The sequence below is a fragment of the Aotus nancymaae genome, unplaced genomic scaffold, assembly GCF_030222135.1.
Source record: "Aotus nancymaae isolate 86718 unplaced genomic scaffold, 86718_ANA_hifiasm-v0.15.2.pri h1tg000076l, whole genome shotgun sequence".
Classification (NCBI taxonomy): domain Eukaryota; kingdom Metazoa; phylum Chordata; class Mammalia; order Primates; family Aotidae; genus Aotus; species Aotus nancymaae.
Genome location: NW_026988491.1, coordinates 15,368,310 through 15,579,856, shown reverse-complemented (window position 1 = coordinate 15,579,856; position 211,547 = coordinate 15,368,310). Strand labels below are relative to the sequence as shown.

Here is a 211,547-nt window from a genome sequence, read left to right as displayed (position 1 = left end):
ATAGAGAAATACTTCTCAACTGGTTGAAATATCTGATGCCCCTTTGCTGTGACCCCAAAGATCACTTAAAATCCGGCCACTAGGCCGGGTGCGGTGGCTCAGGCCTGTAATCCCAGCACTTGGAGAGGCTGAGGTGGGCTTAGATTAATTGAGGTCGGGAGTTCCAGGCCAGCCTGACCAACATGAAGAAACCCCCGTCTCTACTAAAAATACAAAAAAATAGTTGGGCGTAGTGGTGGGCGCCTGTAATCCCAACTACTCGGGAGGCTGAGGCAGGAGAATCTCTTGAACCCAGCATTTCGCCATTGCACTCCAGCATGAGCAATAAGAGCAAAACTAAAAAAAAAAAAAAAAAAAAATCCAGCCACTAAACGGTTAAGGCTTGGCTCATTCTGATTGGCTGCCATCCCCTGCCTGCTCAGATATTTAATATTTTGAATAAGAACCTTTGGGTGGACACAGGTATTCAGTGTAAGAGCAGCTAAGTGACTGCCTGGCTCTAGTGGCCAGAGAGCAGTCCTAAAAGAAAAAAAATAAAAGAACCTTTGGGTGAAAGAGTCTTCAGGGTAGCATTTATTTTCCCACCACCACTGATCCTAAATTGGGAAAAGTAATTTCCCCCAGAGGAAATCAGGATACTGCGAGCAACAAGGAAGGGATGCTAAGTGGTCAAACAAGAATACATGTATTCAATACAGTGTTCATTAAATGTTTGATAATGAATGGAAGGATAGGCAGATCCAAGTATCTCATAGGAAGAAAGAAATCAAGCCGACTGCAGGTTATATCACTCCCTCGCACATTCAGGGAACTTAATGTCTTCACTCCAGAGATGGGGTTGTTTAAAATAAGTTCTTTCTTTTTCTTTTTCTTTTTGAGACTGAGTCTCACTCTATTGCCCAGGCTGGAGTGCAATGGCATGATCTTGGCTCACTGCAACCTCTGCCTCCCAGGTTCAACTTATTCTCCTGCCTTAGCCTCCCAAGTAGTTGGGATTACAGGCATGCACCACCACACCCGGCTATCTTCTTCCTGTTAATTACTTTTGAGCAATTCCCCAATACTGTCCTTACTTGCATCAAGAGCATGCTAGCCAGCCCTGGCACCAGGGTCAGAGTTGAGGCTGGGGCATCAGCCTCCTTTGTGAGGTGGCCTCAGTGACAGAAGGGCTATGAGGTGGCGGCTACCCTACTGTAGCTGGCTGCATCAGATGTGCCAGGCCTTCCCTCTAGCTCCCAACACCATCTTCCTGACCTAAGCTTTGCCATGTTGTTGTCACTGCTGGGTGCCTGTGCTGTGGTGGGCCCATTCCATGGCCCTGAGTGGGAGCCAGTGCAGGGCCTGCTCTCCCAGGATCACAGCTGCAGGGACCCTCAGTGCTGTGGCAACCTATTTGTCCTCTGCCTCTTTCTGGTCTGGCAGGTCCAGCACTATTGGCACCAGGTCACCAGGACCCGCTTCAGCACAAGGAATGTTATCAAGGTGAGTGGGTCTCATACACCTTCATCCTCCTTCCCTCAGCACCAAGATTGTCTCTGTTACTTGTTACAAGGACCTTTTTCTATCCCTGGTGTACCAGAAATGAATCATAGGGGAACTCATACTGCTCAGGGAGAGCAGTGGCCAAGCCCCAAACCCAGAAGTCACCCTGATCTCCTCTCTTTCCCTCACTCCACACATTCAATCCATCTGCAAGTCCCAGGGGCTCTACTTGGAAACTATCTCAAATCTGATCACTTCTCCCAACCGTACCACAGCTTCCTGGGCAGAGACACCATCATGTCTCACCTGGACCATAGCAACAGCCTGCTGCCCAGTTCTTGCTGCTTCTCTTATCCAACCACAGCCCATCCTCCATATAGTCACCATAATGGCCTTTTTCTTTCTCTTTCCTTTTTTTTTTTTTGAGATGGAGTCTCACTCTGTTGCCGAGGCTGGAGTGCAGTGGCACGATCTCAGCTTGTTGCAACCTCAGCCCCCCAGGTTCAGGCAATTTTCCTGCCTCCTGAGAAGCTAGGATTACAGGCACCCACCACCAAGCCCAGCTAATTTATTTTTATTTTTAGTAGAGACGGGGTTTCACTATGTTGGCCAGGCTGGTCTTGAACTCCTGACCTCATTATCAGCCTGCCTCGGCCTCCCAAAGTGCTGGGATTACAGGTATGAGCCACTGTGCCCAGTCAACTCTGTGGATTTCCTTCTTTTCTTTTCTTTTTTTTTTTTTTGAGACAAAGTCTCGCTCTGCGGCCCAGGCTAAAGTGCAGTGACACAATCTCAGCTCATAGCAACTTCTGCCTCCCAGGTTCAAGCAATTCTCCTGCCTCAACCTTCCTAGTAGCTGGGATTACAGGCACATGCCATCACACACAGATAATTTTTGTATTTTTAGTAGACACAGGATTTCACCATGTTGGCCAGGCTGGTCTCAAACTCCTGACCTCACGTGATCCACCCACATTGGCCTCCCAAAGTGCTAGGATTACAGGGGTGAGCCACCATGCCTAGTGGACTCTGTGGATTTCTTTCTTCTTCTTCTTCTTTTTTTTAGATGGAGTTTCACTCTGTCGCCCAGGATGGAATGCAGTGCCATAATCTTGGCTCACTGCGATCTCCGCCTCCCGGGTTCAAGTGATTCTCCTGCCTCAGCCTCCTGAGTAGCTGGGATTACAGGCATGTGCCATGATACTCAGCTAATTTTTATATTTTTAGTAGAGATGGGGTTTTGCCATTTTGGCCAGGCTGGTCTCAAACTCCTGACCTCTAGTGATCCACCCGTCTTGGCCTCCCAAAATGCTGGGATCACAGACATGAGTCACCATGCCTGGCCATTAGAACAAACTTTTAGAAACAGATCATAGCACTTAGGTACTCAAAACCCTGCAATGGCTCTTATACTTACATTATCTGTCAAACTCATAATAAAATTCACACTCCTAATCACGACTCTAAGGACCAGCATAATCTGTCCTGTGTTTGTCTCCGATCTCATCTCCCAGTGATCTCCTCATTACTGGTTTCATTCTGGCTACATGGTCTTTTTTGCTGTTCCTGTACATGTGACCTTGTTCCATCCTCAAGCCTTTGTACTTATTGTCTCCTCTGCCTATAACGCTTTCTTCAGATGTCACTTGCTTTGCTCCTTACTTCATTCAGTTCTCCAAATGTCACTTCCTCCAAGAAGACTTCCCTGACTATTCTGTCTGTATGGATTACACAAGTTAATATGTGTGCAAGGATTTTGCTTCTCTGTTCTCACCTACAGGTGCCACTGCGGAAGCGGGCAGTGCCTTCCATGAAGTGCAAAACTGTCTCTGAGCTGACTCCTGAATTCTTCTTCAGTCCTGGAAAGTTCAAGGCCCTAGATTCTCATCAATGGGCACAAAGGCAGAGATGGGGATACCGGAGGAGCCTCCAGGAATCATGGACCCAGAACCTGCTCTCTCCACAGCACCCAAGTCCGGGCCCACCTTCAGGTGTTCACACCCACTCTGAGCACAATTTTTGTACCACATCCATTTCAAGCACCTGTCTAATGCCTCAGGACAGTTGCTGGGAAGAATGGCAGGTACCTTGGTGTCTCAGAGATGGTCAGACTCACCCTGCCTTGGACATGTGCCACGAAATGGAGCAGCTGCTGCTTCACTTGCAGGAAAGGTTGGTGTCACTGGAGCCTGTCATCAGCATGAGGTCTCGCCCCACCTCCATGACCTTAACCACCTCTCTTCCAAACTTACTTTCAGCCCAGAGGCTGCAGTTCTGCTCCAGAGAGCTGTTGCCTGATCATTCTCACCAAACACTGAGAATGTGCACTTGGAAGTCCTGGAACTGCCCATCAGAGGCCTGGGAACCAGGGGGTAAAAAACAAACAGCAAGCAGAGAGGATAGTAGAGAGACCCAGGCTCCAAGGGGGATCAACCGGAGAGGGAGCAGATGGGAAGATGCTTCAGAAATGCAGGCATCTGGGGAGCAGTTCCCAGTAGACTTTGGAATGGAGGGTGATGCAGAGACTAATGTGTTGGAGTGTGCAAACCAGAGACTAGTAATAAGTGAAGCTGATGGAGAGATCTTGACACCAGGGTGGGAGAACCAGGACCGGATGGGAGTTGAGAGTAGAACCAACATTCAGGAACTAGGGAGTAGAAACCAGAGGGGGGCTGGAGGTAAGAATCCCCCGAAACCCAGGCACATATGGGAGAGAACCAAGAAGAGTTAAAATGTAAAATTGATGCAGAGACCCAAACACCTGAGTGGGAGAACCAAGATAAAAATGGAAGTGAAGATGCTATGGAGACCCAGATGTTTGAGAGGAAGGACAAGAAAGAGGCTGGAGGGGAAGATGGGGAACAGATCCAGGCTCAAGAATTGGGGAAGCAGGGTCAGACTGGAGATGAGAACGGTGAGAAGACCCAGACATTAGAGTGGGAGAAACAAGAGCAGATGAAAGGTGATGCTGATGTGGAAATTCAGACAGAAGAGGGAAGAAACAAGGACCAGGTTGGAGGTCAAGATGCTGCACAAACCCCGTCATCTGGGAGACAGAACCTAGGAGAAGTAAAAAAAGAGGATAGTGTAGAGACCCAGGCCTTGGATTGGAGAAAACAGGAATGTATTGGGAATATTACAGAGATCCAGACACCAGCATGGGAGAAGCAGGATCAATGTGGAAGTGAGAAAGCTAGGAAGATCCAACCATCTGGGGGAGAGAGCCAGAAACAATTAAGTCATGAAATTCAAGTGGGGTGGGGAAATAAGGGCCTGAGAAGAGGTGAAAATGCTAAAGAAACCCAGATATCTAGCAGGAAGCAGCTCAGGGAGATAAGAGAGAAGGACTGGGTGGTGATCCAGGCACCATGGTGGGGAAACTGGAGACAAGTAGCAAGTGAAATTGACAGAGAACTTGAGATACTATGTTGGGAGAATCAGAACTGGATTGGAGGTGAACGTAGAGCAGAAATTCAGGCATCAGAGAAGAGAGACCAGAGAAAGGAAGGAGGTGAGGATGGTACAAATATCCTGGCACCTGAGGCTGAGATCCAGGAACAATTAAACGGTGAAACTGATGTGGAGACTCATTCAGCAGGGAGGAAGAAGAATAAGCCACTTAGAGAAGAGAATGGTACAGACATTCAGTCACTAGGGAGGAGACAGGTTAAAGGTGAGGATGAAAAAGAGACCTAAGAACTTGGGGAAAAAAATCAGTGTCAGTCAGGGAGTGAATTTAGTGGAAAGTTTCACAGACCAAAGGGAAAGAATCAGGAACATATTAGAGGCAAGGATTGTGGACATGCCCAGAAATCTGAGTCAGTGAACTGGGGCAAATCAACAAGTCAAGTTGATGGAGAAACTCATTCAGAAGAATGGAAGAAGGATGAGCAGACTGGAGGTAAGAATGGGGCAGAAATTCAGATACAAGGGAAGAGAAACCTGAGAGAAGTTGGAGGGGAAGATGGTGTAAAGACCTGGGCACCTGGGAAAGAAACCCAGAGTCTGTTTGGAAGTGATCTTGGTAGAAAGATCCTTTTATCAGAGTGGAAGAGCCAGAAGCAGATGGGAAGTGAGAATGGAACAGAAATTCAGGCTCCAGTGGAGAGAAACTAGAGAGAACCTGGAGGTGAGGACAGTGTAAAGATTCAGAGACCTAAGAGAGAGAACCAGGGCCAGTTTGATAGTGAGATTGGAGACAGCCAGTCACCAGGGAGGAGGAACTGGGAGCTGACTGGAAAGGATGTTACAGAAAATCAGGCATCACAGAAGAGAAACCAGAGAAAGGCTGGAAATGAGGTTGGTATAATGATCTGGAGACTTAGAGGAAAAAACTGGAGGCTTAGAGCAAAGAACCAGAGACTGTTAAAAAGTAAAGGTAATGGAAAGACCCGTTCATCAGAGTGGAAGAACCAGGAACAGGGTGGAGGTGGGAATGATGAAGAAGTTCAAAGACAAGGGAAGAGAAACCTGAGTGGGACCACAAGTGATGATGGCTCAGAGAGCCAGGCTCCTGCTGGAGATGACCAGGGACATTTAAGAGGTGAAATTGATGAAGAGATCCAGGTACAAGGGCAAGAAAATAAGAATGAGGGTGGAGCTGAGGATGTTGCAGAATTCCAGGATATAGGAAGCCAGAGAAAGTGCACAGATCGGGATGTTGAAGGGCCCCAAGCACCAAGGGAAGGAAACAAGGACCTGGTCAGAAGAGAGGATGCTGTGAGGAACAGTCTCCAAGCTGACTGTTCTGGGGGTGAGAGACCCACAGGCAGGAAACACAACCTACCAAGGCCCCCGGCCTTCACTGGCTCTGGACATGGGACCATGGAACAGGAACAGGCAGTGGTTGTGAATAGTTTCATCTCTGCTCCCTGTCCTGAGATGGATCCTCTCCCCGACCGGGGTGAAGTCTTCTTGCTGGTAGGTGGGGAGGGAGAGCATGTGGCCAGCCAGGGCACAACCCCTGCCAGGGATCACAGAGTGGGGATCAGTCCAGCCTCCCAGCAGGCCCAACCTGAATCCTGCAGAAGACGACAAAGGGACAAAGGGGTAGATCCAGAGAAGGTCCCCAGCCTGACTCGGCAGCCCTGGAACCCTCCATCTCTGACTGCTCCCTTGGGCATGCCCTCTGCCTGTCTCTGTGTGCTGTGTGGCCCAGACCTGGAAGCTGCCATAGCTCTGGTGGGTGTTCCCACTGCCCTCACTGTCCTGCCCAAGGGGACAGTCCTCAAGAAGAACAAACAACTGCTCCTGGAGTCCCTGATGCAGAGGAGGATTGCACACCTGAAGTGGGGTCTTCCCTGGTGGATCCTGGAGTCTTATTTCCTGTTTAACTTCTTAGGATCTTGCTCATTGCCCCTTGCTGGGGCAAGGCTCCCTGGACTGAACATGGGCCAGGAGCTCCAAGCGCAGCAGGAAAGGTATTGTGAGGCCCAGATCTCCCCACCCGGCCTTAAGTCCTCAGAGAGGTTCCAGAGGGTTCAGCGCCCAGACAGAAAAAGCTCGAAACTTCCTACACAAGCCAGAGCTCTGGAGAGGAACAGACCGTACAGGTCAGAGCCGACGGGCATTTCCATCCAGCCTGAAAAGGCCAGGAGAGTCAGGCCACCAGAGGGCGCCAGAGAACCACAGGAGATCCAGAAAGCGCCTGCCAGGGCTGAGCCTCTGGCTCCCAGGACCCCCAGGCCGGCAGCGAGATCCAGGAGCTGGTGCAGCCAACAAAGGGTCAGAGACCCTCCCAGTGAGAACAGCAGGAGCTGGAAAATGATCAGGCCAGGGGTCTCCCAGCTGGCAGAAAGGGCTCCCAGCAGAGTGAGGACCTCATCCTCCAGGCCAGACTACGCCAACTGGAGGAAGGAATGTACATCCTGGGAGGCCTCTAAGCCCCCCAGACTCAAATGCCAGCAACCCCCATACTGGAGAAGAGGAAGCCTGGAACCTACAGGGTGCAGAGGGGCTGGGCAGCAGCCTTCCTGCCATTCTGCAGAACCTGTCAGCTTCAAAGGGAGGCTCAACTCTGCGGGGGCAAAGCTGAGCCTGGCCCTTCTGAACAAGATGTCCTGGTCCCCACAGCTTGCCAAGCGCAAGCACTCAGCCCCTAACCTGATCCTGAGGGAACCTGATTATACTCTGCTTCCCAAAGTGGGTAATCCACGTGCAGGGGAGGACAGGATTGGAGACCACACTGCTTCACAGAGGGACCTTCAGCCACGAAGTCACTGCTGTACTGGAGCCACCCTTCCTAAGACAGAGAGATCCCAGGGCCAGGGGGCACCTGGAAACCCAAATGGGGCTCCACAGAATACACCAGGCTCCAAAAAGTTTGATTTTATGAAGCATCTGAGATTTTTTCTCTTTCAGCATAGCTTTAAAAAGTAGACTCAGGCCCAGAGTCCTGAGGACATGTTAGAAAAGGTTTGAGACTGTCCTGATCCCCACAAAGACTCTAATAAATTGGTCATTTGGGCCCTGTGGGGTTCTGATTTCTATGGCACATGTTTTCTAAGCACTCCCTTTTGGGGTTTGGGATATTTTGTGGGTGGGGTAGAAGCCATTTCCACTCTGTGGTTGTGAAGATTTAGGGAATGTGGGTGACCCCAGTGTTCTCTCCAAAAAACGTCCCCTCCAGCCTCCTCACAGTAGAGTCCACTGAGGTTCTTTCCTGCCCTGTCCCCAAGCTAATCCTGATTAAAACAAAATACTCCAACAGCCTTGGCTGCTTATGGGGAGGGGTGGTGCTCTACATGGGACACTAATTTTTCTTTTGAGACGGAGTGTCACTCTGTGGTCCAGGCTGGAGTGCAGTGGCTTGAACTTGGCTCACTGCAGCTTTTGCCTCATGAATTCAAGCAATTCTCCTGACTCAGCCTCCTGAGTAGCTGGGATTACAGGCATGAGCCACCATGCCTGGCAAATTTTTTTATTTTTATTAGAAGCGGGGTTTTGCCATGTTGCCCAGGCTGGTCTCAAACTTCTTTCTCTCTCTCTCTCTCTCTTTTTTTACTTTTATTTTTATTTTTTCGTCTCAAACTCTCTCTATATATTTTTTGAGATGGATTCTTGCTCTGTTGCCCAGGCTGGAGTGCAGTGGTGTGATCTCAGCTCACTGCAACCTCCACCTCCCGGGTTCAAGAGATTCTTCTGCCTCAGCCTCCTGAGTAGCTGGGATTACAGGCACCTGCCACCACGCCTGGCTAATTTTTGTATTTTTAGTAGAGATTGGGTGTTGCCATGTTGACCAGGCTGGTCTTGAATTACTGACCTCAGGTGACCCACCTGCCTCGGCCTCCCAAAGTGTTTGGATTAAAGGCATGAGTCACCACATCGGGCCTATTTGTGTATTTTTTTGTAGAGACAGCTACAAAAAATACAGGTCGATGAGACATCCCAAGATGGGTCTCGCCATCTTGCCCAGGCTGGTCTTGAACTCCTGGGCTCAAGCAATCTGCCCACCTCAGCCTCCCAAAGTGCTGGGATTACTGGAGTGAGCCACCACACCTGGCTGAAAGGATATTTTAAAGCAGCTGTCCCCAGCCTTTTTGTCACTAGTGACTGGTTTCGTGGAAGGCATTTTTCCCAGGGACTGGGGGTGGGGGTGAAGGTTGGAGCTCAAATTGTTCCACCTCAGATCATCAGACATTAGTTAAGATTCTCAGGCCGGGCATGGTGGGTCACGCCTGTAATCCCAGCACTTTGGGAGGCCGAGGCGGGCAAATCACTAGGTCAGGAGTTAAAGCCATACGGTGAAACCCCGTCTCTACTAAAAACACAAAAATTAGCTGGGCGTGGTGGTGCATGCCTATAGTCCCAGTTACTCAGGAGGCTGAGGCAGAAAAATCGCTTGAACCTGGGAGGCGGAGGTTGCAGTGAGCCGAGATCGTGCCACTGCACTCCAGCCTGGACGACACAGCGAGGCTCTGAAAAAAAAAAAATTACTTTTCAACTTTGGGTGTGGTGAAGACATTCCTGCAGGGTTCTAAGCGCAAACTGCTTTTGGCTTAGTTAGACACGATTCAGAGCCCTTGCGCCCGCCACTCACCCTCAGGTGCAGCTGCTCGCCTGAGACTGCAGCTTTCCGGGTCCGCGCAGGCGCATTCTACAACGACGCAGGCGTGTCCTCTAACTGCGCATGCGTCCAGGCTGCGCGGGAAAAGTTTCTGCCTCAGCGAGAGACAAGCGAGGAGATGGCTGTGAGGCAGGCGGCGACGGCGGGCACTCCTGGGCCCAGAAGGGACGAAGAGGCGGCTCTGCTCTTCGAGAGGGCCCATTACCGGCACGACTCGCGCTGGCTGCTGCCTGTGTCCCCCCGCCTGTGCCTGGCCTGCACGCTGGAGCTGCTGCCCGAGCCCAGCGTGTCGGTGCGAGTGGAACTCTTTCTTTGGAAGACCTGGGTTTGGGCATTACTCTCAGCAAATGCGGCCGGTCCCTCGCCAGACCCACTCTGGTGAACCCGACGCGAAACCGGGCCCCCGCGCGGTGTTCACGCTCCTCCCTGTCAGCCCGCCTCGTACCCGGCCACAGCGGCTTCGCGGTCCCCTCAGCCCCAGGCCGGCCTGTTGACCTCCGGGGAGCCCCGTCCACTGGGCCAAGCCTCCTGGCTGTGCTCCTGGAAGGGTGGAAATCCGGATCCCTCGGGACCTCACCCAGTCTCAGGGACACGCCTTCCCGCTTTCCGCCCTCTGGCCCCTTCCTTTGCTGGCCCTGCCTCCATTTCCCCAGGATTCAGCCTTAGCTCAGGCTCCCGCCATTTCTGTCCCCACTCACCTGCGGGCCAGACGCACAGGCCGCAGCCGCTCCTCATTCCCTTAAGCTGTCCGCATGTGAATCCGAGGAGGAGCTGCCTGGGCTGCGGGGGGACAGGAGTGACAGGTTACAGCCGGGCAGAAGTGGGGTCAAAGGGAAGACCTTTCCCCTGGCAGAGTTGGCTGGGCTGCCTGGGCCTTCAATGCCTACCTGCGTTTGTAATGAGGTGTTTTTTTTTTTTGAGATGACTGTCGCCCAGGCTGGAGTGCAGTGGCGCAGTCTCGGCTCACTGCAACTTCCGTCTCCCGCATTCAAGCGATTCTCCTGCCTCAGCCTCCCAAGTAGCTGGGACTATAGGCGCGTGCCACCATGCCCGGCTAATTTTTTTTTTTTTTTTTTTTTTTTTTTTGAGACAGAGTCTCTCTCGCTCTGTCGCCAGGCTCCAGGCTGGAGTGCAGTGGCGCGATCTCGGCTCACTGCAACCTCCGTCTCCTGCGTTCAAGCGATTCTCCTGCCTCAGCCTCCCAAGTAGCTGGGACTATAGTCGCATGCCACCATGCCCGGCTAATTTTTTTTTTTTTTTTTTTGAGACAGAGTCTCTCTCTGTCGCCAGGCTCCAGGCTGGAGTGCAGTGGCGTGATCTTGGCTCACTGCAACCTCTGCCTCCCAGGTTCAAGCAATGCTCCTGCCTCAGCCTCCCGAGTAGCTGGGACTACAGGCGCACACCACCACGCCCAGCTAATTTTTGTATTTTTAGTAGAGACAGGGTTTCACCTTGTTGGCCAGGATGGTCTGGATCTCTTGACGTCATGATCTGCCCACCTTGGCCTCCCAAAGTGTTGGGATTACAGGCGTGAGCCACCGTGCCTGGCCTAATTTTTGTATTTTTAGTAGAGATCGGCTTTCACCATATTGGCCAGGCTGGTCTCGAACTGCTGACCTCGTGATCAGCCTGCCTTGGCCTCCCAAAGTGCTGGGGCTACAGGTGTGAGCCATGGCAGTGACTTTTGTTGTCCATGGAGGCATCCAAGTCAAGTTTCTCTCAAATTCATGGGAGGGGAATTCGTGAGTGGGGGGATTGGCTAGATCAGCAGTTCCTTTTTTTATTTTTGGAGAGACAGTCTCCGGGGTGTCAACCTACATTGCCTAGGTGGTCTTGAACTCCTTTTCCCAGCGATTCTCCCACCTTGGTCTCCTGAAGTGCCAGTATGACAGGTGTGAGCCACTGTGCCTGGCTGCATTCTCAAATATTTTGATATTTTCATCTCAGGATACATTCATACAAAATTGTTGGCCCTAAGTAGCTTTTGTTTATGTGGGTTATATCCACTGATTTGTTTTTTTTAAGATGGAGTCTTGCTCTGTAGCCCAGGCTGGAATGCAATGGCGTGATCTTGGCTCACTGCAACCTCTGCCTTCTGGGTCCTGTTTCAAGCAATTTTCCTGCCTCAGCCTCCCGAGTAGCGGCGATTACAGGCATGTGCTATCATGCCCAGCTAATTTTTGTATTTTTAGTAGAGATGGGGTTTCACCATGTTGGCCAGGCTGGTCTTGAACTCCAGACCATGTGATCCGACCTCCTCAGCCTCCCAAAGTGCTGGGATTACAGGCATGAGCCACCATTCCCAGGTATATTAACAAATTTTGTGGGGTTTTTTTGAGACAGGTCTCACCCTGTTGCCCAGGCTGGAGTGCAGTGGCGCGATCATAGCTCACTGCAGCCTTGACCTCCTGGGCTCAAGTGATCTTCCTACCTCACCCTCATAAGTAGCTGAGGCTACAGGTGTGCACCACCATGCCCAGTGAATTTTTTATTATTCGTTGTTACAGGATCTCACTATGTTGCCCAGGCTGGTCTCAAACTCTTGCATTCAAGCCGTGGTCTTCTTGACTCGGCCTCCCATAGTGCTGGAATACAGGCATGAGCCATTATGCCTGGCCCATAAGTAATTTTTTATTGTGGCAAAATATAGATAATTATTTGTAGATAATATAGATAATATTTTTAGATTTTTTTTATTTTTGAGACACAGTCTTGCTCTGTTGTGCAGGCTGGAGTGCAGTGGTGTGATCTCGGCTCACTGCAACCTCTGCCTCCTGAGTTCAAATGATTCTCCTGCCTCAGCCTCCTGACTAGCTGGAATTACAGGCACGTGCCAACACACCCAGCAAATTTAGTAGAGATGGGAGTCTCACCATGTTGGTGAGGCTGATCTGGAACTCCTGAGCTTGTGATTCACCTGCTTTGGCTTCCCAAAGTGTGGGGAATACAGGTGTGAGCCACCGCACCCAGCCATTTTTAGATCTTTTTAAGTGTTCAGTCTTGTGGCATAAGTAATTTTAAAAAATAGAAATAACTATATTTTCTCAAGAAAGATAGTGACAGGAGTGGTTTTGTTTTATATTTTTGCATGTTGCTTTAATTGAAGGCAGCTTGGCCAGGCGCAGTAGCTCATGCCTGTAATCTCACTGCTTTGGGAGGCAGAGGCTGAAGGATTACTGGAACCCAGGAGTTTAAGGCTGCAGTGACCTACGATCAAGTCACTGCACTCCATCTTGGGCAACAGAGCGAGACCGTCTCTCTTAAACAAAAACAGCTGGATTTTTATCTATTTCTGCAGTCTGTTGTGATATAATGTCATGTAGTATCAAAAACTCCACTGTACAATTGTGAGAGAATAAGAATAAGAAAGACTATCAGGGCACAGTGGCTCACGCTTGTAATCAGAGCATTTTGGGAGGCTGAAGCTGGTGGATCACCTGAGATTGGGAGTTCAAGACCAGGCTGACCAACACGGAGAAATCCTGTCTCTACTAAAAATACAAAATTAGTGGGTGTGGTGGCAAATTCCTGTACTCCCAGCTACTTGGGAGGCTGAGGCAGGAGAGTCACTTGAAGCCTAGAGGCATAGGTTGGGGTGAGCCAAGATTGCACCATTGGACTCCAGCCTGGTTAACGAGCAAAACTTCATCTCAAAAAAAAAAAAAAAACAAAAGACCAAGACCAAGAACATTGTAATATTATATGAAAATATTTTTGTTCTTGTGGACAAGAAGTTCTGAGGTTGCTATTCTTGGACAGTAAATCAGAGATTAATAAGACAGTGCAGCAGGAGAGAAAATAAGAGAACATGTTATTTAGAACTTAGGAGAATGAACATGTTTGTGGTCGAGTGCTGTTCAGGGTAAAGAGAGGAATTAGGAAAGGTTTCTTAGAGGAGGAAGCATTCAAATTAGGGTTAAGAAGATAGGTGAGATTTGGACCAGAGGAAGTGGGAGGCTGATTATCCCAGGAGGTAGGTGTTAGAAGGATGGGTTTTGGGGATAATCATAGTGTTTGAAGGGAAATTAAGAGATGAGATTGGAGAGGCAGGTAGGTTGAGGACAGTTCTTTGAAGAGTTTGAAACCAAGCTAAGGAGCTTGAACTTAATCTGTCAGATGAAGGGGAGTTACTGGGATTTTTGAGTAGCTCATGTAGATCACTACTTTAATCTATTATATAGGATAAATTGGTGAAGGAAAAACAGGAGACTTACAGTAGCACAGAAGAGAAGCAATAAGAGATGTAATTTCTACCTTTTATTGAAGAAACTTTTTTTTTTTAAATGGAGTTTTGCTCATGTTGCCCAGGCTGGAGTTGTCCTGGCTGGTGCAATCTTGGCTCACTGCAACCTCTGCCTGCCAGGTTCAGGCAATTCTTCTGCCTCAGCCTCCCGAGTAGCTAGGATTACAGGCACCCACCACCACATCTGGCTAATTTTTTGTATTTTTAGTAGAGATGAGGTTTCACCATGTTGGCTAGGCTGGTCTTGAATTCCTGACCTCAGCTGATCCACCCAGCCCGGCCTCCCAAAGTGCTGGAATTACAGGTGTAAGCCACCGCACCTGGCTTGAAACACACTTTTCTTAACCTCATTCCTCACTAATTAAAGAGGTGATATAGTCAGTTATACTTGTTTTCTGGTTCTATCCTCAGTGTTTACCCTTTTTTGACCTAATTTTTGCTATTGTCATGAGCACATCACACAACTTCTACCCAGTTCCCTTTAAAAGGAAGTGACTTGAGTATGAGGATTTATGGCTACATTGAATAGAAGGATGTGTTTTCTCTTCCTACCTCTGTCATGAAGGGGCCCAGTATTACCTCCCCAGACGGTTGAAGTGGAAAGAACACTGATCTTAGGTCAGACCTGGATTGGAGACTTAGATTTGAATCCTTGGGAAAGTCTCAGTTTCAGTTTTCTCATCTTCAAAATGGTGATAGTATCTATTTTTGCTTTCTTCACCAACTTGTAAGGCTTAAATGAGCTGGTAGACAAAAGTGATTTGTGAAGAGTAAATTGCTATGTAAGTGTAGGGCATTATGAACCTTAGCTCATGTATAATCCTTTGTATGAACATAGGATTCCTCTGTAAATGATACTCTTTTCCAACTTCTCTAAGGAGTATGGATCTCACCATAGTTTAAATGATCCCTCCAGTATCATCTTGTAATTGTGTTTGGAAATTACAGTTCTTGGGTTCAGAATAGCTAAGATTTGATTTCTCTTAAATATTTTTCTTTGCTTCAAGTTGGTGCGCAAGAAGCACATGTTGTCCTGCTTCCAAGATGCCCTTGTAAGGCACACCTCCCTGGTCACACAACTGGTGTCTCAGGATCAGAGAGTCTGCATGCACTTCATAAGTGTGGTTTTTGGTAAGATTAAGAGGGAAATTTGACATGAGTTTTGCATGTATAATATGTATATCTGCTTTTGGGGGTCTTGGAGAAATGGTCTTAGAAAGATTATTTAGATTTTTTGTATTGTAACACTATTAGCAAATTGTTTTGTCATAATGATGTAGAAATGGACCCTTTTCCAAGATCCAAGATGCATTTTACAGTAACTGGCTTTACTAGAGCCAAGAGGTTAGTAAAAGTATGAAGGTGAAAATGGGAAATGTTGGCTAAGCATGGTGGCTCATGCCTATAGTCCCAGAACTTTGGGATACTGCAGCAGGTAGATCACTTGAGGTCAGGAGTTTGAGACCAGTGTGGTCTACATGCTAAAACCCCTGTCTCTACTTAAAATACAAAAATTAGCTGGATGTGGTGGTACATAACTGTAGTCCCAGCTACTCGGGAGGCTGACGCATGAGAATGAATCCTGGTGATGGAGGTTGCAGTGAGCCGAGTTCTTGCCACCATCCCAGCCTGGGTGACAGAGCAAGACTTCATCTCAAAAAAATAAAAATTATTCAAAGATTCCAGCATACATGGTCTTTGTATAGGACCAGAATGGAGTCTGCTGACCTAGGAATGACCCTGCTCAAGTTACTTTTCCTCTCCTGTGCTTTAATATCTTCATGTGTGAAGTGTGATGGATTAAATTTTATCTGAGGTTCTTTTAATATGATGATAATGTCCAATGGAATGAGCCCTTTCAGGGAGAAAGGCAGCTAACTTGTATTAGGTGCTTTTCTATGCCAAAGACTTCTCAGGCTTTTAGCTGCCAAGACAGTCTTTTAAGGGAAATAGGATGATCTCGAAACTTCAGGGAGTTGATTCTAACAAGTGACAGAGCTGGAATTTTATCCCAGGTCTGTCATAGACTCCAGAGCATATGTGTATATATATATATATATATATATATATGTGTGTGTGTGTGTATATATATATATATATATATACTTTTTTTTTTTTTTTTTTTGCCGTAACACATTGACAATTCTTAACTTTTTTTTTTTTTTTTTTTTTTTGAGTTGGTGTCTTGCTCTTTCGCCCAGGCTGGAGTACAGTGGCGCAATCTCAGCTCACTGCAACCTCTGCCTCCTGGGTTCAAGCAGTTCTCCTGCCTCAGCTTCCCAAGTAGCTGGGATTACAGGCATGTGCCAACACGCCTGGCTAATTTTTGTATTTTTAGTAGAGATGGGGTTTTGCCATATTGGTCAGGCTGGTCTTGAACTCCTGACCTCAGGTGATCTGCTCGCCTCGGCCTCCCAAAGAGCTGGGATACAGGCATGCACCACTGTGCCCCGCCTAACCACTCCTTTCTTACCTCCCTCTGCTTTAAGGACTATTATGCATCGTGGAAGATGGGAGTGTGACAGACCTGTGTATTGAAGGTAAGTTGAAACCATTGTATCTAGCACTTGGAGATGAAAGTATCAGTCTGTAGGCCAAAACCTCAATATAAAAAAAAAAAAAAAGAAAGTATCAGTCTGAATTGCAGCTCTGGTTACTTGAGACCTTGGTGAAATTGTCCATTTAGAGACAGATAAGAGGAACTCCATTAGTTTTCAATCATTAATTCAACATTTGTTTCTTACTTTTCTTTTTTTTTGAGACAGAGTTTTGCTCTTGTTGCCCAGGCTGAAGTGCAATGGCGCCATCTTGGCTCACCATAGTCTCCACCTCCTAGATTCAAGCGATTCTCCTGCTTCAGCCTCCTGAGTAGCTGGGATTATAGCATGCGCCACCATGCCTGGTTAATTTTGTATTTTTAGTAGAGACGGGGTTTCTCTGTGTTGGTCAGGCTGGTCTTGAACTCCCGACCTCAGGTGATCTGCCTGTCTTGGCCTCCTAAAGTACTGGGATTACAGGCATGAGCCACACTGCACCTGGCTGTTTCTTTTATTTTGAGACAGAATCCTACTCTGTTGCCCAGGCTGGAGTGCATTGGTGTGATCTTGGCTTACTGCAACCTCCACCTCACCAGTTCAATCGATCCTCCTGCCTCAGTGTCCCAAGTAGCTGAGATCTAATTTTTTGTAATTTTACTAGAGATGGGGTTTCATCATGTTGGCCAGGCAGGTCTCGAACTCCTGACCTCAGGTGACCCACCCACCTTGGCCTCCCAAAGTTCTGGGATTATAAGTGTGAGCCACTGTGCCTGGCCTAACATTTCTTTCTTTCTCTCTGTCCCTCTCTCTCTCTGTCTTTTTTTAAAAATTGAGACAGGGCCTCATTTCATCGCCTGGGCTGGAATGCAGTGGTGCAGTCATAGCTCACTGTAGCCTTGAACTCCTGGGTTCAAGCAATCTTCCTGCCTCAGCCTCCCAAGTAGCTGCGATTACAGGTGTGCACCACCATGACTGGCTAAAAAAATTTCTTTTCGTAGAAACAGGGACTTACCATGTTGACCAGGCTGGTCTCAAACTGCTAGCCTCAAGCAATCCTCCTGCCTTGGACTCCCAAAGTGCTGGGATTAAAGGCGTGAGCCACCATGCCTGGCCTGACATTTTTTCATTGGGTATCTATTCTGTGCTAGATACTAGATCAGGCACTAGGAATACATAGATAGATAAGACGTGATCCCTGTCCTCTAGGAGCTTACAATCTGGAGAAGAGATTGACTGACAGGTAAATAATTAGAGTTGATGAGTGCTATTAGGCACATACAAAACTCTTTTTTTATTATATCATATTGGTTCACTGAAAGTTGTCTGGTGGCACATGCCTGTAATGCCAGCTACTCCAGAGGCTGAGGCAGGAGAATCACTTGAACCCGAAAGGCCAGGTGGCAGTGAGCTGAGATTGCGCCATTGTACTCCACCCTGGGCAATGAGAGCGAAACTCTGTCTCAAAAAAAAAAAAAAAACCTGTTGAAGTGGACTGAGCATGGTAGCACATGCCTGTAGTCCCAGCTACTTGGGAGGCTAAGGCGGGAGGATCCCTTGAGCCCAGGAGTTTGAGGTGACAGTGAACTATGATCGGCCCTCCATACTCTAGGCTGGATGACAAAGTGATACCCCCTTCTCTTTAAAAAAAAAAATAAATAAATAAACAAAAAATTGTCAAAGTGCATGGGTTTACTTATAAAAGATTTGTAGAGAAAGAAGGTAAGAGCCTTGGTATTCAAGGATTCCTGCAGAGAGTTAGAATTGTACTAGTTAGGATCCAGTCAAGAAATAGAAGCCATACCAATTATTTGAATAGAAAGAAACTTTAAAGAATGGTTAAGTAGGCCAGGCGTGGTGGCTCATGCCTGTAATCCCAGCACTTTGAAGTCAGGAGTTCGAGACCAGCCTGGCTAACATGGTGAAACCCTATCTCTACCAAAAATACAAAAAAATAAAAATTAGCTAGATGTGGTGGTGGTTGCCTGTAATCTCAGCTACTCGGGAGGCTGAGGCAGGAGAATCACTTGAACCTGGGAGGCGGAGGTTGCAGTGAGCTGAGATTGCACCCCTACACTCCAGCCTGGGTGACACAGCAAGACCTTGTCTTAATTAAAAAAAAAAAAAAAAAAGAATATTGGTTAGGTAGGTAACTGAAGAAAAAGAGAACAACCACATTTTCATGGAGGTAGCAATTACAGAAAACAATTCCCTCACTGGGGCTGAGGGAAAAAAGGAAAGAGGCTGGATGGTTAAAACTTAGAAGTTTGGAGGAGGGGCGCACATGTGAAACTCAGACCACTGAGTGGCACTGACTAGATAATACTGTTGTCTCTGGAGAAGGAGAGATGCAATGAAGGTGGTTCTGGAAAAACTGCAGGCTGGATTCAGCTGCTGTCATAGAATGGCACTGCCACTGCCAAGATAAAGAATTGCTAAGGTGCCAGGCACAGTGATATGGGTCTGTAGTCCTAGCTACTCAGGAGATTGAGGCAAGAGGGATCACTTGAGCTCAGGAGTTCAAGTCCAACCTGGGCATCATAGCAAGACTGTCTCTTAGAAAAAAAAAATATTAAGAGGGAAGTGCATTATATGAATGAGAAAAAGTGTATTATATGAATGGGAAGCAGACAGGAAACTCATAGGAAACAAAGAGGAAGGAGAAAATTCCTTCTTCCTACAGCCTTGTTATCTCTTTCTAGTGCTCTTTATTGGCAGAGCTTAATGGGGTTCAGCTACCAAAGCAAAAATGTGGTTTGCAGAGTCCAGCCCTAGTATTCCAAGGCAAAGTACAGGGTGGGTTTTGGAGCTTAAAGACAATAGTGAAATGACTGGTTTGGTCCATTCCTTTGGATACTTGGTGTCCAAACACCCTTCTCCACATATTTGAACTCCCACAGAACAAAAAGAACTTTGTTTCTACCTAACAAGATCCAACTATCCTTCATTCATATACTTCATATAAACTAAGTCATTCTCAATTTGTCCCCAGTATATGGAGATGGAAAGTTCCAATACTAAGTATACACATTTCTGGAAGACAGTCATACCATCCATCTCTGGGGATTGTTTATTTGTTTGTTTATTTATTTATTTTTTTGAGACAGAGTCTTGCTCTGTCGCCCAGGCTGGAGTGCAGTGGTGTGATCTTAGCTCACTGCAACCTCCGCCTCCTGGGTTTAAGTGGTTCTTCTGCCTCAGCCTCCAGAGTAGCTGGGACTACAGGCGGGTGCTACCATGCCCAGCTAAATTTTTTTGTATTTTTAGTAGAGACGGGGTTTCACTGTGTTAGCCAGGATGGTCTCAATCTCCTGATCTTGTGATCTGCCTACCTTAGCCTCCCGAAGTGGTGGGATTACAGGTGTGATCCACCGTGCCTGGCCTATTTATTTATTTATTTTGAGACGAGGTCTCACTCTGTTGCTCAAGGTGGAGTGCAGTGGTGTGATCTCGGCTCACTGAAACCTCCACCTCCCAGGTTCAAGTGATTCTCCTGTCTCAGTCTTCTGAATGTCTGGGATTACTCACATAAGCCACCACGGCTGGCTAATTTTTGTATTTTTACTAGAGGCGGGGTTTTGCCATGTTACCCAGGCTGGTCTTGAACTTCTTTCTCTCTCTTTTTGTTTTATGTTTTTACTTTTGCCTCACTTCTCTTGTGAAATGAGTTTCTTGATCCAAGTGATGTTGTGCAGAATACTATAACATTGAATAAGCCATTCTGTAAGCTTACAGATGTGTTTTTGGTAGAAGTATTATGGTTTGGGAAGGTAAGTTCATGTTCAGAATACATGTTTATTCCAGTGAGGACAAATTTCTCCCCATCCAGGATGGAAGAAGTATAGTGTAATCCACATGACACCATATAATTGGCTGGTGCCCTCAAGAATGGTGCCATGCCGGGGTCTTAGTGTTGGTCTCTGCTGTTGGCAAATTAGACACTCAGTGATAGCAGTAATCAGTTCGACCTTGACAAGGGAAAGTCCAAATTGTTGAGCCCCATGCATAGCCTCCAGTTCTGCCACTATAGCCACTTTGTACTTGGATCCATTGAATAATCACTTGATGGCTAGGGAAAGAGGTGGATTAACATTCAAAAAATGTGCCATTTTGACCACCTGGTTATTGAGAACCTCTTCTATAGCAGATTTTCTTTAGGGAATATTCACACAAGAAACAAGTATCTTCATACTTTATGCTCATTCTGAAAGGTCCATCTTCTTCTTCAGGCCTCATTGTCACCAATATATATATATATATATATTTTTTAGTCTCACTCTGTTGCCCAGGCTGGAGTGCAGTGGCACAATCATGGCTCACTGCAACCTCTGCCTCCCAGGTTCAAGTGATTCTCCTGCCTCAGCCTCTTGAGTAACTGGGATTACAGGCCAACACGCCTGGCTAATTTTTGTTTTTGTTTTTTTTTTGAGATGGAGTTTCGCTCTTGTTGCCCAGGCTGGAGTGCAATGGCGTGATCTCGGCTCACCACAACCTCTGCCTCCTGGGTTCAAGCGATTCTCTTGTCTCAACCTCCTGAGTAGCTGGGATTACAGGCATCCGCCACCACCCCCGGCTAATTTTGTATTTTTTTCTGGAGACAGTGTTTCTCCATGTTGGCCAGGCTGCTCTCGAACTCCTGACCTCAGGTGATCTGCCCTCCTCGGCCTCCCAAAGTGCTAGGATTACAGGTGTGAGTCACTACACCTGGCCCAGTCACCGGTCTTTCAATTGTGTCTTTCTCAAGTCTGTGACTATCCAGCCAAAGAGTTAGCAGGTGCTTATAAGGCAATATGATCTGTACGTACTTGTGACCAGCTTTCAGTCTAGCTAATGTAGGCAGTGTACCACTTGTTCTGACCACCTGGGGGATTTCCCGTCATCATTCTCCTTCAAGGTCACCCTCTAGTGGAGCTACAATCCTGCAGCCATCCACTTCTGGTTGGTACCAGCATAGCTTGCAGAACCATTATCAGACCCCAGGAACTTCACCCAGGTGGAGAGCACTGGAAGGATTCTAAGGGTCAGGGGAGAAGGACTTGCTCCTTCCTCATGGTTCCCGTTTGGTTTCTGCCTACTTCTTGTTTCTGAGCATGTTAGCCTAGAATGCTTCTTGACACTGCAGTGACAGAACCTTCTCACAGCAGCTGCTGAATTTAGTTTGCAGCTTTTCCAACCTTGCAGAATTTCTCCTCAAAGACACCAGCAGAAGTACCACAAATGATTGTAGAGAAGGGTGGGTTTGGAGCTGAGAGATAATGTTGTAATAATTGGCACAGGAACTTTCTAATAATTCTTTTTTTTTAGTATATATAAAGGAGCAAATTCTGAGGAAGGAAAAAGTAGAGATAATATAAAATAGCAGTTTCAAACCTGGTTTCACAGTAGACTTACCTGGAGAACTTTAGAAATATACTAGAATTTTACGTTTTGAAAATTATTTTTAAGTATAAAACATATATTAAAATATATTTAAATATAAATATATTTGTGTGTATATATATGTGTATATTTCTTCAATTAAACAATATATTGGGCTTTTCCCTTACACGTTGTGATTTAATTGGTCTGGAGTGGGACTTGGGCATTAGTATTTTTTTAAAGCTTCCTAGGTGAGTCTAATGTGCAGCCTGAGTTGAGAACCACTGATATAAAAGAAGCCCAGGCATGGTAACTCACACCTATAATCCCAGCACTTTAGGAATCAGGCAGGAGGATTGCTTAAACCCAGGCATTTGAGATTAGCTTGGGCAACATAGCAAGACCCTGTCTCTACAAAAAAATTAGAAAATTAGCCAGGCATGGTGGCATGTACCTATAGTCCCAGCTACTTGAGAGGCTGAGTGGGAGGAACGCTTGAGCCCAGGAATTCAAGGCTACAATGAGCTATATCACACCACTGCACTTTAGCCTGGATGTTGACCATGTCTCTAAACAAAACAAAAACAAAAGGAAAAACAAAACAAAAAAACAAAGAAGAAGCTAGAACTCCTTGAGTTTGGATGTGTACACATAGTTTAATGGAAGAAATAGAAAAGAATAATACCAATTATCCCAGGCAAATCACTACCCTGCACTGACTGAGTAGAAGGGCCATGGAAGGTGGACTCTGGGTTGGGGGTACCTCCCGGTTAGTAATGCTATTGTGTCTACTCAGTCCTTATTCAGCTCACAACGCAGCTGAAGCTGGAGCAGTCCATCCGTTGCCTGCTGGATGAGTGCTACAAAGAGGTCAGTAAATATCTATGGATTTGTGAGATATCTCAGAGTCCTCAGTTGTCAGAGCTGAATCAAGCATTCTTTGAACAAATGAGAGATTGAAGTCTGAGGTCACTGAGTTGGTGGCAGAATCAGAGCTAAGGGGCCTGGGTCACTGATCCTGTTCCAGCGTTCTTTATAGCTTTCTTCCTTTCCCTTTCTTTTTTTTTTTTTTTTTTTTGAGACGAAGTCTCGATCTTGTCCCCCAGTCTGGAGTGCAGTGGTGCGATCTCTGCTCACTGCAACATCTGCCTTAAGGTTCAGGCGATTCTCTTGCATCAGCCTGTATTTATATTTTTATTATTATAAAAAGCCTTTATTATTATTATTTGGGGGAGCTGGGATTACAGGCAACTGCCACCATGCCCGGATAATTTTTGCATTTTTAGTAGAGATGCAGTTTCACCATGTTGGCCAGGCTGGTCTCAGAACTCCTGACCTCAGGTAATCCACCTGCCTCGGCCTCCCAAAGTGCTGGGATAACAGGTATGAGCCACCACGCTTGGACTTCTTTCTTTCTTTTTTTTTTTTTTTTTGAGACAGAGTCTTGTTCCATAGCCAGGCACCAGGCTGGAGTGCAGTGGTGCTATCTCGGCTCACTGCAACCTCCGCCTTCCGGGTTCAAGCAGTTCTGCCTCAGCCTCTCGAGTAGCTGGTGCACACCACCACGCCCAGCTAATTTTTCTATTTTTAGTAGAGGTAGGGTTTCACCATGTTGGCCAGGATGGTCTCGATTTCTTGACCTCGTGATCCGCCTGTCTCCAAGAGCTGGGATTACAGGCATGAGCCACCGTGCCCAGCCTCTTTCTTTCTTTCTTTTTTTCAGATGGAGTTTCACTCTTGTTGCCCAGGCTGGAGTGGAATGGTGCAATCTAGGGTCACCACAACCTCTGCCTCCCAGGTTCAAGTGATTTTCCTGCCTCAGCCTCCTGAGTAGCTGAGATGACAGGCATGCGCCACCACACCCAGCTAATTTTGTATTTTTAGTAGAGTCAGGGTTTCTCCATGTTGGTCAGACTGGTCTTGAACTCCCGACCTCAGGTGATCTGCCTGCCTCAGCCTCCCAAAGTGTAATCCCAGCTACTCAGGAGGCTGAGGCAAGAGAATTGCATGAACCCCCAGGAGATGGCTGTTACAATGAGCCAAGATCACGCCACTGCACCCTAGCCTGGGTGACAAAGCAAGACTCCAACTCAAAAAAAAAAAGTCAGTTAAAGAGCAGTGTTAAAACTGAGGAATAATATCAAAATAACTTTTCATTTATTTTGCAGAAGGAAGACAAATGTTTATCTTAACATTTGTTAAGATAACACCATCACAAGCAACATTTCAGTATAAATTATATTTCAATTATGTCGTGATTATTTTACATGTGATTAATAGATTGAATTTATAATTATGTATATCAGTGTTTGTCTTTATGATGAGCACTTAACATTTATTAAGCACATTGTATAGGCTAGGCACTGTATTAGGTGTTTTATATGCAGTATCTCATTCAGTCCTATCAACCCTGTAAAGCTGTTACTATTATTATTACCCACAAGAGTTAAGAATCTTGCCAAAAGTGGGATGGCTAGTCAATAGAAAAGGTAAAATGTGGACTACTGACTCTCTGTAAAGCATGAAGCATAGTGCCTGGTATACAGAGGATGTTCAGTAATAGTAGTTATAATAACAATGATAATTTTTTTTTTTTTTTGAGATGGAGTCTCGTTCTGCCACCCAGGTTGGAGTGCAGTGGTGTGACTTCGGCTCACTGCAACCTCTGCCTTCTAGGTTCAAGTGATTCTCCTGCCTCAGCCTCCTGAGTATCTGGGATCATAGGCATGGGCTACCAGGCCCCACTAATTTTTGCAATTTTAGTAGAGACAGGGTTTCACCATGTTGGCCAGGCTGGTCTCGAACTCCTGACCTCAGGTGATCTGCCCTCCTTGGCCTCCCAAAGTGCTGAGATTACAGGCTTGAGCCACTGCATCCAGCCAGTAATTTTTTTTTTTTTTTTTTTTTACATTGAATCGGTGTTCTGTCTTTATGACATTTCAAACTTTTGTCCTCCAGTTTCTGGTTCTATAGGGGTGAAAATATGCTAATTTTAATTCAGTTTAACAAACATGCACTGAGCTAGGTACTGAAGACTCTGAGAGGACTCAGGAAAGGGACTCATGTCCCTTTCCTCTGGGAGTTCCCAGTCTAATGGGGGCATTGAACGCTAAGCTAAAAACTTAGCACTTGACTGTGGTGAGAGACACATGCAACATGCCTGTGTGGGTAAGGCAGGATCAGTTTTGGTGGGAGATCTGTCCTGATCCTAATTGACAGAGTGGAGCATATTCACTTTCTGTAGCTATGTAATATGCCCTCCATGCGAGGCAGCCTGGCTACCCTGACTCTTCTTGGCAAGTTGGTGGATGCCATCCCTGCTCTGACAGACCAGCTTGTAATGGAGCACGGTGAGTGATCTGTGGCAGGAGCTGCCACTACCCTTTTACCTGCTTTTATCATACTGCCATCTGGGTGGCCCATTCATTCTGTATACCTGGGATGACATTACTTTCCTACTCTAGCCTTCAGTTTCCCCATTTGCAAAATGTGCTGTATGTTGGTCAGTTTGAAAAAGGTCAGATTTCTGACTCTATTCTTGGACTATTACCATTCATTCTTTAACACAAATTAATTAAGTACCTACTATAAACCTTCCTTTTGGATGGAAGGAGGAATTCTGGAATATAGAAGCACTTTTTTCTATCAGTGAAATGCAAATAAATATCTCACAGAGGATTTACCAAAGGGTAAATAACTTCTTTAAGCTGGTTTCCCTTTTTAATAATAATAATAATAATAATAATAATAATATTTTTTTGAGAGAGTCTCTCTGTATTGCCCAGGCTGGAATGCAGTGGCGTGATCTTGGCTCACTGCAACCTCCACCTCCCAGGTTCAAGTGATTTTTCTGCTTCAGCCTCCCGAGTAGCTAGGATTATAGGTGTCCACCACCATGCTGTGCTAATTTTTTTTTTTTTTTTTTTTTTAGTCGGAGTTTTGCTCTATTGCTCAGGCTGGAGTGCAGTGCTGTGATCTTGGCTCACTGCAACCTCCACCTCCCAGGTTCAAGCAATTCTCCTGCCTTAGCCTCCCGAGTAGCTGGGACTACAGGTGTGTGCCACCACACCTGGCTAATTTTTGTATTTTTAGTAGAGACGTGGTTTCACCATGCTGGCCAGGCTGATCTTGAACTCCTGATCTTGTGATCCACCCACCTTGGCCTCCCAAAGTGCTAGGATTACAGGCATGAGGCACCGTGCCTGGCCTAATTATTATTATTATTGTTACTATTATTTTGAGATGGGGTCTCGCTCTTGTTGCCTAGGCTGGGGTGCAGTGACTCAATCTCGGCTCACTGCATCCTTCACCTCCCAAGTTCAAGTAGCTGGGATTACAGATGCCTGCCACCACGTCTGGCTAATTTTTGTACTTTTAGTAGAGACAGGGTTTTGCCATGTTGGCCAGGCTGGTCTCCATCTGCTGACCTCAGGTGATCTGCCCACTCAGCTTCCCTAGGTGCTGGGATTACTGGCATGAGCCACTGCAGCTGGCCATTATTATTATTTTTTAGAGACCAGGTCTCACTATGTTGAGGAGGTTGGTCTCAAACTGCTGGCCTCAAGTGATCCTCGTGCCTTGGCCTCCCGAAGTGCTAAGCCATCACACCTGGCCTTTTTTTTTTTTTTTTTTTTTTTTTTTGAGACGGAGTCTTGCTCTGTTGCCCAGACTGGAGTGCAGTACAGAGGCATGATCTTGGCACACTGCAATCTCTGCCTCATGGGTTCCAATGTGTCCTCCTGCCTTAGCTTTCCAAGTAGCTGTGATTACAGGTGGGTGCCAGCATGCCCGGCTAATATATATATATTTTTTGAGACAAAGTTTCACTTTTGTTTCCCAGGCTAGAGTGCAATGGCGTGATCCTGGCTCCCTGTAACCTCCGCCTCCTGGGTTCAAGCGATTCTTCTGCCTCAGTCACCCAAGGAGCTGGGATTACAGGTGACCATCACCGTACCCAGCCAATTTTTTTTGGTATTTTTAGTAGAGATGGGGTTTCACCGTGTTGGCCAGGCTGGTCTTGAACTCCTGACCTCAGGTGATCCACCTGCCTCGGACTCCCAAAGTGCTGGGATTACAGGCGTGAGCCACTGCGCCCGGCCTAATTTTTGTATTTTTAGTAGCAGCAGGATCTTGCCGTATTGGTCAGGCTGGTCTCAAACTCTTGACTTCAGATAATCCTTCTGCCTTGGCCTTCCCAAGTGCTGGAACTACAGGTGTGAGTCACTCTGCCCAGTTTGGTTTTCCCTTTAGATTAAGCATGCAGAAAACATTTATTGTGGGGGATTATAGGGACTTACTACCCCATTGGGAATGATAGATTAGAGTTTCATATAGCAATTGACATTGTGAAATTTTCCCTGGCTCTTTGGTCGTTTTCTGAACAGGCAACCTGATGGACCATCTGTTGAGAGGCTTACTGTACCCCAATGAGGGCATAAAAGCTTCTGTCTGTTACCTTTATGGGAAGCTGTACTCCTCACCAGTGGCAGCTGAGATGCTTTCAGGACACTTCCGGGAGAAGCTTTTTCCCCTCTTCCTTTCCATCTTGGATAGTGCCCAGACAAAGGAGCTGCAGATTAACTGCTTGGGTAAGACATGAGGCTGGAGAAAAAAGGGAGAATAAGTTTTTGATATTTTGTTAGAGGACTTGAGATATTGGGTTCTCTAATAGTGGGGAAGTTTGCTGTTTTGCAAAAGATAGAAGCCACAAGGTTTGGGAGATGAGAGGCACACTGTGTGAAATATGCCTAGAGTTAGTATGCCTTCTTAAGAATGTTGCCTTTGGAGGAAAATAGGAAGGAAAGTGGGACAGCAATTTTTTCTGCCTTTAGTCTTTACTGCCTGCCCTAGTGCATCCTGTACGTGCTGCCAAGTTAATCTTTACATTGTACAGCTCACATCCTGTCACTTTCTTAAGTCAGAAATTCTTCCATGGTTCTCTCTGGCCTCCAGGGTAAAACCCAGGTGTCTTAGTACATTTTATGCTGCTGTAACAAACAGTATACCACAGACTAGGTAATTTGTAATGAAGAACTTATTGGTTCAGAAATTTATTGGTTCACAGTTTTGAAACCTAGGAAGTTCAAGGTCAAGAGGCTGGCATTTGGTGAAGTACTTCTTGCTCTGTCATTCCATGGTGGAAGGGCAAAGAGGGCAAGAGGGAGAAAAGGCTAGAGGGGACTGAACTTGTCCTTTTGTTGTTATTGTTGAGATGGAGCCTTGCTCTGTTGCCCAGCTGGAGTGCAGTGAGGCAGTCTCAGCTCTCCACCTCCCGGGTTCAAGTGATTCATCTGCCTCAGCCTCCTGAGTACCTGGGATTATAGGTGCCCACCACCACATTTGGCCAATTTTTGTGTTTTTAGTGAACAGGGTTTCACCATTTTGGCCAGACTGGTTTCAAACTCCTGACCTCAGGTGATACACTCATCTCACCCTCCCCAAGTCCTGGGATTAGAGGGGTGAGCCACTGTGCCTGGTTTGAACTTATTCTTTTATAAGGAGCCTACTCTCATGATAAAAACCCACTCCAATGGTGATGGCATTAATTCATTCATGAGGGTCCAAACCCCAGACTCATGACCCAAACACCTCCCATAGGCCCCAGCTTCCAATACTGTTGCATTGGGGATTAGGTGTCCAACATGTGACTTTGGGGGACACATTCAAACCATAGTGCTAGGTTTCTCTGCTTGTATTTGAGGCTCTTTAGCAGCCCCAGTATAACCTTTTAGCTTCCTCTCCTGCTATGTTTTTTTACATGAATACATAAAGTCTATCAACTGTTCTGAGCAGGGAGATTTCTTATTTTGGACAGAACAGATGGGCACTGTGATTGGTGCCTGGGTGAGGGCCTGTTCTCAGGTAGAAGCTGTAGAGAAAAGCATAGTCTATAGTCTACGGGTGACAGCAGCTTCTTTTTTTTCTTTTCTTTTTATTTTGTTTATTTATTTATTTATTTATTTATTTTGACAAAGTCTCATTGTGTCACCAGGCTGGAGTGCAGTGGTGCGATCTTGGCTAACCTCAACCTCTGCCTTCTGGGTTCAAACTATTCTCCTGCCTCGGCCTCTTGAGTAGCTGGGACTACAGGTGCATGCCACCATTCCCAGCTAATTTTTTTGTATTTTTAGTACAGACAGGATTTCACCATGTTAGCCAGGATGTTTTCCATCTTCTGACCTCTTGATCCACCTGCCTCGGCCTCCCAAAGTGTTGGGATTACAGGCATGAGCCACCATGCCCGGCCAGCTTCTTTTCAAAATTTGGATCAGGAGCTCTGTTATAAATAATCTAGCCATATATAGTGAACATTCATTCTATACCAGGCCCTGTGCCGGGCTCTGAGGTCACAGAGATTATCAAATCCAAGCTTTATCTTGGGGGAGCTCACAGGCCAGTGTAGAAGACACACGTGGACAACTAGAGTCTAGCGCGATGAGTGCTATCTTGGAAGTGCACAGCACAGGGTAGGAGCAGGGGACAGGAGAAGCTTCCTAAAGGAAAGGATGCCTGGACTGAGTCCTAAATTGATGGGAGGGGAGGAAGGCAGAAGCATGGGCCAAAGCATAAAGTATGAAGCAGCCTGTATCTGCGGTAACTTGGAGCTGGACAGTATTGGAGTTAGTGCATATAGAACAAAAGGGGGCAAGTACGGGCCCTAAGATGAGGCCCTGGGCAGTCCTACAGCTCACCTAGGAGAGCTGTAGGAGTCCTACAGCTCACATAGCAGAGGGCAGTCTCGATGATAATACTGGGAATTCCCACTTTTATTTTTTAAAATTTTTATTTACTTATTTATTTTGACACAGGGTCTTGTTCTGTCACCCAGGCTAGCGTGCAGTGGTATGATCACAGCTCATTACATCCTTGGCCTCCAGGGCTTAAGCAATCCTCCCACCTCAGCCTACTGAGTAGCTGGGACCACAGCCTGCACTACCATGCCTGGCTAATTAACTTTTTGTAGAGTCTAGGTCTCACTGTATTGCCCAGACTAGTCTCAAACTGCTGAACTCAAGGGATCCATGTGCCTTGGACTTCCAAAGTGCTGGGATTATAGGCATGAGCTACCACACCCAGTCAGAATTCCCATTTTTAAATGCCACCTCTTTTTTTTTTTTAATTAAAAAAAAAAAATTAACCCTGTGAATGTTTGTCAAGCCTTAGGGCCTCTTTCATCCTGGTCAAGGGGAATGCTAACCTTCTCTCTTTTCATACAACACTTTATTTATTTATTTATTTGAGATGGAGTCTCAAACTGTCACCCAGGCTGGAGTGCAGTGGTCTAATCTCAGCTCACTGCAACCTCTGCCTCGTGGGTTCCAGCGATTCTCCTGCCTCAGCCTCCCAAGTAGCTGGGACTACAGGCATGTGCCACCACACCTGGCTAATTTTTATATTTTTTAGTAGAGATGGGGTTTCACCATGTTGGTCAGGCTGGTCTCGAACTCCTGACCTTCTGATCTGCCCGCCTCGGCCTCCCAAAGTGCTGTGATTACGGGCGTGAGCCACTGCCCCTGGCCCCATACAACAGTTTAAAGGCCTCCTCTTCTCTGGAGTCTTTCCTTCCTACCCTCTCCCTGCAGCCAGGGGTGTAGTCACATCCTTTGGATCCTTCAAGCACTATGGGTCTTATATTCTGTTATATATCATCTTATTCATTTGCTTTACAACCCAAGATTCTTATAAGCTCTTATGAGGTGCACACCACCATGCCAGGCTACTTTTTAAATTTTTTTTTAGTAGAGTGGGGGTTTCACTATGTTGACCAGGCTGGTCTTGAACTCCTGACCTCAAGTGATACACCTGCCTCGGCCTCCCAAAATGCTGGGATTACAGGTGTGAGCAACTGTGCATGGTCTTGTCTGACTTGTTTTTGTGTTGTTTTTCCTGCAGGAGTGTATGCCACCTTTGTCAGTCAAAAAATATTTGAGTTTCTGCTACGTGTCAGGAACTGTGCTAGGTGATTGATGATGTTATGGTGAAAAAACTCACATTATTCCTGCCCACATGAAGCATATAGTTGAGTGGGACAGTTGGGCTATGTTTATCTTGCTTACTCTTGCATCCCTAGACTGTTAGGCCTAGCACTTAGTGGGCTCTCACTAGATCTGTATGGAAGAGAGATAGGTGTGAAAAGCAAATTGGTGCTTAAGGATTCTAACCATCCTTTATATTTATGGAGACACAAAGAAGTTCCTCTAGGGATGTCTGAGGAGCTATCTTGGGAATATGCTGGTGCCTGTGTTCCTTTCTTTTTACTTCCCAATCTCTTTGTTTCCTAGGTTTGCTGAGGCAGCTGTTGAAGTATGATCTCTTTGTGTCCACGATCATGAACAAGGTTGCACTAGGAGAAAGTGCTAAGAATATTGAGGGGCCTCCAGGAGATCCCTCACTGCCCTTGGTGCTCAAAAAGGTAATTGTCTTGTGATTCCTAGTCTCTAGGTTCAATAACAAGGGGAACTAAGTGCTTCTTGGGCCTTGTCTTCATCTACCACTCTTATCTCAGATTTCCAAGTGTTTTCTTATTGGGCAAAACAATACACTGGCTGGGAGTGGTGGCTCATGTCTGTAATCCCAGCACTTTGTCTTCTTTTTTTTTTTTTAAAGACGGGGTTTCACCACGTTGGTCAGGCTGGTCTTGAACTCCCAACCTCAGGTGATCCGCCCGCCTTGGCCTCCAAAGTGCTTGGATTACAGGCATGAGCCACCACGCCCGGCCCTCTCCCAGCACTTTGGGAGGCTGAGGCAGGCGAATCATGAGGTCAGGAGTTCGAGACCAGCCTGGCCAATATGGTGAAACCCCATCTCTACTAAAAATTACAAAAAAATTAGCCGGGCGTGGTGGTGTGCACCTGTAGTCCAGCTACTTGGGAGGCTGAGGCAGGAGAATCCCTGGAACCTAGGAGGCAGAGGTTGCAGTGAGCAGAGATCGTGCCACTGCAATCCAGCCTGGGAGACAGAGCGAGACTGTTATCTCAAAAAAAAAAAGAAAGAAAGAAAGAAATTAGGTTTCTTCCCGGGTACCGTGGATCATGCCTGTAATCCCAGCACTTTGGGAGGCCTGGGTGGATCACGAAGTCAAGGGTGGATTACGAAGTCAAGGGTGGATCATGAAGTCAAGGGTGGGTCACGAAGCCAAGAGTTCAAGATCAGCCTGGCCAAGATGGTGAAACCCCATCTCTACCAAAACTACAAAAATTAGCTGGGTGTGGTGGTGGGCACCTGTAATCCCAGCTACTCGGTAGGCTGAGGCAGGAGAATCGCTTGAACCCAGTAGGCGGAGGTTGCAGTGAGCCAAGCTCATGCCACTATACTCCAGCCTGGGTAACAGAGTGAGACTCCATCTCAAAAAAAAAAAAAAGAAGAAAGTAGGTTTCTTTTTATTTGTAAATTTTTTTTTTTTTTTAAAGAGTTGAGGTCTTGCTCTATATACCCAGGCTAGAGTGCAGTGGCACAATCATAGCTCATTGCAGCCTCTCAACCTCCTGGGTTCAAGTGATCCTCCTGTTTCAGCTTCCTGAGTAACTGAGACTACAGGTGTTTGCCATGATGCATGGCTAATTTTTAATTTTTTGTAGAGACAGGGATCTTTTTATGTTGCCTAGGCTGGTCTCAACTCCTGGACTCAAGTGATCCTCCCACCTTCAGCTCCAAAATGCTGGGATTACAGGTGTGAGCCACTGCACCTAGCCTCAGTTGTAAATCTTATCTCTGCACTTCCCCTTCACATCTGGGCTGCCTGAAAATGGAGAATACTTATAGCAACAGAGACAAAGTCACCTCAGTGCTTTAGGGATCAGCTTCTCAGGTTGGTACTGAGAATTGTCTTTATCTGGACCCTGCTCATCCCTTCTGCCTCACTTTCCTGTCCCTTCCACCACACAACCCAGTTCTCCAGCCACATGCAATCTCTCCCTGGTCCTGCATATGCTAGGTCATCCTGTCTCAATGCCTGTGCAGTTGCTCTTCCTCTGCCTATAGGGCTTTTTCTCCTCTCCTTGTCTGCTGATCTGAGACAGGCTTTAAGCCTATGGGGCTCCCACGTCACCCTGGCTCCTTTCGGCAGAATGTGACCCACTGTCACAGTGCTTACCTCATACCATATTGTGGTTGACTGGCTGGGAGCTCCCTCAGGGCAGGACCTAAGTCTGGCATCTCTCCCCAGTGCTCAACGCAGGGGCTGGCAGAGCTGCAAACCCTCGTGTAATAGCAGAGGTTGATTGCCCAAACTCTGGGACTCTGTCGGCAGCAAGGAAGAGGAAGAGGAGCTCTGGTTAGAAGTGAGAAGGGGACAGTTGAGGATGGGTAAAAGCCAGAGCAAACTGCTCCTCGTTTCTCTGTGAAGACTTTAGAATGGTCTATGCAAGGCCTATAAACTCTGGGAAGCAAGTCCTATGTCTTTGAACCAGAAAATCTCATGCCAGGTCCCTTGTTATGTTAATTTCTCTGTTGCCATCCTGGAGTCCATGGTAATTTGTGGTTAGAACATTCAATCCTGGGTCCAGCAGGGACATAAGTACTTACAAAAAGGGTCTGTGGCCTCACAGAACACCAAGGCAGCATGGGGATGGCAGCGGCAGACATTAAACAGCGCTACCCTAGGGTGAGAGAACTTTGTAGAGATGGAAATCTTGGCTTAAAGGTCCCAGCTTTCATCCATATGTGGAGAATATTCTTCTGTTGGCAATTGTGGATGATCAGGGTTTTATTTTACTATAGCCACCAGCAGGTTTGGGACTAGGGAAGGCAAGTGAGGCACTTGCCTTGGGCGTAAAATTAAATGAGTGCTAAAGAAACTTAGCAATCAAGAGAACTAATATCTTTAGGTATCAAAATTAATGTGAAAAATTAATGATGAACAAAATATCAAAATTTTAAATAAAGATAAGTTTGGCATGTGTTCTCCATTCTGACATTTTGAAATTGTGAGTCTACTGCTATTCTTTTCTGCTTTTGGCAGATCAACCTTTTTCTCCAAAATTCAAGTCCTTGGGAATATGTTCTCAATGTTTGTGTTCCTACTGTGGCAATGATGATTCATTTATTTGGTCAAATACCTACCAAGCACTAATGTGTGTCAGTCACTGTGTTGGGCACTGGAAATACCATGTTATGAAAACAGACATGTTTCTTGCCCTTACAGATTGTTACAAATGCTGTGGAGGAAATAAAGGGGAGATAGTAGCAGATAAAGCCAGTTACAGGTTGAATGGTAGGGCAGGACCTCTTTGAAGGGCTGACATTTGAGCTGACATTTAAAGAATTAATGTGAAATGGGCCAGGCATGGTGGCACATGCCTGTAATCCTAGCACTTTGGGAGGCCAAGGCAGGTGGATTACTTGAGGAGTTGACCAACCTGGCCAAAACCCCATCTCCACTAAAAAAAAAAAAACAAAACAAAACACACACACACAGAACAAAAACACAAAAAATTAGTTTTTATGGTTTGTGCACAGTGGCGCACACCTGTAATTCCAGCACTTTGGGAGGCCAAGGTGGGCAGATCACTTGAAGTCAGGAGTTCCAGACCAGCCTGTCTAACATGGTGAAATCTTGTCTCTTCTAAAAATAGAAAAAATTGTGTTGTGGTGCATGCCTGTAATCCCAGCTACTCGAGAGGCTGAGGTGGGAGGATTGCTTGAAACTGGGAGACAGTGTTCTTTGAGTACCCGTGGTGGATTTTACACTGTGTTCTTTCCTTATTTTTCTCACCTGCTGCTGTTCACAGAGACCCTTTCCCATAATCCATAACTGCTCTCCTGAGTACCATCCTTGTGCCTGGTGCCATGTGGGACAGAAAAGATCAGAAATAGGCTATTGTCTTGAGGCACCCAGGTCAGTTTTTCTGGTCCTGTTGGTGGTGTGACTGGGGTATTTTTTGCTGCCTGTTTCTCCAGCTTCTCCTTTCTAGAGATGAAACCCTGCAGGTGGCCAGTGCTCACTGTATAACTGCGGTGCTTGTCTACTCCCCAGAGAAGTATGCCCCCGCCTTCATCCATGCTGACATTCCAGGTAGGGGAGCCCTTTAACTTTTTCCTCCCTATACTAGAAGGATGGGGTGGTGACAGGTTCAATTGTGTATGACAGACTCTATGAAGTATGTCTCATAACATCCAAATCCTATTGCTACAGATTTCTTGTATGACCTTGAGCAATTTGTTACAGATTTTTGTCATTTATTTGGTCATCTAGAAATAAAAAGCTAATGTAGCATGGTGGAAAGACCTATGGACCAGGAAGGCAACAGGAAGCAATATTTTTCAAGGGACTGCTATGAGCAGGGATATATGCCCTGAGGTGCATTGCAAATGTTACCACACTTAGGTCTTCACCTTTGCTATTTTATAGATAAGGAAGTTGAGGCTCAGAGAAGAAAAGAATCGGCAAGCCTAGTCAAGTCAAGTCTTTCTTAATAAAAACTTTTTCCTTCATCCATGCCACTGCCCATTCTGAGAATTAGGAGATGTGAGTTCCAATCCCACTTATTTCACTACTAGTGCCTCTTCTCTGGGACTCAGTTTCCCTATCTGTTAAAAAGCAGAGGTTAAACCATAACCAAGGGTTATATCCAGGTTTATTAGTGAATTGATGATCATGACTCATGGAGAGGGTAAGTGAACAGATGAAGTAGCAAGAGTAAGGTGATGAATAAATCCAAGTCCTTAGCATCAGTTAAGGGATCGTGATCACATTGCTGTCACTTATTGTTTTCTCATCCTCTCCCCTGTCAGAGTTCCTCTTTGAGCATCTTTCCTCTTCCAGTGAAGTGCTCGTCTGGTCCAGCTACAACTGCTTGACACTCCTGGCAGAAGAGCCACTCTTTTTTTCCAAGTGCCACACGGTGTATGGTTCGTAGTAAGGGTCCTGTACTAGCTTTGGGTTGGGTGGACAGCAGTTTGCAGTTAGGTAGCAGCAGAAGTGATGGGACCTAACCTCCATCTTGGAGGGGAGTGCTGAGTCTAGACATTTCCATCAGCCCAAACTCATTACCAGATTTCATATGCAAGTATTGATATTCAAATATTCTGCTCTTCACTGATTATCAGAAGTATATACATTTAGACTCTTCAGCAAGGGAAGGACACTTCTCTTAGCCACTAAATGAATTATTGTTGCATATTAATAACAACTCTAAACAATGTTACTCAACCTTAGATTTTGTTCTTTCCCATACCTCAGATAGCTAACCATCCAGGTAGTCTCTAAGTTTTGGTAATTTATTCTTTCAAAGTTTCTTGAAACTGTCCCTTCCTTGTCTGGGACTTTTTATATCACATCTAGATTTTTAGAGCAGGCATATTCAATCATTCATTTTATATTCCTAGTTTATACCAGGCACCAGGCTGGAAACTAGAGATTTAGAGATAACAAATAGCCAGGCGCAGTGGCTCATGCCTGTAATCCCAGCACTTTGGGAGGCCAAGGCGGGTGGATCATGAGGTCAAGAGATCGAGACCATCCTGGTCAACATGGTGAAGCCCCGTCTCTACTAAAAATACAAAAAATTAGCTGGGCACGGTGGCGCGTGCCTGTAATCCCAGCTACTCAGGAGGCTGAGGCAGGAGAATTGCCTGAACCCAGGAGGCGGAGGTTGCGGTGAGCCGAGATCGCGCCATTGCACTCCAGCCTGGGTAACAAGAGCGAAACTCCGTCTCAAAAAAAAAAACAAAAAACAAAAAACAAATAACATGCTCCTTGCCCTCAGAAAAGGGAGAGAGACCCAAGTGGGAAATTTCCTTATGAGCTGATTAGAGCTCTGCTAGAGGGAAGCACAGGAGCTGTGGGGGCTCAGGAGAGGTTCACAGCTCTGTCTGAGTGGATCAGGGAAGGCTTTTTGGAGGAGTGGGGTTTTAACCTGATTCTCCAAGGAGGAATAGGAGTATGCTAAGTAGAGAAAATATGGCTTGGTCAGTAGGTGTTCACTGACAACCTCAAGTGCCAGGGACTGTGCTATATCTGGTACTGGGTGTTGGAGACACAGATGAATCAGATGAAGGCCAGGCCTTAAAGATCTCACAGTCTGGTCCCATTAGCTCAACCTTGTTAGGGTTCCTCTATGAGTGGCCTCCAACTGATACACGCTGTCCAGAGTCTGTCACCTCTCCTGGGTGGGTGGTGAAGGAACAAGAGAGCAGTGATCCCTGGCCTCTGTCATGTTATCCTATGGTAGGGATTGAGGCAGTGGTGAGGAGCCTGCAGGCAAGTCTGAAGATGAACAACACAGAGCTGCACAAGCAGGGTCTGCTGCTTTTCACTGAAATCCTGACCCGGTGAGCAAAGTGGTGGAACATGAAGCTTGTTGGGGCCAGACTGCAGAAGTAAAAGTGGGCTTTTATTCCTGGTGAGGTCAGTGATAGGAGTTCTCCTACTCATTTCTCATTTACCATTTCTTAGGCAGCCAGAGGAGATCAAGCTGTTCACAAGCCCAGCCATGTGCAGAGATGCTGGCTGTGCCCTCCGAGAAGCAGTTAGCAGCCCTGTGCTGGAGGTGGCTGCTGAGGCTGTGAAGGCCACTTCTGCTTTTCTAAGGTGAGAGACCCAGGCAGGCTGAAATTTCCATCCTTGCGTGTACCTAAGGGCCTGTCAAGGCCAGGGGAGCTAAATCTCTAGATTACTTATAATACCTAATATAGTTGGCCCTCCATAATTGTGGATTCCACATCCATGGATTCAACCAACCATAGATTGAAGTATTTTTTTTGGTAGGGGGTGGAGTTTTGCTCTTGTTGCCCAGGCTAGAGTGCAATGGTGCGATCTCAGCTCATTGCAACCTCTGCCTCCTGGGTTCAAGTGATTCTCCTGCCTCAGCCTCTCAAGTAGCTGGGATTATAGGTGTGCGCCACCACACCTGGCTAACTTTTGTTTATTATTATTTTGACATGGAGTCTTACTCTGTCGCCCAGGTTGGAGTGCAGTGGTGTGATCTCGGCTCACCCCAACCTCTGCCTCTCGGGTTCAAGTGATTCTTCTGCCTCAGCCTCCCGAGTAGCTGGGATTACAGGTGTGCACTACCATGCCTGGCTAATTTTTGTTTTTTTAGTAGAGATGGGGGTTTTGCCATAGTTGGTCCGGATGGTCTCGAACTCCTGACTTTGAGATCCGCCTTCCTCAGCCTCCTAAAGTGCTGGGATTGCAGATGTGAGCCACCACGCCCAGCAATTTTTGTATTATTAGATGGGGTTTCACCATGTTGGCCAGGTTGGTCTTGAATGCCTGACCTCAGGTGATTCTCCTGGCTCAACCTCCCAAAGTGGTGCTGGAATTACAGGTGTGAGCTACTGTACCTGGCTGAAAATATGCTTTAAAAAATGGATGGTTGTGTCTGTATTGAACATGTCCAGACTTTTTTTCTTGTTATTATTCCCTAAACAATATAATATATGCTGGGCATGGTGGCTCACACCTGTAATCCCAGCACTTTGGTAGGTCGAGGTGGGTGGATCACCTGAGACCAGGAGTTCAAGACCAGCCTGTATAACATGACAAAACCTGTCTCTACTAAAAATACAAAAACTAGCCAGGTATGATGGTGCACACCTGTAGTTCCAGCTACTTGGAGGCTGAGGTGGGAGGATCACTTGAACCTGGGAAGTAGAGGTTGCAGTGAGCTGAGATCACACCACTGCACTCCAGCCTGGGTGACAGAGAGAGATCTTGTCCCCTCTCCCCTCCTCAAAAAGAAAAAAAACCTGGCCAGGCACAGTGGCACACTGGCACATTCCTGTGATCCCAGCACTTTGGGAGGCTAAGGCAGGCAGATCACTTGAGGTCAGGAGTTTGAGACCAGCCTGGCTGGCCAATGTGGTAAAACCCCATCTCTACAAAAAATACAAAAAATTATCTGGGCATGGTGTCGTGTGCCTGTAGTCCCAGCTACTCAGGAGGCTGAGGCACAAGAATTGCTGCAGAGGTTGTAGTAAGCCAAGATTGCGCAACTACACTCCAGCTTGGGTGACAGAACAAGGCTCTGTCTCAAAAAAAAACAAAAAAAACAAAACAAAAACACTCAAAGAGTATAATAACTATTTATATAGCATTTGCATTGTGTTAGGTATTACGTGTAATCTAGAGATGATTTAAAGTATACTGGAGGACCAGCACAGTGACTCACACCTGTAATCCCAGCACTTTGTGAAGCCAAGGCAGGTGGATCACCTGAGGTTGGGATTTTGAGACCAGCCTGGCCAACATGGTGAAACCCCATCTCTACTAAAAATAATAAAAATTAGCTGGGTGTGGTGTCACACACCTGTAATCCCAGCTACTCAGGAGACTGAGATAGGACAATTGCTTGAACCTGAGAGGTGGAGGTTGTAGTGAGTGGAGATTACGCCACTCAACTCCAGCCTGGACAACAGAGTGAAACTCTGTCTCAAAAAAATAAAATAAATAGGCCGGGCGCGGTGGCTCAAGCCTGTAATCCCAGCACTTTGGGAGGCCGAGGCGGGTGGACCACGAGGTCAAGAGATCGAGACCATCCTGGTCAACATGGTGAAACCCCGTCTCTACTAAAAATACAAAAAATTAGCTGGGCATGGTGGCGCGTGCCTGTAATCCCAGCTACTCAGGAGGCTGAGGCAGGAGAATTGCCTGAACCCAGGAGGCGGAGGTTGCGGTGAGCCAAGATAGCGCCATTGCACTCCAGCCTGGGTAACAAGAGCGAAACTCCGTCTCAAAATAAATAAATAAATAAATAAAATAAAATAAATAAAGTATGCTGGAGGATGTGCATAGGTTATATGCAAATAGTATGCCATTTTATATAAGAAGCTTGAGCATCCTGATTTTGGTATCTTCAGGGGTCCTAGAACCAATTCCCTGCAGATACTGAGGGATGACTATGCGATGTCAATGCAATGTAGGCGGGGCTCTGTGGCTCACGCCTATAATCCCAGCACTTTGGGAGGCTGAGGTGGGCGGACCACCTGAAGTCAGGAGTTCAAGACCAGCCTGGCCAACATAGTGAAACCCCATCTCTATTAAAAATAAAAGACTATCTGGGCATGGTGACACACACTTGTAATACCAGCTCCTCAGGAGGCTGCGGTAAGAGAATCGTCTGAGCCTGGGAGGCGGAGGTTGCAGTGAGCTAACATCTTGCCATTGCACTCCAGCTTTGGTGACAGAGTGAGACTCCATCACAAACAAACAAAAACATTAATGCAATATAAATAGTTGTTACGCTGTATTTTACATTTTGTGTTTGTTTGTTTGTTTGTTTGTTTTTTGAGACGGAGTTTCGCTCTTGTTACCCAGACTGGAGTGCAATGGCGCGATCTCGGCTCACCGCAACCTCCGCCTCCTGGGTTCAGGCAAATTCTCCTGCCTCAGCCTCCTGAATAGCTGGGATTACAGGCACGCGCCACCGTGCCCAGCTAATTTTTGTATTTTTAGTAGAGACGAGGTTTCACCGTGTTGACCAGGATGGTCTTGATCTCTTGACCTCGTGATCCACCCGCCTCAGCCTCCCAAAGTGCTGGGATTACAGGCTTGAGCCACCGCGCCCGGCCTGTTTGTTTGTTTTGAGACGGAGTCTCGCTCTGTCACCCAGGCTAGAATGCAGTGGCATGATCTTGGCTCACTGCAACTGCTACCTCCCAGGCTCAAGCAATTCTCTTGCCTCAGTTTCCCAAGTAGCTGGGACTACAGGCATGCACCACCATGGCCAGATAATTTTTGTATTTTTAGTAGAGAATGGGGTTTCACCACGTTGGCCAGGCTGATCTTAAACTCCTGACCTCAGGTGATCTACCCGCCTTGGCCTCCCAAAGTGCTGGAATTATAGGCGTGAGCCACTGTTCCTGGCCTGCATTTTGTATTATTTTTTATTGTTGTATTATTATTTTTTATAGGTTTTAATAAATATTTTTGGTCTATAGTTGGTTGAATCCATGGATGCAGAACCCACAATACGGAGGGCCAAATTATACTTCCAAAGTGTTATGTTATCATGTCTTTTGTATTTTCTCTGTTTTGAATTTTTATCTTGAAAGAAAATTCTCTTTAATTTTGGTAAGGAGTAGCAGAAGTAACTATCTGTTGACTCCATCATCTTTAACCAGAAGCTGGCAGCTCTTTAACACCTATGAACTCCAGCCTCTAGCCCTGGTTCTCTTACTGTAGTTTCTCCTTGAATGCTCTCAGCCACTCACAGAGCTTCAGCTACTAGCTATATGTTGATAATGCTCAAATCTATAGTTCATGCCTAAAATGCCTGTATTAGTTTCCTATTGCTACAGGAACAAATTACCACAAACTTGGTGGCTTAAAACAATAGAAATTTGCCTTCTCATGGTTCTAGGGGCCAGAAGTCCAAAATAAATATCACTAAGATGAAATCAAGGTATCAGCAGATCCACACTCCCTTTGGAGCTTCTAATAGGGAACGCTTCCTTGCCTCTTCCAGCTTCTGGTGGCTCTGGGGGTTCCATGACTTATGGTCATATCACTGCAATCACTGCCTCTGTGACCACGTTGTGTTCTTTTCTCTTGGTGTGTATAATCTCCCTCTGCCTTTTCTCTCTCTTTTCTTAAAATTTTTTTTTCTTATTTTTTGTAGAGATGGGGTTCTTGCTACATTCCTCACACTGGTCTTGAACTCCAGGCCTCAAGTGATTCTCCCACTTTGGCCTCTCAAAGTACTGGGATTACAGGCATGAGCCATTATGCCTGGCTGCCTCTCTCTTATAAGGATACTTGTGATGGCATGTAGGGGACCACCTAAATAATCCAGGATAATGCCTTTATCTCAAGATTCTTAATTTAGTCCTATCTGTGAAAACTTTACTATAGAAAATAACATTCACAGGTTCCAGGGATTAGGACCTGGTATCTTTGGGTACCACCATTCAGCCCACTATAGTGTTTTCCTGAACCCCAGACCACATTTTCAACTCCCTGCTGCTTTATTCCAGAAACTTCAATCTCAATTTGTCCATGCTACTAGCAGAGATAAAAACAACCAATTTGGGATCTAAAGAATTAGATTTGGGTCCCTGGCTCCACAAGCAGTACTCAGTCACTTCTTGCTTATTCCTCTGGTCTGCTTTCTGTTTCTTGAACACATCAAACTTATTCCTGACATAATTGTTCTCTCTGCCCAAAATATTATTCCCTAAATCTTTGTGTGACTGCGTTTTTCTCATCATTCAAATATCATTCAGAATTTGCTTTCCTAATTGACCTTATCAGACTACTATAGCACTTACCAAACATTTTACAGTTCTTGTTTATTCTTTTTTCTTTCTTGCTTGTTTTTTTGAGTCAAAGTCTTACTCTGTTGCCTAGGCTGGAGTGCAGTGGCACAATCTCAGCTAACTGCATCTTCCACCTCCTTGGTTCAAGCAATTCTCTTGCCTCAGCCTTCCAACAGCTTTCCAAATAGCTGGGATCATAGGCACGAGCCACTGAACCTGGCCTATTCATTTGTTTTGTATCTCTCCTGTCCCCACTAAAATATAAGCTCCAGGAGATCAAGGACTTGTCAGTTTTTTCACTGCTCTATCTTTGGCTCCTCATAGGTAGTCAATATGTGAATGAAGGATGTTTAAATGGACAGTGAGACTAATGGATCCTAGTACCACAATGGGAAATTATTCCTTAGTAAGGTGCTTGAAATCTTAAAAAAAATAACTGAGGAAACCCATATTTATAGAATAACTTTTATTTTGTTATATTTTCTCTTTTAAATTTCTAATAAAGTAATATATTCAAATAATATAAAATAAAATATTGGCTGGGCACAATAGCTCACGACTATAATCCCAGCACTTTGGGAAGTCAAGGCAGGAGGACTGCTTGAGGCCAAGAGTTTGAGACTAGCCTGGACAACAAAGTGCAACCCCATCTCTACAAAATAATACAAAATAAAATAGGCTGGGCGCGGTGGGCTCATGCCTGAGATTCCAGCAGTTTAGGAGGCCGACACAGGCAGATCACAAGGTCAAGAGATGGAGACCATCCTGACCAACATGATGAAACCCCGTCTCTACTAAAAATACAAAAATTAGCTGGGCATGGTGGCATGTGCCTGTAATCCCAGCTACTCGGGAGGCTGAGGCAGAAGAGTTGCTTGAACCAGGGAGTTGGAGGTTACGGTGAGCCAAGATTGCATCACTGTTCTCCAGCCTGGTGACAGAGTGAGACTCTGCCTCAAAAAAATAAATAAAATAAAATTACTGGGTGTGGTGGTATGCACCTATAGTCCCAGCTACTCAAGAGGTGAGGTGGGAGGATCGCTTGAGCCTCAGAATTTGAGGTTACAGTGAGATATGATCACACCACTGCACTCCAGCCTGGGTGACAAAGTGATACTCTCTCTTAAAAATAAATAAATTATAAAGGATTTATCACGAAAGGGAATAGGCTGGGCTTGGTGGCTCACACCTGTAATTCTAGCACTTTGGGAGGCTGAGGCGGGTGGATCACCTGAGGTTAGGAGTTCGAGACCAGCCTGGCCAACATTGTGAAACCCCATTTCTAGTAAAATATAAAAAAATTGGCCAGACACAGTGGCTTATGCCTGTAATCCCAGCACTTTGGGAGGCCGAGGTGGGCGGATCACCTGAGGTCAGGAGTTCAAGACCAGCCTGATCAACATTGAGAAACCCTGTCTCTAGTAAAAATACAAATTTAGCCAGGTGTGGTGGTGCATGCCTGTAATTCCAGCTACTCGGGAGGCTGAGGCAGGAGAATTGCTTGAACTCAGGAGGTGGAGGTTGCAGTGAGCAGAGATTGAGCCATTTCACTCCAGCCTGGGCAAAAAGAGTGAAACTCCGTCTCAAAAAATAATAATAATAATAAATAAATAATAAAAAACAGCCGGGTGTGGTGGCGGGTACCTGTAATCCCCTCCTTAAATTTAAGACATTATTTATTGACTTGCCAATAAGAAAGATCAAGATTTAATTAGCTCACATTTTTTGTCTTCTCTACGTGTCCTTGGCATTTTTGCTAGTCAATAGTTTTTTGTTTTGTTTTGTTTTGTTTTGTTTTGTGATGGAGTCTCTCTCTGTTGCCAGGCTGGAGTGCAGTGGCACGATCTTGGCTCACTGCAACCTCTGCCTCCTGGGTTCAAGCAATTATCCTGCCTCAGCCTCTTGAGTAGCTGGGATTATAGGTGTGTGTCACCATTCCCAGCTAAGTTTTCTATTTTTGGTAAGACAAGGTTTCACCATGTTGGCTAGGATGGTCTCAATCTCTTGACCTAGTGATCTGCCCGCCTTGGCCTCCCAAAATGCTGGGATTACAGGCATGAGCCACTGTGCTGGGCAATATTTTATTTTTTAACCTTTAAATAATATACCTAAAACTGGTATTTCTTGTTCCCTCATCTTGAAGCCATGTCTCCTAAGTTCCTACATAGTTAACAGCACCCCAACTCTTCCTTTCTCCTCTCTTCCCTACTTCTACTTCTCAGGGTCAGTCAGCCATACTTTAATTTTACATTGTGAAAGTTGTTAATACTTATAGTTTCTTCTGTAGCTATATTTAAATCTTTGTGATTTGACTCTAGGTTGTTTCTAAAAATTGAAACAAAAAATAGCATTTACATGACAGTGACTTCAGTCTGTCTCCTTTCCTCCTTTGTCTTTCCCTGAATTTGAATCTCTAAATCTGGGGCATGAATTCCAGAGTCGGTGGGATGAGTAAACCAACAAGGTAACAAAAGCGTAAGTAAGAGGAGTGTCAATCAGAGGCACCCATGCTAAGCTGGAAGTCTCCCAGCAGGTCAGTGCTAGAGGGGACCAGTAGTACCTTTTGTGCAGGAGGTGGTATTTCAGATATGCTGTGAAGGGTGAGAGTTAGATTTTGATAGGACCAGGATTAGCAAAACATGTGGGTTGGAGCGTATAGAGATTGCTCAGGGTACAGTAGCCAGTTGACCAGCAGATTACGTGAAGGGGTGTTGCCTGGAGAAGCAGGAAAGCTGTTAGGTTAGAATTGTGGAGAGATGGATAGGGGACAGGTTATTAAGTTTTGGATTATTTTACTTTTACTCACTCTGTCACCCAGGCTGGAGTGCGGTGGCATGATCTCAGCTCACTGCAACCTCTGCCTCCTAGGTTCAAGCAATTCTCCTGCCTCAGCCTCCCAAGTAGCTTGGACTACAGACACCCGCCACCATGCCCGGCTAATTTTTGTATTTTTAGTAGAGATGGGATTTTACCATATTGGCCAGGCTGGTCTCGAACTCTTGAGCTTGTGATCTGCCCGCTTTGGCCTCCCAAAGTTCTGGGATTACAGGCGTGAGCCACCACGCCTGGCCAAGGATGATTTTACTTTTGACTTTTTTTTTTTTTTTGAGACGGAGTTTCGCTCTTGTTACCCAGGCTGGAGTGCAATGGCGCAATCTCGGCTCACTGCAACCTCCACCTCCTGGGTTCAGGCAATTCTCTTGCCTCAGCCTCCTGAGTAGCTGGGATTACAGGCACGCACCACTGTGCCCAGCTAATGTTTTGTATTTTTAGTAGAGACGGAGTTTCACCATGTTGCCCAGGATGGTCTCGATCTGTTGACCTCGTGATCCACCCGCCTTGGCCTCCCAAAGTGCTGGGATTACAGGCGTGAGCCACCACGCCTGGCCTTACTTTTGACTTTAACTTCCCAGAATGTTTACTGAGGTGGTCATTCTGGGGTGAGGTGGTTTACAGGGTCTTTGGAAAGTACAACTAGAAGGAAGAATGAAGAGTGAGAGCTGCTAAAAAGAATTTAAAGAGGTTGAGTGCAGTGGCTCACACTTGTAATCCCAGCACTTTGGGAGGCTGAGGCAAGAGGATCGCTTGAGCTCAGGAGTTTGAGACTAGCCTGGATAACCTGATGAAATACTGTCTCTACAAAAATTATCTGGTGTAGTAGTGTATACCTGTAGTCCTAGCTACTTGAGAGGCTGAGGTAGGAAGATTGCTTGAGCCCAGGAGGTTGAGATGCAATGAGCTGTGTTTGTGCCACTGCACTCCAGCCTGGGCACCCTGTTTCAATAATAATAATAATAATAATAATAATAATAATAATTTAAAGGTGGTGGAACTAGGGCTTGATGATTGTATGGGATCATCAAACTTGGAGCTTCCAGAGATGAAGAAGGAAAGGGGAAATCAAGCCTTAACCATACGCAATTGACTGAGAACCTATCAGAAGGCCCAAGAGATTATTCTCAGTGCTCAACAAAGGCCCAGGAATGAGGGTTAATAGGTTTTTTTTCCTAGCTACTCTACTGTATTATGTAGTGTGCCCCAGTATTAACATCTACCAAGAACCTGTGAATGTGCCTTATTTGGAAATAGGGCCTTTGTACATCGAATCTAATTAAAGTCATACAGCCCAGGCTGTAAATCCAATGACTTGTCTCTATGTAAGGAGAGTTGGGTTTGGACATACAGCCACAATCAAACATGCACAGAGGGAAGGTGGCCATGTGAAGACAGGCAGAGATTAGAGTGATGCAGCTGCAAGCCAATGAATGCCAAGGACTGCAGCCACCACCAGAAGCTAAGAGGCAAGGAAGGATTCTTTTCAAGACCCTTTGCAGGTGTGTCCAATCTTTTGGTTTCCCCGGGCCACATTGGAAGAAGAATTGTTTTGGGCCACACATAAAATATGCTAACACTAACGATAGCTGATAAGCTGAAGAAAAAAAAAAAAGTCCATGCATAAATCTCATAATGTTTTAAGAAATTTTACAAATTTGTGTTGGTCTGCTTTCAAAGTTGTCCTGGGCTGCATGTAGCCTGTGGGCTGTGGGTGGGACAAGCTTGCTCTAGAGAGGATATCGCCCTGATGACACCTCGATTTCAGATTTCTAGCCTCCAGAACTGAGTGGATAAAATTCTATTGTTTTAAGCCACCCAGTTTGTGGTAATTTACTATAGCAGCCCTATGAAACTAATACCATGTCAAATAGTCATTCATTCATTTGACAGCTGTTCTGTTAATCATCAATTTACAATGCATCTGTCTCTGTTTAGGTAAAGTGAAAAGATGGACCTGGTCCCTTGCCTCTTGGGAGCTCATAATTAAACAAGTCAATGACTCTTGCCTCTTCTAAGTCTACAGAATCTGAGAGTTCAATTGGACCCTAAGTGTTACCTGTACACATTTCCCCACAGTGATAATGATTGAATCTCCAAAAGTATTTTTCTAGTCTCTGCATGTAATCTCATAGAATGGGGAACTCACTTCTCCCTAGTTGGTCTCCTATACTTCTATAGACTTTGACTCCTAGAAAGTTCTCAGGCTGGGCACAGTTGTTCATGCCTATAATCCCAGCACTTTGGGAAGCCATGGTAGGTGGATAACTTGAGGTCAGGAGTTTGAGACCATCTGGCAAACATGGTGAAACCCCATCTCTACTAAAAATACAAAAATTAGTTGGGTTTGGTGGCACGCTTGTAGTCCCAGCTACTCGGGTGGCTGAGGCAGGAGAATTGCTTGAATCTGGGAGGCAGAGGTTGCAGGGAGTCTAGATCATACCAGTGCACTCCAGCCTGGGTGATAGAGACTCTGTCTCTGGGTTCTAGTTATATTTACCTATTGATCTTGGTTGTCCTCACTGAGGCAGCAGAAAGTTAGATCCCTCTTCCCCAGGAGAGGTCATTACTTATTGGAAAACATTGGCTGTTACTCTCTTGATGCACCTTCAATTCTAGGTGCTTCTTTCACCAGCAGGCTCTCTGCAAGAAAACCTTGTATCCTTAATAATAATAATAGATACAGCTGACATTTATAAGGACTTATTATGTATTAAGCATTATGCTAAGTGCTTTCCATACATTACCTAATTTGATCTCCATAATAAATGTATGAGGAGAGTATTATTAAGCCTCATTTAATAGATGAGAAAATTGATGGTTAGAGAGGGCAAGGAACGTGCACAAAGTTATGCAGCTAGATAAGTGTTGGTGTAAGGATTTTTTTTTTTTTGAGACAAGGTCATGTTCTGTCTCCCAGGCTGGAGTGCAGTAGTGTGATCACGGCTCACTGCAGCCTCCACCTTCTCGGGCTCAGATGATCCTCCCACCTCTGCCTCTTGAGTAACTGAGACCACAGGTGTATGCCATCACACTCGCCTAATTTTTTGTAGAGACTGGGTTTCACCATGTTGCCCAGGCTCCTCTCCATCTGCTGAGCTCAAGACATCTAGTAACCTCAGCCTCCCAAAGTGCTGGGATTACAGGTGTGAGCCACCATGCCTAGCCTGGAATAAGGATTTTTATCAAATTAGATTCCATGTTCTGATCCAACCACACTGCCTCTCATTGCCTGAGACCTAGGGGTATCTTGGGAATACCCTTGCATTACCATGAGCCTGCTTTTGTCTCTCTGGATGCAGGAAGGACCATCAGAGTGCTCCACCTGTGCGGTACGGGGAACTGCGGGCGTTGCTAGAAGCTGTGCTAAACCGGTGTGCGGAGTTTTCCCAGACCTGTCTGAACAGGAGACCCCTGGTCAGTGTACTGTAGCCTGCTTCTTTTGGAGATCATGCTGTAATGTGTTTTTAGAAAGATAATTAGTATATTGCCTTATTTTGTATGCCATTTCACAGCTTTCTCTCATGCACACATGGCTACAATCAGTTGCTGTTTTTTCCCTAATAGCAGAACTTTGAGGCTTAAGGATTACTATTCCCATTTTTACAGATGGGGAAACTAAAGTCACAAGGGTTAAGTAATTTGTCTCTAAGGTCCAAAACTAGAGAATACCTAAGCCTAGGGCCGAGTGTGGTGGCTCATACACCTGTAATCCCAGCACTTTGGGAGGCCAAGGTGAGCAGATCACCTGAGGTCAGGAGTTTGAAACCAGTCTGACTAACATGGAGAAACCCTGTCTCTACTAAAAGTACAAAATCAGCCAGGGATGGTGGCACATGCCTGTAATCCCAGCTACTTGGGAGGCTGAGGCAGGAGAATCGCTTGAACCCAGGAGGCGGAGGTTGTGGTGAGCCAAGATTGCACCACTGCACTCCAGCCTGGGCAACAAAAGTGAAACTCTGTCTCAAAAAAAAAAAAAAAAAAGTAAGCACCTAAGCCTAGATAGTAAATTCCAGGGTGTTTTTATCCCATTCTATTATACACATTGTCTCTTTATATCATATAAGCAGATAGGGTAAACATGTTCACAGAATTATTTAAGTCTGGATTTACTAGAATTTTAGAATCTGACAAATATGCAATGTATTGTAGTTGCTGGCTTTTAAATAGCCTGTAGACTTAAGATATCAGGAAAGGCACTGTCAGTGTGAATGTTGATCATGTTTTTCAGGATTAACTTTGGAAAGTAAGCTCTTTACACCTGATGGAGTGGGGATTTGCTTGTGTTTTAGAACAACTAATAGGGCCATTACAGTCAAGCTAATGCCCACTAGCCTGTGACAGCTTTCTGCATATAATAGAACAAGAACCAGTCCTGTGGTTCAGAGAGACTGTTGGTTAAGGTCCCTCCAACACTGCTACCATTTTTTTTTTTTTTTTTTTGAGACAGAGTCTCACTCTGTTGCCTAGGCTGGAGTGCAGAGACAAAGTCTCACTCTGTTGCCTAGGCTGGAGTGCAGAGACAGTCTCACTCTATTGCCTAGGCTGGAGTGCAGAGGCACAATCTTGGCTCACTGCAACCTCTGCCTCCCGGGTTCCAGCGATTCTTCTGCCTCAGCTTCCTGACTAGCTGGGATTACAGGCACGCACCACCACACCTGGCTAATTTTTTAGTAGAGACGGGGTTTCACCATATTGGCCAGATGGGGTTTCACCATATTGGTCTCAAACTCCTAACCTCAGGCGACCCACCCACCTTGGCTTCCTAAAGTTCTGGGATTACAGGCATGAGCCACTGCACCCAGCCCTGCTACCATTTTTTTTTTTTTTCTGAGATGGAGTCTTGCTCTTGTTACCCAGGCGGGAGTGCAGTTGCGTGATCTCGGCTCACTGCAACCTCCGCCTCCGGGGTTCAAGCAGTTCTCCTGCTTCAGCCTTCCAAGTAGCTGTGATTACAGGTGTGAGCCACCACACTTGGCTATATATATATATATATATATATTTTTTGTATTTTTAGTAGAGGCAGGGTTTCACCATGTTGGCCAGGCTGGTCTCAAACTCCTGACCTCATGATCCTGCCACCTCAGCCTCCCAAAGTACTGGGATTACAGGTGTGAGCCACTGCACCCAGCCCCTGCTACCATTTTTGAAAGGAGCTATTAATTTTGCAAGGGTATAGCCAAGATCTCCTGGAAAGTTAGGCATACAGGAATGTCTGACTGCAGTGTGAGAAAAAGAGGTCTACAGTCATCCAAGCATCGACTGAGACACATAGCATATACTTGATCACTAGGTTCCTGTCTCTCCTTCCCACCTCAGGGCCATGCCTCCAGTAGAGATTCAGAGAAGGCCATTCTTCAAAGGGGAAAGTTCCTCCTGAGCACTCTGGAGGGATTTAGAAGTGCCTGCAGGTGAGGGGTCCTCTGTGGATGAAGTAATAGAATGGAAGATATGGGTGGAAGGGATTTAGACAATGAGCGAAGTTCTAGAGGCAGCACTTGATTTCTGATACTCTTCTGCATGGCAAAGAGGACTTTGGCTGGGGTAGGGTTTGAGGGTGTGTGGAGGAGGCTTGAGGACAGGCAGCTAGGGGTAGGACCTTTCTAAAGATTACCACCTTGTGGAGTTTTTGCTACTGTGCCATGAGGTTGTATCTTATTCACCTTTGTTCCCCACCATCCCCCAACTAGCTTAGCACTATAGGTATTCACTGAATGGTTGTTGAATTAATTCAGTTTATATTAACAAATGTTTGTTGTATCTACTGTGTGCCATGCCTGATGCTAGACAATGGGGCTAGAAAGAAAAGTCAGAGTGGCTCCTGCCCGCAAGGCGCTCACAGTCTCTTGGGGAAGAGATGCTTTTTTGTATATATGTGGGATTTGTTAGGTTTTCAAGAATTGGGGAAGGTATTCCAGATAGAGAGAGCAGCATATTTAAAGGCAAAGAGATGAAAAATAGCAAATAGCATGGAATATTCAGGGAAGTACATACAATGGGGTGGAAGTACACATAGTTGAGGGAAGGGGTGGGGAACAGGAATCTGGAGGGATCAAGTCCTCTCCTCATTGTGGTCTATTGAATTTTCTCCCGATCTGATAATAGAGATACTTTCCCTGGACCCTGAGCACAGATACTCCCCGCCACCCCCTAGAAGGGTGTTTGTAATCTTTAGATTGCATAGGTGGTAGTGGATATACTCACACATTGATTTCTTAGGTTGGCTATAGAATTCCAGAGTGAGCCTTCAGCCCAGGAGAATCCATTCACAGCTCCCAGTGCCGAGAAGAAAGACACCTTGGAGGCCTTCTCAGAATTTCTTCTCAGTGCCTGTGACTCGATGTGCATCCCCATGGTGATGGTGGGTTCCCCTGAGCCATGGGCAGCATGAAACTTAGGGAAGAGCGGAATGTGAGGGCGAGCCAGGCTCAGAGGCATGAGGCAGTCACTGTCAAAGGAACCTTCTGCGGGCCTCAGCAGTGCTATTCTTGCAGCCACCTTTCCTTTGTCTAAAAATAAAATGTAATGTTTCATTATGAAACTAACAAGTACCTCTTAAAAAAAAATAAGCTGGGTGTGGTGGCTCACACCTGTAATCCCAGCACTTTGGGAGGCTGAGGCAGGCGGATCACGAGGTCAGGGGTTTGAGACCAGCCTGACCAACATGGTGAGACCCAGTCTCTACTAAAAATACAAAAATTAGCCAGGCGTGGTGGTGCACACCTGTAATTCCAGCTACTTGGGAGGCTGAGGCAAGAGAATTGCTTGAACCAGGGAGGCGGAGGTTGCGGTTAGCTGACAGCGCGCCATTGCACTCCAGCCTGGGCAACAGAGGGAGACTCCGTCTCAAAAAAAAAAAAAAAAGAAAAGAAAAAATAGAAAACAGTAATGATAAAATAATAAATGGGTAAGTTTATGGAGTAATTAGTGCCTTATATTCACTACCTGATTTAGTTCTCTCAATGATCCTGGGAGATGGCTGCTATAATTTTCTCTAATTTACTGATAAGGTTGTCATATTTCTATAGTTATAAAGCAAGTGCATAATGGTGCTGAGATTGAACCTATGACTTCAGGTCCCCTAGCTTTTCTCGTGTCTTTCTTTTCATAAGGAGCAGCAGCGAATGTCTGTTACTCAAGTGTTAATAAGGAACATGTATGTGTGTTCTGTAAAATGAGAGATGACCACTCTGAAGAGAGGCTTGGTCCTGAAGAGCTTCATTTTGAGCCAACTTGAGGTTGAGATGTTGGGAAGAGCAGGGCCAAGAGCTGCTGACTCTGGGTAACCTTGGGTGAGTCCTCTTCTGCATGAGGTTTGGGCATCCTATGAGCCTATGAGGAGTCCCCTGTTAATCAGAAAAGGGTCTACTGGGAACAGTAGGCGATAGCAGGGAGGCATCTCTGGCTCTGCATGAATAAGCCTTTCTTCCTTGAAGAAGTCATTGAGCTGGAGTCTGCAGGAGGTAATGGTCAGGAACCCTGACTGTGGCCCTGACTTAACCTACCAACAGTAAGACTTGGGCAACTCATGGTAGTTTACTCACCTGCTCTGCCTTCCTCCTAGATTTTTGAGGTGTTAAAGCTAAATCTAAAATTAGATCATAGAATTATTGTATTATTCCTTCTTCCTACTTTTCTGTATTTTACACATTTTCTTTAATGAGCATATATATTACTTTTATAATAATAATAGAAAAACACGCACAACCAAACTTGCTCTAAAAATGAAAGGAAAGGTATCAACAAGAACAATGCCTCTGAGGACCCAGCTGTTTACAGAAAGGGAACTGAGACCCAGGGAAGGGAGAAGGTGACTACCCAAGGGCATATTGTGGTGGCTATGTGCAGAGCCTGAAGTAGAACCCTGTTTCTTTTTTCCTAATTTAGAGCTGTGGCTACCACATCAAACTGCCTCATGACTCTGTTGAAGAATTACGTGAAGGCTGGTCTGAATGCAATGATTTACAACTAATTGATCACAACAAGTTACAGTTTTCTTTTTTCATTCTCCACTGCCCCTGCTTTACTTGACCAACCTTAAAAATAATAACAGGCCGGGTGTGGTGGCTGACGCCTATAATTCCAGCACTTTGGGAGGCCAAGGTGGCAGATCACTTGAGGTGGGGAGTTTGAGACCAGCCTGGCCAACATAGTGAAACTCTGTCTCTACTTAAAAAAACAAAAATTAGCTGGGTGTGGTGGTGCATGCCTGTAATCCCAGCTGCTTAGGAGGCTGAGGCAGGAGAATCACTTGAACCCGGGAGGCAGAGGTTTCAGTGAGCCAAGATTGCACCACTGCTCTCCAGCCTGGGTGACAGAGTGAGATTCTGTCTCAAAACAAAACACAACCCTCCAAAAAAATAACAAATATGAAGGCAGTTTATAAACTGTATTATTATTACTGTAGTAATAGAAACATGAGAGTCATTCTGCATTATGGTATAGAAAGCACTTTTTTTTTTTTTGCGATGGAGTCTCACTCTGTAGTCCAGGCTGGAGTGCAGTGGTACAATCTTAGCTCACTGTAGCCTCCGCCTCCCAGGTCCCGGTTCAAGCAATTCTCCTGCCTCAGCTCCCCGAGCAGCTGGGATTACAGGCATGTGCCACCACACCCAGCTAATTTTTGTATTTTTAATAGAGACGGGGTTTTACCATGTTGATCAGGCTGGTCTTGAACTCCTGACCTCGTGATCCACCCGCCTCAGCCTCCCAAAGTGCTGGGATTACAGGCATGAGCCACTGCACCTGGCCAGAAAGCACTTTTTATGCACCAGACCACATTTGTTTCTGGGAGGTATATCTTGTTATTCCAATTTTACTGTTTTGGGAACAGAAGCCCAAAGAGATAAAGTATCTGGTACAATCTATTAGGTGAGCCAAGCCTTAGATGTAGTTTTGTACTTTAAGTTCCCTGGCTTTTCTTGTGTCTTTCAAGTGAAAGGAGTTAAACTACTGTGCTAGATTTGATGCTAGTTTTCGCTGATGCCTTTTCTTCTTCAGAGGTCCAGTCCTGGTGGTCTATGTTCTCTCTCCTGGTTCTTTGCAGAGACACTTGGAGCAGACCACCCAGCCAGCTCTGATGGAAGTTTTCCTCTCAATTCTACACAGCCTCTTTGTCATTGTTCCTCACATGAAGGAGAAGTTTTCCAAGAAGCTTGGTAGGCAGCAGGCAAATGTGGAGGTTGGGAGGGAAGCAAGCAACTTAGGCAGTGCTCACAGTATTCAAAGAGAGCATGAGTTGTGGGTGCACATTTACTAATTCATTCAGAATTTATATCCATTCTCTGTTCAGTGTTAAGGGGAAGGAAATATCAGGCAGCAATCAAAAGTAGTTAAAAGGACTGGGCATGGTGGCTCATGTTTGTAATCCCAGCACTTTGGGAGACCAAGGTGGGAGGATCACCTGAGGCTAGGAGTTTGAGACCAGCCTGGACAACACAGTGAGACCCCATCTCTACAAAAAGATTAAAGAAAAATTAGATGGAAGTTGTTAATGTTAACAACTGGTTATTAATAATAACTAACATTGAATTAAGTTCTTACAGTGCTTGAGACACTGTTTTAAGTGCTTTGCATGTACTGACTCATTTAGTCCTTAGAAAAACCCTAGGAATTGTCTATTATGATTATACTCATTCTATTGATGAACAAACTGAATCTCAGAGAGGTTAAGTAACTTGCCCAAGGTTATACTGTAAGTGATATGCCTAGGATTCAAACCCAGGGAGTCTGGCTGTAGAACATGCTTTCTTAATCTCTGTGCTATACTTGGCTTTTATCATTATAATTTAATGTTTTTTTATTCTTGTCACATGGCATGTAGCAAATGTGCAACTAGTCTACCATGGAGACGCAACAAGGGCTCAGTCATGTAGGCCCTTGTTGGCCATGTGAGGAATTTGGATTTTTTGTTTTGTTTTGTTTTTGAGATGGAGTTTCGCTCTCGCTGCCCAGGCTGGAGTGCAATGGTGCATTCTCAGCTCACTGCAACCTCTGCCTCCCTGGTTGAAGCAATTCTGTCTCAGCCTTCCAAGTAGCTGGGATTACAGGCATGTACTACCACATCCAGCTACTTTTGTATTCTTACTAGAGACAGGGTTGCTCCATGTTGACCAGGCTGGTCGGCTGAACTGCCGACCTCAGGTGATCCACCTGCCTCGGCCTCCCAAAGTGCTGGGATTACAGGTGTGAGCCATTGCGCCCAACATTGAGACTGCACAAATTAATTTTCTTATCTCCAGTGTCCTTAGCTAGAACATGGTGATAATAGTGAGAATTAAACAATATAGTATATGTAGATTTTCTGAAGACTGTATCCCTCAGCCGTTGTTGTAACTGATACACACTTTTTTCCTTCCTTCTAACATTCTTCCTGCCTGCCATACTTCAGGATCCAAGCAGATCTAGTCTTGGGGCACTGGATGACATGCAAGTGTAGATCTCTTGGGGGCAGTGGTGTGGAATAGAGATGTAGAAAAAGGCTGTGAGATCTATAGGGAGATCTGTGCAGCATGAAGCCAGGTAGCACAGGATCAGAGGCTCAACCTGCAAGAGGGAGGACAGAAGCAGGCACTGCCAGCCAGGAGTGGTATGGAGACCTGGAGTAGGAGGGTGGAGAGACTCTGGATCCCTGAGAAATTGAGCCAATAGGAGCCCATCTGGAAGGGAAACTTGGTGCCCTTTCCCTGGGGAAATCATGGGTTAAATTGTTGCCCCAAAGTTGCTGTGAAACCCTGAGAGATTCCCTGTCAGGTGCTTTAGCCCAGGATGAAATACAGCTTATTTCCAACCCTGGGGTTAGTGAAATGGGAGCTCCTGATATATTCTTTATCTAGGATTCTGCTTTTACAGTGACCCAGGGCAGACATAACAGAGGTTAATATTGACTGAGAGCCTTACTGGGGAGACTGAGAGGAGCCAGCAGCACAAGGGTCTGGGCCAGGGTCAACAGCTAAGGCAGAAACTGCTGCCTGGGCGCGGTTATAATCCCAGCACTTTGGGAGGCCAAGGCAGGCAGATCACCTGAGGTCAGGAGCTTGAGACCAGCCTGACCAACATGGAGAAACCCCAATTCTACTAAAAAATACAAAATTAGCCTGGTGTGGTGGCGCATGCCTGTAATCCCAGCTACTTTGGGAGGTTGAGGCAGGAGAATCACTTGAACCTGGAAGGTGGAGGTTGAGATGAGCTGAGATCGCACCATTGCACTCCAGCCTGGGCAATGAGAGCAAAACTCCATCTCAAAAAAAAAAAAAAAAAGAAAAAGAAAGAAACTGTTATCGGACCCCTTTTCTGAGAATCAATTGCTTCCAACAGGCAATTCATAGCTGAGAATGAAATAGTGACTACTCCTATTCTTTCTGTATCTGAAACTGGATTTTTTTTCTTTTTTCTTTTCTTTTTTTTTTTTTTTAATATTTAAACCCGAAACAGATGCATGAAACTGGATTTTTTTTTTCTACAAAAAGAACGGATAGAAGGAACATACGTGCCCTTCCTAGGTCCTTGTCAAATATACCAAATTGTAGTGGAGGATCATTCAGAAGGAAGAAAATGAACACTTATTGCAGCACTTACTTTGAGCCAAGTACTTGTTGGATGTTTTCCATACATTTATCTTACTTAGCTTTACAACATCCTGTGAAGTACAAATATCAAAACTGAGTCTCAGAGAAGTTAAAAACCTTCCCAGACTGAAACTACTAGATAGTGACAGAGCATATTTTGAACCAGGTCTGTGTAATTCTGAAACCAAAGCTTTTTGATACCACCCAGGCTTGGGACCCTCTGTGACAAGTCTGGTTTAAACTGTTCTCTGCTTTATTCCTACTTATCCAAAGCTGCTTCATCCTTCATACGACTGACCCTGGAGCTGAAGGCCAGGTTTTGCAGTGGTCTGAGGTATGTGTGGTCCCAGGCAAGACTGAGTGGCCAAGGAGCCAATGTCCTTCTTAACTGAACAAGTGGGAATTGTTGGCTGGTATGGTTTTAGTCATGGGATCATGGTGGTGTTGACAGTGTCAGCATTGCCCAGCAACTGGTAGGATGAGCTGGACACGTTTCTGTAGGTTGGATTGAATCTGACCTGGTAAGGATCTCATTCCTGGTGATACTTGGATGGGTACCTGTCACATCAAAACTGGGAGAGGCTTGGCACATGGCTCATGGCTGTAATCCCAGCACTTTGGGAGGCCAAGATGGGAGGATTGTTTGAAGCCAGCAGTTCAAGATCAACCTGGGCAGCATAGCAAGACCCTGGTCTCTTCAATTTTTTTTTTTTTTTTTTTTTGAGTTGGAGTCTCTCTCTGTCACCGAGGCTGGAGTGCAGTGGTGTGATCTGGGCTGACTGTAATCTCCACCTCCCAGGTTCAAGCAGTTTTCCTGCCTCAGCTCCGCAGTACCTGGAATTACAGATGCCTGCCACCACGCCTGGTTAATTTTTGTATTTTTAGTAGAGGTGAGGTTTCACCATGTTGGCCAGGCTGGTCTCAAACTCTTGATCCAGGTGATCCACCCACCTTGGCCTCCCAAAATCCTGGGATTACAGGCGTGAGGCACCACCCCAGCCAAAAAAAAATTTTTTTTTAATTAGCCAAACGGATGGTACACACCTCTAGTCCCAGATATTCAGGAGACTGAGGCGAGAGGATCCTTGAGCCTAGGAGGTTAAAACTGCAGTGAGCTATGATCGTGCCCCTCTCTAGCCTGGGCGACAGTAAAACCTTATCTCTAAAAAAAATTGAAAAGCCTTCCAAAACTGGAAGGGCTCTCAGAGATTATTTGTTTAATCTCTCATTTAAACGAGGAACCTGGCCGGGTGCAGTGGCCCGCACCTATAATCCTTTTTTTTTTTTCTTTTAAAGACAGGGTTTCACTATGTTGGCTAGGCTGGTCTTGAACTCCTGACCTCAGGTGATCCGCCCGCCTTGGCCTCCCAAAGTGCTGAGATTACAGGCATGAGCCACCATGCCCAGCCTACCTGTAATCCCAGCACTTTGGGAGGCTGAGACAAGTGGATCATTTGAGGTCAGGAGGTCGAGACCAGCCTGACCAACATGGTGAAACCCCATCTCTACTAAAAATACAAAAATTAGCCAGGCATGGTGGCATATACCTGTAATCCCAGGTACTTGGGAGGCTGAGGCAGGAGATCACATGAACCCAGGAGGCGGAGATTGCCGTGAGCTGAGATAGCACCTCTGCACTCCCAGCCTGGGTGGCAGAGTGAGAGATTCTGTCTCAAAAAGAAGAAAACAAAACAGAATGAGGAAACTGAGGCCCTCAAAGGGGAAAGGATGCAATGTCTGTCACGTTCTAATTGCTACTCCAGCAATTCTAGAGGAGAAACTGTTGTTAAAGTACAGAAAGTCAAAATTTTTGATGTAATCCTTGAGTGCCCATGTGGGGTTCTACTGCCTCTTTTTCTAGTACTTCCTCAGCTCTTTTCTGCACTAGGGGTACTTTTTTGTTTGTATATTTTATTAAATTGGAGCTTATATCCTCCCTTGATTAATTTTTTCAGTAAATTTTTAGTGAATGCCTGTATGGGCCAGGTGCCCTACTTACAGCTGAGGCAGCAGTTTCCACATTTACTTTTCCTCCCTTCCGTCTCCTCCCTTCCCCTCCCCTCCCCTCCCTTCTCCTCTCCTCTCCTCCCTTCCCCTCTCCTCCCCTCCCCTCCCTTCCCTTCTCTTCCCTTCCCTCTTTCTTTCTTTTCTTTCTTTTTTTTTTTTGTGGAGTCTTGCTCTTGTTGCCCAGGCTGGAGTGCATTGGCACAATCTTGGCTCACTGCAACTTCCAGTTCCTGGGTTCAAGCGATTCTCCTGTCTCAGCCACCCAAGTAGCTGGAATTACAGGAACCTGCCGCCATGCCCAGTTAATTTTTGTATTTTTAGTAGAGACCGGTTTTCATCATGTTGGCCAGGCTGATCTTGAACTCCTGACCTCAGGTGATCCACCAGCCTAGGCCTCCCAAAGTGCTAGGATTATAGATGTGAGCCACCGTGGCCAGCCCATATTTACTTTTCATAGCTGCCTTAGGACCTCCTCTGCCACAGCCATGGCTAGAATTTCACAAAGCAGTAGTACCCAGACACATGGCAGGGATAATGCTCTCCCAGCCAAAGTATCAATGTCATCTCTTCTGTTCTCTTTTCTTCTCCCTCTAAGTCACTCAGCCCTAAATCAGGTGTGTTCCAGTTTCCTCTACTGCATGTGCCTTAACCTCCTCTCAGCTCCAGAGAAGACTGGACCACCTTCCGAAGAAGGTAAGATGCTACAATTTGACCACTCATGTGGCCTGTGCTGTTCTTTAGAGTCTGAGTGCCTTGCTGATTGGCTAGGTAATGAGTTAGTACAGGCATGAGATTTCTTTGCCTGAGGCTGCCCAGAAGAATTGGAGTGATGCAATTATAAGTTGATTCATAGAGATGTGAAATAATAGAACTGGAAAATGATGGAACCCAAGGCTCCTGGCACTTTAGACTAAGAGTTGACAAGGATCCAAATGTTCATCAAACCCAGTTCCTTCTTCTGGACAGTCTCTGCAACATTCCCACACCAGGCCTCTGGAATCCAGTGTTCACTCTAGCATGAATAGTATGTTCCGTTCCTTCATTCATTTAAGAAATCAATCTTCCTTCCTTCCCTCCCTCCCTCCTTCCTTCCTTCTTTCCTTCCTTCCTTCCTCCTTTCTTTTCTTTCATTTTCTTTTCTTTTCTTTCTTTCAAGACAGTCCGCTCTGTCACCCAGGCTGAAGTGCAATGATATGATCTCAGCTCACTGCAACCTCCACTTCCCTGGCTCAAGTGATTCTTGTGCCTCAGCCTCCTGAGTAGCTGGAACTACAAGCATGTGCCACCATGCCCGGCTAATTTTTTGTATTTTTGGTACGGATGGGGTTTTGCTATGTTGGCCAGGCTGGTCTTGAACTCCTGGCCTCAAACAATCTACCTGCCTTGGCCTGCCAAAGTGCTAGGATTACAGGCATGAACCACCGCACCTGGCCTTTATTCAAATGTTAAGCTCTTAGGTCACATCTAAGGAATAGGAATCCTATTATTTCACATCTCTAGGAATCTTTTTCTTTCCTTTTTTTTTTCTTGTTTTGAGACAGAGTCTTGCTTTGTCACCCAGGTTGAAGTACAGTGGCACGATCTTGGGTTGTTGCAACCTCTGCCTCCTGGGTTGAAGCGATTCCCCTGTGTCAGCCTCCGGAGTAGCTGGGACTACAGGCGCTCGCCACCACACTTGTCTAATTTTTGTATTTTTAGTAGAGACGGGGTTTTGCCATGTTGGCTTGGCTGGTTTTGAACTCCTGACCTCAAACGATCTGCCCACCTCAGCCTCCCAAAGTGCTGGGATTACAGGCCTGAGCCACCATTCCTGGCCTTCTTTCCTGTTCTTTCGGTATTAAAATATTCCTGCTTTTGTGAAACAATATTCATAAGAAATCTAGGAATCTCTGCCCCCCCATAATAAAATCCCAATTCTTTAAGTGGCATTTGCTTAAAGGTCTTTCACAGTCTAGCTGCAAATTACATCACAATTTCCCACCTTCTGATACCCTACATCTATTTACTGACTGTCCAGTCACACTGAATGGAAACATGGCATGTCTTCTTATGCCTTCAGGCCTCTGAACACCTTGTTTCCTTTCTTTTGTATTCTTTTTTTTCTCCCATTGCTGCCTCTTTTTTTGCTCACCCTCTACAGTTTATTTCTTATTTTTTTTTCCTGAGGCAGAGTTTTGTTCTTGCTGCCCAGGCTGGAATGCAATGGTGCCATCTCAGCTTACTGCAACCTCCGCCTCCCGGGTTCAAGCAATTCTTCTGTCTCAGTCTCCCAAGTAGCTGGGATTACAGGTACCTGCCATCATGCCTGGCTAATTTTTGTATTTTTGTGGAGATAGAGTTTCACCATGTTGGCCAGGATGTCCTTGAACTCCTGACCTCAGGTGATCTGCCCCCCTCGGCCTCCCAAAATACTGGGATTACAGATGTGAGCTACCGTGCCTGGCCCACAGTTTCTACCTCTTTGACCTTGCCTTCCCCATGCCAGGCGGCCTGAGTCACTCCCTCCTCAATATGATACTGACCACATGTCCTGCAATTGCCTGTCTCATTATGTCTCTTCCCATCAGCTGCCAGTCCTGAAGATAGGGCCTAGGTCTCATAGCCTCTCCTAAGAGTAGTAGCTACTCATTGAACATATGTCAAATGAATGAAAGAATGAATGTTAATTTTTGAGACATATCCATGTCCTTCAATATGTTAACTTTAGTCTTTCCCAGTAGGTTGAACCCTGCTCAAAGGAAGAGGAGCCTCTGATTTCCTTATTTCCTTCTGTACTGCATGTACCCCTTGCTGCCCTGTGCAGTATTCTGTGTATAGTAGATATTAATGTGCTGATTACCTGTTCTCTTATGTTCTGTGTTTGGCTTTCCTCTACTTGTTCCCTCCCCAGAACTCTCTACAGTGTCTGAGCTCCTGCAGCATGGGCTGCCCCAGATAAGCAGCAGGAGCCCTGAAAACCTTGCTTTCCTGTCTGATCGCCAGTACATGGAGGGAGCTGCTCGCCAGAGACAGCACTGCATCCTGCTCCTCTTCTACTTGGCCTACATCCATGAGGACAGGTCAGTGCATAGAGGTGGTAGCTAGTGGTGGGTCTTGGGACCTTCATCAATGATTCAGTTCAATGAATATTCACAGAGGCATCTCTCCTGGCCTGATGCTGGGCATTGGGGACACAGGGATAAGTAAGAAATAGGTTGTGTCCCTGAGAGGCTCATATCTTGGAAGGGTTTTAGAACAGGTGAGTAGACACTGTGCTGATAGTCAGAGGCCTAGAAAGCCAATGAGTATTTCTTGCTATCTTTGAAGGTGTTGTTTGTGCACAGAAAAAAAACTTCAGTAGTTTATTTTGATTTTAATAATCACTTTTTTTTTTTGAGACAGTCTTGCTCTGTCTCCCAGGCTGGAGTGCAGTGGCATGATCTCAGCTCACTGCAACCTCCGTCTCCTGGGTTCAAGAGATTCTCCTGCTTCAACCTCTCAAGTACCTGGGATTACAGGCGCCCGCCACCATGCCTGGATAATTTTTGCATTTTTTTAGCAGAGACGGGGTTTCACCTTGTTGGTCAGGCTGATCTCTATCTTCCGACCTTGTGATCCGTCCACCTTGGCCTCCCAAAGTCCTGGGATTACAGGCATGAGCCACTGCACCTGGCTGGTTTTAATAATTACTATACAGTTTATTACATTTTAAAAATCATGGCTGGACACAGTGGCTCACACCTGTAATCCCAGTGCTTTGGGAGGCCAAGGCAGGCTGATCACTTGAAGTCAGGAGCCTGGCCAACATGGTGAAAACTTGTTTCCACAAAACATACAAAAATTAGCCGGGTGTGGTGGTGCACACCTATAATCCCAGCTACTCTGAAAGCTGAGTCAAGAGAATTGCTTGAACCCAGGAAGCGGACGTTGCAGCAAGACAAGGTTGCAGTGAGCCGAGATTGTGCCACTGCACTCCATCCTGCATGACAGAGTGATTGAGACTCTGTCTCAAAAAGGATATAAAAATAAAAACAAAAGGACCGTTCTTTCTTAAGCTTTAAAAATTAATTTATTGGGCTGGGTGTGGTGGCTCACATCTGTAATCCCAGCCCTTTGGGAGGCTAAGGTGGGTGGATTACCTGAGGTCGCGAGTTCGAGACCAGCCTGACCAACAATGTGAAACCCCGTCTCTATTAAAAGTACAAAAATTAGCCAGGGATGGTGGCAGGCATCTGTAGTTCAACTACTTGGGAGGCTGAGACAGAAGAATTGCTTGAACTCAGGAGGCGGAGGTTGCAGTGAGCTGAGATCACACCACTGCACTCCAGTGTGGGCAATGGAGTGAGACTCCATCTCAAAATTGTAATAATAATAATTTATTGGTCAGGCTCGGTGGCTCACATCTATAATCCCAGCACTTTGGGTGGCCAAGGCGGGTGGATCACTTGAGTTCAGGAGTTCAAGACCAACCTGACCAACATGGTGAAACCTAGTCTCTACTAAAAATACAAAAATTAGCTGGGTGTGGTGGCAGGTACCTGTAATCCCAGCTACTCGGGAGGCTGAAGCAGGAGAATTGCTTGAACCCAGGAAGCAGAGGTGGCAGTGAGCTGAGATCAAGCCATTGCACTCCAGCCTGGGCGGCAGAGCGACACTCCATCTCAAAAAACAAAAAACAAACAAAAATAATTTATTGAGGTAAAATTTACACAACATAAAATTAACCTTTTTTTTTTGAGACAGAGTCTTGCTCTGTCGCCCAGGCTAGAATGCAGTGGTGCGATCTCAGCTCACTGCAAACTCCGTCTCCTGGGTTCAAGCAATTCTCCTGCCTCAGCTTCTCTAGTAGCTGGGATTACAGGTGAGTGCTACCACGCCCAGCTAATTTTTGCATTTTTAGTAAAGACGGGGTTTCACCATGTTAGTCAGGTTGGTCTCAAACTCCTGACCTAGTGATCTGCCCGCCTTGGCCTCCCAGAGTGCTGGGATTACAGGTGTGAGCTACCACACCTGGCCAAAATTAACCATTTTGAAGTGAACAATTCAGTGGTATTTAATAGTACATTCAAAATGTGCAACTCCTACCTTTATCTAGTTCCAGAACATTTCTATCACTGCAAAGCTGTCACTTCCATTCCTCCTCCCTCCCCAGCTCCTGGCAATCAGCAATCTGTTCTGTCTTTTTGGATTTATCTATTCTGAATATTTCATATAGATGGGATCATACAATATATGACTTTTTGTGTCTGGCTTCTTCCACTTAGCATAATTGTTTTAGAGGTCCATCCAGTGAGCGTAATGTTTGTACCATGTATCAGTACTCCATTCCTTTTATGACTAAATAATATACCTTTGTATGTACACACCATCATTTATTTTCATTCACCTATTGATGGATATTTGGACTTTTTCCACCTTTTGGCTGTTGTGAATAGTGCTATTATGAGTATCTGTGTACATGTATTTGTTAGAGTACTGTCTTCAATTCTTTTGGGGTATATTCTCTTTTTTTTTTTCTTCTTTTTTTCTTTTTTTCTGTGAGAAAACACTTTTTGGGTATATTCTAAATCCTCTCACCTGGCCTCCCCAAATGCTGACATTACAGGCATGAGCCACTGCACCTGACTTCCTGTTTGCTGTCTTTTTACTTTCTTTTATTTCTTTCTTCCTTTCCTGTCCTGTTCTATTCTGGCCTTTCCCTTTTTTCCTTCCTTTCTCTCCCCTCCCCTCCCCTTTTTTCCCCTCCCCTCCCCTCCCTTGCCTTCCCCTCCCTTGCCTTCCCCTCCCCTCCTCTCCTTTGCCTTCCCCTCCCTTGCCTTCCCCTCCCCTCCCCTCCCTTGCCTTCCCCTCCCTTGCCTTCCCCTCCCCTCCCCTCCTTTGCCTTCCCCTCCCTTGTCTTCCCCTCCCCTTCCCTCCCCTCCCCTCCCCTTCCCTCCCCTTCCCTTCCCTTCCCTTCCCTTCCCTACTCTACTCTCCCTTTTTCCTTACCTTCCCCTTTCCCTTTCTTTGCTTTTCCTTTCAGATCTTGCTCTCTAACCCAGGCTTAAATGCAGTAGCACAATTATGGCTCACTGCAACCTCAACTTCCTGGACTCCAGTGATCCTCCCACCTCAACTTCCCAAGTAGCTGGGACTATAGGTATGCATCACCACAACCAGTTAATAATAATAATTATTATTATTTTGTAGACATGAGGTCTCACTATGTTGCCTAGGCTAGTCTCAAACTCCTGGCCTTAAGCAGTTCTCCCGTCTCAGCCTCCCAGAGTGCTGGGACTCTAGGCATAAGCCATCACACCTGGCCCTTTTCACTTTTTTAGTGGTATCCTTTGAAGCACAAATGTTTTTAATTTTGATGACCTCTAATTTATCTACTTTTTCTTTAGTCATTTATGTTTTTGGTATTATATCTACTAAACACACTACTGTTTAATGATAAATATTGGCCAAACACACCACTGTTTAATGATAAATACAAGAAGAGAGGGGTGGAGCAGCTGCCAAAGCAGGGCTTTCTGAACCCCAGCAGTAGCACCCTTCTCTTTAACAGTGCTGGTCCAGCTGGCAGATAGCTTACCTCCCAAGTGTGGATGGGGAGTATTTGGCCTCTAACTGAGCCTTGCGCAAGGCATAGAACAATGTGATGTATATATGTGGCAATGCTTTGTAAGTATGTATAGCAACTGTTTGTGTAAGATGTCATTAGGCCGTGGGCATGCTGGGGCAGGACAGTGGGCTGAGGAAGGATGTGCCAGGCAGGACAGAAGATTCTAGTGGCCTGCCAGCTCTGTCTTTCTCACTCAGGCTTTTCTTGGTTGACAGGTTTGTCTCAGAGGCAGACTTATTTGAAGCTGTGCAAAGCTTCCTCCTGTCTCTGCAGGACCAGGACGAGTGCCCCCCACTGGCAGTCTTCAAAGCCTCCATCTATGTGCTTGCAGTCTGCCAGGACAAAGACAGTGTACTACATGAGGTATGGACCACAATGCCTGGGCTCCTCCTCCTCCTATACCTCTTTACATTAGTGTTCCCTGGGAGACCATGTTGATAATATGTGTATAGACAAGCGGGTGGTAGAGAGAGACAAAGTGGAGATGTTAGGAGAGTAGAGAGGAGTAGGGCACAGACACATATAGAGCCTGTATAATTTACCTAATTCTCTCAGCAGTCCTGGGATGCAGAGATTATTATTTACATTCTACAGAAAAGAAAATCAAGTCTGAAGTTTAAGAAACTTTCTCTAGGTCACACAGTTAATTGATGGGGGAGTCAGGACTCCAGCTCAGACTTAACTGACTCCTAAGGCTCATTCCTTGGTACCACCTTTGGTTGGTTATAGGAGCAGAGAGCTCTGAGGTATTGTTATTTCCTTCTGGTAACAGTTTATCAAAAAAAGTGGATTTATGGGACCCAGATCATTGTTAATAAGGCTACTGGATCACTTTCATGGTAGTTGTGTGTGGACAAGTTTTCTCTCTCCAGCTTCTTTATGAACTGGGATCAAGGACCATGTCTGATTCATCACTGAACCTCTCACCTATTTCATAGAATATTGCTTCTATTCCTTAGGGTGGACTCTTCAGCCTAAACCAAAAGATACTCTTCCTTTATTGACTATTAATTTTGCCTCTTTTTTATTACTGTTTTTTTGTTTTTGTTTTGAGATGGAGTTTTGCTCTGTCACCCAGGCTGGAGTACCCAGGCTGGAGTGCAGTGACACAATCTTGGTTCACTACAACCTCCACCTCCCAGGTTCAAGAGATTCTCCTGCCTCAGCCTCCTGAGTAGCTGGGACTACAGGTGTGTGCCACCACACCTGGCTAACTTTTTGTATTTTTATTAGGGATGGGTTTCACTGTGTTAGCTAGGATGGTCTCGATCTCCTGATCTCGTGATCAGCCCCGGCCTCCCAAAGTGCTGGGATTACAGGTGTGAGCCACTGTGCCTGGCCTCTTTTTGATTACTGTTGAGGCAAATGTGCTGCAAGTAGACCTTATTTAATTTGAATGGAAACAGAAAGGTATAATGAAAGTGAATGGGCTTTCAAGGAAAACATACTTGGGTACACAATGTCCTGTTGTCTCTTTCTTTGTGATAGTGGTAGCCACTGGTGATCATTGCCTAGACCCACTAATTCATTAGGGATTACAAAACAATAATATTCTAGGTCTGTCATTCTCTCTTTGTTTATTAACTTAAATACTTGCATAAAAGGAAACATCCCCTCATTATTCAGTTACTCTGAAGGGTTAGATTACAAAGGAAATATAAGTTAAATGCTTGATTCTTTTCCTTTGGCTATCAGTTTTCAAAAACATGTGTTTGTTGTGTAGCATCCTCCAAAGGTGACCAAATATTATTACTTTTTTAAAGTTTTAATTATTTGTAGGGACAGGATCTTACTATGTTGCCCAGGCTGGTCTTGAACTTATGGCCTCAAGCCATCCTCCTGCCTTGGCCTCCCAAAGTCCTTGGATTACAGGTGTGAGCCATCATGCCTAGCTAGAGTTTTTAAAACTATCATGATTAGCTCATGAGTTTAAAATATTTGATATGTTTTAATCTGATGTAGTTAGTTTATTATTACTATTATTTTTAAAACAGGGTCTCACTTTGTCACCGAGGCTGGAGTGCCATCATGCGATCACGGCTCACCACAGCCTGACCCTCCTGGGATCAAGTGATCCTCCTATCTCAGCTTCTTGAGTAGCTGGGAACACAGGTGCATGCTACCACACTAGGCTAATTTTTTTTTTTTTTTTTTGAGATGGAGTTTTGCTCTTATTGCCTAAGCTGGAGTGCAATGGCGCAATCTTGGCTCACTGCAACCTCTGCCTCCTGGGTTAAAACTATTCTCCTGCCTCAGCCTCCTGAGTAGCTGGAATTACAGGCATGCACCACCACACCCAGCTAATTTTTGGTATTTTTAGTAGAGACGGGGTTTCTCCATGTTGACCAGGCTAGTCTTGAACTCCTGATCTCGTGGTCCGCATGCCTCAGCCTTTCAAAGTGCTGGGATTACAGGTGTGAGCCACCATGTCTAGCCGCACCGGGCTAATTAAAAAAAAAAAAAATGTGTAGAAATGGGGTCTCCCATTGTTGCCCAGGCTGGTCTTAAACTCCTGGCCATCATTCTTTTATGACTCAAATTGTCCTATCTTTGGCCAATGGGAGGCTATTCAAGGAGGCTTCTAAGTCCTTTTCATACATCCCTAGTAGTATTTGATAAAGTTTGGGCTTTCTAGTGTAACAAGATCCTTCAGGCTTGTTTCTTACATTTCCCACTTTCTTATTCTCTCTTGAACTTACCCCAGTTAGACGTTCACCCCCAGTTATCCTTGAAAGTGTACTTGCCAAAGTCACCCATAAATAGCACATGGCTAGAACCAGTAGGCAAAATTTAGTCATCATTTTACTTATCAACATCTCTTTTTTTTTTAATCACTGCCTTTACTTGGCATATAGAACGTCATATATTCATGGTTTTTCACCTGCTTCTCTGGTGGATTTACTTCAATGTCCTTTGCTAATTCTCCTTTATGTCCCTGACCTCTAAATGTAGTGCCTCAAGGTTCTGTCTTTGACTGCTTTTCTTTTCTATCTAAATTTACTTATTTCATGCAATCTGTTTAAACAAGTCACCCTGGCTGCCAGGACAATAGATCACAGGGGTGTAAGAGTAGAAGTGGATAAACTAATTAGGAGGCTCCAGCAATAAGGTAAGCAAGAGATAGCAGAGGAGGTAGCAGAAAGTGTCAGCTTCAGATATACTTTGAAGGTGGAGTCACAGGATTTCTTGATGGATCAGATTTGAGGTATGAGCATAAGAGTGAATAAAATGATATCTCCATATATTTTGCTTCTGAGGGTGAGGGGCCAAAGAATTGTTGAATTGAAACACTAGAGAGAGTGAGCTGGAAAGACAGGTAGGCAAGGTGATGGGATACTTGACATTGGGATTATTGTGGAGGATGCAGTTACTGGCGAAGTCTGGGGGCATGACCGTTGGCATGAATGGCTGAGGCAGGTGAAGGTAATTAGAAGAGAGGAAGTTGGAGAATTTAGAGGCCAAGGTTTTGGAACTAGGAAGGTAAGGGAGAAAATACCTCCACTTGAGAGGTTGTAGACAAAACAAGTCTTTGGAAAAGAATCAAAGCAACAAGGAGAAAGGAATTTTCAGAGCAGAAGTTGAGAACATAGAGAACTGGCTGATAACTGTGAGTGAGTTCTAGAGGGCACAGTGGAACATTGTGGGGAGCTGGGTAAGAATGGGAGACAGAGGCCCGGTGCGGTGGCTCACGCCTATAATCCCAGCACTTTGGGAGGCCGAGGTGGGTGGATCACCTGAGGTTGGGAGTTAGAGACCAGCCTGACCAACATGGAGAAACCCTGTCTCTACTAAAAATACAAAAAAAAAAAGAAAAAAAATTAGCTGGGCATGGAGGCAGAGGTTACAGTGAGCCAGTATGGTGCCGTTACACTTCAGCCTGGGCAACAAGAGTCAGACTGTCACAGACAGACAGACAGACACAGACACACACACACACACACACACACACACATACACACACATACAGAGAGAGAGAGAGAGAGAGAGAGAGAGAGAGAATGGGAGATAGAAACAGAAAAGGATATGCCCTGAGCCACATGGGGATGATGCTGGGCTTCCTGAGGTAACTGATATAAACAGGAAAAAGGGCATAATAGGAATAATCCCATGGCTTTGAGAATATAGCAAGGCTGGATTTTAGGGGCCCCTTTTTCGCATCTGCTGGTGATGGTATGGAAGCTAGGAAGGTAGCTCATGGGGCCCCAGGCTTCTCCTCTGAGGCAGGAATCCATAAATGGCATATTATACACATATGTTTTAAAATTTTGTATAGATTGGGCATGGTGGCTCACGCCTTTAATCTCAGCACTTTGAGAAGCTGAGGTGGGAGGATCACTTGAGGCCAGGAATTCAAGACTAGCCTGGGCAAAATGGTGAGACCACATTGCTACAGAAAATTTAAAAAAATTGACCAGGCAGGCCATGCGCGGTAGCTCACACCTGTAATCCCAGCATTTTGGGAGGCCGCGGCGGGCAGATCACCCGAGGTCAGGAGTTCGAGACCAGCCTGGCCAACATGGTGAAACCCCATCTCTAAAAAAAAAAAAAAAATTGACCAGGCATGGTCATGCACACCTGTGGTCCTAGCTACTGGGAAGGCTGAGGTGGGAGGATTACTTGAGCCCAAGAGGTTGAGGCTGCAGTGAGCCATGTTCATACCACTGCACTCCAGCCTGGGTGACAGAGTAAGACCTCGTCTCAAAAAATAAAATAAAATTTAATATAAACATATAAAGGGCAATGGGACTGCCTAGGCAGGGTGGTGCCGCAAGAAACACCTTCAGGAGGCTCACAGACCTCTTCCCCGTAAAATTTGCCTGCTAGCTCCCAGGCTATTCCTTTACTTTTGTCTCTGATGTCACCTTCTCCATGTGGTATCTTCTATGAGAAGGCTTCCTTGGTGCCATTTACCTGTGAATGCCCTTTGTGTAGAAGCAGGGTGACCTTGTATACATGCATTGCACAGAAAGGTAGGACTCCTAGGTCCACATTCTGGTTCTGTTGCTCATAGTCTGGGCCTTCCTAGAGAGGTCTTCTTCCCTTTCTGGGCCTTGGACAGAGTTATCTCTGAGATCCTTTCTGACTCTCATGGTCTTTGAGCCTTTGTGGAAGGAGTGGAGGAGACACACATTGATGTGTGTTGAGGTATGTGTCTGAGGATCCCCAATAGCCAGAGTGTGGATGTCTCTGCGGGGATGGACATTTCAGAGTGTCAGCCCCTACTTATGCTTGGAAGCTCCTCCTTTTCAGCAACTTCATTCCAGTTTGATCAGCATTTCCTAAGTTGTTGAACACAACTCAATGCCCATGATTTTTTATTTGCTGCTCAACATTTCAGCAACTCACTCAATGTGGATTGACCACTTGACATGAGCTAGGTACCATGTGGGGCCCTGTCAGGTCTGAAATGAATCAAACAAGTTCCCTGCCCTCAGAGAACACAAGTTTGTCAGGGAAGACGAAAAGGTCTCCTATGGGGCAGGCAGCTATAGTAATGAGTGCTTTCCTGGAGCTGGAGGACTGGCCAAGAACCAGCAAAGCACAAAGGGAGAGATCGTATCAGATTATATAGCATCAGGAGAGGTTTTGTGGAGGAGATGGAAGAGGTGAAGGAAGAACTTTGAAGGTGAGAGTAGAGTATGATTTAATGTACAGAAGTGGGAAGATGCCCAGTCTATCAATTCAAGGAAGGAAGCCTAGTTTAATGTACCTTAGCTAAGTCATATGGGAGGTAGAATGGAGAGGAGCTGAAAAGGTAGACTTAAGTCTTTATTAACATGCTTGAAAATGAAATTAGGCTGGGCATGGTGGCTCATGCCTGTAATTCTAGCAATTTGGCAGGCCGAGGCAGGCAGATTGACTGAGCTTAAGAGCTCAAGACCAGCCTGACCAACATGGTGAAACCCTGTCTCTACTAAAATACAATAAATTAGCCAGGTGTGGCAGTGTGTGACTGTAGTCCTAGCTATTCTGGAGGCGGAGGCAGGAAAATTGCTTGAACGTAGAAGGCAGAGATTGCAGTGAGCCGAGATTGTGCCACTGCACTCCAGCCTGGGTGACAGTGAGACTCTGTCTCCAAAAAAGAAAATGAAATTAAGGGAACAATTTAATTTACAATAGCATCAAGAAATTAAATACTTGGGAATGAACTTAACAAAAAAAGTATAAAAATTTTATATTAGTCAGTTCTTGCATTATTAAAGAGAGCTACCTGAGACAGTAATTTATAAAGAAAAGACATTTACTTGACTCAGTTTCAAAGTCTGTATAGGAAGCATGGCTGAGGAGGTCTCAGGAATCTTGCAATCATGGTGGAAGGCAAAGGGGAAGTAGGCATGTCTTATATGGCTGGAGAAGGAGGAATAGAGTGAAGGAAGAGGTGCTACACACTTTTAAACAACCAGAGCTCATGAGAATTCACTCATTATTACCAGAGCAGAAGGGGAAAGTCCACCCCCATGATTGAATTACCTTCCACCAGGTTCCTCCTCCAACACTGAGGATTATGATTTGGACATGAGATTTGAGGAGGGACACCAATTTAAATCAAATCAACTTACATAGTGAAAATTTCAAAACATTACCGTTTCTCTTTAATTTTTTTTTTAAATTAAAAATCTAAATTAACAGATTGTATTCATAAACTGGAAGACTGAATAGTGTTAAGATGGCAGTGCTCTCCAAATTGATCGATAGACTCAATGCAATCTGTATCAAAATCCTAGCTCTACTTTTTTGCAAATATGAACAAACTGAACCTAAAATTCATATGGAAATGCAAAATAGTCAAGAAATCTTGAAAAAGAAGAACAAAGTTGGAAGACTCATACCTTTTTTATTTTGAAACTTACCAAAAAACTATAGTAATCAGGATAGTGTGGTACTGACATAAGAGTAGACATAGATCAATGGAATAGAATTGAGAGTCCAGAATAATTCCATATATTTATAGTCAATTAATTTTTGATGAGGATGCCAAGATAATTGAATGGGGGAAGATTGGTCTTTTCAGCAGATTTCCAGGAATAACTGGATATACACATGCAAAAGAATGAAGTTGGACTCTTAACTCATACCATACACAAAAATGAACTCACAATGAATGAAAGACCTAAATGAGCCAAACTGTAAAACTCATATAATAGCATACTAAAGAAGTTTTTTTTTTTTGAAATGGAGTCTTGCTCTGTTGCCCAGACTGGAGTGCAATGGCATGATCTTAGCTCACTGCAACCTCTGTCTCCCAGGTTCAAGCAATTTTCCTGCCTGAGCCTTCAGAGTAGCTGGGATTACAAGCGCGCCACGATGCCCTGCTAGGTTTTGTATTTTTAGTAGAGATGGGGTTTCACCATGTTGGCCAGGCTGGTCTTAAACTCCTGACCTCAAGTTATCCACCCGCCATGACCTCCCAAAGTGCTGAGATTATAGGCGTGAGCCACCATGCCTAGGTTTTTTTTTTTTTTTTTGAGATGGAGTTTTGCTCTTGTTGCCCAGGCTAGAGTGCAATGGCATTACCTCGGCTCACCGCAACCTTGCCTCCTGGGTTCAAGCAATTCTCCCTCGGCCTCCCGAGTAGCTGAGATTACAGGCATGCGCCATTATACCCAGCTAGTTTTGTATTTTTGGTAGAGATAGGGTTTCTCCCTGTTGGTCAGGCTGGTATCGAACTCACAACCTGAGGTGATCTGCCAGCCTTGACCTCCCAAAGTGCTGGGATTACAGGCATGAATCACTGCTCCCAGCCTCGTACTAAGGAATTTGAACATTGTTATATGTGCAATGGGAAGAGGTAGGTTTGTGAGAAGTAAGAAATTATTCAGCATATCTCTCCTTCACCTTTTCTGTGCCAGGCTCTATGGTAATTGCACAGATCAATCTGCCACAGTCCTTACCCTCAAGCAGCTTTCAGTCTAAGTAGGAGGTAGACATGCACACTGACAATTACAACTCACTGTGGTACCATCATCAAGCTGGGTTTCTTGACCTCGGCACTATTAACATTTTACACCAGATTATTTTTTGTGTGTGTGATAGGCTTTCCTGGCATTGTAGGATATTTAGCAGCATCCCTGCTCTCTCCCCACTAGATGCCAGTTGCATTCCCCCCAATCAAGATAGTAAAAAATATCTCGACTTTACCAAATGTCCCATGGGAGCAAAATCACCCCTAGTTGAGAACTTCTGTTATAAGGTAAGTTCAATGGTATTTTCTCACTAGAGTGCCTTGGGATGAGCCAGCCAAGGTGTCCTGGAATACTGAGATGCCAGTACATTTTTCCTAGTCATGTCTTGCCCATGTTGGGGTCTCTTGGGTCCTCTGCAAGGTGCATTAATTCCTTTTTTTCTTTTGCCTCCAGACTATGGTCAGTGCAATCAGAAAATTCCTAGAGGGCATCCCAGACCTGCAGCTAGTCTATACCCACCATCCACTCCTGCTCAAGTTCTTTCTGTTGTATCCAGAGCTCATGAGTAGGTTTGGGCACCGTGTCCTGGAACTTTGGTTCTCCTGGGAAGAGAGCAGCTATGAGGAACTCGATGATGTCACCTCTGCTGGGCAGCCCACCCTTCCTACCAGCTTAGCAGTCCTGTTCCATTTGCTCAGAAGCATCCCCAGCATCCTGCTCATCTTGCTGGTAGGCGACCACTCATTCATTTCTACATTCAGAAATGGTGGACCTTCAGGCACTGTGGCTCATGCCTCTAATCCCAGCACTTTGGGAGGCCGAAGTGGGCGGATCACCAGGTCAAGAGATCGAAACCCTCCTGGCCAACATGGTGAAACCTCATCTCTACTAAAATGCAAAAATTAGCCGGGCATGATGGCACGTGCCTGTAGTCCCAGCTACTTGGGAGGCTGAGGCAGGAGAATTGCTTGAACCCAGGAGGCAGAGTTTGCAGTGAGCGGAGATCTCACCACTGCCCTTGAGCCTTGCCCATGGTAACCAAATGAGACTCTTGTCTCAAAAAAAAAAAAAAAAAAAAAAAAAAATAGTGGGCCTTTTCTCTCTTAGTGCCGGTTTACTGAGGTCAAGGCACCCACAGCTGCTTTAGCCCACCTCTGGATTTATTACTGTCTCCATGTGAGTGGGGGGTCTCTTCTACTTGCAGGTGCCTGGCTTCTTTAAACCCACACTCTTCTCTAAGTCTAATGGAAGTCTACGGCACTGAGAGATGTGTGCCTCTCCTCCCCCTTGGGGATGACACTATAAAATGCAGATCTTAGTCACCATCCCCTCTCACCTCCCTGTCATCGCTCAAGCAGACTCTGCTAACAGATTTAATGTCAAAGGAAGCTCCTGGGACATGTAGATGGAAATATCTGATGGCAGAGGGACTCCTCTTTTTTTGCCATGACTCACACGATAATATTACATGTGCAACATACTTGCTCAGGCATACCTAGAATTGTCAGATGTCCTAATACTTTTTTTTTTTTTCCTGGAGACAGAGTTTCATTCTGTCATCCAGGCTGGAGTGCAGTGGCGTGATCTTGGCTCACTGCAACCTCCATCTCTCCCCTTCATGCAATTCTCCTGCCTTGGCCTCCTGAGTAGCTGGAACTACAGGTGCATGCCACCACGCCCAGCTAATTTTTTATTTTTTATTTTTGTATTTTAGTAGAAATGGGGTTTCACCTCATTGCCCAGGCTGTCAATACTTTTTAATGAAGTGAGACATTACTCAAATTCCCATCAGTAATTAAATGGGTTAATTAGATTAGATAAGGTAAACTGCCTCGTGTCTGCAATTTCCAACATACTGGCTTTAACTCCACTTTTTTTCCTTCCACTCAACAAAGCACATTGAACAACAAATTAGAGTAGCAGGGGACAGAGCTAAGATACTAGATTTTCTTCACTAGATGAAATATTCGGTGTCAGTTTCTCACACATAGTATGTGCTTATTGTAAGTTTAGCTGAGAGAAAGGAGAAAAGACCCCAAGTCAGGCAAGCATGTTTTATTAACCTGCCGGGCTGCCCCGTAACAGTCAGAGGAGGCAGCCCTGAGCTTACAAAATGAGGGATTTATATGGGGTGAGAGGGGCATAAGGTAATTTCAGGACTGAGATAATCTATCAGCTTGTAACAGGCAGACAGATAGTTTGTTCACTTGTGACAGACAATACATCATCCTGTGACTTTTGTGGCAGCAGTTTTTAAAAAAGAACCCAGGATTTTACAGGTATGTGTCAAAAAGGAATTTACAAGTATGGATAACAAACACTGGTTTTCCCTGTCCTCCCCCAAGCTGCCTGGATGGCTGTAATCAGGCTTTGCTTAATTGTGGCACATCTGGCAGCCTTGATGTGGCACCCAGATAGGAGTTCAGAAATGCAGCTGCAGAACAATCAGAATAGGAGGAAGGGGTCAACTTGGATGCAGGGAATTTTCTGAAGCAGCTTGTCCCTAACACTTATAAATATTTGACCCGTTGAATTATGGGTATGGATAGATCTAAGTCTCTGTTTCATCAAAAAAAAAATAATGAATTCAGCCGGGTGTGGTGGCTCACATCTGTAATCCCAGCACTTTGGGAGGCTGAGACAAGTGGATCACCTGAGGTCAGGAGCTTGAGACCAGCCTGGCAAACATGGTGAAACCCCGTCTCTACTCAAAATACAAAAATTAGCCAGGTGTAGTGGTGCATGCCTGTAATCCCAGGTACTCGGGAGGCTAGGGCAGGAGAATCGTTTGAACCCAGGAGGTGGAGGTTGCAGTGAGCTGAGATCACGCCACTACACTCCAACCTGGGCAACAGAGTGAGACTCTATCTGAAAAAAACAAACAAACAAAAAACAACAAATTTAGGTCCTCTGATATACTGAGGGATAGTAGTGACAATACAGTCATGCATTGCTTAATGATGGGAATACGTTTTGAGAAACACAGTGTTAGTTGATTTTTGTGGTTGTGTCAACATCATGGAGTACACTTACACACATCTAGATGGTCTAGCCTATGACACACCTAGGCTATATGGGATGGCCTGATATTCCTAGGCTATAAATCTAAGTATTAAAAGAAGCAAACCAAACAAAGTGAATCTCAGGAGACCAAATCCTTAGAGTCTACGTCCCAGGGAAGCTGGAGTAGATGTCCCACCCTTTATCCTGGTGACTCAATCCTTGTCCTTGAATGTGCACCATTCTCATCACCTCTCCTTTCTGGAGACGGTGGGGTCAGGGCAGAGAGGAGTCTTGTGCTAGAGCTTAACAGGAAGGAGTGGCCTTCAAGATGGGTTGCTGCATAGAGGACTAGGAAGATAGAGGCTAATCTGAACTTCAGTTTCCTCCCACAGAAAATTGACATAATGTGAGGGTAGATTAGATAGTATGTAGGAACACTCTTGGTTTGCTTCACATAGTGGGCTGTCATTCACTAATCATTAACTCTGCCTCTGAACCAGAAAAAGTTCATTTCAGAGAAGCTAGTTGAATTGCCCAAGGTCATATAGTTAATAAGGGTCATGGACTAAGAGCTCAGTGTTAGTAAGTTTTTCACTAAATTAGATCCTAGAGACATCAATAGTAAAAAAGAACAGCGAGGAACAACTTTGTTGTCTGTTTAGATATATAATTCTTACCATTTCTCCCCAGCTTCTAGCCACAGGAGGGAAACAGAGTCTAAAAATATGTGTTGGGCCGGGCACGGTGGCTCACGCCTGTAATCCCAGCACTTTGGGAGGTCGAAGCAGGTCGATATTGAGGTCAGGAGATCGAGACCATCCTGGATAACATGGTGAAACCCCATCTCTACTAAAAATACAAAAAATTAGCCAGGCATGGTGGCGAGTGCCTATAGTCCCAGCTACTCGGGAAGCTGAGGCATCGAGACACTTGAACCCGGAGGCGGAGGTTGCGATGAGCTGACATTGCACCACTGCACTCCAGCCTTGGCAACAGAGCAAGACTCCATCTCAAAAAAATAAATAAATAAATAAAAATGTGTTGGTACCAATTTCTGGTTTTGATAGGGGCAATTAACAGCTGAAAACAAAGCTATTAATTGCCACTCTTATTAATGGGTGGTCTTTCATGTAGGTTGTTTAGTTGTGAAGGAACAATGACATCACAGAAGCTCTATTTCCTCCTTGGCCAGGTCACCCTGGTCTGTCTAATTCCAGAGAGTTCTGTACAGCTCTGGAGAGCAGAGACTACAGATTAGGTCATGGTTTTGCCCAGAGCCTTCCTACTGACCCATAATGGTGGGGTCCACACATTCTTCTTCCTCCAGCATTCACCATAGCTACCCAAAGCTGAGTAGCCCCTTTCCTTTTATTCCCTTAACATTCATTAACTCAGATTTCTGAGGGACTAGTGGCAGTGGGGCAGTGATGTGTTGATGAAGGCACAAGACCAGGAAACTGGTTTGAGCTTGGGCTCTGTGACCCTGGGCAAATCATGCCCCTCCCTTCCCACTGGGCTTCAGCTCATACTCTGTAAAGTAAAGGTATTGGAAAAAATTATCTAGATTCTCTGTAGCCCTCCCATTCTGTGACCCTTTCCAGAGATGTTTTCTAAGTCCTTACAAGGTGATGAAGATGAAGTAGACCTCATCCCTTCCCTTCATTAACTCACAGTGCAACAGAATTTACAACTTTATTACTTTCTTGATAGGTAAACTGATTAACCTGCCCCAGTTTTCTCATTTGACACTGGAAGAGTTATTATAGAGACAGAAATAATGTATAAACAAATATACAGTTATTGTATAAACAACATAGTACCTGACATTATTAGGCCCTAGCTGAGTGGTTGTTACTGACAGTATAGTCATTTTTCCAGCAACTGTGGAGGTTTCTAAGAGCCAAACTTAGACATCCCTGTGACCCCATCCCTCTCCTTCTGCCCAGTGATCAGCATACCTGGGTTTGTCTGGCCAGGTGCATTGTAGCCATATCTCTCTGTCAGGAGCTCTCCTCCCTGAAGAGGAAGTCTGTGTGACCTTGGATTCATAGCACTCAGTCCAAACTGGCCCAGCACATTAGCCTGTCCAAAGGAATTGGCTTCTTTGATCTGGTAGGTGCCAGGACCTATCAGTAGGGTAGCCTCTGGTGCAGCTTCTGACTGGCTTTATCTTTAACAGATACTCATTAAAATAACTCTGAAAGCAAAATAAAAAGCAATGTCCTTCCCCAGTGGGGATGTGTGAAAAAAGAAAAACATTTTTAAAAAAGAAGATCAAGGAAAAAAAAAAAACAATGTCCTTTCACATCCTCTGAGCCTATGGCCTTTATAGCTTGGGGCAGAGATAGCCAGATGCCTTGTTAGAGAAGGGGCCTGACCTGGTCCTTACTTCCCTTTCTGTGCACTGAATCTGTCCTAATTTATACTCTTCCTGCCCAGTGACATCATCACTCTCTCCTCTTCTCCTTTAAGGCATACTCAGGTTCCCCATCCTGAAAACAACCTCTTGACCCTAATCCTTCCATTTGCAAGAGGGAGGCCTCCTGGAAAATAGAGCTTTGGACTTGGAGCTGGGAGACCTGCATTTAAATTCTGTCTGTGCCACTGACTTATATGACCTTTAGCAAGTCATGTAATCTCACTGAGCCTCTGTTTTCTCCTGTTTGGGATGGATTTAATAGGGCGGATCTATTCTAAGGGGTGGTTGTGAGGTGTCAGTGCACCTAGAGAGCCTTTGATACATAACAGGTGCTTAGTAAGAGAGAGATTACCCAGTTTTTGTGACACTATCATTCTGGGCCCTTTTCCTGCTCCACTATTCCTCATTGTCACTTTCCCCAACTGCAATACCCTCTGATCTCTGGCTTTCTTCTCTCCTGCTCAGGACCTAATCTATTCCAGCTCAGTGGACATAGCTCGCAAGGTACTGATTAGCCTGAGGACCTTCCTGAGGAAGAATGAGGATATCCAAGTGGGCAGTCTTATCCGAGGCCACTTCCTGCTGATCCTGCAGCGTCTGCTAGTGGAGCATGGGGCCTCCCCATCAGGAGGTCAGTCTGCAGGTGCTTTGGGCACACTTTGACCTGAAAGTCAGTCAAGAATGGGAATCTCTATCTTTGTTAGGTCTGTTCCAGGAGAAAGAACCAAGGTCTTAGCTGAAAAAGAAAAGTCAGGCCATTGTGGCATCAAGCCAAACCTTACCTCCTTTCTCTCACTGCAGAGTGGGTGTACCACAAGCTTGGTTTGATGTGCAAATGTTTAACATGAATAGGTGTGTTTGATGTGTGCGTGCATGTCCCCACCCTGTGCAGCATGTGCTCAGAGTTGTTTGTCACAAGAATGGCAGCCCCACTGTGGGAAGAAGAAAGTGGGAAGTCTGGAGGAAGCTGGAGGTAGCAGCAGTCTGGAGGGTCTGAGGAAGGAGGTGGATCTGTGATGTGTTGGAAGCTCCCAGTGAGATCCAGGAGAATAGTTTCCAAATCCGGAACGGTAGTGCCTGGAGTCAAGGAAGCTTGATGTTTGGTACAGTATGAAGACACTGAAATTGGGATTGGTTTTTTAATTTATTAATTTATTTAATATTTTATGTATTTTATTTTATTTTATTATTATTTTATCTGTCACCCAGGCTGGAGTGCAGTGGCAAGATCTCAGCTCACTGCAACCTCTGCCTCCCAGGTTCAAGCAATTCTTGTGCCTCAGCCTCCTGAGTAGCTGGGACTTGCAGGCATGTGCCACCACACCTAGCTAATATTTCTGTATTTTCAGGAGAGACAGGGTTTTACCATGTTGCCCAGGGTGGACTCGAACTCCGGAGCTCAAGAGATCTGCCTGCCTCAGGCTCCCAAAGTGCCTGGGTTACAGGGGTGAGCCACTGTGCCCAGCCCTGTTTTTTTCTATTTTTAGAGAAGCTGAATTTTAAAATTAAATTTCTAAGCAAAGCGAGAGGCAATCTGGCTACCTGACAGAGGACTGAGGGTTTAGAAGTAGGTTTAAGGGTGTCAAGAGGAGATGAGTTATTTCTTTTCAGGGAAAGACAAGCCATGCTTAACTGATAATACTGGTTAAGAACCGTAAGATTTAGTGGAAATAAAGTAGGAAGTCCATGGGCATTGGATTCAGATTTGGGTCTTAGTCTGTTTGGGCCATAGACTGGGTAACTTATAAACAACAGAAATTTATTTCTCACAGTTCTTGGGCCTGGGAAATCCAAAATCAAGGTGCTGGAAGATTCAGTGTCTGGTGAAGGCCCACTTTGTGGTTCATAAATGGCTCTTATTTTTCCTTCTTTCTTTCTTTCTTTCTTTTTCTTTCTTTCTTTCTTTCTCTTTCTTTCTTTCTTTCTTTCTTCTTTCTCTTTTTCTTTTCTTTTCTTTCTTTACTCCTTCTCCTCCTTTTTCTCCTCCTCTTTCCGCTTCTCCTTATCCCTTCCCTCCTCCTCCTTTCTTCCTTCTCCTCCTCTTTTCTTCCTCCTTCTCCTCCCCTGGCCCCCACAGCCTTGACCTCCTAGGCTCAAGCAATCCCCCAACCTCAGACTCCTGAGTAGCTGGGGTTACAGGCATGTGCCAGCATAATGTCTTGTCTTCTTACTATGTAAGAAGAAGGGGTGAGGGAGGGAGTGCCTCACAGTTTCTTTCAAAAGGCCACTCATCTCATTTATGAGGATTCTGCCCTCCTTAGTCATCTACCAGAGACCTCACTTCCTAATATTATCACAATGGAAGTTAAGATTTCAACATGAATTTTGGAGGAACACAAACATTCAGACCATAGCGCCCTGCCACTTTCTGGCTGTGGGATCTTGGAGAAGTCACTCAGCCTCTCTGAACCTCAATTTTGTAAGTGCAAAATGGGAATAACAATCCATGCTTCACATTTTTTTATGGGATTAAATGAAATAATGAATTCTTGGTACCAACCTATGTCTGGCATCTAGCAGTTACGCCTGTCCTGAATGAAGAAAGATATAGGGGTAAATCCCAAAAAAACATCTGACTTCTTAGGAAACAGAAAACTTTGAACCTGTTATTATGGGCCATTAAAGCAGGGCAGGGTGTCTGACCTTTAGGTGATCTGAGCATCAGACTTGCTGCCCACCCCTCCTTGTTCTTCACAGCCTTGGGGAACCTACCATTGCTGCTGAGCCTCCTCTCCTTGATGCAGCTCAGGAATGTGTCAGAGGAAGAACTGGACAGCATGGCCATGAAGCTCCTTCACCAAGGTGCCGTGCCTGCTTGAGACAGCACCCATGGGCCCAGGGCTGGGTGTGCAGTGGGTGCTTACACAGTAGGCTGGTGTTCTTCTTTCTTCTACCCTTTCATCCCTATGGAAGAAGCTAGTAGGTCATTCTGTCCCTAGGAGTTTCTTGCTAAAGGACCTGTCAGGGCCCTCTCTGCTTTTTCTCTGGGAATATTTAGGAGACACCCCACCCCTGCAAAAAATCAGCATATGAGGCCAGACATGGTGGCTCATTCCTGTAATCCCTGCACTTTTGGAGTTTGAGGCAGGAGGATTGTTTGATGCCAGGAGTTCAAGACCAGCCTGGGTAACATAGCAAGACCCTGTCTCTACAAATGGCCAGGCATGGTGGTTCATGCCTATAATTCTAGCACTTTGGGAGGCTGAGGCAATGCATCGTTTGAGCTCAGGAATTCAAGACCAGCCTGAGCAACATGGTGAAACCTTGTCTTTACAAAAAAATACAAAAACATTAGCTGTGTGTGGTGATGCAAACCTATAGTCCCAGCTACTTGGAGGGGCCTAGGTGGGAGGATTGCTTGAACTCAAGACATCGAGGGTGCAGTGAGCTATGATCTCACCACTGCACCTAGCCTGGGCAATGGAGTGAGACCTCGTCTCTAAAACAAACAAATCAATGTGTAACAGGCACAAGCTCTAGAGTCAGGAAGTCCTGGGTTTGAATCTCAGCTTAGTCACTAGCAATCATCTAGTCTCTGTGAGCCTTAGGTTCCTCATAGGTAAAGTAGCAGTACTTCCCTGACCTAAGGTTGAGATAAGGAATACTTATGTAGTTAGATAAAGAATGTCACACAGTGCTTGATACACAGTAGGCCTTCAACAGTTGCTATCCATGCAGATTTTTTTTTTCCTGGTACAAGGTCAGCTCTCCACCTCATCCTACAATTGACTCAGATCTGATGATCCAGTTCACAGTTCTCCAGGCTTCTTTCCGACCCACACCTCAGACTTCCTTGGTTTCTCAACTCATGATGCTATCATCACTTCATAGGCAGCACCTATAGGAAGATTTGCTGCGGGAAGGTTGAAATTAATAGGAAAAATGATGTGTCTTCAGTGTCTGTAGACCCCCAGGTCCTCTAGCCACAGGTGAAAATGGGGCACCTTCCCTGCCTGGAGCCCAGTCCTCCTCATGAGAAGATCAGTGTCAGATTCAAAAAAAGGCCACTGGGGACAGGTTGCAGATGGCCTCAGCCCGGTACCAGTCATCACCAGCCTGTCTGCGAGATTAAGGATGACACTAAGCTAGGAGGGAGATCTGTGCGTGACAAAGTCAGCCTTCAAAAGAGCCTCTGACAGGGAGTAACAGGCTGAAACCCACACATGAAATGTAATAGGGCATTTACATATAATCCTTGAGCACTTCTATATGATAGCACAGAGAGGATAGGATTGTGGTTTGGGGTGGAGACCTGCTGGTCTGGGTGACCACAGGCCAATTAGAAGTCAGGGTGTGATATGGCTGCCAAAAAGTGAATGGAGATGTAGGTAGGTTTCCTATTAGGATAGGGGTAGGGAGATGGGAAGTGGGAGTTCCCAGTAGTAAAGGGATATGTTCTATAGCTATCTACAGTGTAATGTAGTACTCACGAAGCCTAGGGGAATGCAGAAGCAGCATCTAATCTTGCCTTGAGAGGTTAAGGAAGACTTCAAAGAGGAGACAAACATTTCACTAAATCTTTTTTTTTTTTGAGACAGGATTTCACTGTCACCTAGGCTGAAGTGTAGTAGCATGATAACTGCTCACTGCAGCCTCAACCCCTTTGGCTCGAGTTATCCTTCCACCTCAGCCTCCCAAGTAGCTGGAACTACCAGTGTGTGCCACCATGCCCAGCTAATTTTTTGTATTTTTTGTGGCGAGATAGGGTCTCACCATGTTGCCCAGGTTGGTCTCAAACTCCTGGCCTCAAGCAATCTGCCTGCCTCAGCCTCCCAAAGTGTTGGGATTACAGGTATAAGCCACTGTGCAGTCCTGAGCTGAATCTTGATTGCTGACTAGGACTAGAGGCATTAGCCAAATGAAGTGATGTGAGAGAGACGATGTGGCAAGTGCAGGGAACTGCACTTCATTCGACTGTTAAAGTTCCCTTGGGAAGGTGGTGAAGATGTTCAAAGGATGCCTTTGAACATCGCAACTGCTACAGTCTTTCTGGCTAATGTTCAGCTGTAGGCTACTTGCCTGATGTTTGTCTAGATGGAGGGTGTGAACGTGCCTTAAGGTTTGTTACTGTTTCTTTCCATTGGTTGTAATGTCAGGGACACTTTGTTCTTGCTCCCCAAGACTGACATCTGAAATAGCCAGTTGCAGGTCACCACCTGTGAAAAGTGTGAGTGCAGTGCAATAGGCCGCCTGGGGACTCATCTCTTGCAGTGAGCAAGCTGTGTGGGAAGTGCAGCCTCACTGACGTGGATATCCTGCAGCCCTCCTTCAACTTCCTGTACTGGAGCCTTCATCAGACCACACCCAGCAGTCAAAAAAGAGGTGCAGGGGCCCGGGCTGGGACAGTGAAGAGTTCTGGGCAGTGTCTGTGACCCTCTCTACCTCAACTTTTCCATCTTAAAAAAATAGGGTTGTATGTATGGCTGGTGGTCATAAGGTCCTTTCTGGTTCTAATAACTTGAGCTTCTGTTATGAAGCTGGGACCCTTAGAGCCTCAGGATGATCCTTTGTTTGTGAAGCCCCCATCAGGTGCTAAGCACCATCGTGGCGCTTAGCTGGAGCTCCTCTGTAACTCCTGTGGGCCCTGCCCTGCCCACCCCCTGCAGCTGCTGCAGTGCTCCTGAGTGGCACAGGCCTGATGCAGCTTCTGGAGAAGATGCTGGCACTCACCTTGACAGAAGCAGACTCTCCCAGGACTGCGCTCCTCTGCTCTGCCTGGCTGCTCACCGCCTCTTTATCTGCCCAGCAGCACAAGGGCAGTTTGCAGGTTAGTTTCTAACTCGTGTGGCTTTGAGGCATGGGGTGGCACTCAAAGGAGTGTTGAAGATCCTGAGTTCTGGTTCCAGTTCTGGGGCTTATTAGCTGTGTGACCTTGGCAAGGTATTTACCCTTTCTGAGCTCAGTTTCCTTATGTACAAAATGGGGAAAACATCCCAGGGTTGTTATCAGGTTGGTTTATATTAATCCACTTAACACACAAGGATTACTCACACTCCAGGCTCTTTTCTTGGCACAGAGGAATAAAAAATGAATACAGCATGTGTCCTACCCTTAGGAAACTTGTAGTCTTGAAAGATAAGATTGTACTCAGCAAAGATAGTGGGGAAAGGCATTCCAGGTAGAGAGAACAATATGAGCAAAGGGATGAAGCTGCACAAATTCAGGACATGGTCTATATATTTGGGGAGTGGTGAGGTGCTTTGTGTGGCAAGAATGTGGGGAATGAATGGAGCAGATCAGACCAGACAGGGAAGCAGAAGCCAGCCTGTGACCTTGAAGTGCAGCATGGCAAGCTTTGTAATGCTGCACATGGTTAGCTGTCATTACTGTTCCAGAAGGTGATGCAGGGAAGAGAAGAGCAGTGGACATATCCACAGAGCACCTCCTTTCCCCTCCGCCCCTCCCTCTCGTAGGGCCTTGTCATCACAGTACCCTGTGTGAGCTCCTCTGTGGGCTGCTTCTCATGGAAACCATCTGCTAGCCTCTGTGGTATCCTCACACTGTGCCTAGTACTGTGCCAATCTAGTGATAGGCACAGAGAAGTGACATCAGTTTTAAACTTTGACCTCCAGAGGGGCAACAAGCTGTGGCAAATCTATGCTCTGGCAGATCCTGCAGATTATTGCCTATGGTTGGGTTGGTTTAGGACAGAAACCTTTCCTAATTTTCCATGTGAGGCTGCTCGGCCCATCCAGCTCTCTGCATCACCTGCCCAGGAGAAAACTGGCATTTTGTCCTTGGCTCTGGCCTGGCCCTCAGCTCACACCTAGGCAATTACCTGTTCTTAGCTACCTCCAGTGCCCTAACTCAGGCCTGATCATTCGTCCTCCCCACTAATGTGACCCAGTTACAGTCTCCTGGCCACCCGCCCCTTCCCTCTGCATGTCCTATCATTGCAGCCACATTCTGTCCTAACATCCCTTCTGCCCAAGATCCTTCAACAGCCTTTTTGTCCTCCTCTAGGCCTGGCCCTCTGCAGCCTTACTTTCTTTCATTCCTACCCACCTTCCCTGTCCTCTGGCTAGGCATTTGCATTTCTCCCAGTCAGCTGTGCTCCTTCACATTGCCATACCTTTTTTTGTCTGTTTTGTTTATTATTAACAGACTTCACTTTTAGGACAGTTTTAGATTTATAGAAAAATGGTGCAGGTAGTACAGAGAGTTCCCGACACACATACGTAGTTTCATGTTATTAACATCTTACCTTAGTATGATATCTTCATGCTTTTTTACAAGTTGGTTCTTCTGCCTAGAACTTGCTGCTTTCAATAGGGGTTTCTAAGGAACTACTTTGTGCCAGACTGATAGAACCAAGCAGAATAGTAGTTCCTGCTCTCAGGCAGCCTATGTTCTGGCTGAGGAGAGCAGGTTCAATAGCTTTGAACCTGACACCCCAACTAGCCCCTCAATTTGGGCATTGCTTGACACTAAAATCATGTTTACTGATGCTGATCCTCAGCTGTCCCTCACAATAGCTCTGGAGGGAGTGAAAGTGGGTGGATGTTGTCTTAATTTCATAGATGAAGAAAGTAAGGCATGCTGAGAGAGGTGCAGTGACTTGCCCAAAGGCATACAGCTGACAGGTGGCAAAGCCAGGATTTTTATTTTTTTATCATTTTTTTAAAGAGATGGAGTCTGTTGCCCAGGCTGGAGTGCAGTGGTGCTATCCCAGCTCACTGCAGCCTTGGCCTCCTGGCTAAAGTGATTCTCTCACCTCAGCCTCCTGAGTAGCGGGGACTACAGGTGCATGCTACGATGCCCAGCTAATGTTTTTTGTATTTTCTTGTAGAGATGGGGCTTCACTATGTTGTCCAGCCTGGTCTTGAACTCCTGGGCTCAAGCAATCCTCCCACCTCAGCCACCCAAAGTGCTGGGATTACAGGTGTAAGCTGCTGTACCTGACCTGAGAGCCAGGATTTTGATTTGACCTGTCTGACTCCGGATCTTCTGAGTTAGGGGTATAGTGGGCAGAGCCAGAGACTGAACCACAGATGAGGCCAGGGAAGGCTGTCTGGTGGAGGAGGCCAATGAGGATGGGGGAGATTTGGGAGAAAAACAGTTCTCCAGGTACAGACTTGATTCTCCTCCTCATGCTCCTGAAGCTAGGACTGGTGCAGCTTGGAAGACTCTGTGACCTCCTCTGTCCCCTTTTGATGCAGTGGATATGTCAGAGGAGGTGGTAGAAGAGATATTCAGGCAGGTTATTTTCTGTTCAAACTTCCAGAACGTTGGGGTTACCCTTTTACCCTCTGCCCTGCCAGGTTCACCAGACACTCTCTGTGGACATGGACCAAGTATTGAAGGCTCTCAGCTTTCCAAAGAAAAATGCTGCACTGCTCTCAGGTATGGGTCCACAAGTCTCCAAAAGGAGAAGAAAAACTTTTCACCTAGGTTATCAGATAGGACCAGCACACAGACCAGCCTGTGGTCACTCCATAATTGTCTCATCTTCATTGTCTTCCATCCTGTGACAGAGCTGGGCGGGAGGTGGGAAGGAGACAGGAACTGGGTGTAAGGAGTCTTCTGCTTCCAGCTGCCATCTTATGCTTCCTGCGGACAGCCCTGCAACAAAGCTTTTCCTCTGCCCTGGTGGCCCTGGTGCCCTCAGGGGCCCCGCCACTGCCAGCCACCGAGGACACTGTCATAGCTCCACTGCGAACATCACAAGTGCGGTCCCTGGTCATTGGGCTGCAGAACCTCCTGGTGCAGGTAAGGCCCTTGCTGAGTGGGCCCAGGCAGCGGGGCTTGCTTCTGCCAGGACAATGGCAGGAAGGGGCAGCTGCTTGTCAAGGGCTTGATATTCCTACCAGGGCTTGGAGGGTGGATTGAGTGAGACTTAAAAAAAATTATTATATTTTTAATTATTTAAATACAGATGGGGTCTTGCTATATTACCAGTCTGGTCTCAAACTTCTGGCCTCAAGTGATCCTCGTACCTCAGCCTCCAAAAGTGCTAGGATTACAGTCATAAACCACCATGCCCTGCCTGGGTAAGACTTTTTTTTTTTTTTGAGACGGAGTTTCGCTCTTGTTACCCAGGCTGGAGTGCAATGGCACGATCTCGGCTCACCGCAACCTCCGCCTCCTGGGTTCAGGCAATTCTCCTGCCTCAGCCTCCTGAGTAGCTGGGATTACAGGCACACGCCACCATGCCCAGCTAATTTTTTGTATTTTTAGTAGAGACGGGGTTTCACCATGTTGACCAGGATGGTCTTGATCGCTTGACCTCGTTAGCCACTGGCCTTGGCCTCCCAAAGTGCTGCTGGGTAAGACTTTTAAAGCTACAGTGACAGAAACAAAACTCAAACTGGTTTATAACTGAGAAGTCCCGGGGTCAATACTGGCTTTAGGCACAGCAGGATCCCAGAAGCTCAGACAAGGTTAACAGACTCAATCTCTTGGCTCTGCATTCCTCACTGTCAGCTTTATTCTTACGAGACAGTAGGATGACCAGCAGTAGCTTCTAGTTTATATCCTCTGGGAAAAAGATTCTGTTTCCCCATAGTTCCCAGAATTGAGTCTCATTAGGCTGGCTTGGGTAAAATGTCTCATGGCTGGGGCATAGGATGCCCTGAGTAGCCTGGTTTGGGTCAGTGCCCTCTCCTGGAGGCCAGGGTATATGATCAGCTCTCCATAGCCCAGGTGGGCTAGAGAGAGGGATGGTTCCCCACGAGAAACTGCCACCACAAGAAGGAGGGGATCCAGGGTAAGCAAAAGCATGTCCGCCTCCAAGTGGGTTGTGTTTTGTGGCTTAGGGGACACTTTGAGATCAGTGTTTACCTTACCTATCACATCTTGAGTCCCTGACCCAATGTCATGGCCTGTGAAGGGTACTGGGAGTCCCAAGAAAATGTCTCAGGAGTCGGCCCTATGCTAAGTCAGTGGTTGCTGAGTCTTGTCTTGTGGCACATCCATGCTTAAGGCTCTTGCTCTTTTTTTTTTTTTTTTGAGACAGAGTCTTGCTCTGTCACCCAGGCTGGAGCGCAATGGTGTGATCTCGGCTGACTGCAAACTCCGCCTCTCGGGTTCAAGCAATTCTCCTGCCTCAGCCTCCTGAATAGCTGGGACTACAGGCGTGTGCCACCACGCCCAGCTAATTTTTGTATTTTTAATAGAGACGGTTTCACCACATTGTCCAAGCTGGTCTCAAACTCCTGACCTTGTGATCCATTCGCCTCAGCCTCCCAAAGTGTTGGGATTACAGGTGTGAGCCACCACGCCTGGCCGGCTCTGTGCTCTTGAGGATCAAACATCTATCCTATTATGGCACTTAGCTCTTTCTATTTCAAGTTTCCATTTTCATATCATTCTTCCCCCCACCAGGCTGTGATATACTCAAGGGCAGGGACTGAGTCTGGTTAATCTTTGTGTCTACTTCCCCTTGTGGGTTTAGAGCTAATTTACAATTCAGGAATCAGATGAGAACGAAAACATCAGCTTTATTGCTGGTAAACATCATACTAGAATATTGGCTGGGACTCTGGGTCAGAATGGCCTTTTTTTTTTTCTGCAATTTTTCAAACATACGGCAATGAGAGAATTTTGTTTGTTTGTTTTGAGATGGAGTCTTGCTCTGTCGCCAGGCTGGAGTGCAATGGTGCAATCTTGGCTCACTGCAACCTCCGCCTCCTGGGTTCAAGTGATTCTTCCACCTCAGCCTCCTGAGGAGCTGGGACCACAGGCGCGTGCCACCACGCCCAGCTAATTTTTATATTTTTAGTAGAGACGGGGTTTCACCATGGCCAGGTTGGTCTCGATCTCCTAACCTTGTGATCCACCCACCTCGGCCTCCCAAAGTGCTGGGATTACAGGTGTGAGCCACCACGCCTGGTCTGAGCCACTGCACCTGGCCGAGAGAATTTTACAGTGAACACTCATACACCCACCACCTAGATTATACAAATAACATTTTATTATACTTGCTTAATCCTACCTGTCTAAAATGAGCTTTCTAAACCACCTTCTTTCTCCTTGCCAGACTAGGGGTCCACAGGTGGGAACTGTGTTTGCATTGTGGACACTAAGCCAACTGGCCAGGATCTTAAGAATTTAAGTTGATGGGAGCATAACCTTTAATACCTTAATCCTGCCCTGATGGCATGGTAAATCTTAAGCTAGTGTCTTGCCTGTTAGATGAAACCTTCTTTGGGTGAGGAGGGCGAGTTAGGGAAATGCTTTCCCCCTAATGTTTCTAAAAGGGCTGATGTTCCTGTTTTAACATTCAGAAGAGGAGGTGTAAGGGGAATGATTTCCCAGTACCTAGCACAGAGCTTGGCACAAAATTGGCATTTGGGAATGTTTGTTGAATGGATGGAAACCACGGAAATTAATATGACATGATCCCAGCCATGTAGGCAGATTATAGGAAACACAAATAATTACATGTAATGCCAAAATCACCTTTTAGCAGTTAAGCATGCCTAATACAAAAGTCCAAAATCCAAAATGCCCAATGAGCATCTGCTTTGAGCATCATGTTGGTGCTCAAAAGTTTTAGATTTTGGAGTATTTTGTATTTCGGATATTTGGATTACAGATAGTCAACCTGTATTTGTTTTTTTGTTTGTTTGTTTTTGAGATGGAGTCTCCCTCTGTTGCCCAGGCTGGAGCGCAGTGGTGTGATCCCAGCTCACTGCAACCTCTGCCTCCTGAGTTCAAGTGATTCTCCTGCCTCAGCCTCCCAGGTAGGACTGCAGGTACGCACCACAACACCTGGCTAATTTTGTATTTTTAGTAGATGTGGGGTTTCACCACATTGGCCAGGCTGGTCTTGAATTTGACTTCAAGTGATTCACCCCTTTGGCCTCCCAAAGTGGTGGGATTACAGGAGTGCTCAGTCTCAACCTGTATTTGAATCAAGGAAGGTTGCACAGGAGAGGCAGCATTTGAACTGGACCTTGAGTGATAAAAAAGCCTTCTTCAAACCAATAGCCTAAACACTAGGGGGAGGTGCCAGTGAGTTTTTGTTTGTTTGTTTGTTTGAGACAGAGTCTTGCTCTGTCTCCAGGCTGGAGTGCAATGGTTCGATCCCAGCTCACTGCAACCTCCGCCTCCTGGGTTTAAGTGATTCTCCTGCCTCGGCTTCCTGATTAGCTGGGATTACAAGTGCATGCCACCAGGCCCAACTTTTTGTTGTATTTTTAATAGAGATGGGCTTTCACCATGTTGGCCAGATTGGTCTCAAACTCCTGACCTTAGGTGATCCACCCGCTTTGGCCTCCCAAAGTGCTGGGATTACAGGTGCGAATCACCATGCCCAGCTCCCAGTGAGGTATTGTATAGCACTTTCCCCATCCGCCCCTCATGCCCAAGAGCCTAGGTGTCTCCCTGGCCTGTGATACTCAACTCTGCCTCTGGCAACTGTTTATTTTTGTTTTTGAGACAGGGTCTTGCTCTGTCACCCAAGCTAGAGTACAGTGGCATGATCATGGCTTACTGCCACCTTAACCCACTAGGCTTAAGTGATCCTGCCACCTCAGCCTCCTGAATGGCCAGGAATACAGGTATACACCACCATACCCAGCTAATTTTAAAATACTTTTGTATTTGTAGCGAGGCCATGTACAGTGGCTCATGCCAGTAATCTCAGCACTTTGGGAGCCCAACGTGGGTGGATCACTTGAGGTCAAGAATTCCAGACCAGCCTGGCCAACATGGTGAAACCCTGTCTCTATTAAAAATACCAAAAAATTAGCCAGGTGTGATGGCGTGTGCCTGTAATCCCAGCTACTTGAGAGGCTGAGGCAGGAGAATCACTTGAACCCAGGAGGTGGAGGTTGCAGAAAGCCAAGATCGTGCCACCACACTCCAGCCTGGGTGACAAAGCAAGACTCTGTCTCAGAAAATACATTAAAAATAACATAAAATAAAATACATTTGTAGAGATGATATCTCACTATGTTGCTCAGGCTGGTCTTGACCTCCTGGGCTCAAGCAATCCTCTGGCATTGGCCTCCCAAAGTGCTAGGATTACAGGTGTGAGTCACTGCACCTGGCCTTGTTTTAATTGTAATTAACTACATATAACATAAAATTTAGTATTTTAATCACTTTAAGTATATAGGTCAGTAGCATTAAGTACGTTCACGTTGTTATGCAACCTTCACCATCATCCATCTCTAGATGGATCTTTTTCATCTTCCCACAATGAAACTCTACCCATTAAACAACTCCCAAGTCCCCCTCCCCCAGCCCCATTCTATTTGCTATCTCTATGGATTTGACTACTCTAGGGACCTCATATAAGTGGAATCATGTATTTGTGTCTCTGGCAGTTTTTGACTGCCTGTCCTCAACAGTCCCTGGGAAGGGGAACCCAACCTGAGCAGCTCATGACTCCCTATAGAAGCTGCTGGGACTACCCTGATTACAGGAGGGTATTGCTGAGGAGCCTGTCTTAGCCTCACAGTCACTGCCCCTATAATTGCCTAGTGAACAGGACCTAGTAATCTTTTCCTCTTTTCTCTCACTGCCATACTCCCTAGAAATTTCCTGGCCTTCTGTGTTCAGCCACAATGCCCCCTCTGTCACTGGCCAGGACCTCATGGCTAGAGCTAAGCCTCCTTCATTCCCTTCTGCCAGTTTGTTGTTTAAAACTTGTGTGTGTGTGTGTGTTTTGGTTTTTGTTTTTTTGAGACAGACTCTCATTCTGTTGCCCAGACTGGATTGCAGTGGCATGATCTTAGCTTATTCAGCTCACTGCAATCTCTGCCTCCCAATTTCAAGCTATTCTTGTGCTTCAGCTTCTCCAGTAGCTGAGATTACAGACACCTGCCACGATGTCTGGCCAATTTTTGTATTTTTAGTAGAGACAGGGTTTTACTATGTTGGCCAGGCTGGTCTCAAACTCCTGGCCTCAAGTGATCTGCCTGCCTTGGCCTCTCGAGTAGCTGAGATTACAGGCACCTGCCGCCATGCCCGGCCAATTTTTTGTATTTTTAGTAGAGACAGGGTTTTACCATGTTGGCCAGGCTGGTCTCAAACTCCTGGCCTCAAGTGATCCACCTGCCTTGGCCTCCCAAAGTTCTGAGATTACAGGTGTGTGTCATAGTGCCTGGTCCTAAAACTAGCTTTTTATTCGTTTGTTCATTCATTTGTTCAATCATTCATACATTCAGCAAACATTTCTTTCACAGTAATCCATAAATAGAGGAAATTCCTCTCCCTTGAGCTCCCAGAATGGTTGATTCAGCTCTGTATTGAGTATCATATTAATCATATTTTATTATATGATCAGTGGTTTACATTGTCTTCTTCCACAAAACTGAAAACTTCTTTTAGGCAAAAATGTCCCCCGTGTGGGAAGTCAGAGGCTTCACAGAGAAGGTGACATTTGAACTCAGCCTTGAAAGGTGTCTCGGCAGAGGTATAGAGGGAAGGGCATTCCAGCAGGACAACAGCATGTACAAAATCACAGTCTGAAAGTGTAATGAGGTAGAAAATGAGACTAAAAAGCTGGGCAGAGCCAAACTGAGCCGTACCTCATACACTAGGCTAAGAATTGCTGTGGGAACTGTGGAAGGACATCTGTCAGACTGTGTGAAAGTTCCCTCTCAGGCTTAGAGCTATGGCTCATGCTTATAATCCTAGCACTCTGGGAGGACAAGGTGGGTGAAATGCTTGAGTCTAGGAATTCCAGACCAGCCTGGGCAACACAGCGCAACCCCATCTCTATTAAAAATACAAAAAATGAGTTGGGTATGGTGGCACATGCCTGTAGGCCCATCTGCTCAGGAGGCTGAGATGGGAGGATCACCTGAGCCCAGGAGGTTGAGGCTGACGTGAGCTATTATCATGCCACTGAGCTCTAGCCTGGGTGACAGAGGGAGGCCTGCATCTCAAAAGAAAAAAAAAAGAAAGTTCCCTCTCAGCCACAGTGGGGAAGAATGGGGGCAAGGAGAGCACTTGGAGGTAAGGCAACTGGTGAACAAGAGGCTGTACATGCAAATGACAGCTAGATCACCCTCATACCCATGAGGGTGGCTAAAATAATAATACAGATAATACCAAGCATTGGCAGGAAGGTGGAGAATGTCCACACAAAACCTTGTATCTGAATGTTCATAGCAGCATTATTCATAATAATGAAAAAGTGGAAGCAGCCCCAATGTCCATCAACTGATGAACGGACAAATTGTATATCCATACAATGAAATACTATTTGATCATATAAAGAAATGAAGTACTGACACATGCTACAACATGGATGAACCTTGAGCACAGTAAGTTAAAGAAGTCAGACATAAAAGAGCACATATGATTCTGCTTATGAGAAATGTCTGGAAAAGGCAAATCTATAGAGACAGAAAGTGGATTAGTGGTTGCCTAGGACTGAGTGGAGGGATAGGGGAACAAAGAGTGACTGTTGAGTATGAGGTTTCTTTATAGGGGTGATGAAAATATTCTGGAATTATATTGCTGTGCAACTCTGTGGATATAATAAAAACTACTGAATTATATCTTTTAAAGGATGAATATTATGGTTCCTGAATTATATCTCAATAAAACTATCCTTTAAAAACTGGTGTCGCCGGGCGCAGTGGCTCACGCCTGTAATCCCAACACTTTGGAAGGCCGAGGCGGATGGATCACGAGGTCAAGAGATCGAGACCATCCTGGTCAACATGGTGAAACCCCGTCTCTACTAAAAATACAAAAAATTAGCTGGGCATGGTGGCGTGTGCCTGTAATCCCAGCTACTCAGGAGGCTGAGGCAGGAGAATTGCCTGAACCCAGGAGGCGGAGGTTGCGGTGAGCCGAGATCGTGCCATTGCACTCCAGCCTGGGTAACAAGAGCAAAACTCTGTCTCAAAAAAAAAAAAAAACTGGTGTCAAGGGAGAAAAATGACAATGAAGACTAAGCTAGGGCTCTGGGTGCTGGTCCTCCTTAATACCTCTAGGCCAAAGCAGCCTGGCGGCACCAGCACTACAAACTGAGTGCTGGTCAGCTATGCAGAATCTTCAGCAGTTGGGTAGCCCAGTGTAATGCAGTTGAAGGTACAGTATCTAGAGTCACGGGGATCTGTGTTAAAGCCCCTGCCCAGCCTCTGACTCTGAAGATGTTTAGCAAGTCACTTACTAATCTTCATGTTCTCCCTCTGCAAAATAAAAGGGGTGTTTTTACATTAAACAATATGAGCCCATGAGAACAGCCTCCATTCCCTGAGGAATGGAACATGGTAGAGGAAAATGTTAATTGAAATAAGACGAGAGAGTGTCCAGGGTCCACCATGCTGGGTCACATGGGGTGAAGCGGCAGGTCAGTGGCAGCAGAGGGCTCCAAAGAAGGGCTGTGGGCACTAGAGTGATAAGGGTGGTATGGGGGTGAGGAAGAGCCAGAGGCCAACTTCCCATTTGCTTAGTTCTGAGGCCACAGGACTGGAATATATCTCTGAATGTCTCTGGAGTAATGGCACATCAAGTCCTTCTCACACTTCAAATCCGTTTTTTTATTGTGACACCAGAAAAAGAAAACTCTACTCTTCTAAAAGGGCCTGTGTGATTAGACTGGGCTCATCCAATCTCCTTTTTTCCATTAACATAATCATAGGAATAACATCTGGATGCAAAAGTCATGGGCCAACTTAAATTTCTGCCTAACCACGTATGATAAGTGTATATTTAATTTTATAAGAAACCATCAAATTGTTTCCCAAAGTGGTGGCACCACATTAGCTTCCCACCAGCAATGTATGAGTACCAGCTGTTCCGCATTCTCCTCAACACTTGGTGTTGTCAGACTTTTTAACTTTAGCTATTGGTAGATGTACAGGGGTACCTCATAGTAGTTTTAATTTTCATTTCTCTAATGACTAATGATAAATATTTTCATGTGCTTATTACAGCATACAATTTTGAAGAAAGATCCTGTTGCTTAAAAAAAAAAAAAAGGTTGGGCTGGGCGTGGTGGCTCACGACTGTAATCCAAGCACTTTGGAGGCCAAGGTGGGCGGATCACCTGAGGTCGGGAGTTCAAGACCAGCCTGACCAACATGGTGAAACCCCGTCTTAGAAAAAAAAAAAAAAAAAAATGTTGAAACCCACTGGCTTAAATAAACTGTGAGGCTCTTCCAAGGTCTGTTATCTGGGAATCTTTTGTGTGGCCCAGGGTCCATCTTCTTTTCTGAAACAACGCATTCTTTCTTTTTTTTTTTTTTTTGAGACAGAGTTTTGCTCTGTCACCCAGGCTGGTGTGCAGTGGTGCAATCTCAGCTCACTGCAACCTCTGCCTCCTGGGTTCAAGCGATTCTCCTGCCTCAGCCTTCCAAGTAGCTGGGACTACATGCGTGCACCACCATGCCCAGATAATTTTTGTAGTTTTAGTAGAGATGGGGGTTTCACCATGTTGGCCAGGCTGGTCTCAAACTCCCGACTTCAGCTAATCCAGCTGCCTCGGCCTCCCAAAGTGCTGGGAGTACAGGCATGAGCCACTGTGCCCAGCTCAAAGCACTCTTTTGAATGTAGATAAATCACACAGTATAAGCACTGTGCTCTGTATGAGGGTGAGAGATGAAGCCAGAAACATTTCTTGATTATCTACAGGGGTATAATCCCAAATATAAAATTTTGAAATCCAAACATCTCTGAAAACCAAATGTTTTTTCTTGGTTGGCACCAAAACTGAATGGTAGCAAAACCTTACCTGAACTCATTTTTTTTTCTACAGAAGGACCCTCTATTATCCCAGGCCTGTGTTGGCTGCCTGGAGGCCTTGCTTGACTACCTGGATGCTCGGAGCCCAGATATCGGTAGAAACTCTCCACATTCTATGATGTTCCCATGAAAAAGATTGGAGGGAGCCAGCCCCTTCCACCCTCCTGCTTCAGCCTTCCATCCTATTGTCTGATTCATACTTGTTTTGTTTAATTCTTTCAGCAGCACTGCAAGGGCAGTCATGCCCATTATACAGATAAGGTCACTAAGGTTGAGAAAGGTCAAATCATGAGCCCAACCAAGGTCCCAATGCCCTTCAGTGGCAGAGCCCTTCTTACTGCCTGCCTTCCACAATCGTGGCATATATAGTTTCACTGAGCCAGTCAGCATAGGTGGATCAGAAGCCCAGGGAAGAAAGAACCCTCCTTGGGTCAGCTTGTCCAGTACGCTGCATCTAACTGGGTAGCTCCTTTTTAAGCCAATAGGAGAAGGTCCTCTTTGTCAATGTCCCAAGGTAAGGCCTTGGAAGCATTAACAACCCCGCATTTCTTGAAGCTCTCCATGTGGCCTCCCAGCCTTGGAATAGGTTTTTGCTGTTTACCCTCTTGGATGCTGGAGAGAATTCCTTCCTCAGACCTGAGATCTTGAGGCTCATGACCCTGGTAAGTGCAGAAAGGATATCTTGTGGTCTGAGGAGTGTCATGAGCTGGGTGGTGCTGAAGAGGCCAGGGATACCTTACTTTAGGTAACTCTATTTCTTAAAGAAGGTGGAGGCTGGGCAGGCCTTCACCCTACAAGAGGCCTGCTCAGAGAATTCCTCTGAATGCCCATATCTCCTCACTCTAGGGGACCCTGGGACCCTTTCTCCTATTTCTCTCATGACATGTTGACCAGGACCATGCCAGGTCTGCTAGGTACTAAGGATGTCAATGAAGCAGATGCTCTGCCTTTAGGGTCCCTCAGTCTAAAGAAGGGGATATACAAGTAAACTAATAATATAAATATGTAATAGAAGTGGTAGAGGAGATGCTAACTGTAGGGGACACAGTAAGTAACCCTTGAATAAATAACAAAGCATCGAACCTATTATTGACAGCAAAGTGGACCAACAAATACATCAGTAGTTGGTAGAGGAACAAAGAGAAAAGAGTAATTGCTTCTCAGCAGTGAAGGTAATATTTTAGCTTGAGAGATTCATAGGCAGAGAGGAAAGGTATTCCAGTTAGTGAAGTAAGAGCAACAGGTACAAGAGCACATGGTGGTATGTCAGGGTAGCCACATGTAGTTCATTTTGGCTATGAGTGTTCAGTGCAAGGATGGGGAGGAGGGAGCCAAGGCCAAAGGGGTCAGGAGGACAAGCTCTCTTAGGATCTCACAGTTTGCCTTATTTACCCCTCTTCCCCATGATACAGCCCCACCCCTGCCCACTAACTCTGAGCTCCTTGAAGGCAAGGAGGTTCTGTGGACTTCAGGAGAGTGTCCCCTAAAGTTGAGGCACAGCAGATGTTTATGATGGAGATGCCAAATCACTGCGTGTTTGGGGCTTCTCTTCCTGGGTCAGTTTGTGCGGTACCGGAGTAGCAGTGTCCTCTCTCATGAAGAGGTGGATGACGTTCTGCAAAGTGTGGCTTCAGCTGACCTGTCTACCCTCTCAAACACCACACTCCAGGCCCTGCATGGCTTCTTACAGCAGGTGGGTGGGAAGGGGAGGCCATGCATCCATTGTACAGCTAGACCCTCAAGACCATCTTATCCTGGAGGATGGGAGCTCTGGCCACAGCAGCCTAGGAACGCCTAGGAACGGGAGGCTGGAAGTACAGAGGATGGAGGCAGTTGGGGCCTGTGTGGAGTAGGCACTGAGGAGTCCTGTCTTCCCTGCCCCCTTATCCCTGCAGCTCCAGAGCATGGGCCTCCTGGCTGACCACAGCATGGCCGAGACCCTGCAGGCCTCCTTGGAGGGCCTTTTCCCTAGCACCACCTCGGGCCAGCCACCCCTGCAGGACATGCTGTATCCTTTCTTGCATCTGGAAACCTTGGCCTGGGCAAGCTCTCCCAGGCCATAGGAAGCTGTGGCATCATGCTTCAGGAAAGAGAGGTAAACTACAGTCCTGTCTTCTAAAGTAAGCAGGGCTCAGTGAGGTTAACAGCATTGACAACAACAATGCCATATCCTGTTTATAAGTTCCTACAGAGACCAGGCATATTACATGCATTATATTTAAGCCTCACATCAGCTAGGGTTGTTAAGGTAGTTACAGTACAGGTTGAGCATCCCTAATATAAAAATTAGAAATCCTGGGTGCCAAGTTCTGGGAAAAAAAAAAAAAAATTAGAAATCCAGGGCCGGGTGCAGTGGCTCACACCTGTAATCTCAGCACTTTGTGGGGCTGAGGCAGGCAGATCACAAGGTCTGGAGTTCAAGACCAGCCTGACCAATATGGTGAAACCCTGTCTCTACTAAAAAGACAAAAATTAGCCAGGCGTGGTGGCATGCGCCTGTAGTCCCAGCTACTCGGGAGGCTGAGGCAGAAGAATTGCTTGAACCTGGGAGGCGGAGGTTGCCATGAGCTGAGATCACAACGCTACACTCTAGCCTGGGCAACATGGTGAGACTCTGTCGCAAAAAAAAAAAAAAAAAAAAAAAAAAAAAGAAAAGAAATCCGAAGTGTTCCAAAATGTGAAACTTTTTGAGTGCTGATGTGATGCTATTAAGTGGAAAATTTCATACATGACCTCACATGATGAGTTAGAGTCAAAACTTTGTTTCATGAATAGGCTGGGTGCAGTGGCTCACACCTCTAATCCCAGGACTTTAGGAAGCCTTGGCGGATAGATCACTTGAGGCCAGGAGTTTGAGACCAGGCTGACCGATACAATGAAACCTCATCTCTACGAAAAATACCAAAATTAGCTGGGTGTGGTGGCATGTGCCAATAGTCCCAGCTACTCGGGAGGCCGAGGCACAAGAATGACTTGAATTGGGGATATGGAGGGCACTGAGCTGAGATCATGTCACTGCACTCCAGCATAGGCGATAAAATAAGACTCTGTCCCAAAAACTCCAAAATTTTTGTTCATTTTTTTCATGAATATAATAATTATTTTTTATATTCTTTTTTTTTTTTTGGAGACAGCGTCTCACTTTGTCACCCAGGCTGGAGTGCAGTGGTGTGAACATAGCTCATTGCAGCCTTGACCTCCAGAGCCCAAGGGAATCCTCCTGCCTCAGCCCTGCAAGTAGCTGAGACTATGGGTGCGTACCACCATGCCTGGCTAATTTTTGTATTTTTTGTAAATACAGGGTTTCGCCGTATTGCCCAGGCTTGTCTCAACTCTTGAGTTCAAGCAATCTGCCTGCCTTGGCCTCCCAAGTGCTCAGATCATAGGCATTAGCCATCGTGCCTGGCCCAAGAACAAAATTATTAAAAATAAGGGCCGGGCACAGTGGCTCACGCCTGTAATCCCAGCACTTTGGGAGGCTGAGGCGGGTGGATCACCTGAGGTCAGGAGTTTGAGATCAGCCTGGCCAATATGGTGAAACCCCATCTCTACTAAAAAATACAAAAATTAGCCAGGTGTGGTAGCATGCGCCTGTAAACCCAGCTACCCAGGAGGCTGAGGCAGGAGAATTGCTGGAGCTCAGGAGGCAGAGGCTGCAGTGAGCCGAGATCACACCACTGCATTCCAGCCTGGGCAACAGAGCAAGACTCTATCTAAAAAAAAAAAGCTTGGAGGGTGGGCACAGTGGTTCACGCCTGTAACCCCAGCACTTAAAGAGGCCAAGGCAGGTGGATCACTTGAGATCAGGAGTTCCGAAACCAGCCTGGCCAACATGGTGAAACCCCGTCACTACTAAAAATACAAAAATTAGCTGGGCATGGTGGTGCACACCTGTAATCCAAGGTACTTGGGAGGCTGAGGCAGGAGAAGCGCATGAACCCAAGAGGTGTTGTTGCAGTGAGCCAAGAGCAGAGACTGCACCACTGCACACTTCAGCCTGGGCAACAGAGTGAGACTGTGTCTCCAAAAAAAAGCTTGGGGCTGTGGCAGTGGTCAGAGGCCCTCTGGTGAGTGGTTGCATCCAGAGACAATGCAGTCCAGTGACACTGCAGTCCAGAGGTGTGTGAGGGTAAGTTTCTTCCTCCGCACTCCTCTGGCTGCCTCCCTGGCTCTCCTCCTTGCCCTTTCCGTGGAATAGTTCCCTGTTGTATAGCAACTACCTAGCCAAGGTGTTCAGGACCCAATTTCAGAATCCATCCCACTATTCTCAGGAACACTTCTATTCTTCCCTGACCATTGACTGTTTTGGGCTCTGGAAGTGTGATGCTTCTGTAGTTTGGTCCCACCTCTCTGCTGTTTTCCTCTCATGTTTTGCTGCCAGCTGCTTGGGAGGGGTGGCTGTATCCCTGTCCCACATCAGAAACTGATTCTCAGGACTTAAAGGCCCAGAAATGGAGAGAGAATGAAACCTGGAGACAAAGAGCATAATTGTTGGGGACATGGATGACTGCTAAAGCTATTCATCTGGAGCCATATACTCTATTGTTGAAATAAAATGATAAGGAAATAAAATGATACACTCACATACCTGTGTGGTCTTTCCAAAAACATTGCACTACCTTGTCTACCAGGAGCTGGTTTCTCAGCCAGTTTGATAAGGGATTGTTTGAAAAATGATGGCCTCCTCAGGGAGGGAGGGGACAGGATTTGCTCTGGTAACAGCACTCAAGTAATCAGCTGGTATCTCAGATGTACTCAGAGGACACCAGTAAGGCCGTCATGGGGATGGCAGGGCAGAGAAAGGCCACGAGTTGGGGTTGCTGTGTTCCAAGTACTCCAAGAGGCACTAGACCTGCTCCTCGCCTCACGTGGAGGTGGAGAGAGGTAAACTACCCAGGCAAAGAGGGTCAAATTCTCAGCCTTCCTAGCTGAACCAAACTGTCCCAGCCTCAGCCCTTCCCTGGCTAAAGTAGGTCCCCTCTGTCCCTTCCCGCACAGCCCTCTTCAGAACTGGTGTTTATGCACCCTCGTGGGCAGGTGTTAGGAAGGAATGTCCAGCTCGGCCCCCGGCATGCGGTCTGCTCTCGACGGTGCCTGCGCCTGTTCCGAGCTCAGCCCAGACCAGGCCTCCAGCTTCCTTCCCGCCCGGCAGGGGTCCCAGGCCCGGAGCTGGCCACACCACGCTGCTTCCTCGGGTCTGGATGTCCTGATCCTGCGCAAAAGTGGGGCTGCATTCGGCCTAACGAACGGAGAAGCCCTCGACGCACTTGGTTTATTAGTTGGTGGACCGGAGGGGCGAGCAAGGGATGCTCGAACCTCGCAAAGCGTCTGTGAGGGCCTTTAAGAAGAAAAAAAGTACTAGTCACCGCCGACTAAACTCACCTTGCGACCTAAAATTTAAAAATCCGGCCACAGACGACGACACAGTTTCGGGGAGAGGGCGCAGAAGGTCGCCGGGCCGACAGGAGCTGGGGCCCCAGTTTGCTGATTCGCTTCTTTTTTTTTTTTTTTGAGACGGAGTTTCGCTCTTGGTACCCAGGCTGGAGTGCAATGGCGCGATCTCGGCTCACCGCAACTTCCGCCTCCTGGGTTCAGGCAATTCTCCTGCCTCAGCCTCCTGAGTAGCTGGGATTACAGGCACGCGCCACCATGCCCGGCTGATTTTTTTGTATTTTTAGTAGAGACGGGGTTTCACCATGTTGACCAGGATGGTCTCGATCTCTTGACCTCGAGATCCACCCGCCTCGGCCTCCCAAAGTGCTGGGATTACAGGCGTGAGCCACGGCGCCCGGCCGCTGATTCGCTTCTTAAATTGGGCACAGACCCCACCTGCAGATTTACTTCCTCCAACCCAAGCTAAATCCAGAGCCACGTACCCGGGGCCCGCAGGAGCAGCAGCGCAGGATGTGCGAGACGAGACCGGGGCACACTGCGCACCCGAAGCGCGCCAGGGATTTGAGGGGCGGAGCGGGGGGCAGGGCCGGAAGTGAGGCTAGCGGAGCCCGGAGGTCGCGGCTCGCGTTCATTGGCCGGGGTCGGCGCGGTGGGCGGGACGGCGCTGGGTGGTCTGTGAGCGGCAGCTAGCCGGGTGCTCCTGCTTTCAGTGACGTTGGTGTTAGCCTGGTGGACCCTCGAGTCCAGCTACACTCACAGGACCCAGCCACCTGCCCTTTCCTGTACCGTCTGGCCAGGTAGATGGCGGTGGGGGCGGCGGGCTGCAGGTTCCTGGGGAGGATAATGAGGGAACTGAGGGGCCTGAACCCGCTACTGGTGATGGGGAGGGAGTTTCGCGCACCTGGACGCCTCTGTTCCTTCAAAAGGCTCGTTCCCTCCTCCCGGAACCCGAAGGCTCGGGGCAACCACTCGGGTCTCCCCGACCCCGGGTAGCCGGCTTAAGGCGCGCCACTACCAGATCACCTCTGCAGGTGTTCAGAGCCTCACTGAGCCAGGAGGAGCTCCGGGGGACGCACAGAGCAGGATTGGGATTGAGAAGCTGAAAAAGTGAGTGTAACAGTGGAGAAAGCAAGACCTGTCCTGCAGTCTGCTGTTTTGGTTTTCTTTCCCACTTCAGCTTCAGTCATTGCCAGCTGTCGGGTATTCTCCTTGGCCCCTAAAGTTTTGCCCTAGCCTGGTTCTGGTTCCCTTGAGTTTGGAGCAGGAGGTGGAATGTAGGGGGTTCGAGGTGAACTTGGACTATTCCTTCTCTAGGTTTCACTTATCTCCTCTGCTTAAGGGTAGGGGGTTCTCCGGATGACCTCTGCAGCCCCTTACTGTCTGTAACTGAGCATCTCTTCCCTGGGGCAAGTGTCCTGGTAGTTCAGTAGCCAGCTCTGATCTCAGGTGTGCTCATTTAGAAAGAGGAGCGAGAGCACTGGACTTAGAGCTAGACTCTTGGTTCAGCCTGCGAATAGCTGTGTGACTTTGGGCAGTCACCTCATTTTTCTGTGCTTTGATTTCACATTGGTAACATTGGGGAGTTGTAATCTGAGTGTGAGACCTCTCCTGACCACTTGTATAATGTTGCATCTGACCGACACCCTCTCATCCTTCTGTGCTTGTTTTACAAGTTTATTGATTGTCTCTTATCCTTACTAGAGACATAAGTACTATGAGTGCAGAGATTTTTGCCTGTCTTATTTGCTATATTCCCACATCTAGAACAGTGCCCAGATTGTGGTAGGTACTGTCAACCTAAATAACAGAGTGAGAGACTCTAAAAAAAATGATGTTTACTTGGGAATAGATATTGTAGTGAGAGAATACGTGTGCCATAGTAACCTGTGTACGTATTTGGGGAGGTAAAGGAAGACAAAAATTGCTTCTTTTTTTGGTTTTTTTAACGGAGTCTCACTCTGTCTCCCAGGGTGGAGTGCTGTGGCGTGATCTTGGCTCACTGCAACCTCCACCTCCTAGGTTCAAGCGATTCTCCTGCCTCAGCCTCATGAATAGCTGGAACTACACGTGTGTGCCACCACCCCTAGCTAATTTTTGTATTTTTAGTAGAGATGGGGGTTTCACCATGTTGGATGGTCTTGATCTCTTGACCTCATGATCCACCCGCCTCGGCCTCCCAAAGTGCTGGGATTACAGGTGTGAGCCACTGGGCCCAGCAACAAAGGTTTTTAAGGGAAAAATGAGGAGGATTACGTAATTATTTTGAGATAGTTATCCTTGGCTACAAGGTTGAATAACAAGAGTGGTGCCAGTGTGAGGTTGGGCAGGCAGTTTGCAGGGCAGATGTCCTCACAGAAATATTTTTCTGTGTAAGTTTGCAATGGCCTTTGTGCAGGGATGCGGTTTTTGCATTTTTTCTGATAGTTCTTGTTATCAGTCATTTGTGCATGAGAACCCTCCTTTCACAACCTTCCTTGGCCCTATGTGTCAGTTGTTCTTGTTTTTCCCACCGGAGAATCATGCTTTAAGTTTGTCAGCGTTTTTAACACAAACGACTCTGTTTTGATTCCAGCAACTTTCACATTTCCCCTTTTGGTCAAGATATTTCTCTAAAAGCATTACTGATCAATCATCCTGTAGTTAGGTCCCTCAGTGCTGGGACGGACCTATCTTGGGTTGTTGGTCTCTTCCCACGTTGAAGGGAGTTATTGGTGACTAGGAGTCATTGTCAAAACTCTTAGAGTGACTGGGAGCAGTGGCTCACATCTGTAATTCCAGCACTTTAGGAGGCCAAGGAGGGAGTATCACTTGAATCCAGAAGTTTGAGACCAGCCTGGACAACATGACAAAACCCTGTCTCTACAAAAAATATAAAAATTATATTTGAGAGCGAGACCCTGTCTCAAAAAACCCAAAATACCTTTCAGCCACATTTGAGCAAAAAGGGAGATTTGGAAGGAGTGGCTGTCAAGCTAAGTCTACCTGGATGGAGTTCATTGTTAAGTTCAATTTTGGCTGTTCTATAGGCATTTACTATCATTGCAAAGTTCTGGGCCAGCATTACTCTGTTAGGAGTGGTACTTCTCTAAAAATTTAAAAAGTAACAGGTCTAAAGCTTAAAAAGAAAATAGGGCTGGGCACGATGGCTCACACTTGTAATCCCAGCACTTTTTGGGGTCAAGGCGGGAGGACTGCTTGAACTCAGGAGTTCGAGACCAGCCTGGCCAAGATGACGAAACCCTGCCTCCACAAAAAATACAAAAATTAGCCAGATGCGGTGGCTCATGTCTATAATTCCAGCACTTTGGGAGGCCAAAGCAGATGGATCATGAGGTCAAGAGATCGAGACCATCCTGACCAACATGGTAAAACCCCCATCTCTACTAAAAATACAAAAATTAGCTGGTCATGGTGGTACACGCCTATAATCCCAGCTACTTGGGAGACTGTTGGCCACTCTCTGCTTTAACTCAACTCAGTTATGGCACAGTAGGTGGTAAAAACTAGGTAGGAGAATCACTTGAACCCAGAAGTCGGACGTTGCAGTGAGTTGAGATGGTGCCACTGCACTCCAGCCTGGGCAACAGAGTAAGACTCCATCTCAAAAAACAAAAACAAAAACAAAATACAAAAATTAGCCAGGTGTGGTGGTATGCACCTGTAATCCCAGCTACTCAGCAGGCTGAGGCAGGAGAATCACTTGAACCTGGGGGGCAGAGGTTGCAGTGAGCCAAGATGGAGCCACTGCATTCCAGCCTGGGCAACAGAGTGAGATGAGACTCTGTCTCAAAAAAAAAAAAAAAATTCTGAGACATGAACCTAGGCTTGAAGACAACCAACTGAATAAATCAAATGCCCATTGGGAGTTACATGAGACCTATTGTAACCATGAGGCCTACTTTATTTTTTGTACTTGAGTCTCAACTTCCCAGAGGAATGTATCCAAGTATAGGAAGTAGTATTAGGAATAGCAGTGACATTTAAGAATATATAATATAGCTCAGTTTTTACCACCTACTATGCCATAACTGAGTTGAGTTAAAGCAGAGAGTGGCCCACAGTTTTTGGGAGTTTTTGGTTTTTTATGAGCATCAGTTCTATTAGGGATGTTGCCAAAGTCATCCACTAGGTGGGCTAAGGGATCTCTTGAGTCACGTTCTGTCAAGTTACCAGCAGAAGCTACTGATTGTGAAATTTCAATTACACCATTATCCTGCCAAGTGAAAAAAAGGAAACATTGAAAGGGATAAGAGTCTTAAAATGATACGGAATCTTGTTCCAGTGTCTTTGGAAAAGCTATCTACAGTGTGAAACCATCAACTTCTTATCCTGGTTTGCAGTTTAAATGTCTCTGGTTATGGCACTGGGAGGTTTAGTGAACTTTCTATATGACCCATACATTAGACACAAGGCTTGTCCCTCAAAGTTCATCTAGTTTCAACTTACAGGGTTTCAGGAACAGAACAGTGCCCATTTTTAATAATTTCATGGAAGAAAGTTGCATTGGAGGAATCTAGAATTCAGGAGCTAGTCCAGTATACAAGTAGATAACGAGAACTCAAAAACCATGCACGGGGCTCCAGTCTAATAACAGATGTGCCATAGCTTTTTCTAGAAACAAAGTTTTCTCTCTTTTTTTTTTTTTTTTTGAGACGGAGTTTCGCTCTTGTTACCCAGGCTGGAGTGCAATGGCGTGATCTCGGCTCACCGCAACCTCTGCCTCCTGTGTTCAAGCAATTCTCCTGCCTCAGCCTCCCAAGTAGGTGGGACTACGGGCGCGCGCCACCATGCCCAGCTAATTTTTGTATTTTTTAGTAGAGATGGGGTTTCACCATGTTGACCAGGATGGTCTCGATCTCTTGACCTCGTGATCCACCTGCCTTGGCCTCCCAAAGTGCTGGGATTATAGGTGTGAGCCACCACGCCCAGCCCCAAAGTTTCCTCTTTATAGTGATCACATAGGAATACCAGATTTAAAAATCGTTTAAGGCTAGGAACCAAAACCAAGGCAGACTTTAGACTTTACTTAACAGTCTTAAAGTTCCTGTGCTTGCCGGAAGCGAAGATTTTACTCATTCACTGTAAGGCTGGGAATCTTTGCAGGCAGGCTTTCTATGCACATTCTCAAGTGCATAGAAATAGATGAGCCCTATTGTAACCATGAGACCTGCTTTATTTTTTTGTATTTGGGTCTCAACTTCCCAGAGGAATGCATCCAGGTATAAGAAGTAGTATTAGGAATAGCAGTGACATTTATGAATATTCTAGTTAAAGCCATGGTAATATAAGCAATATTTATTGTATTCTGTTATAAGAGAGAAACAGGCTGGGCGCAATGGCACAGGCTTGTAATCTTAGCACATTGGGAGTCCGAGGTAGGCAGATCACTTGAGGCCAGGAGTTTGAGATTAGACTGGCCAACATGAAACCCGATCTCTACTAAAAATACAAAAATTAGCTGGGCATGGTGGTGCACGCCTGTGATCCCAGCTACTGAGGAGGCTGAGGTGCAAGAATCATTTGAACCTCGGAGGTGGAGGTTGCAAGATCTGAGATCGTGCACTACACTCCAGCCTGGGCAAAAGAGTGAGACTGTCTCAAAATAAAAAAAAGAGAAAGAGCAAAGTCTTACTGGACTTTTGCAAATAACCATATTGCCATAATAATACTCATGAATAGGCTGGCACAGTGGCTCACATCTCTAATCCCACCACTGTGGGAGGCTGTGGCAACATAATCACTTGAACCCAGGAGTTCAAGACCAGCCTGGGAAACATGGCGAAACCCTATCTCTACTAAAAAATACAAAAATTAGCTGGGTGCAGTGTTTCATGCCTGTACTTTTCAGCCACTTGGGAGGCTGAGGTAGGAGAATCGATTGAGCCTGGGAGGTCAAGGCTGCAGTGAGCCATGATTGTGCCATTGCACTCCAGAGGGAGACCCTGTCTCAAAAAAAAAAAAAAAAAAACAGGACTGGGCGCGGTGGCTCACGCCTGTAATCCCAGCACTCTGGGAGGCTGAGGCGGGTGGATCACGAGGTCAAGAGATCGAAACCATCCTGGTCAACATGGTGAAACCCCGTCTCTACTAAAAATACAAAAAATTAGCTGGGCATGGTGGCGTGTGCCTGTAATCCCAGCTACTCAGGAGGCTGAGGCAGGAGAATTGCCTGAACTCAGGAGGCGGAGGTTGCGGTGAGCCGAGATCGCGCCATTGCACTCCAGCCTAGGTAACAAGAGCGAAACTCCATCTCAAAACAAAAAAAAAAAAACAGAGTACTTAACGGATAGTTTTCAAATTTTGGAGGGATTAAATAGGGGGAAAAAGTAAATGTTTCTACCTCTCTTTACCAAAGTATTTCTTTCTTTTTTTTGAGATTGAGTTTCACTCTTGTTGCCCAGGCTGGAGTGCAATGGCATGATCTCAGCTCACCATAACCTCCGCCTCCTGGGTTCAAGCGATTCTCCTGCCTCAGCCTTCCTAGTAGCTGGGATTACAGGCATGCACCACCACATCCAGCCAATTTTGTATTTGTAGTAGAGTTGGGGTTTCTCCACGTTGGTCAGGCTGGTCTCGAACTCCCAACCTCAGGTAATCCACCCGCCTCAGCCTCTGAAAGTGCTGGGATTACAGGTGTGAGCCACCGTGCCTGGCCTACAAAAGTATTTCTTATGAAATTTCTGTAAACTATAGATTGCTTAAGAGAAAAAGTTTCTTTAAATTTAGAAAACAAGTAAAGAATCAATAATGTTTCAAATACATGTCATAAAAACATTACCCTGGCAGGGTGGCTTATGCCTATAATCTCAGCACTTTGGGAGGCCAAGGCAGGAGGACTGCTTGAGCCCAGTAGTTTGAGACCAACCTAGGCAATGCAGCAAGCTCCCAACCTCTTGACTGACAAGCCAAAAAAAAAAAAAAGAAATAGATCCCAAGCCGGGCGCGGTGGCTCATGCCTGTAATCCCAGCACTTTGGGAGGCCGAGGCAGGTGGATCACGAGGTCAAGAGATCGAGACCATCCTGGTCAACGTGGTGAAACCCCGTCTCTACTAAAAATACAAAAAATTAGCTGGGTATGGTGGCGCACGCCTGTAATCCCAGCTACTCAGGAGGCTGAAGCAGGAGAATTGCCTGAACCCAGGAGGCAGAGGTTGCGGTGAGCCGAGATCGCGCCATTGCACTCCAGCCTGTGTAACAAGAACGAAACTCCGTCTCAAAAAAAAAAAAAAAAGAAAAAAGAAAAAGAAATCCCAACCTCTACAAAAAAGTTTTAAAAATTATAATAGCTGGGCATGGTGACATGTGCTTGTAGTCTCAGCTACACAGGATGTTGAGGTAGGAGGCTCGCTTAAGCCCAAGAGGTTGAGGCTGCAGTGAGCCTGGACGACAGAGTGAGACCTTGTCTTTAAGAAAAAAGAAAAGAAAAGAAAAAGAAAGAAAATTATCTTCATCAGTTTTTTTTTTTTTTGAGACGGAGTTTCGCTCTTGTTACCCAGGCTGGAGTGCAATGGCGCGATCTCGGCTCACCGCAACCTCCGCCTCCCGGGTTCAGGCAATTCTCCTGCTTCAGCCTCCTGAGTAGCTGGGATTACAGGTATGCACCACCATGCCCAGCTAATTTTTTGCATTTTTAGTAGAGACGGGGTTTCACCATGTTGACCAGGATGGTCTCGATCTCTTGACCTCGAGATCCACCCGCCTTGGCCTCCCAAAGTGCTGGGATTACAAGCGTGAGCCACCGCGCCCAGCTGCAAATGCTTTTAGAGAAGAATCAGAACCATGGATGACAAAGACTTGGAACAACTATGGTTAAAAGTTTGTTTTGTTTTGTTTTGTTTTTTGACGGATTCTCTCCGTAGCCAGGCTGCAGTGCAGTGGCGCAATCTCATCTCACTGCAACCTCTGCCTCCCGGGTTCAAGTGATTCTCCTGCCACAGCCTCCTGAGTAGCTGGGACTACAGGTGCGCACCACCATGCCCCACTAATTTTTATAGTCTTAGTAGAGATGACGTTTCACTGTGTTAGCCAGGATAGTCTTGATCTTTTGACCTCCTGATCTTCTCACCTCAGCCTCCCAAAGTACTAGGATTATAAGCATGCGCCACTGCACCCGGCCTAATGTTTGTATTTTTAGTGAAGACAGGATTTCCCCATGTTGGCCAGGCTGGTCTTGAACTCCTGACCTCAAGTGATCCACCTGCCTCGGCCTTCCAAAGTGCTGGGATTACAGGTGTGAGCCACCATGTCTGGCCCCATGGTTAAAAATCTGATGGAAGTTCATTATAATCAGCAGTTGACAAGGAAATTTGTCAATTTGTTATTTTTGTGGCATACAACATAATAGCCAGAATTTTGACTGATGACATATTTCTAAAAGTTTTATGTAATTTTGGGACATTTATATCAGTAACTTACCCATAAATGTAATTGAAAGAAGATCCAGCATCAATTATCATTTGATAATGTTTCCCATTCAATTTACCAAATAGGCTTAATTATTTAATTATTTAATATCACTCAAAGGATGAGTGATCCGTCCTTTGAGGCTCCCCAGTGGCCTGACTGGAAAACCTCTAAATTAATTTCAGGTTAAAAATACTTAATTTAGAATTTAGTTACTGGGGAAATCCAGTAACAAATGCCAAAAAATGTAAGACAGCTAATCAAAACAGGATCCCAGGTCTGTGTAATACTAGTCATTCATTTAACCAGAGTGATAATCAGAGACTTCACAAGCAATACAGAAGGTTGCAAGGTTGTAAAAACAAAAAATCTTAATTCTGTCATAGCTCAATTTTTATGAAAAAGTTGTGAATTTCATCAGATGACACAGGAAGAGTGTGTCCAAGGTTATGAGTTTCCAAGGTTATGAGTGCAATGTAAACAAAAAAGCTAGTACCAGCCAGGCAAAGTAGCTCACACCTGTAATCCCAGCACTTTGGGAGGCTGAGGCAGGTGGATCACCTGAGGTCAGGAGTTTGAGATCAGCCTGGCCAACATGGCAAAACCTCATCTTCACTAAAAATACAAAAATTAGCCAGGTGTGGTGGCAGGTGCCTGTAATCCCAGCTACTCAGGAGGCTGAGGCAGGAAGCATCACTTAAACCCGGTTGCAGTGAGCCAAGATTGCACCATTGCACCCCAGCCTGGGCAACAGAGCGAGACTCCATCTCAAACAAAACAAAACAAACAAACAAAACTAATACCTTGAGCCAGGGAATACCTGGCTCTTAGTTAAAAGCATGATTAATTTCCTAGTTACATGGAACAATTTAGGCACATCAAGAAAAGCCAAAAGTACAGAATCCAGTTATAGTAGAGGAAAACATTGTTTTTCTAGGCCTTCAAGACAGCACATTTGGTTGGGCATGGTGGCTCTTGCCTGTAATTCCAGCACTTTGGGAGGCCGAGGTGGGCAGATCACCTGGGGTCAGAAGTTCGAGACCAGCATGGCCAACATGGTGAAACCCCGACTCAAAAAAAAAAAAAAGAACATTTGAACGTCAGGCCACAACAGCAGAGTTAGAACCAGAGAAAAGTTACAGTAGCTGGGCATGGTGGCTCACACCTGTATCCCAGTACTTTGGGAAGCCAAAGTGGATGGATCACTTGAGCCCAGGAGTTCAAAACTAGCCTGGGCAACTTAGTGAAACCCCATCTCTACGAAAAATACAAAAAGTAGCCGCACATGGTAGCATGCACCTGTGGGCCCAGTTATTCAGGACGCGCGAAAATGGCTTGAGCCTGGGAGGTGGAAGCTGCAGTAAGCCATGACTGTGCCACTGCACTCCAGCCTGGGAGACAGAGCAAGACCCTGTCTCAAAAAAAAAAAAAAAAATTACAGGAGCTGACAAAAAACATTAAGAGAATTACCACACCAGCCAAGTGAAAAGATGCATCCTTTCAAAGGGGAGGAAGGGCGGAAGGCAGTGGGAATCATCAGGAAAGTGAACTTCACAGCACTCAATAAATAATTGTGTTGGCCAGGCACAGTGGCTCACACAGGCACAGTGGCTCACACCTGTAATTCCAGCATTTGGGAGGCCAGGGCGAGAGGATTGCTTGAGCTCAGGAGTGGGAGACCAGACTGGGCAATACAGCAAGTCCTCATCTCTGCTAAGAAAAATAAATTAATTAAGCAAATAATTGTGTCACGTTGCCTGAATAGGAATAGGTGTTGTATGTGGTACCTGTGGTTCCAAAGTGAGTAGCAAGCCCCCTTACCCCAAGACTGCCCTGCTTTTCTCCCTGACCTTTGTTCCTTCTTCCTTTCTGATGACAAAAGTCAAGGAAGGAGGAAAACCCCAGAAATTTCACATCCCCTCTGATTGCCTGGGTTCCTTGACCAGATGCCTTCCTGGGAGACCAGGATAGGGGAAGAGAAGGGTATACTGTTAACAAGCCCCTCCTCCCTAGGCACAGTGCCTCACCCAGACTTCCTTCCCTGCAGCAGGGAGGTGACCTCCTTATCCCCATTCTACAGCTGAAGAGTCTGAGGCTCAGAAAGGCTGGGCAAGCTGCTTGAGGTCCCATAGTCAGGGGCAGGGGCAGAGCTCCAGCCCAGAGCTCTAGCCACTGGCCCTGTGCTCTAAGCATCCCTGTGTTACATATATCTTACTTCCTACTCCCTAACATCCCATGGGTCTGCATTGTGTGCCTGCTGGCCCTGGGATAGGAGCAGAGCTTCAGGGCTCCCCAGAGCTGGGTTCTTGATATTCGGAGGCCATGCCATGTCCGGGGAAGTTGCTGTTCACCTGTGCCCTCTATTTTATGTAATACCAATCTTAGGGTCTCATTCTCTTTCTTTAGGTTATTCCTTCAGCTCCAGAGGCTTGGATATGGACCTTCTTCAGTTCCTGGCCTTTCTCTTTGTCCTGCTTTTGTCTGGGACAGGAACCACAGGCACCTTGAGGACCTCCCTGGACCCGAGCCTGGAGATCTGTATCCTTTGGGATTGGTAGTTGATGAGTTGTCTTTGAGAGGTCTGCAAATGAGGTTTCTCTACTAGGGGATTCCAGGGATAAGCAGGCCCAGCTGGCGGGAACCGGGAGAACAGGTGAGGTGCTCTGGCCAGACCTTGGGCAAGTCAAGTCTCTGGAGCTTCCGCATGTGGTAAATGGAGATGACAAGGCACATCTCTAGATTGCAAAGGCTCAGTGAGGACTGTGCATGACCTGGCATTTTGTGGGCAACATCCTCGGTGGAGACTCAGGAATTCTGGATTACTGGCCCATCTGGACCCTGGTGAAGTGGGCCACCTGCTCTAGGCCAGGCCTCAGGGACATAAAGATGAATTACAATGAGCCCCCTGGCTTTGAGGCATCCATAAGCCTGGGAAGAGAACGTGTACAAACAAATGATCATTTTACTCTGTGACCAGGAGGTCACAGAGTAATGGGCACAGGAGGGATCAGGGAGAAACACTGTGTGATGGCTTTTGAGCCAGGCCTTAAAAGGATAGAAACTCCTAGAGTAGGGTGAGGGGCATCCTGGGCAGAGAGGGTGCAGCGTGAGCAGAGAGGTGGAGGCTCTGGAACAGCAAATGCTTGTGGGAGAAGGCAGGAAGACCACAGCAAAGGGAAGGCAGGAGCCAGGTCTGGAGGTTTGGTTTCAGGCTGCTGGGTGTGGAGTGCTGTGGGAACTGGATGAATGGTGCATTGCAAGGCCGTGCACTTGTCAGACAGTTTGTTCATTTCCTGGAGCCTTCTAGCCCTGGGCATCCATGGCCCTTGCAGATACTTGCTGGTCAGGAATGGGCCTTCTGCGGCAAGACTGCTGGATTGTCCAGGCAGGGCTATCGATGGCAGCCCCTTAACTTAATGCTGCCCAGACAAAAAGCTGTTTGAGGTGAAGCGGCGGGAGCAGCTGATGGCCCTGAAGAACCTGGCACAGCTGAATGACATCCACCAGCAGTACAAGATCCTTGATGTCATGCTCAGGGGGCTCTTTAAGGTGTGTGCAGGTAGAGGGCAGCTCATGGCAGGTCCAGTCTTTGATCTGGGCACTGATGGGTAAGTAGGAATTCCCTAAAGGGATGGTGTTCAGGGACAGGGAACAGCCTGCATATAAGACTTGAAGTGGGGTTCAAATAAATGGGGATGGGACCAGTTTGTGATGGGCACTGCGAAGCCACTCAGCCCTGGTGGGGTTCCCTCAGGTGCTGGAGGACTCCCGGACAGTGCTTCTTGCTGCTGATGTGCTCCCAGATGGGCCCTTTCCCCAGGACGAGAAGCTGAAGGATGGTATGGTCTTCCCCACCCCGCCCTGTCCTCTGTGCCACCCGATCTTTTCTAGCTGCTCCTTCTGTCCTGTCCTTGTCACTCTTTTTTTCTCCCTGGAGGTGCTTTCTTGTGGCACCTTCCAAGTGGTCCCCTTGGGCAGATGGGCATTTCGTGAGTGGTCCCCCTCATTAACTGGCCACATTTGAACAATAGCGTTTCTTAGATTACACTGAGAGGATGGGAGCAACCCTCATATATTAAATAGTGGACTCTTTACAACCATCAACTCTAACCTCTACCATAACTCTGGGGGAAGGCACTGTTCCCTATACATTGTAGATGAAAGAGGATAAGTGATTTGCCTTGACTCTTCCCTCTGAATCAAGCTGACTCCTAAGTTCTTTCAGGTTCAAGATTATTCTGAAGCCCCAGGGTCTCTGCCTGACACGTCTCAGACCCACCCCGGCATATCTTTGCAGTCTGCTTATCTCTCTGCGTGGCCAGGCTAGTGCTGGTGAGGGCTACCTGGGCCCTCTCTGAAGGGCTGGCTGCAATAGGGGCTACTCAGAGCTATTTACACAGTTATAGTTTCTGCTAACCTGGGTCTGGGGGACTTGCTACCATGATGGACACATGTTCCACAGTGAGCAGGTCTATGCAAACCTACCCTCAAAGGCTGAGGGACCTGAGAGGGCCAGTTTCTCAGAAAGAAACATTTATTAGGGACTTCTGAACAGAAGCCATGTCTCAGGTGCAAACGAGATGGTGATCTCTGCACCCAACCTCCAGAAAATATTCTTTGTTATTTTGCAGATGACAATGCGTGTACAGAAAGTAGTCTTTTTTTTTTTTCTTTTGAGACAGAATCTCACTCCATCACCTAGGCTGGAGTACAGGGACGCAATCTAAGTTCACTGCAACTTCTGTAAGCCCCCTGGGTTCAAGCTATTCTCATGCCTCAGCCACCCAAGTAGCTGGAATTACAGACATGTGCCCCCATGCCAGGCTAATTTTTGCATTTTTAGTAGAGGTGGGGTTTTACCATGTTGGCCAGGCTGGTCTCCAACTCCTGACCTTAAGTGATCCGCCCGCCTTGGCCTCCCAAAGTGCTGGGATTACAGGCATGAGTCACCACACCCAGCCTAAAGTATTCTTCATACAGCAAACTTTTAGGGTAAAACATGCAGCTGGTGACGTCTCAGGCTTTTGTGTGAAAGTTGTTATCACTGGGGAAGTTAAATAAGCATCTTTATGAGGGATTATCTATGCAATAGGCATTGTTTAAAGACCTTGCTGCAGAATACCTTGGTGTGCAGGGGTCAAACTTCAGCCATTATGGCTTTAAGATGGTGCCACTCTTGTCTTGCAGCAGGCTGTTTTCCTATAGCACACTAACAAAACTCAGTCTAAACTGACCTGTTGAATAGTAGAAGCACATTAGTGGGAAAACAGAAAATTCAAATAAAGTCTGTTAGGTTAGTTTGTAGTATCGTATTGCTGTTAATTTCCTAGTTTAGATCATTGTATGTTGGTTATATAAGATGATAACATTAGGACAGGCACAGTGGCTTACGCCTGTAATCTCAGCACTTTGGGAGGTCGAGGCGGGTGGATCACTTAAGTTCAGAGGTTTGAGACCAGCCTGGCCAAACATGGTGAAACCCCATCACTACTAAAATATAAAAAAGTAGCTGGGCGTGGTGGCATGTACCTGTAATCTCAGCTGCTCAGGAAGCCGAGGCAGGAGAATCACTTGAGCCTGGGAGGCGGAGGCTGCAGTGAACCAAGATCACACCACTGCACTCCAGCCTAGGAAACAGAGCAAGACCCCGTCTCAAAAAACAATAGTAAAAAAAGGATGGTAACAGTAGAGGAAACCAAGTAAATGAATTTTATGTTGAATCATGTAAATCTAAGATAATTTCAGGTCTAAGATGATAGCAGGCATAATTATAGGCTCATGCCTATAAACCCAGAGCTTTAGAAGGCTGAGGTAGGAGGATCACTTGAGGCCAGGAATTCAAGACTAGCCTGAGCTACAAAGTGAGACCTCACCTCTAAAGTAATTAATTAATTAAATATATTCATTTGTTCATTCAAAATAAGAACTTAAGAAGCACTTGAAATAAAATGGAAAGAATAATAAAAAAGAAAAATGTGCCAGGTGCAGTGGCTCACATCTGTAATCCCAGCACTTTGGGAGGCCGAGGCAAGCAGATCATGAGGTCAGGAGATCAAGACCATCCTGGCCAATGTGAGGAAATCCTGTCTTAAAAAATACAAAAATTGGCCGGGCGCGGTGGCTCACGCCTGTAATCCCAGCACTTTGGGAGGCCGAGGCGGGTGGATCACGAGGTCAAGAGATCGAGACCATCCTGGTCAACATGGTGAAACCCCGTCTCTACTAAAAATACAAAAAATTAGCTGGGCATGGTGGCGCGTGCCTGTAATCCCAGCTACTCAGGAGGCTGAGGCAGGAGAATTGCCTGAACTCAGGAGGCGGAGGTTGCGGTGAGCCGAGATTGCGCCATTGCACTCCAGCCTGGGTAACAAGAGCGAAACTCCATCTCAAAAAAAAAAAAAAAAAAAAAAAAATACAAAAATTAGCTGAGTGTGGTGGCACATGCCTGTAGTCCCAGCTACTTGGGAGATTGAGGCAGGAGAATCACTTGAACCTGGGAGGCAGAGGTTGCAGTGAGCCAAGACTGTACCACTGTATTCCAGCCTGGTGACAGAGTGAGACTTCATCTCAAAAAAAAAAGAAAAAGGAAAAATAGGAAAAATACTGGCCTGTTCTCTGGCCATCCTAAGAGACTTGACATCTTACAGACACTCTAGTTTTATTAACACCAGGGCCAGCACTGGACATTTGGATAACATGTTGGTGGGGGCAGGGGTCAAGCCCAGCAAAGCCTCATGTGATGCATCAGCATCCATGTGCAGAACAACGCTCACTTATCTGGTCCCCACAGCAAATGAGTCTTCTAAGCAGCAAGATGTGCCTTTGGAATGACATACCTGGGTTTGCAGCCCAGATTTGCCACTCACTTGCTGCTGAGCCTCAGTTTCCCATCTGTTAAATGGGAACAGCAGTCACATCTCCCTCTAAAAGCCGTTATGAGGACTCAGTGAGATGGTAGATTTAAGGCCCTTAGTTTGCACTATACATGCGATTGGCAGGCTGTGCTCAGTGGGCACTGTTCCTTCCTTGCTTGGTGGGTTTGGTGGATGTCTCTGTTCTCTGGAGGATGCCAGGGGCCAGCGAGGCAGCCAGGAGGGCATCTGCCCTGGCCACTCATCAGGGTCCTCTCACCAGCTTTCTCTCACGTGGTGGAGAACACGGCCTTTTTCGGTGATGTGGTGCTGCGTTTCCCAAAGATTGTGCACTATTACTTCGACCACAACTCCAACTGGAACCTCCTCATCCGCTGGGGCATCAGTTTCTGTAACCAGACGGGCGTCTTTGACCAGGGGCCCCACTCGCCCATCCTCGGCCTGGTAAGGACTGGGGTGGGTGGAGGTGGGCCGGGAGCTCTCTGTCTGATGGTGGGCTAGGATTCTCACATCTGCCTTCAGTCGGGCCTGAACGTCAGTGTCTGGTTACATTTTCTTTTTTTTTTTTTTGAGATGAAGTCTCACTGTGTTGCCCAGGCTGGAGTGCAATGGCGTGATCTCAGCTCACTACAACCTCTGCCTCCCGGTTCAAGCAATTCTCTTGCCTCAGCCTCCTGAGTAGCTGGGACTACAGGCACACACCACCATGCCCTGCTAATTTTTTGTATTTGTTTAGTAGAGACGGGGTTTCACTGTGTTGCCCAGGCTGGTCTCAAACTCCTGAACTCAGGCAATCTGCCTGCCTCGGCCCCCCAAAGTGCTGGGATTACAGGCCTGAGCCACTGCACCCGGCCAGTTACATTTTCTTTGTTGAGCTTCAGGGTGCCTTGGGCCACAGAGGCCCTGTTTCAAGGGATTCTGTGCTGACCCAATTCCCATGGGGTCATCACCTGGCCCATGTCTGCCCAAGCCAAGGGTCTGGATCCTAGCATGGAGGGAGTGGCTCTCTGGTGAGCAGGACTCGGGAGAAGGCAGAAGATGACTAGCATTTCCTCATTTGCAGATGGCCCAGGAGCTAGGGATCAGTGAGAAAGACTCCGACTTCCAGAACCCATTTAAAATCGACCGCACAGAGGTGAGCTGCCAAGGCCTATGCCTGTTAAATAAGCATCTTTATAAGGAGCTATCTATGCAATAAGCATTGTTTAAAGACCTTGCTGCAGAATACCTTTGCCTCTGCTGGGGCATAGGATGCTGAGGACTGCAGGGTCTGGGGACCTTGGGTGGCTTTGGACTTGGAGACAGGCAGCCTGGGCCTGGGTCCAGAAGCCATCGCTGACTCATTGGTGCCTGTGGGCAAGTCACTGCTCCCCTCTTAGCTTCAGGCTCCCTGTCTGTTAATGGAATATGGACTCTGGCTTTGGGGGTAGTTAGAAGGCTATGAACAATCCCATCCCAGGGCAAAATACGCATCCCTCTTCAGGTGAATATCAGGGCAGCCAGGGAGGTCAGAAGATCTGCTTCCCTGCCTTTGAACCTCTGAGCATCAGCTGGGCTTCCATCCCGCACGCCTGTACACTTCTGTTTCCAGGGAGTTGAGGTGGGCTTTGAGAACTGGAGACACAATTTGGGATAAAAGATGGGGACAGATACAGTAGAGGGCGAAAGGGATTGGAAGTGGCAGGGCTAGGAGGGGCAGGAAGGAAGGGCTGTGTGGTGGCTGGAGGACTGGGCTTGTCAAACTACATGCTGGTCCCTGGTGTGGGGAGGGGTGTTGGGTGTCTGAGGGGTCTAGGGTTTAATTCTCCCTCCAGGCCGATGAGCTAGACTGCTGCTGTCTCATGGACACTAACAGGTCAGAGACACTGGACTGTATTACAGCAAAGGCAGTAGCTAGACAGTTGGCCTGGTTGTGTTGGTTCACCTTGTTCCCCAAGTCCCACGGGAGTGACACAGAGGGGCCCAGGTGGGTGCTGTGCATGCAGGGATTGTGTATCACAGCTGAGAACTGCCAAGCTGGGGAAATTCTTGATTTTTTTTTTTTGAGATGGACTCTCACTCTGTTGGCCAGGCTGGAGTGCAATGGCATGATGTTGGCTCACTGCAACCTCTGCCTCCCAAGTTTAAGAGATTCTCCTGCCTCAGCCTCCCAAGTAGCTGGGATTACAGGCCTGCACCACCGTGCCTGGCTAATTTTTTGTATTTTTTTTAGTAGGGACAGAGTTTTACCATGTTGGCCAGGCTGGTCTTGAACTCCTGACCTCAGGTGATCCGCCCACCTCAGCCTCCCAAAGTGCTGGGATTACAGGAGTGAGCTACTGCACCTGACCTATCTCGTGATTTTTATAGTGAACGGCAGCAAATATGCTCTTTGGGAGGAGACGTCACCACACCCTGCAAACATAATCCTGAGACATGGCCCAGGTAAAGAGTGGTCAGGGCTTTGTATCTTTGGTGTGCTCAGCAAGAATATGCAGGGGTGCTCAGGGCCATAATGGATTGCCTGCCCCAACAGTCTGACCCAAGCCCTCCATGGCTTGGTTTAACTCAAATTTTCACATGATTGTGCTACTCAGTCTGATTAATCTGACTGAGAGACTAGGACCAAATCTGTTCAATTAGTCTCATACTTTATTTAATTAAAACTACTATCAACTATATTCTGAATAGCAGGATAAGGTTAATCTACATTATTGTTATTATTATTATTTTAGAGACAGGGTCTTGCTCTGTCACCCAGGCTCTGTCATCCACCTAGCTTACTGTAACCTTGAACTCCTGGGCTCAAACAGACCTCCCACCTCTGCCTCCTGAGTAGCTAGGACTACAGGCCTGTGTGACACCATTCCTAGCTAATTAATTTATTACTATTTTTTAGAGACTGGTTCTTGCTGTGCTGCCTAGGGTGGCCTTAAACTCCTGTGCTCGAGCCATCTTCCTGCCTCTGCCTCCCAAAGTGATGGGATTATAGGTGTGAGTCTCTGTGCCTGGCCCCTAACCTGCAGTATTGACCAGGGTCCTGGTCTCAACCATCTGTGAAGGTCCTGGGGGACCAGTAAGTCTCATTTTGGATAATCAGGATATGGTCTAAGACCAATCTGTTATCCACGACCATCCACATAAGAGAGTTTAGATTGACCTGCCAATCTTTGATGTTATTGACAGTAATTACAGGGGGCAATAGATGGGCCCAAAGCAACCCTCATGCCCACCATAAGGAGATATTCCATAACCCATTCTCTCCCACATGTTACACTTGATTTGAGTCACGAGAACAATGTTTGGCTGAGCCTGAGGACAGGGTCACTGTGGAGCTTCAGCCTCAGTTGCCCTACATGGTATAATCCAAGGCTACTCAGACATCAGGAGAAGCAGATGAATTTGTGTTTTGTTTTGTTTTATTTTTCTTATTTTTGAAGCAGATGAATTTGTATCTGTCAGGTTGAAACAAGATTGTGCTGGCTGGTGTGTCTGTACAAGGTCACTGGTGGGGACTACCTTCGATGGCATTAGACACAGCAGAATAGCTCAGTATTGACGTGTCTATGCGAGTGTTCCTATCATGTGGATGGAAATGAGACACCCAACAGTTGGCCATATTGGCAGCTGCAGCTGCCACTGGGCTTGGGCAGACCCTAGGATTGTTTTGCCAGGTGGCAGTGTTGGATCTAAGGGATAAAGAGAGCATTAGTTGTTCCCTGTACTTTCTGGGATCTAAGATATTTTTTCCCCAGGTGGCAGGATTATTGCTATCAAATCATGTGTCCTATGCCAGCACCTATCATTTCACTTTTTCTCCAGTTGTTGCCTACTCTCACCTAGATCTTTCTTTTTTTTTATTTTTTATTTTTATTTTTTTTAAAGACGGGGTTTCATCATGTTGGTCAGGCAGGTCTTGAACTCCCGACCTCAAGTGATCCGCCTGCCTTGGCCTCCAAAGTGCTTGGATTACAGGTGTGAGCCACTACGCCCGGCCTCTCACCTAGACCTTTCATTCAGAAGTGTCAGGTATGCATGGGACCAGCGCATTTTTACAGATTTATAGAGACCTCTTGTATCTCAAGGCAGTAGGGAAGTAGTTCCAATCCAATATAACTGCTATACTGGTAAGAAGCATAATGAGCTGTGGACCCCTGACGGGAGCCTGACCCAGCCTCAGCAGGGAGGTGGTGGAGGCTGTGGGATGAGTTAGTTGCTGGGTAGACCAGCTGAGGCAGGGCTTTGCAGGCAGAGGGATGAACTTACACAAAGGCTCAGATGCATTGCACATTCATTCATTTGGCATCAAGTGAGCATCTATTACATCCTGGCCTTTGGGGAAGCAGGCTAGCCCTGTTTTCCTGGGAGTGTCATTCTAGTTGGGGAAGACAGGCAGTCAATTAAAAAATATTGATATTAGTCAATTAAAAAATATATAATATGGGCCTGGCACAGTGGCTCACACCTGTAATCCCAGCACTTTGGGAGGCCGAGGCAGGCAGATGACCTGAGGTCGGGAGTTCGAGACCAGCCTGACCAACATGAAGAAACCCCATCTCTACTAAAAATGCAAAATTAGCTGGGTGTGTTGGTGTAGCCTGTAATAATCCCAGCTACTCAGGAAGCTGAGGCAGGAGAATCACTTGAACCTGGGAGGTAGAGGTTGCGGTGAGCCGATATCCCGCCATTGCACTCCAGCCTGGGCAACAAGAGCGAAATTCCGTCTCAAAATATATATATGTGTATATATATATGTATATATTATATGTATAAAATGTATATATAATGTGTATATATAATATGTGTGTCTATGTATGTGTGTATGTATACACATATATATAAAATATGGTAGGTGGTGACAAGGGCTGTGGAGAAAAAAGGCAGGGGAATAAGGTTAAGGAATGCCCAGGGTAAGGTAGGGGTGCAGTTGCTATTTCACACGGCTTAGACACAGTCCTACCGAATTATCCAGAGGAGATGAGGGAGCCAGCTGTGTATCCCAAGGAATAACATTCCAGACTGAAGGAGCAGCAAGTGCAAAGGCTGTGTTGGAAGCATATTTGGGGGCTGGGGAGTATGAAGAGATGGGCTCAGAAGACCCTTAGAGGTCTTCACAAGGGCTTTGCCACTTACCTTGAGAGACCTGGAGAGCAGGGTGACAGGCTGTGACTGTCATCCTTTAAAGGGATCATCTGGCTGCTGTGTGGAGCATGGTCGGGGGCCAGAAAGAAGCAGGGACACAGGTGCGGAGGCTGCCCTGCTTATCTATGTGAGAGTTGATAGTGGCTTGAACCAGACGATGACAGTGGAGTTGGTGAGAAATGGTCAGGTTCTGATTCTCTTTTGGAAGTAGAGCCAGTGGGATTTGCTGAGGAAGCAGATGAGGTAAGAGAAAAAAGGAGCATTAAGCATGACTAGAAGACTTTTGGTCCGAGTGTCTGGGAGAATGGGACTGACTGCCATTTTTTCAAATGCTTGGAGAGAGAATTAAGAGTGTGTCTATACCTGGTGAACATTGGAGTAAAGATGTCAAGGAGGCAGCTGGATCTATGACTCTAGACTTCAGGGAGGAAGTAGAAGCTGGAGCTAGAAATGTGAGAATCATGCCTATGTAGAAGGCACCAAAAGCTGTGAGACAGGACGCAGTCATCTGGGGCATTGGGCAGGTGGAGAAGCAGTCTGAGGACTGAGGCCTGGGATGGGGCTGCAGATAGGGGTTGAAGGTCTGAGGAGGAAGCAGCAAGAACCCGCAGAAGGAGCAGTCAGCATGATGGTGGCCGACCCAAGAGTTTCCCAGAGGCCACACAAAGAAAGCGTTAGAGGAAGTAGGGAGCAATCAGCTTGTCAGATGCTGCTGGGAGGTAAGGAAGATGAGGACTGAGAATCAACTGCTGGACTGAGCAATTTGGTGGCCACTGGTGGTCTTGATAAAAGCTGCTTTGTGCCAGGGTAGGGGGGGTTGGGAACAAAAGATTGGATTTCCAGAGAATGAAAGGAAAGGAAGTGGATGTGGCAAGTATAGACAGCCCTTTGGAAGAGTTTTCCTTTCAAAGAGAGCAGTCTAATGGGAGAATAGCTGGAGGGCGATGTGGGTTCAAATGTTAGTCCCATGGGAGAGACCACAACAGGCTTGCACTGTGTGGATGGGTAGAGAGGGAGGAGCCGATGAGGCCTGGGGCCAGGTTGCTGGAGCCTTATCTGGAGGAGGTAAGGAGGGATGAGATGTAGTGCTGGGGGAAGGCTTGGCCTTGTACAGAAGAGCAGAACCTTAACCTTGAACAGGAGGGCAGGCAGAGCATGTGGGCACAGAAGCAAATGGGTTAGTGGGCGTGGTGGTGGAGCTGTGGGAGTTGTCTCCTGTGAGATAGGAAGCAAGGTCACGGTCTGGGAGTGAGGGGAGCGTGGAGGCTTGAGGAGAAGGTATGTGCAGGAGAGCAGGAGGGTGAGTGGACCAGGGAATGAGGCTGGATTGCCGGCACTACGGAGGGCCTGCCATGGTTATGGTAGGGCTAAGGAGTTAGGGAAGATAGGAGGCGGTGGCCAGAATGGCATGGAGGATGTGGTTTTTGTCTGGGACAACCTGAGAGGTAAGATGGGGTCTGGGGCCTTGAACACCAAGCTTAGGAATCTGGGACTCTATCCTGGAGCCGGATGCATTTTTGCAGAGCAGACAGTGAAGAGTGAACTTGGAATAGAGATGCAGTAAATTGATAACTGTGTAATGGTGAAGGCAGCAGCAGCACAGGGAGGTACAGTCATCAACCTGAGGTCTCACAGCCAGTGATGGAGTGAAGGTTCAAATGCATGTGGTCTACCTCTTGAGCCGTGCTCTTATTTTTTTCTTTCTTTTCTTTTCTTTTTTTTTTTAGAGATGGGGTTTCACCATGTTGGTCAGGATAGTCTCGAACTCCCGACCTCAGGTGATCCGCCTGCCTTGGCCTCCCAAAGTGCTGGGATTACAGGCGTGAGCCACTGCACCCAGCTGAGCCATTCTCTTAACCACCATACTGCGTTGGCATCAGCCTGCTGACCTGACCTAGGCTGGTCAGTTGCAATCAGGAGTGGCAAGGGAAGATTCCTGGGGAGACATCTAAACTAGACTCAAAAGATGAGTAGGCACTGCCAGGCCTAGGTGGGGAAGGGGACGCCGAAAGGATGGGTGTGTTTCTCTTCTGACCCAGCTAGGTTAGACTGAGCCAGCTGAGGCTGGAGAGTTTAAGATCTCTTGACTTGCCCTTGCCCAGCCATAGTCAGAGAGGAATGGGGTCTCTGTGGCCTAAGGGGTCTCCCAGCTTCCCCTCTTCAGTGGATCAGGATTCACTCACAGAGATAGAAGCAGAGTGTGGTAGGGAAAGTACTAGGCAAGGAAGTGGGCAGCTTGTGAGGCTAGTCCTAGTTGGGCCTACCACATGCTGTGTGACTCCAGCACATGATTTACCCTCTCTGGGCTACACTTCTGTGAATCCCCCCCATCTTCCAAAGGCATGACTCAATCTAACCTGGCAGGCAGATTACTCCACAAGGTGGAGCTATTCATTTGTTTTTGATATCTACTTTGATCAGCTCATTTGTCACAGTTGCTCTAAGACCAAATAAAAGGGTGTGTTTTATAGCACAGCTACTTGAATTGTGGGCATAGTAAATCTTCACTTAACATCATCCATAGATTCTTGGAAACTGTGACTTGAAGTGAATCTATGAATTATAAACAATTTACCATAGGCTAATTGATATAAATAAGGGTTAAGTTACTACAGCATATTTCTGTTCATAAAACCATTACCAGATTTTTTTTTTTTTTTGAGACAGAGTCTTGCTCTATTGCCCAGGCTGGAGTGCATTGGTACAATCTCAGCTCACGTAACCTCCGCCTCCCAGGTTAAGCAATTCTGCCTTAGCCTCTCAAGTAGCTGGAACTATAGGCGTGTGCCACCATGCCTGGCTAATTTTTATATTTTTAGTAGAGATGGGGTTTCACTGCGTTAGCCAGGATGGTCTCGATCTCCTGACCTTGTGATCCATTCGCCTCAGCCTCCCAAAGTGCTGGATTACAGGTGTGAGCCACCGCACCCAGCCTAATTTTTGTATTTTTTAGTAGAGATGGGATTTTACTATGTTGGCCAGGCTGGTCTCGAACTCCTGATCTCAAGTGATTATATGCGTGAGCCATGGTGCCCAGCCTGCAGTCTTCTTAATAAAGACCAAAATACTCTTAATGTGAAACATTGAAATAAATGTGAACTACATACACGTTTAAGAAAGTTTCATCAAAACAAGTATGATAATTATTTATCCATTTAGTCCCATTCAGGCTCCAGCGTCTCCCAGCAACTCAGAACATAAGGCAGGAACCAACCCTGGGCAGGACGCCCTCCCATCACAGGGTACTCACATACGCCTCCACGCTCAGACTGGGACAGTGTGGACACGCTAGTGAACCCAACATGCACATCTTTGGGATGTGGGAAGAAATTGGAGTACCCAAAGAAAATTGGGCTCCACACAGACGGTGGCCCCAGTCAGGAATCGATTGGTTTTTTCCTCATCCACATAATGACACTACCTTGAACTAAACCACATTATTTGAGGACCTGCTGTACTATTGTATTTCCTATTCTAACGTGGCTCACTCATTCATTGACAAAACACATATTGAGTACTCTCGAAAAGCCAGGAAAACTCTGTGCTAAGGCCTTGTGGCAGAGGACACTATCCTCCTACCCTCATGGAATGTGCTATCTGGGAGGGCGATGGGCACAAGAAAGAAGGAATCAGTACAAAGTTGAAGGGAGCACGCCACCAGGAGCAGCCCCTCAGGGAGTAAGGGCAGGTCTGGAGGGTAGTGCCAGCTGAGCCCAAGCTAAAGTGGCCGAGGGGAGGGTGCTGGAAAGAGTGTTCTGGGCCTCGGCCACAGCACTTGCAAAGGCCTGGAAGTGAGAGGGTATAGGGAATCCAAGAACATAAAGGCGGGGGATATAAGACAGGAATGGAGGGGTGGGTAGGGTGGACCTACAGATGTACCGTGTGGAACTTTGTCTTGAGAGTCACAGAGAGCCATGGAAGCTGGAATGTGACTTGAAGAGATTTGCGTTTTGAAAAGATTTATCCGGGTGCAGTGGCTGATGCCTGTAATCCCAGCACTTTGGGAGGCTGAGGTGAGTGGATCACTTGAAGTCAGGAATTCAAGACCAGCCTGGCCAACATAGTGAAACCCCGTCTCTACTAAAAATACAAAAATTAGTCAGGCATGGTGGCAGGCACCTTAATCCCAGCTACTTGAGAGGCCGAGGCAGGAGAATCACTTGAACCCAGGAGGCAGAGTTTGCAGTGAGCCAAGATCATGCCACTGCACTCCAGCCTGGGTGACAGAGCAAGACTCTGTCTCAAAAACAAAACAGAAAAAAAAAGAAAAGAAAGAAAATAAGATACCCAACCTCAGTGAGGAGAATGGCTTGAGAGGGACCAAAGCGGGTGTGGAAGTCCTTGGGAAGCCCCTAGAATCATCCAGCAGAGACGCAGAGGTGGTGATAGGGGCAGCAATAGTAGAGACAGAAAGAGAAGTGGGTGGGTTTGAGAGAGATTGAGGGCTTGAAATGAACCAGGCCTTGGTGATGGACTCACGGAAAGAGAGGGAATGCCTGGTACAGGTGGGGCTCCTCGGTTCCTGCCCTGCTGCTCGTCAGAACAGGGACTCTGGGGAGAGGGAACCATACTGAGTTTGGGGTACATTTGGGACATCCTAAAGGAAATCTCTGACAGGCATTTGGACATGGGGATGCAAATTTGAGGGGTAACTGACCACACAGGCCAACAGAAGCTATGAGTTAGACGAGACGGTCTGGAGAGAGAGAAGGGAGGAGAGCCAAGGGCCCGGGTCCTGGTTGTAGAATGCCCCACTGATGAAGTCTTCATCCTCCACCCCCGCTACTTGCCCTGTTGTCTGTGACTGTGGCTGACTTCCCTCCCCTCCTCCTGAAGGGTGCAGCAGGTTTGTGGTGGTCTCAGCCACTCTACCCCCTCACCCTGGAGGAGTCTGTGTCGTTTCTCAGATGCCCCGTGTAGGTTCCCACCTCAGCATCTGTCCCTTCGCCTAGAATTCTATTCTCTTCCCTCATGCTGTTGCTTTAGCAAACTCCTGCTTATCTTCAACACTCACTCAGCAGTTCTCCCCAAACCCATTTCACTGTCTCCATGTCTGAGGCGGGGCCTGTGTCCAGGCAACCTTCCTATGCCCACACCCTGCTGGCTGCCTAGGTCAGAGCAGGCTCTTTGCTGCCAGAGACTAAATCAGACTGCTCTTCTCTTCCCTTCAGTTCATTCCCAGCACCGACCCTTTCCAGAAGGCCCTGAGAGAAGAAGAGAAACGCCGGAAGAAAGAAGAGAAGCGGAAAGAGATCCGAAAAGGCCCAAGGATCTCCAGATCCCAGTCTGAGTTATAGCTCTGGAGCAGCTCAGGGCTCAAGGGGCCAGGAGGATGCAGTCGGGAGGAAGAGGAGGTGGAAGTGTGGTGGTGGTGAGCACCAACCAGGCCCTTCCAGAAGGGGAGGCCACATTTGCCTGGCCCCCTGGAGCTGGATCTGAGCTCCAGCTGAAGGAACTGAGCCTCAGATGGCTGGATTTTCTCTCAGGGGCCTCCTGCTGAAGGGGCCTTCAGAGGACTTTATGCTGCAAATATGACCCTGTGCAGACTGCTAGGGGAGGCAGGGGGATGCCTGCTTGGACTTCTTGGTGGCTGAAGGCCACTGGCCAGCTTGCTGCTGCCCTTGGTGCGGAAGCAGCAGAACCAGGTTCTGAGCCACAGGTGAGGGTTTCACCCTGCTGTTGGCCCCACTGTGTCACTGAGCTGCCCAGCCCATGTCCCAGCCCCTCTACAGAAACACAATAAAAGCCAGCAGACCTTTTGGACTGACCAAGGCTGGTGGAGGGGCTGTGATAGGACCAGGGCCTCTCAGGGATGTAGAAACAGTTTGGAGGATGCTCCTGCCCCATCAGGAGGGGCCCCAGGCCCTGGCAGGGCAGAGAAGCAGGGCCTTGGCTTGGGCCTCCTATTCCTGCCCCAGCACTGTCCTTGACGAAGGATCAGTGTTGAGAAGGGACCTGGGAAACATTTAGCTCAAGAAGACCTTGGAGCAACATGATCTCTATCCTCAGATGTCTGAGCAAGCACAGGGAAGTCAGCTTGTCCTCTCCGGCAGCGCTGGAAGACAGTTGACCTGTGGGTGGGGGGCGACAGGGGGCCAGGCCACCGCCCTGCAGGAGGCTGTGTTCTGCAGTGGCTGCCCTGAGCTGCGTGGGTCAGACGGCTTCCCATCCCGGGAGGCCACAGGGCAGGGAAGCTGCAGTGGGCATGTGGCCCTGGGTGGGGCAGCTGCCCTTCACTCATGCCCCTCCCAAGCAGAGGAGGGAAGCACTTTAGTGGGAATTCTAGCTCTGCCTCTTTGACCTTGCCAAGTCAGGATCTGCCTCTTAAAGGAGCAGAGACAACCATCCCAGATCCCCTGGACACCCGGCCCCCTACCACTGACAGAGCCCAAGCAACATCTGAGTCTTAGCCCTTCAGATTTGCTGACTGGCCCTGGCCCACCCCTTCCCCTCCCTATCGGCAAAATGAATTTGATGGTATCTGAATCCCCTGCCCAGCTCTAACCTGTTTCTCTGAGGTTGGCCTCCCTGCAGGGCTGAGGCAGCAAAGGGAGGCCGAGCCTTATAGAGGCCTCATGGAAGGGCTTGGAACATCCTGCACCAATCAGTTACTCAAAAGTCAAGGGACAAGCAGCAGCTGGAAGAGAGCTGGGTATGGGGGCTGGGAGGAGTGCTGGAGAAATTTCCCCATCAGAACTGCACCAGCCACCTGGGTCCCCTCGCTGGGCAGTGGAGGCAGGGCAGTGTGGTGGGACTGACTCAACTGACCTCACTCTGTCCCCACCCTGCCCCTCTCAGGTTATGTGACCCCAGCCACATTTCTGTGAGGATCCTATGAAGTAATGGACACTGGAGTCTGTAAACTAAAAGGGCTGGGCCATGGTGTTAACGGTGGAGGGTGTCCTGCTTCTTCGTGTCTTGAACAAAGAATTGGACAAAATGTACAAAGCAAGGAAGGAATGAAGAGTTTTATTGAGAATGAAAGTACACTCCACAGTGTGGGAGTGTCCCAAGCATAGGGGCTCAAGGGCCCTGTTACAGAATTTTGGGGAGTTTAAAATACCCCAGAGGATTCCATTAGTTACCTGAGGTACACCCTACGTAAATGGAGAGGATGAAGTAAATTTACAAAGTCATTTACAGCATACGCTCTATGGAGAGGATATTTCCTGTTATAGCTGAAGCATGAATTGGCCTTATGTTCCCTGCCTCCAGACCCTGTTTTCCTGCATCAGTGGGAAAGGGTCAGATTCACTGGCTCAGCTGTTTAACCTGTCCTGGTGCCAGCAGCTGGAGCTGGGGGTCAGGACCAGCTCACAGGCTCTTCCCTGCTGGGAGGACCAGGCCAATCACTGTCCTCTTCATGCTGAAGAGTGATTGTGGTTGCTGACTTAGCAAGAAGGTGCTTAGCCTTCCCCTTAACTGGGGAAAAAACTTTTTGAACCAGGCCTGCTTGGCAGCAGACCTAGCTTTCTTGGGGTGGCAGGGAGGTTAAAGAATGCCTCAGGACAATCGGGTCCAGGTTCAGCTGAATGATTTCTAGAGGTTCTGTCATTAAGAGGATTTGTATAATTTGAAGCAGAGCTAGGCAACTGCAAAGCAATAAGGAAGGCAGCCCAGTGTGATGGCAAGACTTGGGCAACTTGAGACCAGCCTGCGCTGTCTCTTGCCAGCTGTTATCAGAAGCAGGCTCTTCACGTTCAGATCCTTGGGTCTCCCATCTCAGAATGGCCAGTGGTTGAAAGGATGAGACCTGAAATTTAAGTGATGTGTGCCCTTCTCTGATGGTTCTTTGTTCATCCCATAGATGCGCTGACTGCCTGCTGTATGCAGGGCCAAAGAGAGGGGCCTGGTCACCTCTCTCCTCATCTGTCCCTTCTGGCACCTCCCTCCTGGGCTCTTCCTTCTGCCTTCTACCTGTTTCCTTCTTGGTTAATCCTGTCCTTCCCACCCTCAAATGGGCACCTTCAAAGAAACAACTACTCCACTTGCTCCCTCTCTATTTCCCTTTGCTGCCACTGTTGATTGTTATAAGTCACTTGCTCCAGGAAGTCCACTTTGTCTTACTGTAGGCAGAGCCCACCCCCGCAGCTGTAAAGGGCCTAGGGCACATGTTGGTCCAAGCCTCTTGCAGCTGGGATTCTTAGGTGACTGTGGCTCTACCAATTGCACTTCCCAGGGTGTGGGAGTCATGCTGGTGGTGGTAGTGGTCACAGGTACCGGGGGCAGCAGTGGAGGAGGGGTTCTAATGGCCAGTCCAGTGACCAGTGCCGGGGTGCCCAGTGGTGGCAAGAGTGGTGTTTTTGGTGTGATCTTGGACATTGTTACAGTCTATTGAGCTGCTGGGCCCAGTCTTTGGAACCGCTGGGGAGTCTGGAAGCTCCTTGATATCCTTTAAGGTAGCGTTTTCCAGCAATGGCACTATTAATGTTTGGAGGCAGACAATTGTTTGGTGTGTGTGTGTGAGGAGGGCTGTCCTGTGCATTGTGTGCTATTTCAGCAGCATCCCTGGCCTCTCCCTACTAGATGCCTGTAGCAGTCTGCCAGTTATGACAACGAAAAATGTTTCCAGACATTGCCAGATGTCCACTGGAAGGCAAAAACCTCCCTGGTCCACAGCCCTTCTCCGTTCTTATTCCAGTCCCACATCTTCCTCCCACTCCCTATCACTGTTCTCAGAGAGATGCTGTTGACAGCTCCTTGAGGTGATCCTCCTGGGCTTCTTGTCCTGGTTCTCTGCTCATGTCTGAGCTTGCTGTCTCTTCCGGATCTTCTTTCCTCACCTGCCCCCATTTGCATGAAGTTTTTTTGTAGGGCTGTCTCTATTTTCTTCTTGGGCAGCCATACCCTCTTAAGACCTCAAAGCTGAATACCTGCCCTGTTACTACCTGATAGCTCTCATTGCTTATGTTTCCCAAACCAAACTTGTTATTTCCCTCTCTAACCCCATCTCTGTGTCAAAAGTGGAGTACATGCTTTTGGTTAATCCAATTGGAAGGCTTCCTACAGGAAGCAATATCCGAACTGAATCCTGAAAGATTAGGGAAAGAGGAAGAACAGGACAGGTGGTTTTTCATTTACTTCCTCTGACACTTCCCCCTTTTTGCTCACAGCAAAACCATATATAGAATTCTCTTCTGTGACCCATAGCAGGTGCCCAATCCATGGTAGATGTCTAAACATAGTGGTTACTCAGTCTAGTCCATCCCTTTTGCAATGAAGAGCTTAGGTCCTGAGAAGTGACTTGTCAAAAGCTGCCCTACCCCTCAGAGCCAGTCCTTGTCCTCCTGCCAGCCAGGGCAAGGTACCACCTGGAAGAGATGTTCAGTTACATGGGATCCAGGGCCAGAGGGAAAATATCAGTGTTTCCTGAGGTTTGGGTTTAGCCACTATTCTTCCAACATTTCTACTGAGCCTTCACTTGTACCCCTTGGTCCACTTGGCAAGGCATCACAGCCTCTGGGCAGGTTCAGTGGGGAACTATGGGCACAGGTGCTGTGTGCCACCTCTGCAGGGGTTACTGAGGCTCTGGGTGGTGGGGGGGTGCCCTGGGCCATACAGAGGTATATGGAAGTTATTGCTGAATCCCCCCAGAGTACCAGTCACACACCAGTGTGAGGGGCCCTGCAGGAGCCACTGGGCAGCACAATTGAAGGTGGCACCTTTCTGCTGAGTGCTGGGGCCAGAGCAGTGTTTAGTTTTCTGTGTCTTTCAGGGTGAGACTGGTGTATTCTGTACCAGCCTCCCTGTGTGTGAACAATGAAGAGAACAATCTTGTCTTGTTTTCCCCAAAATTAAGACACTATTTCTCATTAGTTTATACATGTTTATTATAAAAGGTAATTTAAACAATACTGAAATGCCAAAAAGAACGTAAAATTCACCCCAAATCTCACCACTCCTATAACTATGAATGACAGCTGTTGGGCCTTCCATCTTTCTTAACCTTCAGGTGAGCACAGATCCTTATTTTGTCTTTTTGAGATAGAGTCTTGCTCTGTCTCCCAGGATGAAGTGCAGTGGTGTGATCGCTGCTCACTACAGCCTCTGTCTCCCAGGTTCCAGTGATTCTCCTACCTCAGCCTCCCGGGTAGCTGGAATTACAGGCATGAGCCACCACACCCGGCAAATTTTTATATTTTTAGTAGAGACAGGGTTTCACCATGTTGGCCAGGCTGGTCTCGAACTCCTGACCTCAATGATCTGCTCACCTCGGCCTCTCAAAGTGTTAGGATTACTGGCATAAGCCACTGTGCCTGGCCAGATCCTTTTCTTTCTTTCTTTCTTTTTTTTTTTTTTTTTTTGAGATGGAGTTTTCACTCATTACCCAGGCTGGAGTGCAATGGCGTGATCTCGGCTCACCGCAACCTCCGCCTCCTCGGTTCAGGCAATTCTCCTGCCTCAACCTCCTGAGTAGCTGGGATTACAGGCACGTGCCACTATGCCCAGCTAATTTTTTTTTTTTTTTTTGTATTTTTAGTAGAGACGAGGTTTCACCATGTTGACCAGGATGGTCTCGATCTCTTGACCTCGTGATCCACCCGCCTCGGCCTCCCAAAGTGCTGGGATTACAGGCCTGAGCCACTGCGCCCGGCCCCAGATCCTTTTCAATTGCAATACACAGCATCAGGCAAGGCACTTACTGTATGCCAGAGCTTATGCTAAGAGCTGGCTTCCAGCAGCTCTTCCCACCTCGAGGCCTTTGTCCATGCCATCATTTCCCCTTTGGCTATAACAGCTGTAGTTCACCCCTCATAAGTTTAGGTTTCATCTTAAATGTCACTTATTCAGTCTTCTTGACATCACAAGTCAGGTAGCTTGCTAGTTTCAGCACATCCATTTCCTTTCCTTGATCGCTTGTACTATCATCTGTAATTTATTTTTATGTTTAATATGGGTGTGGTTTTTTTTGTTGTTGTTGTTGCTAGACTGGAAGCTCTCAGAGGGCAGGAACTATTTGTTTCCCTGCCACAGAGATGTTCAATAAATATTGTCAATTGAATGTGCAAATAATCTCATTTAATCACAGCTATGAGAGATACTATTATATTCCCATTTTAGAGATGACAAAACTGAGGCTTAGAACAATTAGCCCAAGGTCACAAAATGAATTAGTGGACCCATGTGTCTGCCTCCACACCGCTTAATTCTTGACCACTAAGCAACAACTGCTTCTCACAAACTGGCAGGGAACTTACTTTTCCCTTTTATCAATATATTGTGATCGCCTTTTTTTGTCAATAAATATACCTTTGTGTGCGTAATTTTTAATGATCCCATGGTATTCCATCGTGTGGATGTAATTTACATATCCATTTCCTTATTCTCACTTCTTCCTAGTTACAGCACTTCTTTAAGCACTTGTAATTTTATTCCTTAGGATAAATTCCTAGAAGTTTACAACACGACCAGCTGGCCAGCTGCAAGATGGGGCAGTGAGGTAGTTGAAGGAGTAGGAATGAATACGTAGGTGGGCTGCGCTTCAGAATCTCGGTGGAACTTTTTCAAAATACTCGTGCCCGGGTCCCCGTCTCAGGAGGCCGGCGGTGGGGCGTAGTTTTCAGGTCCTCAGTGGTTCCGAGGTCCCAGGGATTGAGGATCACTGGAGTAAGCGCGAGGTCACGGCGGGTGCAGAGCAGAAGACGTAAACTCCTGACCGCCCTGGGACAATTCGCAACCTCGTCAAGCCTCCGTGCCAGCCTTTGTAAGGGGGCTGGGAGCAGCGGGACTTGGTTGACCTGGACTCCCGTCCTGAGCGCTGGGGGGCCAGGTTTGACTCCGCCGGCTTTTCCCAGCGAGCAGGGCCGGGGTAGGCAGCTGGGAAGATGACGTAATGTGCTTCCAGCCAAGGCCGGAGGCGGCGGCGGTCGCAGGTGGAGGGTAGTCTGTTAACCCTTCACTCCCAGGCCGGTGGACGGAATAGCGTGTGGAGCAGATCCAATGGAAAAGGCAGCGGCTCCTTTAAACAAGGAGGAGCAGGTTAAGATGAAGACCAAGCGACTACTCACCGCATTCGCTCCCAGGTTGCGGGGGGAGGGACCTCGCGATGCAAATCTGAGCTGCTGATCGATGACGCACCATCACCCCACGCGCCGCCTCGCGCGCCCATTGGCTAAGATGAGCCTGGTCCCATTGACAACAAACAAGGGGGCGCGCGGCCTGGGGGCGTGGCCGCAGGGGGCGAGGGCTGGGGCGGGGGAATCCCGCCCCGCCCTTTCCGCGCGGCGCCAGGGCGCAACGCAAACATGGCGGCGGTTGGCATCCGCCGGTGAGGCGATACCGGGCGGGGGTTGTCGGGTGTCATGGGCGGTGGTGACGGCACCGCCCCCGCGTCTCCCTGAGCGGGACGGCAGGGGGGCTTCCGCGCTGAACCGGGCGATGGACGAGAGCGGCGAGCTGGGCGGTCTGGAGACCATGGAGACCCTCACGGAGCTGGGCGACGAGCTGACCCTGGGGGACATCGACGGTGAGTGGTGGGTGGGTGGGAGTACGGGGGCCGCGCGGAGAGGAAGGGGTTACGGGTGGCGCGCCCGGGTGCGCGTGCGCCCACTCCTCGGCAGCCCCGGCTCGCGCGGGAAGAACCCCGCGCGCACAATACCCCCCGGCGGCCCCCAACCCTTCCGGCGCTGCGAGCGTGAGCCCAGCCCAGCCCAGCCGCGCCGCTCTGGGAGGCCGTGGGATCTGGGGCGCCGCGGGGCCGAAAGCGGCTCGAGGGTCTTGGGTTCTGGAGCGCGGGACCAGGGACATCGCGGGGGCGTCTCAGGGAGCGGCCTAAGGAGAGCGCGTGGCCGCCGCCTCCCTTGCGCGCTCACACGCGCTCTCCGTGGTCCGCTCTCCCGCCGCCCGCGGCCGCGTGTCGCACCTGTCAGTACCTGCCCGGCCGCGGGGGCGGCTTTGGGATTCCCGGGGCCCAGTCCCGGGTCTGCGCACCCCGCATCCCTGGTCTTCCCGGGATTGACCGACGGCCGGGTCGCCGGGTGCTCCGCGAAACTTTGGACAGCGGCCACAGAAGCAAGTTACTGATGACAGCCGTGGCAGCGGAGTGTGGATGCGTCTCTCCGGGATGGAGACCCGGGCGCTCCTGCTGTCACGCTGCAAAGGGAATTGAGCAGAAGGAATTTTGAGTTGTGGCCCCTCGGGTAGGGGCTGGGGAGCGGGTGGCCTTTGTTTCGGCGCCTTAACAGCGGAGTGGAAGAGCTGGTAGGAGCCCAGGGATCCTCTCTTAAAAATACTCATTTTGCGACCATGAGAACCACGATTTGGAAAGGGTCAGCGGCTTGCTCAAGGTCACCCAGCTGGTTAGAACCCAGTTCTTCGATTTCCTGGGCCAATATTGATTTTTTTGTACCCCTTCGTTCAGAGAGTCCAGTTGACTAGGCTAGTAATCTTATTAACTTGGTAGTATGTTCTGGGCTCCAAAATACTTTGTATTATTTCACCTCTTTTTCACAACAATCCTGTGAGATATTCTGATTGCCCTTATTGTAATACGGTAATGAAAGAAGCTGAGGCCAGGAGATGCTGACTTATCTAAGGCCACGTACCTTAGAGAGCTTTAGGCAGAAACGCAGATGCATGGTACTTTTCAGTTTACAGAATGCTTTCATGTCTAGGATCTCACTACAGCCTTGCAGGCGTGTATGATGGCTACATCCCCGTTGTGCAGATGAAGAAACAGAAGCAGCAGAAGATTCTCTTCAAGGGAAGAGATAAATGCAGCAGCTAATTGAACAGGATCTGTTTGCCATTTCCCCATTTCGCTTTTTGTAATATTTCTCCCCTTGGTTTGTCCTTGTTTTCCATTTTAGTCTTGTGGGCAGTGTGGTAAGACCCTTAATTGAAGCCCCACTTCTAACCACAGACTCTTTACTGAGTGCTCCTAAATTCAGAGATGGGTTAACAAATGGGGGTTGGGGGTTGGGTACCTACCAAGGGCAACTAACATGTTTGGCGAACTTCTGTGTCGGCCAGTGTTAAACACTTATACACGTTAATGTTCTTAATCCTCATAACCGTCAGGTAGTGAGAACTGTTATACTAGTCATCTCCCTCTCACAGATCCTGAAAATGAGGCCCAGGGCAGTTCATTAATTTACTGAAGATTACACAGCCAGTAGAAAGTACTGTATGTTTATAACTGTCTACCAGCAAGGGCACAGAAAGGTATTTATGTGCATTTTGCATTCCTGTTCCATGATCAATTCCTATTTATTTATCTAATTTTCAAATTTTAATTTTTATATATTTAGTTATTTTTTGAGACAGGGCCTTATTCTGTTACCCAGGCTGGAGTGCAGTGGCATGATCACAGCTCACTGCAGCCTTGACCTTCTGGGCTCAAGCAATCCTCCCACCTCAGCCTTCCAAGTAGCTGGAACCATAGAGGCGTGCTACCATGCCCAGCAAATCTTCTGAATTTTTGTAGAGATGAGGTCTCACTATGTTGCCAGGCTGGCATAGGTCACAAATTTTCGGGGTCAAATCATCCTCCTGCCTCTGCCTCCCAAAGTGCTAGGATTACAGGTGTGAGCCACCTAATTTTTTTTAGAGACAGAGTCTGGCTGTTGCCCAGGCTGGAGTGCAGTGGCATAATCATAGCTCACTGCAGCCTTGAACTCTTGGGTTTAAGCAATCCTCCCAGCTCAGCTTCCCAAGTAGCTAGGACTAAGGCATGTGCCACCACACCCAGCTAATATATATATATTTTTTGGAGAGCCGGTGTCACTATGTTGCCCAGGTTAGTCTTGAACTCCTGGGCACATGCAGTCCTCCTGTCTGGGCCTCCCAAAGTCCTGGGATTACTGTCATGAGCCATTACACCCAACCCTGTCTTAATTTGTAATGCGTTTAAATTACCTAGTGGTTAATACTGTTTTTATCCCTATAGATTTCTGAATAAAATGGTAACTACCAGAGTGGTTCAGTGGTTTCACAGGCCCCTTAGGTTTAATCCCAGTGGAAGAAGATTCCACTTCTCTGCCCTTCCAAAAGATCTGGTTTATAACAGCACATGAGGCTTTTTCTCAAAATACAGTTGTATACGGCACAAGGTGTGGCTATTTTGTCACAAGAGACCTAGGGACCAGTTTTGGGAAAAGTGGTTCTGTGTCTTCAGTTGATTAACAAAAGTATTCAAGTGCTGACTGTGGTTTCTGAGCTATAAGGAATCATGAAAGATAGCATAGAATTTTATGGCCTCATGGAGCTTGAGATGAGAAACTATAGTGCCAGCATGGAACAGCTTACAGTTGCACAGGGCAACAAGTGAAAGTCAGCGGTGAGGGTAGCTTGGTAAAGGCTGGCTTACCGGAAATACCACACCAAAGAAATAGCTCTTGACCTGGGCCTTGGAGGACAAGAAGGGTTGGGCAGGCTGAAGATCAGTGGTCTGAAGATAATATTATCCCTTAATTCTTACCCCTTTGTTCCCCTTACTGAATGTTAGCTCCATGAGGGCAGGGACCTTCATTTCATTCCCACTGAATTCTTTGCACCTAGAAGAGTGCCTGGCACAGGGAGAGTGCCCATTAAATATCTGTGGAATGCCTGAGTGATCCAGTGATCTTGGGCTAGGAAGGATAGTCATTGTCTTGGACATGGTTTAGAGTTGGATTAGATCAAGGATAGCCAGACTGGATGCTTCTAGGAGCCAGTCAGGTGAGGAAGAGGAGAGGCAGGGGGAGTACATTTACTTCCTTTGTATGTGTATGGTGAGGATAAGGGGTAGATGCAACCTAGAGAGCTTCCAGGAGGAGCATGCAGGCAAGGATCCATTCTACAATGTCTGCTGAGTTCCAGTCCATTGAGACCCTTCCAAGGATATGGGCTCAGGGAGACCATATTCATTCACTTATTCAACACAGCTCTTGAGTGGCTTCTAAGTACTCTTGTGATGGACAAAAGATAACTTGAGCGAGACAGACAATGTGCCTTCTCACTCAGGAAGCTTATATTCTTCTTGGAGGAAATACAAGTTGAGTAACAAGTATGCAGTTTTGGCAGGGCACTGTGAAAGAAATAAAATTGGGCCATATTATAGAGTGTGATTGGGCTAGCATACTTAGATTTGATAGTCCAGGGAAGCTTCTTGGAAGAGAGGTATCAGTGTCTCTTTTTCAAGAGATGCCTAAGTCTGGATTTTTATTTGAAATACCCAGATTCTTGGCCGGGCATGGTGGCTCACGCCTGTAGTCCCAGCACTTTGGGAGGGTGAGGTGAACGGATCATGAGGTCAGGAGTTCGAGATCAGCCTGGCCAATATGGTAAAACCCTGTTTCTGCTAAAACTATAAAAATTAGCTAGGGGTGTTGGTGCATGCCGTGGTCCCAGCTACTCAGGAGGCTGAGACAGAAGAATCACTTCAACCCCGGGATGGGGTGGAGGGCGGGGCGGAGGTTGCAGTGAGCCACTGCACTTTAGCCTGGGTGACAGCGGGACTCCATCTCAAAAAAAAAAAAAAAAGTGCCATCTTTAGGCACCCAATAAAGCATGTGTGCTAGTTGATCTCTGGGATTTTGTTCTCCTGCAGAATGTTCTATTGTCCCAGGCCCCCGAGCCTCCTGTAATAGAATAACTCTACCATTTCATTTTGTGGTATATATCTCTATCTTAACAAAGGGCCTCATGCACTATTATGCACCAGGTCTTCAGGAAGGGCAGCGAGGTGGGATCCTCTTCCATTGGAATCGGGAAAGGCACAGTCATGGAGGTGATCTTTTTGCTGGGTCCAAATAGATGGGTGGCAGGAGCAGCCTGACAAGTATGTGGGAGGAGTTAGAACAAGCTACCTTTAGAAATAAAAAGATTACTACTAGAGATTTCTTAGAATATAGTATTTGTGAGGAAACAGTAGAGGATGAGGTCTGAGAGGTGATGTGGAGCTAAATTGTACTCTAGATGCAAGGCGTTTTATGGAATATGGGGAGGGAGTTGTTGAAGATTTTCAAGTAGGGGGGTGACACATTAATCATGGGTTTTAAGAAAATTGAACTGTGGGCTGGGTGTGGTGCTCATGCCTGTAATCTCAGCACTTTAAGAGGCTGAGGAGGATGGATCACCCGAGGCCAGGAGTTTGAGACCAGCCTGGCCAACATGGTGAAACCGCGTGTCTACTAAAAATACAAAAATTAGCTGGGCATGGTGGCACATGTCTGTAGTCCCAGCTACCTGGGGAAGCCGAGGTGGGAGAATCGCTTGAACCGGGAGGTGGAAGTTGCAGTGAGCCCAGATTGTGCCACTGTATTCCAGCCTAGGCGACAGAGCGAGACTTAGTTTAAAAAAATAAAAAAAAGAAAAGAAAATTGAACTGTGGTAATAAGGAAGATTGGAGGGAGGGAGGCCATTTGGGAAACTGTAGCCATCCAGGTATGAGGTGATGAAGGGTGACAAATTTGGATGGGAGGTGGCCCTCATTCCAGTGCCTTTCCGTGGCACTGACTTGGGCCTCTGCTTGCTTCTTCCTGCAGACACCCAGTTTCACCTTTGGCAGAGTACCTTACAGTACCTGGCACTGAATAGGTGCTCTGTAAAGGTGTGTCTAGTGAGGGAAGGAAAGCACCTCAGGTTCGGTCTGAGTGTTCACACCATTGGGAAAGTTGGAGTGGCCAACTGGGTGAGCTAGGAGTGAGTGTTGGGGATATGACAAGACATGTCCTCAGTGAAGGCTTGGTCCTGAAAGCAGAGCAGAGGTAGAATTCTAAGATCCCATTACCGTGAGCCTGGACCACTGGGAGAGTTTAGAAGTCAGCAGGAAGAGCTAGTTTGGGGAAATTTGTCTTAATTGGACTGAAATTGGGGTGCATGGGGGTCGCCCGGTAGGAGATGCAACAGAGATACTTAGGAGAAGGTAAAACTGGGATGGAGACTGAAGAGTGGGCACTGTTGAGACAAGAGGAGAGAACTGGGAGATCTGAGGTTAGGAAAGTGTTACCTTTTTGAGGAGTAGTCTGTAGATGATGGAGACAGTGCCACAGAGGACAGCAAGGATGACAAGGCTATGAATGGAGTCATGGGACTTGGTATTAGGAGGCCAACCTTTGCCAGAACAGTCAGATGAGGGAATCCAAGGCAGAAAGGAAGCAGAGGTGAGTGGGAGATGGGCAAGGGGAGGCAAGTAGTTCTCTTTGGAGAAAGTTGAATAATTTTTTCAATGAGCTAATCTGTCTTTATGAGTTTGCCTATTCTGGACATCTCATAAATGGACTCAGGTAGTTAATATTGCTTAGGCTTATCATGTTGCAGTGTAGCGTTCCATTGCCTGGACACACCGCATTCTGTTTACTCCTTAGTTAATGGACATTTGGGCTGTTTCCACTCTTGGGCTACATTTTGAATGAGTCTGCTACAAACTTTTGTGGACAAGTTTCTGTGTGGACACATACGTTCATTTCTCTTGGATAGGTCTTCTACATTTTTTTGTAGTTTGTATTTTCCAAGGGCTTTTAATAAATAGTCCCACTTACTCACCTGCTTAGTTTCTATGTTCCTGTAACTAATTCAGCCCTAAATCTTGTGACAGAAACTTTCTCTTTTTTTTTGAGATGGAGTCTTGCTCTGTCACCAGGCTGGAGTGCAGTGGCGCGATCTCAGCCTACTGCAACCTCCACCTCTTGGGTTGAAGCAATTCCCCTGCCTCAGCCTCCCGAGTAGCTGGAACTACGGGCATGTGCTACCATGACTGGCTAATATTTTTGTATTTTAGTAGAGACAGGTTTTCACCACATTGTGCAGGATGGTCTCGATCTCCTGACCTCGTGATCCACCTGCCTTGGCCTCCCAAAGTGCTGGAATTATAGGCGTGAGCCACTGTACCTGGCCGACAGACACTTTCAATATGGTGGTCAGTTCCTTTCTTTCCTGCCACGTCTGATGGCTGTTGTTTAGGTCTGCTGTCTCCTCACTTATCTTGGGACAACCCTTAACCATCATCTTTAGGGGCAGTGTTCAAGCTGTTTCCCAGTTCTTGTTTTTTTTACTCACTTATTTTAGTGGAGCACATCCTCCAGTGGCTTCCTGGGAAAGAATACATTGGAGGTAAGTTTTTGAGGCCTTGCCTTTCTAAAAAACATCTTCAGACTAACCTCATTCCAATTTGGTAGCTTGGCTGAGTTTAGAATTTTAGGTTGGACAGAGTTGTATGTCAGAATTTTAAAGGCATTGTCTGCTGATCTTGCTTCTGGTAGAGAAATCTTCTTGATCCTTTATGTGTGACCTGTTTTCTTCTCTGGAAGCTTTTAGGATCTGTCTTTATGTCCATGACAATGAGCCTTGATGTGACTGGGCCGACCGACAGTCACTGTCCCTATTTATTGGGGCTCTGGAGAGCTGTGTCTGATACCTGAATTCATGCAGTCCTCTGCTATCAGCCTGCTCGTCACCGGAGCCTGCAGAGGAACTTTTAGTGCCTGAGCCTTTCTATGGCACCGATTTGGGCCTCTGCCTGCCTCTCCCCGAAGACACCCAGTTTCACCTTTGGCAGAGTTCCCTACAGTACCTGGCACTGAATAGGTGTAAAGGTGTGTCTAGTGAGGGAAGGAAAGCACTTCAGGTTCAGTCTGGGTGTTGACACCATTAGGAAAGTTGGAGTGGCCAACTGGGTGAGCTAGGAGTGAGTGTTGGGGATGGTTGTGGTCAGCACACCCCTGGGAGGTAGAGGTGAGGAGAAGAGTGGAAACTGACTTCACATTTCTCCAGGGAGGGATGCTTTGGAAACACTGCTCTGTGAGGTGAAGCACAGATTGGCTGTTCATTCCTGTGTGTACTTTTTTTTTTTTTTAAGATAAGTTTCACTCTTGTTGCCCGGGCTGGAGTGCAATGGTGCAATCTCGGCTCACCGCAACCTCTACCTCCCAGGCTCAAGCGATTCTTCTGCCTCAGCCTTCCAAGTAGCTGGGATTACAGGCATGCGCCACCATGCTTGACTTATTTTGTATTTTTAGTAGAGACAGGGTTTCTCCATGTTGGTCAGGCTGGTCTTGAACTCCTAACCTGAGGTGATCTGCCCACCTCGGCCTCCCAAAGTGCTGGGATTATAGGTATGAGCCACCGCGCCTGCCCCCTGTGTGTACGTTTTTAAAGACATAAGCTGCCAGGCATGGTGGCACTGCCTGTAGTCCCAGCTACTCAGGAGGCTGAGGTGGGAGGATCTCTTGAGCCCAGGAGTTCTGGGCTGTAGTGCGCTACGCCGATCTGGTGTCCGCACTAAGTTCGACATCAATATGGTGACCTCCTAGGAGCAAGGGACCACCAGGTTGCCTAAGGAGGGGTGAACAGGCCCAGGTTGGAAACAGAGCAGGTCAGTACTCCCATGTTGATCAGTAGTGGGATCGCACCTGTGAATAGCGACTGCACTACAGCCTGGGCAACATAGCGAGACACTGTCTCTTAAAAAAAAAAAAAAAGACATAAGCTGTGTTTTGACACTGGAGTATTTATGAGTGTTGCTAACGTTTGGATTGAAAGAGCTGCTGTTGTCCACAGTTTTATTTTCCACCCATTTTAGCTCCTGGTCTCATCCAGTTACATTTCCTGGGGGGTTGCTCAGATCAGGACACTAGAGTTCCCTTGGGTTTCTCCTCCCTCCTCTGTCTATTTGTCAAGGCCTCGCCCTTGACAAACATTCCCCGCATTCACACCCAGGCCTTTGGCCTAATGTTCTTGAATGCTGCTTGCCTCTCATTGAACAGGCTTTTATGTAGTTCTTATGTTCAGCTCATATCTTGGCATTTTTTAAAATACATATTTTTGCTTCTTTCTCAACTACATCATTTCTCTCCTCAAATTTGTAATTAAAAAAGGAAATTCTCAGGCAGTTCTATTCAGTTAGAACCTTCTGAATATCAAATTGTCCATATCCTTCTGGATTCTTGTCTGAACTTTGCTTATGTGCACACATGTCACAGTGTTTTCACGTGTGGGCTACTACGTGTTGAAGTAGTTGAGGTGTAATAGCCATGTAATCTAATGTAATTGATCTGAATAGGCAAATGCTTGCATACCTGTGTAATTGTTGAACTTTTTAATCATTTGCAATTTTTGCTTAATATGAGCACTGTTGTTCTGAATATTTATGAACAAGTCACTTGGGAGTTAGTTCATGGGCGTGTGTCTTCCAAAGAGGAGTCTTCAAGTTGAGCTGGGTTACACATTGCCAACTGTAGCCCTTTCATTTTAAAAACATTTCCAGTGCTACAAATTACTATGGTGATTGGGAATTGTAACTTGGAAAATATTTTTATTTTTTGACAAGATAGTACATTCATATGAATAAAAATAAAATATATGAAAAGGTACTGTGAAAAGTCTTGCTCCCAGCTCTACCCACTATCTGCCTAGTCCCACCACTCCCTCACAAGTAATTACGTTTAGTTTCTTTTTTTATTTTTTTAATTGCATTTTAGGTTTTGGGGTACATGTGAAAAACATGCAAGATTGTTGCATAGGTGCATACGTGGCAGTGTGATTTGCTGCCTTCCTCCCCTTCACCTATATGTGGCATTTCTCCCCATGCTATCTCTCCCCAACTCCCCACCCCCAAATGTCTTCCCCCACTCCCCACCAACAGACCCCAGTGTATAGTGCTCCCCTCCCTGTGTCTGTGTGTTCCCATTGTTCAACACCCATCTATGAGTGAGAACATGCGGTGTTTGATTTTGTGTTCTTGTGTCAGTTTACTGAGAATGATGGTTTCCAGGTTCATCCATGTCCCTACAAAGGACGCGAACTCATCGTTTTTGATGGCTGCATAATATTCCATGGTGTATATGTGCCACATTTTCCCTGTCCAGTCTATCATCGATGGGCATTTGGATTGGTTTCAGGTCTTTGCTATTGTAAACTGTGCTGCAGTGAACATTCGTGTGCATGTGTCCTTATAGTAGAACGATTTATAATCCTTTGGATATATACTCAGTAATGGGATTGCTGGGTCAAATGGAATTTCTATTTCTAGGTCCTTGAGGAATCGCCACACTGTCTTCCACAATGGATGAACTAATTTACACTCCCACCAACAGTGTAAAAGTGTTCCTATTTCTCCACATCCTCTCCAGCATCTGTTGTCTCCAGATTTTTTAATGATCGCTGTTCTAACTGGTGTGAGATGGTATCTCAATGTGGTTTTGATTTGCATTTCTCTAATGACCAGTGATGATGAGCATTTTTTCATATGTTTGTTGGCCTCATGTATGTCTTCTTTTGTAAAGTATCTGTTCATATCCTTCACCCACTTTTGAATGGGCTTGTTTGTTTTTTTCTTGTAAATCTGTTTTAGTTCGTTGTAAATTCTGGATGTCAGCCCTTTGTCAGATGGGTAAGCTGCAAAAATTTTTTCCCATTCTGTTGGTTGCACGTTTAGTTTCTTTTACCTACTTCAAAATGTATTTGTTATTCTCAAACAATCTATTAACAAATATGGATTTTAATTTTTGTTCTCCTTTTTATTTTGACTGAAAAAGGTAGCATGCTATAAGCCCTGTTCTGTGCTTTGCCTTTTCTTTTCCACTTACTAGCGTATCTTATAGATCTTCCCAGATTTTTTCACTGCTGCATGGTTTTCCATTTTATCATGCTCTATAATGTATTCATCCAGTCTTTTTTTGATGGACATCTGAAGATACTTTCAGTCTTTTGCTATTAAAAATAATGCTGCCGTGAATAGCTTTGTAAATTCATCCTTTCACACATGTGCAAGTGTCAGTGCAGGAGCAATTACCAGAAGTGGGATTGTTGGGTTAAAGCGAGGGTGGTGCTGTCTCTAACTAGTTGCCGCAACAATCCACTTAGGTAAAAGATAAGAGGAAGGGTCAGGAACTAACATTTGCTGCTGGCTCTGTGTGCATTTGTAGTTTTGTTAGATCCTGCCAAACTGCTGTCCTTAGTGTATGAACCAATTTACACTCCCACCAGTGTGTGGGAAAGGGCCTGTTTCCCCACAACTTCCAGGCACAGTCGAATTGGGACTCTATTCCCTGTATTCTACCTGTCTCTTTGCCGTACTTTTGCCATTTTAGAGCTCATACTACCCCTAGCCCCAACGTGACACACATACAGACTTCCCATCTGGGCCTTCTATCTCCTCACCCAGTTTTTCTGTGCTCAAGACCATGGGACAGTCAGTGGGTAAAGACCAACTTTCTTTTTCTTTTTTTTTTTTCTGAGACAGAGTCTCACTCTGTTGCCCAGGCTTGAGTGCAGTGACACGATCTCAGCTCACTGCAACCTCCGCCTCCTGGATTCAAGGGATTCTCCTGCCTCAGCCTCCTGAGTGGCTGGGATTACAGGTGTGCACCACCATGCCCGGCTAATTTTTGTATTTTTAGTAGAGATGGGGTTTCACCATGTTGATCAGGCTGGTATCGAACTCCTGACCTCTTGATCCTCCCACCTCGGCCTCCCAAAGTGCTGGGATTACAGGCGTGAGCCACCGCGCCTGGCCTTAAGGCTAACTTTCTAAGTGATCCCTTCCAGTACCCAGATGTCCTCTTTGCATGCTCAGGCCCCTGGTGGTTGGGGTTTTCTTACACTTCTGTTGCTCTGGGTTTCATGGAGTGATCCTTCATCTGGTTTGCCTGTTCTCCTTGCTTTTAAAATTGCTCCTTAAGATTTGTACGGGAGGCTGGGCACATTGGTTCACACCTGTAATCCCAGCGGATCAATTGAGGTCAGGAGTTCGAGACCAGCCTGGCTAATATGGTAAAACCCCAACTCTACCAAAAAATAAAAATTAGCTGGGCGTGGTGGCACATGCCCGTAATCTTTGCTACTCAGGAGGCTGAGGCATGCTTGAACCCTGGAGGTAGAGGTTGCGGTGAGCCGAGATTGCACTACTGCATTCCAGCCTGGGCGACAGAATGACTGTTTAAGGCTGGGCACGGTAGCTCATGCCTGTAATCCCAGCACTTTGGGAGGCCAAGGCGGGTGGATCACGAGGTCAAGAGATTGAGACCATCCTGGTCAACATGGTGAAACCCCGTCTCTACTAAAAATACAAAAAATTAGCTGGGCATGGTGGTGCATGCCTGTAATCCCAGCTACGCAGGAGGCTGAGGCAGGAGAATTGCCTAAACCCAGGAGGCGGAGGTTGCGGTGAGCCGAGATTGTGCCATTGCACTCCAGAAAAAAAAAAAAAAAAGAAGAAGTTCCACTTCAGGCCTTGTTAAAAATTTAAAAAAAAAAAAAAAGAAGAAGAAAATATGTACAGCAGCTCCTTCAGTCCTCTGTTTTGGGGAACTCCGAAAACGGTTTCTTGTTTTATGCTGTTTTGCTGGAACTCTCTTCTTGTCTAAGATCTCTTTCATGTAGTTTCAGAGAGGGTAGTCCTTGCTGCCCCAAAATTTCAGTGCATCCTCATGTAAAAATTATTTGGGGCTTTCCATCGCTATAAATAGAGGTGTTCTGGACGTTGCTTCCTTTCACTGTAGTTCTCTTAAGACCACTTTTCACCAAAAATCTGCAGATACTTTAGAAAATGCCCTTTTGTTATAAATAGCCTCATTTCTCACAATACTTTGATTTGAGGTTTTTTTTGTTTTGTTTCATTTTTTTTGAGACAGAGTCTAGCTCTGTCCCCCAGGCTGGAATGCAGTGATGTAATCATGGCTTATCACAGCCTTGACCTCCCAGGCTCCCGTCATCTTCCTGCCTTAACCTCCCAAGTAGCTGGGACTGCAGACACGTGCCACCAAGCCTGGCTAATTTTTTTTTTGTATTTTTTGTAGACATGGGATCTTGCTGTCTTACACAGTCTAGTCTTGGACTCCTGGGCTCAAGGGATCTTCCCACCTTGGCCTCCCGAAGTGCTAGGATTACAGGCATGAGCCACTGTGCGTAGCCCCTTGATTTGAATTTTTAAAAAATCAGTCTTAGTAGTTTTTCTGAGTTAATTGGGTGGACTTTCTGTTTATTTCTTGAGCGGAGCTGGACCTCAGCTTGTGATCATTGTTTTCTATTGTGTTTAATTCTTCCCACATGCACATACAGTCAAGCACCACTTAGCAATATTTTGGTTAATGGTGGACCACATATATGATGATAGTCCTATAAGATTATAATGGAGCGGTCGGGCACGGTGGCTCATGCCTGTAATCCCAGCAGTTTGAGAAGCCGTGACAGGTGGATCACCTGAGGTCAGGAGTTCAATACCCAGCCTGGCCAACATCTCGAAACCCCATCTCTACTAAAAATACAAAAATTAGCTGGGCGTGGTGGTGGGCCCCTGTAATCCCAGCTACTCGGGAGGCTGAGGCCGGAGAATTGCTTGAACCTGGGAGGTAGAGGTTGCAGTGAGCCAAGGTCACACCTCTGCACTCCAGCCTGGGTGACAAGAGCAAAACTCTGTCTCAAAAATAAAAAAATGAAAAATAAAAAATAAAAGATTATAATTGTGTAAACCTCACAGAGTATACTTACATACACCTAGATGCTATTGCCCTAGGTGTATGTGAGTATACTCTGTGAGGTTTGCACAATGATGCAGTTGACTAATGACAGATTTTTCAGAATGAATCCTGTTGTCAAGTGACACATGACTGTATTTGATAAGGAATACAAACAAAACTATTTCATCTTGATCCCACATAGAGGTGCATTGATGTTCTCTAAGGGAACATGACTCATTCTGTTCTTTATTAGTTATTGACTGTTACTCTAGTCACTTCTACTTTTGATCATTTACCAGGTTTTGAAATCACTGTGTAGGCAGCACCCACTATGTGCCCAGTACTGTATCTGGTCAGACCTGCACTTCAGACCTTTACGTAGGCCTGTTTTGTACTGGGCTCCAGGTACAATATTGGCAAATAAACAAAGTCCCTGTTCTCACAGAATGTGTATGGCCCTGGGTGCCAAGCACTGTTCTATGCCTTAACCTACATTGTCTCATAATACATTTTTGCTTTTAATCTTTTGTTCAATTCTGTGGTATGCTACAGGTGAAGAAACCAAGGCCTAGATCACATAGCTTGTCAGAGATGGAATGAATAGTGGCCTAAATCCAATCGTGAGCAACTTCAAAACCCATGTATTTTCCCTCTACCCCATGCCCTGTCTGATGTAAGCAGGCTTCTAAATTGCAAAAACCATGTGGTGTGGTATGCTATTCACTCAACATGTGTTTATCAAGAAGTATCTGGCCAGGCAGTTTAGTTCACACCTGTAATCCTAGCACTTTGGGAGGCAAAGGAAAGAGGATCCCTTGAGCCCAGGAATTTGAGACTAGCCTGGGCAACGTACCTGGACAGCATAGTGAGACCCCATTTCTATAAAACAGAATACAAAAATTATCTAGGCTTGGTGGCAATGGCCTGTAGACCCAACTACTTGGGAGGTTGAGGTGGGAGAATCACTTGAGCCTAGGAGGCTGAAGATGTGGTGAGTCAAGATCACACCACTGCACTTCAGCCTTGGCAACAGAGTGAGACCCTGTCTAAAAATATATATATACATATATATATAACATATGTATTATATATTATACACACATATATACACATATATATGTGTATAAATGTGTATAAATGTGTATATATATATATATTTTGAAATTTAAAAAATGTCTGTTCTACGCAGACTTCCCCTGGGTCCCAGGGTATTTTTCTGAGCCTCAATTTCCTCTGTAAGGTGGGGGTTGGGCCTCTCATCCTAGGTGCTGCAAAAACTAAGTGAGCTAAGGTACAGAAAAGGAAGTGGGCAGGAGCTAACCTCTTTTGGCTCTATTTTAAAACGAATGAGGAACTGAATGAACTAACTTCAACTTGCAAGTTGATGTAGTCTGGGGCCTTTTTTTAGAATATGTTTTGAAATGTTTATTTTTTCCTTTTGAAATGGCTTTTGTAGGTGTGGTGGGTGGGACACAGAGGAGCAGTCACAGAGTGTGGTGCAAATGACCACAAATCTCAAGGATTAAACTTTGTTGACTTGATGGAATTTTTTAGAGTAGCAGAATCCCAGAGCCTGCGCCTTAAGATAAGGTTCCTTGGGGAACTTTTGTTTCTAAAGTAATACTAAACTATTGAAGGGTTTGCAAACTAGAAAATTTCTGCATATCTCAGGCCTTCAGAATTGCTAATGAATATGTGTCTAAATGTGCCTTACAAGCTTGCTCCTCCTTCTGGCCCTGTGGAACAGGTCTATTGGGTTCAAGATCTGGTTTGAAAAAGTGATGAAATTTCGAGCTGCTGAACCAGATGTGAAACTGCCTTGCTAACCTGGTGTCTGCCCAGCTTAAGCCCTCTCTTAAGCCGTCTACATCCCATAGCTGTGATAGGAAATCATGCTTCTTCCCAAGTGCTAACATTCCTGTGAGGCCTTACACTTTACCCAAGTCCTCCTGATACATTTGTCTTCCTAATAAGTTCTATAAGATTGAAGCTTGATTCCCGCCTCCCCACCACCCCCAAGACAGAGTCTTACTCTGCTGCCCAAGATGGGGTGCAGTGGCTCAGTCTTGGCTCACTGCAACTTCTGCCTCCAGGGTTCAAGCAATTCTCCTGTCTCAGCCTCCTGAGTAGCTGGCATTACAGGCGTGCACCACCATGCCCAGCTAATTTTTATATTTTCAGTAGAAACAGGGTTTCACCATGTTGGCCAGGCTGGTCTGGAACTCCTGACCAACATGGTGATCCACTCGCCTTGGCCTTCCAAAGTGCTGGTATTACAGGTGTGAGCCACCATGCCTGGCCAAGGCTTGATTTTTATGCCCATTTTCTATGGACATAGATGAAGGCACTGAGATTAGATGATTTGCCAACACTTCCTACGCTGATGAAGTGGAGTGAACTTGGATCTTCTGATGTGAGATTCCGTATTCTTTGCTGTCCTGTGAAAATCAGGTGGAAGATGCCCTGATCCAGGAAGCTTGTCTGTCTAGGAGCCCCTTCTCTGGTCAAAAGTTGTTTTTAAAAAATCCTTCAATGTGAATGCATATCCACTGTATTCACAGCACAGTGCTAGAAAGTGTTAGAGATGAATGAAATGGCCTCTGCTTTCAGGGAGCTAACATGTAAACATCCAGTCATAATACATGGGAAAATACAACAGAGGCCATAACAGAGGAACACCTCTAAATTTTTGGAGCACTGAGGAAGGGAATTAGAAAGATCTTAACAAGGACTTTGGCATTTGGGCTGTGTTGTGAAGGGTGAGTAAATAGGGTTTTAGAAGGTAAAGGAAGAGTCAAGGTGTTGATTTAAGATGGAATTAGACAAAGTTGGGAATAATTTGGCATACTCTAGGAATATGTGTGTTGAAGCACTGTATCGGACAGAGGTTCTTAAACTTGAATGTGTCTATGAACTCCCAGGGTATACTCCCAAAGATCTGAATCTGGAAGGTCTGGGATGTCATCCAACAGGAGCACCTAATTAGTGGAGGGGCAGGATCAGAGAAGCCTTCTCAGTGATAAGCTGAAGTCTTAAAGGGGTGGAAGGAGAGAGCAGCTGTGTTCCAGGCTGAGTGAACAGCCATTTTGAAGGGCTTGACCAGTGCTGGTGCTCGGGTGTCTAGGTTTTCCACAGACCACACTCTTGATAACTGTGTTGTTTGTTATCTTCCTCAAACAGGGTTTTGGTCAGGCGCCTCCTTGCTTCAGTATGTTGTTTATCAGTCAGGATTCTTGGTGATAAGCAGCAGAAACTGCTTCTATCTAGCTTGAACAGAAAAGGATTTGTTAGAAGGGTGGTACGTGGAGTGACTAGAAAAGCTGGAGTGCCAATATGGAAAATGGGCCAGGACCTGGGAGGCTTCTGCTTAGTACTCCTCCACTTTCATGTTCTGTGTATTGTCTCTGCTTTCCTGGGTCATTCCTTCAAGGGTCACACTCCTGGTGGGAGCATGCATTAATCATTCTTCTCTCTCTGAGCTTGGGGCATTCACTCTACTCATTCGTGAGTGAAGCACTTACTGAGCACCTGCCCAATGCTAGGCTCTGTTTGGTGATATCCATATGATAATAGAACCAAAGCATCTGCATTGTGTGGTGGCTAAGAGCTGACTGGCGGGAAGCCTTCCCTCACGTGAGGACTGCCCAATGGGGATTCTCCAAAGAAAGATCAGGGTGCTAATGGGAGGGTCGGGTCTGATAATGGACAAATGGAGCAAAAGTGGCAAATGCCCACCATGGATTCTGTGCCTCTCCTTGCCTCTGAAATAAAAGCAGTTTCTGCAGCCAAATATCTATGGTAGCATTAAGTAAGGGCTTTCACAGTTCAACTACAGGCAGCTCCATCTCTCCATTTTGCTCCATCTTTCGCTACTTCAGCAGCTTGCAGGACATTTCCTGATGCTATGGTTTTGCTCAGACTATTTCCTTTGCCTGGAATACCCTTCCCTCTCTCTAATATATAAAAGCTTTTCATCCTTTAAGCTCGGCTTTCACTGCCTGCCAGGATGGATCAGTCCTTTCTCTACTCTCTGACAGCTCTTTCTTTGTGAGGCACTTGCCTGTTCTTGCCCTTGTCACAGTTTAAGGAGTGGTTAGGTTTCTCTGTCTTCTCTGTGAGCATGGGAGGTGGGAAGAAAACCAATACTTCTCAGTCCTTCATCCATGCTGAGTTCCACACAAGGCCCATAGGATCCTCCAGCTCCCAGCCCAGAGTACATAGCATGTGCAAATTTGAGTGGATGTTTGTATTTGTAGCATTATTTGATAAACTGCTTTGCAAGTATTATTTTTCTCCTTATTTTAGGGAGATTTGGGGGCATGGTAATGAATGGAAGGGTAAGATGATGGGATGTTGGGGTCTTTCATTTTTGCCTGAATGGTTTAAGGGCTGAAAAAGACTTGCTTTGTAGACTGCCCCCAGGAGGAGGACAGTTCAGCTGAAGTGGCTTGTGCCTGATTTTGCTGACCGTGGGTCACCTGTTGTGAAATGGGAGGGCCTCCTTTTTCAGAACAGCCTCATGCAGGATCAGTTCCTTGGAGTCTCACTCTGCATCTTGCTCAATTTTTAGTCCCCTGTGTCAAGAGAGTGAAAGAGGGAACAGTATGATGCTAGGGCAACAGCAGGTGAAGGGCTGGGAAATACAGGAAACACATCCTTTTCTTTCTGAGCTTGGGGCATTCATTCTACTTATTCGTGAATGAAGCACTTACTGAGCACCTGCCCAATGCTAGGCTCTGTTTGGTGATATCCATCTGATAATAGAACCAAAGCATCTGCATTGTGTGGTGGCTAAGAGCTTGACTTTAAATCCCAGCTCCACCACCTGCTGACTGGGTGACATTAGACAAGTTACTCAGCCTCTGTGTGCCTCATTTTCCTTTCCTGTAAAGTGGAGATTGATAAGGCATCTACCTCAAAGTGTCATTGAAATTAAATGAAATTTATATAAAGTGTTTAATATAATTGCTGACGTATAGTAAGAGCTCAGTAAATGTTAATTTCTATACTATTTTATATTATTATTACTAACTCGCTCAGAGTTTTTCTTCTTGATTGTTGTTCTCAGAGTCTAGTCTTGACCTGGTTTTAAGAGCAGGCATTTAAAAATAATAAATGGAACAAGAGACTGTCCTTCAAACATGGGATGACAAGAATCTGATGTCTCTATTTTAGCATTATGCAAGGATTGGAGTCCCTGGTGGCATCAGAGGGTGGGGCCATTGCATGGGTAGGGACTCTGGTCGATTGCAGCATTGTGGAGCCTAACTGCTGGGAGGCGGGGCAACTCGGAGGAGAAACTCCTAGGAGGAAGCACCTCCCTGTGGTGGTTGGGGCAACTTCTCGAGCAGGGTGCTTGTGAAAAGAGCACAGGGTTTAGGAGGGAGTAAGGCTCCTATCTCTTGTCTGCTACTTGCTCCCTCACCTGCCTGAGATGTGTGCAGATCACTCTCTCTTTGGACTTGGACTTTTCTTCCTGTGTAAAAACCACCACCAACACCACTTTTCAAGCACTTAGGTGCCAGACACTATCCCAGGTGATTTACCTATATTAACTCACTTAAAACAGTGCTTGAAACAGCTACCTCGCAGGGTGATTTTGAAGATTATGTAACACAGTGTGTGAAAGTGCCTACGAAGGATTTAAAAGGAAAAGTAAAGGAGCCATAGTGTTAAGTTATTTTCCAATAAAAGAAAAAAACCATGTTTAAACTTTGTAAATAAATATATACATATACACTGAAGTAAGTGGCAGTGAAAAACAGCAGCAACAGCTTTTTAAGCAACATTCCAATAGGGTCCTCTCATATACTATGTATCTCTTTTTACGCTAATGCTTTACCTGCAGTCCTGACAGATTTTCTTTTTTTTTTGGAGATGGAGTCTCGCTCTTGTTGCCCAGGCTGTAGTGCAATGGTGTGATCTCAGCTCACTGCAACCTCTGTCTCCCGGGTTCAAGCAATTCTCCTGCCTCAGCCTCCCAAGTAGCTGGGACTGCAGGCGTGAGCCACCGCGCCTGCCCTGGCAGATGTTTTTACAGATGGTTTCTTACCATAACATGTGCCTCTTGAAGGCATTTATTTTTGTATCTGGCACATAGTAGGATCTCAGTTAATGTTTTTAAATGTTTGTCTTAAGGGATGTATATTTTATTAATTTATATTTTACTTAGAGAGATTGTTTTAGAAAAGAGCATCTTATCAAGGCATGTGGTCTCATTTGAAGAATAATTTAATAATTTGGATAGGAAGGTATACTTGTAGGCCAGGCACGGTGGCTCTCACCTGTAATCCCAGCACTTTCGGAGGCTGAGGTGGGTGGATCACCTGAGGTCAGGAGTTCAAGACCAGCCTGACCAACATGGTGAAACCTCGTCTCTATTAAAAATACAAAATTAGCCAGGTATGGTGGCGCATGCCTGTAATCTTAGCTACTTGGGAGGCTGAGGCAGTAGAATCGCTTGAACCCGGGAGGCGGAGGTTGCAGTGAGCTGAGATTGTGTCATTCCAATCCAGCCTGGGCAACAAGAGCAAAACTCCATCTCAAAAAAAAAAAAGGAAGGTATACTTGTAAAATACAGCCAGGCAGGCAAAAATATCTCTTCCCCATTGCTTTTGATGCGTCCATTACATACGTGTTCACCCTGATATTGATCTTCCATTAGTGTTGAAATGAACACTGAAAGTAATGAGATGATTACCTAAGTGCCCCTCCACATGGCCCGAAACCTTCTTTTTTGTCACTCAGTCTGTCTTACAGTTTTTTCCCAAGTTATGGTGAGAATAAAAATGTAAAATCCAAGAAATGTTTGTTTCGTAAGGGGGAAAAAGTGTGGGTAGAGGAGAGACTCAGACAAACCTAAATATAGATATAAATTCAAATCTCAGTTCAGCCACTTTGTAGCTTATGTAGGGGGCTTTGGCAAATTATCTAATTTCTTTGAATCTTGGATTCCTCACTTTTTTCTTTTTCTCTTTCTTTTTCTTTTCTTTTTTTTTTTTTAAGACAGTTTCTGTCCCTGTGCTGGAGTGCAGTGTCGAGATCTTGGCTCACTGCAAACTTCGCCTCCAGGATTCAAACAATTCTCCTGCCTCAGCCTCCCAAGTAGTTGGGATTATAGCTGCCTGCCACCACACCCAGCTAATTTTGGTATTTTTGGTAGAGATGGGGTTTCACCATGTTGGCCAGGCTGGTTGCAAACTCCTGACCTCAGGTGATCCACTTGCTTTGGCCTCCCAAAGTGCTGGGATTACAGGTGTGAGCCACTGCGCCTGACCAGTTTCCTCACCTTAAAAATATCATAATAATATTGGTTTCAGAGTTGATATAATGTACCAAGTGGGTACTAGTGGTAGCTATTATTATGTTCTCATGGAGGACATGAATGAGTTTAATTTCAGTAATAATCACCTTCTGTACATTTAAATAAAATATAAATATGCTTTCTACCCAGAAAATAAGTTTATTAGCTTTGTCACTTCGTTGGTTTTATTCTTAAATAACAGTAGTGTGACCACTGGCTTTTATTCAAAGGTTTAATTGGAGTCTAACCTAGGGATGTTTCCCTTTTAAAATTTATGTTAAAAAAAAAAAAAACTATGGAAAGTTGGCATGGTCTGGGCTGCTTGGGAGCCTGAGGCAGGAGGATCACTTGAGATCAGGAATTTGAGATGATCCTGGGCAACATAGTAAGGCCCTGTTTCTAAATACACTAAAAACAAAAACAAAGCAAAACCATGGGTGCCTGGCTTGGGAGGGAGGGAGGAAAAAAATAGAAAAAAAGTGAAATAATTAAATACATTTTATTGTTTGTTTGATGTATTTCTGTGCATTGATATACATCCGTTTGTTGTGTTGATATATATCCATTTGTTTAAATTATTCCCATATTTACAAGTAAGTAACTGAGTCTCAAGGAAATTATTTAATTTTCCAAATATAGCACAGTGATATATTACTGGCATCACAGCCATTTCTCTTTGAATTTAATCGTGAAATCTCCATTCAGTTTGGCCTTGCAAAACAGGCCTTGGTTTAGCTTTTTGACATCTCGCTTTTCTCCCTAAATCTGATCCTTCGTCACCCTTTCTTTCTTTATTATTGTTATTTTTTCCTCTCCTGACTTTCATCTGAAACCCTTTCTACAGGCCCTGGGAGATGACCTGTTTCCTAGCGTTGGTCGCTTTCTGGGCCATATTTATAACTGAAACTCTTACTTAACTAATTTTCAGAAAATTCTCAGCATCTTCATCGGTTGATCAAGTTATCTGACTTTTTATTCCAGCCATTCTGATATTCTCAGAATGATTTTCTTTTTAATTTTTGAAGACAGAGTTTTGCTATTTTTGCCTAGGCTGGGCATGGTGGCTCACGCCTGTAATACCACTACTTTGGGGAGGCTGAGGCGGGCAGATCATGAGGTGAGGAGATCAAGACCATCTTGGCCAACATGGTGAAACCCCATCTCTACTAAAATACAAAAAACTTAGCTGGGTGTGATGGCGCATGCCTGTAGTCCCAGCTGCTCAGGAGGCTGGGGCAGGGGAATCGCTAGAACCCAGGTGGCAGGGGATGCCCTAAGCTGAGATAGTACCACTGCACTACAGCCTTTGCGATAGAGCAAGACTCTGTCACAAAAAAAGTATGTGTGTGTGTGTGTGTGTATACACATATATATGTATGTATGTATGTACGTATGTATATTATTCCATTATGAAGTGAAACATCCCCATCCCTTCTAGTTTCTGGTTCAGAAAGCATGATCACCATTTTTATAGGTTGCATGACAGTTGCTATTGAGAGCATTTCAGTGAGTCTGTGCCAGTTTTTTGGTTGTTGTTATTGGTTGGTTTTATGTGTGTGGTTTTCTTTTTTGAGATGGAGTGTCACTCTTGTCACCCAGGCTGGAGTGCAATGGCGAGATCTTGACTCACTGCAACCTCTGCCTCCTGGGTGCAAGCAATTCTCCTGCCTCAGCCTCCCAAGTAGCTGGGATTACAGTTGCCCAGTACACCCGGCTAATTTTTGTATTTTTAGTAGAGACAGGGTTTCACCCTGTTGGCCAGGCTGATCTCGAACTCCTGACCTCAGGTGATTCACCCACCTCAGCCTCCCGAAGTGCTGAGATTACAGTTGTGAACCATGGTGTCCGGCCTGGTTTTTGTTTTTTTAATACTAGTATGCTTGATGCTTGAAGTGGTACAGGGAATAGAAGATTTTCTTCATGTCCTCATAGAACACAAGACATGAGAAAAACATCTTTAAAATTTATTTATTTAGAATCCGGGGTGATGGCTCATGCCTATAATCCCAGCACTTTGGGAGGCTAGGCTGGCAGATCACTTTAGACTGGGAGTTTAAGACCAGCCTGGCCAACATGGTGAAACCCCATCTCTACTAAAAATACAAAAATTAGCTGGGTTTGGTGCATGCCTGTAATCCCAGCTAGTCGGGAGGCTGAGGCATAAGAATTGCTTGAACCCAGGAGGCAGAGGTGGAGGCAGAGGCTGCAGTGAGCCAAATTCATGCCACTGCACTCCAGCCTGAGTGACAGTAAGACTTTGTCTCAAAAAAAAAAACCATAAAATTTATTTAGAGACTGGGTCTCGCTTTGTTGCCTAGGCCAACCTTGAACTCCTAGGTTCAAGTGATCCTCCCACCTTAGCCTCCCTTGTAGCTGGACCAACAAGCATGTACAGCATTTAAAAAAAAATCACTAACTATATGTAATATACCAAAGTAAAGTTTTTTAAAAGTTAAAAACATACTCTTATACTAAAATGTCATGAGCACATATCAGAGATTTATTAACATTGTTAATGAAGATAACAGAATGACAAGTGGATCAAAGGAGATTGCAAGAAACTGATATTTACTTAGTAGAAAAAAGAATGCAGGAATAAGATTGCGAATTTAAATGCAAAACCAGGGCCAGGTGCAATGGCTCACACCTGTAATCCCAGCACTTTGGGAGACTGAGGCAGGTGGATCACTTGAAGTCAGGAATTCAAGACCAGCCTGGCCAACATGGTGAAACTTCGTCTCTACTAAAAATACAAGAATTAGCTGGATGTGGTGGCGTGTGCTTGTATTCCCAGCTATTTGGGAGATTGAGGCAGGAAAATTGAACCTGGGAGGCTGGTCGCAGTGGCTCACGTTTGTAATCCCAGCACTTTGGGAGGCTGAGGTGGGCGGATCACTTGAGGTCAGGATTTCGAGACTAGCCTGACCAGCATGTAGAAACTTTGTCTCTACTAAAAATACAAAAAATTGTCTGGGAGCGGTGGCTCACACCTGTAATCCCAGCACTTTGGGAGGCCAGGGCATGTGGATCACGACGTAAAGAGTTCGAGACCAGCCTGGCCAACATGATGAAACCCCGTCTCTACTAAAAAATTACAAATATTAGTCGGGTATAGTCGTGGGTGCCTATAATCCCAGTTACTCAGGAGGCTGAGGCAGGAGAATCACTTAAACCTGGGAGACAGAAGTTGCAGTGAGCCGAGATCCTGCCACTGCACTCCAGCCTGGGTGACAGAGGGAGACTCTGTCTCAAGAAAACAAAAACAAAACAAAATACAAAAAATTAGCCAGGCATGGTGGCCCATGCCTGTAATCCCAGCTACTTGGGAGGCCTAGGCAGGAGAATGGCTTGAACTTGGGAGGCAGAGGTTGCAGTGAGCCAAGATCGCGCCGTTGCACTCCCACCTGGGCAACGAGAGCGAATTTCTGCCTCAAAAAAAAAAGAAAAAGAAAATTGAACCTGGGAGGTAGAGGTTGCAGTGAGCCGAGATCGTGCCGCTGCATTCCAGCCTGGGTTACAGAGTGAGACTCTGCCAAAAAAAAAAAAAAAGTAGTTAATGTCCTACAGTGCAATGAAAACAAAACTTTAAAGGTTATCTTTTCTACCAGACAGAAATCATTTTAACTTATCAATTTTCTGAAGGCTAACATCTAACTTTATAGAATGGGTGCCCTAATTGGTAGTAAATAGAAAGTCAAACAAGGTGATGGTTCCGTAGAGCATAAGATAACTTTTAGGCAGGCAGGTTAGACAGTGCTCTAGTGTAACTTTTTTTTTTCCCTCTGGAATCAGGGGTCTTGCCCATTCCAGGCTTCAGTACAGTTGTATAATCATGGCTCACTGTAGCCTTGAACTCTGGCCTCAAGTGATCCTCCCACCTTAGCCTCCCAAGTAGTTGGGCCTACGGCAGGTAACAGCAGGCCCGACCAAGTTTTTTTGTTTTTTAGAGAGGTGGGGTCTTACTATTTTATCCAGGCTGGAATGCAGTGGCACAATCATGGCTCACTGCAGCCTCAAACTCCTGGCCTCAAGTGATCCTCCTGCCTGCCTTTGCCTCTCAAGTAGCTGGTATCATAATATAACTTTAAAGAGGCACATAACTTTTTTTGGTCTTAATTCCAAGTTTTAGATAACTTTTCTTTCTTGTTTTCTTGGGACAGTCTTGCTCTGTCACCCAGGCTGGAGTACAGTGGCATAAACTCAGCTCACTGCATACTCCACCTCCCGGGCTTAAGCAGTCCTCCTACCTCAGCCTCCCTAGTAGCTGGGCCTACAGGTGCATGCCACCACGCCCCACTGATGTTTGTATTATTTGTAGAGATGGGGTCTCGCTATGTTGCCCAGGCTGGTCTCAAAGTCCTGAACTTGAGCGATCTGGCCACCTCACCCTCTCAAAGTGCTGGGATTACAGTCATGTGCCACCACACCTAGCCAATAATTTTCTTTAACAAAATAAATTACAATTGAGTTCAAGAACTAAAAGATGGCTAGATCATCTGAGGTGGAAAAGAGTCCTTGGTAAAAGTAATTATAAATAGTTTTGAAGTAGAATTGTGAAATTCAGAGTTTGGAGAAAGGAAGAGGGTAGTCACAAGTAGAAAAGAGGAGGCATGACACTTATATTCAAAGAAAAATTGCCCCACCCCACCCCTCAAAGGCATGTACAGAAAAGGGAGTGAGTACTTTTCCAGGGTGGATGATGAACTAAGGTGGACAGGAAGTGAAAACCCTTAGAACAGAAGGGCACAATTCATAGGAAGCTTGTGTTTAAGAATTTGATTTGATTTAAAAGGCTGTTGGATGAACAAGATACCCAAAGAAGATGATTGCCACTGGGGTAGGAGGTTGAAATTATTGCTTGCATTTTAGGGCTTCTCAATTGAAGGATGTGGTTGAAAGAGCCCAGTTCCTCAAGACCAGCCTGGGCAACAGAGCAAGACTTTGTCCCGAAAAAAAAAAAAGAAAAGTGGAGGTGCAGATCCTTCTCCTGTTCAAACTGTGAGAGCTGGCTCAGGTCCCCTGCTGTAGTGGCCCAGGAAAGCCTGGACTTGATTTTTCCTGCAGAGCTGACTCCCTCCGGGGCTACCATGAAAGGCTGGAGAGACAGTCCTAGACAGAGAAGCCAGAAGACCATTTGAGAATTCCTTTGGGTTTCTTTCCTTCATGATTCCCTTTCTTCTCATTCTGAATTGTTTATTTTATTACGTAATATTTGGTATATGCAAAGGAATATATGACACCTTTGTGTATGTTACGAAACACAAGCATTTGAGGATCCCCACCTCTCCACCCAATTTTCCTTTGTGGTTTCTTTGCCAGTAAAAGAGTTCACTTATCCGTTGCTTAAAATATAGGATGCTTGAGTCACCAGTTTGCCAGCCTGTGTCATTCAACACCTCCTCCAGACTCTTCCCAGGAAGGTGACCCAGAATCCCCTTGAAGTACATGATACTGTCCCTGTGCTCTGATGTGCCCCCTGGTGTGGGGTGATTTTTAGACAGCAGTTTGCCTCAAAACCATCCCTTTGTTCCCTACATTATTGCTTGCGTTTTAGGGCTTCTCATTTGAAGGATGTGGTTGAAAGAGCCCAGTTCGTCAACTGCTCCTCTGGGTGACTTGAGTGGGGGTAACTGATGTTTTTGGTTCTGGAGAAAGCAGTGGTGATCACAAATAGCGGAATGGTAGAGAAATGGTTATCTCACACTGACCTTCAGGTTTGATACTAGTCTATATTTGGTTTTTAAAATAATTATTAGAAAAAAACATTGTAGATAGGGAGATAGGATCATTATAATGAAAATTCTAAGACATTCTGTCAGGATACTTGTTGGGAATTAGATTTTGCATTTACCTCCCTCAATGGTTTTAGTCCATCTCATTCCCAGTGGCCTACATGTATCACTCACCATGCTTATTTCTATGTTCTTGTGTTTGTTGGGAAACTCTAATATGAAAGATAAAAAGAACAAAAAGTTACAAATGAAGAAAGTTTCAGTGAATATTCCTATAATCTTGAGGGTAGGATTTTTCTTAAGTGTCACACAGAAGCCATGTCATTTCACTATACAATATAAAATTTGTGTATAGTCAGTTCTGCTATAGTACAACATGTGTATTTCTAAAAATCACCATGCTATGCAAAATCATGCAATAAAAAACACAGGGGGAGCTGGCATGTTGGCTCATGCTTGTAATCAGAAGGCTAAGGTGGGAAGATCGCATGAAGCAGGGAGTTCAAGACCAGCCTGTGCCACAAAGCAAGACCCCATTTTTTTGATAAATAAAAAATAAAAATTATCTGGGCATGGTGGTGTGTTCCTGTACTCCCAGCTACCTAAGAGGCTGCAGTGGCGGATCCCTTGAGCCAAGGAGGTGGAGGCTACAGTGGGCTATGATCATATCACTGCACTCCAGCCTGGGGGACAGAGTAAGACCCTGTCTCTAAAAAACCAAAACCCAGAACTTACTGGGAAATGGAGGATTAAAGATCACAACAATAAAAAATTTCATACATGACCAAAAAAAGGAAAGACTTATTTTTTAAAAAAGATAGAGACCTAATGGTCAGACATGGTGGCTCACGCCTGTAATCCCAGCACTTCGGGAGGTCGAGGTGGACGGATCACGAGGTCAGGAGATTGAGACCATCCTGGCTAACACGGTGAAACGTTGTCTCTACTAGAAATACAAAAAATTAGCTGGGCATGGTGGCACGCCCCGTAGTCTCAGCTACTCGTCAGGCTGAGGCAGGAGAATCAACCCAGGAGGCGGAGGTTGCAGTGATCCAAGATCATGCCACTGCACTTCAATTTAGGTGGCAGAGTGAGACTCTGTCTCAATTAAAAAAAAAGATAGGGACCTAATAAAACAGTCATACAGTTTTATAGAACAGGAAAACTAAGAAATACATAAATATCACAATGTAAAGGCACTTTGGCTTGGAAAACACCTGAGGTTTGCTTGTGAGAAGTAGGTGTCACTAGGTTACAACTTGGGAGTTATCAGGAAGTGGTAGAAGCAGAGCTGTCTGAAGTCTGATGGAAAGTGCTGACATCAGTGTGATAGATGTGGTTCATAACATGTGCAGTAACCTGATGAAGCTGGTAGATGTTTAAGGTGCATGTGTGTGTGCACACACACATTTTGTGCATTCCTGCATGCTCATTTCAGCTGAATATGGTTTTCTATATTTCCTAGTGTTCCTCTTATACATAAGCAAATGCAAAATTTGTGTTATGCTCAAATTGTTGCTGGGTATATCTGATGCATTGGAACAACTTCACATTTTCAAAGTAGAGTTAAAGCAAAAGAGTCAAGAAAACAAAAAAATCCCACCATGAATAATGCATACTAGCTAATACTAAGTGCCAGGCATGGTGCCGTAGATTCCACATGAGTTATCTCATTAACCCCATGAGTTAGCTATAATTGTTAGCCACATTTGTACAGATGAGAAATACTGCAGCTCAGAGAAGTAAAACTTGCCCCAGGTTCCAAGGCTAGGACATGGTGATTCTCTATTGCTATGTCATTCTTTTTTTCTGAACATATTAAAAGAGAAATAACAAAGTGGGGGAAATACTTGCAGACATATAAGAAAGAACAAATATCCATAATATCTGGAAGTTTTTTAAATCAGTAAAAAAAAAAAAAAAAAAAAAGACAAAATAGCCTGTTAGAAAAATGGACAAAGGTCAAGAGCAGGCAGTTTACAAAGGAAGAAATACAAATCTCAATAAAATTGGGATTTAAAAAAAAAAGACTTTTGGCCTCAGTTAGTACTCAGTCGTGCAAGACAAAACAATTCTATGTCGGTTTTTTCCATTATCAGATTGACAGAAATGGCTGTGGGGAAACATTAGCAGGAGCATAGATTTTTGAAACCTTTCCAAATCATGTATACTGGTCCTTTGACCCAGCCATCTAAGTTCTAGGAATTTATCCTAAGAACATAGTCAGAGAAGTGGGGGATAAAAAGAGTTGTTAATAATGCTGAATAACTGGGTGTGGTAGCACATGCCTGTAATCCCAGCACTTTGGGAGGCCAGTCAAGAGGATCGCTTGAGCCCAGGAATTTGAGACCATCTTGGACAACATAGGGAGACTCTGTCTCTTTAAAAAAAAAAAAAAAAAAGTTTCTTTAAAATTAGTCAGGTTTGGTGATGCATGCCTGTAGTCCCAGCTACTTGGGAGGCTGAGGTGGGAGGATGGCTTAAGCACAGGAGGTAGAGGCTGCATTGAGCCACAATCATATCACTGCCCTTGAGCCTGAGCAACAGAACAAGACCCTGTCTCAAAAAAAAAATAGTAATAATGATAATGCTGAAAAATGGAAAGCAATCATCCATCATCATTGAATAAATTAAACAAATTTTAATACGCTGATACTGTACGATAGCATACAACATGATACTGTGGGACTCTGAGAAAGATAATGTTATGTCCATAATGGTTGACACTGAGAAAGATAATGTTATGTCCATAATGGTTGAACATAATGATGTTCTTCACATTTTATTAAGCAAAGGGAGCAAGGTGCAAAGTAACATATTCAGTGTGATCTCATTTTTGTAAAACCATTTGCGTGCATGTGTGCAAGCAAGCCTTGTAGAGGAAGAAGTGTAGAAGGGCACACGTTAAAACATTGACAATGAATGACTCAAGAGTAGTGGAATTGCTGGATGGTTTTTATTTTTGTTCTTTTCATTTATATGTTTCCTAAATTTTTCTTTAGTGAATGTATTACTTTTATGATTTTAACAGATGATTTAAAACAGAGGTGGATGCAGTGGCTTACACCTGTAATCTCAGCACTTTGAGAGGCCGAGGTGGGCAGATAACCTGAGGTCAGGAGTTCAAGATCAGCCTGGCCAACATGGTGAAACCCTGTCCCTACTAAAAATACAGAAGTTAGCTGGGCATGGCTGTAATCCCAGCTACTTGGGAGGCTGAGGCAGGAGAATCACTTGAACCGAGTAGGCGGAGGTTGCAGTGAGCAAAGATCATACCACTGCAGGCCTGGGTGACAGTGTGAGACTTCATCTCAAAAAAAGTATTAAAAACATTGTCTAACACAAGGTGCATAATGCATACAAAATATAAGAATAAATGCCCTTTGTAAACTAGGTTCCCAGCACCAACAGGGCTGGATAACAAATACCTATTAAAGGATTATTGATAGATTGTGCAGTTTGGAGACACTGTAACCCCATTTGGAGGCTTCAGATTCTTTATTCTTGATCAGAATTAATCTGACCGGATTTCAGGTTACCTCATTCTCAGGTAGATGCTGCAAGGCTGAGCTGGGCAAAGTGATTTGTGTTACCTCCAGGCCACAAGCTCCATAAAGTATGTGTGAACTCGGGGTCTCTGTGAGTCATGGGGCTGCTTGCAACGTACGGATCATAACAGGAACCTCTAATTTTAGTCAGTTGCTTTTAGAGACCAGAAGCCAGATATAGTTTCCTGGGGCCTCACCTACTTTGTTAAGCAACTTAGCTATAAGTTTAAGAAATAGCTAAAAACAGGACCAGGGGAGTGAGATGAGCTTGAATGTGCCAGCCTAGCTCCTGGGAGGCCTTTCTCCGGCCCTGCGCTCTGTGGGCTGCTGCAGGAACTGGAGCTTCATTTTCAAAGCTCCATAAAACTTGTACCTTCTCCCAGGCCTCCCTTTTCTGGGTTTCATGGCTCTCTGTGGAAATGAGAGCCTGTGTAATCACAGAATGTGAATGATCAGAGCAGGGAACAGTGAGGAGCCATTAGGACATTCCCATGGGGTGTAGCTCAAGAGTTACAGAGCACAGCTGCACCCTGGTTTCTTCCAGGCCTCCTCTTTTCTGGCACTGCAGACCAGATGGGGTCCTGGAGAGGCTCTGCATGCCCTGCTGGAGCTTCCCATTGCTCCTTTCTGCAGATGCTCCTCTTAACAGCCCCTCTGTACCACTCAGCCCAGTACCCGGCTGCCTGGCTGACTGGATATGGCTCCACTGGAGCTTTTTGTGCGTAGGTTGAAAGGGATTTTTTTTTTTAATTTAAGCAGTCGCATTCCATCTGCCCACACACTCTTAGGCTTTGTGAACTAAGCTTTGTGACCTTTGTAGGTTACTTCACCACACCAGCCCATATCTTCTCCACAAAAGAGTTTCAAGTGTACTTGACAAAATGAGATCAGTGTGCCCATGTGCCTGTGTAGTGGGTGCTCTGGAAGTATCACTAATAGGGACCTGCATAAGGGTCTGCCCTTCACCAAGCACTCTGGATAAATTATCTTATTAATCCTCAGAGCAAAGAGGCCAAGTGTGTATTTTCAAAGCAGCCTTTTGTAGTGAGGAAACCAAGGTGTAGAGAGAAGTAACTTGGCCATACTCACATCACTGGTTAGGTGGGCCTCTAGAGACTCACACCCAGGTCTGCCCAACACCAAAGCTTGTGCCAATCTATCAGGCCACCCTGGCCTTCTGCCCTCTTTAACTGTCCATGGATGAAAACTCTCGGCCAGTGAGTGATATTTTTCTGGCTTACAAAGCAGCCCTCTCTGTTGATTTCCCAGAGAGTTGGGATTTGAGGGGAATTCTGAAAGGTTCAACAAATGATTAGATTTCTCTTAATCGTTTTCTTAAAGCATTTTATCATCTTGTACTTGAAGTGTCAGCACTAAATTATGTTTTGTTTGAATGTGCTGAATTTGAGGACATTTCTTAGTTTAATCATGTACAAGGAGTTGGAATTAGTTAGTAAAAGTTGCAATATCTGTAGCAATCTGCCCATTTCTCCCTCACACAAGGCTGAGTGAGGACAGAGCTGAGTGTCAATCAAGGTGTTGGTGGGAATTTAGTCTGTGAGATGCTGTTCTGCCCAGCAGGTTTAACTGACTGAATACTTCAGGTGCCTAGATTGAAATGCTAAGCTCCAGTTATCCCATATGGAGGCCACACTAGAAAGCCCCATCAGTTTTATATCTTTATTTACATTTATTTATGATTTATTTTTCCTATTCTTATGTAAGCTTCAAAAAATCTTTTTTTTTTAAATTTTACATTTATTTCCAGAGACTGACCTTTGATCAAAAAATCTTTAGTTGTTTTTTTGTTTGTTTGTTTGTTTGTTTTATGTTAAGAGAAGGGATCTGGCTAGGTGCCGTGGCTAATGCCTGTAGTCCCAGCACTGTGGGAGGCCGAAGAGGGTGGGTTGTTTTTCAAGAGTTTGAGACCAGCCTGGGAAACATGGTGAAACCCCATCTCTACAGAAAATACAAAAATTATCTGGGCATGGTGGCTCACACCTGTGGTACCAGCTACTGGGGAGGCTGAAGTGGGGCTTGAGCCTGGGAGGCAGAGGTTGTAGTGATCTGAAATTGCGACACTGTGCTCCAGCCTGGGTGACAGAGCAAGACCCTGTCTAAAAAAAAAAGAAAGAGTCTCACTGTGTTGCTCAGGCTGTTCTCAAACTCCTGACCTCAAGTGACCCTCCCACCTTGGCCTTACAATGCTTTGAGATTACAGGCGTGAGCCACCATACCCAGACTTGGCAGCTTTCTGTTTGTCAGACATACAAACATGCCCCAGCTCTGCCCTCCCAACACACACACATGCACACACGCCATCAGAGACCTGAGAAGGACACCCTGGTGGTGGTGGAGTGGAGGTTTGGGGGAATGTTTTTTGCTTTTTTTTTTTATAAGAGATGGGATCTCGCTGTGCTGCCCAGGCTGGGGTGCAGTGGCTATTCACAGGCCGATCCCACTACTGATCAGCATGGGAGTTTTGACCTGCTCCGTTTCTGACCTGGGCCGGTTCACCCCTCCTTAGGCAACCTGGTGGTCCCCCGCTCCCAGGAGGTCACCATATTGATGCTGAACTTAGTGCGGACACCCGATCGGCATAGCGCACTACAGCCCAGAACTCCTGGGCTCAAGCAATCCTCCCACCTCAGCCTCCTGAGTAGCTGGGACTACAGGCACGTGCCACCGCGCCTGGCTGGGGGAATGATAGTGGTGGTGTGGTGGTTTTGTTGTGGTATCCAAATCAGAGCATCATGTGGCCTTGAGGGTTTGGAAAGGAGGGGCCATAGTTCAAGAACAAGCAGTAGCTTCTTGGGATCGTATTAGAGAGAGGAAAGAAAAGAACAAGGACAATGTAGAGAATTATAGATCTGAAAATATCTGGGACAAAGCCGAGACCCCTGACTTCTATACGGACCAATCATATGAAAAGAAGGGAGTCATGAGAGATGAGGGGTTAGTTGTGGGTTAAGTTGGGTTTTGGAAAGCCTTTGGGAAGATTGACCAAGGAAGAGGCCCCGGAAGCAGGCTTGAGACCCTTTGGGCTGGGAATTTAGGGGGTCCCAGGTACTTGGAACATGATCTAGAAAAGGGAGCATGGTTTCCAGGTGGACACACCTTTGGACCCAAGATCTCTTGCCCAGAGGAAAGGGGTACAATCAGACAAGAGCCAACATGAGCCCTCGGAAACATGTAGTCCAGGGTGGGGCCGACTTACTGTGTCCTTACCTGGCAACACACATGCACTGTGTTGTGGCAGAACACAAAGCTGGGAGGCAGAGAATTGGTTCTAATCCCGTGTGACCTTGGCCAAGTTACTTTCCTCTCTTGGACTTCATATACGGTCTTTCCATCCTTTCCACTCCTGAAGATCCGTGACTTAGGGGCCATCAACTTTGTTGTCCCTGAGTGTTTCCGAGAATGCCAACAGTGCCCAGGGCTTTACTCAGCTTGGAGAGAGAGCCTCCCTGTGGTAAGGAGGAAAGTGGTTAGAGCAAGTTAGGGTCTGCAGTGCTAGGATTGGAGGTGGCCTCACAAGACAACGTTGCTATACTCACAGCCTTAGGACAGTGACTTCCTACTTGCTACCTCATCATCTCCAGCTCTAAAAAAGGCTGGGTGTGGTCGCTCATGTCTGCAATCCTAGCCCTTGGGGAGGCTAAGGCTGGCAGATCACCTGAGGTCAGGGGTTCGAGACCAGCCTGACCAAGATGATGAAACCCTGTCTCTACTGAAAATACAAAAATTAGCCGGGCATGGTGGCGGACGCCTGTAATCCCAGCTACTCAGGAGGCTGAGAAAAGAGAATCACTTGAACCCAGAAGGCAGAGTTTGTAGTGAGTTGAGATCACACCGTTGCACTCCAGCCTGGGCAACAAGAGCAAAACTCTGTCTCAAAAAAAAAAAGGACGCGCCGTACCTTTGACAAAGCAGCACCACCTAGTACAAAGGTAGTTTCTTTTATGATTGACCAAAACAATCGGGAAAATGAGAGAAAGGGCCTGGAGGTGAGAGTGAGGAGGGAAAAGAACATCAAACAGATAAAGTCCTGTCCTGTTGTCCTGGGACCTTGGTCGGCCGTCTTGGTCCAGGTGATCCCCACAAGAGTTTCCTGACCCATTTCGGCCACATTTTTAGGAAAGCCATTGAGTTTTCATGTCTTAGTTTCTGAAGCAAGTTTGCAAGTGATTATTTTGGATAGCAATAAAATTACTCCTTTTCTTTTGTTCACAGAGATGCTGCAATTTGTCAGTAATCAAGTGGGAGAGTTCCCTGACCTGTTTTCAGAGCAGCTGTGTAGCTCCTTTCCTGGCAGTGGTGGTAATGGTGGTAGCAGTGGTGGCGGCGGCAGCAGCAGCAGTAGCAGCAGCAGCAATGGCAGGGGCAGCAGCGGCGGAGCTGTGGACCCTGCGATGCCAAGGTCATTCAGCCAGGTCCCATTACCTTCTTTCTCACCCTCAGCGGCTTCCCCACAGGCTCCAGCCCTGCAGGTCAAGGTCTCTCCCACCTCAGTTTCCACCACACCCAGGGCAACTCCTATTCTTCAGCCGCGCCCCCAGCCGCAGCCTCAACCTCAAGCTCAGCTGCAACAACAGACGGTAATGATTACCCCGACATTCAGCACCACTCCGCAGACGAGGATTATCCAGCAGCCTTTGATATACCAGAATGCAGCTACCAGCTTTCAAGGTGATTCCGAAATCAGATATGGTAGTGATTGGTTGGTTCCAAAGTTTATGTGCCAGTTTGCAGACACTGTAAATATTTCTGTCCTCTTTGGGAATGACAGGTATATGAATATGGCCCCGTCTGAATGAATTTCTGATAACTGGCAGTAAGAACTGGTGCAGGAGCATGCCACATCCTGCAGTTCAAATAGCTTAGTATCTATTGTGCCTATTTCAAAAATACTTGGTTAAAAAAATCCAGCAAGGATAGTAAACACAGGGCCATCCCAATAAGTAATGGTGGAGGCTTGAATAAAGTTAGGTTTGAAATTGGCTAAGCGGCAGCCAGATCTCAGCCATCACAGTTGAGAACTATTCATTTGGCAAACATATGAGCATCCATTACTGAATATGACTTTTAATATAGGAGCAGCAGTTTCAAGTAGCAGGCCTCATGCTGGGCCCTCAGTTTGTGTTGAGGGAATGGATGACTGAAAGGGGCTTGTTCTTTCTGTGATGTGCTGCATCCCAGTGCCTTTTCATCACATTTCCCTCTGACTCTGTGGGGAGCCCTGGGTGGGATTAGTATTGCCCTGAATTTCAAAGAATCTGATAGTTCTTCAGTGGAGTTGAAGAATTTGGAGGGGGATGTAAAGGCAAAAAGCTGAGACAGTCCTCCCAAAGTACACTTTCAGTCCAGAAAGGATGGGAGGAAATGTAGCCCCAGGGAGTTGTTGATTCTCAACATCTGTTAACTCCCTTGCTGGGTGCAGTCATTTGCTGATTAGCTTCCCTTTCCTCCACCCTGGCACCCAGAATAATGAAACAGTTTGTACTCGTTCCCTCAGAAATTGATGCAGCCCTTATGGGATGTTCTTGTTGTCTAAACCACCTTGTAAATGGCTACACACATCTTCAGCAGCAGGTGGGGAGTTGGAATCGTTATGAGACACTCCATCCTGAGGTTACTGCTGCAGCTACAGTGACAATGCATTCCTCATCTCTGTGCCTTTTTTCTCCTCTTCTCCCAAGTCCTTCAGCCTCAAGTCCAGAGCCTGGTGACGTCCTCCCAGGTACAGCCGGTCACCATTCAGCAGCAGGTGCAGACAGTACAGGCCCAGCGGGTGCTGACACAAACTGCCAATGGCACACTGCAGACCCTTGCCCCGGCCACGGTGCAGACAGTTGCTGCGCCACAGGTGCAGCAGGTCCCGGTAGGTGGCTGGAAAGGATTCAAGGAGGCACTGGTTGGGGCTGTTAACTGGTCCTTGGTTGAAGATGTGGTCTACGTACTGAGAAGGACCAGCGAGAGTGTACACAAAGCAGCTTGTAGGGCGCCAGGATGCACCTGTGAGCAGTGTAGAGAGACCTGGCTGGGCCCATATCTGTAGATAGACACTGGCACTCAGGAAAGGCTGGTGCAGTCTCTTACGTACACATGTAATAGGCACAGAACTGAAATGAAATGTGCTAAATTGGTATCTCCCAGATAATTTTCTTCTTCATAGTGGTTTTTTTTTTTTTTTTTTTTTTTTTTTGGGGGGATGGAGTCTCACTCTGTCGCCCAGGCTGGAGTGGAGTGGCTTGATCTTGGCTGACTGCAACTTCTGCCTCCTGGGTTCAAGCAATTCTCCTGCCTCAGCCTCCTGAGTAGCTGGGACTACAGCATGTGCCACCACACTCAGCTATTTTTAGTAGAGACGGGTTTTCACTATGTTGGCTTCCATAGTTTTATGTTTTTCATATTTTCTACTCTACTGTAGATGCTAAACATATATTACTTTTGGGTTGGTGGAAGGGCATGTGGTGTTTTGGGTTTTTTTTTTTTTGAGATGGAATTTTGCTCTTGTTGCTCAGGATGGAGTGCAGTGGCACAATCTCAGCTCACTGCAACCTCCACCTGCTGGGTTCAAGTGATTCTCTTGTCTCAGCTTCTGAGTAACTGGGATTACAGGTGCCTGTCACCACACTTAGCTAATTTTTTGTATTTTTAGTAGAGGTGGGATTTCACCATGTTGGCCAGGCTGGTTTTGAACTCCTGGCCTCAACAATCCTCCCGTCTTGGCCTCCCAAAGTGCTAGGATTACAGGCCTGAGCCATTGAGTCTGGCTGCGGGGCATGTATTATTTTTATAATCAGAAAAAAAATGTCTATGTTATATATCATTGTGAACTATATTTTCTTATTAACAAGGTAATTTGTTTTTAAAAATTCAGGTTTATTATTTTTGCTTCTCAGCTGTGTTTCTGGCTTTCCTGAGTCCATCAAAGTCAGACCCTCTCCTCTCTGCCATCCACCCTACCCATCTCTGCTCTGTTCCTGCTGGGCCACTGGCACCACCCTCCTGAAAGTCTTTTAGCCTTAAAACCCAGGACCCAGCTTGGCACCCTGACTCATGCCTGTAATCGCAGCACTTTGGGAGGCTGAGGCAGGTGTATTTATTGAGCCCAGGAGTTCAGGACCAGCCTGGGCAACATGGTGAAATCCTGTCTCTATAAAAAATTAACCAGGCATGGTGGCACACACCTGTAGTCCTAGCTACTCAGGAGGCTGAGGCAGTAGGATCACTTGGGCCCGGGAGGTCAGGACCACAGAGAGCTGAGATTGAACCACTGCACTCCAGCCTGGGCAACAGAGAGCGACCCTGTCTCAGTAAAAAAAAAAAAGAAAGAAAAGAAAAGCCAGGACCCTCTTTAGCTAGCCCCTCTTTCTCCCACTGAACCCAGTATTCAGGCTGTACGAAATAGTCAGCTTTCGAAATGGCCTTTATGATTCTCAATTTCATAAAAATTATATCATTTCTCATTCTTTCTTGGAAGGTCTGTGCAATAAGAAAGGAATGCAAAACAGAAGGATAATGCTGTCATCCTTTTCCCTTTTTTCCTTCTTCATTCAGGTCCTGGTCCAGCCTCAGATCATCAAGACAGATTCCCTTGTTTTGACCACACTGAAGACAGATGGCAGCCCTGTCATGGCTGCGGTCCAGAACCCAGCCCTCACCGCCCTCACCACCCCTATCCAGACGGCTGCCCTTCAAGTACCAGTAAGAGCTGCCTTCTCCCCCATCCTCCTCCCTCCCCCTTCATTCCTGGAGGTGTTAGTCTTCAGAGATGTTAAATCTCTATGTGCTGAGTAGGTATGGGAAGGTCTGTAGCACGAATCAGTCAAATTGTAAATGTCACCCCCTTAGTCATTTTTCCACTTCAAAAAGTATTACCAATGTGTGTTAGATGTGAGAATACTGGGGTTTACAAGAGGGTAGTAAAGGATAGCAGAAAGACCCTCTGTTCTTGCCTAATAGCTCCACACAAGATCATTCACCTCTTAAGTCCTGCTGATGGCTTCTGAAGGGGCCTAGGGCTACCAGGCAGGGAAGGGCTCCAAGGTAAGGTACATGGAAGGCACCCCATCCTTCAGTTTTAGGTTCTCAGCTGCTTTCAGCATCCTATAGCATGAGAATCTGATAGAGCAAATGGTGATTAAAATTTAGAAGCACTAGCTTTATTCATAAAAGCCAAGAACTAGAAGCAACTCAAATGTCCAGCCACAGAAGAATAAGCACATTGTGATATATTCTTACATTATGCGTAGCAATTAAAAAAAAGAACTGCTGGCCAGGCATGATGGCTCATGCCTGTAATCTCAGCACTTTGGGAGGCCAAGGTGGGTGAATCAGCTGAGGTCAGGAGTTTGAGACCAGCCTGGCCAACATGGTGAAACCCCTTATAATATAAAAATTAGTGGTGCATGCCTGTAGTTCCAGCTACTCGGGAGACTGAGACAGGAGAATTGCTTGAACCTGAGAGGTGGAGATTGCAGTGAGCCGAGATTGCACCACTGCACTCCAGCCTGGACGACAGAGTAAGACTCCATCTCAAAAAAATAAATAAATAAAATAACATGGGGCTGTCCCTCAAAAATAGTGTGTTTAGCCAAAGGAGCCCATCACAAAAGAGTTCATGCTAATGATTCCATTTATATGAAGTTCAAAAAATGGCAAAATGCAGCTATGGCGCTAAGTCAGGACAGTGATGACAAGGAGGGGAGGGGCATGCAGGAACCTTATGAGCTGGTAGAAATGGGCTATATCTTGGTCTGAGTGGTTACATACATTGGGTACATATGTAAAATTCATCAAGCTATAAACTTAAGATTTGTGGTTTTTATTGTGCATGACTTGTTCTCAACTAATGAAATTGAGCACCTTTTAATTTATTTACTGGCCATTTAGATATTGAGGCCATTATTTAAGAAAATAGGACCGGGCGCGGTGGCTCACGCCTGTAATCCCAGCACTTTGGGAGGCCGAGGCGGGTGGATCACGAGGTCAAGAGATCGAGACCATCCTGGTCAACATGGTGAAACCCCGTCTCTACTAAAAATACAAAAAATTAGCTGGGCATGGTGGTGCGTGCCTGTAATCCCAGCTACTGAGGAGGCTGAGGCAGGAGAATTGCCTGAACCCAGGAGGTGGAGGTTGCAGTGAGCCGAGATTGTGCCATTGCACTCCAGCCTGGGTAACAAGAATGAAACTCCGTCTCAAAAAAAATAAATAAATAAACTAAAATTGGGCTGAGGCCAGTGGCTCACGCCTATAATCCCAGCACTTTGGGAGGCTGAGGCGGGCGGATCCCCTGGGGTCAGTAGTTCAAGACCAGCCTGGCCAACATGATAAAACTCCGTCTCTACTAAAAATACAAAAATGAGCCAGGCATGGTAGCGGGTGCCTATATTCCCAGCTACTCAAGAGACTGAGGCAGGAGAATCACTTGAACCTGGGAAGTGGAGGTTGTAGTGAGCTGAGATCACACGACTGCATTTCAGCCTGGGCAACAGAGAGAGACTCTGTCTCAAAAAAAAAAAAAGCCGGGGGGGGCCGGGGGCGGAGGTTCACGCCTATAATCCCGACACTTTGGGAGGCTGAGGTGGGCGGATCACCTGAGGTCGGAAGTTCGAGACCAGCCTCAACAACATGGAGAAATCCCATCTCTACTAAAAATACTATATTTTTAGGGTGTGGTGGCACATGTCTGTAATCCCAGCCACTCTGGAGGTTGAAGCAGGAGAACTGCTTGAACCCAGAAGGTGGAGTTTGCGGTGAGCTGAGATTGTGGGCAACAAGAATGAAAATCCATCTCAAAAACTCTTGTCTCAATAAAAAAAGGAAAGAAAATAAACTAAAATTAGAAAAAGTAAGAGGGGAAAACAGAGATGAAGAATAAAAAGGGGGGACCTCCATGGTTGGCCTATTTACTTAATCAGATGGCTCTGATAGAGAGTGTCACTTCTGCCCTTGAGCTTTTTGATGGCCAAATTGTATAAAGAAACGCAGTAATTTGCTTAATTGTGATTTGAGAGGAACAAATGTGTCATATACTAGGAGAAAGTTTTCTCTGGTGCCAACTCGTGGTTCACTGTGTACAAGTTTAGAGGTGGTTAACAGTTTGACAGCAAAGCAGAAATCATATGACTTGTTTCTGGCATACCTAGATCAAAAGTTAAAACATATTTAGCCATGTTAATCCTCTTGTGGTGTAATTTATCAACGGTGATTTTTTTCTTTTGAAACGAAGTCTCGCTGTCGTTGCCCAGGCTGGAGTGCAGTGGCGCAATCTCAACTCCGTGTGATCTTGGCTCACCGCATCCTCCGCCTCCCAGGTTCAAGTGATTCTCCTGCCTCAGTCTCTGGGTACTCACCACGCCCAGCTATATATTTTTTTCTTTGTATTTTTAATAGAGATGGGGTTTCACCATGTTGGCCAGGCTGGTCTTGAACTCCTGACCTCATGATCCACCCACCTTGGCCTCCCAAAGTGCTGAGATTACAGGTGTGAGCCACCATGCCTGGTGATTCTTTTTTTTTGAGACGGAGTCTGACACTGTCACCCAGCCTAGAGTGCAGTGGCTCAGTCTCAGCTCACTGCAAACTCCACCCCTGTGGTTCAAGCAATTTTCCTGCCTCAGCCTCCCAAGTAGCTGGGATTACAGGCGCCTGCCACCACGCCCGGCTAATTTTCGTATTTTTAGTAGAGACAGGGTTTTGACATCTTGGCCAGGCTGGTCCTGAACTCCTGACCTTTTGATCCACTTGCCCCGGCCTCCCAAAGTGCTGGGATTACAGGTATGAGCCACCGCGCCCGGCCTTGATGGTGATTCTTAAAGGGATGTAGTAACCGAGGTACCGTGGCTCCTGAGAATTCTTGGGGCCTGGCTTGATTAACCGAGGAAGAGTCCCAGATCTCATGAAGTACTGCCAGGTGTGGCAACATTTGGCCGGGGCGGGCAGGTCTGTGTTGAGGTTGCTTTACTTGGGCTAACGAAGGGATCATTCTGCTCTGTATCTGTGCCTGTTCTAGACCCTGGTGGGCAGCAGTGGGACCATTCTGACCACAATGCCTGTAATGATGGGGCAAGAGAAAGTGCCCATTAAGCAGGTACCTGGGGGAGTCAAGCAGCTTGAGCCCCCCAAAGAAGGAGAAAGGCGGACAACCCACAATATCATTGAGAAACGATATCGCTCCTCCATTAATGATAAAATCATCGAATTGAAAGACCTGGTCATGGGGACAGATGCCAAGGTGGGTGCCAAGCAAAATCGTGTTTTATGCCTCACCATCTCCCATCTACCTGTTTTTGCTTCAGAAGCTTAGAGAAGTCCCAGGCTCAAAATAAGTGAATACAAGAACGAGTTAGAGGTGCTTTCTAATGAAAGCATCTTGGTGTGTCAAAATTATAAAATATTAAGAAACATCAGGGGACTGGTGAGGGTTGTTAAGGCAATGACCCACTGAGACCTTTGACTCCTTCGGTTATGCTCTGCAGTGTGGGGGACCCCACTGTCAGAGGCAGAGAAAGACGCCTGCACTCACTAGTTCCAGTACAGGACTGTGTGTACTTGGAGTCAGCTGATGGCATAGTTTTAGGGGTTACCTTTTAGGGAAAAGAAAGAAAAAAGGTTGAGTCTTTGACCAACAGCAAATAGAGGAAATTGATTTTCCAAATGCTTCTGGTGTTTCAATGAATGTGTCATCTGGAAATAGGAGATTTTATTTTTAAAACCTATTATCTATTTTTAAACCCTATTTTGAAAGAAAATTGTATTATTTTCCTTGTCTGCAAATCTGAAAGGTATACATCTTAAGTAAAAATATAGGCCTTAAGATAACTGTCCAAAAATGCTGTGGTTGTTTCATTTGTTTTCCTTAAAGTTTGTTTTGGTGCTAAGATTATTATAAGAAGTAGGAACAATAGCTAGTATTTATTTATTGAGTTTCAACTATTTGCTAGGCTCCAGGCTAAGCTCTTTACACTCATTATCTCATTTAGCCCTTGCAGCAGCGATTCACATTATCTCCGTGTTAAGGAGGAGGAAAGTGAGGTTCAGAGGTATGGAATAACTTGTCCCTGGTAGCACAGCTAATCACTGAGAAGGCCAGCATCTGAACTTGGTTTCTCCCCTCACAGAGCCATGCTCTCAACCCAAGTGCTAGGGCTCTGCTTTCTTCACCCTGTAGCCTGGACTAGTCTCACTGTGTTTTCCCTCATCTTCCTTCCCAGATGCACAAGTCGGGGGTTCTGAGGAAGGCCATTGATTACATCAAATACTTGCAGCAGGTCAATCATAAACTGCGCCAGGAGAACATGGTGCTGAAGCTGGCAAATCAAAAGAACAGTAAGTGTGCTCACTGAGAAAAGGATTGTCAGACTATCCTGTGCTGGGCACTGGGCAGGGCCCACAGACGTGTACGAGGCCTAACCCGGCCCAGCCCCAGCCCAGGTGGGGCTTTGTAAAAACAGATCATTTTCACCAGCTGGGGTTTTCTTTGCAGAGCTTCTAAAGGGCATCGACCTAGGCAGTCTGGTGGACAGTGAGGTGGATCTGAAGATCGAGGACTTTAATCAGAATGTCCTTCTAATGTCACCCCCAGCCTCTGACTCAGGGTCCCAGGCTGGCTTCTCTCCCTACTCCATTGACTCTGAGCCAGGAAGCCCTCTTTTGGATGATGCAAAGGTACAGACTTTTGAAATATCTTTATCCATGGAATCTTTCCCATTTCCCCTAAGAAAGTAGCTGGGAGGCCACAGTTAAGCGGCCAGGCTACATGTTCAGAGGGCCTAGCCTGGAGAGGAACAGGAATTCTCTTAAATTAGCCAGGTCCTGGAGAATAAAAAAAACTGACTCTGTGGAGGAAACAGTCCCTCAGGTTTAACTGCTCCTTGCTGATGGGCCCCGTCAGAGGAATGAGTGCCAGATCCAGAATGAGAATGCGAAGTAGCTGTTTTGGGGGCGTTGGGAGCTGCTGGAGGCGCCTCATTGCTTCGCTCTGCCTTTAATGGGCCTGGCAAGACCACTTTGGGAGGCTGATCAGTTGGTTTAGGATGAGGCTGCCTCTGGGTCCTCTTTTCAGAAATGATTACAGCTGGCAGTCTAACAGATAACATTTCACCTAGGACCTTTAATCGTCGAAGAAAGCCCCTGGCAATTGTAGTTTAATGGAATTACTTAAGAGAGGCTCTGGACCTAATGATTTTGCTGGGAACCTGTGGAGACCACTGGGTTCTGTACTGTATTTTGACATTGGCACTTTCTGACTCTGAAAGCACAAAGTTCCCTTCTAGTTTGTTTTTTTTTTTGACTAAGCTGTTTATTGTATCATATACTTAATTTTACTAAGGAAGCTCTGTTTTTGAAATATTCTTATAAATGTGATTCTGTTTGGTAACAACAGGCTGTTTGACATATAAATTGAATTAGCTGGGCTTCTGAGTCACCAGAAGAAATCTTAAATGGTTTTAAAATATTGAAAAGAAGTGACATGCTATATACACATTGAGGCTCAGAGGAGATCTGGTTCCAGCCCTCCCGCTATAAAATGAGGAGTAGAGTGGGTGTAGACAATGGTAGGGTTTTAGAACAGGTAAAATCCTTTAGATAGATTCACACTAAATACAGTCTTTGATCAACTTTATTGAGGTATAATTTAAATGCAATAAAATACACCTACTTTAAATGTACAGGACCAAGAGTTTTAACATAATGTACAGTACTGTGTAACTATCAGTATAATCAAGATGTAGAACATTTCCATCACCCCAAAAAGCACTTTGTACACCTTTGCAGGTAGTTTCCCACACCCCTCTCCAGCCTCAGACAATGACCGATTCATCAGTTTCCTGTTACTTTAGATTCGTTTTACCTGTTCTGGAATTAGACAGAAACAGAATCATACAGTGTGTTCTCTTTTGTGTTAGAGCTCTATTTTAAAAGAAAATCTCTTCTACCTTTGTTCTTCGGAACATGTAGTTTTCTCAGTTAGCAAGCAGGTGAATGTGACAATGTTTGGGCATAGTTAGTGAATTATAGGCTTCTCAGTTCCCATCTGGCTTTAGTTCTGAGTTAATGGACTTGAATTTAAACCTTATAACCATTTCTCAATATATGTATGTATTTATAAAGTGCTATAAAAACCTATGCAGTATTTATTCCAACCTTGAGACTTTGTTTTGAAGGTCAAAGATGAGCCGGACTCTCCTCCTGTGGCATTGGGCATGGTAGACCGCTCACGGATTCTTCTGTGTGTCCTCACCTTCCTGTGCCTCTCCTTTAACCCCTTAACCTCCCTGCTACAGTGGGGAGGGGCCCACGACTCTGACCAGCACCCACACTCAGGCTCTGGCCGCAGTATCCTGTCATTCGAGTCAGGTAGGTGGAGGCCCCTTGCATCACCGGGCGTGGCTGGAGCACTCTGGCAGGAGAAGGACCCTGTGTACAGACTTCTTGGCTTGGCTCCCAGGTCCCAAGGGGCTTTTATGGTGGGCTCCCACCTGCTTACTTCTGATAGGGACTGGAATAAGTTGCATTTTGGAAGTAACAAGGCAAACCCAAGTTCAGTCAGAATGAGCAAAACAAATCAGGAACTCACACTAAATACCCTGGGGTGGAGGGGTGGTTCCTATTTGAAGGAGGATATGGTGTTTTTTTATCTGAGTGGCAAAACCAGTGCCTTAACCCCCTTTATAAGCTAACAGATTTTTGTGGTACTTGGCTCCATAATGACAAGGGCTACAGTCATTAGCCCTGTTTAGATTATAGAATTACTTGCCCTTCTGAGAATGAAGTAGAAGCCTCTTTCATATGATAATGTGCTGGGGTCTGTCAGATGCCTGGCTGCTCTGCAAGGCCTTTCCTGGCAGGCTCTGCTGAGACACTACTCCTTAGGTTCTGTGGGCTGGTTTGACTGGATGATGCCTACTCTTCTCTTATGGCTGGTAAATGGTGTGATTGTCCTGAGCGTCTTTGTGAAGCTGCTGGTCCATGGGGAGCCCGTGATCCGGCCACACTCTCGCTCTTCAGTCACCTTCTGGAGGCACCGGAAACAGGCAGACCTGGATCTCTCCAGAGTGAGTTCATGTCTGCCCTGCCCCATCTTCCACAGACTTGACCAATAATTCAGCAACTCATGTTGAATCTCCCTGTGAAGAAAGTCCTATGATAGATGCTTGTGGTGACTGAGAGGAAAAGGGGACCCTGCTGCTGAACAGTCACAGGGCAATGGAGAGGGCGTCTCTGCATAGATAATTAATTCCAGGGACATGAGAGGATCTATGTCTCTGGTATGACAGAGGAAGAATAAAGTTGAGTTCTGAGGGAGGGGTTCTAGGGCTTGAGAGGGGCTGCCAAGACCAAGAAGGAAGGGCAGGCGGGTGGGGCAGAAGGACCTTCCAACCCCAAGGCATGAATAGACAGGCTGTTTGGAGACTGGCAGGTTTCAGGGTGTGTTGAGTGTGGGATATGTCAGAGAGAGAGGAAGGCAAAGGCTGGTAGTGTGTCTAGGCCCAAATTGGAGAGGGCTTTCACTAGGAACTGATTTGGGGCTTTATTCTCAGTTCTCTAAAGAACCAGAAAAGGTTTTTGAGTAGGAAAACTAGCTGAAAGTTTTCATTTGAAATCAACAGGAAGTTTATGGAAAAGATTCTGGGGCAACTCACAGCATTGAAGGAAGAGTTAAATATCCACATTTCAGGAGAAACAAGAACCAGAACACTCCTCAGCAGCAGTGAGCCATGAGCCTGCTCTCCCCACCTCTCCAAGCTGCAGGCCAATTAGTGAGAATCTGATTGGCCATCCTGGATCCGTCAGCCTTGCTGGGGCTATGGGTCTCAGATTATAGATGTGATTTTAAGAGGCCTGTTCCCAGAGCATAACATCCCAAGATGTATATCCTAGTGGCAGGCTCAGGTGTGTGTTTTACAGGCATCATTCTGGTGGCTGTGAAGGATAGATAGGAGGGAGATGTGAAATGCATGGAACCTAGAAACAAGTTAGGGGCCCTTTTTTTTTTTTTTTTTTAAGTAGAGACAAGGTCTCACTATGTTGCCTGGCTGGTCCTGAACTCCTAGGCTCAAATGATCCTCTCACCTTCATCTCCCAATGTGTTGGGATTATAGTTATGAGCTACCATGCTTGGCTGAGTCAGGGGGCTCTTGAAATAGGCTGAGTAAGAGACAATGGCAAGGACCTGGAATTAAAATGAAAGGTTTGAACTGAATAAATATTTGAAATGTAACATTTGGAAAGGAAGTGATAGTGACATTGACTCAAGGACCAGAGAGGCTGGAAGATGGAGCAGACTCCATCTAGGCCACGTTGCCTGGAAAAGCTGGGAGAGGCCCCTGTAGCAAGAGCAGTGATTGGGAGGCAGGCCATGGGGACTGAGGAGGAGCAGTGCCAGAGTGTTAGGAAGCTTGTCTGTCAGGAGAGTGTTCTTAGGGAGAACTGGACTGGGGAGTCAAGAGGGGTGAGAGCCGAAGACTGGGACCTGGGAATAGCCCACCATTGAGAGAAAGGCAGGGGAGGAGCCAGGGAGCACCTGCCTCCTTTGGGATCTGCAAGTGCAGGTCCTTCTGGCTGAAAAGATAGAGCCACCTTAGAGACTGTTGCCCTCAGGACATCTTTTCTTTCCCTTGTCCAGTCCAGTAATGATATGGGAAGCAAAGCACAGATAGTGTACCAGCTGCCCAATAGAGGAAAAGAGGAGAATTTACTTCAATTTCCCAAGACTGTATAGCCTGTCTTCTAGTTCCCAACAATAAGAGAGAGAGAAAGCAAGCGGTTTTCAGAACGGTGCAGTAGACTCTCTATTACCCTCCGAGATTGACAAAGATGAGTTCATCTGAATCCTAGGGTAGGATAGTTTAGCTGTGAGTTTGCCTAAAACTCTGGTTCTTAAACTTTAGCAGGCATGAAGCCAGGTGCTGTGACTCAAACCTGTAAATCCCAGCTACTGAGGAGGCTGAGGTGGGAGGATTGCTTGAGCCCAGGAGTTCAAGAGCAGCCTAGGCACCATAGCAAACCCTCATCCCTAAAAATGAAAAGAAAAACATTAGCAGGCATGGCATGAGAATCACCTCGAAGACTGCCAGAGGTTCTGATTCAGTAGCCCTGGGGTAAGGTCCAAGTACTTGCATTTCTAACAGGCTCCTAAGAGCTGATGCTACTGGCCTCTAGGGGCCACACTATGAGACCCTGAAAGCCTAAAGGATCATGCAGTTTATCTAAATCTGTGTCACCATCTTATGTCTAAAAGCTACTATTGGCCAGGTGCAGTGGCTCACACCTGTAATCCCAGCACTTTGGGAGGCTGAGATGGATAGATCACTTGAGGTCAGGAGTTTGAAACCAGCCTGACCAACATGGTGAAACCCCAACTTTACTAAAAATACCCCCAAAAAAAAAAAAGCTACTGTGAGGGAACTCTGACCAGCATTTGCTCAAAGAAAGAACACAATACAATCTCAATTGAGTAAAAAGCCTGGAAGGAAATACCTCAAAATGTCAGCAGGGCTTCTTTCTGGGGGATGAGATTGTAGATTGTTTTGTTTTACTTGTAGCTTTCTGAAGTTTCCCTCATTTTTATAATGAGTATGCACTAATTCCTCTGATGATAGGGGGTGGGGGGAATAGAAGTCTATCAAAACAGAAAGCCAGAGCAAGGCTAGTGACCATTAACACCCTCTTGATACTTTGTAGGGAGATTTTGCAGCTGCTGCTGCCAACCTGCAAACCTGCCTGGCAGTTTTGGGCCGGGCACTGCCCACCTCCCGCCTGGACCTGGCCTGCAGCCTCTCCTGGAACGTGATACGCTACAGCCTGCAGAAGCTACGCCTGGTGCGCTGGCTGCTCAAGAAAGTTTTCCAGCGCCGGCGGGCCACACCAGCGACCGAGGCAGGCTTTGAGGACCAAGCTAAGACCAGCGCCCGGGATGCGGCTCTGGCCTATCACCGGTTGCACCAGCTGCACATCACAGGTAAGGGGGTGGCTGCTGCATGACTTGCTACAAGGCTTCTTGTGCTACCTCACCTCCTTAGCTTGATTTGCCAGTTCTGCACCCTAGTTGAAGCCCCTTTAACGCTGCTCTTTTAGAGTGGCTAGACCAACCTTCTGCCTGTTTCCATAGATGTAAGGATGGCTTGTTGCTTTTAGCTCATCAGTTCTCAGATCCACATGTTTTCATGAAATCATCACTATACTCAGGATGTGTCCTATAAACAGTGGCACATTGTAGATAAGTTGGCAGTGTTCTTCTTTTTTTTTTAACCAATCCGTTTTTTTAATTCTTAAATTCTTGACATTACAGAACTAAACTGAAATTTTTTAACATTCCACTCTTACATTTCTTATCAACAAACAAGAAGTAAAATTCATGAGCCAAAAAATCCAAAACAAAACTAAAAACAGGGAAAAGCTTATAAAACTAAATATGGATCCCAGCATTAACAGCTGAACAGAGAATGTGATTTTTAAATTCTTAGTGGATGATAAAGTTGTGTAGAAACTGAACACTTACAAATTATTTAAAACCTGGAATCACTGACCAGAAATTACACAGTTGGATCATGGGAAAACAGCAGAAAGGGGTTATCAAGGGAACCTACACTGTTCTAGCTGCACCCCACTCCCTTCTCAGAGGAAAGCCTGGCATTGATTAGATACTGGGCCAGACTAATACTGGCAGCAGAGCCAGTGATAGTAACCTGCCTATCAGAGGAGCCTTCCACTGGGTTGGCAATTTTGATCTGGGCCCCGGACATCTGGCGAATCTCATTAATGTTGACGCCTTGGCGCCCGATTATGCAGCCAATTAAGTTATTTGGAATGGTGAGTTCATGGGTGGTTTGAGTAGATGCATCCAAACTTGCCCAATGGCCTTTCACCTCTGGAGAGCTGGAGTCAATTCCCGCGAATCCGGTCCCGCAGTGCATCATGGCAAAGTGAGACTGTTGTCTTGCCACCTGGTTCAGCTTGGCCAGATAGAGCGGAGAAATGGTGTGTTGTCCTTGAATCGAGTAGGCATCTAGAGGTGGTCTCTCCACGTCATGGGTGGCGTGGGGGTAGCCCGCAGCGTCCCTACACTGATCTTGGCCGCCCGCGCAGATGACTGGGGAGCTGGCTGGCATGGGCTGGTATGGAATGGTCATGACTCTCCCTTGCGGAGGCTGGGAGAGTGTCTCCAGCATGACCAGGCAGATCTGCTTGACACACTCGGTAACAGACTGCGGCACGCCAGTGATGGTGATGGCCCGTTCGGTGGAGTTGGGCAGCATATCCCCCACCACCTGGACCTGCGCCCCCGTACTCTCGCGGATCTCTTTGATCTTACACCCACCTTTCCCAATCAGGGAGCTGCACTGGGTGGCCGGCACCACCAGTCTCAGGGTGACCGGGGGCCTGCTGGCCGCGGTGCTGTTGGTCATGGAGCTGTTGATACCTTCCTCCAGCTTGTCGATGATCATAGTGAAAGCCTTAAAGATGGCACTGGTGGGGCCGGTCAGAGTGATGATTCTCTCCGGACAATTCCCCTCCGAGATGTTGATTCGTGCACCACTCTCCTCGCGGATTCTCTTAACTGACTCCCCTTTCTTCCCAATGATGCTTCCTACTTCCTTTCCGTGCATAAGAAGCCGAATGGTGGAAGTCACATTTAGTCGACTTTCAGTCACACCAGCATCCATGGCGAGCGGCGGGCTGCGTTTGGGGGAGTTGGGCTCGTTACGTGGTCAAGTCTTTGGCGGCTGGCGGGGGGAGGGGAGGTGTAAGCGCAAAACTGCTGGCGCGAGGCGAGCGAGGGCCGCGGGAGCGGGAGCGGGAGCGGGCGGGAGCGGGGCGGGAGCCGGGCGGGAGCCGGGCAGGAGGCTGCAGCGTAGTCTCAGGGGCAGGTGGTGAGCATAGCCAGGAGCGGCGGGCTGGCGGGTGGGCGAGGGCGCGGCGGGTGGCGACTCCGGCGGCAGCCTCGTCGGTCTTGGCAGTGTTTTTCTTTTCTTTTTCTTTTTTTTTGAGACGGAGTTTCGCTCTTGATACTCAGGCTAGAGTGCAATGGCGCGATCTCTGCTCACCGCAACCTCCGCCTCCTGGGTTCAGGCAATTCTCCTGCCTCAGCCTCCTGAGTAGCTCGGATTACAGGCACGCGCCACCATGCCCAGCTAATTTTTTGTATTTTTTAGTAGAGACAGGGTTTCACCATGTTGACCAGGATGGTCTCGATCTCTTGACCTCGTGATCCACCCGCCTTGGCCTCCCAAAGTGCTGGGATTACAGGCGTGAGCCACCTCTCCCGGCGGCAGTGTTTTTCTTTAGTGATACTTAAATTAATGGTGAGACTTAAAATTGATGACATCTTAGATTCAATGAAATACGATCATTTATTTCATTCCATAAGCTCCTGCTGTAATAGAAAGGCAGAGAGATCAGCAAATGAATGACAGTTCAGTGTAAGTATGTTAGACTTAGCTGAAGGAACATGTTTTTGTTGGGAGGGAGCGGGTACCCGTTGGGTAGGGTTTCAAGAAAGGCTTTCTGGGGAAGTAGTGTCTTGGCTTTGCATAGAAGGATGCATAGAGGTCACCAGCTCTGCAGGAGATGAGCCTTCTGGGCAGAGGGATGTTCCCAAGGAGGAGCCCCACCTGGGGTGGCTCTTGAGAATAAGCCTTCAGTGGTCCTAAAGGGAGCCAGGGCATAAGGGCAGTGCTCAGACCATGATGGATCTGGATACCAGGCCGGGGATCTTGTAGTGTATCAGAAGGATTCAGTGAAGAGGGTTAGGAAAATAATGATATGATCAAATTTCTGCTTCTCAATTTTAGAAGAGTCAGGCCGGGCATGGTAGCTGGCTCACGCCTGTAGTCCCAGCAGTATGGGAGACCAAGACAGGAGGATCACTTGCACTCAGGAGTTGCAGTCCAGCCTTGACAATGTGGTGAAACCCCATTTCTACAAAAAATATAAAAATTAGCCATGCATGGTGGCGCATACCTGTAATCCCAGCTACTGGGGAGGCTGATGGAGAATCACTGGAGCCTGAGGGGTCAGGGCTCCAGTGAGCTGAGACTGCACCACAGCACTCCAAAAAAAAAGTTTAGAAGATTCACTCTGATGGCAGATAAAGAGTGGATCCCAGAGGAGTTAGGGAGGCCAAATAGAAGCTGATGCAGATTGAAGATGGGAGATGCTGAAAGGACAGATGAGAGGAAATTAGAAGGTGGATTGATTGGACTGATAGATGAGGAAAGGAGTCAGCTAAGATGGTTCCCTGGTTCTTCCTTGGGAGTTTGGGTGAATGGTGGTGCCACCAACAAAGGTAAGGAAAACAGAAGGAAGAGCAACTTTCCAGGGAAAAGGTAATGAGTTCCCTTTTGGACACTTGCCTGTGAGGAGGGGAGCTGGACAGGCAGGATCTGCAGCCCAAAGACCTACAGATGAGCGTGAAAAGCAAGGGAGCTGATGAGAGTGGATGTGGTGAAAGGGAGACCCTCAGGGCCATTCAGAGGAACACCCACATGTAAAGATAGGCTGGGTGCAGTGGCTTATGCCTGTAATCCCAGCACTTTGGGAGGCCAAGGCAGGTGGATCACCTGAGGTCAGGAGATCGAGACCAGCCTGGCCAACTTGGCGAAACCCCATCTCTGCTAAAAATACAAAAATTAGCCGAGTGTGATGGTGCACGCCTGTAATCCTGGCTACTTGGGAGGCTGAGGCAGGAGAATCACTTGACCCGGGAGGTAGAGGTTGCAGTGGGCCCAGATTGTGCCACTGCACTCCAGCCTGTGTGACAAGAGTGAAACTCTGTCTCAAAAATAAAAATAAAAGAACAGTTAGAGGCTGGCACAGTGGTTCACATCTGTAATCCCAGCACTTTGGGAAGTCAAGGCAAGAAGGTCGCTTGAGCCCAGGAATTTCCCACTAGCTGGGAAACACAGGGAGACTCGTCGCTACAAAAAAAAAAAAATTCAAAAAATTTGCTGGTCTTTGTGGCGTGCACCTGTGGTCACAGCTACTCGAGAGGCCAAGGTGGGAGGATCACTTGAGCCTGGGAGGTAGGTCGAGGCTGCAGTGAGCTGTGATCGTGCCACTGCACATGCACACAGGAATGAACAGGTAGAAGACGAGGAGTTAGGGGCAAAGGCTGCCTGAGAGGAGCAGTTGGAAAGGTCTGAGGACACAGTGAGAGGCTTAGTGTTGGAGGAGCAAGGGCAGAGGGTTGAGGAGGGGAGATTGTTGCTGGGACACCCAGTAAGATGAGGGCCGGGAATATAGTAGGATGTGGTAACTGGAAGGTGTTGGATGCCCTGGTGGCTGCAGGGAGCTTCAGCCAAAAGTGAAACAGAGCCAGGCAAGTGATGCAGGAGTGACCAGGAGATGATACAGTGGGGCCAATGTGCAGCTTTAATATGTGGGCTTATGGTAGAGTTTTAGCAGAAGATCCCTATCTGCAGATTTGCCCTGCTCTTACCTTGTCTGTTCTTCAGTGTGCCCTTGGGACAGAATAAGCCCATACTCATGTCTCTGATCAGGCTGTGTCCTCCTTGCTGCCAAGTTCTGGAGAATTCCAGCTGAGAAGCTTTACATCACTCATTCCCTCCAAACTCTCTGACATTCGCTGTGTGAGACACTGAGGGGACAGCACTAACTACAGTATGGTTGCCACACTGCCCTCTCTCCTCCCTTCTTGTGAAGGTAAAAGCCCAGTGTCTCCTGCAGGAGGAGCACCTGAGACCAGTACAGAATGGAGTGTGAGGCTGAGATCACCCTATGCTGAGAAAAAGACAGGGAGGCAAGGCAGCCCAGGAGGAGGAACACAGAGCTGGATGAGCACGGGAAGCCTGGCTTTGCTACCATCTGCACCTTGACATGAGTACTTCCTCTGGCTGCCCCTGAGGCAGGGAGACCCTGAGAGTCTCCCTTTCACCACATCCACTCTCATCAGCTCCCTTGCTTTTCACGCTCACCTGCAGGTCTTTGGGCTGCAGATCTTGCATGTCCAGCTCCCCTCCACACCTCACAGGCAAGTGTCCAAAACGGAATTCATCACCTTTTCCTTGCCCTTGTAGCGAGGACCAAAGCAGGTGACAGTATGAAAGCCTTAGGAGAGCTGTGATGGGCCTTTGTGCCTGTGCAAGGGTACTTTGTCCCCTGATTAGGGGATCAGCCCCAGATGAGCCACTGTGTACTTCTCGTAGGGGAGACGGTAGTATGCCTTCCTGGCCTCCTACCCACTAACCCAACACGTATTCAGCTGTCCTTGCTCAGTTTATGTCACTTCCCCCCTCAAAAGGGTGTGTGCTTGTATATTGTGAAGGTGGGTTCTTTTTTGGGGGCACAGAGTCTCTCACTGTTTCCCAAGCCAGAGTGCAGTGGTGCGATCTCGGCCCACTGCAACCTCCACCTCCCAGGCTAAAGTGATTCTCCTACCTCAGCCTTCTAAGTAGCTGGGATTACAGGCATGCACCACCACATCCAGCTAATTTTTTCTATTTTTAGTGGAGATGAGGTTTCACTGTGTTTGCCAGGCTGTTCTAGAACTCCTGGCCTCAAGTGATCCACTGACCTTGGCCTCCCACGGTGCTGGGATTACAGATATGAGCTATTGCGCTCAGCCATATTGAGGTTTTTTAATGAAAATAAATTCAAATCAGTTTGTCTAAAAAAAAAAAAAGATGTCATTACCTCTCTTGAATGTTTGGAGACACAGAATGTGGCTGTGCTGCTGATGCTGTTTTGGGAAATGTTGCACTGTGTGCCTCTGAGTCCCATACAACAACCTGTAATCGTGACAGCTCTGTGTTCAACAGAACTGGGTGCCATGTTCCCAGCTACCCTGTGAGATAGACAGGAACACACAGCCAGTACGTCACAGAGCCTGGCATCCTATCCTATGATCTAGCCTGTCTGATCACAGAGCTCACCTCATTTCTCCCCTGGTTTCTCTCTTACTTTGATCATACTGGAGGGAGCAGGAAAAAGTTTGGTTTGGGAGATCCAGCAACGATAGCGTCTGTTTCCACCCCCGCTAGGGAAGCTTCCTGCAGGATCCGCCTGTTCAGATGTACACATGGCGTTATGTGCCGTAAACCTGGCTGAATGTGCAGAGGAGAAGATCCCACCAAGCATGCTGGTTGAGATCCACCTGACTGCTGCCATGGGGCTCAAGACCCGGTGTGGAGGCAAGCTGGGCTTCTTGGCCGTGAGTACCCTTCATTTCCCTTCTGTAAACCTCCCCTGAGCACTTACCTAACCAAGAGCTAAGATGCAAAAGCAGGTGTGGGTCGCCTTCCCCCTCAGGTGCTGCCCACCTAGAGGGGTAGGCATTCATTCAGTTGCTCATTTCACCAGCACTCCCAACAACCAATAAAACAGACCAAAATTCCTCCCCTTGTGGCCTTAACAACCATAAGCCTTGTAGGCAGGACATATTGGTGCCCTGAGGTAATATGAAGATTGGTTAGATACAGATAGCAGAGCTACTCTACTTGGGGGTTAATATGCAACTCTCTGCTCTTCAGGTGGTCATAAAAATTCTTAGAATCTCTTGGTTATGTCTCCTGTTCTTTTATTTACCCAAAAGGTATTTATTAAGCATCTTGTGTTGATCACAGCACTGTGAATCCAGAAATAAAAGCTAGTGCCTTTGCCAAGCTGCAGAGTTAAAGAAAAGAATAAAAATAAAGAAGTCCTGTGCCTGTCTACAAAGAACTCAGGTCAGACCCAGGGCAGGGATTGTGGTTATCAAGCACCCCCCATATGCCTGGCTAGGAGCCAGGCTTGGGAACTCTCAAATGGGTAATTCCCTGGTCCTTGTTATCAGCTAGTTCACAACATGCTGACCTCAGGCTTTCTCTTACTCTAGCAGAAACAGGCACGTTTTACTCTGTGCCCCACTGTGGGTAGACTGCTGAATATAACAAGTATGTTCAAAACAGCATTGTCACATCTCTGTTTCTGTATCTCAGTAATGGTAGAGGCGAGCTGAGAATGAATCAGAATGTACCCTGTGGTGACAGTGACATGTTTCCTGAGGTGCATCACGATAGTCTAGGTGACAAAGGGCGCAGGGAAGTCCAGTGTACTTTCTATGTCTTACCTCTGTTTCTGGTGACCACAGATAAGAGATTCATCCCTTGATTCACTCATTCAGCAAACGCGACTGAGCACCCTCTCTAAGCAGGACATTTGCCTTGTTCTCAGGGAGCATACAGTCTGGCAAGGAATCTAGACAGCCACCCTTCTAGACTTTTACATTGATGTTATGAGGAGGACTGGGATCCAGCTGGGGAAAGAACCCCATCCTCACCTGTGGCTAGACAACCTGGGAGTCCACAGACACTAAAGATACAACATTTTTCCTGTTCATTTCAACCTTCCCTCAACAAATCTTCCTGGGACCAGGTCTTCAGGACAGTGTGAGCTAGGGTGGGCTCCTGAGCTGGTCTTGGGGGAAGTCAGGGTGGGCTTTCTGGGAAAGGTGAATCTAGGCTGAGAGCACGAGGCATTGATGAGGTCTCTTCCCTATTTGGTGTATTGAAGTGCTCTGGGCTGATGTCATTACATTTGTAAGTTCCATGCTCCCCAACAATGTTTAAAAGACATTCATTTTATCAAAACATAACATGTGCAGAAGAATGCACACATTTTAACTTATGGCTTGAAGTAAAGTTACCCATGTAACACCCACCCACATCAAGAAGTAGGACATTCCCAGCACGGCCCTTCCCACTCTTCCTGCTTCTTCCTGCCCCCAACCAAGGTAACCACTTTTCTGAATTCTGTCACTGTAGTTTAATCTGCCTATTGTTTCTCATTTCAGTAAACTTATCAAAATACACACTTATTTTGTCTGGCCATGTGCAGTGGCTCACACCTGTAATCCCAGCACTTTGGGAGGCCGAGGTGGGCAGATCACCTAAAGTCAGGAGTTTGAAACCAGCCTGACCAGTATGGTGAAACCATTTCTCTACTAAAAATACAAAAATTAGGCCAGGCATGGTGGCACATACCTTTAATCCCAGCTACTTGGGAGGCTGAGGCAGGAGAATTGCTTGAACCCAGGAGGTAGGGGTTGAGTGAACCAAACTTGCACCACTGTGCTCCAGCATAGGTGGCAGAGTGGGACTCCATCTCCAAACAAAAAGGGGTTGAGTGAACCAAACTTGCACCACTGTGCTCCAGCCTGGGTGGCAGAGTGGGACTCCATCTCTAAACAAACAAACAAACAAACAAATAAATAAAAACAAAAATTAGCCTGGCAAGGTGGTATACACCTGTAATCCCAGCTACTTTGGAGTTTGAGGCAGGGGAATCTCTTGAACCAAGTAAACAGAGGTTGCGGTAAGGCAAGATTACACCACCACACTCCAGCCTGGGTGATGGAGTGAATGACACTCCATCTCAAAAAAAAAAAATACAATATGCATATCAAAAAGTATACAAATCATAAATATACTGTTCAGTGACTTCACAGGATAAACACATCCATATAGCCAGCAGACAGCTCAAAACACAGAGCCAAGATGTCAGAAGCCGTTCTTGGGCCCTTTGCTTTCACTAACCTGCAACTTCCCCCAAGCCTTCCAAACACATAGAATGTCAGTTTTTTAAAGCTCTTCTAGTGTATCTCATTGTAGTTTTCATTTGGACTTCCCAGGTGATTAATGATGTTGAGCACCTCTTCTTACATTTATTGGCCATTTGAATAGTCTCTTTTGTGAAACTCAATTCAAATCTTACCTCTTTTTTATTTGGGGTGTCTGTCATCTCATTGGATATATGCTTTTCAGATCCCTTCTCCCACTCTATGGCTTGCTTCTTCTCTCTTAATGGTGTCTAGTGATAGCACAAGCTCTTAATTTCAGTGAAATCCAGATTATTACTCTTTTCCTTTATATCCTGTTCAGTAAATCTTTGTCCTACCTCAAAGTCATGAAGATATCTTCCTTTGTTGTCTGCTAGAAGCTTTATTTTTTACTTTTTATACATAGGTACCTAATCCACCTGGAATTAATTTTTATATGAGTTGGAGACAGGAGTACAAGATCTGTTTTTTTCCATAAGGATATCTACCTGACCCAGAGCCTGTTATTTTAAGAACTGTCCTTCCCCTGCTGCACCAAGTGGCACCTTTTTTCATAAATCAAGTGTCCGTGTACGGTGGGTCTGCCTCCCGCTCTGCTAGTCTGTTCCACTGTTCCTCCACCACCCAACCCTAACGGCCGTTATGTCTTGATGTCTGGAAGTGTTGGTCTTCCAGATTTAGTGACTGTTTTTTGCTCCTTTACCTTCCCACATTAATTTTAGGCTCATCTTTCATCATCCCAGAAGCCCAATTTTCCTTATCACTAAGATGCAACTGCCCTCTGAAAGGGACTCAGCCTATTTGAGGCAGGCATGTGTGTGGCAGCTGAGGATCAGATCTCTGGTTTCCTTAGAGTTGTCTCTGCCCATGAGCACCTAGAACACATCTGGTATGCCTGACAAGCAGTGAGCAGTGCTGTATTTCCTCAAATTTTTTCATGCACATACTAACATGCATATAATTTATTGTGATTATACCATAAACCCTGACTTTTTTTTTTTGCCACTGACTTTTTTCAGCTTAACGATGAATCTTGGGTGTTTCTTTGTAGCCTCTTCATTCTGCAGAGGTACTTGGTGCTGCTGCTGGGCATTTGGGTTATTTCCAGCATTTGCTGTTGTAAACAGCGCTATAGGGAATATTTTGGCCATTGTCTTTACACACCACTGTAAGAGCTTCCTCAGATTAAATCTCTAGAGATGGTGATGCTGTGTCAAAGGATATAAATATTTGAAACTTAATAGCATTACCAAATTTGCATATTCAGTAAGATGGAAAAGGAGAACTGTCATCTCTAAAGCAGCTGCTCTTCTCTGTTTACTTCTCTTGAGAGAGAATAAAGAGACTCAGACAGTACTTTCTTATAAAGGAAGAAGCTTTGAATTTGGTGAGATATATTTAGCTAACAAATGAGCCAGGTGTTGGGGGCAAGTGGAGGGCTGGCCTCAGTGAATATGGTTTAGACTAGAGGTTCCCAAACTTGCTAGACTCACTATGTCTGCAGATTTTTCATGGTGTCCCTTAGTCAAAAGAAATACCTAACAGTTCTGTTTTTTGTTTGTTTGTTTATTGAGACAGGGTCTTGCTCTGTTGCCCAGGCTGGAGTGCAGGGGCGTGATCATGGCTCACTGCAGCCTCAACCCTCGTGGGCTCAGGTGATCCTCCCCCCGTAGCTTCCCAAGTAGCTGGAACTGCAGGTATATACCACCACATTGAGCTAATTTTTTTCTACTTTTTGTAGAGTCAGGGTTTTGCTATGTTGCTCAGGCTGGTCTCGAACTCCTGGGATTATAGGCATGCACTACTGCACCTGGCCTCTGTTAAGCAGTTAAGTTTGAACATACTAATAGGTATTTTAATTGTCTTAACATGAAGTTGAAAGAAGAAATAATGCTTTTTGCTAGGAGTCGTAGCACATACCTGTAGTCCCAGCTCCTCAGGAGACTGAGGCAGGAGGATCTCTTGAAGCCACAAGTTTGAGGCTGCAGTTAGCTATGGTCATGCCTGTGAATAGAGCCACTCCACTCCAGCTTGGGCAACGTAGTGAGACCATGTCTCTATAAAAAAAAAAAAAAAAGGCTCACACCTGTAATCCCAGCACTTTGGGAAGCCATGGTGGGTGGATCACCTGAAGTTAGGCGTTCAAGACCAGCCTGGCCAATATGGTGAAACCCAGTCTCTACTAAAAATACAAAACTTAGCCAGGTGACACGAACCTGTAATCCCAGCTACTTGGGAGGCTGAGACAGAATTGCTTGAACCCAGGAGGCAGAGGTTGCAGTGAGCTGAGATCGTGCCACTGCATTCCAGCCTGGGTGACAGAGCGAGACTCCATCTCAGGGAAAAAAAAAGAGAGAGAGGATATTTTGGATTCTTTTTTTTTTTTTTTTTGAGACGGAGTCTTGCTCTATCACCAGGCTGGAGTGTAGTGGTGCAATCTTGACTCACTGCAACCTCCGCCTCCCAGTTCAAGCGATTCCCCTGCCTCGGCCTCCCAAGTAGCTGGGACTACAGGCACTCACCACCATGCCCGGCTAATTTTTTATATTTTAGTAGAGACAGGGTTTCACCATGTTGGCCAGGATGGTCTTGATCTTCAGACCTTGTGATCCACCCGCCTTGGCCTCCCAAAGTGCTGGGATTATAGGCATGAGCCACCACGTCCAGCCAATATTTTGGATTCTTAGTAATTTCTTAGAAATAGTGGTTATTAAGAATCCAAAATATATATATATTATATATACATATCTATTTTGTTTGTCTGAGACAGAGTCTCGCTCTGTCACCCAGGCTGGAGTGCAGTGGCACGACGTCAGCTTACCACAACCTCCGCCTTCCAGGTTCAAGCCATTCTCCTTCCTCAGCCTCCTGAGTAGCTGGGATTATAGGCGTACGCCACCACGCCCAGCTAATTTTTTAGAGACAGGGTTTCACCATGGTCAGGCTGGTCTCAAACTCTTGACCTCATGATCTGCCTGCCTCTGCCTCCCAAAGTTCTGAGATTACACGTGTGAGCCACTGGGCCCGGCCCAGCCATTTTTTTTTTTTTAAATATAGACACAGTCTCACTCTGCTACCCAGGCTGGAGTGGAATGGCTATTCACAAGCATGGTCTCACTATGTTTCTTACCAAAACATGCACCTGTCAAGCACTGCACACCTTTTCAAGCTTTAGGATCAGACTAGCCACCACCACTCTCTCTTTTCCACATTGATCTTCACACAGTACTATGACAGATATGGCATCATCCAAAGGAAGGTAGTGTGATTTCAATGCTGAGGCTGTAGCCTCTCCCCATCTAGTCACTTACAGTGCCCAGCTGATGTTGAATGTCACTGTTTTCCTCCAAAGTTTAAAATAGCCTGCGGTTGCCTGATCACTTGCTGTGGGACCTCAGACTGCCTTGGCACCTGATTTGAGAGCCATGGGGTTAGACTGATGTTAGAGGACACAACTGGAGTTGGGACTGGCCCAGGGGTACTGAGTGGCTCTCAGTATCTAGGAGTTGTGGGGTTCTTGCCACAGCCTTTTTCACATCAGGCAATTAGCAGATGAGTTATAGGGGAGAGGCTCCTAGGCCCCAGTTGGGGAGAATCCTGGTGTCTATAAAATTTAGGAAAATTAAAAAAAAAATTTTTTTTTTTAGGCCAGCTATGGTGGCTTGTGGCTGTAATGCCAGCACTTCGGGAGGCTGAGGTGGGAGGATCACTTGATCTCAGGAATTTAAGACCAGCCTGGACAACGTGGTGAAACCCCATCTCTACCAAAAATACAAAAATTAGCCTGGCATAGTGGCGTGCCCAGCTGACTTTTGTACGGTCTGAACTACTCAGGTGACTGAGGTAGGAGGATTGCTTCAACCCAGGAGGTCAAGACTGCAGTGAGCCTTGATTGTGCCACTGCACTATAGCCTGGATGACAGAGCAAGACCCTGTCTCAAAAAAAGAAAAAAAAAATTAAGGAAAATTATTATAGGACTAAAATGCCAAGAAAATTAAAAGCCATTTTCTCAATTTCCCTTATAGAAGCCATACTTTAGATGACTGTATCCCAGGAGATATATATATATGTATGTATGTATATTTTTTGAGATGGAGTTTCACTCTTGTTGGCCAGGTTGGAGTGCAGTGGCACGATCTCAGCTCATTTGCAACCTCCACCTCCCAAGTTCAAGTGATTCTCTTACCTCAGCCTCCCAAGCAGCTGGGATTACAGGCACCCGCCACTCTGCCCAGCTAATTTTTGTATAGTTAGTAGAGACGGGGTTTCGTCATGTTGGCCAGACTGGTCTAGAAGTCCTGACCTCAGGTGATCCACCTGCCTCAGCCTCCCAAACTTCTGGGATTATAGGTGTGAGCCACCACACCTGGCTTTTTTTTTTTTTTTTTTGAGATGGAGTTTCACTCTGTCACCCTGAAGTACAATGGTGCAATCTCGGCTCACCACAACTTCTGCCTCCTGGGTTCAAGCTTGAGCCCAGGAATTTGAGACTAGCCTGGGCAACACAGCAAAAACCCGTTTGTACAAAAAATACCAAAAAATTAGCCAGGCATGGTGGCATGTGCCCTGTAGTTCCAGCTACTTAGGAGTTTGAGGCGGGAGGATCATCTGATCCCAGAGGTTGAGGCTGCAGTGAGCCATGATGGCCTACTGCACTCCAGCCCAGGTGACAAAGTGAGACCCTGTCACAAAAGAATTAAGCTTAAAATACATTTTAGCTTTGTGCTTTCCACATTGGCCCTTTCTGATTCCTCTTGCCATATGACCTAGACCAGGCTTTGTTTCTGCTTCTGTCTGTGACATTTGGGCCCTTCTGAGGGACTAGTTGGTCCTCAGTTTCTCCTAGAGCAGCCACCAGGCTCCTTTGCTGATTGGACATGTGGAGTAGGCTGTTCTGGAAAGAGAGTTGGAGCCAACCATTTGAATGTTGTGGGACCTCAGAAGCCCTGGAATCACACCACCCTCGCCAGCCTCCATCCCAGCTCAGCTCCTCAGCTACTGTTCTCCCACCACTGCAGTTACCGGTTCAGATTCAGTGAGTGTTTTGTGGAAGGTTGGCGGAGGGTCACAAGGTTCCTCTACATTTGTTCTCCAATATACAGTATCAACACAGGTTAGCAAAGAGGAGAAAGGACTATTAGTGCCACGCCACTGGTCCCATGATTAGAAATGTAAGTGAATTGCCCCACCTCATGCCATAAGCTGCCATGAGATTATATGTCTATAGAACAGGTTATTTTCTCTCAGATTCAGGCAATATCTCCAGGTTCCCCCTTGAAGAGAGACAGACTTCTCTTGTCTGTGTCCTTGAGTGGCACTCTGACAGTGCTATTTCTGACCCTGGCATTCAAGTCTTCTGAAGCTGTTACATTTGCTGATAGCTACTTAGTGCCCAGTAAAGGTCAGAACCATCAGACTGAACCAGACCATGAAACAGCTCCCCTCCTGTGGGGGCGAGAGCTGGGGTGTGGAGGCTGATGTCTGCGGGCCTTGGCCTGGCAGCCCCACCCCTGGGCTCCCTGGACTTTCTGTCTTATGTTTCTCCCTCCCTCCTGTCTTCCTCTCCTCAGCTCCTCACTCACCCTGGCCTGTTGCAGGGAATGGTTATGGGTTGGAAGTTGTGAGTGTTACTGTGAAGATATCCTCACTCAAAAAATGACAGAGCCGAAAACGTGATAGATAGTATTGTCCCTGCAGTTCTTGTCACTGGGGTCCTGGACAAAGAGGCTTTCCAAGATCTCCCCTGTTCTTTCTCGCAGGCTGTTGTTCACATCAGGGGCTCATGCAAGGGTGCTGTGGGGTTTCTGTAGGGGGCTGCAAAGCTGGCCCTGCGGGGAGAGTCTCTCACCCACCTGCACACAGATACGTGCCTGCACGGGGCCTGGGCTGGCCTCCCAGCTGCCCCTTCACTCCAGTCCCATCTAATGTGATCCTGACTGCTGGCCATGTGCCATGCACTCTTCTAAACTTTACACACAGAGTAAAAGTAAAAGAAATATTAGTGAAAGCAGAATAGTTTTGCCTAAAGTAGTCTAAAAGATATGTAATTAAAGTAACATGGTGAAAAGTTCCAGGATAGAAGGGGCTGCCTGGCTTGGCACTCATAGACCGAGGGTGAAATACAGCAGCCAGGGGGCCTCTGAGCCCCCTCCTTGAGAAACTCCCCTCCCAGTTTACCCTGCAGATTGAATGGCAGTAGGATCAGGCAGCCGCAGCAGGACAGGATCCAGCAGGGGCCTCACACGTGCCTCATGGCTGCTCCCTGCCCTCCTGCTGGGATTTCGACCTAGTCACCAAGTCCAATACACTCCGCTGGTGGGCTTGCCCTAGTTTCCATGGTGGGGTTTACTTCCAGGTACCTGTGAGAGTCCTAGCCCTGCACTGATCTTTCCCAGTCTCCCTGCAAACCCATCTCTACCGTGGTGCTTTCTGATGGCCCCACAGTGGCTGCAACCAGCATTCAGCCACCTTGGTGTTACGGTCCTTGTCCTTCCACAGAGCTACTTCCTCAGCCGAGCCCAGAGCCTGTGCGGCCCCGAGCCCAGCACTGTTCCTGACTCCCTGCGTTGGCTCTGCCACCCCCTGGGCCAGAAGTTTTTCATGGAGCGGAGCTGGTCTGTGAAGTCAGCTGCCAAGGAGAGTCTGTACTGTGCCCAGAGGAACCCAGGTGAGAACAGCTCGGAGCCGTTCAGAATTGGAGAAAGCCATGCCAACTGTACTGCAGAGCTACTGTGCAGCAGACATGTGGTGACATGGGTTGTCTCTCAGTATTGTTGAGTCCATTTGTTTGTTTGAACTGAAGCTCAGGGAGGTCACATAACTTGCCTAAGGTCACAAGCCTGATCAGAAATTGTCAGTGGCTAAGTTGGGTGTGCAGCTCTGCTCTCTCTGACATTCAGAGCCCATGGTCCTTACATCACACAGTGATACATTGTGATTAAGCACCAAGTGCGCACTCTTAGCCCTTGTTTTGGGGCTTTGGAGACACAAAGGATGTGTGAGCCTTGCTCTCCCTGGCCTCCAGAGTTTGGGAACAATAGGTGGCAGGCGGTCATCAACTACTGAGAGTGGTGACAGGGACGAGGCTCCAGGCATTGGAAGGAGGTGCTGGCTTTCTGTCTCTGGCATTTGATAGTGATTGGAGTTGACTTGCCTGGCCTTGGAGCAGTAGAGGCTGGTCGGGATTGACTTAGACCTTCAGTGCTCAGTGGCTCTCAGCTTTCTGCTGTACTTTTCTTCCCCTCTCAGAATTGGGAGTCTGTGGAGAGAGTGAGGTTCTGCAGGTTCAGGGGTGTGTGTCAAGCGTCGTGGGGGTTCGCTATCCTTTTCTTTTTTTCTTTTTTTTGAGATGGAGTCTTACTCTGTTGCCCAGGCTGGAGTACAATGGCATGATCTCAGCTCACTGCAACCTCTGCCACCTGGGTTCAAGTGATTCTCCTGCCTTAGCCTCCCAAGTAGCTGGGATTACAGGCATGTACCACCACGACCAGCTAATTTTTGTATTTTTAGTGGAGATGGGGTTTCACCATATTGGCCAGGCTGGTCTTGAACTCCTGACCTCATGATCCACACACCACCGTGGCCTCACAAAGTGCTAGGATCACAGGCATGAGCCACTGCGCCCGGCCTTCTTTTCTTTTTTAAATAATAACTTTATTGCTCAACATGAGGAATTATGTCCTACACCAAAATATAAAGGATGAAAGCAAAAGCAATCCTCAATCTTGGCTAGCCGTGGACTTCCCAGTGGCTTTGTCATTTCTGGCAGTCTCTGCTTCCAGGTCTTGTTACCTGGAATACATTCATAAATGTCCCTCCTTCTCCTGGTCATTAGATCAAGGCCCACATATCTGCCAAATATGTATCCCACATACCTCGCCACATGCGAGGAGAGAGAAGGGGCTAGTGATTTCAGGCCTGCCAGTAAATAAACTGCTGGTAACTGTCAGCCGTCCAAGCATTGCAAGGCCCTGTGTCTAAGCAGTTCAGACAGGTCACTGCTGATGGCACGTTCTGTGACGAGGCTCTGGGAAAACAGGAGAATGTTCTTTGTTGTCATGAGCATGGGAGCAGCCACCACCTTTTTCTCCTTGCCTGGTGGTTCTCCTGAGCCACATGGAGAAGAGACATCCTCTGAGACATTCCATTTTCTGTTTTCTGATCCAACTCCACCTGATAGCTCCCAACCTTGGAGTACTGAGCACTGTGCCAGGAGGCACAGCACCCTCCCCCATGCCCCCTCCCCACCGGATCTCATACAGAACTAACCTGGGCTCTTCAGCCAGGTTAGTTCACTCTCCCCCAGCCTCCAACTGTTCAGCACAGTCATTCTGGGCTTTGGTTGAGAAGGGGGATCTGATCCCCATTCACAGGGCATGACTGTGTACTGAGTTTCTCTCCATGAAGACAAAGTGGATTTATAAATGAGCCCCATTTAACCCTCCTTTCCTGTCTCTTTTCCAGCCGATCCTATTGCCCAGGTCCACCAGGCCTTCTGCAAGAACCTGCTGGAGCGAGCTATAGAGTCCTTGGTAAAACCTCAGGCCAAGAAGAAGGCTGGAGACCAGGAAGAGGAAAGCTGGTAGGGTCCCCAGACCAGTCCCCCTGCCTCAGGGCTTGTCCAGCCAGGCAATTCCAGGACCACCTGAAGGCCTGCACTCCTAGAGGGAAACAGCCCTGGCATCGGGTTGGCAGGGCAATCAAATGGTTCCTTTTTATTTAACTTCTCAAAAATGAGAGCCCCGCACAAACTCTCATCTGGCCTTTCCTCCTAGAGCAAGTGCGTCCATTTTTATTCATCCCTTTACCAAGCAGAGTCAGTACTTGGACCAAATCAGGAATTTCATTTGCTTGCTTTGCTGTTTGGGGTAGGGAGCAGTGACTTGTTGAAAGGGGATGAGAATAAAATGTGGCAAGTTCAGCAGAAGGGAGACACATCTGGCCAGGACATCTTGGGGACCCAGCCCCTCATGGAATGTGCCAGGCAATTTTTGTCTGTGACATAGTTACTGAGCACAATCCTTCTTTCACAGAGTAAGGCCTGAGGGGCAGATGGGTGCCAAAGTCACTTTCTTTTTTTGTTATTTTTGTTTGTTTTTTTGTTTTTTTTTGGGGGGGTGGGGGCGGGGGTTGAGATAGTGTCTCACTCTGTCGCCTAGGCCAGAGTGTAGTGGCATGATCTCGGCTCACTGCAACCTCCACTTCTTGGGTTCAAGTGATTCTCCTGCCTCAGCCTCCCAAGTAGCTGGGATTGCAGGCATGTGCCACCACGCCTGGCTAATTTTTGTATTTCTTGGTAGAGGCGGAGTTTCACCATTGGTCAGGCTGGTCTCGAACTCCTGACCTCAAGTGATCCACCTGCCTCAGCCTCCCAGAGCGCTGGGATTACAGGCATGAGCCACCATGCCTAGCCCCAAAGTCACTTTCATACAAGGCCCAGATCCTGATTAGCGTGCGCTGAGCAGAGGGAAGGGGCAGTCCTGTTTGGGAGATAAGAAAACTTCTGGGAGGAGATGACACCAGACTTGGAGCTTCAGGGGAGGAGTGAGGGTAGGCTGTGGGGGATGTTAGGGAAAGGCCTCCAGTAGAGGGAAGAGTGTCACGACAGCCCAGAGACACGGAGGAAGGATGCCTGGGGAGTACAAAGGGTGCACATAGACAGCGCTTGCATGTGCCTGGGATGACGGGGAAGGGACCGAAATGGCCATTGGGTCTTAGAGCTGGAGAGCTGAACAGCCAGGCCATGAGATGGGCCTTGTGTATGTTTTGATGTACATGAGACCCTTTCTTTTCTTCCCAGTGAATTCTCCAGTGCTCTGGAGTACCTGAAATTACTTCATTCTTTTGTGGACTCTGTGGGTATTGTGAGCCCCCCACTCTCCAGCAGCTCCGTGCTCAAATCTGCCCTGGGTAAGCATCTGTGGGTGGCCCACAGTCTCGGGGTGCTTAGTTCAGGTCTTCACAGTGCTTTTGCCCCAGGGGTCCAGGGTGTTAGGAGCGTAGATGCCAGCCTCTACTCTGGATCCCAGGTTCATACCTGTGAACCTCATACAGCCCCAAGTCATAGTCACCCCCCTCCCAAACAGCACTCAGAGGCAGAAAACAATGGTTTTCAGAGAAGTAGGGCAATGAGTGATTGAATGCCTTCCTCAAGCGCTGGCCGTGTGGCCCAGGAGACAGTCCTTTTTAATGCCCAGAAGAAGAAGCAAAGAGTGGCCCAGGCACCAGGGCAGGCAGGGGGGTCACCTTTCAGATGCACAGTGACTCCCAAGGCAGCTCTTGGACCTTACGCTCTTTGCAGAAGAGACTTTTCATCTGGGCATCTCTGCCACGCCCAGCCCCTCATCACCTCAGGGTCACAGCGTAGCCCGCTGACTAAGTTGACACCAGGACATTTCTTTGCTTCTGTCCCTAAACTGCCATCAGAATGATAGCACATCAGCTGCCAACTCCTGGGCTTCTGGCGCCACTGGGGAAGTTGGGGGTACCAAGCTACCTCTGGTCGCTCTCCCTAGGGAGGGAGGGATCCCAGAAAATCAGCCACCCCATCATGATCCCTGACCTGTGGCCTCTCTGTGTTTTCAAGTTGAGGGAAGCATGACCATCCCTGCTGGTTTTGTGGGATCACTACTGTCATTGTTTTGCAGCTGAGAAAACTAAGGCTGTGAGAGGAGAAGACTTAAAATATTCTAACAGGAGCCTGTTCCAGAGTCTTTGAAGATATTCTTTATGGCCATTGAAAGCTTAGGGTGTATCCATCTTTTTACTTAAAAACAACACTGCGGTGAACATCTGTGTTAAACTTTTTTCTCTCTTTAAGCCAATTTCATTATGATAGACTGCCAAAAATGGGATTACTAGCTTAACAGGAGTGAACTTTTTTCTTTTTTTTTTTTTTTTTGAGATGGAGTCTTGCTCTTGTTGCCCAGGCTGGAGTGCAATGGCATGATCTCGACTTAATGCAACCTCCACCTCCCAGGGGTTTAAGCGATTCTCCTCTCCTGCCTCAGCCTTCTGAGTAGCTGGAATTACATGTGCCCACCACCACGCCTAGCTAATTTTTTCGTATATTTTTAGTAGAGACAGGGTTTCATCATGTTGGCCAGTCTGGTCTCGAACTCCTGACCTCAGGTGATCCGCCTGTCTTGGCCTCCCAAAGTGCTGGGATTGTAGGTATGAGCCACCATGGCCAAACAGGAATGAACATTTTTAAGGCTCTTGATACATATTGCCAAATACTTTCCAAGATCTGTTCACACCAGAATCATGGGCGTGGGAGCCCAGAGGCTGCTGCCTATTGCCAGCAGGCAAAGATGTTACCCACCTCCTAGGAAGGAAGTGTAGCAGCCTCTGAGCGCTACAGGTCTCATTTCTGTGGGTGCTGGAGTACATTTGGTGCTGTTCCCCTCTAGGTCCAGACATCATCTGTCGGTGGTGGACGTCTGCAATCACTGTGGCCATCAGCTGGCTCCAGGGAGATGATGCAGCTGTGCGGTCTTATTTTACCAAAGTAGAACGCGTTCCCAAGGCCCTGGAAGCGACAGAGTGCGTAAGCCTCCTTGGCCACTCGCTTCTCTCTAAGGGAATCTTATCTGAGTTAGCGGGAGCAAGCTGCACTGGGTGGGCATGTTGGGGTTAAGGGTCAGGACTGCATGACAGGTGGGGAGCTAGAAAAGTCAGGGGTGAAGGCACCATGGAGAACTCAAGTTGGGCCTGCAGGTCCTATGTGCAAGTGTCCTGCTCTGCACAACACGACAGTTGTCCCAGCAGCTGTCAGCCCTGCCTCCTCCCTGCAGCCTTCATGGCGCCACAGGCTAAAAGGAAGAGACAGCAGCGTGGCTCCTAGCACCTTCAGAAGCTTTGTGGTGGAGGCAGGCAGGGTGCTGGTGGTTCACAGTCAGTGCAAAGAGGCCACAGTTGCCCCCAAAACTCAAGTGTACCGGAGCATCCTGCCCCTGTGTGCCAGCATTTTATCCACTTTCCTTCCAGCCACCTCCAGCCCCACCATCAACCCTAGCAACCTTGTCCTGTAACTAAAATAGCCTTTAGCACATGGCATAACCAGAGAGCTTTTGACATTCCTCTTTGGAGATTTATGTCTGCATCTTGGGGACATTCGGCACATAGTTATGGGCAGCCCTGCCTGCTGACTCCCTGGCTGTTTCTAATTGGATCTGAGTGTTCTAAGAGAAACTGAAAAATGCTCCAAGATGAAAGGCCCCACGAGGTCCTATCCTTAGAGCCAAGTCTGTAACATTTCCTGTCAGGCAGACTCTTAACCAGGAGCATAGGAAGGAGCTGAGAAGAGTGAATATACACAGGCTTGAAGCCCTGTGCTCCCTGAAGTAGATGTGACACCCTAATTCATTGAAATAGCCTCATTTTTAAGCCCTCTGACTAGTAAGCACCTACCCTGCCCCAGCTCTGTGTAGCATTCCACCTGTATGTGTCTCCCAGTCAGTGTGCCTGAGAACATTGAGGCTCAGCAGGTAGGTTGTCCCAAAGTCATCTAACTCCTGAGCAACAGAGCTGCCATGGACAGCCAAGACATCCCTGCAGGCACTGCTGCCTGCTGGATTCACTTATCCCTGGGTCCCTCTGCTCTTCAGGGACTAGGATGCTATGAGAACTCCCCCAACCCTAGCCTCCCCTTTCACTCCCCAGTCTGCTCTACAGAAAGAAGCTAACTACATTTCTCCACAGAGTTTAACACCACATATTTGGGGGAGTGGTCCCTTAAAGAACGGGTACAACACCTTATTGTGGCCACTTTATAGGTAAGGAAACTGAGGCATACATGTTGGAATGCCTATCTTAGATGGCTTCTTAGCAGCAGACGTAGTGGTGAAGCCTGTGTCTGACTTCTTCCAGCATTGAGTGAAGGTGTTACAGGGTTGGAAGCCAACCCTAGCTCAGGGCTGCCATTTCAGATCTGGAGCTGGTGGCCTGGAGCCATCATGGTAGCACTGCAGTTGACAGACCCACGTCATGTCAGTGTGGGGTGTGGTGGTCAGTGGCTTGGGCTCCTCTACCTGTCACACAGATGATACTTAGTGACCTGCCTCTCGCCTCCCTTGTCACCGCTGTAGGAGCCCCCTGGTGAAGGCCATCTTCCATGCCTGCAGAGCCATGCATGCCTCACTCTCTGGGAAAGCAGATGGACAGCAGAGTTCCTTCTGCCATTGCGAGAGGGCCAGTGGCCACCTATGGAGCAGCCTCAACGTCAGCGGGGCCACCTCTGACCCTGCCCTCAACCACGTGAGTGGGGGCTGAGCTGGCCCCTGGGGGAGGTGCTCTGCCCTGGTTCATGAGAACACTCCCACCCACTTGGTGCTGACCTCGCAGGTGGGGTTGTCCAAGAGACAGATAAACCAAGACAGCAGCCCCCGTTCAAAAAAAGGTGGACTCCCTTGTCAGTCTCTGAGGCAGGCATGTTTCTACCTGCACCTTTCTTAGGCTCCCAGAGTCCCAGGTCCTGCTGGCCCATACGCTCTGTAAGCCCAGGTGCACCCCAGCTGGCCAGGGCTTCACCCTGCATTTGTTCCAGCAGCTTGCATGACTTTCCAGGCCTCTGTAGGCAGCCTTGGAGTGGGCCCCTGCCCCCGGCCCCTGGCACACGAACAGAGCTGAAGACTGTCCTGGGCACCTGTCTGGCTGACCGCACACCTCCTGGCGGGCAGCTGTGGTGCATTGTAGTTGCATTGCATGTTCTGGTGGTATCCATGCAATGTTTCCACAGTGCATCACAGAGGCCTGCCTGGCCCTCAAGAGATGCCCACCATGTCCTCACCGAAGGACCCATTACTTGGGGAGGTGATTCTAATAGAGGGCACTGCTGCCACTGTTGGGGACTAAATCACAGCCATCCCAGGAAAAAGGGAAGGGCACCCAGCTGAAAGTGGAGCATCACCTGGTCTCCTGGGGAACATGTCCTTAACTCCAGAGAGGGAAGGTCACACAGAGTCCTGGAGGTTCAGATTCTCAGCCACTCCCTGGGGTTTGATCTCAGGTAGCTAGGGTAGTACTTCATGCTAGATATTGTCAGTGGGCCTTGGCACTGGGATGAACCCAGGACAGCATGCCAGCCCCTACAGGGACAGGCAATGTGCAGAAAAGGCCCAAACCAGCTGGGTGTGGTGGCTTACACCTGTACTCCCAGCACTTTGGGAAGCCGAGGTGGCCAGATCACCTGAGGTCAGGAGTTTGAGACCAGCCTGGCCAACATGGGGAAACCCCGTTTGTACTAAAAATACAAAAATTAGCCAGGTGTGGTGGTATGTGCCTGTAATCCCAGCTACTCAGGAGGCTGAGGCAAGAGAATCGCTTGAACCCGGGAGGTGGTGTTTGCAGTAAGCCAAGATCACGCCACTGCACTCCAGCTTGAGCAACAGAGCAAGACTCCATCTTAAAAAAAAAAAGTCCTGCCAGGTGCAGTGGTGCGTGCCTGTAGTCCCAGCTACTCGGGAGGCTGAGGCTGGAGGATCACTTGAGTCCAGGAGTTCTAGGCTGTAGTGTGCTCTACTGATCAGGTGTCTGCACTAAGTTAGGCATCAATATGGTGACCTCCTGGGAGCAGGGGACCAAAGTCCCAAATTCTCCTGGGCTGCCAAGACCAAAGGCAGATGGTGAGCCACATCTCAGCTTCTCTTTTGGGCTTTCCATTAGTCTCTTCCATATTTGTCTTCATGAGAGAACCAAACAGTACAGGCTCAGTTTGGGGTTCTTTGATAGCAGCTCTGTGGTAGGAGAGTGAGCCTAGAAGACAACCCCACACAGCCTGGTGGCCCTTGGAGGGCAGAATCCAGCCATAGGCCTGCTGCTTCCATGCCTACAGGCATCCTGCAGCACACACAGCTTAGAAGCACCAGGTTTTGTTTGAGAAGAGGAATCCTTATCCACATCCTCTTGAAGCAGACAAGAGCCAGAAAATTGTAGGCAAGAATCCAGGCCTCGTGCAGGGACAGGGCAGGGTCTGGATCAGCATAGGGACTTACTTCCCCAGGCCCAGTGTCTTGGGAATGAGGAAAGCCAGGGCTGGGTGAGGTGAGGCTCAGCCTGAGGGAGTTCATCTGGACCAGAGGGCTGCTTGAGGCCCATCTCAAGAAGGACTTGCGGCTCCCCACTGTTCGGTGTCGTGCGGGTGTGCCACTGGGAGCCGGGCGGGCAGCCCAGCCTCATAGGTAGTAGGCAGAGAGTATGCGTGGCCCAGACGCACTGTCTTGTCATATGACACAGCAGCCCTGTGGTGGTGCCATTTCCATTTTTTTTGGATAAAGAAACTGAGGCTCAGAGAGATGAAGTCCTGCGCCAGGGTCATGGAGCTAGTAAGTGGCAAAGCTAGGTCAATCAGCCTAATCCCTAAGCACCAGACCGCTCTGCATATCTGCCTTCTAAGACACCTGTCTCCCTCTCCCCCTCCTCCTCCTCCTCCTTCCCCTAGCCCCAGGCTCTGCTGCCACTTCAGGCTTTTCCTTGGCACCTTGTGGGCATCGCAGCCTCTTAGGCAGCCATGGTGGGGTTCACATGAAGTGAAAGAACCTGTGCCTTCAACCCACAAGGGTTTTATTTCTGCCCTTGCCACCTGCCTGTGCTGTGTCCCCTATACAAGCTACTGTCCCTGTCGGAGCCTTGCTTTTTCACCTGCAGAATGGGGAGGGCCTGTCTCCCACCTCCTGGGGCCATGGAAGGGATTGGTTCTCCCTTGAGCTGTTCTCATGTCCTCAGTAGTTTGCCAGACTCTGGGGCTCTCCACTTCCTCCCAGAGCTGCCTGGTGTTGGTCTAGGGGAAGCCTGGTGGGTGCTGGGATCCTTGCCTCAGGGATGGGCCAGTCACCTGTCCCCCCTCTCTCATGGCTGACCCCACAGGTGGTCCAGCTACTCACCTGTGACCTGTTACTGTCACTGCGGACAGCGCTCTGGCAAAAGCAGGCCAGTGCCAGCCAGGCCATTGGGGAGACCTACCACGCATCAGGCGCTGAACTGGCGGGCTTCCAGCGGGACCTGGGCAGCCTGCGCAGGCTGGCACACAGCTTCCGCCCAGCGTACCGCAAGGTGAGGCCCAGCTGGCTGGTGGGGCAGGGCAGATTGGAGTTTGTGGGGCCTGAGCCCAGAACCCAGCATGGGCACCAGCATGTGGTTGTGGAGTTGGCCCTCTGAGGTCAGCCTGGTGACCTGTGGAGCACCTGCTTGGCTTGTGCCCAACACTGGGCTGGGCGCCATGTGTCCCTGTGTTCAGCACACATTGGTTGAGTGCCTGCTGTGTGCCCTGGAGCTCAGCAGGGAGCAGGTCATACTTTGCTGCCACAGACGGGCCAGCAGGGAGCCACACCTCCCCAGGCTCATGCTGGGTGGGAGGACACTGAGGGCAGTGGCAGCAAATCAGGGCTCCTGGCCTGGTCCCGAGCTCCACTTTGACTTTTATAACTGTTGGCAAAGTGACAGAATTTCTCTAGAACCGCACTAAAGGGAAATTGACGTTTATTCTTTTTCACAGCAGCTAGGGGCTTCAGTTTTTCTTCTGGGTAACGTCCCCTTGGCAGTGGCCACACTATCTGAACTGAGTCTCGGAGGAAAGTTCTATGACTGGGCTTGCCAGGCTCCAGCCATTTCCTTTGTTGTTTATTTTTATTGTTACTTAATGTATTCAACATATTTGTACCTGTATTTTTTTCTAAGAATTTGAGTAAGATGACTCAGAAGTGTCATTGAGGGGGTACGGCCTGGGCTGGAAGGAGGAGGCCCCAGAGCAAGGCTGCTGCCGAAGAGCCTGGTATTCGGCCCCCACATCCATCACCCTGAGGTGTTGCAGGACCCACACAGGGTTGCACTGTGGCCACTGTGTGCCCCAAGCCAAGATGGACACAGCAGACAGTATTGTCAGAGAGCCATTCCTTACCATGGAAAGAGGGCATGTGCCCCAAGGCCTGGGGCGGCACCCCTGCCTCCTAGTGCCCACTCTGGTCAGCCTTCTGGTCTGCTCACAGCATGGCTGGCATCAATGGCTTTTTTTTATATATATATAAAGAGGGTGGTCTTGCTATGTGGCCCAGGCTGGTCTGAAACCCCTAGCCTCAAGCTTGTGCTTTGGCCTCCCTAAGTGCTGGTTTTACAAGTGTGAGCCACCTCACCTAGGCCCAAAGGCCGCCTCTTAAATACCATTTCCATCCTGCTTCTCCCTGCTGAGAGCCCTGCAGTGGCTCCCCGTTGCCTACCAGGACCAGAATCTACTTGGCAGCACTGAAGACCCTCCCTGAAGACTGAAATATAAAGGCATCAAAAAGAGCTTGAGATCTTAAGAAATGACAGACTTCGGCCTTGCAGGCATTTTGCCTCTCTCTCCTCTCCTCCTGCTCCTGCGGCTCAGCCAGGTTTCTTGCCTGGCTCAGGGTCAGAATAGGGGACAACAGAGGTTGCTTTTCAGGGTTGAGCAAGGCAGGGTGGTATGGGAAGGGATGTCATCAGGTGGCAGGCAAGATGGCTCAGGGAGAGCTACCCTGGGCATAGACAAGTGGGGACCAGGAGTATGATGGATGTCACCCCTGCCCCTCCCCAGGTCTTCCTGCATGAAGCGACTGTGCGCCTGATGGCAGGAGCCAGCCCCACTCGCACCCACCAGCTGCTGGAACACAGTCTGCGGCGGCGCACCACACAGAGCTCCAAGCACGGTGAGTCCACCGCTCTCCAGCTCACAGGCTGGGGCTGGCCCTGCCCCCGGGGAAGAGAGGAGGGGAGAGGCCAGCCCAGCTCCCACATCTAGCAGCTGTGCCCAACACACCTCTCTGAGAATGAAAGAAGCCTGAGACGGCTCTTGGGTTGCAGGGGTGGGGGTGGTCATGGGTCATGCTGTGATCAGGGAAGGAGGGTTGGGTTGGGGTCCCAGCACAGGCGCATGTGTAAAAGCAGAGGCTCCAGCCAGACCATGTGGCTCCATCTCAGCCCCAGCCCCACCACCGGCTGGCCATGGGACACTGGAAAAGTTCACTTCTTTTCCGTGGACTGGGTGGGGCAACAGACCTCACCTCCCAGGATGGGTGTCAGTGTTGAGTGAATGAGTCCAGGTGACGCTGAGGGACAGCACCGGCTACATGGCGGACTCTCAGTTCTGACACATATCTCCTTCCCACAGGAGAGGTGGATGCCTGGCCCGGCCAGCGAGAGCGGGCCACTGCCATTCTGCTGGCCTGCCGCCACCTTCCCCTCTCCTTTCTCTCCTCCCCGGGCCAGCGGGCAGTGCTGCTGGCCGAGGCTGCCCGCACCCTGGAGAAGGTGGGCGACCGGCGCTCCTGCAATGACTGCCAGCAGATGATTGTCAAGCTGGGTGGTGGCACTGCCATTGCCGCCTCCTGACCACCAGGCTCAGCCCGCCCCTCCACCTCTCTCTCGGTTCCTCTCTCTCCCCCAGCATCCTCCCGCTGAGAGTGGTAGGGAGGAGCCTTGTCTTCCTAGCTGTCACCTGCCGAGGCTTCTGGGCCACCTCAGGCCAGTGGGCCCCTGGGCAGAGCCCATTAAAGCTGCTGTCACTAGATGCCCATGGTCCAGGGTCTGGTGGGCATGAGAGGAAAGGTGGCAGGGCAGAAACTGGTTCTTGAAAGCAGCAGGGGGAGCTCCCAAGCTGCCAAGCCCCTTCCTCCAGCCTTCCTGACTTTCTCCTGAACCTCACTCTCTCCTTTTTGCTTCCTCAGTTTTTATCAGGCTTTCTCTGGGAGACAGTAGTCTCTCAGCACCAGGGAGCAGCTGCCCTCAGGCCTGTGCCCGGCATGCCCTCCCCTCTTTTTATACAAATGTTTTCTATCAGTGTGCTTGGGTTTGCCATGATGCAAGGCTGAGTTGCTGTAGCATCTTGATTCTCTCCCTGGGTCTGCGTTCCCTCCCCTGTGCCTGACTGAGCCCACTCATTGTTTTTCCCTTTATTACATAGGACAGCCAGGGGAGAAGGGGGACCCCAGCTCTGGGAGGCTGGTGGGAGGCAGGGGGCATGCCTGCGGATGGATGAAATTATGTCGGCATTATTTTTTAATTTTTTAAGAAATAAATGGTATCTTATTTAATTGTCCTGTTCCTTCCCACTCCCCATCTCCTAGGATGTTAGCCCAAGCTCAGGGTAGGTCCAGGGGGCTGGGAGAAATGAAGCCACCCATTGGGACTGGGAACCAGGGGCCTTCAGCATGGCGTCCAGGTTCCCTCCTCCCCGACCCCAACACCTACCTCCACAGTGCAGACTGGCCCCGACTTTACAGTGGTTCAGCTTCAGCCATGTTTCAACTTTACAATTGGTCTGTCGGGGTATTAAATGAATTTTTGAATTATGATATTTTCATTTATGATGGATTTATCAGGAAGTAACCCTATGTAAGTTGAGGCATATCTGTATATTTTTATCCCTAATTCTTTTTTTTCTTAAGACGGAGTCTCGCTCTGTTGCCAGGCTGGAGTGCAGTGGCATGATCCCGGCTCACTGCAACCTCCGCCTCCTGGATTCAAGCGATTCTCCTACCTCAGCTTCCTGAGTAGCTGGGACTACAGGTGCATGCCACCACGTCCAGCTAGTTTTTCTATTTTTTAGTAGAGACGGGGTTTCACCATGTTGGCCAGGATGGTCTTGATCTCTCAACCTTGTGATCTGCCCGCCACAGTCTCCCAAAGTGCTGGGATTACAGGCGTGAGCCACCGTGCCTGGCCTTTTTATCACTAATTCTTGACCTGAAAATAAACCAGGGTGGCCCAACCCCTCCCCAGCGGCAAGCCCCTCTTTACAGAGTGGGCAGAAGGTTGCCTTTGGTGGCACTAGGAATGAGGTCCCCTGCCTTGATGCGGGTCCTAGGAGAAAAAGTCCCACTTTTCTGGACTCCCTGTGCCTCATCCTCAAGCTGGTTGGGGCAGAGGGTGGGCAGGAGCCCCAACACAGACTGAGGGCTGCTCACAGCAAGGCCCCTTGATGCAGGCTGGAATGCATCAGCTTGTGTTGTCCCTGGGGTGTGCTTGGACCCCACCTGCTTTCTCTCCTGCCCCTCCCCCACTTACTGTAATTTATGGACCCTGCCCACCTGAGTGTCGTGTGTATGTCCTGTGCCTTTTCTCACTATTGTTTAGGGGTGGGAGGGGGTGGTTTTTCACTGAAAAGGGGGGTACACCTACGGCTTCTTCGATGTTCAGTCACCGTGTCCCAAACCTAGGTTATTCAATAAACACAGATGGGTACCACCCAGCATAAGGTGTGTGAGGGTCTGTAATGCGACTGCTGTGGTGTCCAGCCAAGGGGCTGCATGACTTGGCAGGTAGTGGGCCAGGGGCTGTGGGTGGTGCTTCGGGGGTCACAGGTCGTGCTATCCAGGTTCCAGCTTGTTCCCTGGATGTGATGCAGCTGGCTGACCTCTCCCCTGCTGAGTAAGCTGCTCCCTGGTTTCCCTTCCCTGAAGGCAGTGACCCTCTGAGTCAGGAGACAAGTCAGACCCAAGTCCAGGTCCTGTGCTTGTCTCCACTTCCACGTGCACAGAATGGGGATGCTAAGCTCAGCCATGGACTGTAGTTCCACAGGCTTGTGTGCCAGAGTGAATGCCTTGGGAGGCTGCTGAGACACACCAGGGGCAGGACCATAGGCTGGGATGGGAGTGCTGGGCCTTGTTGCAAGAGAAGTCAGGATGGGACTGAGCATGGGGCTGAATCCCTTCTGCTCTGAGCCACTTCCTCTGAAAGGTAGTCAAAGCAGGCTACACTGCCCTGAGAACCAGAGCAGCCCGGTGAGGCCCAGTTGCAGCTGGTCCCATCATTTTCAGGGATGGCCACAGTCCACAGCCTCAGCCTGGTTCCACTGGGATGGAGATCCAGGGCCCTTGGGACTGAGAACGAGCAAGGGAAATTGCCCACTCCTGGCATAGCTCAGCCATCGTCTTTGTCATGTGTTTGGGGGCAGGGGGTGGGAGGTGGACCGAGAAGGAAGCAGATCTCTTTGTGAGTCTGTGCAGCCTCCATGACTCAGCCCCCACCCCCCTCCTCCAACTCTGCACAGCTGTGGGACAGGGGCAGTACTGTGGGTCCAGGGCTCTGTCCTGGGGTTTCTAGGCCTTGGTTGCCTTAACACCCTAAAGGGACAGGGAGGTGCACCCTTCACCTGGCAGGAGCAAAGACCAGGCCTGGTGGGTTCTGGGGCCTCAGGGCAGCCCAGCCAGCAGAAGGAAAGCTCCAGACTGTTTATATATACCCTGGGAACAGGGAGCCCTCCCTACCAACACTCAGAACCCTCTCCCCGCCAGACTGCCTGTTGCTTGCCATTCCAGCTGATTCACAGCAATCCAGGAGGTTCCTAACCTGAGAGTCCACTGGGTGACCTTGGGCAAGCTACTTAGGTCTCAAAACCCGAACTTCCTCCTCTGTAAAGACGCAC

General features: G+C 47.0%; 5 protein-coding genes and 2 pseudogenes across 8 annotated transcripts; 5 read left to right on the top strand and 2 right to left on the bottom strand.

Annotated features, from left to right (window-relative positions):
- The first annotated feature begins 4,009 nt into the window (after positions 1 to 4,009).
- On the top strand, positions 4,010 to 6,265 carry LOC105733971 (caldesmon-like). The gene has a single exon (XM_064368343.1). It carries the CDS (start codon positions 4,189 to 4,191, stop codon positions 5,176 to 5,178), a length of 990 nt encoding a protein of 329 aa, XP_064224413.1. The 5' UTR covers positions 4,010 to 4,188; the 3' UTR covers positions 5,179 to 6,265.
- Positions 6,266 to 6,313: 48 nt separating this feature from the next.
- LOC135271312 (uncharacterized) lies at positions 6,314 to 7,067 on the top strand (annotated as a pseudogene).
- A 2,562-nt stretch (positions 7,068 to 9,629) lies between these two features.
- On the top strand, positions 9,630 to 100,431 carry MEI1 (meiotic double-stranded break formation protein 1). The gene is made up of 31 exons (XM_064368103.1): positions 9,630 to 9,839; positions 14,798 to 14,921; positions 16,280 to 16,330; positions 22,479 to 22,552; positions 24,927 to 25,032; positions 27,067 to 27,270; positions 30,964 to 31,094; positions 34,580 to 34,694; positions 35,414 to 35,530; positions 36,853 to 36,952; positions 37,077 to 37,211; positions 48,013 to 48,127; positions 50,030 to 50,121; positions 50,930 to 51,071; positions 53,757 to 53,868; positions 56,551 to 56,611; positions 58,880 to 58,977; positions 61,175 to 61,343; positions 65,086 to 65,233; positions 73,228 to 73,503; positions 78,662 to 78,827; positions 80,894 to 80,998; positions 83,408 to 83,518; positions 83,803 to 83,963; positions 86,458 to 86,539; positions 86,730 to 86,905; positions 95,862 to 95,943; positions 96,404 to 96,510; positions 97,410 to 97,541; positions 97,744 to 97,856; positions 100,230 to 100,431. The coding sequence occupies exons 1-31, from the start codon at positions 9,666 to 9,668 to the stop codon at positions 100,273 to 100,275; spliced, it is 3,825 nt and encodes a 1,274-aa protein (XP_064224173.1). The 5' UTR covers positions 9,630 to 9,665; the 3' UTR covers positions 100,276 to 100,431.
- LOC135271328 (U6atac minor spliceosomal RNA) lies at positions 29,808 to 29,901 on the bottom strand (annotated as a pseudogene).
- Positions 100,432 to 101,913: 1,482 nt separating the features above from the next.
- Positions 101,914 to 132,728, top strand: CCDC134 (coiled-coil domain containing 134). Of its 3 annotated transcripts, XM_021667149.2 has the most exons (8): positions 101,914 to 102,039; positions 102,274 to 102,349; positions 112,053 to 112,184; positions 113,074 to 113,195; positions 113,401 to 113,485; positions 116,781 to 116,962; positions 117,582 to 117,653; positions 126,811 to 132,728. In XM_021667149.2, exons 3-8 carry the CDS (start codon positions 112,082 to 112,084, stop codon positions 126,934 to 126,936), a joined length of 690 nt encoding a protein of 229 aa, XP_021522824.1. In that variant the 5' UTR covers positions 101,914 to 102,039; positions 102,274 to 102,349; positions 112,053 to 112,081; the 3' UTR covers positions 126,937 to 132,728. The 3 variants fall into 3 exon arrangements, with proteins under 3 accessions (XP_021522824.1, XP_021522823.1, XP_064224172.1); XM_021667148.2 differs by lacking the exon at positions 102,274 to 102,349; XM_064368102.1 differs by lacking the exons at positions 101,914 to 102,039; positions 102,274 to 102,349 and adding an exon at positions 109,002 to 109,204.
- A 1,215-nt stretch (positions 132,729 to 133,943) lies between these two features.
- On the top strand, positions 133,944 to 210,371 carry SREBF2 (sterol regulatory element binding transcription factor 2). 2 transcript variants are annotated; one of them, XM_012476686.2, is made up of 19 exons: positions 133,944 to 134,105; positions 167,832 to 168,287; positions 169,298 to 169,479; positions 171,162 to 171,308; positions 174,622 to 174,843; positions 175,823 to 175,937; positions 176,095 to 176,276; positions 177,776 to 177,968; positions 178,485 to 178,666; positions 181,296 to 181,572; positions 187,613 to 187,782; positions 196,667 to 196,835; positions 198,632 to 198,749; positions 199,968 to 200,077; positions 201,580 to 201,712; positions 203,257 to 203,425; positions 206,033 to 206,218; positions 207,720 to 207,831; positions 208,293 to 210,371. In XM_012476686.2, the coding sequence occupies exons 1-19, from the start codon at positions 134,018 to 134,020 to the stop codon at positions 208,511 to 208,513; spliced, it is 3,432 nt and encodes a 1,143-aa protein (XP_012332109.1). In that variant the 5' UTR covers positions 133,944 to 134,017; the 3' UTR covers positions 208,514 to 210,371. The 2 variants fall into 2 exon arrangements, with proteins under 2 accessions (XP_012332109.1, XP_064224171.1); XM_064368101.1 differs by lacking the exon at positions 133,944 to 134,105 and adding an exon at positions 134,720 to 134,839.
- Positions 181,845 to 183,310, bottom strand: LOC105733985 (poly(rC)-binding protein 1-like). The gene has a single exon (XM_012476687.2). It carries the CDS (start codon positions 183,275 to 183,277, stop codon positions 182,207 to 182,209), a length of 1,071 nt encoding a protein of 356 aa, XP_012332110.2. The 5' UTR covers positions 183,278 to 183,310; the 3' UTR covers positions 181,845 to 182,206.
- Positions 210,372 to 211,547: the final 1,176 nt, after the last annotated feature.

Excerpts from the sequence above, each read along its gene's own strand:
- LOC105733985 (XM_012476687.2), bottom strand. The coding sequence starts at position 183,277 with ATGGATGCTGGTGTGACTGAAAGTCGACTAAATGTGACTTCCACCATT.
- CCDC134 (XM_021667148.2), top strand. The coding sequence starts at position 112,082 with ATGGACCTTCTTCAGTTCCTGGCCTTTCTCTTTGTCCTGCTTTTGTCT. Across the intron at positions 116,963-117,581 it reads ACTCGCCCATCCTCGGCCTG|ATGGCCCAGGAGCTAGGGAT; the intron begins GTAAGGACTGGG and ends CCTCATTTGCAG. Across the intron at positions 117,654-126,810 it reads TTAAAATCGACCGCACAGAG|TTCATTCCCAGCACCGACCC; the intron begins GTGAGCTGCCAA and ends TCTTCCCTTCAG.
- MEI1 (XM_064368103.1), top strand. The coding sequence starts at position 9,666 with ATGGCTGTGAGGCAGGCGGCGACGGCGGGCACTCCTGGGCCCAGAAGG. Across the intron at positions 34,695-35,413 it reads CATCCATGCTGACATTCCAG|AGTTCCTCTTTGAGCATCTT; the intron begins GTAGGGGAGCCC and ends CTCCCCTGTCAG. Across the intron at positions 95,944-96,403 it reads TGCTCGGAGCCCAGATATCG|CTCTCCATGTGGCCTCCCAG; the intron begins GTAGAAACTCTC and ends CATTTCTTGAAG.
- SREBF2 (XM_012476686.2), top strand. The coding sequence starts at position 134,018 with ATGGACGAGAGCGGCGAGCTGGGCGGTCTGGAGACCATGGAGACCCTC. Across the intron at positions 168,288-169,297 it reads TGCAGCTACCAGCTTTCAAG|TCCTTCAGCCTCAAGTCCAG; the intron begins GTGATTCCGAAA and ends TCTTCTCCCAAG. Across the intron at positions 196,836-198,631 it reads CTGTGCCCAGAGGAACCCAG|CCGATCCTATTGCCCAGGTC; the intron begins GTGAGAACAGCT and ends TCTCTTTTCCAG.
- LOC105733971 (XM_064368343.1), top strand. The coding sequence starts at position 4,189 with ATGGGAGAGAACCAAGAAGAGTTAAAATGTAAAATTGATGCAGAGACC.